This window comes from Schistocerca piceifrons, chromosome 1 (genome assembly GCF_021461385.2).
Source record: "Schistocerca piceifrons isolate TAMUIC-IGC-003096 chromosome 1, iqSchPice1.1, whole genome shotgun sequence".
Classification (NCBI taxonomy): domain Eukaryota; kingdom Metazoa; phylum Arthropoda; class Insecta; order Orthoptera; family Acrididae; genus Schistocerca; species Schistocerca piceifrons.
The window spans coordinates 212888090-213176447 of record NC_060138.1 but is presented as its reverse complement, the minus strand read 5'-3'; the positions used below and the strand labels follow the sequence as shown (position 1 = coordinate 213176447).

General features: G+C 39.7%; 2 protein-coding genes across 5 annotated transcripts; one reads left to right on the top strand and one right to left on the bottom strand.

The window, feature by feature from the left end:
- Window positions 1-53467: 53467 nt before the first annotated feature.
- LOC124791411 (protein arginine N-methyltransferase 1) lies at window positions 53468-85778 on the bottom strand. Of its 4 annotated transcripts, none has more exons than XM_047257858.1 (5): window positions 85642-85778; window positions 74936-75163; window positions 69496-69666; window positions 62355-62657; window positions 53468-54365 (listed from the first exon to the last, which is right to left on the bottom strand). In XM_047257858.1, the coding sequence occupies exons 2-5, from the start codon at window positions 75152-75154 to the stop codon at window positions 53982-53984; spliced, it is 1077 nt and encodes a 358-aa protein (XP_047113814.1). In that variant the 5' UTR covers window positions 75155-75163; window positions 85642-85778; the 3' UTR covers window positions 53468-53981. The 4 variants fall into 4 exon arrangements, with proteins under 4 accessions (XP_047113814.1, XP_047113813.1, XP_047113815.1 ...); XM_047257857.1 differs by having other exon boundaries at window positions 85513-85650; XM_047257859.1 differs by lacking the exon at window positions 85642-85778 and adding an exon at window positions 85151-85395.
- Window positions 85767-245194, top strand: LOC124800838 (AT-rich interactive domain-containing protein 4B-like). The gene is made up of 25 exons (XM_047263030.1): window positions 85767-85957; window positions 95479-95586; window positions 109913-109978; window positions 144051-144144; window positions 149829-149997; window positions 157489-157710; window positions 158829-158908; window positions 159103-159218; window positions 159333-159470; window positions 160133-160257; window positions 160351-160582; window positions 160691-160744; window positions 164369-164542; window positions 167713-168162; window positions 179543-179778; window positions 190202-190307; window positions 196638-196790; window positions 200621-200858; window positions 207214-209450; window positions 224374-225435; window positions 234640-235019; window positions 240409-240530; window positions 241333-241719; window positions 242624-242764; window positions 244398-245194. The coding sequence occupies exons 1-25, from the start codon at window positions 85952-85954 to the stop codon at window positions 244430-244432; spliced, it is 7131 nt and encodes a 2376-aa protein (XP_047118986.1). The 5' UTR covers window positions 85767-85951; the 3' UTR covers window positions 244433-245194.
- The last annotated feature ends 43164 nt before the right edge of the window (window positions 245195-288358 follow it).

Genomic DNA, 288358 nt, shown 5'->3' with positions numbered 1-288358 from the left:
ACTCATCCTTTTGGCTGACACCAGAACTGAACTGATGATAATGATTCTCCAATCAGTTGCCGGCCGGTGTGGCCGTGCGGTTCTAGGTGCTTCAGTCTGGAACCGCTTGACCGCTACAGTCGCAGGTTCGAATCCTGCCTCGGGCATGGATGTGTGTGATGTCCTTAGGTTAGTTAGGTTTAAGTAGTTCTAAGTTCTAGGTGACTGATGACCACAGATGTTAAGTCTCATAGTGCTCAGAGCCATTTTAACCATTTTGATCTCCAATCAGTTATCTGTGTGTTCCCATTTGTCTGTCTGAAAAACAATCAGTATTCCCCCATACTGAAGGAGATGCTGAGCTCAAGATGATGAATGAATTTCATCCTCACAGATATTGGGCACACAATTTTTCGGTAACATGCATACTACTTTGAAGTTAAATTGTAGAATAATAGAGAGTCTTTACTTTTTAATTTTTACCAAACCCTTTTGAAGTAATTCTGTTACCACACATTGTGCATGATTTTAGGGGTATGCTTTAATTACCTTTTTATACATCTCAGTTTTTAAACTCCCTAGCAGAGTAAGACTGTGTGCAGATCCAGAACTCGAACCTGGGAGATTTCCTGGCTTAACTATGCAAGCACAACTCTTGACTTGCCCTCACAGCTTTACTTACTGCATTACCTCTTCTCCTGCTGTTCAGACTTCAAGCAAGTTCTCCTGCAAGCATTGCAAGAATAGCATTCCTGGAAGAAAATATATTACTGGCAAATGGCTTAGGGGATTGTCTCCAGATTGAATTTTCACACTCCAGCAAAGTGTGCACTAATTTCAAATTTCTTGGCAGGTTAAAACTCTGTGCTGGATGGGGAGTTGAAGTTGGGACCAATGTCCTTTGCGTCCAAAGTGCTTTACTGAACCTAACTCACAACTCGCCATCACAGCTTTACTTCTGTCAGTACCCCTTAAAAAAGCTAGGTTGATGAGTCATGAGTCATGCTTGAAAACCTTAATTGGTGGAACAAGACAAGGTCCCATGTTCGACTACTGGACCGGTACACAGTTTCAGATTAGCGCACGCTCCAGAACAGAATGAAAATTCATTCTTGACTCACAGTCTTCAGTTATCTCTATTAATTTGTTATACAGTTTGATTTATGTAGTAGGAAATATTAATTTTAATGTCTGTTTCAGTTTTCTCAGGTGAGTAAATTAAGTCTAGCTCTTGTTCTGTGATCATAAATAGAGCTTTTACTGTGGTAGTTACTAAAGCTTTTCTCAATCTCTGCAATAGTGTGACAGATGTACTAAGATGGAGCACGTAGAATCACCAGCTTTTCAAAACTATTTTTACAATCAGCCTGATTTTTGTCTTAAGTTATTATTCTTATTGCCATTTTTTATAATCAGAATACTGTGAAGATATTTTGTACATTTGAACACCTAAAGGTGACTCAGTGTACATAGGAATAGTATGTAATGGAGACACATTCACTGTCAGAGATAGGAATTTGTCTTGCTTGAAATTTCCATTAAAAATAGCCAGCCAGATTCTTTAACATCTTATTATGTACTGTGCTGCCCTCTCTCTGCTAGCTGTGCAAATCAACAACATGCTCCCTAGGAGAATGTGTATTGGGTTACACTGTCCATGGCTGTTGCAGTTTCAAACTTGGTTTTTAAATTGAACACTCAGCAGTCACATGTATTGATAACCAGCTTTAAATGATCGTATGTTCAGTTGGCAGAACTTAACCCATCTTGGATTGTAGTTGGAAACAAATAAATTTGATTGTTTTTAACGGAATAAAGTTATATTTAGTCTTTCACTGAATTCACTTATGAATTGTCTTTGTTCTAAACTTTGTATTCAACATTATAAATAATAATAAAAACAGAGGTGAAGTGATCAATATAAGATGAAACGCATAATGTAAGGACATAATTTTTTCAGCTCTTAATTAAGATGATATAGTGTTTCTTATATCAAAGATATTAATTAATTTTCTGATCTCCCTTTCATTTTTAGCTTTACACTTAACACGTGCAGAGAACACAAGAAGCAAAAATTATGTTTTTGGTTGCAAACAATGGTACATAAAGTAACCACCATTACACACCATACAGTGACTTGTAGTGTATAAGTATAGATTAAAACAGTTTTTCCTTATAAGTGAACAAAATTCCAAAACAACTGAAGCCATTCCAGTCTTCTGAGTTGCACATGTTGAAAATTTGTAGAATATTCTAGAATCCTGCAGTGAAAGAAACCATACTGCAATGCAAATCAATCTGATGAAGCTAATTCCTTAAGTCCAGACTGAAATATCATAATTATTCAAATCAATTAATAAATCCTTTCAAAGAGTACTTTCACAGAAGGAACGGGACACCTTTTTGCTATGGTGCGTAGTGTTATACAATGTGTGCTATATTTTTCAGTTTATGTCACAATTTTGAATTTTTAACTTTCTCTGTAGTAATTTATCCCTATATATCCTTAAATATCAAATTGCTTTCATTTCCAGATACATTCATTCTATGTTAACATGAGAAATTAACCATAGGAACTATATTACAAGAAAATCCTCCATGTCTAAATACTTGTTTTGCATCTAAAATAGCCACCTTTTTAAAGATGTAGTTTATTTGACACCATATTCTATTTTTCATTATTTTCCACAGTTTGCTAGTAATATGAATATTACAGCATGTACAGTCTGAAGAACACTTTCTTGTTAACTCAGTAATTTGTCTCCAGAACAAGCTTGAAATCTGAAATATCTGTATATATTTTACACTTATCTTTTCTGAAGATGGAGCCTGGTAGCTAAGAAAGAGAGTAATTACATAAAGCTACTACAAAGAAAATTGATATAACATAATCAAAAGATTTTTAACTTAGCCTAAATGAAAAAAAATCACCCCCAGAAAATAAGTAAAATCCTGTTGTTAATATACCAGCAACAAATATGACAATGCACTTTATTTTCTAGAACATCCACAAAACAATCTCAGGCCCAAGATTTTCTCATACCTTTGTGTGCTCACTCTCATTCAACAGGCAGACAATAACTACCCTTAAAAATTTAGTTTATTACATAGTGTGTGAAATTATCACCCACATTTGATGTAACAATATTATTTTCCCTCCTGATAGTGAAATTTGTACTGTTCATTTTCTTTATAGCATTATAGCTTGTAGATCAGTTGTACATATCTCCAGACTTTTTATTTGCAATGTACCATAAGTTCTGGTGTTTTATTGAAGTTAAAATATTGTTGTCATATGTAAAAAGAATTTTTCCATGTGCCTAATACTGTTTGGTAGGCCATTGCCATCAAGAACAATAACAGTCCTAAGTCCGGGAACAACTTCTGTATTATTAATGTATTCTGGATCTGACTTATATTTTATTAGAAATTTTGCTTCATTTTTTCCATTTGTTATTGAAACTATTCATTTGCTACTCCACTTATTCTTAATTACTCCAGCCACTTCATTTTAAGTTCAAGCTTTAAAAATTTGCATGGGAAGCAATCCTTGTTCAGTGCATGACGTAATTTTTTTAAATACTATAGCTGATTCTGTATTTCTGCTACTTTGGAAACAACTGTGCTTCACACATGTTATGTGTGTTCACTAAATAAATAAATTAGTCTGTCTTTCACAATTGATATTAAAATTTTTGAGATTGATGACAGAAGAGAGACAGGCCTGTAGTTTTCTGTACTTTCTATATTACCATTGTTTATTAGAGGACGACTTTTTAGACACTTTGAAAAGTTGCCAGATCTGAAGAACTCATTTATTATATCAGTTAATGAAGCATGTATGTCCTCTCTGCATTCCTTCAGTACACAAACTGGTACTTCATCTATGCCTGTAGACATTTTATTTTTTTAGATTCTTGTTCTGTTTTTCTGCCTTTAAATCATTACTGTACTTGTTGCATAAATTTTTTGCATAATTTTTTTACAGCAGTTCAGCTCTTCAAAGGAATTAATCCATCTCAGTGTACAGAAATATCACATCAACATAAATTTCCTCGTGGTTTCAATTTTTAATCATTAAAGAATGTTGTCTCCTTCAACAAAACTAGTGTGGTTCTCAGTTCACATGAGTAGAAGCATTTTCATATTTTCAGTTGTTTTCTTTTCTTTTCTTTCACAGTAGCCGGCCGAAGTGGCCGTGCGGTTCTGGGCGCTACAGTCTGGAACCGAGCGACTGCTACGGTCGCAGGTTCGAATCCTGCCTCGGGCATAGATGTGTGTGATGTCCTTAGGTTAGTTAGGTTTAATTAGTTCTAAGTTCTAGGCGACTGATGATCTCAGAAGTTAAGTCGCATAGTGCTCAGAGCCATTTGAACCACAGTAGATTCAAACATGGCAGATAAAGGCAAAAGCCTGTGATAAAGGGGACAATAGCAGTAAACAGACAGTCACAAGAACTTCAAGGTAGAAATATGCTCACAATCAGTATCACATGAGCAAGAGATTTGTGCAACTGTTGTAGTTATTCTCAAGAGAGATTTCACTTATAAAATGTGAAGTAAAAATAGTGCGTTACTGGTCCCTCTTAAGTGTAAGCACCAATGTTCACAGCTTTTTTATTAGCACTGAAACAGTGTACCATAAAATACCAAATGTTACTGTACAGGCATAAGAGTTTTGGCACACATTTTAAAGTGAAAGATTCAGTTGATATTAGATAGGAGGATGTGAAAATATAGAATGTGGAGGCATGGATAAATTTCAGAGAGAGCAAAATATAACTACGAAATAATCCAGTGAGTGATAAACATATTGCGTATTTTAAGATTTTCCTAATTTACTTCTATGAGGTATGAAGCTGATCCTGTGTCTAGATTGCATAATTATCTTTTCAAGTATGATGAAAGAACATGCAGAATGGCTAAGAAACATGCTATCTCATGTTCATGACTCTAATCCAGATTTGAAATCAGAAAAGTGCAGTTTAGTGCAATCGCAAGTGCTCTATCGAGGCCACATAGTTATGGCAGATGGTGTAAGACCAGATCTGTAGCTAACAGATGCACCAGGGATGGTGACAAGGGGGAGGGCTATGGGGCTATAGCCCCCCCCCCCCCAAATGGAGTGTCATTACAGTGGATAAAATAACTTCAGAAATCAGTGGATATATTACTTCAACAGATTCATTCATGTTTTTAATAAATAATAATATAGATTGCAATGTATTTCAAACACATTTCAACAAAAGAATAAGAGTGGCAAATAGCTTACTGTCTAAAAAATTAATACACATTGTATGTATATTAATGTAGGAGTACCACTTACAATAATCAAGAAAGTTAAATATGCTGGGTATGCCTACCAACACTTAAATTGCTGACTCCAGACAAAAACTTCGAAATCGCTGGACATCTGGGTCAAATCATATTTTCCTGGGCACACGCATTCTGTAGACACGTTTTTATGCTGAACTCCAAAACAGTTACCAAAAACTGCTTTAAGCAACATCAAATTTTACCAATTTGTCTGTGGAGGACCCCCCAACTTTCCTTTTGCTAAACGACATTCCATTCTCCCAAACCACCTGTCACCCCCCCCCCCCCCCTTGACCGAATCCTAGAATCATCCATCATCCCTGAGATGCAGTGAATGATTTTCTAGTGCTGAGGAACATTAAAGATTTGCAATCATTTCTCAGATTAACAACTTACTGTCATCATCTCGTGGAGAACCGTGCAGCCACCAAAAAGCTGCTCAAAATATTACTAAAGAGAAGAACTCTTTTGTCTGGACAGTGGACTAGAATGCCATGTTAAAACTAAAAGAAATTCTTGCAAGTCTGCTTGTCTTGGCTTAACCAGATTTAGTGCATCTTTTATCTTGTCATGTGATGCTAGCTATGTAGCTATTTACTGCACTTTTGATCAAAAACAAGACTGTGAAGGAAGACCAACTGACTAATGTATTCTACGGGCTCTAAGACGCCCTTTTTCTTGAAAAAATTGCCTCCAAAATTCATGTGCCTCTGATACTCGAAATTAATATAAAAATGTCATGTTAAAAATGACCATATATTTGATGCCGTGGAAAACTTCTCTCTATCTGACAACACTGGTTTTAGCTGGCAGCAGCAGTGCATCGATGCAACAAACATGAGCTGCGGGGATTCATAATTTTGCTCACATTCTCTCTCTCCTAGTGCAACATCACAAACTCAGAACACTTCTAGCCTATGATGAGTTGGTGCAGTCTACAGTGCCAGTGATCTTAAACTGAAAAATCTGTGTTAACAGTAACAGTACAATATTTTTGTTAGTAGCTAGTTTCGTAATGGAAAAAATAAAAGGTATTCATTTGATATGAGCTACAAACTGAAAATAATAGCATATACATAAGAACATGGAAACAGAAAAACAAAAACATTCGTGATTGGTGGTCTAGTAATGGGGAGGGGGGGGGGGGGGAATAAGTTAAGAAGACTGAATGTGCAAAATGCCAAAACTAGAAGATGATGTATTGAAGTGGATTCAAGGACACTATCAAAATGGCATTGGAATTAATACAAAAATGATTCAAATACACACTCATAAGCTAGCTCTACAGCAGAACTTAACAGACTTTAAGGGTGGAGTTGGTGCTACAGGTTTATGAAGCATCATGGACTTAGCATGCAAAGCAAAATACCTCAGAAAATGCTGCAAGAGTATGAAGAGAAAATATTACATTTCCCTCGCTTTCTTATGAAACATTGAAAGAAAACCAGTATGGAACTAAGCCAAATAGAGAATATGGGCAAAACTCCTCTGACATTTGATGTGTCTAGTAACAGAAATGTTGCCATGAAAGGTGCTAAAACTGTAACTATAAAAATAAGTGGACATGAAAAAATGCACTACACTGTTGAACTTTGATGTTATGCTGAAGGTACTAAACTTAATCCAATGATCATTTTCAAGTGAGAAACAGTGCCAAAACCTGAAATACCACCAACTGTCATTTTTCATGTATATGACAAGTGTTGGATGGACGAGGCTCATGCGAAATTATGGATTAACAGAGTGTGGGAGAAAAGGAAATGTGCTTTATTGAAGAAGAGTTCTCTTGTTGTGCTAGATTAGTTTAGTAGTCATTTGAAAAATTCTGTGAAACAGAAACTGAGACAGGGAAATAAAGAGTTTGCTGTTATTCTGGGAGGACTTACTTCACAATTGCAACCTCTTGATGTCTCAGTAAATAAATTACTTAAAGTGTATATCAGACAGGAATGGAACAAATGGATGATGGGTGAAACCCAACATAAATTTGCACTGAAGAGAGCTTTAAAATGATCCCCTATCAAATTTGTGTCAGTGAGTAAAACAGTCGTAATCTAGAGTGAGAGAAGACATTACTCAAAAACCTTTCAAGAAGTGCGGCATAAGTAATGTTCCCGGTGGAAGTGAAGACCATCTCATACATGAAAAGGACAATGACGACGACGAAGAGGAAGTAGAAGAATGTTCAGATGACATTTTTCAGGGATTTTAAAAGCCAGTCCACTTTTATAAACTAAGAGCTTTTTTTCATCTACCTTTGCAATGTAATAATAAAAATGGTGATAATGTTTTTTCTTAAATCACTTAAAAATTGATATGCGTCATATAGTCTGTAATGTCTTATGTTTCATAAAATATGGTACACATCATATCAGCTGAATCAAGCTGAGCAAAACTAAAGCATCATATAAAAGGATACTTCTGGCATTTGTTTTTGGCACTCATTACTTTCAATGCTACATATACCATATGGCTTTACAATGGCTTTTGAGCTTAAAAGATTCCAGCAGAAATTTTATTAGAAAGGCCTTAAAAATTAGTGAATGTGACTACATAGTCAAACACAAGCCTGTGAAGTTAAACTGGAATGCAGATGTATTGAACAGGAAAATTAAGTTCCTGCAAATAGACAATGTGCTTACTGAGTAATTAAAAAAAAGGTACAAGAATCCATGCTGAGTGCAAGAAATGAGTTACCTTAGCAGATGTTATTGCAAGAGACAATGTTTTATTTGAGAAGACGCCTCTTGGTTAACAGATAGTAGTGCAAAGGCTCTCTGTAAGCACATACTGCAAAAATTTTGTGGTACTGTAAGGTACGTCATAATGGGAAATTAGCTTCACAAGTGTGTATCACCGGCCATTACTGATGGCCAAAATGAAAACAGATGTCGAAGAATGCATTCAAAATTACCTACCATCTGCTAAGAGAATGCAAAGACAGAGACTAAATATACCACTTCAAAATTTGTTTGAGGCAGAAGGTCCTTTTGAAATTGTAGCACTCGATTTTTTTGGTCCACAATAACAGATATGTTTTATCTATCATTGACTATTTCTCTCGCCTATTGAAGACATGACCACTCAGTTATGAACACATTCGTCACTCATTTAGTAAACCATTTGGATGTCCGGAGGCTATAACAACAGATCAAAGAAAAGTCTTTTATATCCATTCTTATGGTATAGGTATGTTGGCTACATGAAATAAAAGATTGGAGAACTACATCATTTCACTCTAAGAGTAACGAGATAGTTGATCATGTTCACATAACAGCTGAAACATTGTCTAATTATGTGAACAGCTCACACTCAGACTGGTATCGACTGTTGCCATGTATCCACTGATCAGCCAGAATGTTATGACCACCTACCTGGTAGCCAATATGACCACCCTTGGCGCGTCATAGCAGGGAAGCATTGAGGCCTTGGTAGGTCACTGGAGGGAGTTGGCACCACATTTACACACAGTCAATTCACCCAATTCTCATAAGTTCTGGGAAGGGGGGGATGGGAGGGGCAATGAGCTCTGACGCCACTTTCAATCGCATCCCAGATGTGTTTGATTGGGTTCAGATCTGGCAAGTTGTTGGACCAGCACATCAGTTGGAACTCACCTCTCGGTTCCTTGAACCACCCCACCACACTCCTGACCTTGTGATGTTGCACATTGTCTTGATGAAAAATGTCACTGGCAGTAGGAAACGTGATCATCAGGAAGGGGTGTATGTGGTCTGCAACCAGTGTATGATACTCCTTGGTCATCATGGTGCCTCGTATGAACTCCACTGGACCCACAGGTACTGATGTGAATGTTTCCAAGAGCATAATGAAGCCACCACCATCTTGTCTCTGTCCCGCAATATAGGTGTGAAGGAACAGCTCCCCTGAAAGTCGATGGATTTACACCCTTACATCAGCACAATGAAAAAGGTATTGGGATACGTCAGAACTATGCAACACTATGCCAATGGCCAGTGCCAATGGTCACGTGCACATATCAGACGTAGTTGCCTACGTTGTGGTGTTAACATTGGCACATGCATGAATTTTCAGCTGCAGAGGCCCATCAATAGTTGTGTTCAGTGTACTGCTTGTTGACACACACTTGTACCCTGCCCAGCATTAACGTCTGATATCAGCTCTTCCATAATTCGCCACCTGTCCTGTTTTACCAGTCTGCCCAACCTATGACATCTGTCATCTGTAATGAGGGGTGGCCGCTCAACCCCACGACATCTGGACATAGTTTCACCTTGGTTTCGCTATGTGTTGAATCACCACTGCATTTCTTGAACACCTGACATGCATTTTCCAAAATGCTTGTGCCAAGCCTCCGGGCCATCACAATCTGCCTTCGGCCAAAAAGAAACAGATTGTGCGCCTTCCCCATTCTACACACAAACAGCACGCTCAGTGACACTATGGGCACTGTGTATGTGTCTGACTAGCATTAATTCCTCATCAGGTGACGTTGCTATGGCCTGGATGGTTTTATATCGATAGTAGATTGGTTGTCATAGTGTTCACCAAAAAATGCCAGGATACATGAGACAACACGGTTGAGTCCCTTTGAGGCTGTTAGTGATCAACCACAGCACTCCCCATTCAACAGCTAGAAGTTACTGCCAGGAATAAATTCCAGTAGCTAAAAGGTTAAATTCTGTTTGGAAGAGAGTTGAGCAGAACAGTGCAACCACAACATGGAAGCAACAGCTCTGTAGTCGAAAGAGCACTAGGGTGCCCGCTATACAAAGTAGAAGATTATGTAGTGTTATGACAAACTGCTGTGAAACCAGATAGAACTAACAAAACCAGGTAGAACTAAGAAATTTACATGCCTGGAATGGACCATTTCGGATACTGTGTATCACATCACTTGTGGACCCCAAATTAAAAGCTCTGAGATTGGAAGATTGTGGTTCATTTTGATCACTTAACCAAATATTAAGGCAGTGATATACCACCTCTTGTAGTGGATCTGCAAAACTCAGAAAGAAGCATTCACACAAAATTGAATGTGCACTGAAACTTTCACACAGCAACTAGTGAATTTCCAATGCTATAATTTATGTTCCTCCCCTCCGTACAGTTTATGATCTAGGGGTTAAGAATAAATTTTGTATGAAGTTGTACATGGGAAGTCAGTCCTATTGTCTGTGTCACTCTACTTTTTAGCCATACTGATGATCCTGTTGTGTATTTTTGCCTCAATCAGGCCTTGATTAGCTAGAATAGTCTGCTTAAGTGTTCCATTTGTGCCATTCTTGTGACATTGTCTCTGTGCATTATAGTTTTTTAAGCATGTAAGTTTGATATTACTACAGCCTGGACAGAGCTGCTCCCCCACTGGATTGCTCCTATGGACAATAGCATACCCATTGTGGACATCTTGCCTTTATTAAATGACACCAGTCACACAGCAGCTGCCTTTTCTCCGCTGTGTGCTATTCTGTATACTAATGTGGTTGTACCTCAGTTCCACATGACTAGCAGGCCCTGTAATACTAATGCATCACTAAGGCCCTGTAATACTAATGCATCACTATTTTTACACGGTCTGTGTTATCCATATATTAACCGGTATGCTCTTCTTATCCTCGTTTAGTTCTTTTAGTTATTCTTCTATATTTTGTTACCTGCCTCTAGTACTGAATGGTTTTGTCATATGTCTGTATGGATAAAGGAAAGGATTGGGCAAGGGGAAAGATAAGAGGGTGCATTGTGGCAGAAAACAGGGAGGCTGGGAGACAAGAATATGAAAGAAGTGATAAGACAGTGGGAGTAGAACTTGTTACGTGAAGGGTGTGGGGACAGTAGGTTGACACGGATAATTTTGAGAACGGAGAATGTGTTGCAAATATAACTCCCATGTTCAACATTTCGAGTTCCTGTTTTAATGCAACTTCCATATTATCTATACCCATATCTATATTTTTACTCACATCACTAAGTTGAGGTATGTTCTCTACCTTTTGTTCTATTTTCCTCAAATGACCCTGAATTTTATTTGTATTACCATTACAAACAGCTTCTGTTCGTGATACTTTACGGCTAAGCACTGCATTTTCGTCATTTAAGTCTACGACTTGTTTGTTTTGCTTTTCATGGGTGTCTGCAAGTTTTGTTTATTTTACTCTGATCATTACTTATTTTAATGGCTTCATCTCTAACTGGCAATACAAAAGTATCTTGAGTTTGCATGAGATGATTTATTTTCACTACTTCAGCACCATCTTACGATGAACCTCTTGCTTACACTTACCTAATTTTTGACCCCATTTTTTACTCTCATGTTCAATTCTTTTCTCACAAGCCCCTATTCTAGTTTCATGAGAATCAACCATGATCTCTAAATATTCAAACTTACGATTAAATTTTGGTATCTCCTCATTTGTTACTTCTATTTTATTAGCAAGTAATTTTTGCCCGTTCTTTAATTAATTTGCGGTCTAAGGCTCTGCAGTCATAGACTGCGCAGCTCGTCCCAGCGGAGGTTCGAGTCCTCCCTCGGGCATGGATGTGTGTGTTTGTCCTTACGATAATTTAGATTAAGTAGTGTGTAAGCTTAGGGACTGATGACCTTAGTAGTTAAGTCCCATAAGATTTCACACACATTTGAACATTTTTTAAAAATTAATTTGAATTCTTTGTCAATTCTTTTCGCCCGATTCTATTGTCAATTCTTTTTGCCCTATTCTATCTTTTCGTCTAGCATTTTTTTTTTTTTAATTTGTTTTTTCCAGATACTAACTCCATTAATATTTCCATCATACTTTTATTATTATCTTGTGTAGGCAATGTATCAGCTGATGTTGTTCTATGGCTTAATCTACTTGTTCTGCTTGTTGATTCATTAGCAATGGCAGCGTCAGAGTCATCACCTATGGTGTCACCATTAGCCTTATTTAACTTATCATTAACATTCATGTCATATACATCAGAATCCACCTCTCCAATTTCACTGTTGCTACTATCTGAAATTATGTTTTCTTGGAAAACTTCAGTTTATACATCACATGATTCTGGTAAATAGCTATCATCCATTTGATTTTGTACACTTTCCTCATCTACCACTGTATCTTCCATGTCATCCATCTCACCTGCTGTAAGCTGCTCTGCTAACTGCTCCCTGAAGTGTTTTTTTTTTTTCGTAGCAGTGGACCATGCACACACTTGGCGCTTAGCACCCGAACATGCCAACCAATCAGAAACAAGTTCAGTACAATTGGTAGACGCTCCAACGAGACTGGTACACACTGTACCATCTGTCAGTTGTACCTGACTCCCCTTTTATACCATATGCTACTTCATGTGTATCAAGCTGCATCAGGGTGTGCTTCTAGGAAAATAAAATACTGGTGGACACAGCCGGGAATATCACAAGATGAGGCCGAGAATCGTCTATCACATCTCAACTCTCTTATGTTAAGGGGGGAGGGGGGGGGGGGGGAGTAGATAAGACATAAAATAAGAACGTCAAACAATTGTCACCAGAAGCAGTCCACACCTTAACTGCGGTTTTTAACATCATCTTGAGGACTGGTACATTCCCCTCCAAGTGGAAACATGCAGAGGTGGTAGCCATCTCAAGACCTGGTAAAGATCCCAGATCGAGCAATTATAGGCCAATAAGACTTCTGCCATCGCTTTCAAAAGTGTTCGAAAGTTTATATGCCAAACGGCTGTGAAGACAAATTGTGAATGAGTGCCTCTTACCAGATGAGCTGTTTAGTTTCTGGAGGGGACACTCCACGAGAGAATAATTACTCAGGCTAGGTGAGCAGGGCATGGGGACACTAGACCATTGTGAGTACCTTGGAGTACTATAAGAAGTGTCGAAGGCCTTCAATGGCGTGTGGCATAACAGCCTCTTGTTCAAGTTTCTCGACCAGGGGTGCCAGTGTCACAAGCGTCCCTCCTCAAATCGTACCCAAGTAACAGAACACTTCATGTCAGAACCAATGGAGGCATCTCGACAGTATGAAAAATGATAGTGGGGGTACCACAGGAGTCTGTACTCCGACCCCTGCTATACGCTCTATATACCGCCAACACTCCGAAAACCTAGAGAATTGTTCTCGCATTATACGCCAATGACACTGTGTTGTTAGTGCACAACCTAGGTGTACATGTAGTAAGACTTTGCCTGCAGCAAGCTTGTGACACGCTTGGAGCTTGGGCCACCAAGTGGTGGCTCAGAATGAATGCAGAGAAGAGCCAAGTTTTAATCATAACAAAAAAAAAAAAAAAAAAGGTACCAGCATACTTAGCACTGATCTGCATCATGAAAGGCATGGTCGTGAACTGGGAAGTACCTAGGCATGACCTTCAATAGACATCTAACATGGGGACCACACATCCGAGAGGTCAGGGAAAATACTGGGGCGATCTTTACAATCACAATGAAGAAGCAATAGATCATGTGACATTTCGTCGTCATATTATCACTGCAATACTTGAAAGTAACAAAATTGTGCCAACCAACAGAGGGCATCCTAATGAGGGCAAAACAAGAGTCTCGATTTGATAGAAGAGAACATTACGTTGTTGAATTACCAACAGGCGAGAAAAAAAGAAGCAGCAGCTGACATGTCGAAATTCCCATATAAAGACTACCACTATGTGCCTAAAATGTAATGAACCCCTTCATGTTTGTTACTTTTTATCTTATCATCCTGCTGCATAAAATATATTTGTAAGATTATTTTGTTTATTTATTGCATTTATGAGTTTTCTAAAATACACGAAATTCCACCAACATCAGTATTCTGTGTTCTGACAAATGATTTGAGGAAGAGGAAAATTTCTGCAAGATGGGTCCCTCACTGTTTTTTGACTGCTGAAGAGAAGCAGAAACGCAACCTTGCTCAAACAACGATTCAACGTGAAGGTCAAGGATTCTTGTATCGAATTGTCGCTATTGATAAAACGTGGATTAGAGACTTTGGACCGGAGTTGAAATCACAGAGCTTCAGATTCTCCATGCCCAAAAAAATTTTGAAGATCTCAGTTAAAGCTCAATCAAATGATGAGGTTTGCTTATGACCACCAAGGAATCATCGTGAGAGAGTCTTAAGTGGAATATGGCTTCAGAGAGTTCTTCACCAGCCACGCTGCGATCTTCTCCAGAAGCATCTGCCACGAGTTTCACAGTTTCTTCATCTGTTGATGTTTTTTGCCTTCTGGCTCTTGGCTTATCGTCTATGCTCATACGACCCCCATAAAAACAATTAACCCAACGTGAAACTGTGCTGTACTACGGTCCACTGTAAACTCACCACAAGCATCACATAACCCACTGTGGACTTCTGTCAGGTTTTTGCTTCGTAAAGTTTCGATCTTGATGTACAACCTCTGGTCTTCAACACTCACAGTACCCTAGACCCCTGCAAGGTCCATTTCTGTTTCTCGCCCATTTTATGTTAGATTACACAGCGAAAAAAGAACAACACGTGTTTCTTCCTCAAGCTGCCAACTACATCTGACGTAGTTTTCATTGTTGTTGCATCAAATAGTCCACAGTAATACCAACCTGTGCATTATTTATGAAATGTCCCTCCTATTTTTGCGTAAAGTTCCTTTCAGCGGATTAAATCTGCCAATAATGCAAAGATTCTTGTAACTATATCTTACAATCCTGGAGGTGCAGAAGTATTTATTGATGTACTGCACTTGAGTGGAGAATCAGAAACAGCTGACTCACTTTGTGATACAAGCTAGTTAGATTACAAGCATCTATGCTATACCAGTGTTTATTTAGTTTTTGTTTGTGAATGAAATATTTTGAAAACTGGGCAAACTGTTTTATAGCGCTAAGTTTTGGTAGTATTGACCTAGAAAATTTTCTTGCTAAATGTGTGTCGAATGAAGAAATTGTTGTTAAAGTGCGAAATGTGCAGACGAATTCAGGACTACTGATTTTAAGACTACTTTAGCACCCCACAACAGTAAGAGTTTAGAATAAAAGCTCCCTGTGCCGTCTGGTTGCCATTAGTTCTTTTGCTGACAAATGAAAAGCAAACGAAAATTGTCACTGCTAATCAAAATTAGTTAAAAAATAAAGCATATTTTCAAAGCACATTTTTTATGGTGAGAACCATAATAAAGTAAATGACATTTGATACGATTTGTTAACTTATGTAGACTATGTCTCAGAAATGAGATATGTAAATTGCACATACATCAACTGACACATTTTACATCAGGTTGTTGAAATAAATAAATTTATTATTTCGTCAGTTTCGATTTTGATGGAATTTGGCGTACATCAGGCCCGGAGCTATGCATGGTGGGGGCGGTGATGGGGCGGCGGGAGGGGGGGGGGAGGCTGGGGCAAACCGGGGTATCTGTACCGGACGACAATTTCAGGGGGCGCCAAATTCATATTCTTGACGAAAAATTCTTGTTTCGCAAAACGCCTAGCATCCAGAGCTCTTTGGTCTATCGATAATTCATATGATTTTGAAACGCATCCTTGTGGGTTTTTGAACATTTTTGAACACATTCTATGTTCATTTCTGGATGAAACAAAAATTAATTTTTGAATGCGCGCATAATGTACGCGATGTCTCTGCAAGGGGAATCCCAGTCGTGTCTAGAAATAAAATAAAAAAAAATTTCCACAGATAAAAGGGGACTGGGCTATAAGAGCTGAGCAGAATAAACTCACATAGGTGAATACCAATCGCTGTTTGTTTAGGTGATTGATTGAGTGTGCGAATGATCAGCGTTGTTACAATTATTAGCGAAATCCATAGATTCAGACTACCAGAATGGAAATAAACGACTAACTGGTAGGGTAGATTACATGTTATCTTCTAGGTGTATCCCAGAAAATTAAATTTTAACAGAAAATTTTGCTAGATTACTACACTGTTAACGACCAGGTGTAAAGTCCCCTGTTAGCAGCCGCTTAAGTTCAATTGTCGGAATAGCGCGGAAAACGCGTTGTACGAACGAGTAATAACGCCTACCCGGAGAATAAACGCGGGTTAACTAAACTGGTGATCCTGGCAGGGTTAGTGAAGTTAACCAGAGAACAAGTTTTGACACCAGCAGAAGCAGTTACAGGATTAGTGACGACAAGCTTGTTTGTTGGAACGAGGAAGGAGAAGAAACGGGGACATCACACAAATTACATGGAGGAACATGACGATTCCAAATTCATATAAAAATTTAGTACGACTACTTTTCGATCTCATGCTTGAGAAACTGGAGCGTATGAATGAAATGTGGAACTATTTCCTAACATAAAACTTTTTGCTTATAGTAGGCCCAATAGGCATTTAATATTGGTAGTTATTTATGTAAACGAGGTAGACAAAAATGACCATTTGTGCCGAAACAGTCTCGCTTGTTTGGCGTGTTACAATTGCTGCAATATTAGAAAGGCCTATTTCGTTTTATCTAACGGACAGTGACAAAATAGACGTAGTCAAATCGAGATACCACACCACTCTTGGGTACTTCCGTATTAATAGGTTTTTCAGCATTAGACAAGGACATATTCAGTTTTCATGTAGCGAAAACTTTGATGAGGTGATAGTTTCTTTCGCAGAAAGGAAAGCACGCCGTGTAAAGCTGCAGCAAGATTAGAGAGGAGAAAACGCTGGGACCTAAGGATTGAAGAAATGTGTACTGTCTTGTTTGTCTCTTGTCTTTACTGCTTTTATGTTCCCTACATTTCATTTTATGTCACACAAAGGAGAACGTTATTACGTAATAGGCAACATAGAGTGTAAATTTTCTGAAGAGTTGTCACAAATAATCCCACCTACTGAGTTTTTTTAAGGGGGGCTAGGATGTCAAACCAGCCGACTGGGAGCAGGAGACGCACCACAGAACATTTTAATTTCCACTGCACTGAATATAGGTTTGATGGCTTCCATTACAAAATCGAATTCCACAGTGCGAAGTACAGTGACGCGCGACAGAAGAATTCTGTGTGAAGGAAGATTCGTTGCACTGCGCTTTGACACACTTTACACCAAATAACATGTCTTACATTTCCTCGAACATACATGTTTTATGTATCAAACGCCACTATCAAGTTTTTGCCTCTGTTCGCTTCGGACGTATCGTAGGTACGGAGCTGGTGTAAATTCCACTTACGAGAAGCGTAATATATGCTATGACAGGAAGGTCTGAGGCGTTTGAGATTAAAAGTCAGGGAGAATGTTGTTGAAATGTAATCTTAGTTAGGATTTGCAGGTTAAATAGTTTTCTTTACTCCTCAGCTGATTTTCACTCTCCTGTAGTAAAGAAAAAAGTAATGCCCAATAATAAGTAGTTTTCTTGCCACAAGGTGAAAATCAGGAAACATGTCACAAGGCTGTGTCGTATACGACGCTCAGCTAAAAAAGTGCTTCCCCCTTATAAATCGAAAATACATACTTTATGTAACACACATTAATGCTGTTTCTTCTGCAAACGAAAACAAACAAGACGTGTCAGATCAGGCACCGCATTCTGCTAGAAAGGTTAGTTTTAACGGAAATTTTGATTGTGGTGGCTGTATCCTGAACAAAAGTTAGTGCCACATGTTGCGGAGCACAAATTGCACTTATATTTTTACATTTTTCAAATGAGAGCTGTATTAATGTAAACAAACGCATTATAACCAAAACATATGAATAGTACCCATAAGACTGCTCAAGGTTGGGTACCGTAAGCTTTCGCAATCACCAGAAAGCAGTATAAGCTGCAGAGCCGAGGCCAATCGAGAACACCCGATCGGTACTAAGATTTGCTGTCCCTAGACACGAGTGAAATTATAGCACTAAATTCGTACGAGTGTAACATGCAAAAGTTTGTTTTGTATTGTGTATTGTCATTACTTGCAAGTACTGTTCAGAAGTCAGTCGAGCTGAACGGTCTGTTGCACGCTCTCTTGTTATTTTGTAGTTGCGTAGCATGTTACGTTTTTGTTTCACTGCACCAACAGTTTTAAGTTTCGTTATAATGGAAACGAATTACATGAATGGAAGAAATGTTGCAGTGCTTCGTCAATTCGTCAAAAACAAAAGCATAAAGCTGAAAACTACAATACTGTGAAAGGACAGACACTGTTTCCTTTGTGCAACTTGCTAAACCAGCAGTGTTGGGGCAGTCAGAAGGTATTAACGGTAGTGAGTAGGATCAGGATTCTCAGAGACAAAGTACATTGTTAGTTAGACAGTTCTAATTGTAACTGATTAAGGTTGTTGTCGTGTAGGCATTTAAGAACGATCCTAACGTACAAAAATAAGTGCCAGTTTTGAAATTTTTTCAGATATTGATATGCTAGAAAGACGTTATTTAGAAGCAGCTGTAGCATAAGCGGCGCAGAGATGGGATCAGGTCGATCAAGAGAGACTATACACAAAAAGGTGATAGTATCAGAGCAAGTAACACTGACAGCCACGAAATCGTTCCAGAAACTGAACATGTTTAACAGCTAGATCGATAAGGAACGAGATGCTTCTAAATTTCGATATTTGTCTGTGGAGCGAAAAAAAATGTTTCTGCAGTTTAGAGTTAAAAAATGTTGTTAGGAGTGGACCTGAGCAAACACCGAAAAGACTGCTACAAGACCAAAAAAGTATTCAACCTTTACTTTCAATTGTGTTTGAGCGCATCTTACAGAATGGAGAAATTTCAAAAGAGACTGTTTTGTTTGCAGCGGAGAAAAACGAGCATTGTACCAATTTGCTTGTCAACTGCTTTTGCAACGCACGGTTGTATCTAAAATATTGTATCTATAAAGGAGACCAACCAGCAACCGGATTTTTTAAAATTTCTTGTATTTATGGTCCATAAAGTTCAGAACTCAGGTATCAATTTCCCAAAGTACTTCAATGCAACTCTCAACAATTCTCGAGAAAATCGACTTTGAAGTAAGTTATTCCAAGGAATTTCATCCAATAAAATTGAGACGATTTTCATGATGGGCCACAGGAATTATTTGGTAGTGTCGGACGATGGTGAAAGGGTAATCGATGTAAAGCTGGTTTGAATCGCGCTAGTGGTTTTTTTGTTCAGTTCAAATACCTACAACATTTAAATATAGAATTCATCAACTATATGCTATTTAGCACATCTAATCACCAATTTTTATAAAAAACATACGTCCCATTTCGAATTACTAATTACATATAACAAACACAATTACAGTTTTCATTGCAAGTATAAATTCTTAATTATTGATATTTTTAAGGATTGTTAATAAATTGCAATGTTTTCTTTGTAATTTAAACATTCTTTTATAAATATCTGTAATTAAGAATTTATATTTGCAGTGAAAACCGAAATTTTGCCTGTGATGTGTAACTGGAAACAAGAAGCCATACATTTTTCATAGAAACGATGATTAGATATTAATGAGAACATATGTGGTGATTTTTATGATGTAGGTATTCGAACCGAACGAAAAAATGAACACCATAACTAGATTCAAACCAGATTCCCACTGATTATCCAATTGCAAAAATCCAATGCCACAGAGTGAGCCAAATGGGCTGTTGGGAAACGCCTCAACTTTAGTACATTAAAGTTCCTCAGTAAACGTCAAAGTCGATTTCCTCGAGAATTTTTTAGAGTTGCGTTGAACTGTCGTGGGAAATTGATATTTGAGTACTGAAATTCACGTACCATAAATGTAAAAAAATGCGATTGCCGGGTGGTGTCCTTGTAAGTCTGATTTGCATCTAAGAACAACGGCTGGAGATTATCGAGAGGCTGGGAAACGCTAAAATCAACATTGAGTGAACTTGAAAGTAGCGCCAATCACATAACGTCATGCTGTGAAAGGTGCAAATTAGAAAATGCGCTAAACAGACCGAAACACTCAAAGAAAAGAGCAGTATTGGACCAGGGTATGCATCACACAATAGTGAGATTTTTTTAACTGGCGAAAGAGATTTACGCTATTTGATCAAAAGTATCCGGACACCAGGCTGAAATGACTTAAAAGTTCGTGGTGCCCTCCGTCGGTAAAGCTGGAATTCAATATGATGTTGGCCCACCATTAGCCTTGATGACCGCTTCCACTCTCGCTAGCATACGTTCAATCAGGTGCTGGAATGTTTCTTGCGGAATGGCAGCCTATTCTTCACGGAGTACTGCACTGAGTAGAGGTATTGATGTCGGTCAGTGAGACCTGGCATGAAGTCAGCGTTCCAAAACGTCCCAAACGTGTTCTATAGGATTCAGGTCAGGACCTGTGCAGGCCAGTCCATTACAGGGATGTTATTGTCGTGTAACCACTCCGTCACAGGACGTGCATTATGAACAGGTGCTCGATCGTGTTGGAAGATGCAATCACCATCCCCAAACTGCTCTTCAACAGTGGAAAGAAAGAAGGTGCTTAAATAATCGATGTAGGCCCGTGCTGTGATAGTGCCACGCAAAACAACAAGGGGTGCAAGCCTCCTCCATGAAAAACACGACAACACCGTAACACCAGAACCTCCGAATTTTACTGTTGGCAGTACACATGCTGGCAGATGATAGTTCACCGGGCATTCGCCATACCCACACCACGCCATCGGATCGCCACATTGTGTACATTGATTCGTTATTCCATACGATGTTTTTCCTCTGTTCAATCGTCCAGTGTTTGCGTTCCTTACACCAAGCGAGGCATCGTTTGGCATTTACTGGCGTGATGTGTGGCTTATGAACATAAAATCCGAGTTTTCCCACCTCGCGCCTAACTGTCATAGTACTTTCAATGCAGTTTGGAATTCCTGTGTGATGGTCTGGATAGTTGTCTGCCTATTACACATTACAACGCTCTTCAACTGTCGGCGATCTCTATCAGTCAATAGACGGGGTCGGCCTGTACACTATCACATCGGAAACAGTGGACCTAGGAATGTTTAGGAGTGTGGAAATCTCGCATAAAAACTTATGACAGTGACACCCAATCACCTGACCAAGTTCGAAGTCCGTGTGTTCCGCCGAGCGCCCTATTCTGCTCTCTCACTATGTCTAATAACTACTGAGATCGCCGATATGGAGTACCTGGCAGCAGATGGCAGCACAATGCACCTAATATGAAAAGCTATTGCTTTTGGGGATGTCCGGATACTTTTCATCACATAGTGTAGCTGTGGTAGGTGACAGCGGCTTATTCAGGGATATTTTGGGCCTTTTAGAATTTTTGGAATAGTTTGATCTGTAGGAAATCATTACAACATAATTCAAAGCCAAAGAAGTAATCATTCTACAGAGAGTATATAACCAGTGCATGCAATACTATCTGTGTGAATTTTGTGAATCAGTTGTTTCAAAAATTGATGTACGGCTCACTCTTGTCTTAACACTAGCCTTGAATGTCTGTTATCTTTCTCTCTTCTCAGCCACCGGATGAGGTGGTCATCACCCCTCCATCCCATGATGCCTCCTTGGAGAATACTTCTCTGGTGGACCACAGGATAGAGAGGTGTTCGTCAATTCTACAGAACGGACACTGCCACCTTCATCCCCACAGGCCTCGAAAATTGCTCTCGACCCACTTCTATTGGGAGCGAGTGTGGATTATGCCTTCTCCTCTGTAGGTTCCGCATTCTAGGGGAGAGGCGCTATGCAACAAAGCGGAGCTGCTCGTCAGGCGGCTGCCGCAGCTCTGCGGCGCGGCAGCAGACATGCTCAAATTAAGAAAGCTACTGAAAGAAAATCGAGTAGTCTGCAATGGAAAATAAAGGTAGCTATGAATTTGCATTTAAAGCACATTAGGTCATATGCTGCTGCGTATCAAATGTAATTACACTACTGGCCATTAAAATTGCTACACCTAGAAGAAATGCACATGATAAACGGGTATGCATTGGACAAATATATTATACTAGAACTGACATGTGATTACATTTTCACGTATTTTGGTTGCATAGATCCTGAGAAATCAGTACCCAGAACAACCACCTCTGGCCGTAATAACGGCCTTGATACGCCTGGGCATTCAGTCAAACAGAGCCTGGATGGCGCGTACAGGTACAGCTGCCCATGTAGCTTCAACACGATACCACAGTTCATCAAGAGTAGTGACTGGCGATTGTGACTAGCCAGTTGCTCGGCCACCATTGACCAGGCCTTTTCAGTTGGTGAGAGATCTGGAGAACGAGCTGGCCAGCGCAGCAGTCGAACATTTTCTGTATCCAGAAAGGCCCGTACAGGATCAGCAACATGCGGTGGAGCATTATCCTGCTGAAATGTAGGGTTTTGCAGGGATCGAATGAAGGGTAGAGCTATTGGTCGTAATACATTTGAAATGTAACGTCTACTGTTCAAAGTGCCGTCAATGAGAACAAGAGGTGACCGAGACGTGTAACCAATGGCACCCCATACCATCTCGCCGGGTGATATGCCAGTATGGCGATGACGAATACAAGCTTCCAATGTGCGTTCAGCGCGATGTCGCCAAACACGGATGCTACTATCATGATTCTGTAAACTGAACCTGGATTCATCCGAAAAAATGACGTTTTGCCATTCGTGCATCCAGGTTCGTCATTGAGTACACCATCGCAGGTGCTCCTGTCTGTGATGCAGCGTCAAGGGTAACTGCAGCTATGGTATCCGAGCTGATAGTCCATGCTGTCGAACTATTCATGCAGATGGTTGTTGTCTTGCAAATGTGCCCATGTGTTGACTCAGGGATCGAGACGTGGCTGCACAATCCGTTACAGCCATGCGGATAATATGCCTGTCATCTCGACTGCTAGTGATACGAGGCCATTGGGATCCAGCACGGCGTTCCGTATTACCCTCCTGAACCCACCAATTCCATATTCTGCTAACAGTCATCGGATCTTGACCAACGCGAGCAGCAATGTCGCGATACGATAAATCACAATCGCAATAGGCTACAATCTGACCTTTATCAAAGTCGGAAACGTGATGGTATGCATTTCTCTTCCTTACATGAGCCATCACAACAACGTTACACCAGGCAACGCCGGTCAACTGCTGTTTTGTGTATGAGAAATCGGTTGGATACTTTCCTCATGTCAGCACGCTGTAGGTGTCGCCACCAGTGCCAACCTTGTGTGAATGCTCTGAAAAGCTAATCGTTTGCATATCACACCATCTTCTTCCTGTCGGTTAAATTTCGCATCTGTAGCACGTCATCTTCGTGGTGTAGCAATTTTAATGGACAGTAGTGCATATTCAAATACACTCCTGGAAATTGAAATAAGAACACCGTGAATTCATTGTCCCAGGAAGGGGAAACTTTATTGACACATTCCTGGGGTCAGATACATCACATGATCACACTGACAGGACCACAGGCACATAGACACAGGCAACAGAGCATGCACAATGTCGGCACTAGTACAGTGTATATCCACCTTTCGCAGCAATGCAGGCTGCTATTCTCCCATGGAGACGATTGTAGAGATGCTGGATGTAGTCCTGTGGAACGGCTTGCCATGCCATTTCCACCTGGCGCCTCAGTTGGACCAGCGTTCGTGCTGGACGTGCAGACCGCGTGAGACGACGCTTCATCCAGTCCCAAACATGCTCAATGGGGGACAGATCCGGAGATCTTGCTGGCCAGGGTAGTTGACTTACATCTTCTAGAGCACGTTGGGTGGCACGGGATACATGCGGACGTGCATTGTCCTGTTGGAACAGCAAGTTCCCTTGCCGGTCTAGGAATGGTAGAATGATGGGTTTGATGACGGTTTGGATGTACCGTGCACTATTCAGTGTCCCCTCGACGATCACCAGTGGTGTACGGCCAGTGTAGGAGATCGCTCCCCACACCATGATGCCGGGTGTTGGCCCTGTGTGCCTCGGTCGTATGCAGTCCTGATTGTGGCGCTCACCTGCACGGTGCCAAACACGCATACGACCATCATTGGCACCAAGGCAGAATCGACTCTCATCGCTGAAGACGACACGTCTCCATTCGTCCCTCCATTCACACCTGTCGCGACACCACTGGAGGCGGGCTGCACGATGTTGGGGCGTGAGCGGAAGACGGCCTAACGGTGTGCGGGACCGTAGCCCAGCTTCATGGAGACGGTTGCGAATGGTCCTCGCCAATACCCCAGGAGCAACAGTGTCCCTAATTTGCTGGGAAGTGGCGGTGCGGTCCCCTACGGCACTGCGTAGGATCCTACGGTCTTGGCGTGCATCCGTGTGTCGCTGCGGTCCGGTCCAGGTCGACGGGCACGTGCACCTTCCACCGACCACTGGCGACAACATCGATATACTGTGGAGACCTCACGCCCCACGTGTTGAGCAATTCGGCGGTACGTCCACCCGGCCTCCCGCATGCCCACTATACGCCCTCGCTCAAAGTCCGTCAACTGCACATACGGTTCACATCCACGCTGTCGCGGCATGCTACCAGTGTTAAAGACTGCGATGGAGCTCCGTATGCCACGGCAAACTGGCTGACACTGACGGCGGCGGTGCACAAATGCTGCGCAGCTAGCGCCATTCGACGGCCAACACCGCGGTTCCTGGTGTGTCCACTGTGCCGTGCGTGTGATCATTGCTTGTACAGCCCTCTCGCAGTGTCCGGAGCAAGTATGGTGGGTCTGACACACCAGTGTCAATGTGTTCTTTTTTCCATTTCCAGGAGTGTATTATTTAAATTTGGGATGGGGTCTGTAAGTCACTCCGTTCTCGAGAAAATGGACCCTATATAGCGCACACCGTTCCGCTACCATGCCCTGACGATGAAGTGAGAATGAAATATTCATAACGCCCTTGTATCTCAAGAATGGTTTGAGATCTTAAAACAAGATGATGGCAAATGGTAGCATACATAGGGGAGACTGTTGCCATATGGTTACTGTACATTACTTCCTTATCTAGCACAATATACAAGTTACTACAGATTTTTTTCTACGTCTGCTTCTACATCGGTACTCCGCAATCCACTGTACAGCCATTTCGTTTCCCATTCCACTCACAAATAGAACGAGGGAAAAAGAACTATATATATGCCTCTGTGTAAGCCCTAATTTCTCGTATCTTATCTTCGAGGTCCTTACACGCAATCAATGTTGGAGGCAACGGAATCATTTTGCAGTCAGAATCAAATGCTGGTTCTTTAAATTATTTCAATAGTGTTCTTCGAAAAAAACATCACCTTCTCTTCAGGGATTCCCATTTGAGTCCCTGAAGCATCCCTGTAACACTTTCATGTTGCTCAAGCATACCACTAACAGATCTAGCAGCTCGCCTCTGAACTGCGTCAATGTCTTCCTTTAATCTAACTTCATGGATCCCAAATAATCAAGAATAGGTCGCACTAGCGTCCCATATGCAGTCTCGTTTACGGATGAACCACACTTTTCTAAAAGTCTCCCAATGAGCCAAAGCCGACCATTCGCCTTTCATACCACAATCGTCACATGCTCTTTCCATTTCATATCGCTTTGCAGTGTCAAGCACAGATATTTCAATGGGGTGACTGTGTCAAGCAGGACACTACTGATGCTGTGATATTCCACTATTTCAATGGAATAATATAATTTCTAAGGCTCATTGACGGATGGTGAAATGAGAATTGTTACAGGTTCTTAGAAACCACAAGGAGTTTTGGAGACATGGTTCTGACATTCACCATAGGATTGATAACCGTTGTAACAGCTTGGAGTCAGCTACCAAAGTGTTGAGGGATTGTCTCCAGTCACAAGACAAGTGCCTTTTGAAGATGATTTTCTAAATACTGTAAATGATTTATACGACATATAGAACTTTCGAAATGCAGTCGATGATGCTGACAGCCATTTTCATTCAATTATCCTACAAGCAGTTGCAGATCCTCACAGCAAATTCGTCATAATCGATGTTGGGTGACATGGGAAGGAAAGGGAACAGGGTAGATTTCATTCTTCTAGTGTTTTGCTTGATGCAAGAAGGGGAACTTATATACCATCAGACTCTCATAGACATCAGGTATATTGCCTTTTGCTGAGATATTTTACTAACTCTTACAGTTGATACATTTCAGATCCAGGGAAAGAATATTTCAACAAATGCTTTTCCAGACCACGGTGATAAATTGAATGTGCTTTTAGAATAATGAGCGCTAGTTGGAGCATATTTTAGAAGTCATTACAAATATCACCAGGATTTGCTGATGATATTGTGAAACATACATGCTCTCCACAACACTGTCATTGACCTAGAACAGTGGTTGCCAACCTTTCTGAGACCATTACCCCTGAATGCAATCAATATTGACTAGTGCCTACCCCCTCCCCCATCATAAATAACATTAGCACCTAACTAAACATTAGAATTTTCTTTGAACTCTTATTTTTTAAATGGCGCAAGATAAATGATTTTTAGTTTTCGTAGATGTCTTTGTAAATCACGAAATATGAGCCAATGAGACAATTGATACTGGTGCATTATATTTATTTGTATGGAAAGATGAAGTAATTCTCAGTGCATTGTGAGTGCTGCCTACAACTCTTCCTCAGAAAAGAAAGCTGATTATCCACATTGATGGTAGATACTCATTACCTAACGTGCTTCGTCTGCACCACTCCTCTCCCTAGCGACATTGCTTTATTCACACCCTGCATCCACATTTTAAAATCAAGCAAGTCTAAGGGCGTACATTATACCTGCTGCTTGTGTACCACTAGATTCCTGGAATCCTTACCTCTGAAATGATAGAAATTGGAAGACTTCAAGTTGCCAATGCTTTGTGTGTGACCACTGTTGCACAGTAGTGTAGTAGCCATAACATAATTACAACTATGTACTCCATTAGATTGTGTATTGTAGCGAAGTGAATAATGAAGCAGTTTCTGGTGCATTGTGGGAACAACATACAACTCAGAGAAGGAATTTTCATGAGATACAGGGTTTGTATAAAAAGTAATAAGACTGAAGTTGTGAATCAAAATTTATTGCAGATATCGCTACAACCACTTAGTACTCTCTCTTCAATGTATGACCCTTGAGAATCAACAACCAACTGCATGCGAGATTTCCACACTTCAAACTCTGCCACAAATGCTGTGATAGCCTTCAAAGTCCTCGTCGGGGCAGCTTGGACCTCCTCCACAGTCCCATGACGGTGTCCTTTCAGGGGTGTTTTTAGTTTGGGGAGGGGGGGGGGGAAGTCTGGCAGAACCACATCGGAACTGTTGGGGGCCTGGGGATTTGTTGGAATCCCTTTCTTGGCCAGGTAGCTGGCCACCATGAAGCAGGTGTGAATTGGCGCATTGTCACAATGCAGCTTCCAATCATAGGCGATGCCTGGCCTCACATGATGGACCCTGGCTTTTGGCTCTTGAGCACTTCACAATAAAAAGCACCATTGACAGTTTGGCCTTGGGGAACGAACTCATGAAGAACCATGCCCCTGACATTGAAAAACACAATCAGCATGGCTTTCACCTTTGATTTGCTCATTCGAGCCATTTTGGACGTGGGGATGCTGCAGTGTGCCATTCGGCACTTGTGAGCTTTGTCTCTGGGTCTTACTGGTTCCGTCTCTGGTGACAATAACTAAAAACTCTGGATCAGCTTCAAGGCTCTGGAGATTGTCTTGGTAGGCATCCACACGTGCTTGCTTTTGAATGTCTGACAAAATCTTCAGGAGCATCTTGGCGCAGATCTTCCTTATCGACAGTTCTTTGATGGTGATGTTGTGCACTGTTGTTTTATCAAGTACGAGGTCGTCTGCTATCATCCTGACACTCATCCCACAGTCAGTGTTGAATAAAACGCAAACACGTCGATGTTTTCATCAGTTTTGCTGGTTGACGGGCGTCCGGAGCGGTTCTCGCCCTCGACGCTATACCAGCCCTCTTTAAAGCTCTTCACGCACCTGAAAACCGGGGTTTTTGACAGGCAATGATCGCTGTAGGCTTGTCAATACATATCCAGCGATTCCGTACCCGATTTTCCTAGTTTCACACAAAACGTGATGGCGTAACGTTGCTCGATCGTTTGCTGCATTTTGCGCCACGACCGACGACTTTGCGACATGTCCAATCAACGCACGATGCCGCCGAGACAGAAGCCCGCAGGCGAATGGCCAATGTCACCTAGGTGGCGTTGAACTGGCATGCCACGCGTTTTCGGCCGGACACCCCCCCCCCCCCTCCCAGCCACCACTAATCTCCCCCAGGCGAGCGCTCGCTGCGAGATACAAACGCTGTATACAAGTATATATGTGTCAATGTTCAAAAATGGTTCAAATGGCTCTGAGCACTATGGGGCTTAACATCTGTGGTCATCAGTCCCCTAGACCTTAGAACTACTTAAACCTGACTAACCTAAGGACATCACACACATCCATACCCAAGGCAGGATCAAACCTGCGACCGTAGTGGTCACGCGGTTCCAGACTGAAGCGCCTAGAACCGCACAGCCACACCGGCCAGCTGTGTCAATGTAAGTCACAGATGGATGATGCAGAGTATATGTGCAGTAGGTGGACTATATGCAGAACAAGGAAGATGCAGTTCATACATTCATTTTACAAGCTGTAACCGTCACCACATTGTCTCATGCGTTAATGCTAACATTTGAAGTAAAAATGTAATTATTGGTTATGTATATAATCAGTATTACGAAATAGTGATGATCTTTCGTAACTAGTTCAGTTTAGAGACCCAAATGCTGCTGAACCCTCTTTTTACCTCTTAGAAATTTTCATTTCACCCCTCAGGGGGTAGTAACCACCAGGTAGGGAACCACTGCCCTAGAAGGATCCCTGAGTGTCGATGAGCAACATACAGTATAAATCGAGCATTCTATACAAGACACTTATCAGTCAGGACGAAACTTTAACAGAGCTTCAAATGAAGTTGTCCAAATGAGACATTTTTGAAAACTTTTTCTCACATAATAAACCACAATTTTCATGTGTTTGTCAGCCATACTACTTCGAATTTACTGTCGCCTATCACTTTAAGACAGTGAAAGAAATGAGATTAAGGAAGTGTATTCTGCACATGTAATAATATTGCTGCCATCTCATCAGATAACTTGTCAGACACGAGTCAGTTGTGATGATACTTGTTTCACTAGTTTGATTAAGGACGCCGAGTAAAAGCAACTGCTATCAAGTCTTTGATGATGCCATTTCTCAGCAGTACAACAAAAGAAACTAGCGCCAGCAACAGCTGAATGCTGCCGACATTGCCCGAACGCAACTGGAGTCACTCGACCCTTCTATTCGCCACTCTTACAACTCTTACAAACATGTTTGATTCGCTCAGCACCACTCTAATCGGTGCACTGAGCAGCGCTGGTTTGTTTCACCAGCACCGTGCAGCTCCACTATAACTGCAGCCCAAATCTCCCTTGACATTTTATCTCCATCAGAAAATTGAAATAGCATATTAGAGGAGGCCAGTTCACCTGTCTGCTCATGTGAACTGGTCTGTGGTCAGGCCACAGCAGTGAGCAACCAGCAAGGTCACGAGGACATGTGGAAGGGACAGGAGGTGTGAGGGGAAGGTAGGGAAGTGAACGGGGAATCTGAGCAAGACAGCTTACCAATGTGTTTTATTTCTACAGCCGATAATGTCATGTTATATGAAGATGTATCACTTCACAGTTACTCGTTAATGTGTTTTGTGGCAAATTTATTTTCTAAGACTATTGTGTTAATGCGAAATGACAATGAAATGAAACATCTCTTTTTATATATTTTGACGATGTTAATAACATGAGGGAGCTAATTACAAAACATATTTTTTACGATTACGACTGAAGCAACTGTATGACAAATGCCATATTAGGATGAAATTTAAATTGACAAACTTGTTTCTTTACCATTTTATTTGAATATTAACCATGGAAACACAGAATGGCAATGAATATTAGGTATTTTGCTTCTCACTGAATCACCAGTCTTTGGTACCGTTTTCTGAAAACTGCTAATTACAATGTATGCTTGCAGTCTCCCTGTGACCTACTGTGGGTGGATTTTGTTGTCTTCATTGCGGAAAAAAGTTGCTTGCCCAAATGTGTAGGTCAAAACATTGACATAACCGTAACTGCAGGCTGCCTGTCACACTGCAGGTCGAACTTCTAACTGTAGATCAGTTTCCACACTATTAGCCCCAATTGAAAATCAGTGAACTGTACAAAGCTCTGCAAACTGAAAAGCTGTATTGTAACTTGCTCTAACTGTAGACTCATGTGTCGAGTGTTCCTCCTGAAAACGAAAATATATTTTCATAGTGAAAATGTTTGAGAAAATTGTTCAGTGTTAATTTATCTGCTCCATAAGATAAATTATTTCTTTGGTCACTTCGCTTCATTAATTTTTGCACCTCCACTTCTCGCTCTGTGCCTTCCACGCGCCCATAATCCTTTGAATGTGAGGTATTGTGATGTCATTGTCAACTGATTTTTTCCATTGTCTTCAATTCTGAAGCACACCTATCAAATCAAAACACCATGGCATACAATAAACACATGCAGGTGATGTACTGTTGTGTTGTTAACTGAAGTTGGTGTGTGTGACCTTCACTGTGAAGTTCCTAATCTAGCTGTAATACTACTTTATATTTATTTAAAAAGATCTACTCTCCGTAAGCATATACATTGATCAGCCAGAAGATTATGGCCACCTATCTAATAACTGGTATGGCCACCTCCGGCATGGGATGGAAGCAATGAGACCTTGGTAGGTCACTGGAGGGACTTAGTACCACATCTGCACACAAAAGTCACTTAATTCCCATAAATTCCAGGAAAGAGGGTGATAGTTCTGACACTACATTCAATCACACCCCAAATGTGTTCGATTGGGTTCAGATCTGATGAGTTGAGGCCCAGCACATCAATTGGAACTCGCCACTGTGTTCCTTGAACCATTTCTGGCCTTGTGACATTGCACATTATCTTGTTGAAAAATGCCCCAGCCATTGGGAAATTTGATAGTCACGAAGGAGTGTACATGGTCTGCAATCAGTGTATGCTACTTATTGGCCATCTTGGTGCTTTGCACGAGCCCCACTGGAACCATGGATGCCCACATAGTGTCCCCTAGGGCATAATGGAGGCACTACCAGCTTGTCTCCATCCCGCAGTACAAGTGTCAAGGAGCTGTTCCTCTGGAAGTTGACACATTCACGCCCTCCCATCGGCATGATGATGAAGGTATCAGGACTCATCAGACCATGCAACTCTCCGCCACTGCACCAATGTCCACTGACAATGGCCACATGCCCATTTCGGTCATAGTTGTCAATGTCATGGTGTTGACATTGGCACATGCATGGATCGTTTGGCTGCATCGTTAGAAGCGTTTGGTGCACTGTGTATTGACACACACTTGTACTCTGCCCAGCATTAAGGTCAGACGTTCCACCACAGTCCACCGCCTGTCCTGTTTTACCAATCTGCCTAGTCTTTCAACAGTACTCCTCAAACATCTGACAAGTCGTGCAGTTTCCAAAATGCTTGTTCTGAGTTCCAGGCCATCATAATCCGCTCTCGGTCAAAATGAGATAGATTGCGTGCCTTTCCCATTCTACACACAGACATCACCCTCACTGATACAGCATGCACTGTGGCTATGTGTGACTAGCTGTCATTCCTCGCCAGGCAATGCTGCTATTGTCTGGACGAATTTATATCAGTAGTAGGTTGGAGGTCATAATGTTCTCGCTAATCAGTATATATTTATGTCTAAGGCTATGCCAAATGTAATAATGATCATTCATCTGAAAGCAGCACTTCCCTGTGCTACGTAATGACGTCTTTGCAGTGCGACTGTTGTGCCTGGTGCCCTACACTGAGCTCTCTACTAGATAGGACTTCCAGACAGTTCCGAAATGAGCACGCCGTATTTAACAGGGAGTCTTAGTCTGTGTATTTTTTGTACTGAGAAGTTAATGAAAGAAACAATTGAGAGCTTCCAAGAGTTCGGGTCTTGCCGACTCGATAATGTGCTTGGTCAGTTGCCTTCTGCCTACTATCCCTGTCATATGTCGTGTCCTGATGTTCCGTGCTGCTTTGGTGAAGTTTAATATTGGTCCCATGATTTGCTCTGTTGGAAGCCCGTGTCCCTGTGGATTAAATTATCAGTCACAAGGATTTCAATTGATGCTTTTGAAAATGGTGTCCCAAAATTAATTGGTGGTAGCCAGGACTTTCATTTGCTGGTAATTCATTTTATGTCCATTTTCAGTGCACTGATATGTTATTGCAGACACTTCCCTTCCCACCACCGCTGCACCCCCCACCCCCCCTTCCACCCACCCTCACCACCGAGCACAGTGCGGGGCCCAAACTCCGACCAACAGACATAAATACTGTCAGCATACTGCAGAAACAGCATTCCAGCAGCACCACCTGATGATAGCAAAACACTTATTCACTGAAATTTCGTGGACCTTCGAAGATTGGATCCAGCAGTACACCAGAGAACCTTGAAAGCAGCACATACGTCTAGAAAGCCTCAGATCACAAAGAGCTGACTAGCAGTGGGAAAGCCACCCAGATGGCTCAGATTAGTGCAGACATGCCACCCTAATGTACCGGGAAAACTGCTAGGAAGGATGATACTAATGCAGTAGCATAATGGTAAGGGTAAACAAACAAGCATCACTGTTGCCTTGCTGACAAAAGTGTAAAATTCAGCTAACAAGAATTCTCTGGTTTGAACAGTAACTATGCGTAAACTGACACCATTTGGTCATGTTCAGTTCACATTTGTATGTGCTCACTCTTTTTTTGTTGGTCGTCAGTCTTTTAGTGAAAAAACACCGGGGATTCACATCTTTTCCACTTTGACACTAGTTGCACGGTGTCTGCTGTTTCACAAGCGAACTTTTGTTGTGGACAAGAGTTGAGATGAGCAATTAAAATGGTTTCGGTGCAACCAGCATTGGCTGAACCTGTATCTGGTATTCATATTCATTTGCTTCTCCAAATCACGATCAAATTATCACCTTCCAACCTAACCTAACCTAGGCTACATTACAGACCAGCCTGTCACCACAACCAAATGGACTGCTTTCATGAACGCCAGTTATATCATACTTATTTTAACGACTCCTTGACCTGAGTGATCAATGGTGTAGTCAGAAGACAACATAAGTTTGGTGATAAAAGTATACAGATATAGGTGCTTGTGAGATTCAAGAAAACCACTGCACAACATGCCAAATAAAATGAAATAGGATTGATAGACAAAAGCCAAAACACTCAAATGTCAAATTTGGTACCTAAGAAAGATGGTAAAAGAAGAAGATGAAAAAGAAAAGGACGACGCTTACATTAGATGGGTGAGGAGTTAATAACCTCTAGCAATGTATTTGTTTTTATTGAAATGGAACAGCACAATAAATTACCTTGAAAGTAAACAATTACAAGTATGTACACTCCTGGAAATGGAAAAAAGAACACATTGACACCGGTGTGTCAGACCCACCATACTTGCTCCGGACACTGCGAGAGGGCTGTACAAGCAATGATCACACGCACGGCACAGCGGACACACCAGGAACCGCGGTGCTGGCCGTCGAATGGCGCTAGCTGCGCAGCATTTGTGCACCGCCGCCGTCAGTGTCAGCCAGTTTGCCGTGGCATACGGAGCTCCATCGCAGTCTTTAACACTGGTAGCATGCCGCGACAGTGTGGACGTGAACCGTATGTGCAGTTGACGGACTTTGAGCGAGGGCGTATAGTGGGCATGCGGGAGGCCGGGTGGACGTACCGCCGAATTGCTCAACACGTGGGGCGTGAGGTCTCCACAGTACATCGATGTTGTCGCCAGTGGTCGGTGGAAGGTGCACGTGCCCGTCGACCTGGGACCGGACCGCAGCGACGCACGGATGCACGCCAAGACCGTAGGATCCTACGCAGTGCCATAGGGGACCGCACCGCCACTTCCCAGCAAATTAGGGACACTGTTGCTCCTGGGGTATTGGCGAGAACCATTCGCAACCGTCTCCATGAAGCTGGGCTACGGTCCCGCACACCGTTAGGCCGTCTTCCGCTAACGCCCCAACATCGTGCAGCCCGCCTCCAGTGGTGCCGCGACAGGCGTGAATGGAGGGACGAATGGAGACGTGTCGTCTTCAGCGATGAGAGTCGCTTCTGCCTTGGTGCCAATGATGGTTGTATGCGTGTTTGGCACCGTGCAGGTGAGCGCCACAATCAGGACTGCATACGACCGAGGCACACAGGGCCAACACCCGGCATCATGGTGTGGGGAGCGATCTCCTACACTGGCCGTACACCACTGGTGATCGTCGAGGGGACACTGAATAGTGCACGGTACATCCAAACCGTCATCGAACCCATCGTTCTACCATTCCTAGACCGGCAAGGGAACTTGCTGTTCCAACAGGACAATGCACGTCCGCATGTATCCCGTGCCACCCAACGTGCTCTAGAAGGTGTAAGTCAACTACCCTGGCCAGCAAGATCTCCAGATCTGTCCCCCATTGAGCATGTTTGGGACTGGATGAAGCGTCGTCTCACGCGGTCTGCACGTCCAGCACGAACGCTGGTCCAACTGAGGCGCCAGGTGGAAATGGCATGGCAAGCCGTTCCACAGGACTACATCCAGCATCTCTACGATCGTCTCCATGGGAGAATAGCAGCCTGCATTGCTGCGAAAGGTGGATATACACTGTACTAGTGCCGACATTGTGCATGCTCTGTTGCCTGTGTCTATGTGCCTGTGGTTCTGTCAGTGTGATCATGTGATGTATCTGACCCCAGGAATGTGTCAATAAAGTTTCCCCTTCCTGGGACAATGAATTCACGGTGTTCTTATTTCAATTTCCAGGAGTGTATATATTGAAGAGCCAAATAAAATGGTACACCTGCCTAAATATTGTGTAGGAGCCCTGCGAGCACACAGAAGTAATGCGACACAATGTGGCATGGACTCGACTAATGTCCGAAGAAATGCTGGAGGGAATTGACACCATGAATCCTGCAGGGCTCTCGATAAATCCGTAAGAGTACTAAGGGGTGGAGATCTCTTCTGAACACCACATTGCAAGGCATTCCAGATATTCTCAATAATGTTCATGCCTGAGGAGGAGGAGGAGGAGCTTAGTGTTTAACGTCCCGTCGACAACGAGGTCATTAGAGACGGAGCGCAAGCTCGGGTGAGGGAAGGATGGGGAAGGAAATCGGCCGTGCCCTTTCAAAGGAACCATCCCGGCATTTGCTTGAAGCGATTTTAGGGAAATCACAGAAAACCTAAATCAGGATGGCCGGAGACGGGATTGAACCGTCGTCCTCCCGAATGCGAGTCCAGTGTGCCTCGCTCGGTCATGCCTGAGGACTCTGGTGACCAGTGGAAGAGTTTAAATTCGGATGAGTGTTCCTGGAGCCACTCTGTAACAAGTCTGGATGTGTGGGTTGTCACATTGTCCTGCTGGAACTGCCCAAGTCTATCAGAATGCATGAGTGGATGCAGAAGTTCAAACACGCTTACGTATGTGTCACTTGCCAGAGTTGTATCAGGGGTCCCATATCACTCTAACTGCAAATGCCCACCACCATTACAGAGCCTCCACCATATTGAACAGTCCTTTACTCACATATAGCGTCCATGGATTCATGAGGTTGTCTTCGTAACTGTACACGTCATTGGCTTGATGCATCAAGGGTACATGAGTTGACCTTTGGCTCCGAAAGCCCATCTTGATGATGTTTCATTGTATAGTTCACATGCTGACGCTTGTTGATGGCCCAAGATTGAAATGGGGAAGGATTGCGCATCTGTCACGTTGAAAGATTCTCTTCAGTTGTCATTGGTCCCGTTCTTGCAGGAACTTTTTACAGCCGCAGCAATGTCGGGAGATTTGATGTTTTACCAGACTATAGATATTCACGGTACCCTCATGAAATGGTCGTATGTGAAAATCCCCACTATGTTACCTCAGAGATGCTGTAATTCCATTGCTGCAGTGCCTACTATAACACCCCATTCAAACTCACTCAGATCTTGATAACCTGCCATTTCAGCAGCAGTAATCAATATAACAACTGTGCCAGATACTTGTTGCCGTATATAGACACTGCCAAACACAGTGGCGTATTCTGCCTGTTTGCACATCTCTGTATTTGAATACGCATCCCTATAACAGTTTCTTTCACACTTCAGTGTATATGGTGCTGATTAAAATACACAAAAGACATCATTCTCTTTGTTTCTGTTCATTGCATCTGTTATTACAGACGTTTTTGAAACAGTGCTCAAAAGAATTAGGGGGACATGTATATATTAAGATGTGGTATGTTAAATCTAGTATGATACAGGCAGTACATGTGGTCTTATTGGGTACCCTGAGAACTTCGCTTTCATTGTATACAACAATTGAAGTCATTTGCCATATATAGTCTATGGTAAGCATTACAGTATCAGACGACTCCTCAGAAGTCAATACCTTTGTCCCAATGTTCTCTAGTGGGGTACACAGAGGAATGGTGGCCTTTCTGTCATGTTGCTGCAGATGTCTCTCCATCTGTCATCCTTGGCTTGCGGACACTGTACAGGGAGACAGTTCAGTACAGAAGATGAAATGGAAAAAGTCACAGATGCTTTACAGCCTGACCTGAAGACTGATACCTGGCCATATCTGCATTATGGTGTTTTATGTCTACCAACAGAGCACTACAAGATAATCACAACTGGGCCACTGTGTATGATCAGACTGTAAGGAACAGATAATAAGAAAGGACATTACAACTGAGATGTCCTGTTCAAGTACCACACTTGATAAAATATCTTTCCTTCAGTTCTGCTGTTCCCCTATCAACTAGCAACTTTGTCACTGGTGAAATGTTTTATTGACAGAGGGGTTTAGATTTCCTCAAACACAAGGTGATGGCCGTGTTTGTGTGTGGAAACACTATGGTGAGTTGTACCTGTAAAATATTGTCCAAGCTTCTGTGATGGTGTGGAGAAGCATCAGTGTTGATAGCCACACACAGTTTGTCGTCGTCCATAGTCACCTTACCGCCAGGTAATACATTGAACAGATCCAGTTAGACAATGAGGTGGCTCCTGCATATCGTGATGGCCCTGAATTCATCCTCATGCATGATATAGCCAAAGCCCATATATTGGGCATCACCAGGGGTATCTTGCAAACCCTGGACATTGAAGCAATGGAATGGCCAATGGTGAGGCCCTACCTAAAACCCAGTGAGCAATTGTGGGACATTCTTGACAGACGTGTTCATAGTCATCCTGTTACACTGCTCCGACATTTTTAGACTCATAGTATTCCATGCAGGCATTACGTGATGATAAACTTTCACGGAGGGCACACACATTACTTAAATTCTCAAAGTCCAATGGGAAATACCCACGGTGAGGAGTTAATGGTTGTTTCTACTTTGTTTCTGACAAGTCAGACATTTCAGTTCTTGTTATGTAAATGATTCATAATATAATGTTTCGTTGTATACTAAATTTGTGATAGATAAGGGTTTAATTTGGTAACTTACACTGTCATCAATTACTGCCCGATGGAATATGGCACACATCCAAAGTCATGTTTCCATAATTCTTTTGAGCAATAAAAATCGTATCATGGTCACACTATCTGGACTCTAACAAATTTTATAGCAGATATTATAATGTAGCTTACCCAACAGGTTGTACATATATTCACCTTTCATTTATCATGCTGTATTAACAATATGTACTTCAATAAAATGCTAGTAGTGCTTGCACATGTCAATTCTCCACAATATAACAGCTGTTCAAATGCAAAACAATTTTAACCTAGATGTCTTCAGCTGCTAATAATCTGAATGTAAATGCTAGCCTTTCCATAGATTATGTTACTCATTGGTTATTAGTGTTCTGCTTTCAAATTTGTAATGAGAAGCCAGCTTCAAGCGTCAACTGAGATACGTGCAAAGCTTTAGAATAATGCTAAGGAAGGCTGGAGCTGCAGTTCAGTGTTACGTTAAGCACTTCATACTTGTGTACAAATTCAGCCATCTAGGCTAACATTCTTCTTTTACTGTACAGTTTTACTTGCTTCATCAAAATCAACTCACTCCCATGCAAACTAATCCTATGTTAGTTAAAATTAGTGTTGTTTCAAGTGAAATCTATTTTTGGAAGTACTAGCAACATAAATCAACAGTGTTAGTAGGATGACACACTACACCAATTCTCTCTTGAGTGGCAGTGAACAATTGTGAATTGTCTGCTGATGTTTGTTCACTAACATTCATTCCAATGAAAATTACATAATGCGTGATGCATAATTTCACAATGGTGAACAGATTCAAATGAATGTGCAGATGTATATTTCTCCATATTTCTGGAAGGCTTGGAGCAATAGTAGCTGGACTACTTACTATCTGACAAGGATATGACCGGACTAGAACTCTCATATGGACATAGAGGTGGCAGTGGGAAGTGGTTATATGTACCGAGAACTACCAATATTACTGTCAAACACACAGTTTTCAGGGCCTGTTGATAAAATATCTCTGTTTAGTTGAACAGAATATTTTGGAAATAATTTTTTTCATATAATTCTGTTCTGAAACAACACTAGAAACAACTCCATCACAATTTCGCAGATAGTATGTTCAACTTGTCAAGGAATATCTCAGAATTTCTGTAAGTTCTTTTTTCTACCCATATCTAATGTAGATAGCAATGCCTTGCTGTAACTCTCGTTGAAGCTGTGAAATGGTTGCGCAGCTTTCTCTCGAGTTGGAAACACTGGTCATTCACTGCAACCAGTTGCCCTCCACCAAAACAATGTGAGGTCTTTCTTCCAGGCCATAGCATTTTCAAAGAACACATTTGTTGGACACAATGTTGTGATCTTTAATCGTAAATTGTCAACATCTCATTTCATCACAATAACTGTCTCTAGCACTTAGGTTTACCTGAGCAATTTCTGTTTTTGCTAGTTGCATCAGCATCATAACATTCATACACATTATAAAAGTGGATGTACACACGTTCCACATCTTCTAAACATTGGATGGATTTCAACCAAAGTTGGTATACGTAACACTTCATGCCAGCAAAGAACCACTGTGCGGGTAAGAATCGCTTACTTCCCAAAGGGGTATGGGTGAAACAGAAGCATAGCTCAGCAAACTTCACCACAAAATTACGAACCATTAAGAGACTTTTTGGTACCCCCACCACGAAAAAAGATGAAAAGAAGAGTTTACCACTTACTAGATTTTCACTGTTAAACTGCTAACTGCTGCATCACACCGAGCTTTTAGAAATATTACTTCTTTACTACTAACCCTATTCATAACACATCACAGATAGTGTCCACATATACCACTAGATGAACCTGCAAAATTATAACATTGTCCGACATCTAAGGAGATTTATTGTCTAACATTAAGCTGCATGAAAATGAAACTGCAGGAAAAATTCACCCTACATACAAGAGAAACATGTATACAAATATTTTAAATATGTGTCACTCATTTATGTGGGCAAAGCCATGAGTAAAAAGCTGCTTCTACAACCGTGGATCTATTTCAACCAAACTTGGTACACATATAGCAACCTTCTATTGAAGTGGGGTCACAACATGGATAGAGCAGGCAGGATGGATATGGATGGACAGACAAAAAGGAAGGAGTAGATGCATACACATGGGGGAAGGAGGAGATGGATTAATAGAACTGGCATAAATACGTACTGGGCAACACTGGTACTGTACTAATTACCATAATTCTTCATTGAAAAACAGGATTTTCTTTCTTACTTTCTTCCAGTACTGTTACTTTTCAATTTTCTATAACGCTCCAGAAATAAACAGTTGCCACTTCAACTGTGTCATGCACTGGATTACCATAAATAATTTCACCTTTCAAATGTAATAAAGAGTTTTATTTTTACCTAAATGTGTGACCATTGTGCCCTTTAATTTCTCTCATACTACTACTTTAACTGCTCAAAAGTTCAGAATAATTCCTATGTAATAACTTGCGGACTTCATGCTGAGTTAACAAGTTGCACCTGCAGCATGCTGGAGGTCCGTTAACAGGTTATGTCCACCAGTACACACATTAGAATTACATTAACACTTTCTTGGTTTAATACCCAGAATCTGAATCAATACCAAAGTTCATTTCACATTTTTGATAAGCAACTTCCATTGTTCACACATCTATATTTGAAATTCCGCACATTTCCAAGGAAGGCTAATGATCGCTGAGTATGTATTTCCACATCCAAGTAGGTATCTTTTTCTCGGAAAGCTGCTGCTGTTGTCCTCCCATGTTGAAGACTCACATTGCCCCTTTACGTAGCTCACCACACACAAAATAAATTTAATGCCCAGCACAATGCCTGTACATCTATAAACATTTATTACTTTTAGTTGTATCACTATTCAATAATAAGATACAGGGATATGCATCACTCTTCTGAAGTAGTACCTGGTTGTGATCTTCAGTCCAAAGGCTGGTTTGATGCCACTATCCACATTGGTCCATACTGTGCATCTCTCTTCATCTCTGTGCAACTACCCATTTAAACCAGCTTACTTTATTCAAGTCCTGGTCTCCCTCTTACAATTTTTACCCCATACACTTAACTCCACTACCAAACTGATGATTCCGTGATGTCTGAGAATGTGTCCCATCAACTGATCCCTTCTTTTAGCCAAGCTACACCATAATTTTTTTTCTCCTCAGTTCAATTATGTACTTTCTCATCAGTTATTTGATCTGTCCATCAGATCTTCAAATGTTAACAAAGTTCTATTTTTCAGAAACACTTTTCTTGTTATTGCCAGTTTACATTCTCTCTACTTTGGTCATAATTACTTTGTTGCTCACAAAATAAAGCTTATCTACTACTTTCAATTTATCACATGATTTAATTCAACTACATGTCATTACCCGTGTTTACTTTTGTTAATATTCATCGTATATTTCCGAGACACTATCCATTACGTTCAATTGCTCTTCCAGTCATTTACCATTTGATAGAATTAAAATCTCACTGGCACATCTGCTTTAAATTATTCTCTTTGAACACCAACTCCCTTCAAACATTTCTCTTTGTTTTCCTTCACAACTTGCTCAATGTACAGATGGGAAAGCATCAGCCTTATGCTACAACACTGTCACACTTCATTCTTAACCAAAGCTTCCCTTTCATGTCCTCTCCTGCACCTAGTTTCTGTTCAAGTTATGAATAACCTTTCACTGCATGTATTATATCACAACTACTTCTAAAATTTCAGACTGTACTTCAGTCAACACTTCTGAAAGATTTATCTAAATATACAAATGCAATTAACCTAGATTTGCCTACCTTCTAAAATAAACTGCTGAGTCAGTATTGCCTCACATATTACATTTCTAGAGAACACAAGCTGATCCTCCCTGACATTAGCCTCTACAGTTTTACTGTTGTTCTGTAAGTAATGCTGGGTGTGAGTCACAAGATTAAGATTCACAAACTCTGCAATACTACTGGACAACCCTACACATGGCAGCATATATGGGTTGCATGGATACTGTGTCTAAGGCTCCGGCAGAAAAGCTATGTTTGAAGTTGTGAACAACTATGTTGGTGATCGGAGAACAGTTACACATCAGTTCATCACTCAGAACAGTTCCTTGAAAGGAAAACATTAGGTGGGGGACACTAGAAAAGAACAAAAGCCGTCTTCTGCTTATCATTAAAAGTAGTGTCAAAAGAAAAGGTAAAAATAGTTTGCCAATGCCTTTTTTGTGGAAAAGGAAGTAAAAATGAGAAAAAAAGTGTTTTCAATCCTGAGAAAACATGTTACATATGGTTTGAAGAGAGAAGTATATATATATATATATATATATATATATATATATATATATATATATATATATGAATATAATAGAGGGAAACCTTCCACGTGGGAAAAATATATCTAAAAAGAAAGATGATGAAACTTACCAAACAAAAGCGCTGGCAGGTCGATACACACACAAACAAACACAAACATACACACAAAATTCTAGCTTTCGCAACCAATGGTTGCCTCGTCAGGAAAGAGGGAAGGAGAAGGAAAGACAAAAGGATATGGGTTTTAAGGGAGAGGGTAAGGAGTCATTCCAATCCCGGGAGCGGAAAGACTTACCTTAGGGGGAAAAAAGGACAGGTATACACTCGCACACACACACATATCCATCCACACATACACAGACACAAGCAGACATTTTCATTTTTTTTTTTTTTCGGGGCGGATGTACAGAGGCAAAGATGAAGTTGAAAGACAGGTGAGGTATGAGCGGCGGCAAATTGAAATTAGAAATTAGCGGAGATTGAGGCCTGGCGGATAGCGAGAAGAAAGGATATGCTGAAGGGCAAGTTCCCATCTCCGGAGTTCTGACAGGTTGGTGTTAGTGGGAAGTATCCAGATAACCCGGACAGTGTAACACTGTGCCAAGATGTGCTGGCCGTGCACCAAGGCATGTTTAGCCACAGGGTGATCCTCATTACCAAGAAACACTGTCTGCCTGTGTCCATTCATGCGAATGGACAGTTTGTTGCTGGTCATTCCCACATAGAACGCTTCACAGTGTAGGCAGGTCAGTTGGTAAATCACGTGGGTGCTTTCACACGTGGCTCTGCCTTTGATCGTGTACACCTTCCAGGTTACAGGACTGGAATAGGTGGTGGTGGGAGGGTGCATGGGACAGGTTTTACACCGGGGGCGGTTACAGGGATAGGAGCCAGAGGGTAGGGAAGGTGGTTTGGGGATTTCATAGGGATGAACTAAGAGGTTGCGAAGGTTAGGTGGACGGCGGAAAGACACTCTTGGTGGAGTGGGGAGGATTTCATGAAGGATGGATCTCATTTCAGGGCAGGATTTGAGGAAGTCGTATCCCTGCTGGAGAGCCACATTCAGAATCTGATCCAGTCCCGGAAAGTATCCTGTCACAAGTGGGGCACTTTTGGGGTTCTTCTGTGGAAGGTTCCGGGTTTGAGGAGATGAGGATGTGGCTCTGGTTATTTGCTTCTGTACCAGGTCGGGAGGGTAGTTACGGGATGCAAAAGCTGTTTTCAGGTTGTTGGTGTAATGGTTCAAGGATTCCGGACTGGAGCAGATTCGTTTGCCACGAAGACCTAGGCTGTAGGGAAGGGACCGTTTGATGTGGAATGGGTGGCAGCTGTCATAATGGAGGTACTGTTGCTTGTTGGTGGGTTTAATGTGGACGGACGTGTGAAGCTGGCCATTGGACAGGTGGAGGTCAACGTCAAGGAAAGTGGCATGGGATTTGGAGTAGGACCAGGTGAATCTGATGGAACCAAAGGAGTTAAGGTTGAAGAGGAAATTCTGGAGTTCTTCTTCACTGTGAGTCCAGATCACGAAAATGTAATCAATAAATCTGTACCAAACTTCGGGTTGGCAGGCCTGGGTAACCAGGAAGGCTTCCTCTAAGCGACCCATGAATAGGTTGGCATACGAGGGGGCCATCCTGGTACCCATGGCTGTTCCCTTTAATTGTTGGTATGTCTGGCCTTCAAATGTGAAGAAGTTGTGGGTCAGGATGAAGCTGGCTAAGGTAATGAGGAAAGAGGTTTTAGGTAGGGCGGCAGGTGATCGGCGTGAAAGGAAGTGCTCCATCGCAGCGAGGCCCTGGACATGCGGAATATTTGTGTATAAGGAAGTGGCATCAATGGTTACAAGGATGGTTTCCGGGGGTAACAGACTGGGTAGGGATTCCAGGCATTTGAGAAAGTGGTTGGTGTCTTTGATGAAGGATGGGAGACTGCATGTAATGGGTTGGAGGTGTTGATCTACGTAGGCAGAGATGCGTTCGGTGGGGGCTTGGTAACCAGCTACAATGGGACGGCCGGGATGATTGGGTTTGTGAATTTTGGGAAGAAGGTAGAAGGTAGGGGTGCGGGGTGTTGGTGGGGTCAGGAGGTTGATGGAGTCGGGTGAAAGGTTTTGTAGGGGGCCTAAGGTTCTGAGGATTCCTTGAAGCTCCGCCTGGACATCAGGAATGGGATTGCCTTGGCAAACTTTGTAAGTAGTGTTGTCTGAAAGCTGACGCAGTCCCTCAGCCACATACTCCCGACGATCAAGTACCACAGTTGTGGAACCCTTGTCCGCCGGAAGAATGACGATGGATCGGTCAGCCTTCAGATCACGGATAGCCTGGGCTTCAGCAGTGGTGATGTTGGGAGTAGGATTAAGGTTTTTTTAAGAAGGATTGAGAGGCAAGGCTGGAAGTCAGAAATTCCTGGAAGGTTAGGAGAGGGTGATTTTGAGGAAGAGGAGGTGGGTCCCGCTGTGACGGAGGACGGAACTGTTCCAGGCATGGTTCAATTTGGATAGTGTCTTGGGGAGTTGGATCATTAGGAGTAGGATTAGGATCATTTTTCTTCGTGGCAAAGTGATATTTCCAGCAGAGAGTACGAGTGTAGGACAGTAAATCTTTGACGAGGGCTGTTTGGTTGAATCTGGAAGTGGGGCTGAAGGTGAGGCCTTTGGATAGGACAGAGGTTTCGGATTGGGAGAGAGGTTTGGAGGAAAGGTTAACTACTGAATTGGGGTGTTGTGGTTCCAGATTGCGTTGATTGGAATTTTGAGGTTTTGGAGGGAGTGGAGCTGGAAGTGGGAGATTGAGTAGATGGGAGAGATTGGGTTTGTGTGCAATGAGAGGAGGTTGAGGTTTGCTGGAAAGGTTGTGAAGGGTGAGTGAGTTGCCTTTCCGGAGGTGGGAAACCAGGAGATTGGATAGTTTTTTAAGGTGGAGGGTGGCATGCTGTTCTAATTTGCGGTTGGCCTGTAGGAGGATGCTCTGAACAACAGGTGTGGATGTGGGAGAGGAAAGATTGAGGATTTTTATAAAGGATAGGAGTTGATGGGCGTGTTGATTGGCTGAGTGGATGTGTAGGTGAAGGATTAGGTGGGTGAGGGCAATGGATTGTTTGGTTTGGAACTGGTATAGGGACTGATGGAAAGAAGGGTTGCAGCCAGAGATGGGAACTTTAAGTGTGAGGCCTTTGGGGGTGATGCCAAATGTCAGACAAGCCTGAGAAAATAAAATATGGGAGTGTAATCTGGCTAGGGCGAAGGCATGTTTGCGGAGGGAATGTAAATAAAACTTAATGGGGTCGTTGTGAAGGTGTTGTGAGGGTGACATGGTACTAGAAGGTGGAAAGTGGAACACGAGGCTGAAATGAAAATGAAAATAAATATGAAAAAATATATGGGGAGAGATAAAGGTAAAATTAGAAAGCAAATGGAGATCTGGTGTGAAAAAAGGCGAAAAAGGGTTGGTTAGGGCTGGGCTATGTTGATCCTGTGGTGAACTTGTGTAGGTAGATAATGATGTGCATAAAGGTTAGGTGGTTGTGTTGCCGCCAAAACACGTTAAAGGGTGGAGAAATTCGGGAAAATTTCGAAAAAACTATGTGAGGATGTATTAAAAGGAGTGGTTTGGTGGTGGCAGATTATGGAAATGAAGCTAACAATTGTTTGATGAAGAAATAATGACGTTAAAACCTGTGGGAAGCGGCTAAAAATGATCGGTGATGTGAGAAAAACGGAAATGGAAATAAAGCAAAAGTTATTAAAACTGCCGAAAGGGTTGTTTAATAGCTAAAAGGAACTGTTTGTGGACTGGAAACGGTGGATTTTATAGCAGCAAAGCGGGAATTTTTTTTTTTTTTTTTTGTTTTTGTTTTTTTTGTTTCGAAGTGATTTACGTATTATTACGTATTATTGAGTGTATATCGACGGGATAAAATTGTATACTGGATTACGGTAAAAAAGGAGAAGGTGAATAGAAAGTGAAACTGCTGGCAAAAACAGAAGGAGGAAATAAGACGACAGAAAAGACTTCGAAATGTAACAGTGACAATAACAATAACGATAACAATAACAAGCGTGATTGTTGGCTTCAAATTAATGATATGAATACAATAGAGGGAAACATTCCACGTGGGAAAAATATATCTAAAAAGAAAGATGATGAAACTTACCAAACAAAAGCGCTGGCAGGTCGATAGACACACAAACAAACACAAACATACACACAAAATTCTAGCTTTCGCAACCAATGGTTGCCTCGTCAGGAAAGAGGGAAGGAGAAGGAAAGACAAAAGGATATGGGTTTTAAGGGAGAGGGTAAGGAGTCATTCCAATCCCGGGAGCGGGAAGACTTACCTTAGGGGGAAAAAAGGACAGGTATACACTCGCACACACACACATATCCATCCACACATACACAGACACAAGCAGACATATTTCTGCTTGTGTCTGTATGTGTGGATGGATATGTGCGTGTGTGCGAGTGTATACCTGTCCTTTTTTCCCCCTAAGGTAAGTCTTTCCGCTCCCGGGATTGGAATGACTCCTTACCCTCTCCTTTAAAACCCACTTCCTTTCGTCTTCCCCTCTCCTTCCCTCTTTCCTGATGAGGCAACAATTTGTTGCGAAAGCTTGAATTTTGTGTGTATGTTTGTGTTTGTTTGTGTGTCTATCGACCTGCCAGCGTTTTTGTTCGGTAAGTCACCTCATCTTTGTATTTATATATAATTTTTCCCACGTGGAATGTTTCCTTCCATTATATATATATATATATATATATATATATATAATAGAGGGAAACATTCCACGTGGGAAAAATATATCTAAAAAGAAAGATGATGAAACTTAATTGTGTGTCTATCGACCTGCCAGCGCTTTTGTTTGGTAAGTTTCATCATCTTTCTTTTAGATATATATATATATATATATATATATATATATATATATATATATATATATATATATATATATATATATATATATATATATATATATATATATATATATATATATGAAACCAACGATAATCAGTGGAGGTAACAAGCTAAAGAACAAATGGCTGGTTAGTCTTCTGGCCACATGAAAACCACATTTTGGTGGTACCACAGAAATATCTTTGACTTTCTAAAACATTTACTTGGAATGTCAACTAAATAAAAATTATTGTAATGAGCTAGGAAATACAGTCACTTATAATAAACTAGTCCGACATCAGAAAATATGAAAAACAAAGCCTAACACATAGACAAAAGAGAAACAGAAACTGATATGACAGAGCTAAGCTAAAGCAGCCAATTTTCTCATAACACTCAGGCTAATCTTTCCACTGTGATGCCATGCTCTACTGGCATCTTCAAAATACTGATCTGAGAGGAAAGTTCACGTAGAACATAAATAGTAAAGGAGGAAGGGGACCACTTACGAAATAGCTGAAGCATTGAGTTGTCATCACACAGAAAGGATGGAAACAGCTAGCTTGTAGAAGCAATCCTTTGACAAACAAGAGTACAAACACACACAAAAAAGCATCATATCAAACTTCAGCTATTCAGTAAGTAGTCTTATTTACTCCTAAAGTATAAATATTGATCTGTTACTCATATGTATAGCATGAGGGTATAATTATCAACTACATCAGGATTTCCAAAAACCTGATTTTTTTTTATAACTTATCCATTTCTATCCTTCCAATAAATCATCTAGTCCATATTCTGGTAAGCCATTCAGTCACCTTTGGTGACGTGAAAAGAAACAGTGAAGAAAAGTCAATAGCATTACAATGTTTACAACCATTTCATGTTCCCCATCATAACTGTCTCCATAGTAAAAGATGGTCTGAGTGACCCACCATTCCTTTTTAATCTTTCACAAATTACGCCTTTCCACCACCTGGGAAAGGAACTACTAGTTCCAAAACCTAGAATAGTGTTGCATACCCTGATATATGCCTCTCAGCAGTATAGATGTATCACTCCTGAAGGTAATTAATAGCCAGCAATTCTGTCACAATACCCTATTTAGTAGACCCCAGTCTGGGTGAACAGAATGGCCTTTTCCTCTCATTGCAATTTTACTCTATATCAGTATCCATCCACGCCAATATCCTGTAGTAAACAGACTATTTTCAGATTAACTTTCATTTTGAATAATTTAAAGAGGCACAACATATAGTCATAAAAGAATAAAACTAGCAAATTTCTTTGCATAAATTTGTATGATATGAACTGAAATTCACTTGCAGGTAACAAACATCCACACCTGGAACAGTGAATACTTCGACATCTTTTGTGTCAGATTTCTGGATCAATGTTACTTAGAAGGCAGAGCATTTTGGCTAGGCAAGTGGTCATGCTTTTCACAACAAGATGACAGCTGTTCATTAGAGGGCTATATCATACAGATTCAGTTAGGAAATTTTCACTAAAAAATCATTGATTCTGGCTAGACAACTGTGCAATCTGAATGCCCTTTGATAGATATGAGTGTCCCACTGGTTGAAGGAATTAAAGTGCAGAGGGTACTTGCTCAATGAGATTTAACAATATAATGTCACCTAATTATTAAAATTATTGAGTAAGATGTGCTGAAATCCTGTGAGGGTTTAATATTTCTCTTTAATCATACTTACATCTGTTTTGCTGAGGAGAGAAGACACCCACGTCTTACAACTTCAGTAACGTAAGAAAGAACACAGGAAAAAACTGTAGCGAAAGATATATTCGAGAACATATTATGATGACTACCATGTGCAGAGAGAAAAAGATTTCCAAGAGACGGGTAAGGAAACTGTCCATAACAAACCAGTTGCAAGGCAAATAAAAAATTTTTTATTAACAGGGAATCCGAGAACTGTTCATCTTAATTTTATAATTAAGCATTTGCAAGAGTGTAAATGTGTGTTAACATAGAAATGTTAGTCCAGTCTACGTCTTTAGTGAACATATTTCTGTTGTTTCAAGCCTTTGGTGACAATTTCTAACGGTAAAAGAGGGTATGACAAAGAACCTGGTGCTGAAATTTTCAGTGGCTCTTTTTTCATACTAGAGATCATAGCAAACACTGCCTTAAATGTATTACTTGAATAATGGTAAGTCCAGATTGAAATATCAACAATATTACCAATACATTAAAATCCTGCTGCCATCTAGTCCTCGCACACTCCACCAGACAGTATTGTTCTATCCTCGCCCTTCCCAGCCCCACTCTGGACTGCTGCTTTCATTCAAGAGTTGCATTCTGGCTTCAGCAGCCAGAGAGAGCAGCCATGTGCATGAGATGTGCCTAATTGTGTGAATATATGTATTTTCTTTACTGAATAAGGCTCTGGCAGAAAGCTTACAGTGTAATGGTCTTTTTGCTTTGCCTATCTGTAACTGTAACGAACTATTCTTTTTATAATACTAATAATTGCATTTGCCTGTAATTCATTTATGAAAGCTGGCAGAATTTTTTAAAACATACTCAGAGATCTTAAAATTAAAATTTAAAACAGTCTTGATTGCAATTTTTATTTTATTTATTGGAGTGAGTGACCGGTTTCGACTCTTTCATAGAGTCATCTTCAGACTCCAGAGTGGTGGATGGACTCTGCACAAGTGTCGAGGGTCGACGAAGCTCGTCTGGGCAGAGTCGAAACCTGTCACTCACTCCAATAAAAAATATGCGATCAAGACTTTTCTAAATTTTAATTTTAGCTGGCAGAATGTTCTGTGGTCCACGTAAGATCAACAGAACAGAACATAGACCGAATCACGTGAAATTTGACTCTTAGCTGCTGTGAGCCACGTTACATCTGGTGCAAAACAGTGATATCGTTAAGTCCAAACATGTAGAAAAGTGTTTCCAGTATACTGGATAAACTTTTGAATTATTGTTCTAATAGTTAACTGGAGAATACTTTCTGTTTAAGACAGAGACTCTTCACCCAGTACACTGTTTTCATTTAAATGGTACATGTATGTTTTTTCTTCAGAAATGGAAACTAGAGATACAATTTAGTGATAAGACTTTGTTCTAGAGTCCTAAACACAATTATTAATGGCATATAGCACACAGAAACTTCAAGTCTGTACACGATATGCAGCAGCACAGGAAAAAACCTGCACCACCTCAACAGATGTTCAATGTGCCCACTGTTTGCATCACTAAAGTTGTGGAGATGGTGAACAAATGAGTGTTGCACAGATTGTGGTGTTTGCACAGTTATTGCTGCACATGCAGTTTGACACCCCATTGACGATGAGCAATCGCACAAAGTCAGCGGGGATTCTGTACAGGTCACTAGTGCATGTTCCACAGATTAACATGAACATGACTTGTGAACCAAGCTTCACCTGTACACAATGTATCGTGCAGAAAGTCAGGGTGGCCTAGCAGTCGCTGAAATACAAAGCAACAGAATTCCATGTATGATTCAAAGTCATTCCCACACAGTTCTTGGTGGAGGGAAATATTATATGAATGCAAATTTCTCCACACACTGCCACGACTTATTCAAGAACCACATATAATCTGTCTTACACCCACCTCAGGATTGTGAAACTATAGCAGCCTGAACAGCAATTTTGTCACCACTGTTAGTTACTGCGTTTGCACACTGACGTTTCCTGGGTGCCAAGCCACCTGCTTCTATGAGCAATGTGCATATGCTGGAAATGGTACAACATGAAGGGTCAATCAATACGCACATCGTTCATTGTACACTGCTACAGCTGTGGTTGTGTTTCTGTGGCATTCACCGTAAATGAACATCATCACTCTTCTTTCTTCGTTACTGAAGGTGGGCGTAGCGATGAGAGGACTGCAAATGTCACAAGCTACAGTATATCTCGACTTTTACATTTCCGGTTAATGTTTTCTCGCAGTTTATGACATTTCTTTATCGCTCCTGTCCAATTACCTTTGTCCAAAAATGTTAATTCGCACCCGATTTTGCATCAACGTATTCACAATTTTCCTATGATTTACGCTTTATGAAAAAAAATTGAGGAGACAAAAACTGACAAAAGGATACTGGCACGAGATTGGTCATCACATAGTGTTTACAAACATTACATGGTTAAGTTTCTTGACACCAGGGCGCTCTACTCAGCAGATTTGAAATGGTAAATGTGAAGAAGTTTGAACAGTTTATGCAGTATCTCCTCCTGCCGCCATTTTCTGCACAGTGTGGTGGCTGATGGGAGTAACTAGGTTTGTTCAAATAAAGATCAACCATTTACAAACTGTCTCTATTGCACATGCACAATTTTGTGATTGTTGTGACCATCATGACACCTTTGTTGAACCAGGTTTAGCATGTTTCATTGTGTGGTCACTTGGCTAGCGCTAGTTGACACCTTCACTCACTTTGCACGCTCAAATGTTTTTTGCTTAACAACAGGGCCAATTATGTATTTTTTCATGCTGAGCGAAACATGTCTGAAAATCATCACATAGGAAAACACCACACAAAATACTTGACGAGAAAAAAATTCTTGTAACATGTCATGTTAAGCATGAAACAATACGTACCTGGTGCAGTGTTTCATTATTTAAATAATGAATGACAGCTGCAGGCTTTCCAAAAACAACGGTTATGATGTATGAAATTGAGCCAGACATTTCTATTTCCCAGACAGTTATCAGTTCCAGTTATATCAGCAGTTTTTGTTACATTATAAACAAGTCCCTGAAAAGTATTTTTATGCCTCTTATGTACATCATACATAAAATGTTTTATGTACATGTCATACATAAAATGCAAAAATGCAAGGGGACCCTATACGTAACTTTTACAGCTTAAAACATTACTTCCCACATGTGTCACATGTGACAGCAGGCCCGAGCAGGATACACTAACAGACTGAATAGGGTAGGTAAAGCATACGTACTGATAGCGGTCTGTTTGTAGCAGGCTGCAGGACAGTGCAGGCAACCCTTGCGCTGCACATTACAGTAGAAACTGCAGCACCTGCTATTTCACAATGTATGAGGTTTAGAACAGTGAAACCACATCTGCCATCACCTATTATGCCTGTAGCTTTCATTTCTGTAGAAAAAACATACATGGTTTATGCATTCCTGCCCATTGTGTGATCAGAGGCATAGGTGGTTCCCTGACCAATTTCATTTTTTAGTTTTGTTTATTTTCGGAAATATGTGAGGCAGCAGTTAGGTGGCGCACGCGCGCGCGCGCACGCACGCACGCACGCACACGCACACGCGCGCACACGCACACGCGCGCACACGCACACGCGCGCACACGCACACGCGCGCACACGCACACGCGCGCACACGCACGCGCGCACACACACACACACACACACACACACACACACACACACACACACAAGCAGAATTAAAACAATCTAGACGTGATAAGGTTAAAATAAAACAAAGCAGTCACACTAAGTAAGAGCTTGCAGATATCTACTGTGATAATGTGAATAAAACTAGCTAATTTACTGTTACCCATGCAAAAATGTCGCTGTAATTTGATTTCTCCCTAGGTAACCAGGATTTAAAATCCAAAGGGTTGGGGATTCAATTACTTTCATCAATGACTTGTTAACGTGAAAAATGCCACATTACACACATCAGTTCAGTGTTCATGTGAAATTGTAACCCCCTCACCCCATAAGGGACTGGGCAGGAAATGGCATACCACCTCCTACAAGACCATGCTGTGCCTAGCACAACACTGACGGTCAATCTAAATTTACGATTGAGGAAAGATTTAGTTTTGTCACAATATTATCAGGATTCAGCTGCTTTCAAAAGTAGCGAAGTTCTGCAATACATTGAAGCCCAGAGGATGAAGAGAATTTTATATTCTGATTTCTTACCCCCATTTCAGCGTAGCTACCAACCACCTTTACACAAATATGCAAGGCACTGTCAGCTATCTTCCTATCAACAGCAATCCAGTGTTAACTTACTTTCACTACGTTACCTCAAGTGACAAAATTCATGTTCAAACAACACAAACCTAATTTTAACACCTAAACAGCAATTGTTTGCACTGTTGCTGGGTGTAGTAACATGACATTTTGACAGCATACTTTACAGCCATCTTCAGGTGATACCTGTAGAATAAGTGTGCCCTTTGATTGAGCCTACATGCTATATTGCAATATAAGGCACCAAAAGAACTGCAGGAGAAAGCAGGGTGGGGGTATAGGGGGCACAATATATGCTGCTTACCAGATCCGTAATGCGGCGAAACTGCTTTTCTTTCTACATTAAATATTGTGACTTTCAGAAGGCTGGTGCAGTTAATTTCAAAAGTCATTGTGGACTTTGACAACACAGTTAAACATAAAATTTTCTTTCTTGCTTGCGAAGTTTGAAGCTTGCCTGTTATCAATCTTTGCATCCGTGTATAAATACATACTACCGATAATATCTAGCATCATCATGTACTAAATTTCTTTGCAGAAAGAGAACACATTATTAATTCAAATATGACAAAAATAAGTTTTTTCCTTTATATTTCAAATTCAATTTAAAGTCTTTAAACAGATCATGTAATCAATATGACATTCATCAGCCTTTATTGTAAGTTACTTGACATAATTTCAGTAAGATTTGTCTCTCAGCCTTTCTTTTCACATCAAGATTTTTACATCAGCTTATAAAAACTGAAGTTTGTATTTTTAAATTTAAGACAACTTGTAAAAAGTGTTTCTTCTGAATACTGTAAGAAGTCCATGATCTTTATTTGTTGTATGGAAGATCAAACTTACATGTGCACAAAATCTGATCAAGAGTATTTGGCAGCATTTCACTTTTTGTCTCTTATAAATATTTACTCTTCAAAAAAGGGATACGTATCACGCTAGCTTCTATACTCTGATGAAGACCCCGTGGCACATGGATGTTTGTGTTTCAAAACACATACTGAAAGTTATTAACAACTTTCAATACTAAAATTGACAAGTCGGGCCACTGAGTCACTTAAATAACAATTCCATTTAAATAGGACAACCTAGCGCATGCGATACACATTACTTTCATGCACTTCACCGAGCTCGCCTTTGAAGTCCAGCTCTATGGTAAAATCCAGATCCCTATTATTTCTAGCATTCGGCTTCATTGAGAACACACCATATATTTCCTCATTTTTCTTCACAGTAAGATAATCATCAAAGTAAAATACTGTCTGCTTCCAATGAGTGTACGGAGCCTCTGGAGCAGTGCTGAAACCAATACGTTTATGGCACTTTGTGAACTCTATGTTAAAAAATGTCACTAACGCTTGAATGTAGTCGTTCCGTCGCACCTGAAGATGAAATGGTGCCGTAAAATGTAAGTCCTCTTTCTGAACAGTGTACAAATCAACTTCTTTCAGAAGACATGCATTTGTAACCACCTGAAACAGAAACATTTAATTCAAGAACATTCCACACACTTGTGTCTTTAGTGCAAATTTTCTACTGCATAAAAAAAAAAAAAAAAAAAAAAAAAAAAAAAAAAAAAAAAAAAAAAAAAAAAAAAAAAACCCACACACACACACACACACACACACACAAAAATGGAGCACTACATTTAAATGTCTGAAATTATAATCATTCAAGATCAAATTTAGACACTTCAACAAAATAGTTAATTTTTTTGTCAAGCAGTCTTGCTTCAATAAAGGTATAAGCCTTTCCAATCATGTTTAGATTGCTCCAAAAAATTCCCTCAGAAACAATACAATCCATAATAATGCTTCACTGTCTGATATTACAAAAACTAACCAACCAACCTATGACCACAACTTTGCAACTGCGTAATACTGCTGGATACTTTGCTGCTACACCCTGACATTCAGATTTTTTCCTGGAGAGTTTCCTTCCACAAAAATGTTGCAATAACTCATGAGAGATACTTTAATTTTGAGTATCAATGAACTGGCCTACTGACAAAAGTAATTTGTAAGCAGAATTCATCTTAAGCCTCTCGTCTGGTATCTTACATGCCACTGCAACGTAACACTGATTCCATTTTTAAAGTATGTTAACAGTAAAACAGCACATTAACAAACGGACTTTTAAGGCCCATCTGTTTTCTAACAAATATTTCTGTCAGGCCCACAGAAATTGTCGTCAGAACAATGATACCAAAATTTGGTTTTAATGCACCTCGTTTGACGAAACAGACTGCTTTTAAGGATTAAATATTAAACAATTTGCAAACTGAAACCCAGTTATCACTAATATCCTAACATTTTTGGACGAGTTGCATTAAATATCTGATAGAGGAAGGATTCTTACTGTCAATATGTAGATCATAAAATCTGGTTAACAATTTGAAACAATTGCAGATTTCCGTAACCAAGTTAAGTGTATAAGATTACAGAAAACATTTGTGTTGTATGTCCCACTGTGCTGATCGGCTGACTATATTGTCTTTAATTCTACACTGTAAGTCAAAGACAATTTGAACATTCAGCTCTTTGCCAAGGCAAAGAAATACAATTTGGTGTAATTTTCTTTGTGTGGTATACCCCGAAAAACAGATGTATCCTGAAACTCAAGGCCCACCTGCATTAAAATGGGAGAACATCAGTGCATCATTTAGAGGGCGCCTAAGGATACAGGATTCTTTTTGGGTCAATAAAATGAAAAATCAACACCTATTTCTTTCAGGCACCGTTTATAATGTGTATGTTTTACAGATTTTTTGTTGATATCAGGTAATGCAGCACACTTTCTAAACAAATTAGAAGTATTTGGAATATTTTTGAACCTGCTTAGGATTATTAAAAAATTACACAGAAATTGATGCATTTTTTCCTCAAAATGTTTCCTCAAATTGAGGAAGCATTAAATCCAATGATATATATTTGGAGGAGACCAAATTTTTACCAGGTATGCATGAAATGATGGCTGACGTACTAGACCTATTTAATTCCACCTATTATGTACATTAAAAGGATAAAAAAATCTTATCTTACATTTTCATTTTTATCCTAATAAAAATGTTATTTTTTCTATAATTAGTTGATTCTGCAATAACGCTTAGGTCTACTATATGAGTATGGACTATTGCAAGTCACAGAAAAAAAAAAGAGAGTTATGCTTTATAAACTTTATAAAATATTTGTACCTGAATTCTGAAAAATACAACTTGCGGGAAATTGCGAATGAAGGTGTGAGTCCAATTAAACTGTGCCTCAGAACATTCCTGAAGCATAGTCTTCAACCTGCAGCATTTCTTCATCTTCAAGCTTCCTCTTGGAATTCCTTTTAGCACTTCTTGATTCTTTGGTAACTTAATGAGCAAATCTTTCAGCTTCATGCACCCGTTGTCTGTCACTCACAAGCAATTGATCTTCCATATTAGAGCCACATTTTATGCCTAAATTTCCCAGGACTTCCAACCTTCCTATCACTCCATCATTGAAACATATCGCTACATCGAGTACACCAACTTTTAATGTATTTAGTTCTAAAAAAACATTCTTGGGTAATCCTCCCGATATGCAATGGTTGAAACTTTCATTTGTATTCTGAGTGCCCCAATGAAGACATTTACTAAGCAAAACAGGGTCACTTAGGTCTCTTAAAAATTGGTTTTATTTCATTCATAATAGGTTCAGGAAGAGAATGCTTATGATGGTGTATCTGACCACTTTCTGTTGCTTTTTAGTAACTGCACCAAGAATCTGCTCTTTAGGGCAAAGTCTGAACAGGGTGGTCATCTGTGGACAACTTATGAAAGTAGGATGCCCGTACAGCTTTTCTCATTGCTGTAACATCATTCAGAGGTGCAGTTTGCTTAATGGCCAGTCCTTAATAACTCTGAAGGAGGTCTATTTCAGTTTCTGTCAATCTGCCTCGGCCAGATAGAGATTTTCCATCAGATGGCAACTTTCCTTTCATTTCTCTTCATAGCTTCCTCAATCTAGCACCCACCCTCATTTGCACATGTCCACAACACTACAGGTTTTGTTAACGAGGTATCACCATAAAAATAGAACTCATTAATTTTATTGAAAGCTTTATAGTCCCCATCGCCTAGGTAATTCATATATCTAACACCATAAACAGGCACTGACCTATGAAATATTTTTTCGAGTTCCACCACACTCCATTCCTCCACTGTAACCATCATAATTCTTAGAACACTGATGTTCAATATGTCCTTCAGTGTTACCATGGCAGGTGTGGCAATACTTAGATAAGCACTCAACATCAACAACTTTTCCATTCTCCGGAGAAATAGCACTTACAACACCGTTCAAGGAACGATGTCCTCAACGTTGCCATGTCCCATCTAGTGGAACAACCATTTCCCTGGTTCCACTAATATTTACAGTTTTTTCTACCACACATTTCATAGATGCTTTAGACACAACCGTCAAGGCACCTAAAAGTATTTTTATGTACTTGCTGAACCTACTGGGAGGAGGAGGAACGTCTATCAAACCACAAAACGTTTGTGGCAGCCTTTTTTCCTTTTCCAATTGCACGCATTACATACAGTAAATTCAAATTCACATCATACGAATTATGCACAATGTTCACAAGTCATTTTTGAGGTAGATTTATTGCAGGATCTACACAGAACAACTAATTTTGACGCTAGAGCCTCTCTGCTACTTTGTTGTTCAGTTATTTCCAGACAGCCTACATCATCACACTGTTTACATTTTGCCACTTCCTTTATCAAAGAATATAAGATGCCCATATCAACAACTACAAATCCACAACAAACAGCGCCATTGTTAACACAAAAACTTGAATCACCAGGAGGTGTGCCATGTAGGAGTTTCTTCCCTGAAGAACTGACACATAGGTTACTTTCAACAGTGTGGCTTGCTGTGTTTGTGAACTGGTTACCACAGAATTTCCTTTTGTTGAGTTTCTTGATGTGTGGGATAGTTCGTATTTATTGCACACTAAAGGATATGTACTTCCACAAATATATGTAGCATTTCGGCAACGAACATTCAGTAACACATGAACAAACTGCTTCAGCAAAGCAAAAGCAAATACTAGCAAAGATAATCATTTACAGACACTAGAAACCTGCACTGTTACCAATATATACAACGTATCATGTGTCTAATTGCTGGAAACAGAAAGTTCACAGTTCTTTTCAACATAATACTGGTTTCTGTAACAGAAATAAAATGGCCTCGGTGGCACACATGACAAAAACTTTAAAATCTGGTATATATAGGTTATTTTTAATTTGAAACTCTATAATGTATATATCAATGTAATCAGGAAATACTGCAGAATTTCCTCTCACAAGGCTGCAGTTGTCTGTGGAATTCCACGCAGTTCTATAATTCTTAAAATGAAAGCTGTACGGGAAAACAATGTGGCACCAACTGGACGAAGCTGTGTGTTTACTTCACAAGAGGAGGAATCATTTGTAAAGCACGCTATCAAACTGAGCGAGTTCGGATTTCCTATTTCCACAATTGACCTTCGCTGCATTGTAAAAATGTATCTAGATTCATGCGGCCGTAAAGAAATAAGGTTCACCAACAATTTTCCTGGAAAACGTTGGGCTGAATCATTTGTTCAGAGACACTGTGACCGATTATCACAAAGATTTGCAAGTAATATTAAGAGGAGTAGAGCTGCTGTGACCAGAGACATCATAAATGTATACTTCGATAACACTGATAAGGAACAGGAAGGTATTGCCCCTGAAAATATTTACAATTGCAGTGAGACAAACCTGGCTGATGACCCAGGAAAGAAAAGGGTCTTAACTAAACGGGGTTGTAAATATCCCGAAGTCATAATTAATTCAAGCAAATTGTCGGTCTCAATCATGATCTGCGGCAATGCGGCTGGCGAGATCTTACCACCATATATCAATTATAAGGCTGAGAAAATGTGGGATACTTGGACAGAGGGTGGACCTCTAGGAGCCAGATATAACCGCACAAAAAGTGGTTGGTTCGACAGAACCAGTTTTGAGGACTGGTTTATGATTTTACTCTTACCTGAGCTGAAGAAGAAAGAAGGAAAGCAGGTCGTTATAGGGGACAACCTAAGCAGCCACATTAGCACGAAGGTTATTAAGATGTGTGAAGACAATGATATTTCATTCACTGCCTTAACACCAAACACAACACATCTGACCCAACCACTAGACTTGTCGTATTTTCGCCCTATGAAAATCTATTGGCGTCAGATACTAGATGAATACAAATGTACATCTTGCGGAAGAAAATACCCAACAATCCCAAAAGACATTTTCCCTTCGCTGTTAAAGAAGTTGGTGGGTAGGTTGGAGGCCAATGGACCTTCTAATCTGAAATCTGGATTCAGAAAATCAGGCCTGTACCCTATCAACAGAAATTAAGTTTTAAATAGGTTACCGAATAATGAACTCGATTCCTCACTACCATTAGTGAGTGCTTCATTCATAGATCATCTTGAATCAGTGAGGGCACAAGAAACTTGTACAAACTCTGGTACTCTGAGAAGGAGAAGAAACGTCAATGTTGAGCTAGGGAAGAGAGTATGTGCCACAGATCTTGCTGATCATTCAGCCAACTGTGGCCAAGAAGATATACCTGGACCTTGGCCAAGAAGATATACCTGGACCTTCAGTAATTTCAAAGAAGCAAAAGAGATTTACAGTAAGTGTATGTCACATACTGGTACCTACATTATTCTCCTTTATTTTTATTATTTGCATCAAGGCAATGAGATTCATATTACAGTACGTTTTAATTTTCAGATTCCCGAGAAGACTGTGAGCACTAGTAGTGATGAGGATACATCATCATTTGTACCAGATGATGATGATACCTTTGACTTGAGCACATCAGAAGAAAGTGATGATGGTCTAATGAAGTCTGCTGATGTAACAGTAGCATATGTACATGAAGTGGGTGATAATGTGATAGTTCAGTATGAGGGGAAACACTGGCCTGGTGTTGTACTGAATGTGCATAAATCAGACATCAGTCAGCTGTATGGAGAGAAGTGGGAATTTCTGGAAATGGCCAACTGCAAAAGACATTTTAAAATACAAAATATTAGATATTGTAAGTAAAATTTGTGTGCCAGTGAAGGTCTCTTCAAAAAGGGATTCGTACAGTATCCCAGAGCTAAAAGACAAGTGGGGTATAAAGGAGTAGATTGTTGATTTCTTATAGCTGTGCTTAGAAACATTTGAGAAGGTCTTTCCTTTGTATAGTGATTTATATCTGTATTAAAATATTTCTACATCCTCAGACGTGTAAAAAGGAGTAAAATAAATGGTTTGAAATAACGGCATCATTGATCCAGTGTATAAAATACGTAGTGGTCTATAGTTGTGCACTTTATGTACAACAATGTACCACATTTTGGTATATTTCACCAACACATTGACAGTGTTGAGTCCAACTCTCACAGTAACTTAATGTCTTACAAACCTAGTATCTGTATAAAAAGTTTTGTGAATTTCACGGATTATACAATAAAGTTACACATTAAAATATGTCAAAAGTGGTATATAGTTGTAGGAAATTACGGTACCCCGTATCATTAACAATTTCAGCTTAATTGTGCAGTTATCCATTCGTGTCAAAATCTTTACAGTCATCTGAACTAAAGACGTGTGTCCTTAATTCAGGTTTTCCTACCAGTCTTCTCAATTCTGACGTTCCACGCAGCATTTGTGACAGCGAAGTGACAATGGAGAAGAAGAAAAGGTGGTGCAGATTGTTGTGAGGGTACAGATGTTTTACTTTCTTAGTTCTTTCCACAAAGATTGAAAGTGCTTTATTTTCTTCACTACACCATCAGGGGTTCCGTCATGCAACAAAGTCTTAGTGTTTACATTACAATATCATTCGTGGATACTTTTTCCTCAAAATCGAAACATGGAACACATTTTATATCCCAATGTTCAGATAGATTCCAGAAATCTTCAATCCAAAAGTGCATGTTTTTCATGGATACAATGAGAGCAGGTGGTTGAGGTCCAGGGACAGGTAATGATAAGAGCATGAAACTGTCCAATTATCAGAGAGAACTGTTGCTGATGATTGTGTTATTGGATGGCTTGCCTGAAATATGTAGTTACCCCAGGAAATTGTGTAATAACTTTACTATTGACAGATCACATTCAAAAGTAAGTACATTCCTGAAGTCATTTCTAGATATTTCTACCTATTAACTGCAGAAGTCGCTAGTAGCCTCTACACCAGGACACAATTCATGCTAAAAAAGCTAAATAAAGAATGGCTGTTCTGCAGAGATCAAGTCCATTCCTCAAAGGAAAGGATGTAATAAGAACGAATCTTTTACAATGTTTTAACCCTAGAGATACCGTTTAACTCCTGTCGGCTATGGGTCAGTATCGGTTTCTTTTGATTTCATTGAATTCTGTCACAGATATGGCAGCAAATGTGGCATTTCAGGAATTAGTTGTGATCATGACATCCCGACTTGCATGTCAGATTCAAGTAACTGGATGATGCTTTAATAAAGCTGGGGTAGAGGGTTATGTGGAGGGAGGGAGAGAGGGAGAGAGGGAGAGAGGGAGGGAGGGGGGTGGGGGAAGAGAAGATTCTGATGAGGAGGATTTCACTGCACTAAGTTTTGTTGCAGCTGCTAGAAACTATTTTTTCTCACTCTGTGTAGATGAATTTGTTCTACCCAATATCAACTAGCTACAGGAACAACTGTTTTCGGAATCTATAGAAAGGAAAAAGCAAACAATTCTTGATTTTTATTTAGAGAAATAAAGGTTAATACCGTAGGACTTTTTTCCTTTGCGAATTTTACAGGAAACTTCAAAATAATGCCCTCAGAGTTAGTGGAAGCTCTGCAGTGTTAATACAAATTTTAGGATTTGCTAGGGCCAAGTTGTGCATTTGTGGTTGTGGCCAAAAACATCCAAGTTATGATAATTGATTCATTATCAAACTAGGATAGCCACTTGAAGGATAAACACCACATACGAAAATATCACTATATTCGTTATTGTGTGTGACACCTAAACAATAAACAGCTTTCTTCTATGATCAGTATAGTGTGTCTTGCACAACTGGCCAGATATATGTTTTCTTGTTTTAAACTTTTAGTACTATTTTATGTAACCTGACCGCTGCATTCATTTATTCACCATCACGTTACACATACATTCTATCAAGGAGGAGAGCCTTCAGGAATACGGAGTAAGATTTCTGATAAGCAACACATCATGCCAGATTCTTAGTAGCGCTAGCATGGGGCATTTTTAAATAAGTCCCTGAAGTCTCCTTTCCTTTATCTGATGGTACTTATATAACATGATATATGAATGACTACATGCAGTCAGTAACCCCCCGCCCGCCCACACACACACACACACACACACACACACACACACACACACACACATATATATATGCAAACAAAGAAATAATCACCTGTTTGGGGTCAACAACATCCACTAGTGGTTCGCTGATTGCAACTTTACGAATTGAGCTCATGTCAAAACCGTAAACATCATCCCACCAATTGATTTTTTCATCCTTGTACTGGCGGTCTTCAATTCCACAAATAAATAACGTTGCACGATCTGGAAACAGTAAACCATCAGGACGAAGCCACTTGTCTCGAGCAAAGAGAACTGTATCCAACATCGATTCATAAAAGAGACAGTATCCCATCCACTCTGAGATTATGATGTCCACATTTTCAATGCCATGGGGAAGTTCTACTTCTTCCACCTGAAAAGTGAAACAGAGGCTGTATTATTGGCAAATACAGTCCTATTACTAAATTTAATGCTAAAGACATAAAAAAGTGGTGTCCTTATAAATCTCTCTCTCTCTCTCTCTCTCTCTCTCTCTCTCTCTCTCTCTCTCTCTCTGTGTGTGTGTGTGTGCGCGCGCGCGCGCGCGCGCGCGCGCGCGCGCGCTACTGCCAACATATAGACCACTAGATCAAGTATGTAAGTGTTGTGAGAACATAAATAATTATTAAGTTACAGACATCTTTGACATCGAAGGACTTCAAAGGGAAGTAAGACCATAGGAATATGTCATAGACAAACTAGGAATTCATCTATACGTTACCAGGATCACAATATCTATATCACTTTTCTCTTTTCTTCTTGCTGCCCCCCCCCCCACCCCCCCTCACACACACACACACACACAAAAGCGCGTAATGAAGAGAAATAAGGTCTTAGCAGTTAATTATTGCTGTCTGCTGAACAACAACAGCTAATAAAATAGAACGCATGACCAAGGCGATTCTCTTGTTGGTTATTTCTATGGTAACTTTTGTAAACAATAGCTGTCAGTTATTTGGATATTCTTGATTCAGACATTCCAGGTGCCCCAGGAGGAATGGTCAATATTCAGGGACATGGTAGGACTGATTATTTGAAGAAAAAAGCTTGTTATGGATACATGCCCTATTCCAAATGGTTTACATTTGACATGCATTATTATTTATTTTCTGTATTATTCCACTATATGTCAAGCTTACACATGTAGAATAGTTAATAAACATTACGATAATTTCCAAGAATGATTGCCTATCGAGTCATGAGGTCCAAACGATACATATCGACCGTGTGATTGCAAATCGATCATGCGACTCTGGAGGCGGGCGTTGTGATCAATTATTTGTGATCGTCATTTTTATCTGTTTTCCGTCATTCCCTTAGTTGCTCTAAATTACATGCTGCCGTGAATTATTTGTGAGTTGCTAGGGAATCCCAGACAATTTATGTCATTAGTGAGTGGGATATCTGGTGTTCTTGGCGTTCCTTTGGCAGATTCTCTCACTTGGAAAAATCTAATCCCATGTTTATCTAGCATAAAAGATTGTTCGCCATGTAGAATGTGGCGGTGCGCAGTGTGTAAAACTTCATACGAACAGTTTCAATGCTGAAATACCATTACAATTTCATTGAAGACAGTGCGGAAAACTAACGAGTATCAGGAAGAATACATGGTTCAACTCTTCCAAATTATCCATCCAGACCGCTGTAATGGAGTTTCACATGATAACACCACTGACGACGAGCAAGGTAAGTCGTCTCCTTTTCAATCATAAATAATTTTGTTACTCTCTTCTTTTGTCGTTGCTGTAGCGAACACCGTAAATATACTCATAACGCCCGCCACCAGTCGCACGATTGATTTGCAATCGCATGTTCGATATGTATAGTTTGGACCCCGTGACTACGATAGGCAATCATTCTTGGAAATTACCAACATTACAATATGCATTTTACATCATCTATTGAAAATATGTATTTTTAACACATTCATCTCTAATCATTATAGTCATATTACAGCTGTTGCATAGTTCTTAATAAATGTTCAAATATCCCCTCAGTCAACTTGAATGAGTTTGTGCAATCTTGGAAGAACATGTTGTGATGCCACAAAGTAGTTTACCACCTTTATCCACTACACCGTCGATACCGTAAGTAAAATTGAACTGCAGAGATTACTATTACGTCATCGTCTGCCATTATGAAGGAACTCGGACGAAATATTTGATCAGTGTAATACCTCCTTTTGCACCCCATCAAAGATCATTGTCAAAGAAAGTTGATAGTATAATAGTGGCCTAAGCTCCCTCCATCTATTAACACGGCACCCTGGTTGCCAACCAGAAAATAACCTTGTTGTGAACATCCGAATCCAACTAACACTTAATTTTTAATGTGACAGTCTTGAGATTGTTTTATAGGTTGACAGATACGCAATGACAATATAAACTGCAATAACAGAGCCGTCACAGAAACCAGATGTTATACAGAGACTGTACAGTATTGGAAAGTACAGTATAACGTATGAAGCTTACTATTATGGCATTGGTGATAGCCATAGGGAAGGTTGGTGATAGCACTCATTCGTTTTTCAAGAATTACATGACTTCTGCCGAACTAGTGCACAATTGGACAAGAATTGTTAAACGTCACTCAGGAATCCCAAAACACATTACACCTAATACTGTATTACTGTATTTCTAATTATTTTGAGAACTGGTAACATGAGTGGAAGAAAATGAAAAGCATTACCATTGCTGAAAAGCTATGAATTTTGAGAGTTTGAAGGTAAACAGTAATTGAAAGCGAGTGGATATTGCCAAGGAATTAGGAATTTCCGCATCTACTTTAAGTTCTATAGTAGCAAAGGCAAAGGAAGCTGCAGATGGTGCATGTGTGTGTTCTGAATTTCTACTAGTAAGCAAGCAGACAAGCATTCAGGGTGGGAAAAATGAAGACGGGGAAGATTGTTGCAGTGGTTCAGGCAACACAGAGCAGAAGGCATTCCTATTAGCGGCCCAATGCTTTCCAGCAAATTCCACGAGTGAGCTCTACCCACTTGACCTTTGAGTAATACATAATTTCAAGTTGCATTATCACAAAATACTTGTGCAGCACACCATCAGGAGTGTAAACACCGCAAAAAGAAAGAAATGAAAATAAACCTTTTACAGGTAGGATTTTTAGTTGCCATTTATTTCATGTTGTGCTACCAGAGCCGAAGAACACTTTGAGAAATTATTAATGAATTTGTTTCTTCCGATAGGCAACACATTACATTGCAGCTTCATGGCACAGAGTTTCAGATGATACCATCCAGAACTGTTTCCGAAAAGCCGGATTTCGAAATGAAGTCCACGATCAGGGGGGAAATGATCATACTGACGATATTTCACCTAATGATGAAGAATGGAATTGACTTGAAGAGCAGGCATCATTTGAGGATTATGCGAACGTTGATGAAAACATCATCACTACAGAACCTGTGACTATAGCTGAGATATTTCAATGTGCATTGTGGGACCTGGACGAGGAAGAAACTGACGATGAGGATGATACAGAAGAGATTCAGCATTCCTCCATGACATTTAACAGTGCAGTAAATACATTAGTAATAATTGAACAATTTGTGATGTGCCACAATGTTTCTGATGAAATAATGACAGAGTTATCTCATTTTGAAGGGTACAGTGTACGCTATTGCTGCATCAAAGAAAAAAAAGCAAAAATTACATTTTTTTTTTTTTTTTTTTTTTTTTACATAATGACATTTTCTTCTGCTCAGAGGTTTACATTTTTCTTTGTATCTTTGTTAAGTATGGTACCTAGTAAGTCCATATAACTTTTTATTTACTGGATTTTTGCATTTGTGTTTACCAATTAATTTGGTAGTATGGTGTTATATTTCATATATACGTTTTTCATACTTACACCATTTTTCTGTAGTCCGTAGAAAAACGTATAAATCAAGTTTTACTGTATTATTTATAATGGTCCCCCGCACTTGTATATCGAAACATGCCCAAACGAGGTGAGCATGTTCAATATTGCTTCTCACATAGGTAGCAGCAGTGTACACACTGTGATATGTAGCACTCATAAGATCGTAGCCATGGATCCTACTTCTTTTACGCAGGTCTTAAATAGTTTGAGCATGTGTTTCCTGTAGTAGATAGGTACTTGCTTTTAGCTCGGCTAATGCCTTCTATGTTTAAATGGCATACTCGGATTGAAGGGTCAAGTCTTTTTAATCAGTTGGTCCTGAAAAGGTCCATTTTTTAAGGGTTTTTATTTTGATTTGTCTGCATTTTTGTAACCAGGAAATCCAATATCTAGCCTGGATGCCGATTTATTCTACTTAGAGAAGCCACCAAATGTGCAGTGGCCACTGGATGTTCTGCCATTTACTGCCCAGCCATTGATTTATGCTGAAAGTTTTAATAGTCTCCATGGTCATTGGAAGTATGACATAACAAAGAGTGGTATTATGCTCAATGACTGGGCTGAAAATGAAAATCTACCTGGTTTATAATGCCAAGGATTTGGGAACTTTCAGAACGCCCACGTGGCGAAGAGATTACAATCCAGATCTCTGCTTTGTGTCCCGTGACTGCAGAGGGCACCCAGTGCATATACCCAGAGAAGTCATACGTAATTTCCCCCACAGCCAGCACAGGTCAGTAACCCTTGATATGGGGCGCTCTGTCCCAATAGCGAGATCTTTACCACAACTCAGATGGAATTTTCGCAGGGATGATTGGTAAGAGTTTTTCTGACAACCTAGGTAAATATATCAGTTTTATTCCACTAGAACCTAGAAACTACCCTCGATTTGTCGGGGCTGTTCTTACTGCTGCTAAGAAGTTTATTCCTCGTGGATACAGAAAGGAATATATACCAGGGTGGAATGTACATTGTAAACAACTTTATATGAACAATACAGCGAAACTGGTGACAGCAATATTGTAGATGACCTCCTCTCAGTTCTTGGGACTGCTAGAAGAGTACGATGCTGTGAGGGGGTAGAAAATGTAAACTTCAGACATTCAGGCTGAAAATCATGGACTCTTCTGTGTACAATTGGCAGAGCCTCCAATAAACACAGGCAGAAGCCTGGTATTTTAAGTAACCAAACTGATAACCAATTGAAACATCTAGATAATCTCGTGACAAACAACACACTTCCAAATTAAACTGAGAACTCTCCTATCTGAAATCTCAGTGCTCAAACAAATCCAATTTCTCTTCATCATTTACACAAATTGAATTGGATGAGGCCTTTAAACAAACTAAACATGGTAAATCCCCGCGTCTGGATAATACACACAGAGAATTTCTGATAAACATGGGTAATGATGGAGAAAAGTCTGCTTCCTCTCTAACATCCGAGACAGTCAATCACCGCCCAACAAGCTAAAGACGACAAAATTAGTGGCCATTTTGAAACCATGCAAACCAACTGACCACACTTGAAGTTTCAATACATTTTCCCTTTTGAGGTGTATTTATGAACTCTTTGAGTGGCTCATTTGTAATAGAATTAGTGGATTAGTTCTGGAACGTATCCTAGCTGAGCAAGTGGGTTTCAGGCCACAGAGAAGTTGCTGTGGCAACGCACAGGCCATAAAAACTTTCATAGATGGCTCTAACATCTTTCATACAGGCTGGTTTCCAAGTAAACGTGAAGAGATCTGTCACATTCATAGACCTAACCTGGAGAGAAGGGATGACATCCAGATTACTAAAAACAATCAGATGTGAAAAAACTGCAACTCCCATCAACACCATGATAAACAATAAATATTTCCATGTTTATTTGAAAGGAAATGTGAGCAAGAAGAGGAATGGTACACCACAGCACTCCATGTTAGCCCCTATTATTCAACCTATTTATTTTCAATCTTCCCAATATCAGGTCATCAAATTTTGCTAAGAGGACCATCTTGCTCTCGTTTGTAGAACCAAGGATCTCGGACAAGCAGAGAGAATTCTTGCAGAAGATCTAGAAGTTCATGCTCCTATTATAGAAAGTGGCGACTTAATCCAGTACAAGTAAAACTTAAGTATGTACATTCCACCTGAACAACAAACAAGCTAACACGGAGCTCAAAGTGAAAGTTAATAGAAACACACTTTGCGATAACAAGTACCAGAAGTACCTTGTGTCACCTTTGACCACACCATTTCATATAGAAAACATTTTGTAAATTCTGCTGCTAAGATAAAAACTCTTAGAATTATTATCCAAAAATTGTGTGGAACGGCGTGGGGGGCTTCAGCAGATATCTTGTGCTTATCATCCATTGCACTGGTCTTCTCAGCAGCCGAATATTGTGTCCCAGTGTGGCTAAACAGCTGCCACACCTGCTTTATCGACTTCTAGTTGAACCACTCTATGCGATTAATAATTGGGACAATCTGACTAACACTGATTTATTGGCTTCCTCTGCTGAGCAGCATCTATCCACCCGCAATCCGTAGAAATGGGGCCGTGCTTACGGAATACTGCAAGCTACAGGAGTACCTGGAATTACCCGTACAGGAGGACATCCAAGTCTGCGATGAAATAGACTCCGTTTAGGAAATCCACCATTACAGGAAGCAGAATAGCTAAATGACAGTAATAATAGGGTGAGAGACCTGTGGGTTCAGAACTGTCAACTTATTGAAAATCCTGAAGGGCGTGAGTGGTTTCGTGAGTATAACTGTGATACTGCTGAGGCAGAATTCGACAGAGAACTATGGGCCAAACTGAACAGAGCTCACACTGGACATGGACTATGCGCAGACACTTTACAAATGGGTGGTACAGAGTCTCCGGTTTGTGACTGTGGGGCTTAGAACCAGACAATCAAGCACATTAGAGATAAATGCCCCTTGCGTTCCAATCCGGGTATTTGGAGCAACCTCGTGAAAGCTGATGATACAATTCTGATATGGATCAGGAACTTAGATATTGACATTTAGTGAGTTTTTTTATGTAGTTCCATATTTTTTGTTACACACAAAAACTAATTTTATACAACTGTATTTTTAAACTGCATTTCAGCCACACAAATAAACAAACTTAAACCTTGTATTTCAACAGCACTGTTACTGCAACTATAATACTATCATAAGCTATAAAACAGAAATTGTGTAGCCAAGGTCATGAAATAAAGCTACATTTCACAATAATAGGGTGAGCACTGTTAAAAATTTTGACAATGGCAACATGTCATCAGAGTATATCAACTTAAATTCTAATAAAATTTAAAATTTACGTTATACTGTACCTTTCCTTTCACTATTGTGATGATATCACTCAGCTGATTTGCTTCAACAATCTGTTTTGCATATTCAACAATATTAGAACAGTCAATACCAATGACACGTGCAGCACCTGCTTTTGCTGCAAACATTGACAGAATACCAGTCCCGCAGCCGATGTCCAGAACAGTCTTCCCCTGAAGCATAATCACAAAATTTGGATTGTGTCTGCACAGAAAGAATCAACTTTAATTTAGATATTAAACTTAACTAGTACTACAAAAAATGTTACAACTATCTTTCACATCTTCTCTCTTTGAAACATTCAAGATGTGATAGTTATTTATTAATTACATTGTGAATTCTTTTATTCAAATATTGATGTTTACATGAAAATTATTTAAATAATTATCATTTATACTGAGCTCTCAAGGGCCCAACAGTGATTTATTTGACAATGCAAAACGCTCCAGATAGTTTTTAACTGGAATGACAGAGGCACAGAAACAGATAATCACCAACGTGTTGAATTAAATATTCCTTAAAAATAAAATAAAGATGTGTTTGATAGTGTGACATCATCTAAAAGGCAGGAGCAAACAGCTAACACATTTTTAACACAAGAATAAGTTTTTTTTTACTGTCACGCTGATAACTTCACAACCTGCCCTAACACTAATTGACTGCATTCCTATTTTATGAATGAAGAGGAGCTGAAACAGCCGCTTTTGAATTACAGCACCACTGGTAGGTGAATGTGGGTACTTAATAAAAAAGCAGGCGACATGCTACATTATTTTCTTATAACTGTTCAAACTTACAATTGGTGAGGTCTCTGTTTGAAGAAGACAATTTACAGTTTTATTTTACTTTGATGTTTCTCTTGTGTACTGTATTTACTCGAATCTAAGCCGCACTTTTTTTCCGGTTTTTGAAATCCAAAAAACCGTCTGCGGCTTAGAATCGAGTGCAAAGCAAGGGGAAGTTCTGAAAAATGTCGGTTGGTGCGGCCACAACTAACTTCTGCCATCGAATATACGTAGCGCTACACAGGCATGGTTTGTAGGCACGAAGATAAATACTGGCGCCAAAACCTCTGCGTCAGTAAATAGATTTTTTTAAAAAAAGATGGAAGACGAGCTTTTTTTCTCCGCCCCGAGTTTCGACCACTGCATTTTCATACATTATCCAACGAAGTAAATACAAACTCCGTATTGTTCATCTTCGAATGTAGCAGCATTTCAATGTATTACGAAAATCCGACTGGCAAGACCGTTTGGGACGTTTGTCAATACGGCCAACTCTACGTTCTGAATTTTTTCCTACCTGTGACACGAGATGGTTGCTAATAGGAACTTTTATGAATTGTGAAACACATGCAGTATTCTCTTCACCATAAGAATAATATGAATATAAACATTTTGCCATGTTGTCTTTCGTGTTTGTTGCTATCTCATTTAAATCCTGCCTGCCTAATAACCTACGAAACTAGAGTGAGACAACAGCAAACGCGGAAGAATATACGTATCATGTTTATATTCATATTAAGTGACACAGTCAGAAATGAAGCACAGCAACTGACTAGATTTTCAAATCTAAGATGACAAATTTCTGTGCAGAATTTGATGTACTAAAGAAGCGGCCGCAAAGATTTTCAAACGGAGAAAAATTTTCGCCTAACCTCGTTCAGAACATGTTCTATCATACGCAGTCTATTATTTGGTTCTTGTTAATCATTGTCAAAGAAAGCAGCAGTGTAAGTAACAACAAATAGCAGTCTCTTGCCATTGTTTCGCTAATGAGACGATTCCTCTTTTTTTTTTTAATTGTTAGCGGCAGTAGCGCGCACAAAAGCAAGCTATGCCGCGAGCGGCGACAGTCCGTAAACACGCACTATCAGAATGCGACAAACAATGCACGACAGTACAGTAATGCATTTTCAGCTTAGAGTGACGTAAACACCTATAACAAAGAAAACGGCACTTATCAGATCGAAGCAAAATAAGCAACAGATTCAAACCAGACGAAGCACGTGAAAAAGGAAGGGCACCCGTATAAATACGGACGGAGCGGCTGACACATAGCAATGGCTACCTGGTAAAGCTTAACTGCTAAGCTTACGACTCGAACCAAACTACTGTAGCTGTATAGTCATTCATTCGACCTAAATTGTGTCTCATATTACAATGGACCAACTTTGATTCGATTTGGACGTGCGGCCTAAAACTTTTCTCTCCCCTTGAATTTCGAGTCTCAAATTTCAGGTGCGGCTTAGATTCGAGTAAATACGGTATATACAATCAATTTCAGGGCAATATTGTCTCATCTTCAGGTACCTGTTGGACATGTTTTTTAATCTATTGCCGTAAGTACCATGACTTTTCTTCCATCAACAGGGATGCCTTTATCGTGTCCACCAAACCGTTTGATAATTTAGGTCAAACATCTTCTACTATATGTGTCAAATGAACAGATATGGCATGTAATAATGAAGCATATCTAACATGCAGTTGAAGATGAGACAATATTTTACAAATATTACCTAAGCGCATCAAAATAAACTGAAACAAAGCTGTAACAAAACTGACTTTCATTAGACTAAATAAATAATACACACACATTCTGTATGCAGCCACCGACTCCAGAACGGGGTTGGGGGGGGGGGGGGGCTTAGCTTATACGACCCTACACTTCTGAAACGAGACTAAATTGTCAGATGTAAAAATAACTTTGGGAATTCCTGCACAGAATGTTGTAGGTTAGTTTCGGTGAGGCAGTTCTTGGATGACAATTATATAGGGCAACTGCAAAGCAATGGCAGAAAATAGTGAAATACTGGAAGACTTATAACGAACAATTGGTACAAGGACAGGCGATTGATACTTAATGTAAATTAAGTATACCACATTGCACATAAATAGGCAGAAGGCCCAACCACTTTTCAACTGCGCTAGTGTCTACAAATAAATGGCAGAAGTACAGCTATTAAACTCACGGTGGAATAATGCATTTGCAGCTCAATGGCTTAATCGACAGTCTTTTAGGCAACTTCCCGATGACAAGGTTTGGTTCATATTTGGCTCTTAGTGGAATTCTTTTTGTGTTACTACTCCATTAATTTGTTTAACAGTAGATAAAAAAGCAAGTAATAGAATGAACAGTTCACTCTCCTTATTAAGGTATTTTCGACCTCTGAAAGTGCACAGTATGTGGCTTCTTTACCACTTACCACATCCAAAGGCCTTCAACACCAAAGACCGTCTGCAGTCTGCAAGGAAAGGAATCTGTAAGGTGGATAATGGCTTTCTCATTTTCTCCCCAACTACTACTAGGGTCACAGTCAAACAGTAACCCTGAGTTCTTGGCATGATGTGAGGTTTTTATTTCAGGGTAATCTCTGCCCATGCATTTTCAATAAGATTTAGGTCTGGTACAGGAGAAGGACACTTGAGAAGAGAACTCTCATTCTGTTCTGCAAAGCAGTCTTGCAATATCACTGACATATGTATAAAATACTGGTTCTGTTAGAAACAAATTACTCCCTCAGGATATGGTTGCCGGACTGATGGGATCAAAATACGTGTCTACTGGACAACATCAAGAGAACCATCTAACTATTGAAGCATTCCAAGTCCACAGGAACACGCACAGCTCCAAACTGACACACACACACACACACACACACACACACACACACACACACACACACACACACACACACACACACACACGCCACTGTGATATGACCTGTTTATGTCTTTGTGGCAAAATGGGCACCTCGCTGTCTCTCTACTTGCACTGGACCGTCATTTCTCGAAGACAATATCATTTCGACAGAAAATATCCCATTCTTCCAGTCACAACTTACACTGTCCTCGGCATATGCTAATGAAATAAGTAGCATTGAGGATTATCAAGGAGAGACTCCTTGATAGCCACACGTTCAGTAAGTGGTGTGGCACCAAACAATATCCACCAGCCCATGAATTGCAGAAATGTTTCCAACTGCATCACATTTACAAAAGGAATTCTGCCGTGACATGTTGACAAGTTTACTATCCTGGACACACTTTGTTACATGCCAAAGTCTATTTTCCACACAACTGCTGGATTCTCCACAATGTTTTATCCATCACTGCACTGAATGCTCAGAAACACCATACCATACCACCATCTCCAATACTGTCAAATTAACTTCCTCCACGAGAGCAATGACATGGCTACAAATAGCCTGCTGATGATGAGGAATGGTCTAAGAAAAATGCAAATTGACTAAAAGGGATACAGTGCAACTATTTGACCTTGCTCGTGTAACGTCACTTTCTGTCCCAGAAGGAATGGTGTGCTTGCGGACCCAACTCGCTGCAATGGACTGTCAGTCTGTTACCATGTAATATCAATGAAACTGTGTGAATAATTTTTCAGGTACTATGTCAAATATAAGCATTAAATTTAATTTCTCAATTGAAGGGAGATCATTCCCCACCAGAAGTGACTGTCATTGACTTATAGCCAAAATTCTGTTGCATCTTCTGTGAGACAAGCTGCACTTAATCACAATGTGTTTCATTAACTATGACAAAGGGGTTCATACACAACAACCTCTTGAACCAAAAGAATTTGTCTTATGGTGGGCAGGTCAATAGAAGACGGAAGATTGCACGTGTATAAAAGCAGCACTCGAAAGGTAGTTAAGTGTCTGCAGGTGTGCAGTCACATTTCATCACAAATCAAGTAAATGTGTTCTCATTTCCAAACATATTCTCTTCTTTGAGATTTGACAACCCATTATACTTCTGCAACAAAACAAAAGATATATTTTTAAAAAAGATTGAAGGTACCTATCATGGAAATTGAAGCCATCAGCCTTAATTAGACACTGCAAGGGCCATTGAGTATTATGTGTACCTCATATTTATACTTCCCAAAATATTGCTAAACCACCCATCCTACACTCCTTTTACATCAGATACATAATACACCAGAAATTGGAAGAGCTATAACAAGATTTCTAAATCAACAGATAATAAAATCATGGGAATTATAAAACGCTTAAAGTAAAATATATTTTAACATTAAAAATGACTAGAATATATAACATACTACCTGGATTGTCGATTAGCTCAATTTCTTCATATCATAGGCATCTCTGTTTTTCAATACCACACTCTCCTTAATTTTTACATTTTAATATATTTTGGCAGATAAAATTTAACATTTCATAGAAGTAATCTCATTTATTTCTGATTTTTTTAAAGCTACATTTATTCTCGTGTTCAGCCTCAGTTTAATTGCAGCCTCAGAGAAAACAAAAACATATTACTTTTTGGCACAGCATTTTTGAAAAAGTAGTTACTACTAGAACTTATTATTAACACTGGCGTCAGTAGACTTATTGTATTGATGTCTCCAGAAACACTTGCAACATTATATGGAACTTTAAACTACATACTTAGAAATGATTACCTTGAACAAATGTTTGTTGTGAAACATTGAATTTCTGTAGGTCAGTGTTCTGACTTCATCCTTTAACATTTCTTCGTGTATTCCAAAATGTGCATAAGAGTCAAAATAATAATCTCTAGATGTCATGTCATCAACATGAACTTCCTTGGCACTCTTCTCATCATTTGCCATTTGTTTTAGGCTTTCTACTTTCTCAGCATTAACTTCCATGTTTTCCATGCTTGTACCCTAATTGTTGCAAAGAAAGAAAACAGTTCTAAGGAATATTTCAGTTCAACAGATCACTCGCCAACAACATTTATACAGCCTCTAAAATAGATAGAAAGCTTTAAATAGCGTTAATTTGGAGCCTCTAAAATAGATAGAAAGCTTTAAATAGTGTTAATTTGGAAAAAATATAAACTACAATAAACAAAACGAAGGACAGAGGAGTGGGGGGAGGAGGTGGGAGATAGAGACAGTAGTAGTAGTAGTACACAAGCAGACCATCAGACAGCACACAATGATAAATGTGGAAAAGCAAGGCCAACTTCCAAATGGGTGCAAAAGGTGACAAATGTAATAGCATAGCAACAATCTGAGAATATTAATGCTTGTGAAGGCAGGTAATTTAATGGTATCGATGAACACCGTAAATTACTTTTTAGAAGACACACAATACAGGCAAAAGTATTTTAACAAGAAACATTAAGGGTTTAAAGGAAGAACATTAATTATTAATGTTGTATTTGCAATGAGCTCACCCAATACAAAACTTCTTAAAAAAAGATGGCGTAGAGAACCTATCACCATCTTTTCTACTAAAATGAATAAATCTTGTTTTGCCTGACCTGATTGAACGAAATCACAAAAAACTAAGTACGATGGTCAGATTTAAAACCCACTTCTTTCTGAATAGAAGCCCACTATCTTCACGCTATCTCAGTTTTAGCCATGCAATCACTAAACCATTCTGAAGTATAAGTAGCATCACAAACAACAGGTCAACCAAAGTCTGCAGTATCACGTGCTTCCTTTCTTTGACCAGTGACATAACTGTATCGCAGTGAGTGACTCACGGAGCAGTTTACTTGAAACAGGATCATGTTTGAGTATATGCAATGACACTGTGTAGTGTGGGATGTTTATGTTTTTAAATGGTTTGAGAGTGCTGCCTGCAAGACTAATGTTACAACAGTTTGTGGATATTTGTCAGTGAATTAGTTGATGTTGGCTGTTATGGGCAACGGGTTTGGAATTGTTTGCCAGAGTGTTTTTTTTATGGATGGAGATTTAATTATGGCAGAATATTGTCAAGTGATCCTTCACAGAACCCAAAGAAATACTTGTCATACGTAAGCGCTATTAGTAGCACCGAAGTTAGCATCCAGTATCTAGCGAATGAGACAGGAACAGAAATTGAGGGTAGCACAGCAAAGGCTGAAATGCTTAACTCTGTTTTCAAATGTTTCTTCACAAAGGGAAACCCAGGAAAATTGCCCCAGTTTAGTCCTTGTACCACTAAAGAGATGAACTAAATATGTATAAATGTCAGTTGTGTTGAGAAACAGCTAAAATCTTTAAAACTGAGCAAAGCTCCAGACCCCGATGGAATCTCTTCAGGTTCTATATTGAAATTGTGGCTGAGTTAGCCCTTCTTCTAACTAATGTGCTGTAGATCCCTCGGGAGGGGGGGGGGGGGGGGGGGGGGGAAATCTGTGCCCAGTTCTTCAAGAGGCACAGGCCACAACCGGCTACAAGAAGGTTAGTAGAAGTAATCCACAAAACTACCATCCATTATCCTTGACACTGATTTGTTGTAGAATCTTACAACATATTCTGAGTTCAAATATAATGAGGTATCTTGAAAAGAATGACCTCAGTGCCAACTAGCATGGATTCCGAAACACTGATCACGTGAAACACAACTCGCACTTTTCTCACAGGATATACTGATAGCTTTGGTTCAAGGCTACCAGGTAGATGTAGTATTTCTCGATTTCCTAAAAGCCTTTGACTCGGTACCGCACCTATGCATATTGTCAAAAGTAAGATCATATGAGGTATCAAGTGAAATTTGTGACTGGATTGAGGACTTTTTGAGGGAGGACACAGCATGTTATCTTGGATGGGGAATCATCGTCAGATGTAAAAATAACTTCAGGTGTGTCTCAGGGAAGTGTGTTGTGACCCCTGCTGTTCATATTGTACGTTAATGGGCTTGCACACAATATTAACAGTAAGCTTTGTAGGGATATGAAGCGGAATGATCACATAGGTTCAATCATGAATAAAGCAGGTGGTAGACATCAGTTCATTGGTAGAATACTGAGGAACTGCAATCAGTCTACAAAGGAGATTGCTTTACAAATCACTCCTGCAACTGGTTCTAGATTATTGCTCAAGTGTCTGGGACCCATACCAAATAGGAATAACGGGGGATATTGAACTTACACAGAGAAGAGCAGCACGAATTGTCAGAGGTTTATTTAATTCTTGAGAGAGTGGTAGAGAGATATTGAAGGAAATGAAATGGAAGACTCTGGAAGATAGACAAAAGCTATCCCGAGAAAGTCTATTAACAAAGTTTCAAGCACCGGCTTTAAATGATTACTCTAGGAGAATACTACAACCCTGTATATATCACTCACATAGGGATTGTGAAGATAACAGAATAATTACTACACGCACAGAGGCATTAAAACATTCTTCCCTCACTCCATATGTCAATGGAACCGGAAGGAACCTTAATAACCTGTACAATGGGACGCAACCTCCGTCACACACGTTATAGTGATTTCCAGAGTATATATGTAGATTAAGTTTCCTCTATCATTATTAAGGATGTCTTCTTCTTCTTCCTCTTCAGTCCAGAGGCTAGGTTGATGCAGCTCTATGCTATTCTACTCGGTTCAAGCTTCTTCATCTCCAAGTAACTGCTGCAATCTTCATCCTTCTGAATCTGGTTAGTGTATTCATCTCATGGTCTCCCTCTACAATTTTTACCTACAACACTCCCCTCCAATACTAAATTGGTGATGTCTTGATGCCTGAGAACATGTCCTACCAACCAATCCCTTCTTCTAGTCAAGTTGTGCCACAAATTCCTTTTCTCCCCAATTCTATTCAATACCTCCTCATTAATTATGCGATGTACCCATCTGATCTTCAGCATTCTTCTGTACATAACATTTTGAAAGCTCCTACTCTCCTTTTCTAAACTATTTATTGTCCATGTTTCACTTCTATACATGGCTACAGTCCATACTAATACTTTCAGAAAAGACTTCCTGACATTTAAATCTATACTCAATGTTAACAAATTTCTCTTCTTCAGAAACGCTTTCCTTGCCATTGTCAGTCTACTTTTTATATCCTCTCTACTCCGACCATCATCAGTTATTTTGCTCCCCAAATAGCAAAACTCCTCTACTACTTTAAGTGATTCATTTCCTAATCTAATTCCCTCAGTATCACATGATTTAATTCAACTACATTCCATTATCCTAGTTTTGCTTTTGTTGATGTTAATCTTATATCTTCCTTTCAAGACACTGTCCATTCCGTTCACCTTCTCTTCCAGGTCCTTTGCTGTTTCCGACAGAATTACAATGTTGACAGTGAACCTCAAAGTTTTTATTTCTTCTCCATGGATTTTAATTCCTGCTACAATTTTCTGTTTCCTTTACTGCTTGCTCAACATACAGATTGAATAACGTCTGGGATAGGCTACAAACCTATCTCACTCCCTTCTCAACCACTGCTTCCCTTTCACGCCCATCGATTCATATAACTGCCATCTGGTTTCTGTACAAATTGTAAGTAGCCTTTTGCTCCCTGTGCTTCAACCCTGCCACCTTCAGAATTCGTATTCTAGTCAACATTGTCAAAAGCTTTCTAAGTCTACTATTGTCAAAAGCTTTCTCTAAGTCTACAAATGCTAGAAACATAGGTTTGCCTTGCCTTAATCTATCTTCTAAGGTAATTCGTAGGGTCGGTATTGCCTAACATGTTCCAACATTTCTATGGAATCCAAACTGATCTTCCCCGAGGTCGCCTTCTAGCAGTTTTTCCATTTGTCTGTAAAAAAACTCGTGTTAGTATTTTGCAACCGTGACTTATTAAACTCACAGTCCCCGGTAATTTTCACACCTGTCAACACCTGCTTTCTTTGGGATTGGAATTATTATATTCTTCTTGAAGTCTGAGGGTACTTCGCCTGTCTCATACATCTTGCTCACCAGATGGTAGAATTTTATCAGGACTAGCTCTCCCAAGGCCGTCAGTAGCTCCAATGTAATGTTGTCTACTCCTGGGGCCTTGTCTCGACTTAGGTCTTTCAGTGCTCTGTCAAAGTCTTCATGCAGTATCTTATCTCCCATCTATGTCCTCTTCCATTTCCATAATACTGCCCTCAAGTACAGCGCCCTTGTAGAGACCCTCTATATATTCCTTCCACCTTTCTACTTTTCCTTCTTTGCTTAGAACTGTTTTTCCATCTGAGCTCTTGCTATTCATACAAGTGATTCTCTTTTCTCCACAGGTGTCTAATTTTCCTGTAGGCAGTATCTATCTTACTCATAGTGACATATGCCTATATATCCTTCCATCTGTCCTCTAGCCATCCCTGCTTAGCCATTTTAAACTTCCTGTCGATCTCATTTTTGAGACATTTGTGTTCCTTCCCGCTTGCTTCATTTTTATATGTTCTACTTTCATCAATTAAATTCAATATACCTTCTGTTACCTCAGAACTTCTACTAGTCCTCGTCTTTTTACCTACTTGATCCTCTGTTGCCTCCACTATTTCACCTCTCAAAGCTACCCATTCTTCTTCTACTGTATTTCTTTCCCCTTTTCTTGTCAATCAATCCCTAATGTTCTCTCTGAAACTGTACGTACAACCTCTGGTTCTTTCAGTTTATCCAGATTCCATCTCCTTAAATTTCCCCCTTTTTGCTGTTTCTTCAGTTTTAATCTACAGTTCATAACCAATAGGTTGTGATCAGAGTCTACATCTGCTCCTGGAAATATCTTACAATTTAAAACCTGGTTCATAAATCTCTGTCTTACCATCACATAATCTATCTGAAACCTTCCAGTGCCTCCACGCCTCTATCACATAGACAAACTTCTTTCATGATTCTTAAGCCAAGTGTTAGCTACGATGAAGTTATGCTCTGTGCAACATTCTACCATGCAGCTTCCGTTGTATTTCCCTACCCTCATTCCATGTTACTCCCCTTCCTTTTCTTATTATCGAATTCCAGTCACCCGTGACTATTAAATTTTCGTCTCCCTTCACTATCTGAATAATTTCTTTTATCTCATTATACATTTTTCAATCTCTTCGTCATCTGCCAAGCTAGTTGGCATACAAACTTGTACTACTGTGGTAGGTCGGGGCTTCGTGTCTATCTCGGCTACAAAAGTGCGTTCACTATGCTGTTCACATAGTAGCTGTTTTTTTTATTTATTTATTTTATTTTTATTCATTATTAAACCTACTCCTGCATTATCCCTATTTGATTTTGTATTTAGAACCCTGTATTCACCTGAGCGGAAGTGTTGTTTCCTCTTTACTAATTCCCACTAAATCTAATGTTAACCTATCCATTTGCATTCTAAAATTTTATAACCTACCCACCCGATTAAGTGATCTGACACTCCACACTCCGATCCGTAGAATTCCAGTTTTCTTTCTCCTGATAACAACATCCTCCAGAGTATTCCCCACCTGGAGATCCAAATGGGGGACTGTTTTACCTCCGGAATATTTTACTCAAGAGGACGCCATCATCATTTAACCATACAGTAGAGAAGCATGCTCTTGGAAAAATTACAGCTGTAAGTACCCCCTTTCTTTCAGCTGTTCACTATACCAGCAGATCAAAGCTGTTTTAATCGATCTTACAAGGCCAGATCAGTCAATCATCCAGACTGTTGCCCCTGCAACTACCGAAAAGGTTGCTGCCCCTCTTCAGGAACCACATGTTTGTCTGGCCTCTCAACAGATATCCATCCGTTTTGGTTGCACCCACGGTATGGCTATCTGTATTGCTGAGGCACGAAAACCTCCTCACCAACGGCAAGGTCCATACTTCAGGGGGGGGGGGGGGGGGGGTATTGAGTATACAACAACAAATTTCACAAGTAGGCCTCTCAATAGCACAATGTAGGATGACATGTTGACCCCCAACTAAATTCATACAGTTATTCAGTTTGACTGTCCAGTGTGTAAAATGTAACATTTGTAGAAAAGGTATGACACTGACCAATGGCATTGCATTTCAGACCGCATATGTGATGTCACCAGGGCAATGTATGACATTTTATCCAGAGGGGTTTCTGGTTTGAGATGTCTATTTTGGACAAAGGAGAAATTGTGCTGAAGACTTTGCTACTGCTGGATTACTTGATTTGTGTACCAGTTGGCTTTAGATGTTAAGTATTATTTTATTGTTTCTTTCTGTACTATACTATGTATGTGTTTATGTGTATAGCGGACTGTTTTGTACATCAATACTGGTGTCAACACAATTTTTTTTTAGGTCACGTTGGATCCTGAATTTTGTTTGGTGTGTGCGTGTGTTTTAAGTGAGATGAGCGAGGGCTTACAAAACTATAAATGCACTACTTTTCACCTAGATTCTATAAATTAATTGGACTCTTTTTTGCTGAATATGCCAAAGCAACTAGCTAACATGGCAGCTGGCGAGTTATTGCCGATACTATATACAAAGAGGACATTCCCCTGTAATCACATCAGATTGGCGTGTTTCTTTTTACTGTATATTAAGGCTTCATCTCATTCAATTTACAGATTGTTTGTACACCTTTAAGAAAGTTGTTATTAGCCTAATTGAAACTCAGTTTATAGAATACTTGAGGTGGTTTCTGAGATAGACTTATCTTTCTTCCAGTGCCTGCCATTTACAATTTTTCCAGCATGTTTTTATGCTTTTGATTCCTCTGCGCAAGCCTCAGATTATTTGCATTTGTGCCCTTTACACACCCATTATCCCCTTTGAACTATCTAATATGGACCTTGTAAACTTGAGAAATATTTCAGTTCAGCTCATCCACATACTTTGTAAATGACTTCTTTTACAAGGAAACTGCAGCTTCTCCATTAATTGAGTCCTGTTGTTTGCTTGTTTTTCCTATAACTGAAAACATTCCTTTATCCTACATCATATTTCAACTTGACATCCAGGTATTTGTACGACATCTAGTTATGGGTCAGTTACCTTTTAGTCAAAGGCGCATTTATATTTTGCAAGGCGCGTAACTTAACATTATTCTACATGAAAAGCAGGATGTGAACGTCTAAGTTGATTGACTCATTACATCATGAGTCTATGCTGTGAAGGATGTAAGCGGCCTGTTAATAAATGTTATCTGTGGTCGTAACTGGTGTAAACTTTGCTATTTATTCTGAATACATCAATTTCTGAATGTGGTGTTAGGAAGGGCCCTACACACACACACAGATTCAATTGCTGAGAGAGAAACCTTAGTTCTCACAATATTTGGTTTTCGTTTCCCAAATATGGCACGATTTTTTTTTTTTTTTTTTTTTTTTTTTTAAGGGTTGCACCTATGTGTCGTCTTGGATCTGATAGGACGTCACAGGTCACAGCTGATGGGTGGAATCTTATAATAGATGAGTACACCATATATCACAATACAAATGTGTCAACAGATGCACGACGACACCCTTCTTTTACTGTTACAAGTTTCCCAACCAATAAGTTCATGTCTCCTACCACTCTTTCATATACAAGCATTGTTCTAAAAATGCTTGAATAAAACACTGCATTTAGGAGATAAATACTTCCCCTCTCAACATGTTACACAGTTTCCGTACGTTACATGTACAAAGCACACCACTCATTTTTGAAGTTCCTCAACTATGATAGATGATGATTCTGAATTTACCATTTGATTTTATACAATTTAAGGGCTAAAGGTAACAAATAGTACACATAGCCTACAGTCGCTGAAAGGCACACAAGTTCCCAGTCTTGTTTAACAGCATTTCAAAAACCCAATGCCTCTAATATTCAATGAGTTGTTACACTTACTGCTTCGATTACCCACCAGGTCTTTGCATTAACTTCCACTTCAGTTAGTTAGCAATGACAGATTCTACTGAAAACCAGAAATGCCATTAGCCATCATCTAAGTTACACCTCAGTCCACACTACAGATCAGAGCAAGATCTAAGTTGAGACGATCAGGGAGGGCACTGGACAAAGAGGTCTATTCAATACTGGCTGTCTGCTTTGACCAATATCACTGGTGTTTTTTTCGAACAAGCTACACTACAGATCAATCTTGCACCTCAAGGAGTTGTTGTCCCCCCCCCCCCCTCCACACACACACACACTTTGAGTTTGCCATTTACTAACCTAGACCTTGGGCTAAACTACCAACTGATATCTCCAAAAAGCATGTATTTTTGCTTTCACATTCATTAGCTTCATAAACTCAGCCATACTATTTAAGTATCCACCAAAATGTGACATCAAAGCATTCACTAACATTATTTCCCTGGTCAAAGCCGACAAACGGTATCTAATATTCCTCTTGTCTGGGGATTTCCATTAACAAATCAAGAGGGTAATCTTGTGAGGTTATCAGTTTGTTGAAATAACAAATGGTCTTAGAGGAGTGTAATACTATGGAAATTGATATCATGTCAGGACATCAACCGCCAATGATTTTTCACATCCATGCGTAAACTCCATTACAGCATATAGCAGTAATGGAAGAGCTGGTAAAATGAGCTCTTCAATGACCAGCATTCGAACACAATGTTACTGCACTGCTTGGCCTTCTGTGTCCGTTAAAGGAAACATGCGCTGACCTTACTGTAGACTAGTTCTATGGCAACCAAGGAGCATGCATTGCATTGTGAATGCTTCCAGTGTGCCATTGTGAAACATCATGATAAACTGGCCAAAGCACCCTCACTCTCAATAATATTGTGATCAACTAATACTTACTGGAGCAGTTGCATTAATACAAAATAATTATGCAAACAGAGAACTAAATTATTCAATTCCATTATAGATTACATAGGAAATGTGATATAGACCAGTAAAACAGACAGTAAGACTACACAGCACCCCCCAAGCAACTGCCTAAATGATTGACTATTATTTGACACTCTGCTGAAGTCAGAACAGCACTACATAGCAAATCACACCTATGGTAAATATATTGTATCACACAGTGGTCATTTGCTCGACTCCTGATGTGGCCCAGTCTACTTGCTACTAAAAGCAACGTTCATTTCTGCCATTCACACTGTTGTCTTGTGCAGTTATATAATACCTGGGACTGAATGTATTGGAAACTTAATTAATCAAATCTCAAATAAAACCTTTTGCCAACTTTGTCTTGAGTGAATAGCATCAACTTAGGTTTCAGAAATAAATGTTGCTCTTTGCAATAATCACCTACTGATCTGCAATTTTCAGCACAAAACATAAAATCAATCACTGCAAAATGATGGACTATGACTGAACGTTAGATAGTATATTCTCTTCAGAGAAGCTTAAATACAAACAATCTTCACAGGTTCTAGGCAAGCCTACACTCCAAAAACTCCAAATTTCCACTCTATAGATACAAACTGAAAGTTTCAGTTCAGAGACTATCCAAAACAGTTAATAAAATTTTACAGAAGGTGATGGATAGAATCAACGTTTTTTAGAATTCCAAGTATTAATATGTAAGTTATATAGGCATGGCCTCCACGAGTGCGTGAACTTCGAAATGTAAGTCTAATACCTCCCTCCCCCGTTCCCCTCACCTCAAAAACCATTTGTTTCCTATTAAATTGTGGTAAGGAGACCCTTCATTTTTGTTGCTGCGTACCGACGACAATGTTTCCTGAACACACAAAATTGATTTCACTGTTTGGAATTATTGTCCAGCGCATGGGATAAGCCAAACGACGGTACACTCTTAATGGTACATTGCAATTCATTAATCGTTTTATCATCACTGTTAAACAGTGCTTATTTTAATGTCCACAACAGATGTGCTAAGTGAACTAGAATAAATAAGTCCCTTTCTTATTATACGCTTGTTAGCAAATACATTGCTGGATTACCTCTAATGATATATTTATTAAAACTTACGTAATTATCCTTTTAACCTTGTTAGTATAAATGTTATAATAGTACTTCTTATTAACTTATTCTTCCACAAATTTCATCTCACCTAGTTACTTACTGAACTTCCAGTTTCCCGCGCACCCACGTGCACCGCTATTCGAACGCCGGACAAATCAATAATCTGCACTAGGTAATTAATGTATAAACAGATGCAAAGCAAAATATTTCTAAACCCCTCCCTATTACGGTGTCGAATCACTGCACAAATAACAGAAACACAATGAAAGTAATAGCAATTCCTCCAGCGTCGTTCTCAGTCATTACGCGTAAATGCAACCAAAGGTTTCTATCCCAATATAACATTAAACCTAAGACACTCTCCATACATTTGAACAAGAAGAAGCTGGTAGTTCAAAAATTCGACTTTGTATGAGCTTCTGTTCCAAAATGCTTATCTTTTGTACTCACCAGCAATTCAACTTTATTCGCATCCAATTCGTTATTTACTATGGGCGAACTTACTAGACTAGACGCCATATTCCCTTATACAGTAACTGCATATACTGAGTTTCATGCACCAATGTATTTTTTACGCACGTTTGTTGTTGTAAGCAACTAATATGATCCTGCCGGTATTAGCACCCAAGACATGTACAGCTTTTACATGAAGTAAATTACATTCCTGCAAAAATGTACAGAATGATGGAAAACGCTTTCTTACATATCACGTGACTTTCGGCCAATCAGGATCGATTTTCAAGTGACAAGTTGTTTTTCAGTTTTCAGCTTGCAGATGGCTGGGAAGGAGGTCAAGATGTGTTGTTTATATGATTGACAATTTGTGTTTCGATGGATATAAAGTTTCAAGAGCGTTGTGAGGGTCGGTGAAGTACACAGGTGCCAAAAAATGCAGGTAATTTCAGTTTTATGTGCTTAAAAACTTAGGGAAAATCGACAAGCTATTTTAAGGTAACATCAGTAGTTTCTGCAGACAGCCACTGCATCACTAGAAAACTACTGATAATAGAAAGCCAATAACTTCAGTATACTGATTATTTAATTTGAATATTCCATTCGTTATTATAATCCTGCCATTTAACACAAACGTTTTCCAATACTGTTGTTTCAAGAATGGTACGGCTGAACAAGTGTTATGGTTCGTAGAAAATTCAGTTTCGTAGCTTTCGTCGGGAGATTGTGCTCATTTTTATTGCGGGAGTATTCTATCCGAGAATTTACAGTAACATTTAATTTCAATATTTGGTGTTCGCTGCAGCTGCGGAATTTAAAGATTATGGTCTTGGCCCTCGGTTGGCCACTGCCGACACAAAAGCTAACCGAAAACATTTTGTCAAGAGAATGACATTTGATGGCCCGTATGAAGAATATTGAATAAGAAAAATTTGTATGGAATGGGAGGAAGATATTATCTTTCCCATTTGTATGGTGTGTTGCAAAAAATAAACGCTAGTTTATTTTTTATCCGCTTAAATGAGCGTTTATGTAGCAGTATTCGGCAAAAAATAGTGTTGTAACATTAGAAGACAGCATATAAATTTATTTTTTTAAAAAAGTCTGCCAGGGAGTTGTGCAGTGTAATGCTTACACATACATTATGGCTCATAGATAAACTGATATTTGCATTTTGTTTACATACATTTCTTAAGAAATTGTCTACCTATCACTGCATGAAAAACTTTAAGGTTTCCCATTAGTTTATTTTCTCATCAGTGGCTTAATATAAGGCCTCTTCTGTTCTAACAACCCATTTTATTATTTGTACATTTCGGTAGCACCAAGTTTATGACTTTTTTATTCTTTATTTACTTCTCACTTTAACCATGTTTGGTTATGAATAGATCACTGCCCACATTGAAAGGTTCAGTCAACTTCCTTGGCAGTAAATTGGCACTTGATGTCTTTATTGTAGTTGGAAGCTTATCTTAATTTTTGTCTTAACTTGTAGAATTAGTTTCTCTTCTGTTGTTTTCATCCATTGTATAATGTTCAGTGTGTTAAAGAGACTGTACCATCATCACATCTTTGCCAACATCCAATTTTTTAAGTGAACATAAATGTCAGGTAGGTGAGTAATACAGCGTGTTTTTACTGAACTACACATGTTTTTGTTTCTTGCTGTTGGATTCTTCCATTTTCAAGCACTGTTTCAGTATGCATTTGATACCACTACACCATGCGGACAAAGGAGCCCTGTACCAGAAGAAACAGTGCTTATCCAGTTGCACAATGATTTATTCAAAAATTAACAATATAGCTTTAATAACTATTGACGAGGGATAGGTTGTAAAGGTGGAAAAGAACCATTTGACTGCTCTTCTTGGTATCAAATAAGTCTATTGAACAATTTGTTTTTGTTTGTCCAGCCTATAATTTTTCTACAGTGTTTTTACACAAAGTGCACTGTCACTGGTGGAAGCATTAGATTTATAGTCAGTTGTTTTCCAAGTATGGCAGAGTATACTGTTCTGGATTTTTCTGTCCCCCACCTTCATTGCTCTTCTTTTGTGAGCTGTGGCTCCAACTCCAAATTTAAGTAGCACTTACAGGTCTTAGTTTTCCTCGTGGATTATTGGAACATGGTAATTGAAAATATTTTACCTGGTTTCTTCAAGTTGCACATTGCATAAGATTTTGTATAGGCCCTATATCATACCACCATACCACTTATGTGCTGGTAGAATTTTATTGTTCAGCTCAGTACATCATCTCCAGCAGTAAGCTTTGTATTTATTCATTTTAATTTCCTTTGATGTTTATGTTTAGGGTGTTTAGGTAAAGTTACTAGAAGTATTTATTCACCATGCTTTATTATTAAATCTCTGCTCTGAATGCTTTCCAGGATACCATTATCTTTGCATCACCATCATGTGGAACTGAATAAGTTATTCAGTAGTTAACTTTTGGGAAAAATCAAAACTAATCTTAATTGATTACAGAACACTATTTCTGTATTTTATGTAATTTCCTAAAAAAGTTCTTTGCTCATTTTGCTTAGTCCACTGTTCATTTTATAAAATTAAATAATTGCGGTGTGTCCAGTCAATATGCCAATAAATTGAAATGTTATGTCATTTCTAAAAAACTTTGTATTGAGGAAACAATGCAAGTAATATCATTTATCTGCGTAGTTTCCACCAACTTCTGTGTACTTCTCAGTATCTTCATAAGCTTCCTATTTCCTGTCTGGAAGCAGCTCTATACAGTGGGCACATCTGCTCTTGCACTGTCTTCACAATCCTGTTGTTCGATTAAAATTTGGATTCATGTAGGTGCTCTTGTGTTGGGCAGAATGGTGAAAATTACATGGGCCTAGGGCAAAAGTTACTTACAGTATTGAACTCCCACCCACACACACACAAAATTATTTTTCAGTATGGCGTGGATGTAAACATTAGACTTTATTATTGATCCATTTGTTACCACAACTGTATATTCTGCTTTCATGTTCATTGTCTTTGCCAACTGCCTAGTAAATTGTCACCATCCAACGTAACCTAGACATCAGGCTGCTCTATAGATCAGTCTGGCACCAGAGTCGAGGTTTCAGAGGGGAAGGATGGCGGCTCCAATACATATCTGAAGCCGGACTTAGGTTAAGACTATGAGGTGGATGCTCTAGCAACTCAAAATCAAGATTTTAAATGCACTGGATTGATTTCCCAGCTGTATGGGCATTATCCTGAAGTAAAATATCACCTCTTGAAAGATTCCTCTCCTCTGGTTTTTGATTTTGAGTTTCAAATCTTGTAGTGACTCACAATAACTGTTCAATTCACTATTAGATCTTTAGGATTGTAAAGAATCAATAGGGGACCTTTCATGTCTGGAAACACCAACTTCACTTCCAAAATGGGTTTTTGAAATTTTTTTGTTATAGGTAATGCTTGTTTTCATCTCCTGCGCTACTGCTTACTCTGTTGTTTGTAATGATAGACCCATATCTCAGCAGTGGTTACTGTGTGACTGAGAAAGTATTCCATTCCCCATTCAGAATGCCATAAATGGGGGCTTCAACATTTCCAAATATACCTGTTTGTCAGTTGACATCTTTTGACGATTTAGAGACTCAAGGGCAATTGCAAATTCTGAATCATAACTTTTTTCAACTTGTGTGAAACTGCACCAATTTTGTCCCAATGATCACTACAAGTGCTTGTTTCAACAGTAGTGTTCCTGACTGTTTTCGAAGGTGGCGTCATACCAGGACACTCTTTGCCACAGAGAAGCATTCACTTTTAAAGTGTCTTGTGCACTTACAAATGTACATTGTTCATTAAGAAAATTATCGCCATACTGCAGCTGCATTGTGCGAATAATTTCCGCATCTTTAGTCCCTTCAGAATACAGAGAATGGGTAGCTCCTCTCATTTCTTCCTTAGTACATAAGGGCAGCAGGGTGTAGTAATAAAATGCAGCTATTGTCCATACCAAAACAGCAACAACAGTGATGTTAAGGCATGCCATTGTTGAGTCAGTGCTGTTAACTTATAAATCAAAAACAATTTATGTTTACTTATTAACTTGCCTTGTACTCTATGGATGTGGCTTGATAATGCTAAGCTCAATTCAGTGCATTTTGCTCTTCAGAGTATCATATTCTGTTTAAAAAGACAAGTGTGTTGACCTTTCGGATATTTAAATTTGTTGTCTTTCGGCATTATCTTCTTAGGCAGTGCACTTATAGTAAATAAAGTATGTAATAAACAGAAGTGAACACTGTAAATACATAAAGTAGATTCATCCATTGATACGTCCCTCATGTTATATAGATCCTCCTAAGAAGGATAACCTTCAGGAATGTGGAATGAGTCAAGCTTCATAACACAAACACCATAGAAACTTAATGTATATAGCTTACTAAATTAACAGTAATCTGTCATTATACTGCCTAATGTTATTCATTGTTATTCCATTTAAACTCAATTGAGTGGATTTGTTGAAATCTAATATTTGTTTAAAAAAGACTGCTCCCTCCTCAGTTTTAGTATATAACCATTGCTCATCTGCTATTACTATCTTAATATTTACTTGATTAACTTCTCATGGTTGGGGTTTACAGCCATGTACAATTTTGTAAATGGCATCATAGTCACTTTTGACTGGAAAAGGTTTAAAATTTCTGTCGTAAGGCTGTTATGAGGTGATTCAGCACTTGTTAAAAAGTAAAAAATCATCTGACATTTATACACATTGTCATTGTCATATCTGTTTGTTGGGCCTTTTAATATTTTTAACATATTTAACATGAATCACATCATTTAGTGTGATTCCTGTTAAGTATGTTATGTATGGTGACAACAGCTGAGTTTGTCATGTAGACAGTGTAGACATGAAGTGCCTTAGTGTGATACATATTAACATAGGGATACAATGATGACATTTCTATAAGTCAGAAGATTCGTAGCTTTTGAAATGAGCTAAAGCTCAGTTGTAGCGCTTGAAAAATGCCTCACCGCCATTGCAGTAGTGCAAATAAATCATTTTTACATTTTTTAATATCATTTGCAATATAATGTTTACTTGATTGTAGTGTTTTTCCCTAGAAGTTTTGTACACCTATAAATACTAATATTTATACTGTAATATTACTAACAGTTTTATAAAAAATATATCTGTTTGCCATGTAACTAACAGGTCTTCCCAATTCCTGGATGTAGACATTCAGATAATTTATAGGAAGAGTGGCTACATTAGCCATGTATGTATGTTAGGAATGTTTTTTATTTCTGATTTAATTGCTAAGGATTCCCAATTCCTTACTTGATGTTAGACATGAGTTTATTAAATATCTTGTCATCAGAGTACATAACTCCATTCTGAGCCCTGGTGAAAGAGGCAAAGTCTGCATGAAAGTTGGAATAACACATCTCTCATAGAACAATGAAGATAATAGATTTTTGTCAATATAATGTAATTGGGTAGATGTAACAACAAAAATCCAATTACATCTTTCATAGATACATTTAAGGATCTCAGAATTACTACACTCACTTCCAGAAACAATTCAGAAGTTGGATCATGTAACTTGGTGCAAGGACTCATGTCTAAGGTAAAGCAATTAATTGACGCCTACCAATTTGAAAGAAAATTAAGAGTATACCTTATTAACCACTGTTGCAAATTGTCTGATTGTCCACAGTCAAGAAGTGGTGGGGGGAGTGTTAACTTCATGTTGCTACGTTAATTGGAAAGCTGTGTGACAAGTAGAAGTTAGTTACATGTTCTGTAGATCATATTCATTATAAGCATCATTAAATAGAATGTGTCCACTGGGTAAAGATAGAACACACTTTTTAAAAAAATATTTATATTGGTACTTGCTAGTCGTGTAAAAGTTTTTTTCCTCTGAATAAACAACTAACTTCTATCAAGAAAGTTTTTTTTCCTCTGAATAAACAACTAACCTCTATCCAAGAATTCCTCTGCATTACAGAGGAGTTTTTAAAAATACACATCTTTAATCTACATTTGGAAACACATTTGATACCTGTCGTACATTTTATGCCATGGGTTGGCTGTCAAAGTATTATTCATCATCTCTTTTTCTATGCCAAAATTAATTTCATTAAAAGGTAGTGTAGATCATTTTTCTTTATAGTGTTGTGCTTGTAATTATCTCCGTTACTCTCACTCACATGGATTGTTGGTAGAAAATTTTAGAAGCGGATAAATGTACTGTCACACTTTGGTTAATACTCCCAACAATATAAAGAGGTGCCTACTAGACACATGTGAACCCTCCACATAGACATAATTAGGCCCACTTTCTTTTGTGCAATCAATATTTTCTGCTTAAGTAGTTATTGCCCTATAAAATATTAACAAATGAAAATGTGCAAAGTATGTTAAACTTCTGAGCTGTGTGTCCACTAAAAAGTAAACTCCTTGTGAATAGGCATCTGAATGCCAAACATTATCAGTGCAGTAGAAGCGAAACATAACTTTTCCCAAGTCTGCTATATGGTTCTCCTACTTTTAATATTTCAACAATGTGCACACCTAAGAACTTAGAATTTTCTATCCTGTTTACTATTTTTATTGGTTTTCTAGAGTAATAGGATGTACATTTTTGACAGTACAAAACTGGATAAGCCAAGCTTTTTTATGTTTAAAGCTTGCCCATTACTTCAAAACCAGTCAGTAGCTTTGACAAGAAAGTCAGTGGCTTTTTTGTTGATGCTTCTTTACTTGGCTTCACAACAGTGTTTGTGTCGTCTGTAAATGGGTGGTTGGGAATGGGGCATCTCCCATTGTATTGATAGGTCTGGGGATCCCAAAGCCTACCACCTTGACCAGGCTCCTTTCATCCCGCTTTTATTTTGTTTTAATCACTTTTAAATTTGGTTTGCCTCCTTTCTGCTGCTTCGAATTTTCTGTTTTGGGTATTGCACTTCGTTGGATAGTGGGCACTCTTGACTGTTACAGATCAGGTGTGGGACAGCTGCAGAACCCTGGGGACACCTACCTACTGCTATCTCCCTCATGTTGCTATTATTATTGCTGGTTCAAAGGATGTCCATTACTTTTTTAGCCTTCTTACCTTTGCTATTATGGACCTCTTGACTAGATTAGAAAATGTTGTCGGTAAACATCTTTTCTTCCAGGTGCACCACTCTTGGATTGAGGGACTGTTGACCTCTTGTAAACTGTCATCTGCAAACAGGACTAATTCTGCCTCCTGATTCAAGTGAAATGGTAGATCTTGAATGTAAAGCAAGAACATTAGTGGGCCAGTGATGAAAATATTTAGGGCCAACATTTTAATATCTGCCCATGTAGGCTATAGTAACTTTTCACATCCTGTTTCTTAAATAAGAATTAAACCAAGCATGCGCTGAACCATGCGTCTGATAAAAACTTAACTTCTGTAATTCAAAATTAAGACTAACAAAATCAGATGCTTTTAATAAGCCACATAAAACTTCAGGTGATGACACTTATTCCTTTAAAGATTTAAACTCGTGTTGGTTAAGTAACCCATTACTGCATATGTGAGCAAGAATTGTGGAGTAGAGTACCTAGTACCTTCTCAAAGAGAGAGAGAGAGAGAGTGAGAGAGAGAGAGACTCTGGGCACAGGTTATTGACATCCGTGGAGAAGCCACCCATCTTAAGGGAGGCATAACAACGACTTTGTGGGTTGTACAGATTTAGGTAACTTATGTTTGTGGAAAATCAGGTGATTATTACATTAACAATATAATGTAAAGTGCAGCTATTTCATATAACTGAGGAATGCAGCAGCTTTTTTTGTAATAATAGCTTTCCTCCATTTTACATTTAGGTGGTATAAGCATAAAAGGTTAGTGTGTGATATTGCCTGCCCTCCGCCCTGCCCTCCTCTTTCACACCACCCCAATTCCTGATTGTGGTAACATTGATCTGTTGTGTAGCCCAAGGTCTAGATTAAATTGGAAGATGTCAGTTTGGTGGTTGTTTGCTGAGCCCAGGAATATGAATGCAAAAGAGAGGTTATGATAGCAGATTACTCTGGTACATTGCTACAAATCACTGGACCCATACATCATCTTACTCATGAATGTGAAAATCTTGTTTGACCCCAAAGGCCTACAATACATTGTTTATTTGCATCAGTTTACAACAGGACAAATTGCAGTTTAGGCCAGTTCTCTGATCTGTAAACATAGAAGCAGATACCATTAGTCTTGCCTTACGTTGTTGTTGTTGTTGTTGTTGTTGTGGTCTTCAATCCAGAGACTGGTTTGATGCTGCTCTCCATGCTACTCTATCCTGTGCAAGCTTCTTCATCTCCCCATACCTAGTGCAACCTACATCCTTCTGAAACTGTTTAGTGTATTCATCTCTTGATCTCCCGCTATGATTTTTACCCTCTGCCCTGCCCTCCACTAAATTGGTGATCCCTTGACGCCTCAGAATATGTCCTACCAACCAATCCCTTCTTCTAGTCAAGTTTTGCCACAAATTTCTCTTCTCCCCAATTCTATTCAATACCTCCTCATTAGTTATGTGATCTACCCAGCACCACATTTCGAAAACTTCCATTCTCTTTTTGTCTGAACTATTTATTGTCCACGCTTTGCTTCCATACATGGCTACACTCCATACAAATACTTTCAGAAAACTTCCTGATGCTTAAATCTATACTCGATGTTAACAAAATTCTCTTCTTCAGAAATGCTTTCCTTGCCATTGCCAGTCTACATTTTATATCCTCTCTACTTCGACCATCATCAGTTATTTTGCTCCCCAAATAGCAAAACTCATTTACTACTTTAAGCGTCTCATTTCCTAATCTAATTCCCTTAGCATCGTCTGATTTAATTTGACTACATTCCATTATCCTAGTTTTGCTTTTGTTGATGTTCATCTTATATCCTCCTTTCAAGACACTGTCCATTCCATTCAACTGCTCTTCCAGGTCCTTTGCTGTATCTGACAGAATTACAATGTCATCGGCAAACATCAGAGTTTTTCTTCTCCATGGATTTTAATTTCTACTCTGAATTTTTCTTTTGTTTTCTTTACTGCTTGCTCAATATACAGATTAGATAACATCGGGGATAGGCTACAACCCTGCCTCACTCCCTTCCCAACCACTGCTTTCCCTTCATGCCCCTCGACTCTTATAACTGCAATCTGGTTTACAAATTGTAAATAGCCTTTTGCTCCCTGTATTTTACCCCTGCCACCTTCAGAATTTGAAAGAGAGTATTCCAGTCAACATTGTCAAAAGCTTACCTTACATTATGTATTGAAAATTTAAGGCGGCCTAGTAATAATCATTTATAGTCATTAAATGTTGCACATTGTGTTGTGTTCTTATCAGCCATGGAGCGTGTAAAAAAAATTTTGATAGCTGTGTATGTAATGCCCAAAAGCCAGTTTCATCTTGAAGATGTTCAATTGTGAGACCTTATGCCTTTTCTGTGAGATCCTTTCTTGTATGGTCTTCTTTGATGCTGCTCTTGTGGGTCTGGCATATGAATAAGTATAAATCTAGAAACAGCAGACAAAGAATGGCTTGTTTTCTTTGTAATTACTAAGGTAATAAAGTATATAAAGTGCAGCGAATTGGGGGTACTACGTGCTTTGATAAAAGTCTGAACTATAATAAACCTAATACATTTCTTAGGTTGTTTAAGACTGTGGGAGTGAAGCTTTACTGATGAGTGAAATTAAACCAATGATTCTAAAGCTGCCCCCTTGTATCTACAGTTCTGTTTGCTGTGTACACCTGGCCATATCAGGCAAGACAAATTTTCTCTCATATCATAAATGTATAATTTCACAATCATTTAATGTAGAAAATTAATTTTTACACTTTTTTTTCTGTGCGTGTGTGTGCCTGCGTGCACGCGCACATATGTGCGTGCTTGCATGTGTGTGTAAATGAAACATTTCAACTTTAATCTGTTGTACTCTGTTTGAACAGGGAGACGATCCTCCATATTTGGCTGTTGGCACGGAAGTCAGTGCCAAATACAAGGGTGCTTTCTGTGAAGCCAAAGTTCGCAAGGTTGTTCGCAGTGTTAAATGCAAGGTCAGTTGTTGTTTTTTACAATATAAATCAGTTCACAGTTCCTGAAAATGTCAAATCTTTGTGAAATTCAAAATTTATACAAACATGCTTTGAGAGTTTACACAGTGAAACTTTCTTAGTTCTGGTTAGCAGTTGGATTCTTTATTTACTGATTTCACCTGTTCATATATTTAGGTAGATATGCTTTTGAAGGGAATTAAGTATTCCATCTCAATTGGGTAACCATCTTTGACCCTAAGGTGTCCTGAGTGGTTTTAGACCCACGAAGTTGCAGGTTTTTTTTTTTTTTTTTTTTTAATTTCTTGATCTCCTGTTTGTTTTGGTTGTAAAGTAGTTGTACTCCCTCTTCTTCCTGTACTGTGTGAGGCTAGAAGGGTTAGAGGTACAAAGGATGTGTTGAAAGGATGACTTCCATCTATGTAATTACAAAAAAGTCGTGCCAGATGGGAGGATCCAGAGAAAATAGATTGTGAAGCAGCCATTGTACTCAAATGTGTTCTCAGCGGTGTGTTGGGCCACTAGGTGGTATACTTGCAATCCCAGCATTGTGTCTTCAGCTGACACAGTGTAGGTGAAACTGTGTGTGCGCGCACTCGCTTGCTTACTCTAGTTTGGGGTCAATGGAAGGGTCCAATTCCATGATTCCACATGTCTGCTTTGACATATGATGTAGCTGTGTTGTCTTGTATGATGTCACTGAGACATACTGTGTTAGAAATAGATAATGTTTGCATAGTACTTGTTGGAGTAAACAGTAGTAAACCCTAGTGATAGCTGTTTGTTTCTAAATTGTTTGTTAGTGATGTTAGTGTGGCATTGATATTGTGCTGCATGTTACTCGATGTTGTAGGAGTTTGTTTTTTTCTGCCTTGGCAGTATGTAACTTCAGAGTTGTTAGCTATTGGCTTCAAATTTATTTTTGGTTTTGTAACTGTTGGTTCATTATGTGTGTTAATGGTTTGATAGTTCTTTTTATTATGTATTTGTTTGATACTATCAGTGGATGTTACAATGAAGTTTTCAAGTCATTGGTTGCTTGCCGCTCTGGGTGACAATATGGTGAATACAATTAAAGTTCTCGACTTGGCGGAATGTGTGAACTGTCAGAGCAGCTTGTGGAAATTATGAAATTGAGCCAAGTATCTGATTTTCAGACCAGGGACAAGTGTATGCAACAATGTTTCCTGTATGTTTGAGTAATTGTTATTTTGGTTCTTTGGTGCGTATGTGTGTGGGGGGTGGGGTGGGGTGGGGGGGGAGCAGGGGGAGGTGTGGGGTGTCATTGTTTGCCTTTGAGCTAAACTGGCATACGGCCGGGAGAGCGATGTCTGACCATGTGCCCCTCCATACCCACATCCAGTGATGCCTGCAGACTGAGTATGACACGGTGACCGGTTGGTACCGTTGGGCCTTCATGGCCTGTTCAAACAGAGTTTAATTTTTTATATGGATCAAATGAGCTATTTGATTTCAGATTTTTTAGTGTTTTTTGTTTGGTTTATTCTTGAGGATTTCGTGTTTGTTTTAGAATGGTGCCATTCTTACTGTATATGTAGCTTGTCCCCACCCAAGACCCTGTAGTTTCTGGCTCATTAGTTTCATTTTATTTCTGAAATGAAATATTTCACATGGTTTATATCTTTGTTTGTGGTTGTATTAAATGATTCTAAGATTGCCATATTGTATATCTTGGGAAAAGGGGTGTCCGCCATCTTGATGATGGCATGGGGCAAAGCAGATGGGCAGAATCGGACACTTCTATATTGCCCTAACTTGTTAAGAGATTCGTCTTGAAAGGTATCAGAGTGTTAATTCTTTTTTGTGTGCCTTTTGGCAGCTCAGTGTTTCCACTATGAGGCGACTAGTTCCTTTACTCCTAAGTTATTTACATTCTGCCAGAACTTTTTCACTGTACATGGTGGATCGAGACTCCACTAACACGTTCAGAGATGGAAGTATGGAGCAAAACAAGAGAAATATGTAGTAAACATGACTATAATACGCACATTAAGAGCTATGAGCACCTTCAGCTTCAGTACTGTGAAACAACTCTGTTATGCTGCAAGCTCTATGCTTTCCACATTTTGAAACCAAAATAATAAAGAAATGTTCACAGATATGGACTTTGAGGTGCATACCTTAAGAGCAATGACCACTTGTTCATCTTCGCTACTGTGAAACAAGTCGCTTCTCCTAAGCAAACCTCATAGCTCTTGATGTATACATTTTGGAGCTCATGTTGACTAGACATTTTTTTTCTTGTTCATGTAATCACCTTTGAAGGTTTGGATGCTGGTTCACTCTGTATTTGTACCTTTGTACTGCAAGACATTGTTTTTGTTTTGACAGCTGTTTTTCTGTGTTTACTGTGTCAGTGGCAGTAATTTTTTTCCACCAGGAACATTTTTCATTACAGGCAGAGTAGGCTCCTTTACACAGCTGAATTACATTTTTTCCAAATGCAGTCCTTTCACCCTTGATCTCAATGAAGGAAGAAATGAGAAAAGTATGAATGGAAATGAAAAATGCAGTGAGAGGAAACTTTTGAATTTTGAGACATTATCTTATCTAGGAGGAGATAGCAGAAAATGAACACTTTATTGCCCACGTCATTTCTACGCAGAGTTCATGCAGTCACTGAGTTCAAAGACACCGCCTGTAGTGAGGTATCTTGTGATGAATAGTGAAATACATCCAGGATCTGATCTGAGGAAGAGGCAAGAGGTGGAAGAAAGCACAGTTTCTTTCAACATAAAATTCAAAACTAGTGAAAAACTGTGCATATTAATTACCAAACATATCAATGCTACTCCCCCCATGAACCATAGACCTTGCCGTTGGTGGGGAGGCTTGCGTGCCTCAGCGATACAGATAGCCGTACCGTAGGTACAACCACAACAGAGGGGTATCTGTTGAGAGGCCAGACAAACGTGTGGTTCCTGAAGAGGGGCAGCAGCCTTTTCAGTAGTTGCAAGAGCAACAGTCTGGATGATTGACTGATCTGGCCTTGTAACAATAACCAAAACGGCCTTGCTGTTCTGGTACTGCGAACGGCTGAAAGCAAGGGGAAACTACGGCCATAATTTTTCCCGAGGGCATGCAGCTTTACTGTATGATTAAATGATGATGGCATCCTCTTGGGTAAACTATTCTGGAGGTAAAATAGTCCCCCATTCGGATCTCCGGGCGGGGACTACTCAAGAGGACGTCGTTATCAGGAGAAAGAAAACTGGCGATCTACGGATCGGAGCGTGGAATGTCAGATCCCTTAATCGGGCAGGTAGGTTAGAAAATTTAAAAAGGGAAATGGATAGGTTAAAGCTAGATATAGTGGGAATTAGTGAAGTTCGGTGGCAGGAGGAACAAGACTTCTGGTCAGGTGACTACAGGGTTATAAACACAAAGTCAAATAGGGGTAATGCAGGAGTAGGTTTAATAATGAATAGGAAAATAGGAACGCGGGTAAGCTACTACAAACAGCTTAGTGAACGCATTATTGTGGCCAAGATAGATACGAAGCCCACACCTACTACAGTAGTACAAGTTTATATACCAACTAGCTCTGCAGATGACGAAGAAATTGAAGAAATGTATGATGAAATAAAAGAAATTATTCAGATAGTGAAGGGAGACGAAAATTTAATAGTCTTGGGTGACTGGAATTCGAGTGTAGGAAAAGGGAGAGAAGGAAACGTAGTAGGTGAATATGGAATGGAGCTAAGAAATGAAAGAGGAAGCCGCCTGGTAGAATTTTACACAGAGCACAACTTAATCATAGCTAACACTTGGTTTAAGAATCATGATAGAAGGTTGTATACATGGAAGAACCCTGGAGATACTAAAAGGTATCAGATATATTATATAATGGTAAGACAGAGATTTAGGAACCAGGTTTTAAATTGTAAGACATTTCCAGGGGCAGATGTGGACTCTGACCACAATCTATTGGTTATGACCTGTAGATTAAAACTGAAGAAACTGCAAAAAGGTGGGAATTTAAGGAGATGGGACCTGGATAAACTGACTAAACCAGAGGTTGTACAGAGTTTCAGGGAGAGCATAAGGGAACAATTGACAGGAATGGGGGAAAGAAATACAGTAGAAGAAGAATGGATAGCTTTGAGGGATGAAGTAGTGAAGGCAGCAGGGGTAACAGAAGAAATATTGAATTTAATTGATGAAAGGAGAAAATATAAAAATGCAATAAATGAAGCAGGCAAAAAGGAATACAAATGTCTCAAAAATGAAATCGACAGGAAGTGCAAAATGGCTAAGCAGGGATGGCTAGAGGACAAATGTAAGGATGTAGAGGCTTATCTCACTAGGGGTAAGATAGATACTGCCTACAGGAAAATTAAAGAGACCTTTGGAGATAAGAGAACCACTTGTATGAACATCAAGAGCTCAGATGGAAACCCAGTTCTAAGCAAAGAAGGGAAAGCAGAAAGGTGGAAGGAGTATTTAGAGAGTCTATACAAGGGCGATGTACTTGAGGACAATATTATGGAAATGGAAGAGGATGTAGATGAAGATGAAATGGGAGATATGATACTGCGTGAAGAGTTTGACAGAGCACTGAAAGACCTGAGTCGAAACAAGGCCCCCGGAGTAGACTACATTCCATTGGAACTATTGGCGGCCTTGGGAGAGCCAGTCCTGACAAAACTCTACCATCTGGTGAGCAAGATGTATGAAACAGGCGAAATACCCTCAGACTTCAAGAAGAATATAATAATTCCAATCCCAAAGAAAGCAGGTGTTGACAGATGTGAGAATTACCGAACTATCAGTTTAATAAGCCACAGCTGCAAAATACTAACACGAATTCTTTACAGACGAATGGAAAAACTAGTAGAAGCCGACCTTGGGGAAGATCAGTTTGGATTCCGTAGAAATTCTGGAACACGTGAGGCAATACTGACCTTACGACTTATCTTAGAAGAAAGATTAAGGAAAGGCAAACCTACGTTTCTAGCATTTGTAGACTTAGAGAATGCTTTTGACAATGTTAACTGGAATACTCTCTTTCAAATTCTAAAGGTGGCAGGGGTAAAATACAGGGAGCAAAAGGCTATTTACAATTTGTACAGAAACCAGATGGCAGTTATAAGAGTCGAGGGACATGAAAGGGAAGCAGTGGTTGGGAAGGGAGTAAGACAGGGTTGTAGCCTCTCCCTGATGTTATTCAATCTGTATATTGAGCAAGCAGTAAAGGAAACAAAAGAAAAATTCGGAGTAGGTATTAAAATCCATGGAGAAGAAATAAAAACTTTGAGGTTTGCCGATGACATTGTAATTCTGTCAGAGACAGCAAAGGACTTGGAAGAGCAGTTGAATGGAATGGATGGTGTCTTGAAGGGAGGATATAAGATGAACATCAACAAAAGCAAAACGAGGATAATGGAATGTAGTCGAATTAAGTCGGGTGATGTTGAGGGTATTAGATTAGGAAATGAGACACTTAAAGTAGTAAAGGAGTTTTGCTATTTGGGGAGCAAAATAACTGATGATGGTTGAAGTAGAGAGGATATAAAATGTAGACTGGCAATGGCAAAGAAAGCGTTTCTGAAGAAGAAAAATTTGTTAACATCGAGTATAGATTTAAATGTCAGGAAGTCATTTCTGAAAGTATTTGTATGGAGTGTAGCCATGTATGGAAGTGAAACATGGACGGTAAATAGTTTGGACAAGAAGAGAATAGAAGCTTTCGAAATGTGGTGCTACAAAAGAATGCTGAAGATTAGATGGGTAGATCACGTAACTAATGAGGAGGTACTGAATAGAATTGGGGAGAAGAGGAGTTTGTGGCACAACTTGACTAGAAGAAGGGATCGGTTGGTAGGACATGTTCTGAGGCATCAAGGGATCACCAATTTAGTATTGGAGGGCAGCATGGAGGGTAAAAATCGTAGGGGGAGACCAAGAGATGTATACACTAAGCAGATTCAGAAGGATGTAGGTTGCAGTAGGTACTTGGAGATGAAGAAGCTTGCACAGGATAGAGTAGCATGGAGAGCTGCATCAAACCAGTCTCAGGACTGAAGACAACAACAACAACAACAATCAATGCTACTACTTTTCAGTTGGTAGGTATCAACTGACAAGTGACCACAAAGATACTGCGTGCAAGAAACCAAAGTATGAAAAGTAAAGATATTAACAACTGCACAGAATCTTTGGTTACAATATTAGACAGGACAATATTTGACATCATTCACGTTGTGTGTGAAGCATGTTAGAGTAGTTGGTAACTTTTAGTTTAGTTAAATAGAAGTGTATTGATAACGGAGTTGAGAGTAGACAAATTATAATGTAAATAGTCGCCATAATAGGTGGGACACATTTCTATATAAACATCACACGGATTCTTATTTTACAATACATCTTGACACAGGGAGACGCCGTTGGTATACATTGTGATGCAGGATGGTGGTAACACAATGACATTGTATATATACAAGGGCATAAAATTAAAGTTTGCAAAATAAATAGTACCAAAACACACACACACACAAGTATACATATTGTATGAATACAATACAAAGTAAGCACAGGCACTGTAGCAAAGGAAAAGAACTCGGAAACCATAAACTATATTAAAAAGAATAAATAAATCTCAATGCAGAGATTAATTGCCACAAACTACAGTCGGCCTACATGGAATATATGAACACTATATTGTAAAGGAAGTTTGGCTATACCAGTAGGAAGAAGTACATAGCAGAGAAAAAAACTATGTGGCAGAGAACTACATGCAAAACAGAACAAGGCATAAATGACTTATTGCAGTACGGATTTATGATACGTGGAGTGAGTATTTACCAAAAGAGGTCAGGGGCAGGTTTTGTGAGTTGTAGACTAATGAATGCCACCAGTCCTCCGTCACTATACAATTTGGGCATGGTTTAGTGACCACTGTGTGGCGCAGCAGTTGAACGTTGTGTGTTACGGGAACTGGCGATATAGACATAGCCGCGTGGTACGCGAGGATGGTACAAAACTCTCTAAAAAGTCCCTCAGTCATAAGGTGTGCTGCACACATGGCTGTTTAGAAGGAATAGTCATCAGGGGTGTCCTCTGGGGACCTGCTGCACCTCAGTTGTATAAGGCTTGTTCAGGCAAGTGAGGCTCTGTATAAGAGGACCCTTATTTCCCTAGCTGCTCATGGTATCAAGATGGAACCCCCAAAATTAAATTCTCCAACTTTCAGTGTGATTCAAGGACTGTCTGGGAGTACTTACTCACACTCACTCAAAATGAGTGAGGAATGCTAGCCTTCCTGTTATTCTAATTGTATTTAGTTTCAGGGCTTAAGGAGTTGCGAAGCAGAATGTGTTTGTAGTGATGAAGAGGAAGGGGGGAAATTTGAAAAAAGTTTCCCTTCCATATTCATAAAGGTTTTTCATGGCTTCCTGGTACCTTAGTCTATGAAACGGTTACAAAATGGTTCCGTAATAGGGCAAAGGAGGTATAACTTCTTATGTTATCAGAAAAATTGGGTGGCTGTGACATAATTGCTGAGTTGCATAACTACCTCAACTCGAGTAAGGGTGTGATCACATGCCATTATATGGGCGTAGACATCGGAGAACTTAAACAATGTCAGGCCACTCACAAGGACTAACATCTCAATCCATAGAAATTCTCACCCCACCCAAACCACACACCTCCACTTTTTACCTTCTTCCTAAGATCCACAAACCTAATCGTCCTAGCCATCCTATAGTTGCTGGCTTCAGAGCACCCATCAAACATATATCTGCCTTAGTTGATAAACACGTCAAACCCTTAGTACAAAAACTCCCATCAGACATCAAACATACCAACCATTTCCTAGATCATCTGAAATTCGTGCTTGTCCCACTCCCACCACAACCTTTGCTTGTCACCATTGATGCCACCTCCCTCTATACCAAAATCCCCCATGTAATGGTCTGTCTGCTGCTGAACATTTCCTCAGTCAGTGCCCACCTGATTCCAAACCTGCAGCATCCTTCCTACTCACCTTAATCAGCTTTATACTTACCAGCTACTACTTCATCTTTGAGGGGCAGACATACAAACAGATCAGGGATACAGCCATGGGAACCAGGATGGCTCCTTCCTACGCCGACCTTTTCATGGCTCACTTGGAAGGGACTTTCCTGGGATCCATATGTCTTCAGGGGCCTGGAATGTGTTATCAGCTACTTTGTCTGGACCGTGACATCCTAAAATCGTGCCCTGAAAGGAGATCCATTCTGTCTAAACTTTTGCCTATCACACCTAGAATAGCTTTCTGTCGCCCTCCCAGTCTCCACAGTATTCTTGTCAGGCCCTATGCTCCTTCAACATCCCATCTCCATGCCATACGGCTCCTACCCCTGTGACTGTACCTGCTGCAAGACCTCCCCTATACAACCTCCAACACCACCTATAAGAGCCCTGTAACTGGCAAAACATATATTACTAAAGGCACCTGTGAAATGACACATCGTATACCATCTGTTCTATAAACACTATTCAGCCTTCTACATCAGCATGACTACTGCCAAATTATCAGTTAGGATGAATGGACATAGGCAGTGGGTATATACTGGCAACTTGCAATATCCTGTTGCAGAGCATGCTCTACAACATGACATTCATGACCTCAGCACCTGTTTCACCATACACACCATCTGGATTCTTCCCCCAGATACCAGTTTCGTAGAACGTGGCAGGTGGGAACTAGCACTACAACATATCCTTGGTTCTCGCCACCCATCTTACTTTAATTTACACTAATTTCTTCTGTCTCAGCTTTTCTTCACAGTAACTACTCTTTGTTTCACTCTGTTTAAGTTTTCTACGTATGTCATTGTCTTTCCTGTCTGTTTTTCACCAACCCTTCCCACCTTTGTACATACAATGCAGTTAGCTTCCCACTCTTATTAACTCATACACGTTGTTTTAGTAGTAATCTCTGTCTTGCATATTACCCTGTCTTCTACCTTTAAGCTCTCAGGTTTCAAATCTTGTCCGATGCAGTCCCCAACAATCAGTCTTCCCTTCTCATCTCGTATGGTACGTCTCCCCTGACACACGGTTCTGGGTGATGTTCCCAAAATCTACACTTTCCTAGATCTCTCCAGTCGTTTTCCTTCACCCTTCTTCCTTCCCCTTCAGCCATTCTGCCTGAAGAAGGAGCCACTGGCTCTGAAAGCTTGCCACTCACAACAGTCGTTTGTGTGTGTGTTCTGCTGGCACTTGGTGAGTAGATTTTTTAAATCTATCCAATTAAATAATTTTATCAATAAATAATAGTTTTCGTTGATATAAACAAGAATGAGAATCACAGGCGATAGTGGATGTGGAGCAGAGAACAAAAAGGAATAATGGAGAAATTGAGAACACAACCAGTTTCATTGTGACCTTCAGTTAACTGATGTGCTGCCTGAACACTGAGTTGCACTGGTGAAGTGACCTGTGGGAAGTGTGGAAAGGCAGCAGATGAAACTGGGACACACTGTTTGTTGCCAGCAATATGCATTAATTGCTCTGGGAACCAATCTGTCTGGAGCCGAGATTGCCCTGCTTTTGCTGAGGAACACAAAATTCAGAAAATAAGTGACCAACTGAATCCCCTACGCAGAAGCTGAAAAGGATGTAAGGTGACAAGACAGCTGTGTTTGCCACTTCATATGCTTCTGTGGTGCAGAAAGCTGTTCCCAGTATAGATGCTTTGGTGCAGACAACGTCCAGAGCACCATTATTTACCACCATCACCTGTACTTGCACCTATACATGCCAAAGCAAAGTGATTAAAAGCTTAGTGATCCAGGCAGCTACCATAGTAGAGACCAGCAACATTTTGCAGTAGGTATCGAGAAGAAATCCCAAAAGCAGAGTGCCTCTCAATGCCTCCTTTTCCATCATCCTTGATGTAAAAGCATCACTATATTCTGTAAAAGCTGTCCCAGGTGCCATTGTACGTCATACTGACACTTCTGACTGATGAGGAAGACATCATGGATTCCGATGCCTCATCAGAGGATCCTGGCAGCCCCTCCACTCCCCCTAGCTCGACAGGTGCCTCACTATCCCTTCACAAGGACAGAGGTGAATCAAAACCACACTGCTGAAACGGGTCCATTACTCAAGTGGAATATGAATGGCTACAGGCCTCATCTGGAGGAATTGAGACTTCTCAGTACAATGCAGACCTTTTTGCCTCTGTCTCTAAGAGACTCACTTCAAACAGACTGGAGGCTATCACAAGTACAGAAAAGATGACATTACTGGTGACAGGGCAAAAGGTAAGACGCATTTCACCCCTCACCTGTGCCCTTCACCACAGCACTACATTCACTCTTCTGATAGTGGCCCATGTTGCTGTCACAGTGTGATCTGTGTAAGTGCCACCACATGGGTGCATTGACAGTGAGGTCCTCATACATCTTCTTGATGAACAACCCTGTCCCTTCCCACTTTTAGAGGAATTTAATGCAAACATTGCTCTGAGTTTCTAACACCACTTTCCCCAGGGGTCAGATACTTGATGATGATCTCTCATGAACTACAGACATCATATTAATCAACGTAGGTCAAGCTATGCAGTTTAGCACTGCTACGGGTTCGTCTACAGCCACAGACCTCTCCTTCTGCATGTGTGCCCTCACAGACACTGCTCAATGGGGAGTGGATGACCACTACCCTGTTGGGACTCATCTGCCTGATAGACCAGATCCTGAAGTGAAGCTGAAATGGCTATTCAGAAAGGCTAAGTGGATGCTTTACAGCACCAATAGCAGCTGTACGAGAGCAGAAGTGTCTCATAACATTGCCAAGAGACATGGCTGAGACAATGGCTCAATCCTATCAGACCATTATGGTCCGTTCTAGCCAAGATACAGCTTTGTGTTGTTATCGGGATACACAGAAGAAGATAGGTTTTGATTAATGTTTCATGAACACTGAGGAATACAGCCAGCCTTTCTCTCTGGAGTCTGCATTGTCAGTAGCTTGTGATACTATGCCCAGTCACGACCGGAGAATGTACAGCATGTTGAAACAGATAGACATGTGGTTAAAGGAGGTCCTCTTCCAGCTCTTTAATGAAATCTGGGTGACATAAGACTTTCCCAATGTGCGGAAATAATCGATTTTTATTCCAATTTTAAAACCAGGGAAGAAACAGACTAATCCTGGTAGTTCTTGTAGCATTAATCCGAGAGACTGTATAGGAAAGACACTGATGCATATGGTCAACTGCTGCCTAGTGTGGGGTCTTGAAGCCAGGCCCCTAATAAGTCACACCCGATCTGGGTTCAGGAATTATCATTCCACACTTGATAACCTGACCCTGCTTGAAGCGGCAATTGAACAAGCTTTCCTCTGTAAGCAACACCTTATTGGTATCTTCTTCGATTTAGAAAAAGACTATGACACTACCTGGAGGCATGGTATTTAATTGCAGCTCTATCAGTGAGGGTTCCGCAGGCATACGAAAGTCTTTCCTCTTCGACAGGTATTTTTGATACAAGGTTATGAATGTTCTGTCTGACCATTTTAAACTAAAACTGAAATGTGCCAAGGGTTTTAACATCCTTTAATGCATCAGTCATAGGTCTTGTGTGTTCCAACTTTATAAAATATTTGTGTGACCCCAGCTTGAATGTGGATGGCTGGTTTAGGGATCGCCAAGGCATTCATACCTCAAAATGCTGGTTGTAGTTCATCATGAGAGTATTAGGCTATCAACAGGGGCTTATTGTACAAGTTCTGTTGCTAACCTGTGTGCAGAGGCTGGTGAGCCTCCACTGTCTATTCAGTGTCTTCTCCTTTATGTGAGCCAAGCATACAGGGCTTTATCTGTTGCAAAATTGCTAGCATCCTTCTCTTGTTATCCCCCTGCGGTTCTGGGGTTTAGAAGAGGCCCAAGGTATTCCTGCCTGTCGTAAGAGGCGACTAAAAGGAATCTCTCACGTTTTGGCCGTTGCGTGATGGCCCCTGCCTGGTTTGACCTCAGTCTTTCTAAATTTTTCTGAAGAGCGAGCCAATTGGGGAAGGGCGCCTTACATGATGCATCGTATCCATCGTGCATTGAGATCTTTAGCCCTCTTCCTCGTTGTTGCGAACTTGTTAGCGCCTCATATCCAGCACGGTAGCTAGTCCATTGTGGTGGGGCCGCCATGTACCCTGTTGGTTGTAGCCCCCTGACAACACAGCGAGCACTCTGCTGATGCCTGCGCAGTTAACTCCCTGGGGCATCGGGATTCCCGGCAATGGCCATCCTGCCAGGTGGCCCTTGCTGAGGCTGGGTGGTGCCTGTGAGGAGGGCCCCTGGTCAGAGTGGGTAACATCAGGGCGGATTACACACCATGAAGTGTAGTACGCCAACTCTTGGTGGTGGTCCGCCACCAGCAGTCTCTAAGTAGGCAAAGTCTAACTTCAGTGCTAAGAAATATGACCCCAAATCATTCCCCTCCCTGGCCACACCATGGGAGGAATGCCAGGCTAAGGATGGCAATGAAGCTTATTTGCCCCTGTACCGCGTATTATGTTCGAGAGCTGATGGGGTATCTTTCATGTCCATGAAGCCTGAGTTTATTGTGGAGCATTTGGAGGACAAGTTTGGGGAGGTGGTGGGCTTGTCCAAAATGCGCTTTGGGTCAGTCTTGATAAAAACAGCATCCTCTGCCCAGTCACAGGCATTGCTCACTTGTGACAAGTTGGGGGATGTTTCTGTTACCATCATGCCCCATAAGAGCTTAAATATGGTCCAGGGTATTATATTCCACAGGGACCTTGTTTTGCAGTCTGAGGACGAGCTGCTCGCCAATTCAGAGCAGCGAGGTGTTCATTTTGTCTGGCCAGTCCATTGGAGTCCAAGGGATAATCAGGTTGCCACCAGTGCCTTCATCTTGGCCTTCAAGGGTGACACATTGCCTGAGGGTGTCAAGGTGATGGTCTACTGCTGTGATGTCAAGCCATATATTCTTCCTCCAGTGTGGTGCCTTAAGTGCTGGAAGTTCGGCCATATGTCTTCCCGCTGTACTTCCAGCGTCACATATTGAGATTGTGGACGTCCATCACATCCCAATACTCCATGTGCCCCACCTTCCATCTGTGTCAACTGCAGAGAGCATCATTCACCTTGCTTGCCAGACTGCAGGATTTTACAGAAAGAGAGGAAAATCATGGAACATAAGACCCTGGACCGACTGCCCTACACTGAGGCCAAGATGAAATTTGAGCGTCTGCATCCTGTGGCTATGACCACCTCTTACGCTGCTGCTACGAGAACAGTTGTTGTCCCATCAATTCCTTGCATTCCTGTCGCCTCTCAGAACCAGGAGACTACATCTGCCTCCTTGATGGAGGTTGGATGTACCCAGCACATGGGATGGTATGAGACGCACAAGATGCTGTCATTCTTTTGCAAAGGCAGGAGAAGGAAATAATTTTCTACTGGATTCCAGGGCATATAGAGCTCTGGGGAAATGAACTTGCCGCTGTGGTTGCCATGGGAGCCTACTCTCTTCCAGCTCCTGCTCACTGTTCAGTACCCTGCAGACTGTTGCCTCATTTGTGACCAAGACCACCATGGGTTGACAGGAGGGTCAGTGGCAGGAAGTTAAGAATTGTAAACTCTGTTCTGTTAAGCCTTCAGTGCGACCTTGGCTTACCTTCTTCCAACTGCAACAAGCTGAACTAGTAGTCCTTACAGGGTGTAGAGTACAACATTGCCCATTGATGCATGACTTTCTCTTACATCGTAAGGAGCCATCAATGTGTCACAAAAATGGGACACAGCTGTTGATACAACATACTTAGATTTGATTTATGCGACCTTAGGGCTGACCTGGGTCTCCCACAGGAACTATCCTCCCTTTTAGTCATCTATTAGTTCTAGTAGTGAGGTGAGTGTGGTTCGTGTTTTAAGATTTTGTGTGATGTCTGGAATTCTTACCAAAATATTAGGTGTGAGATTTTAATGTGTCCTAGGCTGGCACGATCATCCATTCTTTCTAAGGAGTCATCCAGACACAGTCACCTGTCCCATTTTTAACTGTCTGTACTGGTATTTGAGTTTTATCTAGTACTGGTATTTGATTTTTACTTAGATATTCTGCTGTGTTTTATCTGATCATCATTGTTGAGATTAGGGTGCATCTGACTGGTTGAGTAGATTATGTGAAGCTTAAGAATGTTGTATCCATTATTAAGTATATTCTAATATTATTAAGAACAGTTAAGAGTATATTGTCCATTTCATATTCTAAGATTTTATGAAAAATGTGTTGTAAACTATCTTGTAAATAAGGTATTACTCTACTAACAGCCAGTAATTTTCATAATACAGGTTACTTTCAAGCAAGGTTTGGGAACTGCGACAGTGACAGATGACCATATACGTGGGACACTTAGGGTAAGTATTTCACATTTACCTTTTTTTCATTTGGTGAGGTTTGTAAATGATGTTTCTGGTTTCCTTTATACATGGAAAAAAAAACCAAAGTTAAACATTAATCACAAAATAGGCAATCAAGAACAGTAGTGGCATAAAGTAATTTTACTTTCAAGAAATACATTGGTGAAATTTGATGTGATTGGACAAGGGCAAGTGCAAATGTGTGCTTCGGTATGCAGTTAGGAAAAAGAAATTGAGTGTGAAACGTAACGAGACTAAAGTTTCAAAAATTACTCTAGCTCCTTACTGACACCAGTGGAGGAGCTGATTAGACTTGATAATACTCCTATTAAAACACAAAATTTGATCCAAAAATATGTAACATAGTGAAATTAGAGCTAAGATTTACAATTTTGCACATTGTTTCCACTGTTCCTTTTGGGAAATGGAATGACTTTCTCTCTGCCAATTACATGAGATGCACATATTCCAACTGTAATACACTAAAGAGCTAAAGAAACTGGTACACCTGCCTAATATCGTGTAGGGCCCCCACGAGGACACAGAAGTGCTGCAATACGATGTGGCATGGATTCAACTGCTATCTGAAGTACTGTTGGAGGGAATCAACACCATGAATCATGCAGGGCTGTCCATAAATCTGAAAGAGTACGAGGGGGTGGAAATCACTTCCGAACAGTACATTGCATGGCATCCCAGATAATGTTCATGTTTGGGGAGTTTGGTGACCAGCAGAAGTGTTTAAACTCAGAAGTGTGTTCCTGGAGCCACTCTGCAGCAATCCTGCATGTTTGGAGTATCACATTGTCTCACTGGAATTGCACAAGTTCATCAGAATGCACCATGGACATGAGTGGATGCAGGTGATCAAACAGGATGTTTAGGTATGTGTCACTTGTCACAGATGTATCTGGACATATCAGGGGTCCCATATCACTCCAACTGCACACACCCCACACAATTACAGAGCCTCCACCAGCGTGAACAATTCACCGTTGACATTCAGGGTACATGGATTCCTAAGGTTGTCTCCATATCCTTACACATCCATCTGCTTGATACAATTTGAAATGAGACTTGTCTGACCAGGCAACATGTTTCCAGTCATCAACAGTCCAACGTCAGTGTTGATGGGTCCAGAAGAGGCATAAAGCTTTGTGTCATGCAGTCATCAAGAGTGAGCCTTTGGCTCCAAAAGCCCATATTGATGATGATTCGTTGAATGGTTCGCATGCTGACACTTGTTGATGGCACAGCATTGAAATCTGCAGCAGTTCGCGAAAGGGTTGTATTTCTGTCACGTTGAATGATTCTTTTCAGTTGTTGGTCCTGGTCTTGCAGGATGTTTTTCCAGCTGCAGCAATGTCAGATTTGATGTTTTACAGGATTCCTGATATTCATGGTACACTCATCAAGTGAAGTGGTCATACGAGAAAATCCCCACTTCATCGCTACCCCGGAGATGCTGTGTCTCATCGCTTGTGCACCAACTAAAACACCATGTTCAAATTCACTTAAATCTTGATAACATGCCACTGTGGCAACAGTAACTGATCTAACAACTGTGGTGCGAGAGATTTATATAGTCTTGAATAGGCATTGCCGACCGCAGTGCTGTGTTCTGCCTGTTTATTATCTCTGTATCTGAATATGCACAACTATACCAATTTCTTTGGAACTTCAGTGTATATCTATGTGGATACATAATGTGTGTAAGCCTTAAGAGACAGGAAATCATGTTCTGCACTTAACAATAAAACTTTTGTCTTGACTAAAAATATTTATTATATTTATTCCTTACACATTTTGGCATTGCTCAAGGAACTGAATGTGAAAATGAAAAGCACACAATGAGAACCATATACATCACAAACAAAATACAGTAATACAGTCAGCAGAACTTGCACATACCAGAACACTGTTGATACACAATATTGTGTCCAGCTTATTCTTTCTAAGCGTTAGTGCTGATTGCACATGTGTGTCCATAAAACAATAAAGAAAACATCTCTGCCTGATGGTTCTAATTTACAATAGATGGCATTATGATGAAAGAAATACATTTTTCCACATTTACAAAAAACGGCAAGTAAATGACATTGTAAAATTTACACTTGTCATGTTTGTTTTTAATGTGGAAAAACAAGCATTCCTTTCACTACAGTGCCTTCTGCTGATTTACTGTACATTAGAGCCACCTTGTTGTGCTGTTTTCTTTGTTTCATTGCTGCATGTGAGCCACTTTGCACTAATTCTTAGACAGAATAAGCTGTATCCAATACTCTGTATCAACATTATTCAGTAGGTGCAAGTTCTGACATTTGTATTATTACATTCAGTTTATAGTGTGGATGAGTTTCTCATTGCGTGATTCTCCTTTTACGTTCATTTCTTTTGGCAGTAGTGAAATGCTAAAAAGTGTAAGGAAGAAATAAAGTAACTTCTCACTGTTGCGGACGAGTTACTTCCATATCTCGATGAATAAAAATGTTTCTAGTATTTATCCTACAATATATGCGTATCTTTGCATGCTATAAAAAAAAACTTGCTTTTATATCTTGGAACCGTTTATGAAATAGTAAGATTATTCTGCTTGTTGTGACCACAAAATTTCCAGTGCGAAGGCTCAGAAATCGGCACATCGCATTGCGTGTGATGGTCCTTCAAATGTAGAAATCAATAATTGAAGAATGAAATGAGATATGGCTCTGCTGAGAATTTTAAATCAAATTTCAGTATCTTATCTACGTTTCATACCGTGCAATATATGAGCTAAACTCAACCATATGCAAAGTTTACGCAATATATATACACACACTGCATATACTCACTAATGCCAACTGCAGCATATTGCAACACTTAAAGACTTAGCAAAAAAGGTACTCATTGAAATTTGTAATAATGCTTGCACCTTGTTGCATAAAATTTTGGGTGAAATGCCAGATGTTAGTAACTTGCTGCCATGATAATTTCACAGCAGCCTTTCGGCCATCTTTGTGTGTATATAGTGTATACCTCAAGGTGCTGAGGAGATTGCACACAGAAGTTAGTATAGGGAGGAAAAGGAGGTCTGGGAAGGAAAGGGGAGATAAAGAGGGAGATATTGAGGCAAAAAAATGGAGATGGGTGGAAAAATAGGGGAGGGAATGGTGTGTGTGTGTGTGTGTGTGTGTGTGTGTGTGTGTGTGTGTGTGTGTCGCGCGCGCGCGCGCGCGCGCACGCGCGCACTAGTTTTCCTTGAGAAAGAGAGATACCTCCAAAGCTAGGGTAAATGCTGTTTTCTTTTGTGTGTTTCTATGTACCACACATCAGTTAGCTATAAGTGAGTGGTTGCTTTGCTTTTATTTTATGTATTATTCCATCTAGGAATTTCCATTGTAGATATCTAAAAAGAGTTTTAAGTATCACAATGTTTGCATTGTTGGTCACTGTCTTAAAACAGAAAAGAATCTCACAGGTGTGTACTGCAGCATTTCTATCTGAGGTATGGAGAACAAAATCCTTGGAAAGATTATCAGCTGTTAAACCACACGTCATAAAGTATTAGTCTTAAAAGTCACTTACAGTGTAGATCCCACTCTAATGTAGTGCGACAGACAGCTGTATAACAGTTATTCTAGCATTAGTGACATGTGAAGGTGATGTATGAGGGTAGGAACTTAAATAGTGGCAACTATTGATTCGCAACTGATACAAAAGTTACATGTTTGCACCTGTTACTGTTCTTCAAAGTTGTCACCAGCATTGTGTGGAGCCCGTTCCCAGCGATGTGGAAGGCATAGCCTGTTGTGTTGATTTTTGTGAATGGAGCGGTCTACTGCCTGTTGGATCTCTGGAACAATTCGGAAGCAAATGCCACGAAGTGGTTCCTTAATCTTCGGAATCAAATCAAAGTCGCAAGGACGTAAGTCTGGGGAGTATGGTGGATGATACCGTACTTCCCAGTCCCATCAACCGAACAGAGCAGCCACAGCTTGTGCTGTATGCGCCCGTACATTGTCATACATAATGATGGGTGGGTTGCGTAGAAAGCGTTGCTGCTTCTTTCGAAAAGCTGGTTGCAGGTGATGCTCCAAAAACGAACAGTAATATGACTTAAGTTCTTGTGACTTTGATTTTATTCCGAATATGAAGGTACCAGTTCATGGCATTCGCTTCAGAACTGTTAGAGAGATTCGAGAGGCAGTAGACTGCTCCATATGCACCATCAACAGAACAGGCTCTGCTAACGGTATACCACGCCTTCCACATCGCTGGCAATGGTTCTACACAACACTGGTGACTAATTTAGGGACAGTAACAGGTGCAACATGTAACTCTTTTGTATCGGTTGTGAATAAATAGTTGCCACTATTTAAGTTACAACCCTCGTATTTTGTTCTGGTAAATGCAGCATATTGTTTCGTCTCTGAGTGTATGAATATGACTTTGTTAATTGCCTGACATCAGCTTAACATGTAGAGTGTAAAATTATTGTAGCATAGACCGTACAGTTCCAAACTATGATACTGTTAAGTATGCCTGCAGTATTTCCTTTCATCATCCCTAAGAATCAGATAACTTCACTGTATATGTTATGGAGCCTACAAGTCAGCAAGAGAGTTATATAACATTTGGATTTGTTAGTCTACTCAAATTTTCTTAGCGCTCTGAAATTGGACAGCAAATGTGTCCCTGCAGAATGAACCGCACACAACATCCAGCAATTTTAGACTCAAGGAAAGGCACTTCCATTCTGCTGGATGGTAGTACTTGCAGAAATACAGGAAAACAACCTACCAAATTGCCAAGGAGAAAGTTCATTTCAGAATGAGTGGCCAAAAAGAGAGAATAATATATCCTGATCACCGAAATTGGAATCCTTTTGAAACACTATTTATTCATGGAGTCTTAAAAGAAGCAACACCTGGTTGTATGTTCGTTCTTTAATTATGATCATTTATAGAAATCATACAAAGATAGGTACATTATGCACTACTGACTTCAACAATAATATACAAAACTTTACATAATAATACAATGGACAAAATAACACTTAGTGATACCATTTTAAATTGATAAAATTATTTCCATTTAATGGGAGGTATGAAGTTTTTTCATTTTGCTTTTATTTTTGACCAACTGATTGCCAGGCTTGATAGGAGAGTGTTGAAGACACAGGTCAGGTTCAGCATCCAATGTATTGAAGTATTTTGTCTTCGTTGCTGCATGTGCTGTGATCCCATTTCACACGAGTATGTTGTTGGGAACCAGAGATGAACATACAGCCTGTGGTGTAGCAAGATGTGGATATTCATCATGAAGTCTGCACCAAAAATCAAGTAACATAGTTTTGAAAAGTAATTCCATGCTTGTATCTGATGTCATTTCTAAAGAGAATTCACATGCTTCATTTGACTTATTTTCTGCCGCCTGAAAATTTGTCACAAAATGATTCTGAAACCATGAATTCATTTTCAATTTTGTATTCTGCTCTTCACGAACACACATCTTGAAACGTGCACACATCATTGAGACATTGGACCAATTCTTCAAATATTTCATTTTCTAATTCTGCTGTCTAACTAACAAACACGCCCAGTGTTCAGTTCTCTCTCGCCAATGCAAACAGTCCAGAAATATAATTTTTCTCTCTTTTTTCCCTTGTGAAGTTAGATTGAATGCATTATTTGTCTAAATATATCTGCCAAAAAAGCTACTATGAATAACTGAGTCACATCACTTAGGCTTTTAATTTAAAGAAATGTCTGCCATAAAAACTTACAATTCAGTCCTTAGTTCGAATATCTTGTCAAGGTATTACCTCGAGATAACCTTGTAACCTCACTGTGGAGTAGTAGTGGTTTGTGTCTGCTCCCATAATCTTCACACAACATTTAAAACAATCAGCAGTGAAAAGAGTGTGATTTGACTTAATAGATTATTTTTACTGCTTCATCAAGAACGAATTTTAGATTTTGTGAGTGCTTGTTTATGTGGAATACAATGGCTGGAACTATAGTTGGCACTTTACTTTTTTTTTTAAGTGATACTGCTCCTAATGTTTTACCAGTCAGGCAGCAATGCACACATAAGCAAGCCTTCTTTGAGTGAATTTTTATTCGGATGTTGTACAGTTATCAGCAAGCTGGCCAGTCTAGCAATATTAGTCAATTTATCAATTTGCAAGACGGACTTGTGTTGGGTTGAAATGGCACGGTAGAAAGACACTTTGCAGATTGTTCCTCAAGCATACATTGTGTTATGTCGGCCACATATGGTTTTATTAAATTTTCAGTGATAGCTTGTGCTTCACCCGCTTGTGCAAAGCAGTAATTTATCAAATAACGATGCCTCTTCGGTCTTTTCACTCACAGTTTGGGTCACAGACTTCATAGTTTTTGTTTTACTTCTTAATCATTGCTCTTTGTTACATATGAAAGTTCTTCATTTTTGTCTTTGCAGTCAGTGTGTAATATTTCTAAATGTTGGAGCACCTTAGCAGGTGCCATGAAACTACATAATTGGCAGTGAGATGAGCTGGTAGAATCAACAAATCTGAGATTGATGTAAGATTCATCATACTTTCTTTTTTCACATTTAGTGAGTCATTAGATATCTTACTTCTTGAAACCATGGAGCTTGATCTCCTTACATCACCTTCTTGAATATCACAGTCTCGATCGGAAATCTTTGAGTTTGATGTTGCATGTTTTGGGTGAATCACCTGTGAATCTTCAGGTCACACCTTTAAACAAATGCTCTCCTCCATCTCTTAAAATTGACAGTTTAATGTTACAATATGACAAACGTAGAATAATATAGCCACAGGATAATGAATTTTAAGCTGTAGTCAATAAACGAATTAAGTATACTGTGATTTGTAAGTGATGTGCAAGTTTTCTTTGCCAAATTGAACTGTGCCTTGCAGTCACAAACTCGAGTAGGAACTGTACTCTGTTTTGTGAAGTGTCACTCTACTCTGTTCTGTGCAGTGTTGGTTTGTACAGCCTTGAGTCATGAAGCATAGATAGCAAAGTTACAAAATCCTTCAAGGCAGTTTGAGTTGTTTGTGGATGAGACAGAGATGGAGAGAATTTAGCGGAATGAATGAGACAGTCTATGGGACACACACACACACACACACACACACACACACACACACACACAGAGAGAGAGAGAGAGAGAGAGAGAGAGAGAGAGAGAGAAGACAAGCTGTGACATCTTTTGTTTGTTGTTTTTATCATAGCATTATTGTAGATTTGTTGTGTTATTTACTGTCTCATTTTCTGCTGTTATGTACCGAGAGGAAAAATAACTTATAAAACAAACATTGATATAATATTTATAAGAGTTGTGTGCCTCAAGTGTGGCAAGACCTCATGTCATTTGTTCTTTATGCTGATATTTTAGTGGAGCCTCAGGGCTCTGTGCAGCACACTTCGAACATTGCTGATCTAGAGATACATGACCATGTCTTCCAGTAAGAAGAGTACTTAGTATTTCACCATTCTCTTCCTTAATGCACACTCTACAGGCCCTTATGAACTATTTTGCACCACAAAATAATTATTTTTATTCTATTTATGTCATTAGTCAGCCATCTAAAAACCCCATTTAACTTACAACCATTGTTCTAGTCTGTATATAAGCCAGGCGTTTTTTCAACAATGGACTGCTTGGCACCAGTTACTAATTTCTCATTGTGGAAAGTCTCAAACATCACTTCCGCTGTTCTGAAGATGCATGAGTGTTGTGCATTTTCCTGTTGCATGCCCATTTCAAGTCCTTCTTTGATGTTAATGTATTTGGTTTTGACAGATTCATTCATTTTTATATGGCCATGATTCCAAATCCTGTAATTTTTTATTTCAGACTGTATTTCTTGTTTCAGTTTTTAAATAAATTACAGTTTAGTTATTTGGACCCAGTATATTGTGTAAAATGTTCCTTCTTTCTCATTCCACTAGTAAATATCTGTCAGACATTCGGTTGAAATACATACATTGGTTATTTGACATAGCTGTGATGGTGAATTTTGGTATTTATAGAAAAGTTTCATTTTATATGTTTGAAGCAATTTGGAAAGCTATTTACATTTTTCTAGCACTTATTTACATTGCTTCTATCAGATACTGTTCATATGTCATATTTGTTCTGTGTATAGTGTTTGAGTGTGTTATATTGCCCCTGATATTTGACATTATTTCTTGTTTTCCTGAGGATATTTACAAGTCATTTTGTTTTGCTACTTCTTTGAGTACATTTATTTGTTCTGTTGCGATTTCAAAATCTTTTAGGGTCATGGCTATATCGTCTGCAAAAGCTAACAATTCTGTTTCTACACCATTCTTCTTAGTTTCTGGTGGGGTTCTTGTATTTTTTGCAATGTACAGCTGAAAAAGTGTGTCAGGAGCCCAGCTCCCTGTCAAACTCTTTTTGTGATTTGAAATGGTTTAGAAAAACATTGTGCTTTGTCTGGGCTTAGGACCAGCAATAATACTACTGAGGTACTCAACTGAACCAAGAATACTGCAGGCACAGTTCAAAGTAACACTTGCCTCACATTCTGCATACCAGACATTTTGATCACTGTAAACATAGAGACCTTAGTTTAACTTTGTTGCTTATTTATAACACTCCCTCTTTTTCATGCAGTTAATTTTGTACTGATTCAAATAACTTTATTATTTAAATTGCAAACATTTGTGCTGAATATATTATATTATTCGAAATTTGGTTCATGCAACCTGTACTGTAAGCAAATTTTGAAATTCGTCTTGTTAATGGGTTTATAGTCAGTGTAGGCCTGCCTACATGTGTCATAAATATTGTAACTTACCTGCAATAAAATTTACAGCAACTATGTTCAACTACCAATTTCAATCCACTCCCCCCCCCCCCCCCCCCCCACACACACACACACACACACACACACACACAAAATATGAAAATATTAACTTCCTTTGAATAACATCTTCACAACTTCCAGATGACACAAGTATTGAAATATCTGGTGCGATGAACAGCACCAAAAATGTCGCACCAATATTACAATCTGTGGTTGGCTGAATTTAATGTCAAGGTTGTAGTGACATACAGGCACCTGCAAAAAAATATAAGGTTTTCATGCCATTCGTTGAAGACATTTCTGACTGCATAGGAAAGATCTTGATGAAACAGAATGTCACTTTCGTCTACAAAAGTGTTTTGTAGGAGGAGAAAAACAAAATTTGTTGTGGAAAGTGCTTTGCACCCAGGATACCACCAGATTCAGTTTGATAAGACTCAAGTACTCGCAGCTATGAGCAGATACTGTGAAAGGCTGTACAGAGGCCATAGAGATTGCCAAACACCCCAGTAATTTAATTGGAAGGCAGAGGCTGTGAAATTACGTGCTATTTGGATGACAATGGCAACCGACAACGACAAATGCAAAAAGTGATGTCATGTCTCACTGTGGGAGCACATGGAAATGGAATTTTATTTAAGTCAGTAGCGAGCCAGAGTATTAATCAGACCTTTAAAAAAGCCCACAACTCCCCTTGAAGATGTCCTCCACGGATGGGGACAAAATGTTGGGTTTTAACGAGAAAATAATCAAACCACGGCATAATAGTCTGGCATCCATACAAATTATAAAACTATATGTATGTATGTATGTATGTATGTATGTATGTATGTATGTTCCACATGTCCTCGTAAACTGCTGGACCAATTTCAGTCATACTTGGCACACGTGTAATTTACAGTCTAGAAAGAATCACTGAAGGGTTAAGAACCTCACACCTGTCAAAGGGTTGGGGGTGGGCATGGAGGTGAAGAAGCAGTGTAGCTCGCGACATGAGAATGTAAATTCTTTAGTCATCCAGTAGTTCAAAGGGAGCACTTAGAGACTTGCAGCAACTTAATGCATAATTTCAAACCCTTACAAAACTTTTTCTCACTGTTGACCCCATGAAGTGGTGAAAGAAAAAAGTTCATCGCTCACTACATTTTCACTATTCATGCTGTAAAACTGCCACATAAAGCAACGCTTTTAATTTATTACTCCTTTATCACTAACTGTATTTGTGACATGTTGCAGAGTATTCACATACGCTACTCAATATACCAGAAAAATTACATCTTGTACGACATTTATTTCAGGAGATATGACATCATAAACACTGTGATTCGCAAAAACTACTGCATCATGCAAGACATTTAAATTTATTCTTTGTTGCTGCTAACCATATTTGCAACAGTTTCCTGTAACAATATTGACATCTGCTGCTGAATGAACATAAAAAAGTATATTATTGTACGACACGTAGTTCAGGAGATATGCTGTCACAAACACTGAGATGCGGGAGAAATGCTGCATCGTGCATGACATTTTGAATTTATTACTACTTTACTACTAACTCTATTCACTATACATTTCACAGCCACTAGATATCTGAAAAATTATATCAGGGTAAGTCAATTATTATCTGCAATTTAGTTATATTTTTGTTTGTTTTGCGAGTACTGTTGTTTTATGTTGATGACGCATGCTTTGTTTATTTATTGTTGTATCTTTGCAATTTTCAAGTTGCTAGGTTAGTTTCATTATCGCTGCTGTGCTGTTAATCAGGGCTGCTCCGCTAACTATTTGCACCAAAGAAGAGCAATGCTCAGTGACCCATTTTTTGTGGTCTGAAGGTGTATCAGGGACCGAAATTCATCAAAGACTTTCGGTACACTATGGGAACTATGTTTTGCCACAACGGAGTGTCTGTAAATGGATTGAAAAATTCCAAAATGGTCGCACAAGTGTTACACACGATGAATAGGGGCTGGACGACTGTTTAGCGCCACAAATGAAGAAACCATTGAGTGTTCACGTGAAATGATTCTTTGAGACAGACGATTAACTATTGACGAAGTGGCGCGTCGTCTGCAATTTAGTCACGGTTCTGCCTACAAAATCATCCACAACAGACTTGAATCTCATAAGTTTGTGCAAGATGGGTCCCAAAACAACTCGCACAGTTGCATAAACAAATGCGCTTGGACATCTGCAAAAAACATTTGGATCGCTGTGGTAACAAAGGGGACAACTTCTTAGACAGGATCATTACTGGTGACGAAACATGATCCATCATTACGAGCTGGAGAGTAAATGGTAGAGTATGGAATCGAAACATCCAAATTCGCCGTGCAAGAAAAAGCTAAAGACCCAACTGTCTGCAAGAATTATTTTTTTTTGGGGGGGGGGGGGGGGGGCGATGCACAAGGCCCAGTACTGGAACAATATGGCGAAAGGGGCACAAGAATAAACAGTGTACATTAGAGTGAGATGCTTACTGCCAGGCTAAAGCCTGCAATTCAAAGCAAACACAGAGGATTTATGTCAAAAGGTGTTGCGTTGTTGCACGACGGTGCCCAATGTCCGTCCGCATACTGCAGCCCCACACTGCTGAAATGCTCCAGAAACTTGAAGTATTGAAGTACTGGATCATCCTCCATATAGTCCCGATCTTGCCCCTTCTGACACTATCACTTGTTTGGTCCACTCAGACAGACATTAAGGGGCCGTCAATTTGCCTCGACGAAGCAGTGCATTCCTGGCTCACAGCTCAACCGAGAACCTTCTTTATGAGGGCATCAGGAAGCTTGTACAACGATGTACCAAGTGCATTAAAACACAAGGAGACTATGTTGAAAAATGATGTTCTTGTATTTTTCCTATTTTATTACAATAAAATATTATAGCTATTTTGCAGATAATAATTGACTTACCCTCATATTGTTGTACCGCTCCTAACAGCTCAGAAGATACGATGTCATAAACACTGAGCTACATGAAAACTGCTGGAAAAATTCACTAGACATACAGGTGAAATGTGTGTACACTGTACACATATGTGTGAATGTTGTTAAATATGTGTATGTTTGAAATGCATTTGACATGTGTATGCGGGTGAAGTCGTGACTAAAAAGTTCACCCTAAATCCCTGGAACAGTTTCAGTCAAATTTGGAAACACACATTTGTTACAAATTGGAAAGAAATACTGTTGTAGGGGTAAGAACTAACAGCCTCAGACTGGTGTGAGTGTGGTAACATGAGGAGGAGGAGGAGGGGGGGGGGAGAGAGAGAGAGAGAGAGAGGGAGAGGGGGGGGGGGGGTGCAGATGGATAGAGAGATGGAGGAGGAGGAGATGGACTTACAGAAGATTAGAATAAATACATGCCCAGGCAATGCTGAGATCAGAAGAAATACATACCCAGGCAATGCTGGGTACTCAGCAAGTATTTTAATAAATGTGAATCACTGTTAGGCAGTGATAATACACATGAGTAAGGTTGCACAGTAGTTGTGGTAAAACTGGTAGATAAACTGGCTCCTCTTCTTTGAAGTCCTTCTTCTGATCAGCCAGTAAAGACCGAAGAATGGTCTTAAATAGGTGGTATTGTGGGGTCTTAATCATAGGTTATCCTCATAGTAATTCATGCATGGGGTACAGAACTGGGAGCAATAGTGGTGTATCGGTGAACTCTGTTGGGTGGGCAACGAGTGCCACTTAAGATGGTATTCTTCATTTCAAGGTAGAAGAAGAGGCCTTCATTAAGGAATTGGTTTAATTTCGTTGTCTGGATTGTTGTGGTTGTTGATTGTTACACATTTTGTTTTCTTAAGCATACGTCTACAGACAAGAAAAAATTGAACACTAATCCCCACAATCGAGTTTGGACGATAATGGAGAGAGAGAGAGAGAGAGAGAGAGAGAGAGAGAGAGAGAGAGAGAGAGACCCCCCCCCCCCCTGCCCCCCTCCTTTTCCTCCAAATATTGGACACAAAAGTGGATGCATCATAGAAATCATTTTTGGGCATCAAACATGCTAAATTTTCGAATGAAGGAAACAAATTCTGCACTCATTTTAACTGTTTCTCTTCCTCTGTGCATTCGGGAGGACGACGGTTCAATCCCGTGTCCGGCCATCCTGATTTAGGTTTTCCGTGATTTCTCTAAATCGCTCCATGCAAATGCCGGAATGGTTCCTCTGAAAGGGCATGGCTGACTCCCTTCCCCATCCTTCCCTAATCCAATGAGACCAATGACCTCGCTGTCTGGTCTCCTTCCCCAAAAACCAACCCAACCAACCTCTTCCTCTGTACAAACAATGGGTAAGCATATGCGAGACTTCGTGCCAACTCCCATTAATTTACAAATGCTACAAGTGCTACCTGGCAACTTGAGACACTGTTACTACCAGTTCAGTACCGATGTGCTTGATGTGTTTCTAAAAGTTACAGTTTCTAAAATTTCAAGTGAAACAGTAACTACTATTTACAATATACTGAAAGTAACCCTTATCTCAATAGTTCTGCTTTGTTTTCATTCCTAAACAAAATTCTAAGAGGTCAGTGATGCTGTAAATGCACTGTGTGACAAAAAAAAAAAGTGAAGTACTCAGAAAGGGACAAGGAAACAAACTTAAACTTCATGGATTGAGAAAGATTTGAGGTAATTTCAGTGATTACAAGATGACGACAAATTTACAAAGAACTTAGCAGTTTGAGCTCATGTATCAGTATGACATTTCTGCCCCTCTACCATCGATGGATGCACTTATTCGGTTGAGAAGGATATCTTAAAGCTGGTGTATCTGCTTCTGAGGCAAGTTGGCTGACAACTGTTGTGACTGCTTCTTTACATCCTGGATACTGGCACTGGAAAATGGACATACAAGCTAGTCCCACATATATTGTGTCAAGGTCAGATCTTGCAGACCACATGCGTACTTCCACATCACGCAGACAGTTCATAGACATGTGGCATGTGGATGAGCATTGTACCATTGAAAAATGACACCACGGTTCCAAGAACAGTAACAAATGAGGATGCTGGATATCCGTGATGTACTGGTTTACCATCACAGTTCCTTCAATAACTACCAGTGGTGAGCTGAAGTCATATCTGATGGCTCCCCACACTATGACAGCATGACTAACTCCACTGTGCTTCTCCAAAACATTGAAACAATGGGACCTCTCCCCAGGGCACTGCCATACTACGTCATATTGGTGACTGCATTGGTCATATTGGTGACTGCATTGGTCATATTGGTGGCTGCATTGATCATATTGGTGGCTGCATTGATCATATTGGTGGCTGCATTGGTCATATTGGTGGCTGCATTGGTCATATTGGTGGCTGCATTGGTCATATTGGTGGCTGCATTGGTCATATTGGTGACTGCATTGGTCTCGTTTGCGATGGGTGAAACTACGATTCATCAGCATTACAAGCTTCCCAGTCCTGGTACAACTTCAAACGCAGCCATTTTGTGTCTGTGGCACTCTATGCATTGCATGATAATTGCCTGATGTGGTTGCTGCTTGTCTACGACTAGTGGTGCAGGAGGACAGAATGTTGCAGGGAGATGATTAGTTGTTCTCGGATGGCAGGTGCAGATGTGAGCGGATTACACTGTGCTTGGCACACAGTATGGCGATCCTCCCTTGTGGCAGTCAGATGTTGTTGACCAGAATCTTGACGACAATTATGCGTGCCCTCATGTTCCCGTGCAGTCCAAAATCTGGCCATTAAAAGTTCATCCAAGCACCCCACAAATCTGAATATTGTACAATTTGACCAGCTAGTTAAGTGGAGATCCACAATGACACTCCTTTCAGACTCTGTTAGGTGCTGATAAGCTTTCTTATATGGGTATGTGATGTCTCCATGTCCTCCACAGTAATCGCCTAACGTCTGATGTCGTTCAAAGGTGGCTATGTACATTTATGAAGTTATATTGATATCTTTTGTAACCAGCCTCTGGTTCTGATTTCTTTTTTCTAACTCCATGTTTTTCTTTGCCATATTACATTTTTTAATTGCATCTTTTACTCTGTCGTACCACCAACTGATTTGTTTCTCTTTCACTTTACCCTTTGTTTTGTGCATATATGCGGCAAAACAAAGCATAAACTTTACCCTTTGTTTTGTGCATATATGCGGCAAAACAAAGCATAAAGTGAAAGACAAAGAAACCAGTTGGTAGAATGATAGAGTAAAAGACACAATTAAAAAACGTGATATGGCAAAGAACAACATGGAGTTTGAAAAAACAATCAGAACCAGGGGCTGGTACGAAAAGATGAACACAAGGTGACAACACTGGAGAAGGAATACTGACAAGCAAAGAGAATTGTGAAAGAATAAAAGGAGAAGAGTTGGGAAACATTCACCCAGAAACTAGAGCAGGATAGCAAAGGGAACCAAAAACTGCTATATGGGTTATTGAAAAGTAAAAGATCTGATAGAGAAGATGTAAAAGCGATTGAAACAGAGGATTATTTTGAAATCTTACTGAATGGGGAAGGTGCACAAGAAAGTGACACCAGTGTCATTGAATTAGAGGAGGAGCATAATCCAATCTGTTGGTTAGAAACTGAGAATTCCCTGAAACAGATGAAAAGTGGGAAGGCAACTGGAGTAGATGAGCTGACAGCAGATATGATTAAAGCAGCAGGAATCCTTGGAACATAATGGTTACACTGGGTGATACGGAAAGAAGACAGTGCCGGATGAATGTCTTAAGATAATGGAAAAAGTCACAGAAAAAAGATAGTGGAAAATTCTAGAACACCAGTTAGGGGAACAACAGCACGGGTACAGAAGTAATAGGGGAACAATAGATGTCATTTTCTCCCTCCGTCAATTAATGGAGATGTTTTGGGAAAAAGGAAAGGACTTGATAGTACTATTCGTGGATTTGGAAAAAGCATATGACATTGTACCAAGGGATAAAATATGGGAATGCTTGAAAAAACATAATGTTCCTGATTAATTAAAAAATTCCAGATGCTGTGCGATGGTTGTGAGAGCAGTGCACAAGTAGGAGATGGAAGATCAAAATGGTTTAAGAGAAAGAGAGGTGTTCAGCAAGGCAGTTTGATCTCCCTTTTACTCTTCATCACACTTACGGACACAACCATGAAAGAAATCAAGGAAGAAGAAAATGAAGATCTCAGTGCTTTTGTTTCTGCTCATGAAATTGCCATTTGGGGAGTGATGAAAATGGAGGTTCAGAGGAGACTAGATTACTGGAACACAAAATTTAAAAAAAATTCAAGTTAACTGTGAATAGGAACAAGACAGTGCTAATGAAGATGAGCAGGACACCCACACCTTGTATCATCATACTGGAGGGGGAGAAGCTTGAATGTGTGAAAAGCTTCAATTATTTGGGCAGCGTCATATCACACGATGGAAGTTCCAACTAGAAGTCTTAAACAGAATAACAAAATGATCTAGCTTCTTCCACCAAGTACAAAACTTCTTCCACCAAGTACAAAATCTAATCTGGGACAAGAAGGTCCCTCAAAGAGCCAAACAGACCATGTATGAAACTTACCCCCTGCCAATCTAATCTTCAGCATTCTCCTGTAGCACCACATATCGAAAGCTTGTATTCTCTTCTTGTCTAAACTATTTATTGTCCACGTTTCACTTCCATACATGGCTACACTCCATACAAATACTTTCAGAAACGACTTCCTGACACTTAAATCTATACTCGATGTTAACAAATTTCTCTTCTTCAGAAACGCTTTTCTTGCCATTGCCAGTCTACATTTTATATCCTCTCTACTTCGACCATCATCAGTCACTTTGCTCCCCAAATAGCAAAACTCCTTTACTACTTTACGTGTCTTATTTCCTCATCTAATTCCCTCAGCATCACCTGACTTAATTCGACTACGTTCCATTATCCTCGTTTTGCTTTTGTTGGTGTTCATCTTATATCCTCCTTTCAAGACACTGTCCATTCCGTTCAGCTGCTCTTCCAGGTCCTTTGCTGTCTCTGACAGAATTACAATGTCATCGGTGAACCTCAAAGTTTTTATTTCTTCTCCATGGATTTCAATTCCTACTCCGAATTTTTCTTTTGTTTCCTTTACTGCTTGCTCAATGTACAGATGGAATAACATCGGGGATAGGCTACAACCCTGTCTCACTCCCTTCCAAACCACTGCTTCCCTTTCATGCCCCTCAACATATACTAAACAAAAATACATGAAAAGCCCACAGAAAAAAACAGGGCAAGTCACAGTTTGTACATTTCTCAGGAGAGGATATTTAAACTTTCAAGATTATAACAAATACATAAAACATTCCAATGAAGTGTAACTAATATAATTAAAATGCCAAATTTAATGGTTGTAGAGGATGTACATTAGAAAAATAATTACAATTGAAATTGTGCAATAAAAAATACGCTACTTGCAAAAGACATGCATCTTTATCATGAAACGAACGCAGTAAGTCCATCACTTTTTGTTAAGCTCTCGTCCTTCCTCTGTGTTATTTAAGACTGGAAGTTTCTATTTGTTGGTCTTTGATTTTGGTTCATTATGTGCTAGACTGGAACAGAAATTTCTTGCGCCTTGACCACAAAACTGGTCTGACCACAAAGCTAGTCTGTATATTTTCACAAGGTCTTGGCAGGAACTCTGGAAACATACTCTCAGACTTAGTCATTTGCAAAATAATCTTGATTTACCTTTCAAAAATTTCATATTACACAACACTATATGCATGATTAAGCCATAAGAATTTGTCTGATCCCTGTGGTTTGTACTCGAGCTCGATGTCTGCTTGGGGCCCACCAGAATGTACTGGTGTCAAAACTCAATTGTAAGAAATCCTGTATTTGAACACCATATATTCCTTCACAAACAGATGTTCTCTGAGTTGCCATGTCTTGAAAGAACATCACAATTTGTAACGTGCTTTTAAGGTGGTTATTCAATCACGTATACTTTCTTGTTGAACAGGAATGACTTTGTAAGGCCTTAGACTCATTCTTGTGATTTCAAAGGCATTTTGGTAACTCTGCAGTAACTCTTTTTATCAGACCAAAGTTTTTATCACATCCCATGTTAGTGTACTCTTATTGGAAATACTACTTTGACACTATCTAATCTCTTATGAGTGAGATGCTGATGATCTATGAACACTGCATTGTTCTTATTCTGTCCTGAGCACCGATCACAGAGTATTACAAGAACCCTTACTCTTGGATCAAGGATTTTACTCACATGTTGTTGTGGTCTTCAGTCCTGAGACTGGTTTGATGCAGCTCTCCATGCTACTCTATCTTGTGCAAGCTTCTTCATCTCCCAGTACCTACTGCAACCTACATCCTTCTGAATCTGCTTAGTGTATTCATCTCTTGGTCTCCCTCTACGATTTTTACCCTCCACGCTGCCCTCCAATGCTAAATTTGTGATCCCTTCATGCCTCAAAACATGTCCTACCAACCGATCCCTTCTTCTAGTCATGTTGTGCCACAAACTTCTCTTCTCCCCAATCCTATTCAATACCACCTCATTAGTTACGTGATCTACCCACCTTATCTTCAGCATTCTTCTGTAGCACCACATTTCGAAAGCTTCTATTCTCTTCTTGTCCAAACTGGTTATCGTCCATGTTTCACTTCCATACATGGGTACACTCCATACAAATACTTTCAGAAATGACTTCCTGTCACTTATATCTATACTCGATGTTAACAAATTTCTCTTCTTCAGAAACGATTTCCTAAATAGCAAAACTCCTTTACTACTTCAAGTGTCTCATTTCCTAATCTAATCCCCTCAGCATCACCCGATTTAATTTGACTACATTCCATTATCATCATTTTGCTTTTGTTGATATTCATCTTACATCCTCCTTTCAAGACACTGTCCATTCCGTTCAACTGCTCTTCCAAGTCCTTTGCTGTCTCTGACAGAATTACAATGTCATCGGCGAACCTCAAAGTTTTTACTTCTTCTCCATGAATTTTAATACCTAGTCCGAATTTTTCTTTTGTTTCCTTTACTGCTTGCTCAATATACAGATTGAATAACATCGGGGAGAGGCTACAACCCTGTCTCACTCCTTTCCCAACCACTGCTTCCCTTTCATGGCCCTCGACTCTCATAACTGCCATCTGGTTTCTGTACAAATTGTAAATAGCCTTTCGCTCCCTGTATTTTACCCCTGCCACCTTCAGAATTTGAAAGAGAGTATTCCAGTTAACGTTGTCAAAAGCTTTCTCTAAGTCTATAAATGCTAGAAACGTAGGTTTGCCTTTTCTTAATCTTTCTTCTAAGATAAGTCGTAAGGTTAGTATTGCCTCACGTGTTCCAACATTTCTACGGAATCCAAACTGATCTTCCCCGAGGTCCGCTTCTACCAGTTTTTCCATTCGTCTGTAAAGAATTCGTGTTAGTATTTTGCAGCTGTGGCTTATTAAACTGATTGTTCGGTAATTCTCACATCTGTCAACACCTGCTTCCTTTGGGATTGGAATTATTATATTCTTCTTGAAGTCTGAGGCTATTTCGCCTGTTTCATGCATCTAGCTCACCAGATGGTAGAGTTTTGTCAGGACTGGCTCTCCCAAGGCTGTCAGTAGTTCTAATGGAATGTTGTCTACTCCCGGGGCCTTGTTTAGACTCAAGTCTTTCAGTGCTCTGTCAAACTCTTCACGCAGTATCGTATCTCCCAGTTCATCTTCATCTACATCCTCTTCCATTTCCATAATATTGTCCTCAAGTACTTCACCCTTGTATAGACCCTCTATATACTCCTTCCACCTTTCTGCCTTCCCTTCTTTGCTTAGAACTGGGTTGCCATCTGAGCTCTTGATATTCATACAAGTGGTTCTCTTCTCTCCAAAGGTCTCTTTAATTTTCCTGTAGGCAGTATCTATCTTACCCCTAGTGACACTCGCTTCTACATCCTTACATTTGTCCTCTAGCCATCCCTACTTAGCCATTTTGCACTACCTGTCGATGTCATTTTTGAGACGTTTGTATTCCTTTTTGCCTGCTTCATTTACTGCATTTTTATATTTTCTCCTTTCGTCAGTTAAATTCGATATTTCTTCTGTTACCCAAGGATTTCTACTAGCCTTCGTCTTTTTACCTACTTGATCCTCTGCTGCCTTCACTACTTCATCCCTCAGAGCTACCCATTCTTCTTCTACTGTATTTCTTTCCCCCATTCCTGTCAATTGTTCCCTTATGCTCTCCCTGAAACTCTGTACAACCTCTGGTTTAGTCAGTTTATCCAGGTCCCATTTCCTTAAATTCCCACCTTTTTGCAGTTTCTTCAGTTTCAATCTACAGTTCATATCCAATAGATTGTGGTCAGAATCCACATCTGCCCCTGGAAATGTCTTACAATTTAAAACCTGGTTCCTAAATCTCTGTCTTACCATTATGTAATCTATCTGATACCTTTTAGTATGTCCAGGATTCTTCCAGGTATACAACCTACTTTCATGATTCTTGAACCAAGTGTTAGCTATGATTAAGTTATGCTCTGTGCAAAATTCTACAAGGCGGCTTCCTCTTTCATTTCTTCCCCCCAATCCATATTCACCTACTATGTTTCCTTCTCTCCCTTTTCCTACTGACGAATTCCAGTCACTCATGACTATTAAATTTTCGTCTCCCTTCACTACCTGAATAATTTTTTTATCTCGTCATACATTTCATCTATTTCTTCATCATCTGCAGAGCTAGTTGGCATATAAACTTGTACTACTGTAGTAGGCATGGGCTTTGTGTCTATCTTGGCCACAATAATGCGTTCACTATGCTGTTTGTAGTAGCTAACCCGCACTTCTATTTTTTTATTCATTATTAAACCTACTCCTGCATTACCCCTATTTGATTTTGTATTTATAACCCTGTAATCACCTGACCAAAAGTCTTGTTCCTCCTGCCACCAGACTTCACTAATTCCCACTATATCTAACTTTAACCTATCCATTTCCCTTTTTAAATTTTCTAACCTACCTGCCCGATTAAGGGATCTGACATTCCACGCTCCGATCCGTAGAATGCCAATTTTCTTTCTCCTGATAACGACGTCCTCTTGAGTAGTCCCCGCCCGGAGATCCGAATGGGGGACTATTTTACCTCCGGAATATTTTACCCAAGAGGACGCCATCATCATTTAATCATACAGTAAAGCTGCATGTCCTCGGGAAAAATTACGGCTGTAGTTTCCCCGTGCTTTCAGCCGTTCGCAGTACCAGCACAGCAAGGCCGTTTTGGTTAATGTTACAAGGCCAGATCAGTCAATTATCCAGACTGTTGCCCCTGCAACTACTGAAAAGGCTGCTGCCCCTCTTCAGGAACCACATGTTTGTCTGGCCTCTCAACAGATACCCCTCCGTTGTGGTTGCACCTACGGTACGGCCATCTGTATCGCTGAGGCACGCAAGCCTCCCCACCAACGGCAAGGTCCATGGTTCATGGGGGGTTTACTCACATAATAGTGCAAAAAGTAACAACTTCATTTTCTCCTTTATTCCCCAAGTTGGACACCTGATGAATGTTGAAACAGAAAACCATCAGAAATAATGATGATCTTCTCTGCCCCTGTTTGCAGTTGAAAAATTTTACACATTACTAGCAAAGTGTCTGCTGAGTCATGTCCTGTGTCATAACTTATAGCTGCAACACTTGTGGTCTTGTTTTAAAAATACGTCACTCATGTAAAAATTGAAACTTGGTCTTTGTTCCAATGACACTCTTGTACTTCTTGTGGGAGAATTACAGACCAGTTTTCAGCAAAATCACAGTGAAGCATCAAACATAGTTCTTCAGCCTGTACACATCATTTCACTTCTGCAATGTGTTGTTGTTGCAATTTCTTCAGATGCTGGTGTGTTACTGCTTTCATTGACTATTTACTAAGTTTATCACTCGTGGTCTTGCGGTAGCGTTCTCGCTTCTCGCGTACGGGTTCCTGGTTTTGATTCCCGGCGGGGTCATGGATTTTTCCTGCCTTGTGATGACTGGGTGTTGCGTCGTCTTCATCATCATCATCATCATCATTCATCCGCATTATGGTCGGAGGAAGGCAGTGGCAAACCACCTCCATTAGGACCTTGCCTAGTACAGTGGTGCGTGTCTCCCGCGTTGTCCCCTATGCTCCTCGGAGTATGGGACCTCATCATCATCATTATCAATGAAACTGTCAAAGGCAACAGTTTTCTTAATTAGTTCATTTTCCTCCCATGTCACATATATAATTTCTGCAGAGTTACTTGCTACGTCTTCCAGGCCAAGTGTCTGTAAAGCAGTCCTCCCTTTCCGTGGCAGTCAACACATTCTTGAAACAAACAAGTCTCTTGTTTTATGTCACAGGCTTCTAATGACTTCACACACCCAACCAAGGTGTCATATGTCATGTGCTCCAGTAAGTTCTTCAAAGTTACCACACAATGTTCCAAATTCACACAGTATACACACAGACATCTAGAGGTAGGTGTGGAAATACCCACTTAGGTCGTAGTGCATAAAATTTTGATCTTCCAATATGTGAAGTTGTACAGTTGCTCTTATAAACTACAAAAGTTTCTTTAATATTGTGAGTCACGTACCTCTTCACTTTAAGTTATTTACCTTCAACAGTTATAGTGTCTTTTTTTTGTTGGCACTCTGGCGAGAACAGTCCCATTTATCTTCCAGATAAAATGACTGCACTACTTGAACACTTGAGCTGCTTCAACAGGATGACCGTAATACGGATCTGGTCTTCCCAAGACTCCTTTTACAGACCTCACATATCTTGATTTGTCTACCATGTACTTTGATACCAATGAAATGTGGTTCAAAATTGTTTTCTTTGATAATGTTTCTGGAATAACAGTTAAAACTTGCACCTATTCACTGTAGGATGCACAGTATTCAACAGCTGAATTGATATTTGTGAAAAATTCCTGGCAAAAGGTGCGGGAGTGCTTTGGTTCATTTTTTCTGAAGATGGAATTTCTACTTTGAAGAGTGTGGTCAGTTTTGCTGTAGTGTATTCATCCATAGCTTTATTAATTTCTCTGCACTTTCTTGATGCACAGAGCAGCTTATGACTCAACTTCACTGACCAAGGTATCTTAATAGGACTAACACCTACTTCTTAACAGGACTAACACCGACCTCTGTAGTTGACTGATTTAATTCTTCTTCTGTTGATGCAAAATCTGCATCATCTGCACCATGGGAGGCTTCACCTTGTTCAGATACTATCATTGTTATTCTGTTAGAAAATTTAGAACACAAAAAGTCATAGCTGGAAACATCTTCACTTTGAAACAGACTTCAAATGAGAACACTTATTCCCAACCTGAACAAGGTCTGTTTTTGTTTGTCTTATGTATCAGTCTTTTATGGGTATGCAAATAGTCACCAAACTTCACTCTCCTGTGGCCCCAGTCGGAAGACATTTCAAACAGTCCTTTTCGCATAACACACCGCAACTGTGTCAACTGGCAAATTCCTCACGAAAACACAGAACTCCCTTGTTGGTCTCAGATTTCTTAGAAGCCTCTTCAGTAAACAAATTAGCACAGAACAACTACAATACAGAAACTTGCAATGAACAACCATGACAAAGAAACTGACAAGAAACCACAAAGTGCAAGAAATAACTGCAACAAATACAATAGAAATAAACAGTGTAACAAAGAAGTTAGTAAGAAACAACTTCAGTGAAGACTCAGATTACCCTTGAAAGTTACAAAAAATGATTTTTTTAAATAAAACCTGTCCAACTTAAAGCTGAAAGCTCTCATTTACAGAGAATGTTGTACTACATGGTACTAATCAACAGAAAACAATTTTTTCTGTAAATTATAAATCAAATTCAAAGGCAACAGTGAAAGAACTTTGACAGATATGTCCGAATGGAGGGTACCATTGTAATTATAAACAAATTATCTTTCAAATAAAAAAAACACCAACAGAATATCTAGAACTGTTATAGAGATACAGCTTTTTAAAAAAAATTCTAAGATTCGCAACTTCATTGCTTTTCTCTAGGGGCAGGAATTTGTTTGGAGAAAACAAAAAATATGTGTCTTACTTCTAAATTTTAACATATGCTAAATTCAATAACATCGCAGACTGTGAAGGTAACCCCTTTGCCTGTAGTGATATGGATTATGCCATTTTTACATTTCATCTGTTGTGCTTTCTGGATGCCATCATTCCTTGTGGAATTTTTTTGTTTCCTCCTCGTTTGAGTTATATTGGATGTACAAAGTGCTGTCCAAGGATTTCTACTAGGGCTTGTCATCTTGCCTATTTGATGTTGTTCTGCCTTCACTTTTTCAGTACAGGTAACACACTGCCTGATGCTTTCTCTTGAAATTTCCAGCAGTCTCTGGTTCTTTCAATTTAAGCAGGTCCCACACCCTTAATTTCTTACTTTTCTTCAGTTTTGGTCTGCAGTTCATTGTTAATTAATTATGGTCAGAGATCATACCTGCACATGAAAATGTTTTGCAGTTTCATTTTGATATCTGGTTGTATATAATCTATCAGAAACGTTCTGGTGCCTTCAGTTTTCTTCCACATGTGCAATCTTTTCATGATGACAATGATTAAATTGCCGCTTCCCCCCCCCCCCCCCACCCCCACCCCGGGTGACTTCCTCCTACCATGTTTCCTTCTTCTTTTCCTCTTAAAGAACTCTATTCTTCCAACACAATTAAATCTTCGTCCGCCTCAACTATCTGAATATAAAGTTCTCAACGGTATTGAGCCACAGTCTTAACAAAATCTGACCGAGCGAGGTGGCGCAGTGGTTAGCACACTGGACTCGCATTCGGGAGGACGACGGTTCAATCCCGTCTCCGGCCATCCTGATTTAGGTTTTCCGTGATTTCCCTAAATCGTTTCAGGCAAATGCCGGGATGGTTCCTTTGAAAGGGCACAGCCGATTTCCTTCCCAATCCTTCCCCAACCCGAGCTTGCGCTCCGTCTCCAATGACCTCGTTGTCGACGGGACGTTAAACACTAACCACCACCACCACCTAACAAAATCTTTTGAAAGAGTAAACTGCCATTTGACTGACTACCACCACTATATTCTGTACTATCTAGATTTCGGCTTTTATGTCATTATCAAGTACAATGAATAATACTGGTGTAATAACTTTTCGCTTTGCACTTGATAACGGTATAAAAGCCGAAAACAGGATACCGGCAGTGCAGAAGATCTACTAATACAGTACACAATCAAATAGCAGTTCACTCTTTCCAAAAACTTTAATAAATTTTCTTATTCTTTCTTCGCCGTACATTATTCGTCTCTTCAACTGCGGAGTTGTTCCGTATAGGAACTTGTCACAATGTGGTTGGCTCTCTAGGCTACTAGAACGCGTTCACTGTACTAGCTCCCCGCATTCCATGTTCTCATTCATTATTAGGGCTGCTACTACATTCCCCCACCTGATTTGTATAGTCACCTGCGTAATAGTAACGACAGAAAAAAGTTCATTACGAGTGCTTCTTTTCTCGTATGTATTAGCCAGCAACAGTTAAATGGAAATAACATTTTGTTACTAGCTTGTTCGCAACAGTGAAGTGATTACATTGGTTGCATGACTTCTGCAAAGAACAAGTAACCACCTTCACATGACCAATCCTGAATTAGTTTATCACAACAGCTGTCGGAGAACCGTATCGATTGCAGTGAAACATGCCGTAATGTGGTTGGAAGCGCCATCTTGAGTCCGCACGTAATGACACTACGCATTATACTCTCCGTTTGTTGACTACTGTTCGGCAATTCGTCGCCATTTCAATAATGTCGTAAACACCCTCTGTAGCACACGTACATGTCAGAATGCTTTTTTAAGCATTCCTTTTCGCTGTCTACATGCTTCAACAATGATTGATCTTTTTGCACACGTCATTTGCAAAGTATTTTAGGACTACATAAGACAGTCTAGCTAATGTTATTGCAGCTGTTTCGTCTTGAGTTAAAAACACAGTAAACTCGTGTAACTTGTCATATAAGTAATTATCTCATTGTATTAAAATAAACTCACGTTTTGTAATTCTTGTGATATCATCTAGTTACTATCGTCAAAAATTTTCAAAACTTTTTCTTTGCATTCTTACGCCACGTGCTATTTGCTTTAATTGATTGTAGTTTTGAAGGTATGTCTCATTGCATTGTTGCAATCGATGAGTGCTAGTTTCCCGGATTAATTACGATTTTCTCTTCGTGACATTGCGGCTGAATACGAGAAATTACCGTAACTACTTCTCTATATTTTAGTCTTATTCATTATAATACACTTAACGGTACCCTCCTTATCCCGTTGACGTTCGTCTCCGTTTTATTTTTTTTTTTCGTGTCGCGGATGCGGCAAATAAGCCGCCACTTACGTTTTGATGAAATAGTATATATAAATTATATTTTTTAACTGGCATAATTACTATTGAGTCGCTTTTTTTTTTTTTTTTTTTTTTTTTTTTTTTTTTTTTTTTTTTTTACCGCATTTTCATTTTGCGTTGTTTGATTCTTACGACATAAATCTGTGAACTTCATTTATTTTTACGATATGATTCCGTTCTTATTTTGTTGGGAGAACATCTAGAGAAACGTTTAATCTCTAGTTCATATATCAGACGTTGATTGCTACCCCCCCCCCCCCCCCCCCCTCCAAGCCTTCAATTGAGCGCCGCTGTTCGGTTGTGGCTTCAGCGTAAACATTATTTAAATTTCTCAAAAATTCGCATAAGCACAACATTTTGGTTGTCATATGTATAGGCCTAATACGAAATTAAGGATTTCGTTCGTTGATAGCAAGTTACTGTGCGCCATTTTCTGTCGATTGTTTCTAGAAAATACAAATTATGTAGAGACAAAGTGAAGCTTTACCTGTGAGCTAATGATAGGGTAAATTTATATTATAGAAGTATTACTTATCAGTTAAAAATATGAACACACACAAGTACTTAATTTTAATCACTTTGATAGAGATTTCACCCTTGAAATTAATTCACTTATGCTTTTTGCAACACATTAATTTCCCGTATTCTCTGTAGTTGCAGTGAGGCTGCTTTTTAATTTAACCTATCAGAAATCAGTATTGTGTGCTGTGGTGTAGTACATGTGTTGCAAAAAAATAAATCGATGCTGAATTGTTTTCTCCAGAGCCTGTGGCTATAGAACTCATCATCTTTGAAAAATCCTAATTTCCTCCATTTCTAATCAAAATTGTACAAGTAGCAACTTTGATGGGACATGGGGAGAACATGATGTGCTGTTTTGCACATGCCAATTGTTAGTGAGTACAGTGTATTCTTTAGTGTGGATATTCAGAAGGCTGTTAAAATGCATGTTATCTTTACTCTGTGGTAAAATATTCAGAAAATTCAAAAATGTTGTTGCAAAATATAATAGGTTGCCAAAAATTTCTAGTTGGTGGTAGGAGTTCTATGTTATGTCTGTTTTGAAGTAGGCCTACTGTAGAGTGTCTTGTGTCAGTAAGTTTATCATTTATGGGGTACTTTGATCTGTGGCATTTATACTGTTGGCCATTAAAATTAAAACAATACCATGAAGCTGGCAGCTAACAAATATTAATTATGCATATGCCTAATGTGTACTACATGCTTGGCTATGCAAATGTTTAGTGTTTCAGCATACCCACAAAAAGCAGGTAGGAGTAACACCACACGTTGTGTGTACAAGGAATTAAATGACAGAATTCTCATTTAGAAATCACATTTGAACGGAGGTTATTTATGAGAAGATGCTGTTATGACAGCTAAAGGAGGAGGAGAGTGTTGGTATTTGAGAGCAGCAGAGCCGTGACAATTGAGGCTGTGGCTTATCAGTGTATGATATTGCTGTCCTTTTAGGTCGGGATTCCATGTCAGTCATATGAATATGTAGTGAATGCCCTCAGGAAAGCAAACTCAATGACATGCACAATCTTGGCAGCCCTTTGCCCAACTGTGCAGATTGTACAGTCGTGTCACATACTTAGGGTCAGGTGATGGGCTTGTATACAGCAAGAGAACCTATCACACAGAATTAGAGATGACGCCTGGAATGCCAATTACTGTTAAGCACAATGACCATAGTTACAGAGAATAAGCCATCAGTGATGTGTCCAATGTCAATACTGGACACAAGAATGACACTACATTGTCTCTTTAGATGGTTCTGACTTCTCCATTCGTCACAATGGATGGAATCCACAAGAAGGAATTAATGTTGCAAGATTCATCCAACCCCCTCCCCCCCCCAAACAACCACCACCACCACCTCCTCCTCCTCACAGGCCCAGCACCTTTCATGTGACTGTATTTAATGGCATTGATTGCACATCACCACCACTTCTGGTTCCCAAACCTAGTAATGTGGACAGCAGGCATTACCTTCTGACATTTTAAGGCCAGTGGCTGTGCCTTATCTTCAACATATCTTTTGACGAGATAATACAAGACTACATGTTGCCCCTGCTGTCGTATCCTACCTTGATGCAGAGGGCGTTCAGTTGTGCTGCTGGCCAAAACGCTGTTAAGGTATCTCACCCATTAGAGAGATGTGATTATGGGTCCAGCACATCGTTCAGATCTCGGCCATTAGAGAGATTGAAATGTGGATTGCCAAGAGGCTGACATGCTGCAGCTTGCCAGCCACGGCAGTTGATGAACTCTTGTCATACAGCTGAAGCAGCATGGAGTGAGGTATCTGTACCTGTCATCTATACTCAGTTCGACTCATGCCCAGCTGGGTTAGAGCCTTTGTTACGCAGATGATGACAGCTCTGTCTACTAAATTTCATACTCTGTGAACACCCAAACCATCCATAAATTTACTGTATACACACAATAAGCAAAGTTTATAAAAGCAAAGTTACTAATCACCATATAACGGAGATGCTGAGTCGCAGATAGGCACCACAAAAAGACACAATTAAAGCTTTCGACCATTGGCCTTTGTCAACAGTAGACGGATTTTTCATTGTTTAATAAGTAAAATTTACTTATTTGCTATCCATCCTGGTGTTGCAGTTTTAATGGGCAGCAGTGTACCTTTTCTTTGTTCAACTTGTATTCCACTTAATTTTTTTACACTGATTATTTATCTGTTTTTGTGTCATAAGGCGGTTCTTAGAAATATTTAATTATATCATGAAGTGAAAAGAATTCTGAGTTGTGGACATGTCATATTTACCATAGCAAAGGTTAATCATTGTACATCTACATCAATACTACGAAATCCACTGTACAGCATGTGTTGGATGGTACCCTGTACTGGAACCACCATTTCCTTTCGTTTTCCACTCGTAAACGGAGAGAGGGGGGAAAACAACTGTCTATATACCACCGTATGAGCCCTAATTTCTCATATGTTATCTTTGTGGTCCTTAAGTGCAGTGTATGTTGGAGGCAGTAGAATTGTTCTGAACTCAGCATCAAATGTCGGTTCTATAAATTTTCTCACTAGTGTTCCTCGAAAAGAATGTCACCTCACCTCCAGGACTCCTCATTCGAATTCCTGAATCATGTCTGTAACACTTGCATGTTGTTCGAACCTACCAGTAACAAACCTAGCAGGCTGCTTCTGAATTGCTTTGATGGCTTCCTTTAATCTAATATGGTATGGTTCCCAAACACTCGAGCTTTACATGTTTGTTTTGACTTCATATCACCCAGATATTTAAATGATGTGACTGTGTCAAGCAGGACACTAGTAATGCTGTGTCCTAACATTACAGGTTTATTTTTCCTACTCATCCACATAGAAATTTTGTCTAAGTCATCTTGTATCCTCCTACAGTCACTCAACTTTGACACCATACCATACACCAAATCATCAGTAGTAAACAACCGCAGATTGCTGCCCACCCACTTCCCCAAATTATTTACGTATAGAGAACAGCATTGGTCGTATCACACTTCCCTGAGACACTTCTTGTCTTGAATGAACACACATCAAGGTCAACATCCTGGGCTCTGTGTCAAAGACTTTCCCGAAATCTAGCAATACAGTATCTGTCTGTTGCCTTTCTTCCATAGTTTGCTATTCATAATGAAAAAAGGGAAAACTGAGTTTTGGACAAGCAGTGCTTTCTGAGACCATGATTATATGTGTACATAAGATTCTCTGTCTCAAAAAAATTTATTACATTCAAACTGAGAATGCGTTCAAGGATTCTCCAGTAAACCGATTGTAGGGATAATGGTCTGTAATTTTATGAGTCTGTTAGTGTGCACTTCTTATACACCGGAGTCACCTGCGCTTTTTTCCAGTCACTTGGGACTTTGCGCCAGGCGAGAGATTTGCAATAAATGTAAGCTAGGTAAGGTGGCAGTGCTGTATACTACTCTGTAGATACCTGAATTTGGATTCCATCTGGACCTGGTGACTTATTTGTTTTCTACTCTTTCAGTTGTTTCTCCATACCAGGGATGCTGATTATGATGTTGTCTTTACCAGAGTCTGTTTGATGGTCAAATGAGTATATTTGTACAATTCTCTTACATGAATGATTCCTTAAATGTGAAATTTAAAACTTCGGCTTTTGTTTTGCTATTGTCAGTTGCCACACCAGACTGGTCAACAAGTGACTGGATGGAACCGTGAGACATGCTTAATAATTTTATTTGGACTGCCATCACAGGCAAAAGCGTGGAATTATATGTACATCCTTTCTGTACACTGAGGGATAGTTTCCACACCTCCCGCTTCCTGTGAACTGCAGACCTTTCCGAGGTGGGGTGGCTCATGTGCCTCAATGATGAAGGTAATCGTATCATAGATGCAATCACAATGGAGAGGTATCTCCGGAAAGGCCAGATTAACACACAGCTCCTGAAAAGGGGCAGCGTTTTCAGTAGTTGTGGGGGCAACAGTCCAGATGATTAACTGATATGGCCTTGTCACATTAACTAACATAGCTTTGCTATGCTGCTACAGGGAACAGCTGAAAGCAAATGGAAATGGCAGCTATAACTCCACCCCCCCCCCTTCCCCCCGGTCTCTCACCTCCCCCAAGGGCATGTAGTGTTTCCTGATGTTGGTTGTTGGTGGCATCCTCTTAGGTGAAAATATTGTGGAGGTAAAGTAGTCCCCTAGTCAGATCTCGGGGCAGGGACTAGTTAGGAGAATGTCATGAGGAAAGCCAAAACTGGCATTTTACAGGTCAGTGTGTGGAATGTTGGAATTTGTGAATTGTAGTGGGAGAAGGAACAGGACTTGGGTTCAGGTCAGTACAGAGTTATAAACACACAATCAAATGGGGATAATACGTGAGTAGTCCTAATAATGAGTAAGAAAGTAGGCGTATTGGTAGCTACGATGAATAGCATAGTGAATGCATTATCGTAGCCAAGATATACGCGAAACCAACACCCACTACAATAGTACAAGCTCGTATGCTAACTCTGCACATGGTCAAGAGATTGAAAGAATGTATGATGGGATAAAGAGAATTATTCGGTTAGTTAAAGGCAATGAAAATTTGTTATAGATGACTGGAATTCAGTATTAGAAAAAGAAAGAAAAGGAAAAAAAAACTGTAGAAAACATGGACTGGGGAAGAGGAATAAACAAGGAAACTGACTGGTGGAATTTTGCACAGAGCCTGATTTAGTCTTTGCTAACACTTGGCTTAAGAATCATGAAAATAGATTATATACATGGAAGAGACCTGGATACATTGGCACATTTCAGATTGATTATATAGTAAATCAGTAGTTCGAAACCCAATTTTAAACAGTATGACATATCCATGGACAAATGTGGACTCTGACCATAATTTATCAGTTATGAACTACAGACTGAAACGAATGAAATGGCAGGAAGGTTGGAAATTAAGGAAATGGGATATGGGTAAATTCAAGGAACCAGAGGCTGTCGAGAGTTTGAGGGAGAATCAGGAGATATTGGAATGAAACAGGGCTAAGGAACACAGTAGATGACGTAAGGGTAGCCGTGAGATACAAAATGATGAATGCAGCAAAGAATCAAATATGGAAAAATTTAAAGTTCAGTAGAAATCCTGGGATAATGATAGAGATATTGAATTAATGTACGAAAGCAGAAATCATAAAATTGCAGCTAATGATGCACATGAAAGGGAATACAGACATCTAAAAAAGATGATGGACAAGAAGTGCAAAATGGCTAAACAGTAATGGCTAGAGGAAACAATCCAAGACTGTAAGAGTAATGCATATATATATATAAGGGAAAGATAGATGCTGTCTGTAGAAAAACACAGACCTGTTGAGAAAAAGAGAAGCACCTGTATGAATATCATGCCAACACTAAGTAAAGAAGGTAAAGCTGAATGGTGGAACGAATATAAAGAGTGACCTAAGGCAAACAAGCTGGGAGGACAAGGTTATAGAGATAGAAGAGGAAGTAGGTGAAGACAAGATGGGGAATGTTGCTGCAAGAATAATTTGACAGAGCACTGAAAGACTTAAGTAGGAAAAGGCTCATGTAATAGACGACATTCCCTCAGAATTATTAAGATTCTTGGTAGAGCCAGCTATGATAAAACTATTCCACGCGCTGTGCAAGATATGAGACAGGCAAAACACTCCCAGACTTAAGAAAGAGTATATTAGTTCCCATTCCATAGAAAACAAGTGTGAATATGACAGAACCATCAGTATTGTAAGTCACAGCTGCAAAATATTGACATGGAAATTCCAGGTACGAATATCAAAAATGTTGGAAAAGATAGATTGCTATTAACCGTAAAGAAGACACATCAAGTTGCAGACAGGCACAATTAAAACACTTACATAAATCTTTCGGCCACAGCCTTCGTCAGTAAGAGAGAGAATGATGTGCGTGTGTCTCTCTTACTGATGAAGGCTCTGGCTAAAAACTTTGTATAAGTGTCTTTTAATTGTGCATGTCTGCAACTTTACTTACCTTCTTTATGGTAAGTAGCAATCTGTCTTTCCCTACATTATAAATATCGACATGAATTGTATACAGAAGAATAGATAAACTTTAAGAAGCAGATCTTGGGAAGATTAGTTTGGGTTCCAGAGAAATGTAGGAACATGTGAGCCAATACTGACCTTAAGTCTTAGCCTAAAAGATAGGCTGAAAAAAAGCCAAACCTAAGTTTCTAGCATTAGTAGATTTAGAGTAATCTTTTGACAAAGTGGCCTGTATTACATTTTTGAAGTTCTATCGGTAGTATTGTAGATTTAGGGAAAGCTTTCGACAACGTTGATCGGATTACACACTTTGAAATTCTAAGGATAGCAGGGATGCGTGAAAGGGAAGTGGTAGTTGAGAAGGGAGTGAAACAGTATTGTTAAGTCTCCCTGATGATGATCAATGTATACCTTGAGCAAGAAAAGCAAAGGAGAATTGTGGGAATTCAGTTGTAAGTTCATGGAGAAGAAATAAAAACCTGGCAGTTTGCTGATGACATTGTAATTCTGTCAGATGTGGCAAAGGATTTGGAAAAACAATTTAACGGAGTAGATAGTGTTTTGAAAGGAGATTATGTGACGAATATCAACAAAAGTAAAACAAGTGTAATGGAATTTAAATCAAGTGACACTGATGGAATTAGGTTAGGAAATGAGAAACTAAAAGCAGTTGTTGAGTTTTGTTATTTGGATAGTAAAATAATTGATTAGTGATAAAGTGAAGAGGATATAACGCACAGATTCACAATAGCAAGAAAAGCATTTATGAAAAAGAGGATCTAATATCAATTTATGTGTTAGGAAGTCTTTTTCTGAAAGTGTGTGTGTTGGGTGTAGCACTGTTTGGAAGCAAAACATGAATGATACGCAATTCAGACAGGAATAGAACAGAAGCTTTTGAAATAATTTTCTGTGGAAAAATGCTGAAGATTAGATGGTTAGATTGAATAACAAATGAAGTGATACTGAAACGGATTGGGAAAAATGAAGTTGTGGCACAACATCCCTAAAAAAGGGGATTTGTTGATAGGACACTTCCTGAGGCAGCAAGTATTGTTGGTAGGGTGTTGGAGGGTAAGTGCATGGGGGTAAAATTGCCAGAGGGAGATAAAGGGGTGAATACAGTAAGCAGGTTCAAATGGATGCAGGCTGCTATAGTCATGCAGAGATAAAGGGCCTTGCAGAGGACAGCTACATTGGACCTGTCGTTGGAAATTGTTGAGATGTTGAACCCAAGTGAATTGTTAATTCTTAGTTAACTTTACATAGCAGTTAATCATTGTATTTCTTTTGATTCTAAATAATATATTTTATTTTGTCCAATATTGCTGCAGGTGGGAGCTGTATGTGAAGTAAAGCATCCTGAAAGAAAAGAACAACTAGAAGCTACAATTACTAAGATTCAGGATTGCAGTCAGTACACAGTCGGTAAGTTCTGTACTCCTAATTATGATGCATAGGATATAATATTTAATGTAAAGTTTCCCTGCAGTGAGTGAGATCACTTTTGATTTTTTTTATTATGGCTTTATCTTTACCATTGTATACTATACAGTGGAGCAGCAGCATACTCTGATGTCAGTTAAATCAAAAGTTACGATTTACTAGTTTCATATGTAGTTAACAAAAAACAAGAATTCTAGACACTACTGCTGGTTGCTGCTTCGTGAAATTTGTTGTTGTATTGTTTTTGTGGTTTAGTGTATGTTTGTTACTTCCCACTGCTATTTTTGTGTTGATACTTTATGATCACATGAATCATTATTGGCAATATTTTGGAAAAGACAGATTGCTACTACTGTCAAATGACATGTTGAGCTGCAGACAGGCACAACAGAAAGACTATTCCATATTTAGCTTTCGACCAAAATGTTCTTCAGACTAGAAAAGAAATCACACAGACATTCACACAAGAAAGCACACATGACCGTTGTCTCTGGCCACTCTGTTCAGAATACAACTGTCACTTTGAACGAAAGTAGCAATCTGGGAGGGGGGTTTGCAAAGAGCACTGTCAGACACTGTGCAGGAACTAGATGGTAGCAGGGCAAGGCTGCCAGGTGCAGCATCAAGAGGCTGTGGACGAGGGAGGGGGGGGGGGGGGCATGGCAGGAATGGGATTTGGAAGAGGAAAAGAGGGGGAAAAGATTGATGGGTGTGTTGGCAGAGCGGTGCATAGTGAGGGTGAGGGGACATAGAGTTGGGTAGATGGAAGATATGGGAACAGTAGGTTACCAAATGTTGAGTCTGGGATAATTTCACAAGTATAACTCTCACATGCACAGTTCAGAAAAGCTAGCGGTGGATGGGAGGATTCAGATGGCCCGGGTTGTGAACCAGCCATTGAAATCAAACATGTTATGTTCAGCTGCATGTTGTGCCACAGGGGTGGGTCCATTTTACATTCTTGGCCATAGTATGGCCGTGGCCATTCACCCATGTGGACAGCTTGCTGCTAGTCGTACTAATAGAGAAAACTGTGCAATGATTGTAGCAAAGCTGGTATATGACGTGGCTACTTTCACAGATGACCCTCCCTCTAATAGGGTAGGGTAAGCCTCTGATAGGACTGGAAGTGGTGGGTGGATTGGGGATGGGGGTCTGTGGTGATATGACATGGGAAATCTGTCTGTGGACTGGGTCTTGGGGATATTGCCTGTCTGTAACAGCCTTTGTGAGAGGTTCAGCATACTGCGCAATGGAGTTTTTGCCCATCCCACGGTGGCCAGGCTGCATAGAAGGATTTGCTATATGTTGGCCACCTCCTCCTTGATCACATCTCTATCCACATTGGGCAAGGGAGTTGTTGTCTGTCTCTGGGCCGCCAACCTATATGGGAGAGAGGTCCTTTATGTTGACTATCTCATCACTGATGGCTCCATCCACACCTCACCATTCCTTCCACAATGAAAAATTCCTCTCATACAACCTGGCTCCAGAGGAAGGCATATCTACAGTGGCAAGAACTTCCTTTTCCAGTATGTTGAAAGTTTCATCAGTGTCTTCACTGGCAGCACTATCCTCCAGACCTAGTTGCAAACAGATTTCCTGTGCTCTTTCACCATGCATCATCAATACAGACCACCCCCAAGGACAGCTACAAAGATGTACGTCCTTCGTCATCCAATACCAACCCAGACTGGAACTGGACCCCTTCTTTCACCAGGGCTTTGGTTACCTATCATTATACCCTGAAATGAGGGACATCCTACGCGAGCTCCTTCCCAATCCTCCTAAAGAGGTTTCCTTTTGCCTACCCAATCGCCACAACTTCATAGTCCATCCTTATGCCACTCCCAATCCCAGCCCTCTTGCCACAGTGGATGGACTCAGATGCAAAATCTATCAAATCCACTCATCTATAAGTTCTTACTCCAGTCTTGTTACAGGCTTATCCTACCCCATCAGAGACCAGGCCACCTGTGAAAGCAGCCATGTCATATACCAACTCTATTGCAATCATTACACAGCTTTTTATATTGGTATGACTACCAACCAGTTGTCCACCAGGATGAAAGGCCACTGCCAAACTTTTGGCCAAGAGTAAAATGGACCCACAATGTGCACCTGAACATAACATATTGATTTCATTGGCTGCTTCACAGTCCGAGCCATTTGGATCCTCCCTTTCACCATCAGCTTTTCTGAACTGCACCCAAAATTATCCCGGCCGTAACCTATGGTAACTTACTGTTCCCACACCGTCTAATCGACAGTGTCCACACCCTCTGTCCTATTACTCTCCCCTCAATCCACATCCCCTCACACTCATTGTGTGCAGTTCTCTGCCAACTTGCACACAAGTCTTTCTCCCCTTCTCTCCTTTTCCACTTCCTTTTCCTTAGCTGCCAAAAACACCCCTCCAAAGTTTCCTGATGCTGCACCTGTCAGCCTTGGCCTGCTGCCATTTTAGCCCTGCACACTCCACCAGACAGTGCATCTTTGCACCCTCTCTCATATTCTGATATCCCTCCCCCTCCCCCTCCCCTTGTCCCCCTCCCAGATTGCTGCTTTTGTTCAAAGTGACAGTTGTATCCTGGCCAGAGCAGCTGGAGATAGTGATTGTTTGTGCATGTGAGGTATGTTTTCTTGTGTGAACATGCGCTTGTTTTCTTTTCTGAAGTAGACTTTGGCTGAAAGCTAAATGTCTTTACATTGCTCCAGTCTGCAACTCAATATGTCACCCTCATGAAGAGTAGCAATTTATCCACTTTTTAACAGTGTTGATATTCCAATCTGGACTTTCCATTGTTACACTATTATTGTCTTCTTTCGTTTCATGTAGCCACTGTTTCCTGTAAGGGGACCCAGAAAATATAAAGTTACTTGAAACTTTCAGCATCCTCATTTTGCTGGAAATTCATACCTTCAGCATAAATATGATAATAGGAAAGTTGCTACTCACCGTATAGCAGTGATGCAGATTCACAGATAGGCACAACAAAATGACTGTCAAAAATAAAGTAAGGTGACAGTCTTTTTGTTGTGCCTAACTGTGACTCAGAATCTCTACTACATGGTGAGTAGCAACTTTCCTTTTCATAATACTGTTACATTCCATCCTGGAGTTTTCGTTTTTCGATACTTTCAGCATCCTTATTTTGCTGGAAATTCATAATTTGAGTCAGCTGTAGTTTGTCATTGCTTTCTGCTTTTATTGCATGCCTTGTAAACATGTGCTATAGTGTACTCTCTGATAGACATAGCCTTTCTGTTTTACATCTGATATTTTCACTGTGTTTCCTTCCTTCTTGGTTTAGATTGTGCTCTTGTTAGGACAACCTGTAGTTTCCAGGGCTCAGACATTTATTATAACATTTTTGGGTGTACTGTATGAAATGTTGCTATGATGCTGGTGATTAGTAAGTCACGGAAACTACAGTTTATGAGAAAGAGTGAGAGCTGGTGAACCATATGCCTTTCAAAATGGTTTTCTCAACATGGCATATGACAGGGTGTATATGCCCCAGGACAACCGGGAAATCAGGAAAAACCTGGAAAAATTTTCATCCAAGAGAAAATCGGGAAATTTTTAATTGTTTTACTTTTCAGTTAATTTTTTGTAACTTTGGCTGGTAAGAACTGATACTCTAACAAAGAATTTTACTCCAGCCTGCAACTGCAGAATAATACTGCAGCAATAAAACGTAAGAGGGGAAAATAAAACTTAGACAACGAAAATGTGCCATTTACAACAACAAAACAAAGTGGGCACACAATCTCATGCTGGCAGCAAAATGTTTGATACATTAGGATGAAGACAGTACAATACTTTGTAACAACAAACTGCTTTGTGTGAGGCTGATGTTGCAACTGTTTACATTTCTAACAAGTTGTGGAAAAATATTATGCATGATGGTGTAAGAAGTGTTACCTCAAAGTAAATTTACTTTTACACAAGATGAATTAGGATATGTGTGAGAATGTGCAATGAATTTCTTAAGTCATGGAGCATAGACTCTGTTTCAAACCTTAACAGTTTGATGACCAACTACTCGGAGAAATTTTGGGTCCAGAAGAGTGGATATCTATGCCATTGTTTAAAATTTTAGTGGCACATTTCTGTTTGATGTATCTTAAAGAATAACACGAGCGAAAAAGGACCAGTACTATATGTGCAGGCTTAGCTTTTCTGGTACCTATTCTCTTATGTGTGTTAATTTAAACCATTAACTTTTCCTATTTTTGAGTTCGTACTACTTGATAGTGATGTTGCTATTGGCTGTCATCACGTGTCCTATGCTCTGAATATCTGCCGTCATTGACTGGCGATATCATATGATGTGAGCTGTGATTGGCTGACAAGGGTGCATTGCAATCTCAGTTTCAAAGCTTCGGCAACTGATGTACTGTGTTTGCTGGAATTCACATTTATACTTTAGACAATATAATGTAATTTTATAGATAAAAAAATCTACTCACCAAGCGGTGGCAGGAGAACACGGGTATAAAAAAGGTTTTACTGATTCAAGTTTTTGGAGACAGTGGCTCGTTCTTCCAGCAGAAGAATTGAAGTGGAAGGAAGAGGGGTGAAGAAAAAGGGATAGAGAGGTGTAGGGAAAGGGGCAGAGTTTTGAGAAGTCACCTAGAAATCCCTTTCGGGAGAGACTTACTGGATGAAATGAGAAGGAAAAACTGATTGTTGGGGACTGCACTTAACGAGATTTGAAAACCCGATAGTTTAAAGATGGAAGGCAGGATAATATGCAAGAGAGAGATTACTGCGAAAACATCATGAATGAGTTAATAAGAGTGAAAAAAGTTAATGTATGTAATAGAGGTAGGAGGAGGTGGTGAAAAATTGACAGGTCAAAAAAGAAAGATGTAGAAAACTGAAACTGAGTGAAGAAAGGAATAGTTCATGTGAAGAAATGCTGAGATGGAAGAAATGCACTGCTACTGTTGTTCGTAGTGTGACTTCAGCTGCCAGAGGATGCTGTGTGTGTGTGTGTGTGTGTGTGTGTGTGTGTGTGTGTGTGTGTGTGTGTGGTCTAGTCTGTTTTTGCCGTAGGCCGTGATAGCTGAAAGCTTATATTGTGACAGCCTTTGTTATTGTGCCTATCTGTGACTCAGCATCTCCCGCTATATTGTGAGCAGCAACTATCCTTTTCATAATTTTTTTTTATTTTGTTTATTTATTAAACACTCCCCCCCCTCCCCCACTTTAAAGTGCCAGGAAGTTCTTTGCTACTACATAAAACCTTTACCGTTCAAAGGATGGGCAAGTTTTACAGTTGCGGTGGAAAGTATACTTTACACTTAATGCGGAGAAAGTGTATTTTCACCTCGGAAATTTTTATTTTCACCCAGGGAAAATTGTATTTTTAACTGGGAAATCAGGAATTTTTTTTCTTTGTCTGTGTATACACCCTGTGTAATAAAGGCTATACAGTTTCCTCTGCTCCAGTTATTAAAGTTCATACAGTTATTCAGGTAACAAGTTAGTTTGTTTGAGTTAATGTGAGTATAAGCTGTTTGATGCAGTTGAATAATGTTCATATTTATTGAGAAACAGTCTGTATGTCATAATCTTTTTTTTCCCATCACTTTTTATGTTTCAAGATCTTACATAAGTATACCCCACTTGACTAATAAATGTACTTGTTTTACAGTATTTGATGATGGGGATATCACCACATTGAGGCGAAGTGCATTATGTTTAAAGAGTGGTAGACACTTTGCGGAAAGTGAAACTCTGGATCAGTTGCCTCTTACGCATCCTGAGCATTTTGGTAATCCTGTCATTGGAGGCCGCAAGGGTCGAAGAAGTCGCCAGGCACAGTGAGTTTATAGCTACTGCTTCTGCTGCCATTGAGCTATTATCATAGTATTCAGTTCTGTGACAAATAAGTATGTTCTGCAGTAAGTTACCATAATAAATTTTGGTTGCTGTGTGGGTAAAAGATTTCAGCAACAGCCCATATTGTGTTGGATATTTATGTTACTTAGAGGGAGCTAACAAATAAAATAATGACTCACCTATCACACTTTCATGAAATGAAATCGGACAGCACCATTTCATTATGTGTTCACATTAGAAAGAATTTTAACATAATGTCACAACACTCAGCATAGTATGTAATAATTAAAGGCAGGTCATGAGGGATCATGTGTCTTACAAAAAGTCACAGTATATTTACAGCATTGTTGAAATATGTCTGCTTGTGTCTGTATATGTGTGGATGGATATGTGTGTGTGTGCGAGTGTATACCTGTCCTTTTTTCCCCCTAAGGTAAGTCTTTCCGCTCCCGGGATTGGAATGACTCCTTACCCTCTTCCTTAAAACCCACTTCCTTTCGTCTTCCCCTCTCCTTCCCTCTTTCCTGATGAGGCAACAGTTTGTTGCGAAAGCTTGAATTTTGTGTGTATGTTTGTGTTTGTTTGTGTGTCTATCGACCTGCCAGCGCTTTTGTTCGGTAAGTCACCTCATCTTTGTTTTTATATATAATTTTTCCCACGTGGAATGTTTCCTTCCATTATATATATATATATATATATATATATATATATATATATATATATATATATATATATATATAAAAATAGAGGGAAATATTCCACGTGGGAAAAATATATCTAAAAAGAAAGATGATGAAACTTACCAAACAAAAGCGCTGGCAGGTCGATAGACACACAAACAAACACAAACATACACACAAAATTCTAGCTTTCGCAACCAATGGTTGCCTCGTCAGGAAAGAGGGAAGGAGAAGGAAAGACAAAAGGATATGGGTTTTAAGGGAGAGGGTAAGGAGTCATTCCAATCCCGGGAGCGGAAAGACTTACCTTAGGGGGAAAAAAGGACAGGTATACACTCGCACACACACACATATCCATCCACACATACACAGACACAAGCAGACATTTGTAAAGGCAAAGAGTTTGGGCAGAGATGTCAGTCGGGGCGGATGTACAGAGGCAAAGATGAAGTTGAAAGACAGGTGAGGTATGAGCGGCGGCAAATTGAAATTAGAAATTAGCGGAGATTGAGGCCTGGCGGATAGCGAGAAGAAAGGATATGCTGAAGGGCAAGTTCCCATCTCCGGAGTTCTGACAGGTTGGTGTTAGTGGGAAGTATCCAGATAACCCGGACAGTGTAACACTGTGCCAAGATGTGCTGGCCGTGCACCAAGGCATGTTTAGCCACAGGGTGATCCTCATTACCAACAAACACTGTCTGCCTGTGTCCATTCATGCGAATGGACAGTTTGTTGCTGGTCATTCCCACATAGAACGCTTCACAGTGTAGGCAGGTCAGTTGGTAAATCACGTGGGTGCTTTCACACGTGGCTCTGCCTTTGATCGTGTACACCTTCCGGGTTACAGGACTGGAATAGGTGGTGGTGGGAGGGTGCATGGGACAGGTTTTACACCGGGGGCGGTTACAGGGGTAGGAGCCAGAGGGTAGGGAAGGTGGTTTGGGGATTTCATAGGGATGAACTAAGAGGTTGCGAAGGTTAGGTGGACGGCGGAAAGACACTCTTGGTGGAGTGGGGAGGATTTCATGAAGGATGGATCTCATTTCAGGGCAGGATTTGAGGAAAGTCGTATCCCTGCTGGAGAGCCACATTCAGAATCTGATCCAGTCCCGGAAAGTATCCTGTCACAAGTGGGGCACTTTTGGGGTTCTTCTGTGGAAGGTTCCGGGTTTGAGGAGATGAGGATGTGGCTCTGGTTATTTGCTTCTGTACCAGGTCGGGAGGGTAGTTACGGGATGCAAAAGCTGTTTTCAGGTTGTGGGTGTAATGGTTCAAGGATTCCGGACTGGAGCAGATTCGTTTGCCACGAAGACCTAGGCTGTAGGGAAGGGACCGTTTGATGTGGAATGGGTGGCAGCTGTCATAATGGAGGTACTGTTGCTTGTTGGTGGGTTTAATGTGGACGGACGTGTGAAGCTGGCCATTGGACAGGTGGAGGTCAACGTCAAGGAAAGTGGCATGGGATTTGGAGTAGGACCAGGTGAATCTGATGGAACCAAAGGAGTTAAGGTTGGAGAGGAAATTCTGGAGTTGTTCTTCACTGTGAGTCCAGATCACGAAAATGTCATCAATAAATCTGTACCAAACTTCGGGTTGGCAGGCCTGGGTAACCAGGAAGGCTTCCTCTAAGCGACCCATGAATAGGTTGGCATACGAGGGGGCCATCCTGGTACCCATGGCTGTTCCCTTTAATTGTTGGTATGTCTGGCCTTCAAAAGTGAAGAAGTTGTGGGTCAGGATGAAGCTGGCTAAGGTAATGAGGAAAGAGGTTTTAGGTAGGGCGGCAGGTGATCGGCGTGAAAGGAAGTGCTCCATCGCAGCGAGGCCCTGGACATGCGGAATATTTGTCAGAACTCCGGAGATGGGAACTTGCCCTTCAGCATATCCTTTCTTCTCGCTATCCGCCAGGCCTCAATCTCCGCTAATTTCTAATTTCAATTTGCCGCCGCTCATACCTCACCTGTCTTTCAACTTCATCTTTGCCTCTGTACATCCGCCCCGACTGACATCTCTGCCCAAACTCTTTGCCTTTACAAATGTCTGCTTGTGTCTGTGTATGTGTGGATGGATATGTGTGTGTGTGCGAGTGTATACCTGTCCTTTTTTCCCCCTAAGGTAAGTCTTTCCGCTCCCGGGATTGGAATGACTCCTTACCCTCTCCCTTAAAACCCATATCCTTTTGTCTTTCCTTCTCCTTCCCTCTTTCCTGACGAGGCAACCATTGGTTGCGAAAGCTAGAATTTTGTGTGTATGTTTGTGTTTGTTTGTGTGTCTATCGACCTGCCAGCGCTTTTGTTTGGTAAGTTTCATCATCTTTCTTTTTATATATATATATATATATATATATATATATATATATATATATATATATATATATATATATAGTGTGTGTGTGTGTGTGTGTGTCTTTAAATATGTCTGCTTGTGTCTGTATATGTGTGGATGGGTGTGTGTGTATATATATATATATATATATATATATATATATATATATATAGGGAAACATTCCACGTGGGAAAAATATATTTACACACACACCCATCCACACATATACAGACACAAGCAGACATATTTAAAGACACACACACACACACACACACACACACACACACACACTATATATATATATATATATAAATATAATAGAGGGAAACATTCCACGTGGGAAAAATATATCTAAAAAGAAAGATGATGAAACTTACCAAACAAAAGCGCTGGCAGGTCGATAGACACACAAACAAACACAAACATACACACAAAATTCTAGCTTTCGCAATCAATGGTTGCCTCGTCAGGAAAGAGGGAAGGAGAAGGAAAGACAAAAGGATATGGGTTTTAAGGGAGAGGGTAAGGAGTCATTCCAATCCCGGGAGCGGAAAGACTTACCTTAGGGGGAAAAAAGGACAGGTATACACTCGCACACACACACACATATCCATCCACACATATACAGACACAAGCAGACATATTTCAACAATGCTGTAAATATACTGTGACTTTTTGTAAGACACATGATCCCTCATGACCTGCCTTTAATTATTACATACACTATATATATATATATATATATATATATATAAAGAAAGATGATGAAACTTACCAAACAAAAGCGCTGGCAGGTCGATAGACACACAAACAAACACAAACATACACACAAAATTCTAGCTTTCGCAACCTATGGTTGCCTCGTCAGGAAAGAGGGAAGGAGAAGGAAAGACAAAAGGATATGGGTTTTAAGGGAGAGGGTAAGGAGTCATTCCAATCTCGGGAGCGGAAAGACTTACCTTAGGGGGAAAAAAGGACAGGTATACACTCGCACACACACACATATCCATCCACACATACACAGACACAAGCAGACATTTGTAAAGGCAAAGAGTTTGGGCAGAGATCTCTGCCCAAACTCAAACTCCTTGCCTTTACCGTTTTTCTGCTATAACCTAATGGAAGAAAGAAAATGATCTGCTGTGTTGTGATAATTTGCTATTCGCATTTCTTCTTGCACTCAGTTGTGACAGAAAACCTCTGTATTGTGTTTAGAATACTACAATCCAACCTGAATAATTCAAAACTTCGTAATGATTCCACTCCACACATTAAAACTATGTGAAATAATGTCATTGAAACTACTATTTTCGCAGATACAGCAGGTGGAGAAATTTCTGTCATACCTCCCATACTGATGAGCCCAACCGGTTTATCCATGCTGTGGTCAGTTGTATGTGCTCTATTACTAACTTTTACTGCACATTATCCCAAAAACTAAAACTGTACTCTATACTGTTAAGACATAGGTTATACATATTTTTTAAACAACTATTGTAAACACAATATTATTGAAGCTATCGATTGTACTCTTAAGAGATCATAGATGATATGATAATTGATAGGTGGCTTAACTTTTGTATTTATGGTGATTTTCAGCAAACTTTGGCAGTTATACCTAAAAGACAAGGCCTGAAGTTATCAAGGCCCATTTTAAATCATGACCTGTATGGAACTAACATGAGTACACCTTTAATATGGTGATATTCAGTTTACATTACAATTATTCAATATTGGAAATAAAACAATATCATATGAGTGTAGTTATATGTGTGCCAGTGAGGAACTTGGTAATGTTGTGCCAGCTAGTGTTGCCCCGGTTCGAAATATCGTAAATCCATGTGATCTGTGTTTACATTTAGTGATTTTGCTGTTTCCTCTTCGTCTACTGCTCTCAGGTCAAATGGAAAGAAAAGTGATTTCTGTGGCTGGGAGCTATCAAGTGAATTAAAATACATCCACATAATTATCGAAGGCTACAGTATGTTGTTAGTTCCAGATTTTATTTTATTTCCACCTTTCTGACAGTCAAGCAATAATCGCCTTGCAGAAATATGAAGTTATTTTTGTCTCTTTGCTAAAGAAATTCGGCTTTTATTTATCTTTTCTGATGAGGCAGCCAGTTTGTTTCAAACGAAGTGTTTAATTCCACACTATTGGCTAGTTTCAACTGTTCACTGCATTTCAAGCGCACGTTTTCATCTTCTACCACGTATGGCATTATGACATAATAAAGAAACAAACATGAGACAATACAGTACTGGTACTCCAAGAAAATTTACATCCCGAAAACAACACTGAAAAGGTTAATATTAGATCGAGGCCTACTTCACTGGGAATCTGGACATACGAATGTGCACTTTAATGCAAATTATTCATTTCAGTATGGTTCAAGAAATTCTGACTCTCGTGGAGTATCCTCTGATGTCTTGTTTCTTTTATGACATAATGTAAGATCTTTTAATGTTTTACTCATACGAACATACAGGCTCCCTACGTCATCGTAGCTGCGCAAGTGCGGGGATGCCTTGTGGCACTCTCTGGCAACTGCTGGAACAAATCTATTTGTAACAGATCTTGGGAAAATATTGTGAATTGTGGTTTGAAAAGCGTTATTTTCAAAGTAAATTTCCTTTTACGCAAGATGAATTATGTACAAGAATGTACGATGAATTTATTAAATCACAGAGAGTTTGACTCTCATTTAAAAATCAACTTTTTTATGACAAGCCATTTAGAAGAATTTCGAGCCCAGAAGATCAGAGATACATGTTGGTATTAAACATTTTACTGGCACATTTATGTGACATTGTAAAGTGTAAAACGCGCAGGAAACATCAACATTATATGTGAAAGCTTAGTTTCTCTTGTAGCTTATTAATCTTTGCGACAAATATTAAAAATGAAAACTTTGCTTTTCCTGTCGAAACAGTGTATATTGATTTAACCATTAACTTTTCCTGTTTGTGTGTTTGCGCTACTGTGATGCTGTTGGCTGACTACATCACTTGACCTATGCTATGAATATCCGCCGTCATCAGCTAGCGAGATCACATGACATGAGCTATGACTGGCTTACAAAAGCGCATTGCAATTCCGATTTCAATGTTTCGGAAAGTAACATGCGAATCTATACGTTCATAATACAAAAATATGCAGCGTATATGTTGCCGCACATTAAAGAACTTTCCAAAACATGGTTTTCCTCCCTGAGTTTCGTTTTCTAAAGTGCTGGGAAATTCTAAGCCACAGTATAAAACCATAACCATTCAAATGATTGATAAATTTTACTGCCCTGAGGGAACGTATACTGTCACTTAACACGGAAAAAGTGTATTTTCGCCCGGGAGAAAGTGTTTCCCACCCGGGACAAAGTGTATTTTTAACTGGGAGATCCGGGAAAAATCCGGGAATTTTTTTTCCTTGCCCACGTATACACCCTGGATTGTTAATTTCTTAAGTTGATCCTAATGTCAATCTGGTACGAAATCCATACCATTGGCTTTGTGAAAGAGCAGTCGTTACACCCTGAAACATTTCAGCACCTGAAATAAAAATAATATTTTGGAAAAAGTAATAGGTGAAGATAAAGAAAACCAGTTAATTGATACTGTAATCACCACTGAAGATGCAACTCTGTTTCCACACAAATTTTTAAATACAGTGAATCCAGCTGGCTTTCCACGTATGAGGCTTAAAGTCAGCATTCCTGTAATACTACTGCACAGCCCTCCAAAACTTTGTAATGGTATCTGTTCCCAGATTAAAACTATGAGAAAGCTACTATCCTCATGTTCAACAGCTGGAGAGGTAGCTCTCACAACTCGTACACCAGTGATCTCAACTGATGTACGCATTCATTTTAAGGTTATTGTTTACATTAACAATAAGCAAGGCTCTATGTTCGATACTCAAATACGTTGGAATTGTTTTACCATCTCTCTCTCTCTCTCTCTCTCTCTCTCTCTCTCTCTCTCTCTCTCTCTCTCTCTCTCTCTCTCTCTGTGTGTGTGTGTGTGTGTGTGTGTGTGTGTGTGTGTGTGTGTGTGTGTGTGTGTGTGTGCGCGCGCGCGCGCGCGCGTACGCGGAGGGGAGCCGAGTTGTGTGTTGCCCTTTCATGAGCTGGTAGTTCAGAGAGCCAGCTCCTACTCTTACCACACAGTATCAGAAAAATGGAAGATGTTGTATATTCTGAAGTTTTGTAATTGTGTGGTATACAAACAATTTAAAAAACTTAAAAACAATAATAGAAACAGAAAATACTTGTTAATTTATATTCTATGAATTATTATACTCGTAATTTAGATTTCCTTACATTCCAAGTTGTTAAAGTCGCAGCAAGGAGCTGAAATTTGCATTCAGACACAAATGGGTGATATGTACATTTGACTGCAAATAATTTCTTATGTTGTGTGGCTTCTACTGTAGTTGCAAGAAAATATGGCAGTCCTTACAATTGTTTTGCAGGGATGACAGCAGTGATGAAGATGAAGAGAGTCAACGCAAGGGAAAGAAGAAGGAGGAGAAAGAAGCTGATATTGGAAAAGTTGTTTGTGTAGAGCTTGGAGACAAAAAGAAACAGAAAGATAATTGGTTTCCAGGTCTTGTAGTGGCACCAACTGCCCAAGATACAGTACGCATCCGTGTCCGTGATGAATATTTAGTGCGATCATTCAAGGATGGCAGATAGTGAGTAATCTTCCTGAAATTTTAATTCTCTAGTAATATTTATAGTTTTTCAAAGGATCAGTTTCAAAATTGTGTTGTGTTTTCAAACTACTGAAAGATTGAAGGTAGTGAATTTGAAGTGTGCACACTCTGTTGGTGTAGTAGGGCTGTCCTAATGGAGGAATGACTGTTGAGTTCTAAATAACTGAAAAAACCCTAATTTTACCTCTCTGGAATTATGAAATTTTGCAAGATCTATATGTTACTTATAGACTATTTCTCAAGTACCTTAGCTACAAGAGAAATTAAATTTCACATTAATATGTAAAATCCATTTGTGTTTATTTTCATTTCTTATTTGTCACAGTATAAAGCTTTTTACTTTCATTATTTTGGAATGAGTGGTGCTTCAATTTTTATTCATTTACTACATAAGTGCTAATTGCCATAAGAAATGTTACATGCAGGTCTGTGCTTCATTTGTTGTATCAGATATAATCTAGTTTCTTGAGATCCCTGTAGTACGATGTAGAACTATAGTGCCCATAACTAAGCTGAAGCATTCCATGTAAAGGACTGTCAGCATTCCTTTTCTGCTGCAGTCAATTCAGCTTCTCCTACATATCAAGATGTCACTGACACATGCAATAATTTTTACTATTGCACAACATATTTGTGGCTTTTGTCATAATATAGAATTTATACGCATTGGTTTCTTCAAAATATTATCCTCCATTGTATGGTGTCAATGGTTTTGTTTACTTCAGATTTGTGCTTAGTGTTAACAGATAATGGTACTTCACTTATATTGTGTAATCTGTACAGTGCTTGTGATATATTGAAGATTGTACAATCAAATTTGTGGTCTTACGGAAATAAATATTACCTCAGTAATTACATTAACATCTTACACTTAAATTAGAAATTGTCCGATTCGAGGTACCGTGAGAACAGTTCATAAAATAAATTTTAGTAAACATCTAAAGGTAGTTAACACAGTAACTGTTTCTATGCTGTAATTTTTTGTGTATAAAGCAGTTACACCAAATTGCTGTGTTCCATTTTCTTATCAGTCTCATTTTTGTTGTCTGTTGTATCCTCTTTCATGGTTGGAAATATTGATTTGGAAATTTATTTAGTTTTACAGTTCCAAAAAAGGAGGCCACTGAATTCACCAGGGAGATAGGAGGGAAGGTTGATAATAATACCCTAAAGACTGGTATGTAAACAGCAGTATTAGAGAATATGCCATAATATGTTGATTTGTTGTACATGAAATTATTAACTGTACTACCTATGGTAATATTGTTTGTTCTGCTCTGCCAAAAGTGGAGCCTGCTTTTGCATTGCATAATAATATAGAAAATACAGTCATGCTAAACTGCTGATATTTCATGGCACGTTTCCTTTCAGCGGTTGAAAAGGCATTACAGTTTCTTGACAAAGAGGAATTGCCACCTCACTGGGACCGTGACCTGCTGTTTGGTCTGGATGAAAGTAGTGCAAATAGTGACGGAATTGACAGTGACGTGAGTAACATTCAAAAAGTAATGTTATTTAATGGTTATGATATTGCCTCCACAATATTGTCATAGTAATAATAATAAGCTTCATCATTTTCCGTAATAAATATTTCGTTTTAGGGCTCGGATGATGAACCACGGGAAGAAAAGGACCATTTTGTGGCCCAGCTGTACAAATTTATGGATGATCGTGGCACTCCCATTAATAAAGGGCCTGTTATTTCTGGAAGGGATGTTGACCTTTATAAACTTTTCAAGGTATTTTACATGTGCTAAAATATGAAGTGGGGGCACCCAAATAACTAAATTTGTGAAGATTAGTGACATAAAGTCTGACTAACAACATTTCACATGTTTCTGAAAATTTCAGTTAAATATATTCGTTGTACAAACACTTTCTATTAAATTCTGGTAAGTTGGTTTATTAACTATGTTGATATTTACTTTATAATTCATCTTTTTGTTCTATCTCTTTTTCAGTAAAAGATTTGGGTGCAGTATTTTCATTTCTCAACACGTACCTTAATCTCCTTCAGTTCTCTACTAGGCCAGCAGAATGCTTATAATTTGTTGTTGTGTTTCTGTAACTTTCTTGTAAATTAAGATATCCTGTTTTTCACAACTGCTATCTTACTGCAGTTAGTTTTTACAACAATTTTTTTTTTTTGCGTCAATTATTAGTTTTTATGATTTTGCTTAAGCAGATTTAGATTTATTGCAAAATATGAGAGTCTGGGGCCGTGAATCACTTCACAGACCAGCATTTATATAATGGTACCGTAACTGTATTTAAAATGACTTGAAAATAAGGGCTTGCAATGTGCTAGGAGATATTTTTGTGAAGCTTCTTTGTTTTGTGCAGACCAAAGTGAGTGGGAATAGAGACACTTACATCATTTTTTTTATGCTACTCATTGCAGGTTGTTGACAAACTTGGTGGATATAATCGTGTCACAAATCATAATCAGTGGAAGACAATCACTCACAAGTTGGGGTTTGGTGATGTTAGTGGCAATACGAACCTGGTTAAAGTTGCATATAAAAGGTAAACATTAGAACTAAATGTATTCTCTCTGGTTTTTTATGAATGCAGAAGACCATTTCTATGTAAGCTGATCATCACCACTTTTGCCAACAGATTCTTACATAGCTTTGAAGATTTCTATCGAAAGTTAGGTTGCACTATGGTTAATCACCCGAGGGGGAACAGGGCTCGCCATCGTGGAGGCCGTAGCCTCATAAGGGATAGAGATCGTGCAACTCCGGTCAACACTTTGAAAGAAAAGGACAAAGAAAAAGATAAGGAAAAGGAAAAAGAAAAAGAGAAGGAGAAGGAGAAAGAGAAGGAAAAAGAGAAGGAGAAAGAGAAAGAGAAAGAGAAAGAGAAGGAGAAGGAAAAAGATAAAGAAAAGGAAAAGGAAAAAGAGAAGGAAAAGGATAAAGTAAAGGAAAAGGGGAAGGATAAGGAAAAAACAAAAGAAAAGGACAAATCAAAAGAGAAGGGAAAGGAAAAGGAGAAAGATAAAGAAAAGGTGAGTTATCTTTGTTGCTTTGGAATTAGGTGGACTTGAGCCTGATTAGTAAATTTTGATTAATGGCTAATATAAGAATTTGCTGATCTTTCTGAATTACGTCGCTTCATTATTACTGTCAACAAGAAGCAGATTTGTCAGTTCCCATGGTTACCAGTGAAATTTAAGGCACATAAATACCTTGTAACTTAAAGCAAGTAACAGCTTCACTTTCTTTTGATTACGTATTGCCTAATTATGTTTGCTTAATTTCATAAAGTCAAAAAAGCAGTTGATTCGAGGAAGAGTTCCATCACCAACATTAAGTATTTTATTCTTAGTATCACCTCTTCCCATACAACTTTTTTGTAATACGAAGTATGAGAAGCAGTAGCTCTTGTTTTGATAACACTATAGTTTTGTTGTTCTTCCTGAAATTTTTCCGTTATTCATCACCTTTTGGCAGGTATGTTTGTCAGTTTTTGATAAATGTTTGTAGTGTGTCTGAAAATCTAAATAAAATATCATCTAGAATATTTAGAGTAATTTATGAGGCTATTGCTGAAATTAGCATCTTGCCCGTGTTTCAGCATTTAAATCATTACTTTCATGCATTTTTTAAATTTGCTGTTTGAGTTACCAAATTGCATTTCAGCCCTTTCCATTAATATTATACTCAGTGAAAATAATTCTTGTCTGGGCAGTTCTTTTTAAATGATTACAGATTTTTCGTAGACTGACATTGTAGTCAAGAAGAGAACAATGAAAAGAAACCACATTTATCCCTGTAAATCGAAAATACCACATTATCTCTGTTCTGTACTAGTTGGTGTCCTTAGTACACATTGTATCTGATGGAAATGCTGCCTTCACTATTACTTAGATCATCTCCATTCTGCCCTATCACTGAAGCCAAGACATGCTGTAAATGCTTTCCTTTTTGCAACTGTTGCCGTCATTTATACAAATGGGCAATTCCATGTATGAGTGCTCAGTTAGCACAACCTCTGCAAATGGTTACTGGAAAAAGAAGTGCCCCTGCCTGCTAATGGAACAGATCCATCTCTCAGGGAGACCTCCAAGCACAACCCATTGTGTCAGGGACTATATACTATGTGATCAAAAGTATTCGGACAGTTGGCTGAAAATTACTTAAAAGTTCATGGCGCTCTCCATCAGTAATGCTGGAATTCAATATGGTGTTGGCCCACACTTAGCCGTGATGACAGCTTCCACTCTCGCATGCATACATTCAGTCAGGAGATGGAAGGTTTCTTAGGGAATGGCAGCACATTCTTCAAGGAATGCTGCACTGAGGAGAGGTATCGATGTCAGTCGGTGAGGCCTGGCACAAAGCTGACATTCCAGAGCATCCCAAAGATGTTCTGTAGGATTCGGGTCAGGACTCTGTGCAGGCTAGTCCATTACAGGGATGGTATTGTCGTGTAACCACTCTGCCACAGCCCGTGCATTATGAACAAGTGCTCGATCATGTTGAAAGGTGCAATCGCCATCCCCAAATTGCTCTTCAACAGTGGGAAGCAAAAATGTGCTTAAAACATCAGTGTAGGCCTGTGCTGTGATAGTACCTTGCAAATCAACAAGGGGTGCAAGCCCCCTCCATGAAAAAGACGACCGCACCATAACACCACTGCCTCCAAATTTTACTGTTGGCACTACACACACTGGCAGCTGATGTTCACTGGGCACTCGCAATACCCACACCCTGCCATTGGATCATCACATTGTATTCTGTGATTAGTCACTCCACTGTTCAGTCAACCAATGTTTACACTCCTTACACCAAGAGAGGCATCGTTTGGCATTTACCAGCATGATGTGTGGCTTATGAGCAACCACTTGACCATAAATCCAAGTTTTCTCCCTTCTCTCCTAACTGTCATAGTAATTGCAGTGGATTGTGATGCAGTTTGGAATTCCTGTGTGATGGTCTGGATAGCTGTCCGTCTCTTACACATTACGAGCCTCTTCAACTGTCAGCGGTCTGTCAGTCAACAGATGAGGTCGACCTGTACTCTTTTGTGCTGTACATGTGCCTTCATGTTTCCACTTCAATAACACATCGGAAACAGTGGACCTAGGGATGTTTAGGAGTGTGGGTATCTTGTCTACCGACGTATGACACAAGTGACACCAAAAATCACTTGACCATGTTCGAAGTCCCTGAGTTCTACTGAGTGCCCCATTCTGCTCTATTGCAATGTCTTATGACTACTGAGGTAGTTGATATGGAGTACCTGACAGTAGGTGGCAGCACAATGCACCTAATATGAAAAACATATGTTTTTGGGGGTGTCCAGATACTTTTGATCACATAGTGTATGTGTACCCACACTATAGCAGTTTCGCTTGCTACTCTTAATATGAGTTAAGTCACTTTTTGTTTCCAAATCTGAATCTGATAATTCAGAACTGTGGAAGCTCCATCACGGATGGACTGGAAATACGTTGCAGTGGTAGAGCATTGCTCACAGACAAAAGATGTCCAAGTTATCTAGAATGTGCAGTTAAAGTTATGTTCCCATACTTCTGTCATGTTATATAATTCTTTATGTAACAAAATTGGTGATGTTTCCAATACTGAAGCTGTAGCTTTTTTTCAACATACAGTAATATTCATATTTTGCACTTTGTCATATGAAACAGAGGACCCTCTCTTTTGTTTAGCGTTCATCACAAAAAAGTAGCACTATTAGTCCCTTGTGCTTCAGAATATTTTTCTATCTGTTTTGTAATGTGTGAGTAGCAGTCCATCACTTTCATATTGCTGTTGCCATCTGGATTCTACACACCTACACTATCTTTCCTAAATTTTGCATGTGGAAACTCTCCCTATAACATATCTTCCGGTCCAGTAACCTCCCTGGGCTCAACTTTCACCAGTCCCTGTTACCCACCTGCCTGTCCCCTGCCTTTTATCTTGCCAGTGCATCTGCATAGTACTCTTGCCAGTGCACCTGCATAGTTCTTTCCCTTTCTCTACTTCTCTACTCTACCCTTTGCTCCCCCTCCCACAGCACAGCTTCTTGATGCTGCACGTAGCAGCTCACTGTCTCGTTCCCACCATGTCCCTGCATACTTCTACAGGTGGCACCCCGGCAAATTACCATATGACCATTTTCAAGAACAAGTTATTAATTTACTTTAATCATTAATAAATTCAGCTACTGCTATTGGTACTTCTTTAGTGCTTATACTATGTTCAAACCAACTTCATTTTGATGATTTATGTAGTGTGAACACACCACCATGTGAGGGTATGATTTGCCGTTATATTGATATCCTCTGTGAATCTGCTATAATTTGGACTTTATCATTATGGTAATGCACATGATTCCTATGGAGTATTTGAAGTTCGTTTGCTATGTAATTAAGAAATGAGAACTACTTTATTGTATAATACTACAGTTTTGAAAATCTCAAAACTAGTCATATCTTTATATTTATCCTCCTACATCCATAACAGTTTCAAAATTGTCACAGAATTGTTGATTCCCTAATTGTATAGCTAAATGGCAAAGGAAGCTTCAGATCCAATTTTTGAAGGATACTTTTTATATAATTAGGTTGGAAGAAACTGTGTTGGTTTTAGAAGTTTTGATTCATGGCAATTATCTGTTACAGGAAAAGCCACCTGCAGTTAGTGAGAAATCCACAGAAGTCACATCAAAGCAGCTGGCTGTGACTGCAGTGAGTGAAAAGGAGCAACCAAAACCATCTTCAGTGGATGAGAAGAAACCACCAGAACAGCAGTCTACCAGGACCAAAGACATAAAAAAGGAAAAAGTCAAAGAAAAGGTGAAATGTTCAAACTTCCCTACTTCATTTGTTTAACCATAAATATATGTACAGTTATTTTTTAAATGAAACTGGTCTTTGATATCTTACGTGGATTGCTTATTTGTATTCCTTACAGTAGTTGGTAACATCTGTTGCTAAATAGTAAGTGGGGGAGGGGCAGGAGCAAACATTTTGTCAAAAAGTTACTGAAGTTCTTGTAATTTGTGCTCAAGATCCACAATGCTTAGTACGGTAAGAATAGTTTCCTCTTGTTTCTTCGAATTCTCAACTTAGTTCAGGTGATCGCAATACAGTTCATTGTTTAAACTGCATACGGATACTCGTGCCATTGTACAAGTTTCTCCCAATTTGAGATTTGAAGGGGTGGGATATTTAACATTTACCTGATTACAATAGTTCATATAGTATTTTTTTTTTTTTTTTTTTTTTTTTTTTAGAAAAAGTGTTTTTGGAAAAAAATCAAGGTATTGTTGATGCACTTGTTGCCTATTTTTCCACGTAATTGCCATCCCACTCATTGCATGTGGTGAGCCATGGCTTGAGCTTCTTTATGCCCTCCTCCAAGAACTCTGCTGCCAGTCTCCCCCCCCCCCCCCCCCCCCCCCCCTTTCAGAATATCTTTGTGCTTCTGCTCATTGACTGAAAATTTAATTTCATTCTTGCGTGCCTTCAGGGAGGTGAGAAGAAGGGGAATACCAAAGGGGGTTGGGGGTTCAAAACTTAGCAGCCAAATGTGTCCAATAGTGCCTTGGTGGCTAAGGCTGTTTCAGGATGGGCTTAGTCGTACAACACACACATTCCTCTTGTCAGCATTCCCTTACTTTCGTTTTGAATGCTCCGGGGGAGTTTTTTAGGGTCTCACAGTATTGTTCAGGCATAAATTTGACAAAAATTATGTCATTTCAGTCCTAGAACATTGAGGCCATAATTTTTGCCCAAAATTGTGGTTTTGAATTTTTTGGCAGGTAGGGAATTGGTGTGACCCCACTGTGACGAATGTCTTTTTGTCTTAGGCATGTAATGAGCGGGTGTTTCATCTCCAGTCATAATAGAGCTCAGATAATCCTGACCTTCCAGTTCAAGTTGCCCAAGAAACTCACAGGTCTGTTGACCCCAATTTTTCTTGTGCTCATCTGTCAGCTGTTTAGGGTCTTGGGCGCAGCTGGTGGTATCCCAGCGTTTCTGTTAGTGCTATGTATAAGGGAGTCCTGGAGAGTTGTGGAAACATTGTAAAACTTTCATCGACTGCTAGTTCACAGTCTTCCTCAATGTTTTGCACCCCACTGATCAGTAAAAATGGAAGGTCTTCCACCCCTTTGCTCGTCATGATCTTTGTGCTGCACCACTAAACTCCGTACATCACTTAAACACATTTCTTCTGTTCATACAGCCTTCATCATAAACCGTTTTGATTCGCTAAAAAATTTCAGTAGGTGTTTCAGGAATAGGAAACTGACCACAGCACGTGGCTTGCATTTGGCGGAATTTCATACTGACATCTTTCATGCAACATGAGTTTATGTACCACCATGTTCCTGTGATGCTCACTCTGGTCAGGTGATCCCCCCCTCTACCTGTCAAGTGTTGCCAACTACAAAAACAAAAAAAAAGCCAATTGTGGTCACAGTACACTTACTTTCCCACCATGGCTTGTGTTTTTCACTATTTCTGTAACTTTCTAATTTGGATAATTTTTTTTTTTTTGGGGGGGGGGGGGGGGAGAATTTTGCAGTCAATGATATATAAACCATGTGAAGGTCATGATAGTAATTGTGCTGTTAACCATTGTGCCTTTTTCATCAGTTGCCATTTTAATTCTAAATTTGCTATACGAAACTGTCCACATAATTATTTCCAAAGATTTATTTTCCAGTTGTCATGCACAATGATTTCAAAATGTAGTCTTGTTTACTTCTGGACCTTGTTTCAGCAGCAAGTGAAGGAAAGGCATTTCATGCACCAATGCCTATCATTTTGATATATTATGTAAAATAAGGGAAAGGCAACCGCTTACCTGTACAGAACTTGCACTTGACATACTAAGACACGTAACAGAAAATGGTTAACATTAGCTTTAGAGTTCTTTCTCTAGTCAGTGCACACACCCAAACGTGGTGTGTTCGTGCGTGCGTGCACATGTTTGAATGTCTGTGTGGTTGTGAATACTCTTACTATAAAAGAGCGAGAGTTCAAAAGCTAGTATTGACTCTTTTTCTGTTGCGTGTGTGCTGTGTGCCAGTCCTCTATAGGTGAGTGGTTGCCTTTCACTTATTTTGTTTTTCGCCATCCAGGAAATTTCATTATTTTTTATACATTCACATATAAAACGTGACAGTATTATGTCTTTATATCCCAGTTTCTCTAGAAGTTGGCAACTGATTTCAGAAGAAATAAGATTATCTGTGATGTAGAATAACCCAAAATAGATTTTGAAGATTCTGAAATCCATAAGTTTTGATTTTGATCATCCTTTTATAAGCCCATGCAGTAACTAAATCAACTAATACATATCTTGAGTAGTTGTAAAATTTTCTTGCAGTATATCTGAAATAAGTGCCAGATAGTGGGTGCATGGGACAAGTCTTACAGCAGCAACAGTTGCAGGGAAAGGAACTGTTGGATAAGGATGGTAATATAAAATTTGACAACAGAGTTGCATATATTAGGAGGCAGACAAAAACTGGAAGTAGGTGTGTGGGGAGAATTTCAGGATGAGATGATGACATTTCTGGGCTTACCTTGAGAAACATAGCTCTGGTGTTGGTCCCTTCTGAGGCACCGTAGGTCATAGTAATTCTGGGTGATCAGTGTAGGGGTTGGTGTCACCTTATATCTTTTGATGTTGGACCTTTGTAGGGCTGAACAACAGAGGAGCAAGCCATCCAGAAAAGAAAAAGAAAAAAAAACTCTTCAGGAGGTTGGCATAGGATGCAGTCAGTTTGATTTCCAAAGCTTTCTGGTTTGTTTATAGGTCTGACCCTAAGGTAAGGAAGTTGTGGGCGAGGATTAACTTGGTAGTTTTATGGTGAGTGAGGTTTTTTGGAAACTTCAAGATGGGTGTTGGAAGAGGTAGTATTAAAGTGTTAATGTTCAGTATTTGCTTTTATGTTGTTCTAGTGTCACAGATTTTCTTAAACTTGATTTTTTTTTTAATTTTAATTATGCAGATTGACTTGACTAAAGAAGAGAAGAAGACTGAGAAATCAAAGGTGAAGAATGAAGAGAAAGTAAAAGTCGAAGATAAAACAAAGCAGGAAGAGAAGAAACAACAAATAAAGCAATATGAAAAGGATAAGCAAATAAAACAGGAAGAGAAAAGACTGGAAGAAAAGATAAAATCAGAAGAAAAAGTTAAAATTGAAGATAGGGATAGTTCTAGAGCACTGGTTCGTAAGGAGGAACATACCAAAGAGAAGGAATTACGAGGTAGAATAGATCGTGGGCGATCTCGTAAAGAAGAGCCAGCTACTGGCCCAGAGAAACAGTCTGAAAACATTCAGGTTGTGAAACAGGTAGAGGAAAAAAATAAAGGAAACACTTCCAATGAAGAGGATATTTGCAAGAAGACTGTCAAAGTTGAAAAAATAACAGACAAAAAACAGGATGAAGACGACAAGGTAGGTTACACAAAGAGTTGTTTTGTATGATGTAAATGAACAGGGGTTGTCCTCACTGACAACTTTGTAAGGTTACTAACCTTTCTTGATGTTTCATAATTCTTCTTTTACTTTGTCCAGCTAATGACTATTAGGTGCTTTAAGCAATTTTTAAATAATTCATATCAACACCTCAAAGTTTCTTTTCATTTTATACTTATCACTGTCCATATTGATGCCGATGATAAACTTTTGGATAATAAACTCCTTAACTATCACAAAAAGGTAATTAAGCTACAGACACCGAGGAGCCTAAACAAACAAATGGCGATTTATAGTAATATGAATAACTTCAGAGACCCTTGCTAAAACAAGCTGCCTGTATGAACATTATGTAATTGGTGTTTAGCTATGTACAGTTGGCTGTGCTCAAATGTAACTTCATGTGAGTTGACTGACAGGTACATGGCTGAAACTTGGTTGTGACTGACTGAAGCAGTGTTCATGGTGCCTATTTAAAAACTATCAGAAGACTGATTTTACTAATTGTTAAATTACGTAGCAATTACGTATTTGTTTACAACATAGCATTTAAGAGTGATTTTACTAATTGTTAAATTACGTAGCAATTACGTATTTGTTTACAACATAGCATTTAAGAGTGATAGTTAATACATGTACTTATATGTCTATCAAATTATTTTGTTTAACTGTTGTTTATATATTCTTCAAATTGTGTGAATTCTGGGTTCTACTCTCATGAATGGAATTTTGGACATGCTCTTGTATCCCCAGGATTTGGCAAAGCCCACCAAGAATTTTTCAGAAACTCAGTTTCTGTTTTTAGAATATTTTGTTAACTAACGTCAGTATGAATTGGATAGACAGCTACTAACCACACAGAGGTGATATTGAGCAGCAGACAAGTGAATTCGAAAGAAAACTGTTGAATATTATCAAGCTGTTGGATAACTTCCACTGTTGGCTTCATGTGCTGAGACCCGGCTGGGGTTGATAGTGGGGGAACAGTAATCGTGTGGGGCAGGGAGGGCAAGGGTAGTGGTTAGAGGTGGCAGAAAGTCTGTAATGCTGACTAGGTGTATGCAGGCACAGGATAGTGGCTGCTGGGTGCAACACCAGGAGGGTGTGCTGGTAACGATAAAAAAAAAGATAGGATAGAAGCAGAGAAAAGATCAAAAGAGCTATTCCGATGAACTTTGCAAGAGTTGGGAGGAGGGAGGGGGGGGGCGGGGGGGGGGCGTTGCAGGGAGTTAAGAGATATGTGTAAGGTTGGAGTGAGAGGTTATGACAGGGACTGGAAAAGGTTGAGACATGGGGTTAGAAGAGTGTGTTTTAGTGTTCCTACCTATGCAATTCACAAAAGGTTGAGACATGGGGTTAGAAGAGTGTGTTTTAGTGTTCCTACCTATGCAATTCACAGAAACCAGTGTTGATGGGAAGAATCTCGATGGCACAGTCTTTGATGTAAAGCACACCATGTTGCGTGGCCTGATTGACAACTAGGTGGTCCAGCAGTGTCTTGGACACAATTTAGCAGTGGCCAATCATGCAGACAGCTGGTAAATGGTCATGTACACATTGAAAGCCACATTGTGATTGTAGCTAAATTGGTAGACCTCATGGCTGCCTTCAGCAGTGTTCCTGCCTCTCATTGGGTAAGAAATGGCTAAGACAGGACTAGAGTTTTATGTAGTGTGAGCATGTATGGGACAAATCCACACCTCACTCAATATCTGGATATGAGCTATGGAGAAAGAGGTTGGGAGGAGGGATTGAATGGGGATGGTCAGTGATATTGTAGATTTGGCAGGCAGCAGAGTAATAAAACTGCAGGAGGGATGATGAGAATGTTTCTCATTTCAGGGCACTAGGAGATGTAGTCAAAACCTCAGCAGAGAACGTGATTGAGTTGTTCCATTCCGGGTTGATAGTAAGTTTTGTGGGGGTCTTTCCTCTGTGGCTGGACGGTGGGTGTGGTATGTGACTGGCAAGAGAAGGCACAGCAGACATGTTTCTGTAAAATTTGGAGAGGGTAATTTCTATCTGTGAAAGCCTTGGTGAGATCTCACTCATAATTATCTTTGTTTAGTAAAATTATACATTTTTGGAAACAGAATTTTCAAGTGCATGTGGTTTAAATGAGTCACAGTTATTGACTATTTACTTAAAACTTTTCCACGTGAACTGTTAATGCTGTTGCAATCTGTACCCTGGAAATTATATGCTGAATTAAGAGGGTTAGAAAAATAAGGGTGTACATGCCCTGGGACCACTGGGAAATCTGGGGAAAACTTGGCAATTTTTTTGTCCATGAGAAAATCAGAAAAAAGTCGGGAATTTTTTAGTGTTTCAGCTTTCGGTTAAATTTTTGTAGTTTTGACTGGTAAGAACTGATGATCTAACAATGAATATTACTGTTTCTCACTACTGCAGAATAACACTGCACCAATAAAACATAAACAACAGACAAAAACAAAATAAAACTTAAATTGCAAGGGAAATGCGCCATTTGTAACAACAAAAAACAGTGCGTACATAAGTGTCTACCAACAGCAAAATGTATCAAAGGCTTGAGGGGGAAGACTGTGCAATACTTCATAACAACAAACTGATTCCGGTGAGCATGATGCCACAATTGTTTACATTAGGTACATTATAGCTGTTGCCAATGGGCTCATGTGCATGCACAGTTGAGTCGCGTACGAGCAGTACCTTCTCCCGCTTCCGGCTACAAGAAGTGTTGCCGTTAGCTATATTGCCAGTAGCAACAAGCGGAAATATCACGCATGTGCAGTTTCAGATTTCTGATTTTATTTTTCAATTTATTTGAAACAAAGTGTTTCATTCAACACTGTTGGTTACATCAACTGCTCGCTGAATTTCAAGTGCACATTTTCGTATTCTGGTACATATGGCATTATGCCGTTATAAATAACCAAACATGGAAATTATACAGTACTGGTAAACCAAGAAAATTTACATCCCAAAAGCTTAATATCAGACTGGAGCCAACTTCATTATGCACTTCAAGCTAAATTATGTATTTTAGAATGGGTATGAAATACTGATGCTCTTGTAGTAGCCTCTTATGTCCTGTTTCTTTTATGATGTAATGTAAGATCTCTTAATGCTATATATGTACGAACATATGGGCTTCCTATGTCATTCTAGCTGCACACAGGCAGTAACACCTGTTTCCTGGCACACTCTGGCAACTGCTGAAACAAACCTATTTCTAACAGGTCGCAGGAAAGTATTGTGAATGGTGGTGGTTTGAGAAGCGTTACTTTGAAAGTAAATTTCCTTTTATGCATGACGAATTATGTTACGTGTGAGAATGTTAGATGAATTTCTTAAATCACAGTGTGTCTGACTCTCATTTAAGACTTAAACACTTTGAGGACCAGCCACTTAAAAGAATTTTGTGCCTGTAACACCAGACATTTATGTCATTATATAAAATTCTACTGGCACTTTTGTGTGATGTATCTTTAAAGTGTAGCCCACGCAAAAAACAAGCAGTATTATATGTGAATGCTCAGCTTTTCTTGTAGCTGCACTATGTATATTAATTGAAACCAGTAACTTTTCCTATTTGAGTGTTCGCACTACTTAACAGTGATGTTACTATTGGCTGACCACATCACGTGTTCTATGATTGGCTGGTGAGATCATGTACCATGAGCTATGATTGGCTTACAAAAGTGCATCGCAATCTCTATTTCAATGCTTCGGAAATTAGAAATGAAGGTGCTGTGTTTTATAGAATTCAAATTTATACTTTAGTAATATGAAAGTGTGCGTGCGCGCGCTGCGCGCGGCGCGCGGCGCGCGCGCGCACACACACACACACACACACACACACACACACACACACACACACACACACACCCTCTCTCTGGGTTTAAAGAAGTGGATAGTTCTACTCTGCCATATAACACCTTAACCATTCAAAGGATTGACAAGTTTTACATTCTCCCTCTTAACACAGAAAAGTGTATTTTTAACTGGGAAATCCAGGAAAAATCCAGCAATTTTTTTAGCTTGTACATGTATACATCCTGAAAATGTAACTCAGAAAAAAATAAAGCAGTTACTTGCATACTGGGTTCCATGATTAAAGTTCCAGTTTGAAAACACTAGAAAGACAACCACTGTTCAGAAAGGCATCAAATTTGAACTATGTATTACTCATGCAGGGGGAAACCTCATTGGAGGGTAGGGGCCAGGGAGCCAAAGTTTACAAATAGATGGCACTGTAAATGTCTTACCTTAAATGGGATCGGCTACAAATGACAGATGAATCACAGTATGATGGCTATGGTTCGAGTTACACTATCTGTACTGTTTGATGTGTACGACTGCACGAATTCGACAGTCAACAGTTGTGGTACTGTTAGCTAGGTAAGCCTATCCACCATGGGCAAAGGTCGTACCACATCAGATGGGGAAAATTTGTTTTTAATTGTCCTGTGCCAGAAACCACTTCCAAAGCAAAATGACATTGGTGTTTAATTGTCTTGGGGCCAAAAGCTGCATAAAAGGCAAAGTGACACTGGTTTGTAATTGTCCTGTAACTGGTGTAAGACATGTTCAGTGTGCTGTTCCCTGTTTTCTATCAAAAGTTGAAATGCCTCTACAGCAGCCGCTTCAATGGCTGCGCAATTTGTGGAGGAGTGCCATATACAGAAAAATTATCATACCCCCACATCCATGCTATTGAAGAGTTATAATTACAGTGGTGTGCAAAAGGCTCTCATTTCATTTACCAGTGACAATACAGTTAACAGGACCCACAGGACTGATATCCTCGAGGAAAATATGTGATACAAATAAGTGTGCCATCAACTCGCACTACACAGTCACCTCTGCAGAATGAAGTATTACTCATTGCTGTGCGTGCAGATTTTCTGTTCCTCTTACTCTACAATTCTGCATATTGACATGCCTTTGGGTATGGTAACGGGCTTTGTCTATCCACAGAATGTTCCCCAGCCCATTTCGTGTCTCCTTCTGTGTGAGCAACAAATTCCAGATCAGAACGTTTGTCTTGCTGGCAAGTCAGCAGGGAGCAACTCATGAATGTGGGTGATTTTGTATGTATAGCAATGGCAGGATGGTTCATATGATTTAATGCACCGTGCTCACAGGCATTTCCGTGTTCGGAATTTCCCATTCACTGAATGTTCGCACATCAGTGCTCAATCCCTCCTACAGTGCTGTGGCCACATCTTTAACAGATGTCAGGATCAGCTGCTTTCCTCTCTCTGCCACATTGCAACTTCACAGGAACTTGTCGTTTCAAATTTTGTAATCATTTTCTCCAGACGCTTAGCAGACATTAGACCCAATGCCTTTTTTTCATATCCTTGAATGTCAGAAACTTCTGCTGGGCTACTGGCACACACTCACCGTTCTTGTAAAACAGCTTTACCAGCAGCATGTGATCCTTCATGGAGACAGTTATGTTGGGTGTCTCGGGCGCAAACTGTGGAACATCTGTGGTCCTTATGTATCTGATTCCCCCCCCCCCCCCCTCCTCTCCTCTCTCTCTCTCTCTCTCTCTCTCTCTCTCTCTCTCTCTCTCTCTCTCTCTCTCCCTCCCCCCCCCCCCCCCCCTCCCCATAATGTCAATAATATGATGATTATATTTGATGTCATTCTGGGCACTGGTTCTGGAATCCCTGGGGTTAATAGGACAGTGGATGAGGTTTTATTTGTGAAAGAAGCCATAAATAAGTTACTGCCAGTTGCACCTAACATATAACACAGGGTTATTTGGTAAGCGTGATAGTGTTACGGAGATGTTTAGCAAACTCAAGTGGCAGACTCCACAAGAGAGGCGTTCTGCATCGGTGGTGTAGCTTGCTGTCCAGGTTTTGAGAGGGTGCATTTCTGGATGAGGTATCGAATATATTGCTTCCCCTACTTATACCTCCCGAGGAGATCACAAATGTGAAATTAGAGATATTCGAGCGTGCATGGAGGCTTTCGGCAGTCGTTATTCCCGCGAACTGGAACAGGAGAGGGAGGTAATGACAGTGGCACGTAAAGTGCCCTCCGCCACACACCATTGGGTGGCTGTTTCAGAGTATAAATGTAGAAGTAGATGTAGATAAACTTTATCGTTAAAACACACAATCACACAAGCAAGAATCACAAACACTCAAGATTTTAACGAAAGACCTCTTTTTGATTTAATTTAAATCAGCTGAAGGCGACGTCGAAAATCCAAGACACAAGGCCTAAGCAAGGAATTGAGGTACAGAAGTTCTTCTGGAGGTTTCACTTCTTTAGGGTGAAGGCAATACACCATGCAGAAAACAATTTTACAACTTAAGGCCTAAAGGAAAGAGCTTCTAAATTTCAACCAAAATAGGCTAAAAGCTTTATCCTAAATGCTTCACATAAAACTCGGCTGAAGGCCACATACGGAAACGCAAACAATCTCACTGCTTAAAGCACAGACAAAGAAATTTCAAACTTTTAATTTAAGCTCCATCCGACACGCAAAATTGACAAGATGTCAATAGCACAACGTAGTGGATACTGGTGCCCAGTCCAGCCAAGACAGAATAAACACCCAAAACTACAAACAACACCTCAGCTGTTGAACTACTTGCTGTGCTGGACAGCATCAACATGAGGAAAATACACTGCCGAGAGCTATGTCAATGCCCCAGGGCAGGTAACCGGAATGTCAATGGCCACAAGGCAGGAGATACTGCTGGTACACTTCATTAATGAAGGGCATGAATTAAGTTAAAACCACACAGGAAGATGGCTGCAATTCTAGCCAACTTCAATGCGCATACGTTGTTGGCCACGGGAATCTCCCAGAAAGCGACAACCAGGATCAAATGAAGAGTTAAGGCTTGATAGTTGGTTAAATGAGCACTCAACTTTAGTGTCAAGGATCGGTGGGTGACGAACTTCGTAACCCTCACAACTCCAACAGCGCGTGCACGCCGCCAGCGGCTCCAGCCTGACTACGCGCCACGGAGACTTCCTCGCTGCTCTGCCCCAACCGACCACACTCACACACAACACACCTGGAAAATATATCCGCCACACCAAAGATAGTACAGCGGGTACTAGTATCGAGAGACACTGCTGCTGCCACTCACAGAGGGAAGACAGCAACATTATGGCAGTAACTGAAGAAGAAATAAGACACCACTGGACTGTAACCAATGATAAGAAAACAAGGCATGACGTGAGCCAGCCACGGCTCAGGTTCTCTCTCTCTCTCTCTCTCTCTCCTTCTCCCTCTCTCTCTCTCTCTCTCTCTGTGTGTGTGTGTGTGTGTGTGTGTGTGTGTGTGTGTGTGTGACAAAAATATTTTGGAGATACTGAGTCGCAGATAGATACAACAAAAAGACTGTCACAAATTTTTTGTGACAGTTTTTTTGTGCTTATCTGCAACACAGCAATCTCTGCCATATGGTGAGTGGCAACTTTCCTTTTCATTGTGTTGTTACATTCCATCCAGATTTTCCATTGTTTGATTAATAAAAAATATTTAATTTCTATGGTAAATTTATGGTACTTGCAGCATTAATTTATGGAAAAAGAGTCAAAATACCATAGATTTCGTTTGGAAGCTGTCTCAAGCAATCAAGAATTCCAGTCTGTAGTTCGGAGTAATACATTCAACCTGCCTTGCAGTATCTCATGCACAATGTTGTATAAATTGATTTACTTACATTATTTCAAGTATCCCCAAAGAAGATAAGTGTAAGATATCTGGAGACACCAACTAGTTATGTTGTAAAGTTTCAAGATAATAAACCCAGGAAATATTTCTCTTCCAGGTCACACTTTATTCCTTTGGTGAAGTTATTGCTTCTATCTGTTTCTAGAAAGCTGACAGTTTATAATACATTACAGGTGCACTACAAGTCTGTGCCCTGGCCCCCTTATTCTCCACCCCAAACTAGTAAACTGATGTGTGTAGGCTGGGTGGATTTTAGTAATTACTCATTCACTGTCACATCTCTTGCTCTCAGATCAGTAACTGGAGTTGGGTCCTGTTGACAGACTTAGAGGTGGAAATGTTCCTCACTTGTAGTGTCAACATTATCATCTTGTGCACTGTTTTTGGGGCAAAATAATAATACAGTTTTCCGTGGTTATAATAACCTGAATGCTTCACAGTTGTCATTTCTTATAAATGAGAATTAAACTGTAAAATGTCATTGCTAACTTACCTGGTAGAAACAGTCCACAAACACAGTTTGCTTATCATCTTAGCAGTATTTGGGTAGTTTTTGATGCTCCTGTTGAAGTACATTTAAAGTGTAGCTAGAATGTTTTGCATAAAAACCATCAAAATTTTATTAATAAAGACAGTTATAACATACGTTCATTGCATTCAGTTACTCAGGTCAGAAAGCAACCATCAACTTGAAGGTTAAACAACTAAAATGTTTGTCATAAGTACTGGAATAGCTCCATTGAATCTAATTATTGGCCAGCCAATCTGTCTGTATGTATATTTACTCTTTCTGAAGTGAACTCACTCTTTGATACAATTAAGAACGTAGTTATTGTTGTGTCTAGACAAGACAGCCTAGACACAATGCGAGGAAGCCGAAAGGCACGCGCTTAAACTCACGCAGGGCTGGCGTGAGGTCTGAAACAGGATATGTAATGAATGCTATAAAGAAAAGGACGTAGCTTCTGGAATACTTAACTTTAATCCACATTTGTAGAACATCGCTCTTGATGATACATTAATAGAATCTCAATATCAATTGCTAGGTCGTAGCAAATGTAGCTGAAGGCTATGCTAACTTTCGTCTCGGCAAATGAGAGCGTATTTGTCAGTGAACCGTTCCTTGCAAAGTCGGCTGTACAACTGGGGCGAGTGCTAGTACGACTCTCTAGACCTGCCGTGTGGTGGCGCTCGGTCTGCGATCACTGACAGTGGCGGCACGCGGGGTCCGACGTATACTAATGGACCGCGGCCGATTTAAAGGCTACCACCTAGCAAGTGTGGTGTCTGGGGGTGACACCACAGTTATCATATTCAAAAGGAATATTAACAGATTTTGGACAGAAGATGTGACGGCCGATAAATCAAGGAAGCCTGAAGTAAGATGTGCCCTCGGAGTCTTTCACAATGGCATGCTTCAATAAAATATTATCTATTTACAAAGCTGTGTCATATCGAATAAAACATTCGAGCTTTCTATAACTGTCTCTGCCATTTTCATCAGGAGTTAAAATGACTGACTGCCAGGGCTGGCACAGTGTTCTGCTTATGTAGATTTGGGACCTTCAAGAGAGGGCCGGAGTGATGCATGAGTGGAAGGCAAGCTACAAGCTGCCGAACTTGTCTTCCATGCATGCGCCACTCTGGCCCCCTCTTGAAGGTTCCAGATGCCGCGATTACATCTGTATAAGCAGAACAGTGCCAGTCTTGACAGTCAGCAATTTTAACTCCTCACGACGATGGCGGAGACAGCTATTGAAAGCTTGAGGTGTTTTATTTGAAATGATGAGGCTTGTAAACCGAGAAGATTTTACAAAAGTAGGCTGGTCACACAGTTTTAAAACCATTTTAATCTCAAGAATTCAAAATTTTTAGAGTCATTGCCTTAATTATGGAAATTCCAAACACTCTCGTAAGGTTAATGAAAAATTCATAATAACAGTGTGCTGATAGTAGGCTGTTAGTATTTTTAGGAGAAATATTGAAAGATGGAACTAAAAAAAAAGTTGTTGGTCGCAGATTTAAATGGAAGGTAAAGTTCTAGAAAAATGGGAGACCCTGTCTCATAACATTTGTAATGTATCTGCTAGATGCTGTAACCTTTGGTTGCACACTGGGCAGCTTCATTTAACCACATGCTCAGTTGAGCATGTATCTGCTGACATTCTTGTTACTTAAATAATATGCTAATAGTTCAGAGGGCCACTTAACGTGAGAGACTGTACTGGTACTGTCCTTCTTATGTCTACAAATTGATGCTGTTGTAGCAAATAGAGAACTCTTATTATAATTTGTCCACCAAAATTCATTGTAATTAAACTAGTCATGAGGAAAATAAATAATAAAATCTAACTTAGTAATTCATATTAATACTCATATGAACACAAAAACAGTATCGTTTGTAGACACTTTGCACATATGATGAGTATGCACATACATTGGTTTGTCAGTAAAAAAATTACCCTAAATATAAGTTCATGTTGCAAAATCTGGTTGTGTGACAATAATTGTCCTATACACCAGTACATCAAGGGGGAGAAAGTTCTCCAACCTAGTAGCTAATGAATGTAAACCAGTCCATACAAACAGTAGCAGTAGTAAGCTATGTTTGACCAGCAGTGACTTCTACACGGTCAAGGCTGAGTCAGTATGACCAGACTGGAATACAGTTTACCCTTGGACATTAATTTAGATATACTAACATTCATATTAGTCACTTTCAACATTTGTAACAGTCATGTGTGTAGCGTGGTGCCAGTAGTAAACATAATAAACATATTGATGTGCAGGACATTTATGGTTACACAATCTGAAGTTGCCAGCACAAACTCATATTTCTGGTAACTTCTTCATTGATAAAGCAATGCGTATCTGTACTTGTCACATGTGTAAGTTGCCTAAAGATAATACAGTTTCTGTGTTTGTTAGAGGGTGTGGTATCCGTAAAATAAGGGAGGGTAAAATCTTTAAAAATATTACCAGAAAAAAGTGTAGATTGTGTTAAGATAAATGTATCACAAGTAAAGAGATTGCTAACATTGTAGATAGAAACAAATAGGGAACTGGAAGAATGAAAAGACAGTTTGACTACAAGTGATGTGTAAGATTTTGCGAAAGTGATACAGTGAGAAAGTGAATGGCAGTAGGATGAGGAAATTTGGTGGAAAAGATGGGTGTACATTTCCACTCTCTGCCATTCTTATTTGTACAGTTTCTTGTTTTCTGAGCCATTTCATGCTCTCCAAGTAGCTGAAATTAATTATCTTGTCAGACAAAACTTGAGCTTAAACTAAAGTCCCAAGAACTCTGAAATGGACCCTTAAATGATTGAAAATTATAACTGTTCATTTCTCTTGGTTATTTAATTTTCCATTTGTCTATTCCTATATGGAGATCATTTATCAGTTCCTCTTTTACAATATTCTAGTGGCATTATTCTCTTTTCATTAGTATCTAATTTCCAGAATAATATCAAGGCATTCTGGAATATAGGTAGTAAGGTTTCTTTTAATGCATTTCGAATGCTTGCCTTTTATCTTTATAAGAAATGTCTTTAAAATAAAATAAGTTTTTTGAAATGAACTGTTTATGTATTTTTTGATTAATGTATTATACAAACACTTTTCTCTGGTAAAATGCATCTTCTTTTCTTTTTCCTTGAAGGTACGCAATAAGATTAAAGAGGATACATCGCATCAAACAAAGAAAGAGTCTCCAATTTCACCACAAGGGAGGGAAAGTCGTACACCATCAAGAGAAAAAGCGCCAATGTCACATTCACCTCGTGCACCTGTGAAGAAAGAGGACAATTCTTCCGCTGTACTCACCTCAGATTCACCATTGTCAGGTCCAAAAAAGCGAGGTCGAAAACGCAAGGACACGGAAACCAACCTTGAGGAGTAAGTAAATTCTTAACCTCTGACTTAGAGTAGTAGTCTAGAATCTCTCCAAAGCCTGATTAATGTAATTGGTTTGATCTTGATCCCATGTTCCATTACACAACTAGACAAGAGATACATGTCTTGTGAATCTTCCATCTTAGTTAGTTTTGTGTTCCATATATAATAGAAGTTGTCAATGAGAACCTTTTTTTATTTATTTTCGAATTTAACTTTGCTATCTGTCAGTTATTTTATGTCTATAGTAAGAAAAGTTCTGGTGAGATGTAAATAATTTAGGAGTAAAGGAGTCCATTCACTAAATAGCTGAAGGGTTGAGTCATAGACAGGCATACACAAAATAGAACGAAAACACACTAGCTTTCGTAAGAAACTCTTTATTCTTTGACGATCTAGAGTAACCCCCCCCCCCCCCCCCCCTTCTTCCCCCTTCCCACACACAAAAACCTGTGCTTCTACATTGTGCCAGCTGATACTCAATGGACTGGGTTGAAGGTTTCGTCAGGTGGGGTGGGGGGACAGAGAGAGAGCGCTGCAAGTGGGATCTACAGTTTGGGATGGGTATCTAGCGGCTCAGAGGGAGGCACCAAGCACATAGGATAGGAATGCAGGAGAGAAGAGTGGCTGGCACAATAGATAGGCATGTGGCACAAAATTGCTGAGGCATGTGGCACAAAATTGCTGAAGCTGGTGAGGGTTGATGAGCAAAGAATATTATGTGGAGACATGAACCATGGACCTTGCCATTGGTGAGGAGGCTTGCGTGCCTCAACGATACAGATAGTCGTACCGTAGGTGCAACCACAATGGAGGGGTATCTGTTGAGAGGCCAGACAAACGCGTGGTTCCTGAAGAGGGGCAGCAGCCTTTTCAGTAGTTGCAAGGGCAACAGCCTTGTAACACTACCCAAAACGGCCTTGCTGTTGTGGTACTGCAAACGGCTGAAAGCAAGGGGAAGCTACAGCCTTAATTTTTCCCGAGGGCATGCAGCTTTACTGTATGGTTAAATGATGATGGCGTCCTCTTGGGTAAAATATTCCGGAGGTAAAATAGTCCCCCATTCGGATCTCCGGGCGGGGACTACTCAAGAGGACGTCGTTATCAGGAGAAAGAAAACTGGCGATCTATGGATCGGAGCGTAGAATGTCAGATCCCTTAATCGGGCAGGTAGGTTAGAAAATTTAAAAAGGGAAATGGATAGGTTAAAGTTAGATATAGTGGGAATTAGTGAAGTCTGGTGGCAGGAGGAACAAGACTTCTGGTCAGGTGAATACAGGGTTATAAATACAAAATCAAATAGGTGTAATGCAGGAGTAGGTTTAATAATGAATAAAAAAATAGGAGTGCGGGTAAGCTACTACAAACAGCATAGTGAACATATTATAGTGACCAAGATAGACACGAAGCCCATTCCTACTATAGTAGTACAAGTTTATATGCCAACTAGCTCTGCAGATGATGAAGAAATTGAAGAAATCTATGATGAGATAAAAGAAATTATTCAGATAGTGAAGGGAGACGAAAATTTAATAGTCATGGGTGACTGGAATTCGAGTGTAGGAAAAGGGAGAGAAGGAAACGTAGTAGGTGAATATGGATTGGGGCTAACAAATGAAAGAGGAAGCCGTCTGGTAGAATTTTGCACAGAGCATAACTTAATCATAGCTAACACTTGGTTCAAGAATCATAAAAGAAGGTTGTATACATGGAAGAATCCTGGATATACTAAAAGGTATCAGATAGATTATATAATGGTAAGACAGAGATTTAGGAACCAGGTTTTAAATTGTAGGACATTTCCAGGGGCAGATGTGGACTCTGACCACAATCTATTGGTTATGAACTGTAGATTAAAACTGAAGAAATTGCAAAAAGGTGGGAATTTAAGAAGATGGGACCTGGATAAACTGACTAAACCAGAGGTTGTACAGAGTTTCAGGGTGATCGTAAGGGACCAATTGACAGGAATGGGGGAAAGAAATACAGTAGAAGACGAATGGGTAGCTCTGAGGGATAAAGTAGTGAAGGCAGCAGAGGATCAAGTAGGTAAAAAGATGAGGGCTAGTAGAAATCCTTGGGTAACAGAAGAAATATTGAATTTAATTGATGAAAGGAGAAAATATAAAAATGCAGTAAATGAAGCAGGCAAAAAGGAATACAAACGTCTCAAAAATGAGATCGACAGGAAGTGCAAAATGGCTAAGCAGGCATGGCTAGAGGACAAATGTAAGGATGTAGAGGCTTATCTCACTAAGGGTAAGATAGATACAGCCTACAGGAAAATTAAAGAGACCTTTGGAGAAAAGAGAGCCACTTGCATGAATATCAAGAGCTCAGATGGAAACCCAGTTCTAAGCAAAGAGGGGAAAGCAGAAAGGTGGAAGGAGTATATGGAGGGTCTATACAAGGGCGATGTACTTGAGGACAGTATTATGGAAATGGAAGAGGATGTAGATGAAGATGAAATGGGAGATACGATACTGCGTGAAGAGTTTAACAGAGCACTGAAAGACCTGAGTCGAAACAAGGCCCCGGGAGTAGATAACATTCCATTAGAACTACTGACGGCCTTGGGAGAGCTGGTACTGACAAAATTCTACCATCTGGTGAGCAAGATGTACGAGACAGGCGAAATACCATCAGACTTCAGGAAGAATATAATAATTCCAATCCCAAAGAAAGCAGATGTGAAAATTACCGAACTATCAGTTTAATAAGCCACAGCTGCAAAACACTAACGTGAATTATTTACAGACAAATGGAAAAACTGGTAGAAGCCGACCTCCGTGGAATATCAGTTTGGATTCCGTAGAAATGTTGGAACACGTGAGGCAATACTGACCCTACGACTTATCTTAGAAGAAAGATTAAGGAAAGGCAAACCTACGTATCTAGCATTTGTAGACTTAGAGAAATCTTTTGACAAGGTTGACTGGAATACTCTCTTTCAAATTCTAAAGGTGGCAGGGGTAAAATACAGGGAGTGAAAGGCTATTTACAATTTGTACAGAAACCAAATGGCAGTTATAAGAGTCGAGGGATATGAAAGGGAAGCAGTGGTTGGGAAGGGAGTGAGACAGGGGTGTAGCCTCTCCCCGATGCTATTCAATCTGTATATTGAGCAAGCAGTAAAGGAAACAAAAGAAAAATTTGGAGTAGGTATTAAAATCCACGGAGAAGAAATAAAAACTTTGAGGTTCGCCGATGACATTGTAAATCTGTCAGAGACAGCAAAGGACTTGGAAGAGCAGTTGAACGGAATGGACAGTGTCTTGAAAGGAGGATATAAAATGAACATCAACAAAAGTAAAACGAGAATAACGGAATGTAGTCGAATTAAATCGGGTGATGCTGAGGGTATTAGATTAGGAAATGAGACGCTTAAAGTAGTAAAACAGTTTCGCTATTTGGGGAGCAAAATAACTGATGATGGTTGAAGTAGAGAGGATATAAAATGTAGATTAGCAATGGCAAGGAAAGCATTTCTGAAGAAGAGAAATTTGTTAACATCAAGTATAGATTTAAGTGTCAGGAAGTCGTTTCTGAAAGTATTTGTATGGAGTGTAGCCATGTATGGAAGTGAAACATGGTCAATAAATAGTTTGGACAAAAAGAGAATAGAAGCTTTCGAAATGTGGTGCTACAGAAAAATGTTGAAGATTAGGTGGGTAGATAACGTAACTAATGAGGAGGTATGGAATAGGATTGGGGAGAAGAGGAGTTTGTGGCACAACTTGACTAGAAGAAGGGATCGGTTGGTAGGACATGTCCTGAGGCATCAAGGGATCACAAATTTAGCATTGGAGGGCAGTGTGGAGGGTAAAAATCGCAGAGGGAGACAAAGAGATGAATACACTAAGCAGATTCAGAAGGATGTAGGTTGCAGTAGGTACTGGGAGATGAAGGAGCTTGCACAGGATAGATTAGCATGGAGAGGTGCATCAAACCAGTCTCAGGACTGAAGACCACAACAACAACGGATTGGTTAGGGGATGACAGGTAGAGGTGGAAGAGGGGGGGGGGGGGTGTTTATGAGTGAGTGGAAGGTGTGGGAACAGTAAATTAGTGGAGGTTGAAGCCAAGACAAATATGGGAGTGAAAAATGTTTTGCAAGGACATTGCCCACCTTTGTAGTTCAGAAAAGCTGTTGCTGGATGGAAGGATCCACATGGCACGTGAAGCAGCCATTAAAGTTCAACATGTTGACTTGGCAGCATTTTGTGCTATTGGCTTGTGAACTTTGTTCTTGGCCACAGTCTGAGAGTGGCCATTTATCCTCAAGGACAGCTGGTTGCTGGTCATAAACAAATAAATTACTGTCCAGTGATTGTAGCACAGCTGGTATATAACATGACTGCCTTTACATGTTGCCCAGCTTCTGATGGGATTGGATATGTGTATTACAAGAATTGGGGGAGGACTTGTTGGTTGGATTAACTTGGGTTGTCAATAGGGATATGACCCCGTGGCAAGGGGTTGGAAGTGGAAGTGGCATAGGTTGGGTGGGTGACATAGTGACAAGGAGGGCCCTCCTGTGCATGTGATTCTTGGAGATGGTGGGAGCATTAGGGATTTGTGAGGATACGACATCGGAAATCTGTTTGCATACTATGTTGCGAATGAGTTGGTACCTCTCTGTGAAGGTGTTTGTGGTACATCAGAAGGCTGGTCAAGGGAATTCCTATCGCTACAAGATACCCTTTCCATTGGTGTCTGGGCTGTATGGGAGCAATTTTTGGTGTGGGTGGGGTGGCTGCTGTCAAAATGCAGGTACTTTTGGTAGGTAGTGGGTTTAATATGGACAGCGATATGGATCAATGCCCAAAAAGGTGGGATGTTGGGACGAGGAGGGCTTCGTGAAGCAGATGAGAGAGATGCTGAGGTTGTGGAGGAATGAGGAGAGTATCTCAGCCCTGGGTCCAGATCAGAAGAGATCATTAATGAACCTGAAATGACAACTGTAATTTGGTGTAATGAATGTAATTTTTTCTTCTGTTGTAAATGTGTATGAGGGGCATTCAATAAGTTATGCATTTTTTGTCTTGGCCAATTTCATTTGAAATTGCTTTCGCCTTTATAGTTTCATGAAATTCTGATAGGTGGCTGTGCTATATGTGGCCTTGAAAATGGTGGCTGTAACCCAAGTGCGTTCCAAGCAGAGAGCTGTCATTGAGGTTAGTTTAAAAACAAAAACAAAAAAGAGCATCACATACGCTTATAGGCACTTCAGAATGTCTACAGAGACCCAGCGATGAAGAAAAGCATGGTGAGTCAATGGGCGAGGCAACTGTCGTCATCGTAAGCAAGGTAGCGCAAACCTTTCAGATCTCGCACCTACCGGCTGGCGACGCATAGTTGCAGTGTTGGAGTGTGCAGACACTGTCATTCAAGGTGATTGTCAGATAACAATCAGAACCCTTCCTGCTCAACTAGATGTTTTTGTGGTAGTGCTGACACTCTCACCCATCACTTGGGCACTCAAAGGTGTGTGCCCACTGGGTTTCTTGCTGCGTAACAGAAGACTGTAAAGAGCAACGAAGGGCCATCTTTGTGGAACTGCTTGTGCATTACAAAGCTGATCGTGACAATTTTTTGCCGAACATCATCACAGCAATGGAATGTGGGTTTGTCGCTTTAAACTGAAAACAAAACAGTAATCTACAGTGTGACATCACACCACCTTACCTCCCAAGTAAAAGTTTAAAGTCATGGTAATGGCCCTCTGGGACTCTGAAGGGGTTATTCTGTTTGGTGTCCTTCCTCAATGTGCAACAGTCAACTCTGAACTTATTGCACTACCCTCAGGTAATTGAAGAAATGACTTCAGTGTGTTCATCTCCACAAAAATACAAATGAACATCTCCTTTTGCATGACAACTCAAGGCCTCACACAGGTCTTTGCACCTGAGAGGAGCTCACAAAACATAATTGGACTTTTCTTCCTCATCTACCCTACAGCCTGGATTTCATGCATTCTGTTTCCATCCTTTTATGCCAATGAAGGATGCATTCCGCAGGAAGCAGTATGTGGATGATAGGGAGGTTATTGATGGAGCAAGACCTTGGCTCCGATGTCAACCAGTTAGAGTGGTACCATGTAAGCATACCAGCTCTCCCAGTGAGGTAGCCTAAGGCCATTGCCTTGGATGGATATTACGCTGAAAAATAGGGTTTTGTAGCCAAAAGATTGGGGAATAGTATGGTGTATTGGAGACCTGAATAAAAGGAACTGATTTCAAAGAAAAAACTTGTATTTTAGTACTTAATGAACCCGCCTCATACATTGTTGTTCCTTTCATACTGCAGTGGATTATTTACGACAAATTACATGGTGCAATAAATATACTGTGAAGCAATAGTAAAAATGTCTTAATTTGTTGAACAGATGTTTACAAGGTGAGTGTGGGTTTCCATCACACATCATTCTTACAGCACATTTTTGAGCAGTGGAGATTTTATTTCTTTAAGATCAGTTACCCTGAACATTATTATATATGACATTGAATGAAGATACACAAAATATGTCAACTTACGGATTTCTCTCTCTGGATTTTCGATGATTCAAAGTGTAAATGTGGCTGAATTACGTTGTTTTATGAGTTACAAAATGTGCTGCTTCTTGTTTACATTCACATCAATATGGGTGCCTAAGAATTTAAGTTTTCACCCTTTTCATTAGTTCCTCAATGTGTTACATTTACCATTGGTTTAGTACCCCTGGACATGCAGAACAGAATATGTTGTGTCTTTTTAAAATTGAGGATGAGACCATTTGGAGAAATCACTCAGTGATACTTTTAAGAAAATAATTTACCATTTCTTCTATTGCTGTATGTATGTTTTGATTGATGACAGTACTAATGTTATCCGCAAAAAGAAATAATTCTGTTTGTTGTATGTCAGATTGAAGGTCATGTGCTTATATGGAAAACAATAGTCGACCTTAGACTGATCATAGTGGATCCCCATAAATGGTTTCCCCATAAGAAGAATCTCTTGTGCTTACATCGTTTGAATTTTTATGTAAACCTTTCTGTATTCTTTTGTTTCGAAATAACATTATCTTTTGGTTGGCCGTGCCGTCAGTTCCACAAAACCTCGGTTTATACTGGAGAGTACTGATTGACTCAGTCTGATCGTCTTACGTAGGTTACAGAAAATACCAACTGGTGTTGTTTTTGTTGTTTGATGCTTGTACAATCTGTTGAGTGAATATGCAAGCAGCACTCCCCCCAGAGCACTCTTCTGAAATCCAAGCTGTGATTCACTGAGGATATTACTGTTGCTCAGGTGTGATACTATTCTAGAATAGATCATTTCGAAAATTTTGGAAAATGTCAGTAGTGAAACAGGTCAGTAGTTACCAATGTCTTCCCAATCATATTTCTTATAGTGCAATTTGACAGTAGCATACAGTGAAACCTCTATATAACGTTTTTCAAGGGACCACAAATTCTGAACACTGTATAGAGGAAAACACTATAAAGAGGAAGGCTTCCAAATAATAAGTATAGGGCATTACTGAAGATCAGGATACCACTAATCAGCTTTGACAAATGGTGCCATAGATGACATTTTAAATTTTCACAACATATGATATTCATTGCAAATGATCAATGTATCAACTGATTAGTTTTTTTAATTAAAACATGGGGCTCGGTAGGTGGATGGGTGAAAGTAAATGGATCAGTTTGTACAGTAAAAAGTTACAACAGATTCTTAAGATTGACATCGTTCTCCAAAGCTGACAGGTGGTATCCCATTCTTCAGTTGACCCAATTATAGAATATGAGCCAAATTTTGTTTATGATGTACTGAACATACTACATAAAAACACAGTAAATGGCACAGATTAAAAAAGAATTAGTTACAAAAAAATTACTTCAATAATTAAATTATCAAATGGAACTTGAATTTGCACAAAACTCTAGGAACCTAAGCAATCTGAAAAAAACATACCTATGATTTTTTTTAAATATTCAAGCAGGCTTGCTTGTTTTCTATTTCTCCTAGACTCTATGGCAATCATTTCTTGCTCCAAATGAGCAAGTTGAACTACTGTTCTGTCCTCAAGTCAATGGGCCATCATGTATCTCCTGAATGTTTCAAAGGCTTCAACTGCCTTAGTATATGAGGGCACAGGGTCATCTTCCTTGTCACTGTCGCTTTCACTACCACTATTACTCTCCAAGCTTCACTCTGCAGTCAGCTCCTCAATACTTTGTACTCCTGTGGTTGCCACATTGTCACCCACAGCCACAAAGTCCTCAAAAGTGACAGAGTCACTGCCTATTAATTGGTGAAACTCTTGCAAATCACTTGCAACTTCTTCCACAGGAGCTGCCATCTCATTCTCACAGAATCCCGCTTTTGTGAAACAGTTTTTACTAGTTTCAGCACTTACTTCCCTCCACGAGTACATAATTAAATTTATTGCCTGTAAAATATTCAGTTTCAGTTGTGAGCTTTCCTGGCTTCCCGGTTTTCTTTGGTCCATCAAATTCAAGGCCTTTTTTACAAGGGCTGTCCTATATTTAACATTAAGTGCGTATATTATGCCCAAGTCCAAAGGTTGCAGACGGCTGGTGCAGTTGGGTGGCAGGAAAATTACTTTAACATTTCTCAGAAAGGGTACGTCTGGTGGATGTGCCGCACATCTATCCACAAACAGCAGCACTCTCCATTTTGGCGTCAAATTCTCTGAGAAAACATAAAAATATTTCACTCGTCATCCATGCCTTGGCATTGTTTGTATATTTGCACGGAAACGTGGAAATGTTTTTGAAGCACCTTGGATTTTTTGGCATCCCGATAACCAAAGGTTTCAGTTTTTCACTGCCATCAGCGTTTGTACACAACAGAACGGTAAGACGTTCCTTGCTCTTCTTACCGCCATGGCAATTTTCCCCACGAAAAGTAAATGTCTTATCCGGCATTAAATTGAAAAACATGCCGGTTTCGTCAGCGTTATAAATGTCACGCAGTTTGTAGCCCTGTATCAGATTAGGGAGAGTCTGCATCCACTGAGCTACAGTTGGTTCGTCCACACTTTTACTTTCTCCACATTCCGATTTGTACACAACACCATGACACTGTCGAAATTTATCAATCCATCCATTGGACGCCTTAAAATTGGCCATTCCTAACTGCAGTGATATTTGAAGCGCCTTCTTCTTCAAAATAGTTCCGTTTATTGGAATGTTTGCAGCACGTGCTTGCTGAAACCAAGTTAATAAAACTTTCTCCATTTCGTTGTAAGTCGATTGTTTCAAACGCATACGTTTCGAATTTCCACAATTCGCAAACCCTTCCATTATCGACGATCTGTTTTTCATAATAGTGTTGAGTGTTGAAGGGGCCAGTCCCAATTGCTTCGCTAGATCCACGCGACTCACGCCGGGAGATGCCTCCACTTTTTTAATAATAGAAACCTTCTCTTCCAGAGAAATATTCTTCCGCTTTTCACTCATGTCCACTGATGATAGCTTTAAAAAAACGTTATATCGAAGACACACACTTACTAGGCACACAAACTGTTTCCTGCTCAGCTCACACAACACGCTATTAAGTACTAATACGAAGCATCGACTGAAATGGCGCCAGAAAGATCGCAAGCAGAATGTGCGTCACATTTCACGTGACTGGGTTTTGCCGCTGACACATGAAATACGCTGAGCGCGGGCTTTCCAAGCCGGTGCAAACTGTGAAACCACAGAACGGAAAACGATGCGTCTACATCCAGTCACTTAAACGTTATAAAGAGGTAAATAATTGACCAGGGTTCCAAAAATATGAGCGTTACATGGAAGAAACTGTAATATAGAGGAAACGCAGTAAAGAGGAAAATTTAACATTGTTTATATGGGCTTTTAGTCGGGACCGAAAAAAACGGACGTAACATAGAGGAAAACATTATATGGAGGAACGTTATAAAGAGGTTTCACTGTATTTCAATGTCTCTGGGAAGATGCCTCGAGTTGGTGATGCATTACAGATTTCAAAAAAGACTTCTCTTACTACATGGGAAAAAGTCTTTAGTACTCTGTTGGAAATGCCATCAAATCCAAATGAGATTTTATTTTTCTTAATTTCCGGAGGAGAAGTTGGTGAGACATTCATATGGTTGCATTTCATGAGTGTTGCATTTAAACATTCTGCTTTGATTTTTCTCCTGAACTGTTTGTCGGTATCCTCTATTTTTCTACTTCAATTAAGGAATGCCCTGCCATGTCAATATGTGACCAAACTAAAAACTAAGGTATACATATGGCTTATTCAAGTAGACCATTCTCAAGATATGGGCATGTGCGCGCGCGCACACACACACACACAGTATTTTCTTTCTTTAATGTCTTGAACCTCCATCAATATTGAACATTTTTCTGTCATGTTATTGTTTTTATTTATGCCTGTTTTATTTCAGTGCATTGTGCCATATTGGAAATAGTGTGACTATTAATGTTGGAGACAAGCTGAAAGTGTATTATGGACCAACTCAAGATTCAAACAAAGTTACATATGAAGCAAAGGTAAGATGCTTATTCGTGCCAGCCTTCAAAAAATTCAATATTCGCTATATATATATGTGTGTGTGTGTGTGTGTGTGTGTGTGTGTGTGTGTGTGTGTGAGAGAGAGAGAGAGAGAGAGAGAGAGAGAGAGAGAGAGAGAGAGAGAGAGAGGGGGGGGGGGGGGTGTCATTGCCAGTCACACTTGTTTTCTCTTTGTCCTCAAGAAAATTTCTAAGACCAAAGTTTACTGTTCACTATTTCTGTGGATTGTAACTTCTTAAATACATAGCTCATTAACTATATGTGTGAATACTGTGTAACAGTTGTTTCCATATGGAAATGCTAATAAGTACTTAATGTAATGCATTTTTGAAAATATGTGGGCACAAGTCAAAATAAGATCTCATCGCTGATCTGTATGGTGGTGTTAGTCAATAATACAGCCTGATTAAAGTAAGTGTGCGCCGGTCATATGTTTCTGTGTCATATAAATTGAATTCAGCATTCGGAGCTAATGGAAAATTGAACCCTAAGTATGGTAGAACTGTCTACACTTACTGCTGTTCTCCTCACAATATATAAAAAAGTGAGACCGTAAGGAATAGAGTCATCCTAAATATAGGAAATATTTTTTGCAGCGAGGAGGAGGACTATCTAGGACCGCCGATCAGTATAAAAGCATACTGTTGTTGACTTTGTCGACTGTTTCTTTAGAACTGATAACAATATCACTTCCAGAGTCGCTAAGTTTCATCACTAGCTAGGACAATTTCTGCTCCTTAGGGTGCCTTTTCACAGTTTTCAAAGTCAGAACCAGTGTTATTCTGATGGATGCCCATTACTGTGAATGTACAATGTAGGTGGATGACTTGCTGTAGTGCCATCCCACAGTGTGATAATACATTAAAATGTACACTTCACTCGATGAGGCTTCAACTTAAATATGAGAATTTGGAAGCAAGATATCTGGTTATGGTGTGTTTGTAATACACAAAAACACATTTCATAAAGAAAATAACAAGAGCTGCATTATTTGTGGACTTCTGGTATTCCCCTCCCCCACTTCACCCATTTTTGCCTTGCTGGTCGTACATTGTCTGACAAGGTAATAAATCACTGCAACACAACAGTGGTAGTTCAGAATACTTAGTTATTAAAGTACTGTTGGGGAGTAAAAAAGTAATATCACCCCTTATTTTGTCCACATTTCACTTACGACAAAAGTGATGGTATAAGGACTCAGTTCCTGTTGGTTTTGAAATGTTTTTTAGTCATTTACTTATGATTTTGAATATTGTGCAGATCAGCATTTGTGATGTATTTGACCCAAATAAAATAAAAAACACAGCTTAAAACTCTGTGGTTGTCGTACTACCTAATGAATTGTATGCTATTGTAAGCCATCAATGAATAACTGATAAATAATTTTAAAAGCAGTTCTTAAAACCGTAATGCTAATGCATTAAAGGTCAGTCAGGAGCTAATGCATTAAAGCTCAGTCAGGAGCTAATGCATTAAAGCTAAGTCAGGAAACAACCATTGGCAATGAATTATCTACACCAGGGTGTTTGTATTATATTGTCTAACAGCACCATTCCATTGTTTAGGAAAACCATGAGGGTATGACAGGTGAGATAAACATTCTTGTTCACACATGACCTGTACACTTGTAGTTAAAATCTGTAGAAATATTTTAGGATTAAAGACGACGACTCACTGAAAAGCAGAAACAAAAAGAAAACTTGCTTGCGTTCGGGTTTATCATCTGATAAGCTAGAGTAAAAACACACGTGCACACGTACTTACGCCCCTGTATGATGCCAGCTAGACTGACATTGCCAAGTGTACTTCTGCGGCAGCTGGACTGGTTGTGGCGGGGCTACTCTCGGGTCGGATGGGGTGAGCAGATGGCAGGGAGTCAGGAGGCAAGGGAGAGGACTGGGGGTGGGCGGCAAGTGACTCATAGGGAAGCCGGTTCGCTAACTAGGAATGCGGGAGGCAGAGGTGGCAGGTATATGGGCTGGCTTGATTGGAGCAGTTAGTGAGAAGCAGCACACACTGAAGGCAAAATGGGGATGTGAATTGGGAGGAGGTGACAGGATGGACTAAGGGGAAACTGTTGGGTGGAAGGTGTGGTGACACTGGCTTATGTGAGGTTGCGACCAGGAGGATTACAGGATCGAAGGGTGTGTTGTAACAAGAACCCCTGTCTTCACAGTTCAGAGAAGCTGGAGTGCGCAATATCAATGGCTGCTTTGCAACCAGAACTGTCCGGATCCTTACCTCCACTATCAGCTTCTGTGAAGTATGCCTCTGATCCCATAATCATCTTGGCCTCAATCTCAGGTAACCGACTGTGCCCGCACGCTCCGCCCAACAGTTTTCCCTTCCTCTGTCCTGACATCCCCTCCCAATTAATGTGTCTACATTGCCTTTAGCATGTGCTGCTTCCCACTGGCTGCTACAATCTCGCCAGACCCTACACCTGCCACACTTCCTTCTCGCATTCCTAGCCAGCATATTGGCCACCTCACTTCAAACAACTAGCCATTTCCCTCCATTCCCCTCTCTGCCTCCCACCTCCTCTCCTTTCAACCACCCATCTGGCACTAACCCCGCCACAACCAGTCTACCAGCTGCAAAAGGGCATTTGCACTATCGGTCTAGCTGGAACCATATATGGGCATAAGTCTGTGTGTGTGTGTGTGTGTGTGTGTGTGTGTGTGTGTGTGTGTGTGTGTGTTGATAACTCAACGCTTTTACTTTTCAGTGAGTGGTCTCCTTTAATCTAAAGTATTTGTGTTCTACAAGAACTTTCCAACAACATTTAAATTTTCAGAAAAGGAATTCTTCTTTCTAATTTAAAAGTTAAACTACATGAACTCCAGGATGGAATAATGACAGTATTATAAAAAGGATACATTGCTACTCACCATATAGTGGAAATGTTGTCACAGACAGGCACAACAAAAAGACTGTTAACAAGTAAGCTTCTTTTGACCAAAAGGTCTTCTTCCAAAATAGACCGTACGCACACACAAATTCAAAAACATGACCACTGTCTCTGGTTGGCCACAGCAGCCAGAGACTGGTCGGTCGTGTGTGTGTGTGTGTGTGTGTGTGTGTGTGTGTGTGTGTGTGTGTGTGTGTCACAATTCTTCTATATGGTGAGTTCCAGTTTCAATTTTTTACTTGATAAAATATTGCTAGTATTGTTATTTGAGCAATCAAGCACACCCATAAAAAGTAATGAACCATTAAATGTTTATGCTAAGATTGTAATTTTGTTGCCATTGACTTCTGTTTTGTTAATATCTAATGGAGCTATGAGGGTGGTTTGAAAAGTTCTCAGAATGGAATAGAGAAAAAAGTACTTACATCACTGAAACCTTTTTTTTATTTGTCGATGTAGTCTCCTTGTAGATTAATGCATTTAGTCCAACGATTTTCCAGTGCCTTGATCCCATCCCGAAAATAAGTTTCCACCAAGCCTGCAAAATAGTTGTCAACTCGGCTATCAATTCTTTGTTTGAAGTGAATCTTCGTCCACCAAAAAAAATTTCCGTTTTGGGAAGCGATGGAAGTCTGACAGCTATATCAGGTGAATAAGGCGGGTGTGGCAACAATTCATACCTTGGTTCGTGTAATTTTGCCATGGCGACAGCACGTCTTGATGGAAGATGACTTTCTTTCTTGCTGGCCTTTTTTCACGTATCTTTAGTTGCAATTTGTCCAGGAGGTTAGCATAGTATTTTCCAGTAATTTTTTGCCCAGTGGAGAGATAATCTACAAACAGAATTCCCTTTGCAGCCCAGAACACTGATGCCATGATCTCTCCTGCCGAAGGAATTTCCTTTGCTTTTTTTGGTGGCGGAGAATCAGCATGTTTCCAATGCTTTGACTGTTGTTTTGTCTCTGGGGTACAGTAGTGCACCCAAGTTTCATCTGTGGTCACAAGCCAGCACAAAAAATCTTGTTTGTTTCTTCTAAAATAGGCCAAACATTGTTCCAACATGTCCATTTTCATGCGTTTATGATCCAGCAACACGAGTTGCGGCACCCATCTTGCAGATATTTTTTTCATTTCTAATTCTTCAGTTAAAATGTGTGATACCCTTTCAGATGACATCTGGAAAACTTGATTTCACACACTTTCAATCAGCAATCCTCCATGACCATTTTGTGCACTTTGCAGTGATTTCTGGAATAGTGACACATCTTGGCCAACCATTGCACAGATCACCATCTAAGCTCTCCCTACCAAAGTTAAATTCATTTTCATACTTTTCTTCACGAAGTACTTAATCACTGCTTGAATCTCGATTACCCCCCCCCCCCCCCCCATCTTCGCAAATCACGATGCGGGAACAACAACTGGGCCATGTCACCGCCACAGCTCTCTTCCTAGAGCACTGACGTGGCACATGTTTACAGGCAACAGTCCAATGAATATCATGTGCACAACTCATTGCGCTAGCACTGACCTCTCGTGGTGGTTCCGAGAACTTTTCAAACCAGCCTTGTACATTATTTAAAAACTTATTTTTTATTAACACCTTAAGTCATCTGTCAGATTGATACTAAATAGTGGTATTGAAAAAGGTATTTTGTTGGTTGTATGTAGTAAAATGTGTTTAATATATTAGAGGTAATATATTTGTTTTCTGAGCTATTCAGAATGCTCATAATTTTAGAAATTTTATAGAATCTTCAGTGGACTCATTTGATAGGAATGGTGTGAAACAAATATTCCATATTCTGGTTTGCTGTCCATAATGTTAATTTTTCAAAGGTAATTGTGAAAGTATTAACTGAGACTTCAGGTGGTTATGCTTTTTTGATTGCATCAGCATTTTCTTCACGTTTTTATCATAAGCTTCTCACAGGTCTGTAGTGAACAAACATGACATTTTATCATTGTCTTTTTGAAATAGACTGAATTGCGTTATCCTGTCCTCTTGCTTTCTCCTCTGCCCTTCTCTTCTTTATCTTTGTATTGTTACTATTAATCATCAGTTGTTTCTACTCTTCTGTGGCTATATCTTCCTTATAAGTCCATAGTGGTGATCTAACATGTTCCTAGATTCACAAAGGTTTTCATTTGTAAATGAAATGAAGATAGTTGGCTCAATAACATACGTCTATGTTTCATGGTGGTAATGATCTAGCTTATTCAGAGTGAAAGAGCCTGCTTAAATGGCAGATTTTAAAATTTCTATTAAGTAATTATTCTTTGTTAAGCATTGCATACTCAAATTGCACTATAAGTGAGCAGTGCACAGTTCTATAAAGGTAGATAAAAAATTAAAAAAAAACTATATATTTCACATTTGTAGTGATTGTATCACACAGTGATTTGCTGACTAGAATCATATAATGCCTCCTTTGAAATCCCTATTTTATATATTTCTCCTGCTTGCTTTCTTCTGGTAGCCCATATTTACATATATTTATATAAAACTACAATGTTCCTTTCATTCTACAGTGTCTTCTGTGCTTCGCTTCCACAGCACGGGCAAAATATTTTCTAGCACACTCATGTTCATCAGCATTTCGCTCATGTGGTGAAGTTAGGTTAACTCGTACAATGCCTATACATCTACAGGCATATTGTATGTGTTTGAGTTACTATACCAGTACATTTGGAGAGTAATCCTGAAAAATGCACTTGTAGATTTTGGGTAATGATTCACATTTGTGTTGTCTTGTTGAAATTAGTATAGAGACATGAAGATAACACTAGTTGTGTCCAGAATTTTGCATTGCATGTTGGGGAAGTCTGTGCAAAAAGAAATAAAAGAATCAGGTAAGACTACACCTGCTTTATGTCACTCACGTTATGCGCTATTTGTTGATGTTGGGTGGTGTGTTTAGTTGGCACTGGGGATAATGGTTAGTACTCTCTGTGTATATGTCCCTCTGTTTTCTGGTGTTAGGTACAAGCTGTTACTAAAGTGGTAGTTTCTTACATAGCCATCTTCTCTTTGTATTTACTGTTCTATATAACACTCCAAACTGACCTAGGAATGATCTGTATTTGGTTGAGATTTACCGTTTGAATCAGTTAGTTGTGTCTGTGTTTCATTCAGAAAAATTCATCAGTTTCTTTGTACATGAAGTTCCCAGTTCCACTAAATTTTGCTGTAGGTTTTGCAAGTTTTTTCACACTCCAAAATAACCCAGTTGCAAGAATTCAGTTTGAAATGAAGGGTAGTAGGTTAATGTACTAATCCACACTTGCTAGTATGCATAGGAAATGAAGGTACAGCAAATCATTTCAGCATGAGGTGAGATTCATGCAGTTTTGCCTCTGCTTTTGAGGTTTGGCTAAAGAGCCATTGTTGTTGTAGGTGCTAGAAATTGAGGACGACGATCTGTTTCTGGTCCATTATACTGGCTGGAACACTCGTTACGATGAGTGGATCAAGCGTAGCAGAATTGCTGACAATCTGAGCTGGAGTCCAACTAGAGCGAAACGTGTGAAGCAGCAATCACAGGTTCAGGTAAATTGAAGGCACCCTTTCAGCGCCTGCTTGCCAGTACTCCCACCCTTAACCACTCAGTTGACACAACTACTTAGGGCAGTTTCCATTGAGCAGAGTGTTTGTTCACTTGATAGTCTGAATGTGAAAAATTACAGAAGACACCTCAGGAACACAATGAGTAGCACATTTGTTTTTCATATTCATTATTCATTCATGGATTTACCATACCATGTAAATTTTGGTAAAGAAAGGCTTCTGCTCTTCATGATTTCTGTTCTTTAGTGCAAAGTAGAAAGCTGCCTTCACTAAGTAAATCTTATCTGTGCCTGCTGAGTGGTTAATGCTATGTGTGTGTAGTGTGTGTGCGCCAAGGATGTCAGAACGCTTAGCATGGAGCTTTCATTTGGTTATAGTCACTGCTTCCCTTTGCAGTACTTCGTAAAGTGCATGTATATGATTGTAACATAGTATGGGAGAAACTAAAGCACAGCCTTCACTTTTAGACTAAAATATCTGCTGTAGATTAGAATTTTTTTGTTTTTATCATCGTTTTCCTTCTATATCAACATATTTCAATAGACTTTTTGCTGTAATAATAAACTGTACTCTCTTAAATGCAGTTTTCCTGTGTTTAGAGCCCACTCCATATTTTCGTCACCTCCTTGTGTCTGAATAATTTTTGGTTAATATTTTGTAGTCATTTCAATTGCATGAATGTTTTGCCGTAGACAAAGTTACATGTAACTAATAAAAGTCTGATGGTATAATCATAAGTAATATTTTATTTAGTGGTTTTTCTTCTTCTTTTTGTCTGTTGTATTACATACTTAGGAAATATAGATGCAAGTAAAAGTTAAACAGCAAAAATAACCCATTGCTTCAGCAAACGAGAACCATGGACTACAATTGACAGGAAGCAAAGGACAGTATTTTAAAAATCATAAAACATGAAACATCATCATGGATATTCTGAGAAACTAACCCTTGAAACAAAAACCGATTTTGCAAAGAGGATGATACAATACATAAGCAAATTCTGTTGCTGTAGTACATAAATCTCGTGCACAAGGATTTCTCCTGGAATGCTACACGTGGTTATAAAGACAGCATTGTCACTGCTTATGAACAACCACAAACTATATAGTAGGCATTGAGACAAGCTGCCTGTAGGTTTGTAATTGACATTTGAGTTCTGTATGTTGTCAAAGAAAAGTAGAATTTGATGCGCTCATAAAAAAAAACTGTTATTACAGATTAAGAGTTAATATTAACTTAGAACTTTCGAGACAATAAATGCATTCTTCAAATTGTTTCGAGGAAAATAAACTTGCTTTCAGAATGGTAGGTATGGTGTGCTATAAACCAGATAAAGAGAAATGGTGTTGTAAGTTGACATCAGACACAGATGAAAAAGTTGCAGAAGCCTAATTATTCCATTATTTGAGTGATTTTCATGAACCTGTGTCACGTGACAAATTACAAGAAAAAAATTTATTCAATTTCATAGTTAAGGTGGTAGCAGAAGGCTGAGTAAATCTACAACATAGTTCTGTATGAGATAAAAATGGATTAGAATAATGTTTCCATGGAAATGAAATTATACTGAGAGATAAAAATGGATTAGAATAATGTTTCCATGGAAATGAAATTATACTGCAGTCACAATGTTGCCTGCAAAAAAGAGTGTTATGACGATAATTGTGATGAACAGGGTGATTTTTTTCCACCGTGTTCAAACTCTAGTGATAGATCAGTGGGAGGATACGGAACAAAAAAAATCTAATGAACTTGTGTCCAGAAATGCATGGTTTCTGTGTATTTCATCATTCAATCATACTTTGTTACAGAGACTGTGGCCTAACAGGTGTTGCCACAAAAAGCCACATTTACAGTATGCGTGGTTTCCTCCTAGAGGATGGTACTGTTCATCATACGTCATGCCCTAACACCCTCTCCTGCCATAATAATTGGTAATCTTGTGTCAGATTCATTTCCCTTGCTGACTCACCCTGTAGTGAATGTGATACAGCATACAGCTGTATTCAAATCGAGAGGTCGCCGACATGGTGTTTACTTATGGAAAGGCAAAAGGGGGTGGGCAGCGTGCAGCAAGGTTTTACCAGGAGACCTATCCCCACCAACCACCACCACAGCAGTCAGTGTTCGCAACAGTGTTTCACCGTTTACCTGACAGGGTCGTTTCAGGAAGCTGGAAATAATGAGACATACACTAAATGTTCAGACACGAGACTCCGAGGAAAACATGATTGACACGTGGAAGGTGACCGCCATGTCAGTACCAGGCAGTTGGCCTCCCAGTACAGGGTAAGCCAGATGACCATTTGGAACATTCTTGATGACAAATGTTACTACTCTTATCACTTAGAGCATGTACGGGGCTTATCAGTGACAGACTTTCCAAATAAGGAGCAGTTTTGTCACTGATTTCTTAACTAGGCAACCTCAATTTTGGGATCTGTGAAATCTATCTTTTTCACAGATGAGGGCACCTTTACGTGGAGTAGTATCTTCAACTGCCATAACAATCATCTGTGGGATAGTATGCAGAACCCCCTGGTATGGTGACAGCGAATCATCAGCATCGGTGCAACCAAAATGTGTGGGCCAGGATAATTGGCGACCACATTTCGTGACTAGTCTTCCTTCCATGTTGCGTAATAGGCTGGAACTATTGGCATTTCTTGCAGGTGACTTTGCCTCCCCTGCTGGAAGTAGTTCTGTTGATGATTTGATGGGTTAGTGGCTACTACATGATGGTGCTCCAGCCCACTTCGCAATTAACGGCTGGATGCATCGCAGTTATGTCTTCCTTAGTCGAAGGCTCAGATACGGGGTAGTCCAGTTGTGTGGCTCGCCCATTCACCAGCTCTCAACCCATGCAATTTCTGGTTATGGAGCCATCTCAGAAGTATCATTTATGCAGAGCCTACTCCAAATGTGGAGACACTGGAGCAGCATATTCATGCTGCCTTTGACATTGTTCGGATGCAGCCTGATTGATGTGAACGTGTGAGACAGAACATGCTACGGTGCGTAGATACATGCTTTGAGACACATGGAAACCATTTTCATCACATGCTGTAACTGTGTTTGTGTGGTACAGCACACATTAAAGTGCAGTCTCTGTAACAATGTATGACTGAATAAATTCTCTTTGACATGGAAACCTTGCATTTTCAGACATAAGTTCATTAGACCTTTCCCCGTTCCATATCCTTTCATCGATTAATCCCTAGGATTTGTACATGCTGGAAAAAAATCACTCTGTACAATACATCAATAATACATTTAATGACATGGCAAAACAGGAGAAAAGGGAAAAGAAGGAAGAAAACTTGTTTGCAACACTAGTAGTAATTGTGGTGAAAGCTTATACACAACAGAATTTGTATCATCCAGAAAATACTGAAGACCACTGGTTTAATAAAATTAGTTGCTTGGCTGATTTTGGGGAGGAGTCCAAACAGTGAGGTCATTGATCCCATTGGATTAGGGAAGGATGGGGAAGGAAGTTGGCTGTGACCTTTCAAAGGAACCATCTCGACATTTGCCTGAAGTGATTTATGGAAATTGTGGGAAGCCTAAATCAGGATGACCAGACGCAGGCTTAAACCGTCGTCCTCCCGAGTGTGAGGTCATTGCGCTAACCACTGGGTCACATTGCTCAGTAATAAAATTGTTTTACTGTTAATTTTGATCTATGATTTACGTAAAAGTACTGAAGAGAAAGTAATGTAGTGAATATCCTGTTGCCTTGCCTCTTATAGAAGTATGAGGTATTTCTGAAACAGTATGTATTGAAATTTAAATCCTTTAATTTCTTGCAGGGTGCTCGTCAAACTCCTAGCCGCCGTGGGAGACCTTCACGTGATTCTGTTTCGTCAACAACAGCTCCTCCACGACCTCGCTCTACTACTCCATCTTCTGTCACGTCATCATCTAGTCGGAACAAATCCCCGGGGAGTGGTGGACGCAGTGCTTGTGCACAGAGTGGAAATAGCTCCACCAGAGGTCGTGGGCGACCTCCCTGTCGACGAAGGACTAGAAGATCTTCTGCACATACTGGTAATTAATTCATACACTTTAAATAGAACGTGTCTATACCACCTATTTATTTATTTATTTATTTATTTATTTATTTATTTATTTATTGATATCAATATAATGGAAGGAAACATTCCACGTGGGAAAAATTATATATAAATACAAAGATGAGGTGACTTACCGAACAAAAACGCTGGCAGGTCCATAGACACACAAACAAACACAAACATACACACAAAATTCAAGCTTTCGCAACAAATTGTTGCCTCATCAGGAAAGAGGGAAGGAGAGGGGAAGACGAAAGGAAGTGGGTTTTAAAGGAGAGGGTAAGGAGTCATTCCAATCCCGGGAGCGGAAAGACTTACCTTAGGGGGAAAAAAGGACAGGTATACACTCGCACACACGCACATATCCATCCACACATACAGACACAAGCAGACATTTATTTATTTATATACTTGTTCCATAGATCTGTACAAGTGAGCAAGTCACTCAGATGTGGAACGTGTCAATGTACATAATAAAATACATAGAATAAAGACATTGTTATCGTATTAAGAACAGTGCACAAAAGTCATACTTATTAGCTTAAAAACTAGTCAACATAAATGTGAAGATATTAGTTTCATATTTAGGGCATTATTGCATCTATTTTAACCGTGAACAGTAATCAAAACTTCCCACTTTGGGTTTAAAAGTGACCCAAAAATGGAAATGAGAAAAACAGGAATTTTTACATTAGGGCATTATTACATTAGTTTAACAGTAAACAGTGTCAAAAAATTTAAAAACATCTTTCCAATCTGGGTTTTACTTATTTCTCTGAAAGAATTCCTCTAGTGAATAAAGTGAGGTCTCAAGTAAATAATTTTTCAAGCTACGTTTAAATACTGATGTACTACTCCTTATACTTTTGATGCTGTTGGGTAGGGAATTGAAAATTTTCGTTCCAGCGTACTTTACCCTTTTCTGAATAAGTGTCAAGTTCTTTAACTCACAGTGGAAATCCTCTTTTCTTCTGGTGTTATGTTCATGATGTAGGCAATTCGTTTCATACAGAGTGGGGTTATTTATTATGAAGCACATCAGTGAATATATGTACTGAGATAGTGCTGTCAGTATTTCAATTCGTTTAAAAAGATTTCGACATGAGGTTCGTGGGGGTACACCACAAATGATTCTTATTGCTCTTTTTTGTGCTGTGAGGATTTTCTTTGCGGTAGGTGTATTGCCCCAGAAGATGATACCATAACACATGACTGAATGAAAATAGCCAAAGTAAGCTGACAGTGAGATGGTAATGTCATTGAAGCGTGACAAAATTCGTAAAGCAAATGTTGCCGACGTCAGCCGTTTTAGTGTTTGTAGAACGTGATGTTCCCAGTTCAGCTTACTGTCCATGTATACACCTAGGAATTTTGATAAGTACACTTGCTTTATCATCTGATCATTCTGTGTGATAACTATTTCTTTTGGGTTTTTGTGGGTTGTCTGGAACTGGATAAAATTGGTTTTTTTCAGGTTTATTGAAAGGGAGTTAATACTAAACCAACCCAGAACTTCTTTAAGGATATCATTGACCTCAGATTCTAAGTCAGTAGTTGAAACATTATCCACCACAATGCTCGTATCATCAGCGAACATTGTAAATTTACACTGCTTATTGATGGATAAAGGCAGGTCATTAACATATATGAGGAACAGCAAGGGCCCAAGCACTGATCCGTGTGGCACTCCATGCTGCACAATTCCCCACTCAGAGTCCACTATATATTGTGATACACTATCTGAAACATCTAGAATAATCTTCTGCTTCCTATTTTCGAGGTACGATTTTAACCAGTTCCCTACAGGTCCTGTAATTCCATAATGACAGGCCTTCTTGAAGAGTATCTGGTGATCTACACAGTCAAACACCTTTGATAGGTCGCATAAGACACCAGTTGGCAGCCTCTTGCTGTTTATAGACTCTAGAACATCATTTGTGAATGAGAAAATTGCGTTATCTATTGAAACTCCCTTTTGAAAACCAAACTGCTGACTGTTAATGATGTTCAGGTCACCAAGGTGTGCCACAATCCTGTTGTACAGAGCTTTTTCTAGGACTTTTGAAAATGTTGTTAATAGAGAGATAGGGCGATAGTTTGACACATTTGTAGCATCCCCTGCTTTTTACAGGGGCCTGACAACAGAGTATTTCATTCTGTCTGGAAACACTCCTTGTTGCATGGATGTGTTGCAAAAGTGAGACAAAACTTCAGTCACTTCACTACAGCAAGCCTTCAACAACTTGCTTGAAATATCGTCGATACCAGCAGAATGTTTATTTTTCAAAGACTGTATGATTTTTTTGATTTCATTGGCAGTAATGGGAAGCACACTTATTTGACTGAAAGGTTCTGGAAAATTATTTTTCATTATACAGGCAGCTTTATCTACAGAACCATGGCAACCTATCTGTGTTGGGACAGTTAAAAAATGTTGGTTAAAGATTTCAGCAATTTCCTCACTATTAGTTATCTCTGAGTTGTCAACAGTTAAAACAATATTTTTGTCTTTGGTGTAGTTTACAGTCCCTGTTTCTCTCTTTATCACATTCCAGATTGTTTTAATTTTATTTTCAGAATTAGTAATTTCAGATGCTATACACATACTTTTAGAGTTTTTAATTACTTTGGCAAGAATTTTACAGTAGAGTTTATAATGTTATGCTGAAGACGTGATCTGAACGTTTGAATAGCTTCCTCACTTATTTTCCTTACTGTTTTCCATCTAAGTGAGGTGTCGCTCAGAGGAATTCCCAAGCTGTTGAAAGTAACTCGTTGTCCGTCATGGTCAGACAGACCATTTATAACCATTTCAATATTAATATGGTTGACTTTACTCTGATCAACAAAAACATTATTAATGAGTATACTGGAAGAGGTTGTGGTTCTGGTGGGCGAGCTAACCACGGGAACAAGGTTGTACGTGCACATGAGATTTTCAAACTCCACCTTGCAGGGAGAATTAACCAAGAAATCTATGTTAAAATCCCCAACAACTACCATGCCCCTATTTTTTCTACTTAAGTACAACAAAAGTGTATCTAATTGTTTAACAAACACTTTAAAATTACCAGATGGTGCCCTGTAAACTGCCACAACTGTTAATCTGGAGACAGTGTCTGGCACCTCTATAGCACATACTTCAAAATGTAGCTCAAAGCAGAATCTTTGTACATCTATTGCCGTGAACAAGACATTGTTTTTTACATATACAGCTACTCCTCCTCTGTCCATATAGTTCCTGCAATAAGACGTTGCCAAAAAAACATAGTTAGGAATAGGGACCACTTCAATACCAGCAGTGATGTGGTGTTCTGTTAGACACAGAATGTGGGCACTGTTTATACCTTTTGTGTCTTCTATATTTGCTGTGAACTGATCCAGCTTGCAGTATAGGCCTCTTATGTTCTGATGAGACACTGTTAACTTTTCTTTGTCTTTAATTGTATTGCTGTTTGAGTGAACTTTCGTTTGTGTATTAATTACTTGTTGCAGATTTTTGTTATTGGACCAAATCCTGCTAGAGTTGGCCCAGCTCACTAGTTTCCCTCGTTAGTTAGGGCTATGACTGGTCTGCTTTCATGATCGTTATTGTTTAGGCCTATTATTTCATGAAAAGCTTTTCCAATGTCTGCTGCTAGTTTATTTTTGCCAAACTGATTTAGATGTAGTCCATGCTTTGTGAAGCAGTGTGTCTCATACCTGTCTGTATCCAGTAGTGTCACATTCGTAAACTTAGTGCAAAAGTGTTTCAGTTTACTATTCGTTAGACGAATTTCTCTGTTCACACAAGACCAGTCTGCCAGGTCATATCTCGTGGGCACAGTTGTTAGTATTATGTTTGTATGCTGTAATAACTGCAGCAATACAAGTAGCTTTTTAATGAATGTACTGGCCTTGTTGCAATAAACATCATTTGCTCCTGCGATTATCGCAACACAGTCTTTTTCCGTGAATTTAGCACATTCTGTGTGTATGTCTTCTACCACATTCACGAATTTTGCTCCTGGTTTAACAATTGCTGATATACACGAACCATCTTGAGCAGAGTTCGACATGCATGTCAAAATATTGCGAGCATGACTGTATATGAAGAATGGTCAGTTCAATTTAAAAGAAGGCATCTGTGACAGTAAATAGTGAAGAGTGGTATGCCAAGTATAAATGAAAATATAGTTGTCAAGTGTTTGAAAGTCAAATAAATGTCTGTAGTTGCTATTACTACCTTCAACAGCAATGAAAATTCAGCATAAATGATCAGAGGAATCACATTCAGATTGCTTCTGATATTCCAACTGCAGCCATGTTTTTCATAAAAAGAGGTGTTTCATAAGATTTCCGTAACTTTCAAACAACTTGAGGGTTTCCTGAAACAAATCATCATAAACAACAAACTGAAATTTTATTTGTCATAAAAATTCAATCAATTCATTTTTCTTCATAGAGAGAATTTGCACAGGTCATACATATCTGAAATAGTTGCAATAGACTGGCCATATAATGGCCACAGATAGAACTTGTGCACAGCCAAATTGCTTGCCAGTTTTCTGTAGGCATTAAAGTGCAGAATTTACATCAAATATAAAGAGTACCATGCCTCAATTTCTAATGGCATTGACAGAATTGAAAATTTGCATGAATATAGTTGTCAAGATAACAACAGACTTGCCTCAGAGGGTAGGCAAGAATAGGGGAACTGTCTGGATGTTTGTTTTGCTACCTGTGCATTTAAGATAGGTGTCAAACATTCAAACTTTTGACTTTGAGATAGTGGTAAGATCAATTAGTGTTTGTTGCTAAATAAATAAATGATTGTGAAATCAATTAATAAGTTATATTCTGTATTCATTCGCTCTTGCAGGAGGAGGATAGTTAATTATGAAGATCATTCTTAGTGAAGTAAGCAATATGATTATGTTCAACAGACCATCATTCACAATACACAAAGCCATTGTGTGATGGAAAGGCACTTTGAAATTAGTAGAAGGGTGTGCTGAAAAGTGCCTCTGAATTTTGTATTCTGTTCTCAATATCGATTGAGGTATTACATATCATGCATGGTACTCGATTGGTTTAGCCACTTTGCTGATGCAAGTTGCAACCCTCTGCCATTAGAGGGCTTCAAATTGTAGTATGTAACATGGCGGTGTGTGAGAAAGTGGCAGTTTGTGAGAAAGTGTTCCCGTAATCGAGTTTCTAGCCGCAGAAAACTTTGTGTGCATGTGGAGCACTCTTTCCTTCGGTATGACAATGCCAGACCACACACGAACAGTGCGACATCTGCAGTAATCCGGCTCCTTGGGTTTGCTGCCATCAGTCATCTTCCATACAATCCTGGCTTTGCCTTATAAGATTTTCATCCATTTCAAAAACTTAAAGAACTTTTTCGAGGACTTCACATTGACAGAGATGAGGTTGTGGCTCTGTCACCGAAGTCAGACAACCTACTGTGACGCTGTCAACAAGCTGGTCTCTTGTTAAGGGAAATGTGTTCGTCACCAGGATGACTATGTTGAGAAATATATATGTAGAAATGAGGAATAAAGATGTAGGTTGTTAATAAAGTTCATTTTATGTAAATAGTTCTAAGGGTTTTCACATAAACTCAGAGGCATTACTTTTCAGTACGCCCTCGTAATTATTGTGCTTAACTCAATTGAATGTTTGTTCCTTGTCTTATGTGACTTTCTGTTATGAAGTTAGCCAAGGTCTGAGACCAAAAATAAGTTTTCTAGGTAAGTGGTAGTCATCTATTTTTTGTGTACTTGTCTGTGACTAACATTATCTTTCTCATGCCAGTTTTTAATATTCGGTTCAAAAGTTTGCTCTACATTAATGTAATAATTTAGTTGAGGGTGAGAAAGCATAAAATACGAAAAGCAGGACATTCACAGACATATGCACAGTATGCAACAGTTGTCAGTTGTGAGAGAGCCTTTCCAGACAATGTATAGGTCTGTATTTTGAACTGTTAGTTTAAATCATAACTGATTGATTGTAGCCTGGATGAACCCAACATTCTAGCATCATATTTCACATCTCTCAGAAAAATTGCCGGACTTACAAATTTAAATTCATTTGAATTTGTTGTGCAATAATAAAAATTCCTTGGTTGTGTACCAACAATGAAATGAGTAATAACAACCACTCACCATTTAGGGGAGGCATTGAGCAGTGGATTTTTTGTGTACCCATCCACTGTCTTGGACCACCATAAGATGGTTGATTGTGTTTGTTTATTCCATCAGTTATCAATTTGTTTATAGTTGATAATAAAACTCACAAACTTGTCATTGCACTCCTAATAGTTTGCTTATGTTTCATTTCAGATATATCTCTCGCATCTGAAACAGAGAGTGACGGATTTGATTCTGAACAGGAAATAGAGCTTGCAAGGCTTCGTAGTGGTAATGAAAAAGTAATATCTTCCATAGCAAGTGTGGAAAATGATGAAATGAAGCAAGAAACTATATCATTTAAAGAGCAATATGCAATTAGTAAGGCTGAAGTAGCATTTTCCAAAGATGATGATGAAAGTATAGGTGGTAACTATGTCCTCAGAAGTAAAGGCATTGCAGAGCCCTCGTCCTCACTTGAGGAGGAGGAGGCTGACGATAGTAGTATTCCTGCTACTCCTGAGCCTGAAAATCAGAACTTGTGTAAACGACGTACAAGACGTGCATTTCATTGTTTAGATATCAAAACGGAAACAGACAGCGATGAAAATGAACCAAGAGGTCGTGATTTTGATCTGAATGAGATACGCTCTGAACTGAAGGGCATAGAGAAAACCGTCAAGGTCTTACCAGATGTTGAAGAATGTATTATTCCTCTTGAGATTAAAACAGAAGTTCCCATACACATACCAGAACAAGAAAAGAGCCTTGCATCTTTAAAAGCTGATAATTCTTCTCTCAGAAAGCTTCCTGAAAAGATATGTGAGACTGTTGCAGATGATATTTACGAATTCAAAGAACCAGAACCATTTGAATTGGAAGTTCGACCAAAGAGAGAATCGTCACTTTTTGATGACAGATCTTGCAAGGGCAGTCGACGATCGGTAATCCCTCGAATATTTGAAGATGTTGGATCATCGTCTCCTCCAAAATCTGATAGATCACCTCAAAGGAAAAAGTCAACACACACAAAAAATGGTGAGTCTTCAGACTCTGAAACAAAAAAGAAGTTATCTCACATTGTTCAAAAATCGGATGATGATTCTATTTCAGCTCTTGATAACACATTACTATCTTCTTCCAAGAGTCATGGAATGTGTGAAGATGCTTTTGATAAATTGTGTGTGTCACCTTCTTTCAGACTAGTGAACAGCAGACCAGCTTCAAGGAGCAGTGTCAGTGGAATTGGCAGTATTAGCCTCTTTGATGGTGACGATTGTGGTCACGATGCTGACGATGACGATGATGACGACGATGATGATGATGGTAATGATGCTGATGCTGATATTGATGATGACGATGATGACAATGAAAATGATGATGAACAGCTTGGTACAATTAGATCTGAACCACTATTTTCATACCCACAACGTAATCATGAGGATCTTCTGCCTCCTCCTTCTGAAGATGAATTTACTTTTGGAGGGCAGATACGTCCACCTTCTAGCAACATGGGTGGCAGGTCATCTGATAGTCATCCAGCATCAGCAAACGAGTCTCCAGAGGAAGTCATGAATATGATTCTCAAAGAGGCAGAATATGAAGATGACACAATTAGTGCAGCCATTCAGCGTGTTATTGATCAGTCAATTATGGATGACGATGATCAAGAAATAGATCTGTTCGGAAAGAGTGGACCTCCAACTCCACCACCGCCTGCACCACCACCACCTGCTCCTCCTCCACTTGATGTGAGAGAGGCAAGGAGCAGATTTGCTGCTGCTGTGGATTCATCTGATACTGATAGCAGTGATGAAGAATCCAGGCTTGTAATAGCACCATTGGATGAGGAGGAGGAAGAAGAAGAGGAGGAGGAAGAGGATGATAATCAAGAGGAGGAGGAAGATGATGGTGATGACGAAGAGGAAGAAGGTGAAGAAGAGGAGGAGGAGGAGGAAGAAGAAGAAAATGGTAGCGAAAGGGGATCACCACAGGCTACTACAGAAGTGGGATCTTCGACTGATGGTTCTTCTGACATACCAAGTATGACGGCAGGTGCAGGAAAGTCAATTCCAGAAACTGCAGTAACAATTCCAGATTCTGTGGAAGTTGAAATGCCTGTCCTTTCAGAAGATACACCTGTCATTATAGAAACGTTACCAACACAAATAATTGCAGAAGAGAACGTGCAATCAGCAACAATTGATCATCAGAGAGAAGCTCTGACTGCTTCTGTAAGCTCAGTATCAAATGACTCCGAAAGCGATTCAGTAAGTGCTATGGAAAATCCTATTAGGGAAAGTATGCCACAATTATTTTCAGCGTACGACAAAGCAGTTCTCAATGCTGCATCTGTCAGAAAGGATTCCAGTACCTGTGAAATGCAAGATGGTGGCTCCAGAGATGAAGAGATGAAAATGTTGGAGAGGGGGGAGATTGTGCAACAGGAGGTATGTAATATTCATAATTACTGCACAGTGTAGGTACTACTAATGTAAAATTGGAATGAAATAGAAAACATTAAAACTGAACAGAATAAAGAAAAGTATAATGTTCGGTTGTTACATATGTACCACATGTAAACATTACCACTGAAATATTTAAAGATATCTACACAAAACAAAACAAAATACGTTAAAGAGGGACATTAATATTTAAAAAAAAAAATAAAAATAATGTTCACTCTGTGGTATAATCGGTTGTTTGCTCATGGTACTGCATTATCACAATCACATTAATGAACATACACTAAGAATAACAATCATAAAGAAGCATCTTGATTACAAATTCAATTAGTTGATATGTCATATTCAGGAAGTCTTCAAATTGTCCTGTGTAGGGTGGTCTTAGGGAACATATCTGCACTACATGCTGGATTGTCTGCCTTTCTGCTTCACAGTCACACTTTGGAGATATTTTTAGTTTCCATTTATACTATGAGTTCATACATTTGTGGTGGTTGGTTTCAGTTCAGTTTAGAATGACCCATGATTTTCTTGGGTGATCAGAGCCAGTTGGTTTTTCAGAGATACATCGAAATTTATTGAGATCTGTAGTTATACTATCTTCCCAAATTTTCTTCCAGTATTGCACAATATCAACGGTGTTATTTTGTAAGTGCACAGCCTCTGTAGCGTATTCTATTTCTGGAGCAGAGTTGTTCAGTATTTATGGATCAGCGAACAAGGGTGATCTTGGATTTTTCTTAATTCACTGAGAAGTGCTTGTTGTCTTTGTACTCACAGTGGAGGTATATGGCTTACGACTGATAGCCAGAAGATAACTGATCAGATAATCTGCTGATCTGACCAGCACATATAACAGTAATAACATTTTATGAAACACATGACTGCAGCTGTCTTTACGTCCTTTATCATCACTTCCAGTTTCAGTTAACAACCATTATCTGGGCTTTAAAGTTCATGTGTTACTTATGTATCATTTCATAGCCAGTGGCAGTATTATTAATACAGCCTCAACAGAATTGCTGAACATCATAAGAATAAACAAGTACCTGTACTCGAGAGGCAGTGTGTCAGATGTGAAAAATGCTTGACACACCAGCTCTTGAGTATGGATACATGTTTGTTCTTTGTACATGTGACAACCTAGTTATTCACAGCAACATTCTTGGACATGTGTTTCTCGGATTTTTTTCCGAGTTAAATTTGTTGGCAAACTCGGGCTTTCAACAACTTCCCCTGTCATCATTTTCAGGATTTCACTTCTGCTAATAGCCCATGTGCTACCTTTATATTTAGTTGGCCAAATTACGCCATTGTGGGTGGGAACGTCATATTAAAAATACCCAACTGCTTGCAGACATAATTCAATGAATCTGAATCACTCCAGACAAAATGATGATGAGTTTGGATATGGCCAGACAAAATTATGATGAGTTTGGATGTGGTCTCTTTGTGCACGAAAGATCCCTGTGGAATATGTATTTAAGCTATTGACAAATCACTGTAGTATGGGATTTAAGTGAAGTGAAGTGGAGTTCTGGTTGGGGGTAGTGCAGATGTGGAGTTCAGTTTAACAATTATTTTATCAGACATCTAAACTTCAACTAACAAAATAGTAAACTACTTACAATAAAACAAAATATATATTTCTGTAGCCTGAAAGAACTTCGAGTAAGGTCAAAATAAAAATGCCACAATTATTCCCATAACAATAATGGAACACATTCAAATACAGAACAAATTCAATCTTGTCCTATAATGGATGACAGGACACAACATAACAGTTTACGGTGTTTTGCATTTAGCCATAACCATAAATAACAACAAAAATTTACAATGACAAAGAATACTTAACCTTACCTAGGATCAGTAAAGATAACCTCTAACTACATCTTGATCTACTATTGCAACTGCCACAAGACGACGACAAACATCAGTTACCCACACCACTGCCAAACTACTCACACTTATGATTGAATAATTTCTTACACAATAACATTTATAACTCATTCGCATAAGAGCAATAACAGAAGAATCCTAATGCAACTACAGTGAGCCATTGCCATTCACGTAAACTCAATAACACAGTGAACTGTAAAAACTACTGGAGTAACAAATTGATTTACATTTGCAGTGATAAACAATAAATTTTGTGCTTAACGCTTTTGCAGTCATCCATTTTAAGCAGTGGATGCTAAAAAGTGATTATTTTTTATATTGTCATCCAGTATTGTTTAAATTTCCATATATCAAGCTGCAATCAATTTAAAAATGTGAAAAAATTACCACTTACCCTGAAAAGTATTTAGTTTATTGCAGTATACACAGATTGTCACACTTCTTCACTTTAAATGGTTTATAAGTGTCAAAACAAAAATTATTTTAAAAAATAATATAAATTTGATTGAGTTTCCATATAATTAACACTACACTCAATTTAAGGAATGCTAACTATTGTCCATAAAATTTATACAATTTTTTAGGAAAATGATATAAGAAAATAAATTTTTTACCATTATGTACAGAGATAATTATTATAATAATTGGACACTACATTAGTCTGCCCAATGTATGCAGTTCTGTACCACCTGACACTTGTGTTTTAGAACAGAACACATTTTACCAAACCATGGATATGCCTTAGATCGTATTGTGCTCCAGAACGAAAATGATGTAGGTCTGTTGTTAAGTAAAATATTCAGTAAGAATGCGATGAAACCTCGTACTTCAGCTATTGTGACATTTATCAATTTTTTACATGGACTGGACAAAGCAGCAGCGTGTTTTCAGTTATAAATTGCTTAGCTGAGAAATTCATTTAGGTGACAGTTAACTGAAGTAATGGTGCAGTGAAAAATAAATTGAAATATTCAATTGTAGAAGATACCACTGGTGGCATATGTTTGGGCCCAGGCACATTGTGAAGCAGATGAGGTAGCAACTGTAGTGTTTTGTGTGCAATCACTTCAATTTTCCATTCTGCCTTCTCTTTTAATCAATATACCAGCAAGAAAATCATTTTCACTTTTTGAACTGCTGATACGTTCTCAGAAATACTCTGTATCACTAGTATTTTCCAATAACTCGCAAATTTCATTCTTGGACACATTTAAAAAAAAATAAATCAGAAAAGTGAATGAAATAAACAAACTGGAAACCTCAACTCAAAGAAAAATAGCACAAAACAATATTAAGTAACGATACTGCAATAAAACAAAACCTTCCAATGGAATAACAAAATGTAAACAAGTATTACGAAACACGATGTTAACAAACAAACAACAGAACAGCAGAATTACCAATTGTTGACATTTCACTGCAACAACACCCGGAAAACGATAACTATCAGTGTACACGTAAATCAACACTTTAGAACACCAGCAACATCTAGTGTCAAATTTTATAAGCTAAGGGAAAGTAAACAGAGTACCAATGAATTGACACTATGCCAGTAATTGCATTGATAGAGTGTAACAATAGATCGTTGCCTTGACATTCAAAGGATTAATACAGTAAATCACTCCCTCAGCTCATAACTACATGATCATGCCTATTTTGCCTCTCGGCATACATAGCCGCCTACCCTGCATAAACAAACAACTAGTTACACAGAACCTGCTGACTTCCATGTGGGAAGTTGTAAACAAGTAGCTACACTCTATGCACAGTTCACACGTAGCACTTTGTACTGCCTCAATCATAATGCCACCAGGATGTCACCATAATTGTGAAAGCACTCAGGTAGCGTTCCTTATGACTTGCCAAAGATTTTCCTTCACCTCCACTGGAATTGCTGTGCATCTGCCCCGGAAAAACAGCAATAGCTCTACTAGGCTGTTGTCCGCATGGCAGTCGTACCTGTGCTGAATGTTGTCTCTTCTGGTAACTGTTCTGCAAACTAGCTTCTTGAGGCACTTGGTGGAATTACCTCTGTCCAGAAATGTGTTCTTCGTGTCACTCCAGCATCTGACTAGCTCTTGTCAGCATCATGCCCAGCCTGCTGTTAAAAACACAACGGCCGCCATGCCAAACCAGCACCATGTGACGCACTGCAAACTTGTCCCAACTCTCACTGTGGTAATTGTGCCACCTCAGAAGATGTTGCTAGTTCCAGTCACTCCAGCTAGCTGTCTCCCTCCATCTGAAGCTGTCCCCAGCGCGACAGTGGTGGCACTCATGACCATCACGTGCCTACACCATGTGCACTCCAGCAGCATGAGCATGACATTTCACTTGAAAATAATCCCCGCTGTTGAGAAAATCGACTGTCAACTGTCCCGTTCGATACAGTACAATCCTGCCCTCACTCCTGAAGTCGGGCCTCCTCCCCAGCCAGCATACAAACAACATACATCAGGTCTGGAAATAGAAAAGAGAGTCACAGTCCCACATGGCCGGAGTATTCCAGGCAATGATACAGACACATGACATTATCATGTCAAGCACCTTGAAATTAGATTCATTCACAGGTAGGCACATTTAAAACATAATGAAACGTGTCAAGGAGGTAGTTATATACATAACACATACTAGAATCTTAGTCATTGCTCTTGTTTTCACTGTCTAGACTTGACTGTACAACAACATGTGCTGCATCAATAGAAGTACACCAGACTGAACCCTGACAAACTTGTCCCGACTACTGTACTTCGCCAGGTGGAACAACACAGTTCAGACTGATAGGAGACTACCTCATTTTGAAAATGCAATACATCCTCACAAATAAATTCACTGTGCCAAACAGTTAAATAAACTAGTCTTTACTGGCAGTGAAACAATAACATTACATATCATCTTCCACCACTTTATTCAAGACGGTTTGGCTTCCTTGCACTGAATATACTAATAATAATTCAGCAATTATTACTTCTAACGTGGTCAGCTTCTCATACACCCATTTAACACATATCTGTTTTCTTCCCCAACAATTCCTAACAGATTATTGATTGTATTCTTATAATGCATTGCTCTTGCTTGTAACCATTGCACCTGGTCCCATGAATGTGATTCACATTGCAAGAATTGCACAAGAAGTGCAAATTACGAGAGAGCCAAACTAACAACAGTGACAGTTCTACACAAGTCTTTGCGCTGTTAACTGCACCAGCCTATGCATGACCTGCCAAAGCTACTGGGACAGCTCCACCACCGTATTGCCCCGAACTCCTCACCTCCCCTTCCATTGCCACGTCATACAAGAGCCCATTCTCTCTAAGCCAGGCCATGTCCGACACATCCCTCACCGCCATGGCTGAAACAGCACACAAGAAAGTAAAACACAGTCCATTATCTGTAATTTAATACTATCAGAGTGCGCCCTCACTGGCACAGTGCAAACTACACTCTGCTAACAAAATGTTTTGTGGGGTTTAGATGGTGTCTGGTTCAAGCTGGGGGGGGGGGGGGTTGTGCAGATGTGGAGCTCAGTTTATGTTATTAAGAATCCAAATTTCAGTTAACAAAATGGTAAACCACTTACAGTAGAACAAAATGTATCTTTCTGTAGCCTGAAAGAGCTTTAAGTAGATCCAAAATGGAAAAAACACAGTTAAAAATAATGGAACAAACACAAGTACAGAACAAATTCAGTCTTATGCCATCATAACAATTTACAATGTCTGGCATTCAGCCATAACCAGAAAAAAAACTGTAAAACTTATTATGTCCAAGAATACTTAGCTTTGCGTAAAAGTAACCTCCAACTACACCTACTGTCACCAGACAATTGAATTGCCAGCTACCCACAACAATGCCAAACTACCCACACTTATGTCTGAATAACTTCTTACTCAATAAATATTGACATAAAAATAATAACAAAACCTTAATGCAATGAAAGTGAGCCATAGGCTCAGTCACAAAAATGAGTAACACAATAAACTCTTAAAACCACTGGAGCAATCAGTTGATTTACGTTCACAGTGGTAGGCCTAAACAACCAATTTCTGATATATACACAAAATCATGCCTACAGCATATAGTGACACAATGATACCTACTCTGCGTGACAGCAAACATTGTTGCATGCCCTGCATGCCATAAACAACAAACAGCTAATAACACAACACCCACTGACTTTTATGCAGGGAATTTTCACTTGGTGTACGGTTTGTGCATAATACAGTGTATCACCTCAGTCACAATACTATGTTAAAGCACACGTGTGGTGCTCCTTATGACTTGTCAAAGCTGTTTGTTCACCTCCACTAGAATTGTTATGCATCCGCCCAGGAAGTACAATCCACAAGGTCGTCCTCCACACAGAAGCTCCGCATATGCTGACTATTGTTTCATCCAGTAACTGTCCCATGCACCGGTTTATTGAGGCCCAGGGGAGTTGCTCCAACCAGAACCCTGTTCTTCAGGTTACTCCACCAAGTGACTAGCTCCAACAGCTTCAGTCCCAGCCCGCTGTTACAAACACCTCAGCCATCACCCCAAACTGGTGCGAGGCGATAAGCCACGTTCTTGTCCCCACTCCCATCATGGTGATGGTACCAGCCTCACAGCGTAGCATGTTGCTAGTTCCACGATTCTCTGGTGGTGAGGAAATCAACTGTGACATTCGACATGGCAAACCACTGCCTGTATGAGATTATCAGACTGTTTCTGCATACACTGATGACCACAATTTTTTTTATCATGGTAAATTTTTTGAAATGACTGACAGAATAGCCATGTATTGTCTCTGGCAGCGTGTAATTTCATTATGAAACATTTTGAAGAACACACTTCAAATTAAAGTACCTTTACTTCATCTCCCTTATTTTGTTATGTCAACAACACTGTATGATCTGGTCACATGGGATTAAAGCTCTTCAACTGTAGATTGATCATGTGAATAGTACGCACACTAATATGAAGTACACCAATGAGATGGGGACAGAAGGAAAATGGCCTATATATAAAATTCTTGGGAATGTGGTGCTCAGTCAGTACACAAGGTTTTAGAATGGCACACAGAAAACTACATTAAATATCTCTGTTTCAACAAATGTGCTGTTGCTAAACACAGTAATATAAAAAAGTGGATCATCATGTTTAATGAAACAAAACTATTTCCCCATGTGTCTAGCTACTGGGTTTCTGCTGCCAAAGAAGCCGTTGAGATCAAGATATACAGGTACTACCTTCACCAAAACAGTCACCAAGTTCTTTAGTGATGTATGGAAATGGACATACAATGTTGGAACACTACAAAGAACCAAGCAGTGTTACCCACCCTCTAACCAAATCAGCATCACTGCTAATTTACCTCCATTGTAGACATCAACATAACCTCTTGTAGCATATGAAAGTTCTGTGACTTGATGATGTCTCCACGAGATAAATCAGCCAACTAAATATGAAAGTGCCCTGTGGCCTATTATTAGAAGAGAACTCCTGACTATGGTAATAGAGGAAATCATTGGAAAATTGAATTCACTAAAAAGTCTGACTTGGTGCAATACTTAGCTTTCCTATTTCTGTTCATTGTTTAATTTTTAAATTCTTTATTAGTTTTTGTGTGCTTGCAAAGTTTAGTTCTTAAATTCATTGTGTTTTTTTTTTTTTTTTTTTTTTTTTTTTGGAGAGGTATAGTGTTGTGTTTTAATAATGGTAAAGTGTACATTCGTGCAGTCTATAGTGCAGTTTGTTTGAATGGCCAATAACTGTTGACCATAGCTCAGTCAGCTGACGGTCTCTGTTGGTGAAGCATCAGGGGACCAGTGAGACACACTTTTAGCTTTTTCTGTTTGTTTTCATAGTTTAATTCTGCTACTTTGTGGTGTGGCAGCAGTGGGGAATCTGGCTTGTTGCAGGGAACACTTCAGGTGTCCCTTGTTTCACTTACAGGCTCTGCTGTCAAAGCCCATTCCAGCATATACAATGTGGGGATACACGGTCACGTCACTTGAGACAGGGTGTTAGTGTTGAGGCTGATCATCTGGTCTTGCTCATTTACTCTGTGAGTGGACAGGTGTCTGCTCGTTCAGCAGGGTCTGCACAGGCATGCAGGGGGAGCAGTTAAATGATTATCGGGAGCTCCAGTGTTAGGCACATTGTGGAGCCCTTTGCGAAACATCATCCAGGGCCAGAAAAAATTCCATTGTGCACTCGGTGGACCTGCCAGGGCTTCACCAGAGATGTGCAGGAGGCCCTGCCTGCAGCTGTCATGGGTGCAGGGTGCAATAGTCTGGAACTTCCTGCTCATGTCAGTACCAATGATGCCTGTTGCTTGGTTACTGAGGACATCCTCAGTTCCTACAGGCAGATGGCTGAAGTAGTGGAGACATCTGGCTGACTCACGAGTGAAATCAGATCGTACATGAAGTAGACACGCTTTGACCGTCAAAATTGTAACAGTAAATTGTTGAAGTGTTCAACATAATGCCCTCCAGGAAAATTGTTGCACTCAAATTATTCTCAGAACAGAGAGCTGGCTGAAACCCAAAGTAAAAAGCTTCATAATGTTAAGTGAGGACAGGAACACGTATCAAAAAGACAATTAGAAATATAGGAGGGGGAGTGTTCATTGCTGTCAACAGTAATATGTCTATCAAGGTCAAATTTGAATATGACTGTGAAGTTATCTGAACACAAGTATTAGGCCTAGGTAAATTCAAGTTAATTATCGAAGCTATTTAAGGAACAATCATAAGTCACGCAATATTCTTTATTAATTTAAGAATTGTGCAATCTATGACAGTTTCTAAAATAGTAGCAATAGAAGATTGCTATACCATCACATCAAGACAGAATGGAATAATTTTTAATTATGGGATGGTTTTACTGGCCACATGATTCCACCATAACAGAAGCTCAGTAATGTGGGAATACCCAAATCATACAGTATCTAGAGGCAATTTTAATCTACCAAGGATAAAATGGGAAGGCTATGTATTCACTGCAGGTGGTGTAGATACACAATCTCGTGAAGTAGTCTTGAATGTTTTCTGTAAATGCCTTTAACAATTTGCTAGATAACCCACACATTGGAAATAATTTAGATGTTATAGCTGTAAACAGGCCTGACCTTTTCGATAATGTCAGTATAGAGACAGGGATTAGTGATCATGGTCCCATCACAGCGACGATGGTTACTAAAATTAATAAATCCCTCAAGAAGGCCAGGAGACTATTTACACGAGAAAAGGATGATACAGTTTTCTAGCAACCCACTTAGATAATGGAGAATGGACATTATTTAGTCCCAATGTGACAGACATAGAGGAATTATAGGCAAAGTTCAAATTGATTGTGAATCAGACTCTGGAGACGTATGATCCAAGTAAAGGATTAAACTGAACGAAATTTGCACTCTGCAGCGGAGTGCGCTGAAATGAAACTTCCTGGCAGATTAAAATTGTGTGCTGGACCAAGACTCAACTCGGAACCTCCTGTCCTCACAACTTTACTTTGGCAAGCGAGGTAGGAGAACGAGGTACTGGGTGAAGTAAAGCTATGAGGATGGGTTGTTAGGTGTGCTTAGGTAGCTAAGTCAATAGAGCAAATGCCCACAAAAGGCAGAGGTCCCGAGTTCAAGTCTTGGCCCTGCACACAGTTTTGATCCGCCAGGAAGTTTCAAGTGGATTAATCCTCAAGCAGGCGCACTGTTTTTCATAAAATGAGCAGGTACATGGTGTACTTTGTACACATGTAAAGAATAGTGGTCTTTGTTACCAAGGTAAACATGTATTAGCAAAATCACTATTTAACACTTTCGAGACGAGCGACATAGCTCCTATGTCGGTCCGACATTACCCCAAAAAGACGATCGACGTAGCTCTTACGTCGGCCGATTATCAGCGATGTTAACGACTCCCAGTGCATGACTTTCATATTCTGTAGGTTTAAAAGTACTTTCTGGTTATCCTAGTACCAAGAAAAAATTATAGATGGCAGCATATGTCACTGTTGGAGGTGGTACAGGAGTATATTTTGAGTCATTTGCTTTGCCGCACTCACGCTCAACTTAACAACAGGCTCGCGGCAGTTCGAAACTTTAGATTGTTGTCGGCTGATAGCTTTGCATTTTATTTTCGTCATGGCCTTGCGAGATGAAGAAATAGTTTTTATTGAACATTAGTGGTTCAGAATTAGATGAAAAAATTGCAGATTTTGACATTAGTGATGGTAAGCTATTTATTGTCCGAATTTTCCGTAATTCTGTGGTTTGATTCCTGGTCAGAAAAAAGATAATTTTTACGAATTTTCTTATAGATGAAAACGATACTTTGGACGGTGAACCGTCAGGAAGACCTGAAGATGAGGCTGTTGACATCGTTGTCACAACAAACACAACTGGTCATTGCAATTTGCCATATTCTTCTGGGCAGTGGACAGATGACGATACAATCACTCCCCAGCTTCCTATTTTTTCTGAATCCTGTGGAATTCAAGATGGGATTGACCAACATTCTTCAGTGTTTGATTGTTTCACGTACTTTTTCGTTGAAGAACTGCTGAGACTAATCAAACGAGAGGCAAACCGCTACGCTAGAATGACAATAGAGACACTAAGTGCTACAGGAAAACTGAAGCCTCAGTCAGTGTGGCGTGAGTGGAGAACAGTGAAACTCAGTGAGCTGTATAAATTTTTTGGTATTATTTTGCATATGTGCCTAGTCAAGAAACCAAAACTGTCTGACTACTTGTCAACAAATCCCGTGTTGCAGTCCTCATTTGTGGCAAAGTGTCTGCCAAGAGAGAGATTTTTGTCAATTCTACGAATGTTACATCTCGTAGATAAAGCAACATATACTCCTAAAAATCTGGTAGGTCACGATCCTATTCATAAGGTAAGACCTATATTCGACAGATGCGTGACCCAAAGTGGAAAGGCTTACAAGCCAGGCGAAAATATTACTATAGATGAAGGAATTTGCCCTTTTCGTGGTAGACTGAGTTTTAGTGTGTGTATGAAAAATAGGCCTAATAAATGTGGCGTAAAATTTTTTATGCTATGTGAAAGTAAAAGTGGGTATGTCCTGAACTGTGAAATTTATTCTTGGAAACAGTGTAATGCCGATAACAGCATTTTACACATTGTAGACAGATTGTGTCATTCGTTTCATAATAAAGGTCACACATTGTACATGGACCGCTTTTTAAACCAGCCCTGATTTACTGGATAATTTGTGTGTGTGTGTGGGGGGGGGGGGGGGGGGGGGAGGACTAAGGCAGTTGGTACTGTGCAGAAAAATAGTAAAGGACTATCAAGGGATCTTGTTGGCCAGAAATTGAAAAAAAATGAATCCGTTTTGCAGATGAGATCACTTACTGTTTGTAAAATGGAAGGGCAACAGAGACGTTTTTCTTTTGACAACAAAGCATAAAATGACAGCAACAAATGTCAGTGTAAAAATTAAATTTGGAATGGCGAAAAAAATGAAGCCTGACTGTGTTTTGGACTACAATAGTAAAAAAATCTGGTGTGGATCATAGCAAACAGCTAATGGCGTACTATCCTTTTGAACGAAAACAAATAAAGTGGTGGAAAAAAGTTTTTTTTCGCATTTTCATGCTCATGACTGTAAATTCATACATTTTGTACAAAACATCGCGAAATACAAGCAAACATCTGGTTGAATACATTACAGGGTTAGCAGAGAACTTGGTTCACAAAGGTGTGGCCTCTTAGACTTGTGCACTTCTCAGAATAGTTCACCCACCAACAGACTAAGCGGAAGACATTTTACAAAATTAATTCCACCCACAAAATTGTCTAAGTGGCGCCAGAGAAGGTGCAAAGTATGCGCAGAAACAAGCAAGGCCAGATATGGTAAAGTTTCAAGGAAAGACACGTGATATTATTATGAAACCTGTGACGTAGGGCTTTGTTTTCCAAAATGTTTCGAAATATTTCATACAAACGCCAATGTAACTGTGTGATTATTAATAAAATAAAAGTTCATATTTCAACAGTTATTCATTTAAAACTAACAACTTCAATCCTCTGTCCCTTAGAGGTCGTGAAACCTAAATTTTTTTTTTTATTTCTTTCTTTCTTTTTTGCCCCCACTGTGAAAACAGCATACTCTCAAATTAATATACAACCCTTGTCACTAACGTAAATGTTTATTTCTTTGCAGTACTCTGAAGGGAATGGACATAGTTTTTAAATGCAAAAGAGCAATCTATTTTCTGTGGTATAGAATCTGCTGTAGAAAATTCAGAAAAACTGTGAAATCGCTCAGTACCAGCTGGTTGAGCGTCCACACTCGCGCTCAGTCCTCAAAGTGTTAATATTAGTTTAGTTAAACAACAATAAAATAAACTTACATAATCTGAGCTAAAGCACTGCTAAAGTAAATAATAATGAAATGAACTTTCATTATATCATTCTGTTGCCGTGGACAGGCCACAGTAATGACCAGCTCGAAAAATTAAGCAGTGCAGTTGCATCAGACCCTAGCCATTGGCTTACTCGATTACTAATTACCTCATTGACAAGTGCCTTATTGTGCAGTTGTGCTGCTAGCTCGTAATCTAGGTCATTTGTAAATTTTTTCTTCCATTATTTTATATTTCTACTGCTCACTTGGCAGCATGACAACATAGTTTATCACTGTGTTAACGGCAGCAATGATCAAGGAATAGGTATGGGCTTGTAATTGTGAAACAACAGTGGAATGGTGCAACACAAAATTTATTTATGGTAGGTGCACTTTACACATAGGTGCACCCACTCGAGAGTGAAGGACAGATAGGACCCTCTGTGGTGTAATGATAAAACCTGGAAAATGCTGAGGAAACAGATTGGTGTGGTTCAAAAGAGATCACGCAAATGTTGTCAGGCAAAAGTTAGTAGAAATTCATGCATCTGTAAAAAGATCAATTTGCGAAGCATACAACTACTTCCACCATTATATTGTAGCGAAAGATCTTGCCGAGAACACAAGAAAATTATGCTCATACATAAAATCACTAAGGGAAGGCTTCTACCCAGTCATTTGTCGAGCAGTCTGGGATGGATATAGAAGACAGCAGAAGGAAAACTGAAATTTTGCTTTTAAGAAATCATTCACGCAAAAGAATCATACAATCCATCCTTTGACTGTTGTACACACTGTCACATGGAGGACATAGAAATAAGCATCTGTGGTCTAGAGAAGTAACTGAAAGAGCTGAAAACAAGTAAGTTACCAGGATCAGATGGAATACCAATTTGGTTTTACAGAGAATACTCTGTGACATTTTCCTCCTACTTGGATTTATTGTGAATCTTTCACAAAGCGCAAAGTCCAAAGCAGCTGGAAAAAGCATGGGTTATCCTCTATATTTAAAGAATGTACCTGCATAATTGCAGACCAATATCCATAACATGGGTTTGCTGCAGAATTCTTGAACACATTCAGAGTTTGCGTATAATAAATTTCCTTGAGACAGAAAAGCTTCTGTCCACAAATCAGCACAGTTTTAGAAAGCACTGCTCGTGCAAAACTCGGCTTGCCCTTTAAGCCATGGATGAAGGGTAACAGGCAGATGCTATATTTGTAAATTACTGGAAAAGTGTTTGGCATGGTGCACCACTGCAAACTGTTGATAGAAGTCCAAGTGTACAATTTAGGTTCCTAGATATGCAAGTTGCTTGAAGACTTTTTGCGTAATAGAACCCGGTATCTTGCCCTTGGTGGCGAATGTTCATCAGAGATGAGGCTGTTATCAGGAATGCCCCAGGGAAATGTGATAGGACCACTCTTGTTCTGTACATATATTATCTGATGGACAGGTTGAGCAGCAATTTATGTTCATCTGTTGAGGATGCTGTGGTGTATGGGAAGGTGTCGTCGTCGTGTGGCATATGTATACAAGCTGACTTAACGCGAGTGCTGGGAACTGTGTCACTTCAACTGGCTGTAAATAAATATAAGTAATAAATACAGCTGCAGGTATTACTGCTGCACACTTTTGTATTGTCTCTCATTGTTGTTCATTTAGCATTTCCAAGATGCTATTGTACTGAATAAACAAACATCTGACAAAACATGCAGCCCTTGTTTAACTTATCATGTTTGACTCTTCTCTTTAACTTCAATCCTACCTAATATAGGTCCCACTCTAAGGAACAATAATAGAAAATCAGTAAAACAAGGATTTTGTATGTTTCAATCTTTGTCATTGAATCAATTTCCTTCTGGTCCTTCCCATGTATACCAGTCTTGTATCACTATTCTTACATTTAGATTTTGAATGGGTCTTGTTCATTAAAACACTCTACTTACTCCTGCCCATGTAAATACATTACATTACACATGTTGCTGTTTAAAGGGCCAGCCGGCAGTCCGAGCACCTAGTGTAAAGCTTGTGTAAATCTTCCTGCATTTGTTAATGGAATTATTAATAATTAGTTGTTTGGCAGAAGCTGCTTGTTTAGAGGATGGTTCTGTGCTATGAAAAATTTGTGAACATAACGTTCTGTACAACAGCATCAACTATTTTCACATTTCTCAATTTTGAGAATGATGTGTTAACTTCTATTTGCTAGGAACTGTTCAATTCAGTCTCAAGGCTGGCCCAGTATTCCATTAACTCATATTGTATTCAGTAGGTAATAGTCTGGAACTGTATCAGATACTGTGTGAAAGTCAAAAAACATGTCAACAACTTAGTTACTGCTATGTATTCCAGTCAAGATCTTGTGGATAGACAGAGGAAGCTGACTTTCACATGAACACAGTTCGTTGAAGCCATTTTGATTCCTGCAGAAGGGGTCGTGTCATCCCCAGGAAGGTGTCTCTACATCAAAAGCTCAAACTGTGTCTATTTTGAAGGATATATTGTGTTCGTAATGTGTATCCCATTGTACTAAATTGTTTTTTCTTGTATTGGTAAATATAGTGATTGTGATGCACAATTTTTAGATTTAAAACTTAAGTGTTGAGTGACTTCTTCCTGTAATTTTTTTCTTTCTGTTTGGAAACAGATTGAAGTTGGTGAAGCAGATCTTCTGGACACTGCAGTAATGCCAGAGAGCCCCAAAAGGCGTCGACTTGACACAGATCTTGCTGAGTGTGAAGACTGCAGTGAAGTTCCTTCCTTTGACCACTGCAGTAATAAAGCTGCTTATGCTGAACAGCAAGCATTGGTGAAAGCAGATGATACCAAGATATTGCAGGATGATATCATATTGTTATCACAAAAGGAGGGAGAGCTGGAAGATGAAGATGAACTAGTGCAACAGCAAGTGCAGGAGGAAGATGAGGAGGAGGAGGAACAAGAGCAACAGCAGCAGCACTCTCAAGAAGAGGAGGAGGAAGAAGATGAAGAAGAAGAAGAGGAAGAAGAAGAAAATGAACAGGAGCAGCAGCAGCAACAACAACAACAACAACAACAACAACAACAACAACAACAGGAACGAGAGGAGGGGAACAGTGAAGTAAGCAAGGAGGAAGGAAATGACGAGCAGGTTGACCAGCAAGACCAGCAGAAGCAATTGCATTCACCACAGAAACAGCAAGATAATAAACACGAACAAAAATGTGGGTGGGAAGAAAATGAAAGGAAAGATGAGGATGGAGAGGAGGCAGAAAGAGAGGTTGAAGAGGAAGAAATAATGGAGGAGGAGGAAGAAGAAGAAGAGGAGGAGGAGGAGGAGGAAGAAGAAGATGGCGATGATGAGGATGATTGTGATGAAAATGAAAAGAGTGATCAACAGAAACACCAAAAGCAACAGTTACATCACCAGAATGATGAAACAGAAGACGAAGAGTTACGAAAAAATAGGACCGGAGAACAAGACGTGGTAGTTTGTGGTGAAAGTAATAGTGATTCCAGAGATGTTATTCTTTTAAAAGCGAGGACAGAAGAAGTGTTAGATACAAGTTTTTCGTCACCTGTGGCTATGTCGGACAATGCTGTGACTACTCCAGTGTCAGAAGCATCAGACCTGGTGCACAAACAAGATAAACAGATGGCTCCCAGTATTGTCACAGATCCTGCTACATGTTTACTCCCAGAAAATGCTGCGCCATTAGTTGCAGAGGAGGTCAGTCACTTTCCTACCCTTTATTTCTGTTATTCCAGTAGAAGAATATATTTTGTGTGTTGGTACATGGCTGCTGAACTTTGCTAACTGTAGAAATTTGATGAACCTTCATCAACACTTACAAATAAGTGCAAGACATAAGTGGAGACCCTTTTATGCCCCCAACGACCTGTGCTCAGACACACTTATTGCACATTATTCAAGCTGTTGCCTATTGTATCAGATTTAATTTCAACTATCCTAAATTGAGTGTGATACCTTTAATTAAAACGAAAATGAAATTTCAAGTGAAGACAACAAAAATTCTTCTGTAAGAAATTGTTCCCCACTCCCTCTAACCTCATCTGCAACCTCGCAATCATCTCTCCCTATTTCTGGGATTCTCCCTTGCTGTGTTGAGAAGTACATTAGTGTTTGTGAAGAAAATTTCAGAGCTTTGTTCCATGTTGGTGATTTTGAAAATGTTTGACCTAACACATGATGTTACTGATGAGTGATGGTATTCTGTCGCTCTATCTCTCCCATGGCCAGTTATGTCCTCACCTCAGCATTAGGTTTACCAGTACTCTCGTTGCTATGCCCACTAGTAAAACCCTCTCTGAGTGCAAAACACTTATTTTAAATTTATTTCATTCCTTGTTGAATGATGCTAATTTCACACAATTCTCGCTCAGAAAATTCAAAGTAAAATAGTTGTGAATATCAAAGCAGCAACAGTCAAATAATTATATCCTTGTGGAGGATAATGTACTTTATCTTCCAACTTTTATCCACTATGAAAAGAATGTGCCGATCTTACTGTCTGTCAGATCTTACTGGCTGTCTCTAGTGACAGCTCTTCAGTTATATGGATCAGGTTTGACTCCTCTACTAGCTGTCATAGGCCTTTCACAATTTTGTCCATCACTTTCTCTCTGGGTGTACCTGGCATACTGCTCCACCACCATAATGTATATGGTAAAGTTACACTAATGATATATGTACCTGTTAAACTACACATTTAATTAAACTTGCCAAGTTTTAGAATTTCCAAAATTTAAATGTGTGTGCACCGGGTTTCTTGTGTATTTTTTACTGTATATCCAATATTCATGTAGCTTATAGATTCTTTCAGTCTATTAACTGAGCACATTTATGTTCTGCACATGGCGCAAAAAACTAAACTGTACCTCCATGAGTACCCCCCAGTGAAAGCAAATTAATGTCAGCAACATCTTCTTCAAGCAGTTTACATCATACTTTAGAACAACCCGCAGTCCAAAGATTATTAAGCTGTGAATGAGGGTGACATGTAAGTTTTGTGTAGTTATAAATTTTTAATTCTAGCAAGTAAAACTTGTTGTTCATTCTAGCTTTGTTCCACTGCTACACAAGATGGAAGACTGACTTAAGTTAAGACTCAGTAAGATATCAAAACGAACCTCATTTCAAAAATTAATTTTTAAATTGAAAATCTCATGTAAAGACATAAAATCTGAGAAGTAGAGCTGCTAAAGATGAACACACACACACACACACACACACACACACACACACACACACAGTTCCTGTGGATACCATCATCATCATCTGATTCAAATAAATATTTGATCAGCTAGTACAATCCAGATAACCATGCTTTTTTTCCTTGTTAGTGGACTAGTACTCATTTGCTGCAGTGTCTTCAGTGCTAGAGGCTAAAGAAAGCTAGAATACTGCTCAATTTTTATGTATTGACCGACAATATTTCTTCTTTCAACACCAATTTATTTAAGCTTCTTTGTGCACTGAATTACTTATTCTGAGAGATATATATATTATAGTCGTATCACCACTGTCAGGATACAGATATCTTGGACAACAAGATTACATTTTGACATGCAAAATGACTGAGAATGTAAGATAGAATGACAGTTTTACTACTTCATTTGTTCTCCTTCTACAGTGACACTACTGTCTTGGAGATGTGCTGTGCTCAAGTACCTTGCATTATTTGGCACTCGGTGAAAAGATGTTGTGTGGTTACTTTCTTTAAATAACGAATAACTATATTTAATTTTTTATGCTTTTGTTGCTGTATAGTTTAATTCATTTTTAAATAAACTCTTGCTTTAAAAAGCGATTGTATTGTGTTCTCCTACTTGTCGATCTTATTCACCTTGAAGTAATTCGCATGCTATCCCGTACTTTGATGCATCAGTTGCAGACTTGAATGGTTAATGCATTACTGGGTGTTTCAGTATGGGTGCTTCTATCAAAGCTTGCTTGGTATTCTGAAACACTTCTGATGTCCTCTCATCCCATATCCACATTGATCTTTGTTTTAAAAGGGATAATCATCATGGATCATTCATGGGTTGACACCTGGTGAAACATCTGTAATTATTGTAATAAAAAAATCATACAATTCCTGTGTTTGTTCAATTGTTAGAACATTTTACTCCCAAGATTTTACCTGTATTTGTTTTCAGAGTCCTTTGTAGTTCTCCAGGTTACAATTAGTATTCATTACTTTAGCTGTTGCTAGTAAATAAACCTTATCTGCTGATAAATTTGGCTTAATTGTTTGTTTATTACTCTCTACTCTATACACGGAATCTCACCATGTCCAGTACAGCTCATCAGTTTCGATACTTAACAATATTTTAAGTAACCAGTCTATCCATAGTAGTATATTCAGATTTATATTAGGAACCACTAATTTAAAATTATTAGTTGTTATCAGCGAATTCTTTTCTTCCTTTATTAATTTTTCTTTACTTCCGGTAATCCCCACTGTATATATACCAGTTAAGAGTAGTATTGACCTTGCATTCCTGTGTCACATTTTTGCTAGCAAATCTTGGTGCATCAATAAAATTTCACCTGCAATATCTGTATAAATAGTTACATTACTATCAAATGCATTCTCGTCTATCATTGGTTTAATATGGTCTTCACATTTTATTTTTACCTTCTTCCAACAACCACGTGTGCTTCGGTATGATGTGGGTGGAAGCAATTAGCCTCACCATGTACAGGCCTATGGCTGCATCCTGGATCCTAGCCCTTACATCAGGATGTTTCTCATTTCCTGACATTGGAATAGGGTGAGATCCATTTGAAGACACCTGATCCAGAAAAAAAAACATGTAGAGGATATATGGTTGTCTAAATTATTTGTGGTATTGATATGGATATAATAGAGGGAAACATTCCACGTGGGAAAAATATGTCTAAAAACAAAGATGATGTGACTTACCAAATGAAAGTGCTGGCAGGTCGATAGACACACAAACAAACACAAACATACACACAAAATTCAAGCTTTCGCAACCAACAGTTGCTTCATCAGGAAAGAGGGAAGGAGAGGGAAAGACGAAAGGATGTGGGTTTTAAGGGGGAGAGTAAGGAGTCATTCCAATCCCGGGAGCGGAAAGACTTACCTTGGGGGAAAAAAGGACAGGTATACACTTGCGCGCACACACACCCATATCGATCCACACATACACAGACACAAGCAGACATTTGTATTTGTGGTATTGTTTGATTTGCCATATCTCGTGTTGTTTCTCTGATTGTTGGTCCTTTTATTTGCATGACAGAAGTTACATTCTTCTTTTGTTTTGAAATTTTGATGGCTAACAATTATCTTCACTGCTTTCGCTGGGATTTTTTGACTGTGTGCGATTCCCCCATTCTTTATTAAATGTATCCAGGCCTTATATAAAGGTTAGATCATTGATAGTGGTCCTGATATCATATTTCTTTCCTCGCATAGTAAGGTAGTCTCCTAATAAAAATCTTTACCAATTGTGTCCCCTAATGGCTTATCTAAATATTTAGATCTAGTTAAATGCCCTCAGAATATTTCTTATAACTACACCATGTTCTGTTATATTATTTGGGATCAAGCAATTCTAGTATCCTGTGTACCAGGTGATCAATACTTTTTTCCTGGAAATTGTCCCAAGATTTAACTCTTTTGAATGAATGGTTCCCTTATTCCGCCATGTCACCTACTGAGTAAGTTCAAAATATATTTTCTTGGAATCTTTCCACCTCTTTGGTAAAGATGTGGAGAACACACTTACAAAGTAGATTGGATGTATGTCACCATCTGGTTTAAATGCAGGAAAGTGTTTGGACAAATTTGTCCTATTTGTTAGTTGAAATCTCCTGATAATCTGTTACTATTTTTAACTAGCCTTTTGTTCAGTTCTCAGTTTTTTTCTCTAGTTCCTGCTCTTTAATTTTTTATCAAATCTCCTTTAGAAATTCTAAAGTATAAGTACTGACAGTTGAGTCAATTTGCTCTTGTACCTTCTGCTCGACTATGTCATTTATTCAGTTCTCCAACCTAGTAAAAGTAGTTCGGGAACCAATAGTCACATTAGCATCCCTCGTCTGGGTATCTGAGATTTGCTCATTAATACTGTTAAACTCCTGCTCCGTAAATTATTTCTTTGTTTCAATTCATTAATATAAGAAATTGCTCATTAACCTTATTTCATACTAGATCACATTGTTCACTTCTGTATGTAATTCCCTTTGCAAAGTATTGCAATTACAAAATCTTAGTATCACTATTACCTGTATTACTGCTTCCTTTGAAAGGGCTTGACCGCTTTCCTTCTCCGTCCTTCCTAATCTGAGTTTGTGTTCTGCCACTGATGACCGCATTGTCGAGGGGATGTTAAACACTGATTTCCAATAAGAACTAGCTTAGTCTCACAGCATTACCAAAACACTAGCTTGTACTACTAAGATCACACAGCCACACACAATAGAAAAATAAAACATTTATCACAGGTACAGCTCACCCAAGTTGTTTAGGCACATATGTTGTTGTGGTGAACTGCTGGCGTGAAGCTAACGGGGAACTACTGTTTTAACATGAAATCAGGAAAGTCATTCAGAGGTGAAGGCCAGATTAAAATGAAGACTGAAAAACCCATAGTCTAACAGATTCAGTATCATGACTTCTCCATTTCCAGGCACGTGCTTTACCACTAGATCACCAGGCCCAACATGTACATACTTAGTTCATCTATAAGTTTTGATGAGCGAGTTTGCGAGTGTCAGAATGACATATGATTGTATCTTTTGATTATGGAACATAGATTCTAGTATTTGACAGAAAGTTCATCTTGGTACATGTACCCATTCCTGGTGAAAAAGGGGTCTTTAACAGCCAGACAATAAATGGCAAGAAATATTTTTTGTATGATACAATTACAAATTAAGAAATTTGGGATTTTTTTCCCTTTACTTATACTATGAAACCTTGCTTTTTGCCTAATTTTATGATTGTAATTCAACCGGAATAACCCTGTGAGTTTTGGTGGGTGAGTTTGCGAGTATCAAAATATGACATAAATAGTCATATCTTTTGATGTCATTGCCTTAGGGGCTTAAATTTTTTACACTGCCAAGGGACCATAAACATTAGTATCTGACATAAATTTCAAACAATGAAAATCAGGATGGAATGTAACAATATTATGAAAATGACAGTTTCTATTCACAATATAGCGGAGATGAGAGTTGCAGATAGGCACAACAAAAAGACTGTTACAGAGTAAGCTTTCGGCCAACAAGGACTTTGTCAGAAATAGATATCACACCTACCCCCCCCCCCCCCCTCTCTCTCTCTCTCTCTCTCTCTCTCTCTCTCTCTCTCTCTCTCTCTCTCTCACACACACACACACACACACACACACACAAAATGACCACAGTTTTTGCATCTAAAGCCATATTGTGTGACTGACATAAATTTCAACTTGATACCTATACCCATTTACCCATTTCTTAGAGAAAGGGTTCTTGACAGTAGGATGGACAGACAAACAGACGGACAACAAAGCAATCCTCTAAGGATTCCATTTCTACTTATAGAGATACAGAACCCAAAAAGTTAGCAGTTTTCAGTTACTGTTATTGCACATAATCAGGTGAAGTTTGATTTTTAAAGAGAATGTTTGTAAGAACACATTTGCAAGATAAAGATTGCAACTATGCATAAATGCCATGACATGTCAGTATAGTCATAAGATATGTTCTGGCACTGCATCAACTATGGGCCATTGAATGTTCTATAAGATACATCCTGCATAAGCCTATGGCCACAGAGGACTCAGCTATGGGACCTAGCATTTTAGAAGAAAGAAACATGTATCTTTGTTTGCTGTTGTGCAGAAAAACATTGCAGGTTTAGATTAGGAAGTGGATGTTTCTGAACTATGGTTCCATAAGATACTGGTAGAAGTTGGGCATAGACTATGTCATTCATGACTGCCAACCTTGGCAAACAATAGTGTGGTATCTGTTACCAGATGCTTTGTGCACTCCATTTTACTGTGGGTTATGCATAGCTTGTTGTTTTCTTTCCTAATTTGTAGTATGACTCTCACAACACCAGACGGTATTGGTGAACTGTATGACCATGTATCAGTTCTGCTTTCGCACAAGCAAGGAACATGGGTGTAGGCCCATTGCCTGCAAGAGCAATTCTGGGTTTGTTCCTCTGCATCGCTCCTCTCCTCTCTAATGGTCAAAATTCTCATTTGTTTATGCTCATGTCTAACAGACACATTATAGTGGCCACATGTAGAGCAATTGGAAGACAAAAACAATCAATATATTTTGACCAGGCCATGGAGTCAAGGTTGCGTCTCAAAAGGAACAGTCAGTTGACGAAAGTATAAAAAGAGGCAGAAGAAGAAGAAGAACAAAAGCAAAGACTGATTTGGCAAAACTGTTGAAGTTTTTGCATAAAAAGAGGGATGCGAAGTTTGTGAAAAAAGTTGCTGTTTTTTCTCAAAATAGATGTTAATACTGACAAAAATAGATGCTACATTTTCAGGCCCATACCTTGGGCTATCCTCAGGTTTTGTACTTTTTGCACATTTAGCATTAATGTGTCACTTTTGTAAGTTAGTACTGGCAGTTCATGCTGGTTATAAATGTACTGGAAGTTTACTTCCAGGTGTGGTATTACGTTTTCGTAGGTAACTCAGTTTTCAGATGTCTACATCTACATCTACATCCATACTCCGCAAGCCACCTGACAGTGTGTGGCGGAGCGTACCTTGAGTACCTCTATCGGTTCTCCCTTCTATTCCAGTCTCGTATTGTTCATGGAAAGGAGGACTGTCGGTATGCTTCTGTGTGGGCTCTAATCTCTCTGATTTTATTCTCGTGGTCTCTTCGCGAGATATACGTAGGAGGGAGCAATATACTGCTTGACTCTTTGGTGAAGGTATGTTCGCGAAACTTTAAACAAAAGCCCGTACCAAGCTACTGAGCGTCTCTGCTGCAGAGTCTTCCACTGGAGTGTATCTATCATCTCCGTAACGCTTTCGCGATTGCTAAATGATCCTGTAACGAAGCGCGCTGCTCTCTGTTGGATCTTCTCTCTCTCTTCTATCAACCCTATCTGGTACGGATCCGACACTGCTGAGCAGTATTCAAGCAGTGTGCGAACGAGCGTACTGTAACCTACTTCCTTTGTTTTCGGATTGCATTTCCTTAGGATTCTTCCAATGAATCTGTCTGGCATCTGCTTTACCAACGATCAACTTTATGTGATCATTGCATTTTAAATCATTCCTAATGTGTACTCCCAGATAATTTATGGAATTAACTGCTTCCAGTTGCTGAACTGCTATTTTGTAGCTAAATGATGAGGGATCTATCTTTCTATGTATTCGCAGCACATTACACTTGTCTACATTGAGATTCAATTGCCATTCCCTGCACCATGCGTCAATTCGCTGCAGATCCTCCTGCATTTCAGTACAATTTTCCATTGTTACAACCTCTCGATACACCACAGCATCATCTGCAAAAAGCCTCAGTGAACTTCCGATGTCATCCACAAGGTCATTTATGTATATTGTGAATAGCAACGGTCCTATGACATTCCCCTGTGGCACACCTGAAATCACTCTTACTTCGGAAGACTTCTCTCCATTGAGGATGACATGCTGTGTTCTGTTATCTAGGAACTCTTGGTCTAATAGTCCATATGCTCTTACTTTGTTCATTAAACGACTGGGGGGAACTGTATCAAACGCCTTGCGGAAGTCAAGAAGCATGGCATCTATCTGTGAACCCGTGTCTATGGCCCTCTGAGTCTCGTGGACGAATAGTGCTAGCTAGGTTTCACACGATCGTCATTTTCGAAACCCATGCTGATTCCTACAGAGTAGATTTCTAGTCTCCGGAAAAGTCATTATACTCGAACATAATACGTGTTCCAAAATTCTACAACTGATCGACGTTAGAGATATAGGTCTATAGTTCTGCACATCTGTTCAATGTCCCTTCTTGAAAAGCGGGGATGACCTGTGCCCTTTTCCAATCCTTTGGAATGCTGCGCTCTCCTAGAGACCTACGGTACACTGCTGCAAGAAGGGGGGCAAGTTCCTTTGCGTACTCTGTGTAAAATCGAACTGGTATCCCATCAGGTCCAGCCGCCTTTCCTCTTTCGAGCGATTTTAATTGTTTCTCTATCCCTCTATCGTCTATTTCGATATCTACCATTTTGTCATCTGTGAGACAATCTAGAGAGGGAACTGCAGTGCAGTCTTCCTCTGTGAAACAGCTTTGGAAAAAGACATTTAGTATTTCGGCCTTTAGTCTGTCATCCTCTGTTTCATTACCATTTTGGTCACAGAGTGTCTGGACATTTTGTTTTGATCCACCTACCGCTTTGACATAAGACCAAAATTTCTTAGGATTTTCTGCCCTAAGTAACCTACACAATTTGTCAGCTGTTATTGTCTGACTTGCCGTTCACATACTGATTGTACATTATTTTGGTCTTACTGTAATAAACCTTCAGGCCTTCTGTCGTGTGTGTACGGTGCTCATAAATGAAAATAGTATGCTGTCAGAGTAATACAGAAAATTCATCAGGTTAATGATGAATAAGTCAGATGCATACTACTTGCTGATTTATTCTATAACTGTCAACTGTTTCGTCCGAGAAATAAGATTTGAATGCAGCTATCCTATTTCATTATAACATCAGTAGAAATATTCACCTTGAGGCACAAACTACTATTGTAGTGTTCTGTACCACCAGCAAAAGAGGATCAGTTAAAGTTATCCATACAGTGTAACGGGTCTGTTCTTCTGCTGTACAATAAACAGGCTCATGTCGCTTCACGTGTTAATGTAGTAGAGTAGCATTTTGCAGTCATTGATTGACTTACACAAATCTATGAAATTTTCCTCCAGGTAGAGGCACTGGAAGAGGCCGCAGAAGATTGTGAGGTTGAAGGTGACTGTCAGGTCCTGGGCTCTTTGTTGTGCCAGGAAACTATACCAGGATCTCCTGCAGCTGTTCAGCCAACACAAGATGAGGAGACGGACCCCCAGATAGCTGCAGTGGATGAGATGCCATTTGCCAGTGTTCCTGGCTCCAGTCCTGGGCCAGCACGCACCAGCAGCCCGTCGAGGTGTCATTCGCGACCGTCACCGCCCCCATCAGCTGAAGTATCTCTGCCGGTTCACCCAGCACCAGTTGCCGGTGTCTCTGGAAATAAGAGGGATGCTGCTCCTGTCATGGATAATACACCTCCAACCACACCTGACAGCAGTCTATCCACAATATCTGAGTAAGTTTTGAAAATAAATTGTCAAAGGTTTGATTTAATGAGGTGAAAAGTGCTGGTGTTTTATTTTGTTGTACAACACACGCCTCATTCCAGGTTTTCACTAGAAGCTACTCTGTAGAATATGGCTATTTAATCTCAGTATCCAAGCAGAATTTAATTTCATCTCAAGTGTTTTCCTCTCCTAAAGTAAATGTTTATTGTGATTGTGTTGATGACACGTGTGATGAAGTATCTGTATTCCTTTCTCCATTCATGGTTGTTACTGTAAATTGCCGAAAGTATCTCTTTACTTCAATTTCTAATAATTTATTCTCATGGTCTATTTAAACTATTTTTCTCACTATGAATGTTTGAGGCTTAGCAAAGCATTTAAGTATTTGGTAAATTTCTTCTTTTTCATCAGTGTTGTTAAAGAAATATCTAGCTCAATGTCTCAGTCAAAAATAGATAAAATTGCAAAACTTAATTTTATACAACAATAATTTATAAATATTAATGTTCAGTGACTGTACTGAACATCCATTCCTGGCTAATCAACACTGAAGGGAGAAGTTCATTAGACAACATAAGACGCACATTTCTTAATATGCTTTCTCAGCTTAATCTTCATTGTCCACAGCACTTTTGTTTAGCAGGCTTCTGTTTTGTTATTGCCACATAAAATGAATTTGTTCTAAAGCCTAATTTGCTACAGTTGCCACCTCTTCATCAGATATAAATTCCTTTCTTCAGCTTACTTTGTGAGGATAGGAAACAGGAAAGCCAAAATTTTCAGAAAAGTGTTGGCATTTTTGAAACCCCTCTAGTGTCCTTCTGTCAGCACATCTGCTGATGTGAGAGTTGCCTTATTCTTGTGTAATTACAAACTTCTTTTTGTGCCGATCTGTTGTACAATAAGAGCTTGTCATTAATTTATCCTTTTCCAAATAATTCTGATTATACCCTTCGTATCCTTTGGATCTCTTTCTCTCTCCCTCCCCCCCCCCCCTCCTCCCCCCCAAATCAATATTTTCACAGATTGAATTATTCTCCCTTTTTACGTATTTTCAGCTTTAACCAGACCCCCAGTTTTGACTGGAGTTTAGTCTCCGGAGTGAACTGGCATGTTAAATACGTACACACACTAATACAAAACAACCTTTTTAGTAATTGACACAGCACATTACTTTAAATTGGTGCAGAGTGTTTAAAGCTCCTGATTTGGGTTCTAGATGGTTGTCCTTGTCATCTTACTTGACTATTGCTATGGTAATTACATTTATTGGTTTTCATGTATTAATTTATTCTGTGACAGGAGTCCCTAAGGTTAAACAGTTTGTTGCCCTTTGAACCTATTATTGTTGTCTACTCACCAGACAGCTGGAGGAGAAACGTATATGAAGGTTAAAGAAATATGCAAGCTTTTGGAGCCAATGGCTGCTTCTTCTGATGGAAGGGTTGAAGGGGAAGGAAGACGGACGAAGGAAATTGGTCTGGCAAATTATAGGAGATGGAGAGTATTTGGAGAAATTGCTGAGGCCTGAGTGCCAAAGCACTCAGCCTCAAATTACATTTTCCTCACTGCCACGCCACACTGTCTGAGTGCGAGGAGCGGGAAGAGGGGAAAACATGCTGCATTTAAATGGCAATATAGTTGCACTGCTTACAACTCGGTTTTATGTTTCATATTTCTCAACAACATAGATCACAAATGGAAAAAGTTTCCAGTACTAATTATTTATTTTCGGTGTGCAGAAGAAATAATGTAATTCTTATCTGGTACAAACTATTGCCATACGGACAATTTCACGGAGTTTTGCACTCAAGTTGCCACATAATCATGACTTATTTAGTTTCATAATCGAAAAAGGGTTTTTCACACAAATATATTGATCGAAATAATGTAACCCTTTCGCAGCCTCTTTATGGAGACACTATCTGAGGAAAGCAATGTAGACGGGCTGACAGTTTTAATGTAAAAAGATTTGTAATTAAAACTGGAATTACCTTGCAGGTCAGTCAGTTACATCTGCACATGCTCTGGAGTGCTTTCAACTGAAACAGCAAACGGTTTCGAAAACAGGTGTAAAACTGACAGTATCTCCCAAAACTTTGTAAAACTATTGTTGTAATTTTTTCAAGGCCACAGTGAATTCTTCTTCAAAGCTTGCACTTTCTTTAATGCCAGTGAGTTAAGGGAACTGGATTGTCGTTGTCAGAATGTGTCCCTTCTACAATGTGTGTGGTCTTTGTTTTTCTTTTTAACGCATCACTATCACATCAGAAAGAAATGAACCATGCAATGTCTTACTGTGGGCAGTGTACAGTCAAGCCAGCTTAATATGCGTAGTCTGCAGCCCATTCCATACGTTCTAATTTTTGTTCATGCATGCCTTTTTCCTTCTTAAATTCAACAATAGCGAGATTTAAATCTGAAAATCATTCCAGGCCTACCCCTTGACTTAACAAAAGCACTTTGCAGTAGTATATGAAGTCCCCATACTCTCTGTTCATTTCCATTGAAAACTTTTGCAACTGAAAATGGCATAGTGTGTATGACTTCGGATGTTTTACTATTCATACCACCAATTTCTTCCAAGTGCCCCATGCCTGCAAATTTAGCACAAAGTGCTTCTTGGTGTACAGAACAATCAGTCCCGTGTGTTGATCGTTTTGCTCTTTCATTGTTATCAAAAAATTTAAATTATTTCTATGTGGTATTATAATGTCGTTTTGTAGCAAATAAACAGTGCACATCCCTTATGCAAATAGAGAATTCTCATCCCTCTTTTCTGTCGTTCCCATTCACTTTAAAGGTCTGTGACAGTAGATTGCTAGACTGCCTCTTTCTGTGAACATCCTTCCCACCATGAACAAATTGTGAAGGGTAAACAGCACTGACATCACAGTTCTGCCAAACTTGGAGCGTTATGCTGACTGCAGAATACCACAGTGCATTGCTAAATGAAATGTCACACTGTTCCCGGATACTTCCGAAAAGTACCGAGCAAAGCCAAGTGACAGGCTGGGCCTTGGCCTGTATGCAGTCTGCATACGCTGCATGCATGAAGTTTGGCACACCATGGCCAGCCCTGATCTAAACCAAACAAGGAGCTGAAGGCTTATGGATCCCAGGAAAGACCACTTCAAGTGACCCATAAGAGATGTCTTGTTTGTCTGCCTCTCAAAAGTAAAGTAGTTGCCTGTAAGTATAAAGTTGATTAAGGTGAACAGGAGGGAAATCTTAGATTTGGAATCAGGTGGGCACTGATTGAGGTAATGTCCAGCAACAAACAGACCATGTATGTGGGATGATCTAGGGAATGGTTCATTTCTTTAATATAGGAATGATGTCTTTGTGCTATAAGTTGCAGGTGTTGATCTGTGTTATAAGTTGGAGGTGTTGATCAAGCAAGGTAGATATATGTTTGGTGAGTGCCTTGAAGCCAGCAACTGTGGGACAGCCAGGGTGATTGGGTTTGTGGATCATAGGAAGAAGGTAAAAGGTATGGGTGTGTGGTTTGTGTGAGATAAGAAGTTATAGGAACTGAGGTTTTAGTCCTTGTGAGGGAGCAGAGGTTTTAAGGAGGGACAGTAGGTCAGTTTGTATCACAGGGATGGGATCTTGATGACAGATGCTGTACGTAGTTGTGTCAGACAGCTGGGTAGATCCTCTCTTGCATACTCCTGTTGGTCAAGTACTACAATGGTAGACACTTGTCTGTTGCTCTGCTGGGAGGATAATGGAGTCACCAGCTTCAGGGAACAAAGAGCCTAGATTGCTGCAGAGGAAAGTTTAGGGTCATGTTGTAGGGACCTGAGAAAGGGTTGTTACGCATGCTGGATGTTAGGAATTCTTGGAAGGTTGTAAAGTGTGATTTTGAGGTAATGATAGTGGATTGAGTTAGAATCATGATCAGAACTGTTCGAGGCGGGGTTCAATGTCAGGTTTGCTGATGGAAAGGTTTTGGGGTTGGACTGCAAAGTGATGTTTCCAGTTGATGTTACATGTGAAGCGAAGCAGGTCTTTCACCAAAGCAGCATGGTTAAGTGAAGGATTGTTGCTGAAAGTGAGACCTTTGGATAATACATATAATTCAGGAGGTTGAGAACATTGCACTGTTGTGATTGGTTCTTGTAACAATGAGTTTTAATTGCTGTGGAAGGCAATGGTGAAGGCCGGGGCATGTTAAGAAGGTTGGCCAAGTTCGTTCGTAGGTGGGGAGCGGTGGTTGACAGCTGGAGAGGCACAGAAACAGAAACACTGTTTTCTGACCTGTCTTAGTAAGTCTTACATGATGTTTTGTCAGTAATCTGTGTCTTGCCTATCTTCCACTATTAAGCCGTCAGTTTTTCAAGTCTCGTTTGGTGCAGTCCTTGACAACCATCCAGTAAGTACCCCTTGACCCAGGCTTCTGGGCAACTTTTCTGAACTTTCCCCATTTCCTAAACCTCTCCAATTCAGTTGCCTTCATCCCTCTTCCTTCCATTCAACCCTTTTGTCAGAAGGAGCAGCCACTGACTCCTAAAAGGTTGCACATTTCTTTAACCTTCATATATGTTTTCTCGTGCTGTCACTTGGTGAGTAAATTTTGTCTATCCAATTACGCAATATTTTCAAAAATAGATTATTTTGGCTTGTATGTTGTTGTTGCCTGTGTTGTTTCCCAGTAGAGAATCATTGTGTGTTGCATTTTTGTCCACAAGTTCTCGTCAAACAGTAAGTGCATTGTATTGCGGTTGCTAATGTTACTAATTGCTCAAACAGTTGCCCCAGAGATGTATGTGTGGAGTATTCCCCACATAATTGTAATCATGTAATCACTTCATTTTACATGTTGAGTGCCTATCCATAAAGTCAGTTCAAAATGTTATAGTATAGGCACTTTATTACATACTACCTCAGGCTTACTGGTTCCTTTACAAATAGAGCAGTTGATATAAATTATGTGGTAATTAATCTGAAGGTCATTATTTAAATAAAATGTTTGGAGACATGCAAACCATTAAGTTATTGTATTAAGTAGTTCACTGCTACTTAGAACAAAACTGATTGAATATAGTTGTTTTATGTATAGGTTAGGTTTGTACATAATCTTGCACTGTGTACAGCTTGATTTTGAAATACTGCCCTAAATAGTGGTAACGCTTTTTACAATACAGATTGAACAAATTATTTTCAAGCTTCAGAGGAAGCTGATTTATTTGTGGAAAGACAAATAATAACTTTCATAAATTTATCATTTACAGTTTTCTTTCTTGTGGTTTACATCAGTTAGTGTACTCTTTACATTTAGATAATGTGTAAAATTATCCTTCCTACACCTTTCATGTAAGTGATTGGTTTAAACAAAAATTAAAGAGGTAATGATTAACCTCATTTCTTACACCAGTTTGTTCTCTGTTTCAGTGAAAGAGGAGGGCTGTCACCAAATCTGGATAATGACAGCTCTAAGTCTCATAGAGACTCTTTTGAAATTGATTTGGATAGTTGTGCTGATGGAACAAAAGGAGAGCATTTCAGTGAGGATGGTAGGTTTATTTCTCATTTTTTCCCTTTACCGTCTGTCTGTAAATAAACGGTTTCTCGTCATCTACATCTGTACTTTACCAGCCATCCTTCCCTACTCAACACATTGGAAGAATGATTGTCAGTAAATCTCCATATGAGCTCTAATTTCCCATTGTGGCAATTTCATGAAATATTTTTGGGAGGAAGTAATATGTTGCACAATTCCAGAGGGTGCGTGTTCATTGTACACACTGAATATTTGTACTGAGGAAGAATGTGGTTCAATCTGCATGTATTTAAAAAACAAAAAATTATTCTTTTTGCAGATGATGACAATGAAAACAAAATTCCCCCCCCCCCTCTCTCTCTCTCTCTCTCTCTCTCTCTCTCTCTCTCTCTCTCTCTCTCTCTCTCTGCTGCTGGAAACGGGGAACAATAAGGTGCAGAATGTGATAGTGACTGCTCATGGGATACGTATTTCCAGTTACAAGCAAGGGATGAAGTTGCACTCACCTATGTATTTAATTGTTCATAATCTAATGTCAAATCCAACTACATGGGTGACAAATTAATTACTACAGTAATTTCATTATACACAAATTCACACGTGCATGTGTTGTTTGAATGGATAGTGCAGTTTTGTAAAGGAAAATGTATTAAGTGAAGAATTTGTAACTGATACTCTTCCTTTGGAGTCATATTATTAATACACACAGCTCAAATTATAAGGTATTGATTAGAAACAGTTTTTCTTGTCTTCTTGTTCACTCTATTTTTTAGCAGTTGGGAAGTAAAAATATTGTTTCATGGTTCCATTTTCAGATTCGCTATTAAACATAGAAGTTCCAAGTGAAGGCCAGCAACAGTTACCACGTACGCCAGCTGGTACTTCTCCCCTGGCTGAATCTACCACAACAAGTAGCAAAAAGCGCCGGAGAAGCAGAAAGCGTTCAGAATGTGGCGAGACAAGCGCAAAAAGGCCAAGGGCAGGCCGCAGTCCTCGCCACAGCATTTCAGTTGCAGTCTCTTCAGATTGGATAGGTGGTAATAGCAGTGCAAGTGATCGTGAAAGAGACAGACGGAACAACATTAATGGTGGCAGTGATAGTGATGAGCTTTCAGAGAGTTCAGCAAGTGGTACTGCTCCTGACAGCACTGCAGCTACTCGTTCCCCCCGCCCTTCAAAGTACAACTTTTATGTGGAACTTGGTAAGTAATGTCTGCAGTGCTTATTTAGATCATTGTTTGTTTGGTTAACTAATTCAGCTACTCATGATCTAAATCACATAATCGTGTTGACTTTTTGCGTCCTTTTTCCTTTAGTAAATACTTCATCATTTGCGGACTCAGTTTTGTTTGCTCTCTCGAGAATATACGTTGTGTTCCTTGTGGTCTCTCGTTGGATAGGGGCACCATTAACTGATCCATCATTGTTCATTATTTGCTGAATGAGATCGTTCAATTTTCAGCAAGTACTAAAAGTGTAAAGCCTTTCATGTTTAGTTTTCATCTAAATGTGTAAAGAGTCAGCTCCTTTTTTTATTTCTGTGGGCTTAATGAAGTTCATGATATTTACATTCAGATGTTACAGTGAAGTTACTGTTGACACACTTTTTATGAAGGTTGGGGTAACAGTGATCTGTAACATGTAAAGTAGCTGAAGGTCTGTTTGGTTGTGAATTGGCAAAGTGTGTGGTATGACAATCTTGTGCACTCATTTTGCACTCCATAGTTACGTTTACATTCTGATGTAACTCCTTTCTTCCCTGCTTTGTTTTGTATTTTCAAGTTTTTAATATGCGTGAAGTTGAAGTTGATATTAACAAGAATGTCCCTGCCCAAAAACTATTGTGGTAATGATAATAAGATTGTTGTAAACGTGATTGTATGTTGCCCTTGTCACCATTGTGGCTATACAGTGCTTGTGGATAGGTCCTTTCGTAACAGCATCACTGGTCAAAGCTGAAAAGTTGTATAGTATTGTTCACTATTTCCATAAATATTCGTAACACTGCCTTGTCCTTTGTCCAGCTAAAAGTAGAATGTTGCATGTGATGTATTCAGTTTTTGAGGAAATTTAATAGGTAAAATTTCATTTACGTTTTTCTGATAGCTCCAGAATTGGATGGTTCCCAGCGGATTGCTCTGCTTCAGCAAAAACTTCAGGAGCTGCGGAAGACCTATATGAATGTAAAGGCAGAACTGGCATGTATTGATAGGCGGCGGAAGAAGTTGAGGCGAAGAGAACGGGAAGGTATGTATTGGCTGAGATACAGGTTGATACAAAAGATACCAATATGAACAGTTTGCTTTTGATCAGATATTTTTAGGTCATTTGAGAGAGTTTGTTGTAGGATTTGCTTTTGTAAAACGTTTAAACATAAAACTCTAATGTTGTAAATACAATTTTGTGTTAATAATGTAATAAATGCAAAACTTATTTGCTGTTTGCCACAATGTTTCTTAATTACTGCCAATAAATTTCTTCAACTGTTAATAAATCAGTAAGTAAAATTTCACAGAGACAGAATGGCTGGCTCGTAATTATCTCCAACAATTACAATTATGTCATTCTGTCTCCTTGAAATTTTACATGTTGTCTCAAGTGACTTTTTCTTTGGAATAATAAATAACTCTGTACTTAACATGTTTCAGCAGGGAACAGCCTTTTATTTTTTTACATTTTTGGATCAAAACACTTCACACACAAAAACAATGACTGGAGCAACATTTGTTAAAGAAATTTGATGGATAATTAATTGAAACATTGACTGCAATACCTGTAATATAATTCGTCAAAAAGAAATAAAATCCACAAGATGTGAAGCAGATTTATTTTCACTTACATTTTGATCCTTCCACCTGTACCTTCTAGAGATCGTCCAGTTGGTGGGTTGAAAGCTGAAACACTTCAGACAATTTTTTTATTTTCTAACTCCTCATGTTACTGAAATTGTATCAACAGATTTTTAACTTCATTTATCTTAAACTATTCTCCTTTCCAATGATTGAGCTACAGGAAATAAAAAATCATACTTTAGAAATTTTGAGACTTGAGTAACTGGCCTGTTCATTTCTACATTGCTGCTGCTTTGAATCAGTTATTGAAAAAATGTCTGCAGCATAATTCAGATCCTACAAAAATGACAAAATGAGCTCTCATCAAACTATTGAAGATGGGTTCAGCATTGGTTGAAGACGGAAAGAATGTTTTTATAATAATAAAAAAACTATTTCTTGTTAACAGTACTTGGTTTCATGCGATGGAGTTTCATGTAATGCATATTGATGGAGCAGTGAGAACCTGCATTAATAGTAATTCCATTGTTTTATTTTGGTGGGTACATTGTCATGAAGTGTAGATATTAATGTATTTCACATTATATGTATCATTTGAGAGTTTGTATTGTTCACCCGAGTAACTCTATTCTGACCTTTGATAGTTTCGCAATATAGTAATCGCAGAGTCTGTAAATCATTCTGGAAAGAGAGAACAACCTGCAGACAGTTCTTGTTTTTATTTTTCCTTGAAATGGGAAAAAATCAGTTTCATCGTGTGATCATGTGTGTGGGTTGATGTTGTGGAGGAATGTTTGCATGCAACTTAAATGCTGCTCAGACAGTGGGAAAAATGTATTCAAGTATAACGTTGGTGGAATAATAGCAGAAAGTGGAGTAAAAACGTTTGTCTCAATAGCAATGTTATTTTTGTAGTAAATAAGACTTCGTCTTAAAATAAATATTAACACCCTGCTGCTAATGGATTAAGTTGTTGCTACATTACTGAATAGGAATTGTGTACATCACTCAACAACTGGACACTTTACATTCTTTGCTTATCAAATCAGATTAACAGTTTATTGAATGACTGGAAATTTTCTTTCCAGAAAAAGCTGCAAAACAGGAAGTCACTTGCTCATGACGACAGCAGGAATGCTCTTCAAGTCTGAACTGCCCGAGTGAAATGAAATAGTTTTCTATTTTGTGTATGTATATATTATACATAGACATTATACAAAGTAAAAACATATTTTCTTGGCAAATGTACAAAGTTAGTTTCTCAAACATTTACTAATGTTTTGATGTCTCTAACCATTAATGATTCTTTTTTTAAACTGTTGAGATGTGGAGTTCCATTAAAGCAATATTTTACTCATATTGCTGCAGTTGTGAATGTATGTTGTATTATATGATGATATTTTTAACTGAAAGAAAACCATTTCCAACAAGCTCTTTGTTAGAGAAAATAGATTGTAAAGTTTACACTCAGATTTAGTTTTATATGCTGAATTCATTACTGTCTGTAATTTTAAATTAAGTGCAAAATCATCGGGCACCGATAAGAGTGAATGTGAAAAAGTTGAAAGTTAGAGAGTTTTTATATGAAAAAGAAAATATATGTATACATATATTTATATTTTTATGTAATGCTGACAATTCTCCATTGTGAATGGCACAAAACTGATTGTATTTATTTGCAGTTCCTTTAAATGTTCTTTCGTATCTCATGTTCATTATTTTACAGTGTACAGTTTGAATCGTGACCTATGTACAGTATCATGTAATTATAACAGTATATTTTATTTTTAAAATAATTAACAATTAAGCAAATATTTTGTGAAAATTTATTCTTGTTTGTATCAGTTTTGTCTTTGTTGCTTCCTTCCAATCTTTCTTTCTGTCTTTCTTTTATCTTTTTGAATGTACTGACAGTATTGCAGCAATTCATGTACTGTAGTTTTATTGACATTATAATTTGAAATAGAACAACTTTTACATTTCATGTGTGTAAACTTTTACTTTATTGTAAGCAGCTGAATATTTCCATTGAGATCAGTCATAATTCACTCCATATTGGAAAAAAAGCTAATACAACTACCCTGTAAAGAACTTTTTTTTCATATAGTCGTATAAACAATAAAACCAACAGGTTACATTCGCCAGCTCTGTACAGTTTAGTTTTGCTCCCACTGTTCTCCAGATTACAGTCCCAGTTGTTGGGTCATCCTGCTACCTTCTACATCTGGTGCTTTGCTGTGATTATTAGATCATGCTACATACTTAATTCCAAATAAGGTAATGAAAGAACAATTCGTGAAATATAGACACTGTAAGGAGTGAAAGTAGCAACTCACTGAAAGCATGTCCATGTGCACACTCTAGCTCTGAAGAGTTCTTTGTGTGAAATGCTAGCAATATTTTCGGTCTTGTTTATGTTCATGATAAAAGATTTCAGCCTTGTTTATGTGCTCATTAAAAGATTTTCCCATGTCACATTTATTTCTCCACATATCCATCCTGTGCTGCTGTCTCATGTTCTACATATTTTCTCCCTATTATTGTCCATCCATCCCCCTCCCTATATGTTCTTTCTCACTTAGTGTCTTTTCAACTCAGAACATCAACTATTCAATGAGTTGTTATCATTACTCAATCCATAATTTATGTAATTGGTTCTGAATTATATGTTGTCTGCTTCCATTGAATGTGGTCCTCAGTTTGGTGTTGTGCAGTACAGACGTACTCTGAACTGATACTTTAACAAACAATTTTACTTTAGCCCCATATTGCAGAACAATACTGCAGCAATAAAACACAAACGAGGAGGGAAAAAACCAAAATAAAATTTAAATTGCAAAGGAAATGCACCATTTATGACAACAAAACACCATGCACACACAAGCATTTGCCAACAGAAAAATGTGCCAAGGGCTTTAGAACGAGGACTATGCAAGACTTCTAACAACAAACTGCTTCCAATGAGCACGATGTCACAGCAGTTCACATTAGGTTTGTCTGAGCAGTTGCCAGCAGGTTCAGCCACATGCGCAGCTGAGTCGCATATGGCAGTACCTAGTCCCATTTCTGCCTACTTGAAGTGTGTCGGTTAGCTGTATCGGCAGTAGCAACAAGCAGCCAGATGCTACCGAGAAAAATTTTCTTGGTGTGCCTAAGCTGCCAGATTCGCATATGTGCAGAGCAGACTGAGTTGTAGTGGGGAGAAGGGTAGTCTCCACGTGCCCCGTGTTTACGTTTAGTGGGTTTGCTAGTTTCCTCTTCATTTACAGCTCTCACGTCAAATGAAAACAAAAAGGATTTCTGTGGCCGGGAGCTATAAAGTGAATTACAATAGTTGCATAATTATGGAAGACTAAAATATATTATTAGTTTTGGTTTTATGATTTTTATTTTGTTTCAAAGTTTTTGGCAGTCAGGTATTGCCTTGCAGAACAGTGAAGTTATTTTTGTTAATTTTCTAAAGAAAGTTGGCTTTTATTAATCTTTTCTGCAGAGACTGTCAATTTATTTGATACACTGTCGGCTAGAATCAACTGTTTGCTGAATTTCAAGTGCACATTTTTATCTTCTGACACGTATGGCATTATGCCATAATAAGGAACCAAACACGAGATACTACAGTAGTGGTACTCCAAGAAAATTTGCATCCCAAAAACCACACTGAAAAGCGTAATATTATGTTGGGGCCCACTACGTCATGAACTTGGACATACGAATGTGTACTTTGGGCTCAGTTATGCATTTTAGTATGGTTTACAAAGTTTCGATGCTTTTGAAGTATCCTCTGATGTCATGTTGTTGTTTTTGTGACATAATTGAAGATCTTATGGTACAAACATATGAACATATGGGCTTCCGAACTCATCACAGCAGCGCATGCACAGTAATGTTTTCTGGCGCGCTCTGACAACTGCTGAAACGAATTTTAACAGGTCGCGGGAAAATATTGGGAAAGGTGGTATGAAAAGTGTTACTTCCAAAGTAAATTTCATTTTACACAAGATGAATTATGTTACATGTGCGAATGTACTTTAAATTTCTTAAATCACGGAGCATTTGATTTTCATTTAAAACTTAACACTGAGAACCAGACGCTTAGAAGAAGACCAGACATGTATGTTGTCATTTAAAATTTTAGTGGAATATTAGTTTGATGTGTCTTGAAGTGGACCACATGCAAAAAAAAAAAAAAAAAAAAAAAAAAAACAAAAAAAAAAAAAAAAATATTATATGTGAAAGCCGAGCTTTTCTTGTAGCAACACTGTGTATATTAATTTAAACCATTAACTTTACTTTTCCTATTTGTGTGTGCAAGCTGCTTAACAGCATTTCACCCCTCCCCCCAACCTCCACCTCCTGGTTTGTTTTCTAAAGTGTCGGAAGATTCTACACCTGTGTATAAAACCTTAACCAGTCAAAGTATTGATACGTTTTGCGGTTCCAAGGGAATATGTACTGTCACTTCATGGAAATCCAGGAAATTTTTTTATCCCCCCGCCCCCGCCCCGGTGCATTCACCCTGATTAACTGAGAAACAAATTATTGTGTAGATTTTAATTTTAAGAGGTGCTTGAGGTAAGGAAAATCATCTCAGAAATCTAAAAGTGTTGGAAGTAACAGTGACGAGTAGGAAAACCTCAAATTCCTTACAAGGGAACCTCCCCATCGCACCCCTCCTCAGATTTAGTTATAAGTTGACACAGTGGATAGGGCTTGAAAAACTGAACACAGATCAATCGAGAAAACAGGAAGAAGTTGTGTGGAACTATGGAAAAATAAGCAAAATATACAAACTGAGTAGTCCATCTACAAGATAGGCAACATCAAGGACACTGTAAGCTGAGCAGTGCCGTGGTTAGCGAGAGCAGATGCGGAACAAGAGGTCCTTGGTTCAAGTCTTCCCTCGAGCGAAAAATTTATTTTCGCAAAGTTGTGATCTGTCCGTTCGTTCACTGACGTCTCTGTTCACTGTAATAAGTTTAGTGCCTGTGTTTTGCGACCGCACCGCAAAACCGTGCGATTAGTAGACGAAAAGACGTGCCTCTCCAATGGGAACCGAAAACAGTTGATCGCAAGGCCATAGTCAACCGATTCCTCCAGAGGAAAACACGTCTGATATATTCTATACGACACTGGTGACGGCATGTGCGTCACATGACAGGAATATGTTGTCGACCCACCTAACTTGTACACTTGGCGAATGGGTAAAAATATTCTTCTACCTTGCCCTGGTTAGGTTTCCTTGTGGATGTGATGATCACTCCCAAAAAAGTGATGAAAACATAAGAGTTTGTGACATAAATTGAAAATAAAAAATTAAATTTTTCAATCAAGGGAAGGCTTGAACCAAGGACCTTTCGCTCCGCAGTTGCTCACGCTAACCACGGGACCACGGCACAGCTAAGTTCAAACTGTTCTTGATGTTGCCTTTCTTCAACATGGACTTCTCAGTTTGTATATTTTGCTTATTTTTTCATAGTTTCACACGACTTCCTCCTGTTTTCTCGATTGATCTGTGTTCAGTTTTTCAAGGCCTATCCACTGTGCCAACTTATAACTAAATCTGAGAGGGGTGCGATGGGGAGGTTCCCTTGTTAGTATTAATGTGTAGTTGCTGCTAATCAGTGGCCAAAGAAGAGATAATCAAAAGAAATGCCAGTGCAAATGGAAATGAAAGGAAAACAACAAGAGAGAGAACCGCTGTTAGAATGCATAAAATAAATATAAAAGGTGGTGAAGAAAGGCCGTGGGAGAGAATGCTGATACAACAGTGGAAGAAACTGGTGCAAATTAATAACAGATGGGCAGCAAGGGCCAAGTGTATGTTGATGGGCCATTTATTTTCTCCATTGTTTGGAAACACTTTAGTTTGCAGCAGTGATGAGGTGAACAGTAAAACAAATTGTGGTGTTTGTTAGGCCCATAGCACCCCTTCAAATGGACAACAGTTGTTGCTGGCATAGGCAGTTCGTTCACAGTCAGCCTTTGATACTTTCAAAATGTTTAGGCATTGTTGACACTAGCTTTAACACTGTTTTGATAATTAGAGGCTGTGAACATTTTCTTGTTTGACCTGCTCATTTACTGTGTGTTGTGCATAAGATAAAACCAGTACCAGTTAGAAATAATTCTTCAAAGTGTTTTCTGCAATGGTAAGCTAGATTCATGACTATTAAATACACAGTAAATAAAGAACGGAACACCATAAACTTCTTTTTTTTTCCCTTGTCTGTTATGTTCTCCTCCAGAATGGTTCATGTATTGACACGTGACTAGACACCTTGTGTTGCAGGAAGCCTTCATAATTTTGAGCTCATTTGTGATTTAGACATCTCTGTATAAATAATTTGTTGTGAATATAAGACCACTCAGGGACAATGAAAGAAGGGAGGGAAGGTTGGAGTAGATGTTATTCTCAGAACAACATGTGATTGTCAGGTATGTATCCCTCAAAATCTCAAGGAAATGCAGAAATTTGTTCATTTATGTCAATTCAAAAAAGAAAACAAATTAGCTAATGCTTTTAGCATTCGTGTACCAACAGTCTAACATTTCAGTTTACAACATAGAAGATGGCTTTGTCCTTCTCACATTCAAGGAAGGCCAAATGAAGAGAATCTGAGAACAAGTATATGATCTACAGGAAATCACCACAAAAGTAAAAAAGTTAATAAATATAATTGTTTTACATATATTGCTACCTCTTTTAAGCCACATTGCCAAGAAAAATCCTAGTTATCTACAGCTAATATGTTGCTACCTTTGTGAAAGAAGTCTGTAAGAACTTGTTTTAGTAGTTAATAGGATGTGACTTATGCCAAGAGCAACGTTATTTTGTGAGCACTGTATGGAATAGACTTAGTTGATTTTTACAAAATTAGTGATTGCCAAGCAGCATGTCAATTGTAGATTAAAATAATCTTCATTACATTGGATATGATCCCAGTGAGAGATGAAAAGTTACCTTCAAGTACATGGTGTACATTTTAGCACCAATCACTTTGAAAAATTGAATTTGATTAAGCAAATCAGAAATGTCAGTGGTATGAAATTATAAAGCTGCTGAAACCTTGCCACAGATAATGTGATTGTCCATAAAGAGAAAGTTGCCATCACCTAAAAAATAAAACAGAGCTAAGTACAGTTATATCTCAGGAAGAAAGAGAAGAGTAGAGCAAATTAAGATTTGATGCAATAGTATAGTGTGAAGAGATGAAAGGGTAGCTATAACTTAATAACAACAACTTCAAAGTAATGTGCAATAATTCTTGAATTGTCTGATAAATCGGATGTTTTGTATTTTATGATCACAGTGCTAAGCAGGTATTAAATATTCAAAAATTAGGTAGAAAAAGGAGTCAGTTTAACATAATGCTTCAGAGTGAACCACCACTGACCATGCTTTCATGAACTTCCAAGCACACTTACAACTGTGTAATGATTAAATGAAAAGTATACAAAAAGATTTTGGAATTACTCTTCAGTCCAGGTAAAGAGTCTTTTCATCCACCACAAAAGAACGTGAGCAAGTTAGAAGTTTTCCAGTAATAATTTAACTCTGTTAAGAGAAAAGCAAAGTGTAGGCAGCAATGAAACTGGCTGTGTTTGTGCAGCAGAAAGATGACATGTACGAAGGAATTTACCACTGGAGTTTTGTTGGGATTTGTTGCTGGGGTCCTGGCAAAGAGCAATTGTCATTGTTTATGGGTAAGTTTTTCATGTATTAGAACCAACTGAGTGGTAATCTGTATCAATTAATTCAGATGTTTTTGGAGTCTCAAGAGCTCACTTTGAGAATAGCTCTGGACAGCTACAATATCATTAGTGTATGTAATTAGAGGACAGTGCATGAGCTCTGGGGAATCACTTCATAAACTCAGCTAGAGATGGAGCATCCATTGTTGCCATGGCCATATTCTTACTCTGTTTGTCCATTTAATGTTCAAAGGTCAAATAGTTTTTTTTCCATAGATGGAAATTTTCAATGCAAGAGTTAAGGTGTCCAAATGTTTGGTTTCAGTGTGCACTATTTGGGAAATGTTTATTAGATTATAGCAGCAGGCAGACAGTACATGGCAAACAATGAGGCAAAGGCAATATAAATGTCGTGGGCTAATGTTTCGTACTGTCTAAGATAGGCCTGGCAAAACATGGCTCACAAGCCATTCCCTCCCAGCACGTGCTTCCCTTTCCAGCTCTATTTGCACCGTGTGGTCAAGGCCACGCCACAGCATATGATGCACTTGTTTATCTGCAGTCACAAGGGGTAGCATCTTCCTTTGACCACTTCCTCAAAGCATACTGGTATGCTCTTGCACCTTGACAGGCATTGGTTGCGCTTGGCAATTTATTCCAATTTGCTCTCAATATCTGTCTACTGCTCAGGCTGTCATTTTGGTTGCTACTGTGGCTATTATTCTGGTTTGGATTGTGGTTATTATTGTGGCTGTTACGGCTTTTGTAAATGTCACAAAAAAAACTAGAATCTGTGTTTTCAATGATGAGTGGAGTTTTAAGTTGTTCAGTAAACAATTTTGATGAAAAATCCAAACATTTAATGTGGAAAAAGTGCTTAAGTCGAAACAAAGGTAGTAATGTTGCTTGACATTTCTCTTCATGCAATGAAGGAACACACAGACGTTACCATCACGATGAATGATGTGCTTTAGTGTACAAGTTAAAAAATTGAAACAAAGGTTCACAGAACAATCAAGTCTTAGAAAAAAGTGTTTGACTGCACTTGTGTGGTATGCTTAATATTCAGAAGAGATCAGATATGCATCGATAATGGTACTCATGAAACATTGTGCAATAGGCATGGCAAAAGCGTGTGGTTACAATGATGCTAATTTTTAAGAATAGCTGCTTTGTAACCTAACACTGTAAAAGGTCTACTTCTTATTTAGGGCATAGCAAGGAACTAAACAATTTAATTGTAAACTGCCGGCAGAGAGTACTGATCAGACCGACCTTGGTCAACAATTAATATTTATTCACATAATAATAGGCTACTTTTCTGTGCACAAAGAATTAATTCCTTTACTTCTATTGCTAGGATCAGCAGCTTTGGATATTTTTAACACTGTTAAAAAGTATGTTGACAAAATTAGTGGTTTTCAAAATTGCTTTGCAGTTTGTAGGGGTAATGTAGCAGCTGTGATCCATAGCTTCATTGGTCAGTTATAAAAAAATGGAATAAATATTTTAACTTTTCATTGAATTATTCATGAGGAAACATTATGTGAGAAAAGTGTTAGAATGCATAGCGTGCTGAGGAAATGCATCACAATTTCATCTAAAGTTTAAGCAGTTCTTGGTAGAGGGTAACACAATAGTGAAGGTAGAAGTCTGCATTCCAAAAATCATTGGTGGAGTGTAGGAAACAGTTTAGTTTTTCCCCCTTAGAAGTTTTCAAGTTTTTGAATAAAAAGATAAAATCGGATGCTTCGGAATTTGTAAATAAACTGAAGGGCTTACTTTTCCTTTTCATCATTAACATTTCTAACAGATGTTATAGATCACTTAATTAATTTGAATTTACATATGCTTATAGGGAGTAGGCAGGGTTTGCAATACGAGACGATTGACTGTCATCGTTGCAATTGGCTGTGGCTGCGTCTGTGGTGAGGAGATGACAGCAGCACATGAGTCGAGTTGGAAGGGGAATGAAGAATGATACACAAGCTATACTTTGCCATGCCTGGTCTAGATGGCATGTATATTTAGATCAAATGCATACTCTTGCAATGGGCGTTAAATACTGGGAGCTTTTGTAAATACACTACTGGTCATTGAAATTGCTACACCAAGAAGAAATGTACACTATAAACGGGTATTCATTGGACAAATATATTATACTAAAACTGACATGTGATTACATTTTCACGCAATTTGGGTGCATAGATCCTGAGAAACCAGTACCCAGAACAACCACCTCTGGCCATAATAACAGCCTTCATACGCCTGGGCATTGAGTCAAACAGAGCCTGGATGGCGTGTACAGTTACAGCTACCCATGCAGCTTCAACACGATACCACAGTTCATCAAGAGTAGTGACTGGCGTATTGTGACGAGCCAGTTGCTCGGCCACCATTGACCAGACGTTTTCAATTGGTGAGCAATCTGGAGAATGTGCTGGCCAGGGCAGCAGTCGAACATTTTCTGTATCCAGAAAAGCTCATACAGGACCTGCAACATGCAGTCGTGCATTTCTCTGCTGAAACATAGGGTTTCGCAGGGATCGAATGAAGGGTAGAGCCACAGGTCGTAACACATCTGAAGTGTAACGTCCACTGTTCAAAGTGCCATCAATGCAAACAAGAGGTGACCGAAACGTGTAATCAATGGCACCCCATACCATCACGCCGGGTGATACGCCAATATGGGGACGACGAATACACGCTTCCAATGTGTGTTCACCGCGATGTCGCCAAACATGGATGCGACCATCATAATGCTGTAAACAGAACCTGGATTCGTCTGAAAAAATGATGTTTTGCCTTTCGTGCACCCAGGTTCGTCGTTGAGTACACCATCGCAGGTGCTCCTGTCTGTGATGCAGCGTCAAGGGTAACCGCAGCCATGGTCTTCAAGCTGATAGTCCATGCTGCTGCAAACGTCGTAGAATTGTTCGTGCAGATGGTTGTCTTGCAAACGTCCCCATCTGTTGACTCAGGGATCGAGACGTGGCTGCACGATCCGTTACAGCCATGCGGATGAGGTGCCTGTCATCTCGACTGCTAATGATACGAGGCCATTGGGACCCAGCATGGCATTCCATATTACCCTCCTGAACCCACCGATTGCATATTCTGCTGACAGTCATTGGATCTCGACCAACGTGAGCAGCAATGTTGCGATATCATAAACCGCAATCGCTATAGGCTACAATCCGACCTTTATCAAAGTTGGAAACGTGATGGTAAGCATTTCTCCTCCTTACACGAGGCATCACAACAACGTTTCACCAAGCAACGCCGGTCAACTGCTGTTTGTGTATGAGAAATCGGTTGGAAACTTTCCTCATGTCAGCACGTTGTAGGTGTCACCACTGGTGCCAACCTTGTGTGAATTCTCTGAAAAGCTAATCATTTGCATATCACAGCATCTTCTTCCTGTCGATTAAATTTCGCTACTGTAGCACGTCATCTTCATGGTGTAGAAATTTTAATGGCCAGTAGTGTATGTTTGACGATGATACCCATATGTAACAGTAATAGCCTGTTAAAGCAAACTCTCCTCCATACAGTGTCATCAGTCAAGTGTTGCACTACATTTGTACGTGGAGATTAATTTCAGATTATGTAACGTAAAACCCCTGGATCCTTGCTTAAAAAATAAACCTGACCTTGGAAGAAGGAGAGGGGAATATTAAGACAAGGCTGGAGGTCGGTGTGGAACTGAGCTAGCAGAGATTAAGTTCAGTTGGTTTGTGGGATCAAAGGTCGTAGTGTTGAACAATATCATCTTTGCAATTTAGAGTAGATGATACTGACAGGAAGGATCCAAAAGGCAAAGATTGTGTCAGCTGCTGAAGTTAACAATGCTTTTCTCAGGAGCATGTTCTACCACTGCTTTGTGCTGAAAGACCCAGCTGTGTGATCCTCCTCCTCAATGCTACTTTCACTGAATTGTCTAGATTGAAATTGTCCTTACAAAATAACCTTCAGTCCCACAGTCCTCCTGGCTTCAATCTCTGCAAACCGCTCTCCCATACTTGACTCCACTCCTCTCTCCATGTCTTCTATTCCCTCATATCCACATTGTTCTTCTTTTGATACCTCCACCCATTAATATACACCCACATTGTTCTCCTTGTTGTCTCTTCCAGTGCTCTGTCCATATTTCCCCTCCAAACACCTATTTCATTGCATTCTCCAATCTGCAACAAGGTGAGCTTGCCAGCACCACATTATAAATAAGATAAAAAAGAATTTCACCAACAAATGATGTATGATGGCAAATAGGCTATGGTTTGATAATCAAGAGGAGCCTGCAGTTGAAAAGATACCACTTCTGGGTATCCACAATTTCCCAAAACAATTTGTAATAAATACTTTAATAGTTCCTTTACTACAGCAGTGGTTAAACCCTTCCATCTTTATGCAATTGTAGTGCCTACTGACCTTGCCCCTGAGAAGAAGTTAATGTTAACAAAGGGAATCGGTATGTCACAAAACATTACTTCATACTGCTGTTTGTAATCCATAAGCTGTTACAACAATGGTTGTCTGAAGATTCATTTATTCCTATTTTTTCCTCCTACTTTTACCAAGTGCAGTGGCATAGTAATTAGGAGACTAGTCTTCAGTCCAGGAGGAGAAGGGTTCAAATCCCTACTTGGCCATCCAGATTTATGTTTCCTGTGGTTTTCCTAAATAGCTCCAAGCAAACACTGGGTAGTTTCTCCCATGAAGACATAGGCATTTTCCATCTCCATCCTTCAATCAGAGTTTGTTCTTGTCATCAATAGAATGTTAAATTTTAACCTACCCAACTTATTTCTGCTTTGATTTTCTATTGTTATGTTTATTTGTAACAATTCCGAAGTGTGTCATTGTTAGCATTCTTTGCTTCTCAGGAGTTCACTACTGTACAACCCTTGCAACGTGCAAAGAAGTTTTGCAAGACACAGGAAATTGTCTGAGCTGGATTGTTTATGTAAGCAACACTGAATGGTAAGTTCATATATAACCTAATTTTCTCAGGAAATTAGTGATGTAAATCAATAAACTGAACTCAAAGTTGGACATTGGTACTGCTTGAAAATGAAACCAGAGTGGCATGGAACTGTGGCAATACTGAGGTGTTTCCATAGAAACATAAACAAAATCAGTCATGGTAGATGCATAAAGCAGTCATGCAAAGCCCAAGTTAACTGTCACATTGAACAGGCTGTAGTTTGTTTTCCAGGTGGACATTACAGAATTGAATACAGTATTTCATTTAGTATCGGACCATTAATGTTTATTTCCAGCACTAGCATATCACTTTCATTCATATGAAATTGCTTAATTGTGAGATCAAGTCTTAATTTTTTTCTGTGAACTAGTTGTAAGATTTTCCAGAGATCGTAAGGGCTGTACTGGGAGTGGGTGAGTTTCATCTTGTAATTGCTATGCTTGTGTCACCAGGAATCATAGTTTTTATATAGTACTTCAAAATAATTGAAAGGTCATTTATCCAGATTAGGAACAGGAGTTAACCCAAATTTTATGTTCGTCCAGTTTGAGTTTATGTTAATTCGTTGCAAATTTAGTCAGTGTGATTCTTTCCTGTTATGCAGGTAAACCTCACCCAGTTAAGAGCCGCACCATTAATGCCATAACGTTTTAGTTTCCCACACAGAAGAACTTTATGATCGACACAATCAAAGGATTTAGCAAGGTCACAGACAATACCAGCATGGTAGTTTTTGTAGTTACCCCTTCCAAGACTTCATTTATGAGATCATACACTGCTTTCACCACAGACCATAATTAATTAAAGCTAAACTGAGTGACATTTACAAACAATATGTTATGCTGTGGGAATTGAGTCAGTATTTAATTGTGTGACAATTTGTAAAAAGAATGAGATGAGTGGAATAGTTCTGTTTCAAAGATTATTTCTTATTTCCATTTTTATAAATGGGTTTCACTACCATGTATATAAACATGTAGGGTAGCACACCTCAGTTCATTGGCCAATTACAAAAGTTACTCAAGAATGGTGCCACAACGTGAGCACAGAATTTTAATACTCAGCTAGAAACATGATAATTGCAAGAAGAACTACACCTAGTAGAGACATGATCAGTTTTACAATCTCTTGAAGACTGTACACTGAGCAAAGGGAAAGCAATATGCTCATATATAGATGACAGTAGCATCATGGACACAAGGTATAAAAAGGCAGTGCATTGCCAGAGCTGTCATTTGCACTCAAGTGATTGCTGTGAAAAGATTTCCTATGTGGTTATTGCTGTACAATGGAAATTAACAGACTTTGAATGCAGGATTGTAGTTGAAGCTAGACGCATGGGACATTCCATTTTGCAAATCGTTGGGGAATTCAATATTCTGAAATCAAATGTGTGCCAAAAATATGAAACTCCAGGCATTACCTCTCACCATGGACAATGCAGTGGCCGATGGCCTTCACATAACAACTGAGAGCAGTGGGTTTTCATAGAGTTGTCAGTGCTAACATGTGTAGAAGTATAAAACCAGAATTTGATTGCAATAATTACACATCTGTTGTTTGAAACAGATAAACAATATTTTATTCAAAATAATCTCCATTGCTATTTATACATTTCTCCACCTCTCCAGCAGGCTATGAATGCCACACCAAGAAACAGTTCTTTTTTGAAGCAAGCCATTTTCATATGAACTGAAGTGTTGTTCAGCGAGAGTGTGTCCCAGTGGTGCAAGTAAATCATAATCGGACAGAGCCAAGTCTGGAGAATAAGCCGCATGCCCTAGTATTTCCCAAATGAATGCCTCAATCGTTTCCCTGACCCATTTTGCTGTGTGTTGTGGGGCATTATTATGGAGCAATATGACTTTGTGTTACCTTTTCCCATATTCCGGTCATTTTTCACGTAATGTGTGATTTAAATTTATCATTTGCCGTTGGTAGCAATAAGTATTAACGGTTTCAGCAGCTCATAATAGATGACACCCTTCTAATCCCACCAAACACAGGGCACACTGTCTTCCTTCCAAAGTGATTTGGTCTTGAAGTTGATGTTGATGGTTTGTCTGGATTCACCCATGATTTATGATGCCTAGGATTCTCTAAATATATCAATTTTTCATCACCTGTCACTATTTGATGTAGAAACTACTTTCTTTTGTATCTGGTAAGCAGCGTTTCATAAGTGGTCTTTCAATTTACTTGCGGTCTTTCATTCAGTTCATGCGGAACCCATTTTCCCATTTTCTGCACCTTTACCATAGCTTTCAACCAAACAGAAAAAGCTTTGTGCATCACATTCAATTGTTCCGTGAGTTCCTGCTGAGTTTGAGTATCGTCTTCATCCAACAAGGCCTGCAATTCGTTGTCTTCGAACTTTCTTATGGTTTCCCACACTTATTGTTTCTCACATCAAAATCACCACTTTTGAACCACTCGAACACTATGTTCTCCCAAGAGCAAGTTCACTGAAAGCTTCGGCAAGCATTCAATATGATTCTGCAGCAGTTTTCTTCAAATGATAACAGAAAACAAATGCTGCCCGCAAATCGTAGTTTGTAGGCACAAAACTTGACATGTTCACTGGTTTGAAACAGATATTGATGCATGGAACTTGGGTTACTGTGTGTTGACATTCATCATCAGCCGTTACAGGAAGCATATGGCACTGCAGATGCAGTCTCACAGGCCCTACACTGACAGATAGCCTCATCTATATGCAAATTCCGATTTCATACTTCTACACTTGGTAACAGCCAAACAACACTGCATGAAATAACTGCAGAAATAAATGTAGGACATACAAGGAATGTATCTGTTGGGACATTGTAGCATTATTTGTCATTAAAGGCCTATGGTAGCAGATGACCAATATGAGTGCCTTTGCTAGCAGCATGACATAAACTGTAGCACCTTTCCTGGACTCATGAACATATCAGTTGGACCTTAGATGACTGGACAGCCGTGGTCTGGTCAAATGAGTCCCGATTTCAGTTAGTAAGAGCTGATGGTAGGGTTCAAGTGTGGCGTTAACCCCACAAAGCCATGGACCCAAGTTGCCAACAAGACAATGTGCAAGCTGGTGATGGCTCCATAATGGTGTGGGCTGTGTTTACATGGAATGGACTTTGTCCTCTGGTTAAACTGAACCAATCATTGACAGCAAAATGGTTATGTTCGTCTACATGGAGACCATTTGCAGCCATTTATGGACTTCATGTTCCCAAAGAGCAATAGAATTTTAATGGATGACAATGCGCCATGTCACCAGGGCACAATTGTTTGCAATTGGTTTGAAGAACATTCTGGACAATTCGAGCAAATGATTTAGCCACTCAGATCACACAACATGAATCCCATGAACATTTATGGGACATAATCGAGAGATCAGTTTGTGCACAAAATTCTGCACCAGAACACTTTTGCAATGTGAATGACTATAGAGGCAGCATGGTTCTGTATTGCTGCAGAGAACTTACAACAACTTGTTGAGTTCATACCACATTGAGTTGCTGCACAACACTGGGCAGAAGGAGGTCCGACACGATATTGGAAGGTATTCCATGACTTCAGCTGTCTGCAGCTCATGGTCTAGTGGCTAGCATTGCTGCCTCTGGATCGATCCTGGGTTCGATTCTGTGCCGGGCTGGGGATTTTGTGTGCCTGGCGACTGGGTGCTTGTGTTGTCCTCATCATTTGTGTACTGGGATGGCAACAGAAAGGCCATCCGGCTGCCCCTTAAACTAACCATGCCAAATCCAACTGTAACCATGCCAACCATGTGAAAATGTTGGATGAAGGTACAAGAAAAAGAAGAAGATCCCATGATTTTCAGTTAATTTTTTAAATTAATTTTATTATTGTTTGTTTATTCAGTTAAGTCCCATTTTTCGGTAACAACAAGTCGTTTACATTTATGTCAGTCATTATGGCAACCATTTTTACTGTGGGTTTCTACAATAAATATTACTCTAAGTTTACTATATTTAAAATATCATTTTTCTTTGTTTCTGTTAATGTAAGTTTACTATATTTTAAATATTACTTTTCTTTGGTTCTGTTTCTTACTCCTATTAATGCAATGTTTTGATGCCTACCGACATGCCAATGTCAATGCACCATTCATGTGGGATCCTCTTCCATTCTCAGTTGGATCATCTGAATTACTTTACATTGTACCTTTCATTACTACCATATTGCTTTGCATGGGGCCACTGCTGGTTATTGTATGGGGACACTGCTGGTTATTGTATTACTGTATTTTGAAACACATTCATATTACAATACACCCCACTGCCGATGAAATTATCATTAACCCAGCTACAGAGATGTAATAGAGGAAAAATCAGACATATAAATGGAAGATCATGGCAGTGAAAGTGAATAGCCAAATGGATTTTTTTTAAAAAGCATGACAGCTTCAATAAATGCGAAAAATGGTATGCCATTCATTGTGTCATAAATTTTATTTCTATTTCATGCAGCGATTCCCAGCCGGGTTGGAGATTTTCTCCACTTGTGGACTGGGTGTTGTATTGTCCTCATCATCATTTCATCCTCATCACTGGCATGCAAGTCACCCAATGTGGCGACAACTGAAATAAGACTTGTTTTCGGTAGCCAAACTTCCCCAGATGGGCCCTCCTGGCCAGCAATGCCTTCACACTCATTTAATTTTTTCTTTTCCTCACAATAAGTGTACTTAACTGCTGCAGCTAGAATATTTATTAGCCATGTTCATATATAAGATGAGTTCAGGTTCAGTTACAAACAACATTTAAAGTGAGTTTTACTTCCGTTCTTGACTTCTTTGAGGGTGGTTTAAAAAGTTATCAGAACAGAATAGAAAAAAAGTACTTACATCATTGAAACTTTTTTTTTTATTTTTCCGTGCAGTCTCCTTGTAGATTAATGCACTTGGTCCAACGATGTTCCAGTGCCTTGATCCCATCTCGAAAATGAGTTTCCTCCAGGACTGAAAAATAGTTGTCAACTCCAGCTATCACTTCTTCATTTGAAGTGAATCTTCATCCACCAAGAAAAGTTTTCAGTTTTGGGAAGAGATAGTAGTGTGGCGGAGCCATATCAGGTGAATAAGGTGGGTGTGGCAACAATTCATAACTTAGTTCGTGTAATTCTGCCATGGCGATGGCACATGTGTGGGCACACATTGTCTTGATTGGAAGATGACTTCCTTCCTTGCTAAACCTGGCCTTTCTTCACGTATCTTTCATTGCAATTTGTCCAGGAGTTTAGCATGGTATTCTTAAGTAATTGTTTGCCCAGTGGGGAAGACTGATTCCATGACCTTTCCCACCAAAGGAACTGTCTTTGCTTTCATTGGTGGCAGAGAATCAGTATATTTCCACTGCTTTGACATGTTTTGCTTTGGGGTACAGTATTGCACCAAAGTTACATCTGTGGTCACAAACTGGTGCAAAAAATCTAGTTCATTTCTCCTAAAATGTGCCAAACATTGTTCTGATATGTTCATTCTCATGCATTTTTGATCCAGCGTCAAGAGTCGTGCCACCCATCTTGCAGATAATTATTTCATTTCTAATTCTTCAGTTAAAATGTGATATACCCTTTCAGATGACATCTGGCAAGCATGAGAAATTTCACACTCTTTCAATCAGCAATCCTCCATGGCCATTTTGTGCACTTTTGCAATGATTTCTGGAGTATTGACACATCTTGGCCGACCACTGCGCGGATCACCATCTAACCTCTCCTGATCAAATTTAAATTCATTTGTCCACTTGGCAACAGTTGAATATGAAGTAGCAGAGTCCTGCAGTGTATTCTGGAAATTGGCATGAGTGTCCTTTGCTTTCATACCTTTCTTTACTAGGTGCTTAATCATTGCTCGAATCTCAATTTTTTCCATCTTTGTAAATCACTATGTGAGAACAACAACAGAGCCACATCATTGCCACAGCTCTCTTCCTAGAGCACTGATGTGGCAAGTGATTACAGGCAACAGTCCAGTAAATGTCATGTGAACAACTCATTGTGTTAGCACTGACCTCTCGTAGTGGTTTTGACAACTTTTCAAACCACCGTTGTACTTTTGCAGATGCACAACCTGCTGTTTGTAGTGCCAGCACTGCAGAGGGTAGGCATGCCTTGCTCCCCCCCCCACACACACACACACAGCTTCTCATCCTGAATCTGCCTCTGTGGGAACTGGTATTAATAGGTCCTACTACTATTACTAACACGACTAAAGCATGCTGCATTCACGATATTCTCTATACCATATATGCCTTCTGGGTTGTGCAAAATGGTGAGTACTTCAGAGAGCTCAGTCTTCATTGGCTGAGTATGGGTTTTGTAAACCCAGAGCCCCTGAACTGTGAGCTGGGAACTGGTAAATACCACCAGTGCTCTGTAACTATAATCTCTCTGGGCATGCTTCATTGACCACCATGTGACTTAATGTTGTGAATCACAGATAGTGGGGATCTTCATTTAACCAACATGATCATGAGGGCAGTACGTACCCTCAAAATGTACTGCACACTAATGAGGCGGATTACTGTTGAGACGAAACAGTCATTAGTGAACAACCTTCAAGGAAACTGCCGCAGGTGTATAAGACTTCCTCAAGCGAGCAGAGCTCTGTCTGGGTACTCGTGGTACAGCCAAGAAACTTACTACATCTTACTGTCCCACTGGTTTGGGTGGCCTGTTGGGCAGTAATTAGTACTCAAACCCCAAAGGGACCTGGTCTAGGTAGTCCACCTGAGAAGATCAACACGAGTTGAGAAAGTACTGTTGGTAACAGTGGAAAATGATGTATTAATTATGTTTAAACATGTGGAAGGTACATTAGGTAAACAATCACTCTTCTTTGTACATAATGTGTTGGGGAAACCTGAAGAGTCCCTGAAATCAACTAAGAAACTGCAAAATGGTACGTCCTGATTGAAACCTCAAAGGCTGCCCCTCAAATAAGCCACTACATTCCAAGTTGCTAGAATGTGTCATAACTAAGAGCTAGACTCCACTCTAAATTATGGTGAGGGGGTAATTTTGGTGTAGGGACATCATACACTTCAACACCAAGAAATTTCAACAGGAAGTTCATAAAGTCATTTGCTTGAGCATTGAAGCAACCTGTCCAAAGGCCAGTGTTGTTGTGTGTGGACCATTTTCACTCCTTACCAGCAACCCCTCCCACACCAGTATCGTGTGAGTGGCCTACACAGCGAAGCCATAGGGGCCACACCTGCAGATGATAGACAGAAGACCTCAAGCTGTCACCAGGTCGAAAGGCAGAAGAGTGAGTGCCACCAGAGGTCACTAGCCTGACAGACCTGCTTTGTTTCTCAGGGCCACGAGGCCACAAATAGATCCAGCTGATACCCTGGGGCCACCAGGGTATCTAGGCCAGCGCCAAGCTGTGCCAGATCAGTTCTTTCCTTCGAGTCCTTTGTGCCAGGACCAGGGAATGCCGCATCACTGTTATTTTGTTTTGTAACTTCTCAGCTCCAAAGAAAGCTCAGACTTTGATTTTGTGATTTATTGGAGCTACCCAATTAAAAATCTGTGCCAAGTCAGTGATAACCACAATCTACCACAAACAATTCCTGTAAATAACTCATTCGAAGAAGAGGTTTTTGTTTACAAGTTGTTTAGTTAACATGTTCTACATTATTTACCTGGTCACTGTCCTTGTTGTGAATCTGGTATGGGACAGTTCAAGTGCCATCAAAGTGTTTCCCAGTGAGCTTTTGAGAGACATATAATAGGTAATGCAACACTTTTTTTTTCTCAGCGTATTTCAGTCAAAAAAAATGTGGCATTCAATGTGGGATATCACAAAATATTCCTGCTTCAGCCCCTATAGTTTCACGAAGTTCTGACGGGTGGTAGCGCAATATGTAGCCTTAAAAATAGCATCTGTAATGGAGTTACATTTCAAATAGAGAGCTGTCATTGAGTTTCTTTTGGCAGAAAACCATAGCATTGCAGACATTCATAGGCACTTGCAGAATGTGTTGGAAATCAGGCAGTGAACGAAAGCACAACGAGACACTGGGTGAGGTGTCTGTCATCATTGCAACAAGGTAGTGCAAACCTGTCCGATCTCCTGCATGTCGGCTGGCGACACGGCTGTAAATCCTGCATTGTTGGAATATGTGAACACACTCATTTGAGGTGATCGACAGGCCGCAAACATCTCACTTCTCAACTGGCCCTCTCCATTGGTAGTGCTCCCACCCACCTACAGGGTTATTACAAATGATTGAAGCCATTTCACAGCTCTACAATAACTTTATTATTTGAGATATTTTCACAATGCTTTGCACACACATACAAAAACTCAAAAAGTTTTTTTAGGCATTCACAAATGTTCAATATGTGCCTCTTTAGTGATTCGGCAGACATCAAGCCGATAATCAAGTTCCTCCCACACTTGGCGCAGCATGTCCCCATCAATGAGTTCGAAAGCATCGTTAATGCGAGCTCGCAGTTCTGGCACGTTTCTTGGTAGAGGAGGTTTAAACACTGAATCTTTCACATAACCCCACAGAAAGTAATCGCATGGGTTTAAGTCGGAGAGCATGGAGGCCATGACCTGAATTGCTGATCATGATCTCCACCACGACCGATCCATTGGTTTTCCAATCTCCTGTTTAAGAAATGCCGAACATCATGATGGAAGTGCGGTGGAGCACCATCCTGTTGAAAGATGAAGTCGGCGCTGTCGGTCTCCAGTTGTGGCATGAGCCAATTTTCCAGCATGTCCAGATACACGTGTCCTGTAACGTTTTTTTCGCAGAAGAAAAAGGGGCCGTAAACTTTAAACCGTGAGATTGCACAAAACACGTTAACTTTTGGTGAATTGCGAATTTGCTGCACGAATGCGTGAGGATTCTCTACCGCCCAGATTTGCACATTGTGTCTGTTCACTTCACCATTAAGAAAAAATGTTGCTTCATCACTGAAAACAAGTTTTGCACTGAACGCATCCTCTTCCACAAGCTGTTGCAACTGCGCCGAAAATTCAAAGCATTTGACTTTGTCATCGGGTGTCAGGGCTTGTAGCAATTGTAAATGGTAAGGCTTCTGCTTTAGCCTTTTCTGTAAGATTTTCCAAACCGTCGGCTGTGGTACGTTTAGCTCCCTGCTTGCTTTATTCGTTGACTTCTGCGGGCTACACGTGAAACTCGCCCGCACGCGTTCAACCGTTTCTTCGCTCACTGCAAATGGTTCAAATGGCTCTGAGCACTATGGGACTCAACTGCTGTGGTCATAAGTCCCCTAGAACTTAGAACTACTTAGACCTAACTAACCTAAGGACATCACACACATCCATGCCCGAGGCAGGATTCGAACCTGCGACCGTAGCGGTCGTGCGGTTCCAGACTGTAGCGCCTTTAACCGCTCGGCCACTCCGGCCGGCTCGCTCACTGCAGGCCGACCCGTTGATTTCCCCTTACAGAGGCATCCAGAAGCTTTAAACTGCACATACCATCACCGAATGGAGTTAGCAGTTGGTGGATCTTTGTCGAACTTCGTCCTGAAGTGTCGTTGCACTGTTATGACTGACTGACGTGAGTGCAGTTCAAGCACGACATACGCTTCCTCGGCTCCTGTCGCCATTTTGTCTCACTGCGCTCTCGAGCGCTCTGGCGGCAGAAACCTGAAGTGCGGCTTCAGCCGAACAAAACTTTATGAGTTTTTCTACGTATCTGTAGTGTGTCGTGACCATATGTCAATGAATGGAGCTACAGTGAATTTATGAAATCGCCTCAATCATTTGTAATAGCCCTGTATAGGAGGACTCAAAGGTGTATGCCTGCTGGGTTCCTCACCACCTAACAGAAGACTATAAAGAGCAATCAAGGGCCATATTTGCAGAATCGCTTGCACTTTATGACACCGATCGTGACAGACTTTTGTTGAACATCATCAAAGGCGATGAAACGTGGGTTCGTCATTTCAAACCAGAAACCAAAGTCCAATCCGTGGAGTGGCACCACACCACCTCTCCTCCACAGAAAAAGTTCCAAGCCACATCTTCTGCTGTTAAAGACATGGTGACGGTCTTCTAAGACTCTGAAAGGGTTATTCTGTTAGATGTCCTTCCTCATGGTGCAACAATCAACTTTAAAGTACATTCAAGAAATTGAAGAAATGACTTCAACAAGTTTATCACCATGAAAACACAAATGAGCTTCTCCTTCTCCATGACAATGCCAGGCCTCACACAAGTCTGCACACCTGAGAGGAGCTCAGAAAACTTAATTGGACTGTTCTTCCTTGTCCACCTCACAGCCTGTATCTCACACCTTCCAACTTCCATCTATATGGCCCAATTAAGGATGCACTCCGTGGAAAGCAGTATGTGGATGATGGGGAGGTTATTGATGCAGCAAGACATTGGCTCCGACTTCGTCCAGTAGAGTGGTACCATGTGGGCTACCAGAAAAAAATATGTTGCACTACTTATTGAATGCCCCTCGTGGCTTTTCATACATATGCTACACCCCAGGTAGACAGTGCATGTGACTTCTACTCTTCAGGTGCGCTGAAGTAGTTGGAGTAGTTTAATGTCATCAGAGGCCTGAAGTTTCTGGACAGGTTGAACGTATTATAGTATGGGCCATATCCCCGATGTACTTGAAACGTGGCCTAAATATTCAACATTTGGTACAAAAACACAGAATTTTTCCTTGTTGCACTTGCGACTGGTCTGCTGGAGTAGGCTGGTCACTAAATCTTGAACATTTTTACATGTAACAATAATGTTGTCTTGATAGTTGACTGTTCTGGACACATCTTGTTTCAGATTTTCTGAGTATCACTGAAAAATAGCTGAGGTGCTGGGATGTCAAAAGTAAGTCTGTTACAGCAGAAAAGACCAAATGGGGTTTTTGTCACTAAAATGTTTTTTGATGCCTCATCTAATGGGAGCTGAAGATACATGTGTGGCAAATAATCTTTGTGAAGATAATGCCCCTAGCAAGGTGTGCCATGATGTCTTCAACTAGGAGGATAGGATAGGCGTCGATGACAGACTTGGCATTAACTGTGGACAGAGTGATCCATTTGGTTTTTTTCACAATGACTGACTGTTATAGACTATGCCCTCATCTCCAGAACTTTGAGCTCTTTCTGAAGCTTATCCGTACATCCAAAAGGAAAGGGATGTTGTGTGCCTTGAAGAAGTGTTGTGTAGCTGATGGGAGTAGGGTGACATGAGCCTCAAACCCAATGACACTGTAGAAGCCCATGAAAAGAAAACAAGACTCATATTTGTTGCAGAAGTTTCAAACATACAAGCTGTCCATGGATGGCTGGATACTGTTTGCAGAGTCAGGGACTTCCAAACCCAAGGTATTGAAAATGTCTAAACCGGAAACTTTCGTGGCCTCCATTACAGTAACTACAAGGATGCTTGCAATGAGATTGGCTGCCTGGTACTGGACACCCGCATTAAACTGGACTTTAATTTCAATGGCATCAGTGCTGTAACTACAAATTTGTTTGGAAAATGCCCAAAGCAGAGGGGAGCCCAACTGATGATAAGTGTCTCATTGAACAATAGTTGTAGAAGAACCTGTATCAATATGGAAAACCATGGAATGATAATGGTGTCCCTGTTAAGTGTTTAGAGTCTGTTGGAAATTGGAAGCATGGCCCGGATGTGCAAGACATCTCACCTCATCTAATCTTGGATCTGGAGGGTCCAGATGGAGACAATCTAAGTTTCTCTTGAGGGAAGACTGACAAATCTCTGTTTTGTGTCTCATTTTGCTGTAGGTTGAGCATTTGGCTCAACAGAAATAGCAACATTGACACTAATGGGTTATGAAACAATAGCTGCAAGAGGGCAGCCATTGTGGGTGCTGCGCTTCTATAGGAGATTTTCCCATGACAGGTGACTTGGATTGATGTAAATGCCGTGATTGAGGTTGAGCCAGGAGAGTTGGTCAGGCAGCACTTGGAAGGGGTCCTGCAACACTACTGAGGATCAAAGAGATTGTTTGAAGGCCCTAATAATGGACAGGCATGTATCCAACATTGGATCTTTGAGTTGCAGCAGGTCATTTCAGAGAAGAGGTCGTTAGAAGGCCCTAATAATGGACAGGCATGTATCCAACATTGGATCTTTGAGATGCAGGAGGTCATTTCAGAGTCCTTCATCTGTCGAGTGGATGAGGATCATTTCCCAGACTAGGTATGCTGTGTACAATTGTTTACATTGAGGGTTGGCGCATTGGAACCAACATTATCTGGACGGACCCTGCCACCTGGCTATCTGCTTCCATTAAGATTGTCCACTGAGATTGTGCTTGTAGCAACTGAAAAACTTGTAATGGGCAGCTGCAACATGCACCTGACAACTGAAATATTCTAGGAGCCAAGCTTTCAAATGTTCATAAGAAAATGTATGGAACTATACCTCGGGGTAGTGCAATACTTCAGGGCCTGCATACTCCAAAAAGAACTCACACTACCGGGAGTCACATGTGATACCATGGGCCAGACAATGTAGCTTCATTCTGGCCTTGTAGTTTGCCCTTGCTTGATCTGTATGTTACACAATTGGTATGGTGGAGGTGTCGCCTGTAATCCTTTCAACAGGGAATCAATGCTTGACAGGCAGCTGTAAATTTCCAGAGGCTTCATGCTGATGTCAGCCACCTTCTCGACCATCATTTGCATGGCCTGCTGCATTTTCTGGAGCAACAGCAGTACATGGGCAGTAATGTCTGATGGGTTAGTCATGCTAGAATGGAAATTCAATATCAGCGCACCTGAAGAGTAGAAGTCACATGCACTGTCTACCTGGGGTGTAGCATATGTATGAAAAGCCACGAGGGGCATTCAATAAGTAGTGCAACATATTTTTTTCTGGTAGCCCACATGGTACCACTCTACTGGACGAAGCTGGAGCCAATGTCTTGTTGCATCAATAACCTCCCCATCATCCACATACTGCTTTCCATGGAGTGCATCCTTAATTGGGCCATATAGATGAAAGTTATAAGGTACGAGATACAGGCTGTGAGGTGGACAAGGAAGAACAGTCCAATTAAGTTTTCTGAGCTCCTCTCAGGTGTGCAGACTTGTGTGAGGCCTGGCATTGTCATGGAGAAGGAGAAGCTCATTTGTGTTTTCATGGTGATAAACTTGTTGAAGTCATTTCTTCAATTTTTTGAATGTACTTTAAATTTGATTGTTGCACCAAGAGGAAGGACATCTAACAGAATAACCCCTTCAGAGTCTTAGAAGACCGTCACCATGTCTTTAACAGCAGAAGATGTGGCTTGGAACTTTTTCTGTGGAGGAGAGGCGGTGTGGTGCCACTCCACGGATTGGACTTTTGTTTCTGGTTTGAAATGATGAACCCATGTTTGCCTGTGACACTAGAGGAGTCGAGAGCACTGGCATACTCAGAAGATGAGAGCACATTTGGTCACCAGTGGGAAGGATTGGGATCACCTCATCACTTGCTATAAAACCTCTATTCTCCTCAAGCTCATTCTCAGAATGAGGCCATTCCATCTGCATCATGGATACTGATGGAAGACAAGCTCTGTTAAGTTGCAGGATGCTCTGTGGAATTCAATAGATGCCTACAATCACAACTGTGACTGACTGAGGATGGCAGCTGGGCCAATCTTCTGTGGATGATGAAACAATCTGCTCATCTGCAAGGTGTTCAATTTGAGTGCTGGGAACCTGCATAACCACTACTGGGGCAATACTGCGTTATGGACTGTATCCTGGGACCACCTCTCAGGCTGTGCTTAATATTGCTGTAGAGTCTTTCACCTTCACACCATTTCGACAACCAAGTGCAAGAGTACGCAGTATTCTGGGACCGAGCTTAAGCACAGCTTTACTCACTAAGAGCCCTGAGGTCCTGGCAGATGTCCATAGCCACGTTGGGCTGCAGAGATGCATGACCACAGCATCATCCTATGGGCCACAACACTGACCACAGAGAATGCCAGAACCTGTGATGAGCAAGTTCCTCATTGGGCACTGATGTACCACCTCGTGCTTTCAAGCAGCACCGTCTCATGGTGGTTGCTGCTAGTTAGTGCCAGGAAGAAGATGGAGTGATTGAAAAGCTCTCACCAATAAATAATTGTTAATTGAATGATGTTTCATTAGTGCCTCAGCACTTCACATGATATTCACTGCTGGTCTTTGCTTGACCTCCTGATAACAACATGACCCTGGCTGAGGTCATGATACTGGTGTCAAGAAGTGGAGCTGAGATGTAACATTGGTGTCAGCAGTGGTTCCAGCACACTATATTCACATCAGTGAGTGGTTCTGATATGCAGTGAGGTCCCAGAAGAACTTTCAGTTCTATACATTGAGCACCTGAGGCACTGACATCAGCTATCACTGCAGTTGAGAAGCCACACCTATACATTAACAACCATCATCATCTGGTAGCTTGAAAGCGACAATGTACAGGCCACAAGAGACTGCAAACCTTTCACTATTCTGGCGTAGCTGTAGGGCAGGATATTTATGTCTGACTAGGTGCCAGTTTTGTAATGTAATTTATCAGGGCATGAATTACTGTATACTAAGGAAATGCCTGGGACTTGTGAAACCTGTAGATGATTTGGCCATGAACCATGGCAGAGAATTGAGTCTCACTGGACTACGTATGATGCAAAGAAAAGGTCAGTCTAGTTATTTTTGCTTATTGATATTGTGGTGATATAAAGTGATCTCACTTGTTCTGAAGTGTAGTTCAAAATGGAGGTTGCACAATGGCCAGAAACGCGTTTCCTAACTTTGAATGAAACCATTGACGTGTTGAAAAATCAGGTAGCTGCATTACTCCAGGATAAAATAGAATGGAGCTGGGCTAGCAAAGAAATGCAAAGGGTACTGGAAGCATTCCATGCAGCAACTGGGATAACACAAGCACAAGGAGGGATACCAAGACCATAGTTGTGTACATATTCCATCTATTGATCGTATGGCAGCTAGTCTCATTATACCTTTTTCTGAGAAAACATCTGAGGAGGTGTCAGCTTTTCTGGATGACATCAAGTAAGCAGCTCAGATGCAGGGAATTGGCGAGATGCAACATGTCTTTCTATGGCTAAGTTATGGTTAACAGATGATGCATGGCATATACCATGAAACCCATGCTGAAGCACAAACGTTTAATCAGCTGGCAAATGACTAAACTGATGCTATCACAGGCAAAATAGGCCTAGATTTTTCAGAGAAAAACTCATGAGATTAATGCAGAAAGACAATGAATCAGTAGAGGTGTAGAGGCACTTTCTGACTGGATTTGTAAGCTGAACTCATAGACTTGACTTATGAATTAACATATAAGCAGAGAATTCTGCGGGAAGCAAAGAATAGCACCTTGTCCATATTTGTGAGGGCTATTGTGTGGATATGTCACAAAGGGTAGAATGGAGAATCCTAGTGATTTATCCTCTGCTTTCAGAATTGCCACACAGAAGACACAGATCTTGCAACTCAGAGAAGGAGTGACTGGGGTGTTTGCTCCTCTGATTTTAAATGCTACAGATGTGGAAAAATGATCCACATGAAGAGGTGATGTCACCAATGACAGTGCTATGAATGTGGTAAGGTTGGACACAAGGTACATGATTGTGGAACAGTAAGCAGGAGAAGCGCAATAAGAAAAAGCATTCTTTAAATGCAAAGAGGAGCACTTTGACTGTCGGAGATCATTCCCAAAAAACAGTACTCTGCAAGGATGACTGAAGGGACAGATTGTTGCTTGATTGGTGTAATAGGGAATAATGATCATAAATTCTTGATAGAGATGGGTGCAAATGAGTCAGTTGTTAGTCTGGACATTTTGGGCAGGAAGAGACTTCAGTTATCGGAATATAGGTTACACTGACTGGGGAACAATGAAGCAGAATAATTTTTAGCAATGCAGCCGAAAAGTTTAGGGAGTATACAGGGTGTTACAAAAAGGTACAGCCAAACTTTCAGGAAACATTCCTCACACACAAATAAAGAAAAGATGTTATGTGGACATGTGTCCGGAAATGCTTAATTTCCATGTTAGAGCTCATTTTAGTTTCTTCCACCTATGCTCAGTGGAGCACGTTATCATGATTTCATACGGGAAACTCTACCTGTGCTGCTAGAACATGTGCCTTTACAAGTATGACACAACATGTGGTTCATGCACGATGGAGCTCCTGCACATTTCAGTCGAAGTGTTCGTACGCTTCTCAACAACAGATTCGGTGACCGATGGATTGGTAGAGGTGGACCAATTCCATGGCCTCCACACTCTCCTGACCTCAACCCCCTTGACTTTCATTTATGGGGGCATTTGAAAGCTCTTGTCCACGCAACCCCGGTACCAAATGTAGAGACTCTTCATGCTCGTATTGTGGACGGCTGTGATACAATACACCATTCTCCAGGGCTGCATCAGCACATCAGGGATTCCATGCGACGGAGGGTGGATGCATGTATCCTCGCTAACGGAGGACATTTTGAACATTTCCTGTAACAAAGTGTTTGAAGTCATGCTGGTACGTTCTGTTGCTGTGTGTTTCCATTCCATGATTAATGTGATTTGAAGAGAAGTAATAAAATGAGCTCTAACATGGAAAGTAAGTGTTTCCGGACACATGTCCACATAACATATTTTCTTTCTTTGTGTGTGAGGAATGTTTCCTGAAAGTTTGGCCGTACCTTTTTGTAACACCCTGTATAGAGGTGTTCCCATACATTGGTAAGAGGTACTGTGCAATTCTTGGACTTGGTTTTCTGATTAAAAATCGCACAATAAGTGATCTTTTATGATGTATGATTGAACCTGTTGGAACTTTATGTCTGTTAGGGGAGAAAGCTGCTAGTGAAACAATATCACAAGGTGCACCTGTCATGCAGGTAATGCCGGCTAAACTGCATACACATACACTAAAAGTTAATTTGTGAGATAATGTACCAGCAGGTACAGGAAAATTGACTTGGGTTAGTGTAGATGTGGACTTACTGAAGGAATTTTTGTGCGTGGATGAACCATAGTGTGCAACAAAGAGTTGGATAAGTACAGTCTTCAGGAGTGTAGTACGATTACAGATATAGATGCAGAATTTATGGTTCCTGTGAGTTTAGACAATTTTGGCATGGATGAGGTTTATCTACCAAAGGGTCCAGATTGATTGTCTTGTAAGAGGATGATATTGCTAGGTCAGGTGATGACTGCAGCCACAAGCATACCATTAATAAATCTGCACTTTGTTATAAAATTAAACACATGCAATGGAAAGATAGCGAAGACACGGAAGCTTTCTTGCTAAGATTCATGGATTTGTTCAATAAAATGAGTCCATTATCGGTGACACCAATTACACAACACAGGATACCAACAAGGAACAAGAAATAATAAAGAGTCCAAAAGCAAGTACAACTGCTAATAGAGGAATTCATTGACCAGCAGTTATCTGATGGAATCATTGAGTATACTGATATTCCCTGGAGTGAAAATATTGGCATTATACTGAAAAAGTCATTGGATGGCACTAAAAAATATAGATTCCATTGTGGTTATCACTTCTTAAACACAAAACATCACAGACATTTGACAAATTGTGTCAGTGTAGATACTTTTTGGCTGTGTGCGAGGGTTGCCCAGAAAGTAATTCACTGCATTTTTCTTCTTCAGCAAGTCTTTATTCAACATAATGAGAATTACACACACAAAAGAATGGTGTTTTATCTACACACCCTATTTTTCCACGTAATCTCCATACCATTCTACGGCCTTCCTCCACTGCAAAACAAGGGTGTGTATGCCCCTTTGGTACCAATCCTTGTCCTGGTGGCAGAATCAATGCTTCACTGTGTGAATCATGTCCTCATCATCCTCAAAATATCTCCCATGAATGGTACCCTTTAATGGCCCAAACAAGTGGAAGACTGCTGCAGCATGTCAGATGTGACAGCCATGAATGGTCTCCTGACTGCTACAAATTGTGAAGCTCCGCCAAACTGCCTTCTGATGACCTCACCCTCTGTGCACAGTGACTTCTGTCAACAGCAGATGCTCCATAGACTTTGCACAAGTGTTTGTGAACATTCCCCACAGTTTCTTTCTCTGCAGTGAGAAATTCAATGACGGCACATTTCTTTTAATTTACGTCACCTACAGACGACATTTTGAAACTGTCCTGCAACTACGCTATTGTCAGAAGTGATGGAAACTTGGTATTCTCACTCAGGGGACTTCAAATGATACATACATACCTTTTCACATTCATAGCATTGTTTTCAGCTGAGAAAAAAAAAATGCCGTGCATTACTTTCTGGGCAACCCTCATATCTGAAGAGTGGCTATCACCAGCTCGAAGAAGTTACAGAAGATCAGCCAAAGACAGCTTTTTCCAAACTATGAAGACATTACCAGTATTGTAGGATGCTGCTTGGACTCAGAAATGCAGTGGCTACATTGGAATGTAAGAAATGCATGGTGTGTCTTGATGACATAATCTTATTCTCAAAGGATGTGGAAGAACACTTGAAACTATGAGCAGCACACTTAACACTCATAGCCAATAAGTGCCATGTCCCTCAAACACAAGTAAACTATCTAGGACATGTAATTAGCCAGAAAGGAGTAAAGACTGATCCATACTCAATATCAGCAGTTTGTGATTTTATATCACCCCAGATTATAAAACAGTTACAATCAGTTATAGGTTTTCGTAATTACTATAGGAAATTCAAGAGGTATTCTGTGAAAATTGCAAAGTGCTTGAATCATCTATTAAGAAAAGGAGTAAAATCTGTGTGGTCAGTATAGTGTCTAATTATGTTCAAGAAATCGAAGCATGCTTTAGTAAGCAGTCCTACGTTGGTATTTACTATTTTTGAACAAGTGTTAACCCGATCCTGTTATGCAAGCAATATAGCAATTAGTTGTGTTTTGAGCCAAATCATGGATAATAAGGAACATACAGTGGCTTATGCATCCAGACAATTGAATAAAGCGGAATGCAATTATTCAGCAGTAGAAAAAGAGATGTTAGCTGTTATTTAGATTGTTATCTACTTTCACTAGTATTTGTATGGACAAACATTTGATGTAATGACAGATCATGCTTCCCTTAAGCAGGTAAGGGGGATTGGAAGATACTTCCAGTTGATTAACATGGTGGGCATTGAAATTAGGCGAGTTTAATTGTGAAGTAGTGCATAAAACTGGGAAACTGCATACTAAAACAGACAAGCTAAGCAGAAAATATGGAGCTTTGTAGGCAATAGGCAGAAGCTTCTCAGAATGGCAGAAAGCATAAGCAATAGACAGAGACAGTTGGGCTTTTAGGTTATAGCCACAGTTTGTGTTGCATGATAGTTTGCTGTGCAGAAGTATAAAGTGTGGACTGTGTGTGGTGCTTCCTATATCTTTCACAAACCAGGTGTTGCAACAGGCTCAAGATCACTTGTTGGTGGGTCATGGAGGATATGGAATGACAGATAGACATGCAACAGAAAAGTTTTGGTGGAGGACCAGAAAGCAGTACATGAAAGACTGTGTGATATGTTCACAAAGAGCAGATTTGAGTCACTGATGCATGCAATTGCAGAAATTTTTCAAATGCTTGGTTCAGATAATCTTGGACTTTTTAACAGGACAGGAGCTGGTGACAAGCATATTCTAATGATAATAGATCATTTTCCCCAGTTCATACTAATAGTAGCAATTCTGGACCACTGAACAAGCACAGTTATGAATGCGATGGTTAGTGACTGAATACTAACATTTGACTTTCTCGATACTGTAATTAAAGATCAGGTTACAAATTTTATGTCAGTCCTTTTGTAGCAGTTGTGTTGCCTACTTCATATCCGAAAACTTCTCATTAGCCCTTTCCACCGGCAAATGAATGGTTGTACTGAATGTGTTCACTGTGCAATTTCGATGTTAAGCCATTACGTGAATAGTTGACATGATAATTGGGACATGTGTTTCAATATGACATCTCACAGTCAACAATTCAAAAATTCACAGTAGTACAGGTATTTCACCACATGAAGTTGTATACGGTAGAAAGGTGCCATCTGCTTTCAAGGTTCTGGATCCTAATGTGAATCAGTGAGAAGTTCACGAAATGGATAAGAGAAGTTTAGCAGAATGTCAAAGCACTCTAAGGTAAAGACAAGATGGGGCAATGTATGGGGAAATTGCTGTAATATCAGGTAGGTCAGTTGATTTTGATAGCTAACCCATAAACATGAAAAGGAAAAACAAAAAAGTTTTAACTAAGTTCCAGATTCCATATTAATGGGTAGAGACGACCTCACCAGTGAATGTGAAAGTACAATTTCAATTGGGTGGCAGATGCTTTGCCATAGGTTCTAACACCACAGCTGATACAGAATAAAAACTCTAGGAAGATGAAGAAGCCATTAGTTAAAACTATTCAGCATTCATGTAGAGTACCATATACATTAAGACCATGTGTTTAGTTTCTTTTTGTTAACTGCATACACTTTTTCTTTGTTTCAACCATTGGGGTTCATTTTATTTTGTTCTGGAGGTTTTGTTCATGTTTATGCTAGATAGATAATTGGGTTCACATTGTGTAGCATTCAGTAGTAAATTGTTGTGCACTGAAGCTGTTGGAAGGAGGAAGGGAAAATGATGAGAAATTTCTTTCTCTCAGGTGGCATACCAGCATGGGCAGCCAAGAAGAAGACAGTAATTATGCTGCCCCAGCATCTCATGCAGAGGGGAACAGGTGGTGAATCTTGAGCTGTGTTCTCAAGACAACGTGACGTCTTGTTAACCAGTCAACATTGATTGCTCAGTTTAATTCTGAAATGTGGAAGATGAGAAATGAACAGTGAAGTTTAGAAGGTATTTTTGGGTAATTTAAGAAAGAAGCAAGGAAAGAGGGAATTCTAGCAGAAATGGAGGAACAATACTGCAGATTGCAGCTCTGTTAGAAGAAACTGAGGAAACAGTTGAAGCAAGTGACTGACCTGGTGCCAAAGACACTGATTAAGAGAAACACAGAATGGATAAATGCAGATGGAAAACTTCTGAAGGCAGTGTTTGGAACAGCAGAAGATGAAGATATTCAAAATTTAAATAATACATTAGGTCAAGTACAAGCAGTAGCAGACATTATAAGGAGCAAGATGGAATGGCATACATCCAGCCAATGAGCATGGAACAAGCTGTACTAAACAACACAAGAGTGGTACTGGAATTAGCAACAGATTTTATGCAGTGCACTAGAAGTACAAAGCAGACTATATGAGGTCCATTCAAGATCTAAGGCCTGCAATTTTTTTTTCTAGTTAACTACTCACCCGAAATCGATGAAACTGGCGTTACTTCTTGACGTAATCGCCCTGCAGACGTACACATTTTTCACAACGCTGACGCCATGATTCCATGGCAGCGGCGAAGGTTTCTTTAGGAGTCTGTTTTGACCACTGGAAAATCGCTGAGGCAATAGCAGCACAGCTGGTGAATGTGCGGCCACAGAGAGTGTCTTTCATCGTTGGAAAAAGCCAAAAGTCACTAGGAGCCAGGTCAGGTGAGTAGGGAGCATGAGGAATCACTTCAAAGTTGTTATCACAAAGAAACTGTTGCGTAACGTTAGCTTGATGTGCGGGTGCGTTGTCTTGGTGAAACAGCACACGCGCAGCCCTTCCCGGACGTTTTTGTTGCAGTGCAGGAAGGAATTTGTTCTTCAAAACATTTTCGTAGGATGGACCTGTTACCATAGTGCCCTTTGGAACACAATGGGTAAGGATTACACCCTCGCTGTCCCAGAACATGGACACCATCATTTTTTCAGCACTGGCGGTTACCCGAAATTTTTTTGGTGGCGGTGAATCTGTGTGCTTCCATTGAGCTGACTGGCGCTTTGTTTCTGGATTGAAAAATGGCATCCACATCTCATCCATTGTCACAACCAACAAAAAGAAAGTCACATTCATGCTGCCGTTGTGCGTCAACATTGCTTGGCAACATGCCACATGGGCAGCCATGTGGTCATCCGTTAGCATTCGTGGCACCCACCTGGATGACACTTTTCACATTTTCAGGTCGTCATGCAGGATTGTGTGCACAGAACCCACAGAAATGCCAACTCTGGAGGCGATCTGTTCAACAGTCATTCAGCGATCCCCCAAAACAATTCTCTCCACTTTCTCGATCATGTCGTCAGACCGGCTTGTGCGAACCCAAGGTTGTTTCGGTTTGTTGTCACATGATGTTCTGCCTTCATTAAACTGTTGCACCCACGAACGCACTTTCGACACCTCCATAACTCCATCACCACATGTCTCCTTCAACTGTTGATGAATTTCAATTGGTTTCAGAAAACGAATGATTGCACACTGTTCAAGTAAGGAAAACATCGGCATTTTAAGTATTTAAAACAGTTCTCATTCTCGCCGCTGGCGGTAAAATTCCATCTGCCGTAAGGTGCTGCCATCTCAGGGACGTATTGTCAATGAACGCGGCCTCATTTTAAAACAATACGCATGTTTCTATCTCTTTCCAGTCCGGAGAAAAAAAATCGGAGGCCTTAGAACTTGAATGCACCTTGTAAATTAATATCTTGAAAGGGTACAGAAACAATTACAGGAATTAGGTGGCAAGATAGTTGTAGCCAGGCTGTTTTCTTCAGAGAACCTGTTAGGGATATTGCCAGTCCAAAACCTAACATTTTTAAATGATACCCTGAACCTGGATATCATTCACTCAGTGCACCAACTTACAGCATCACAGAAGGGGTGGATTTCTGCAGAACAGATGTTACAACACACCCAGAAGTATCACAATAAACAGTTTAATCAGGCTATTAACATAAGTATTTCAGCTATGAGTACTATAGTGGTTCTGGTCGTCATTTGTGTAATTCACTTTTGCTACAAGAAAAAAACCATATGACACCCAGAGTTACCTATGCATGAGCTACCTATTGCTTGGTTTGGCAATATGACAGACAGTACTGTGGAGTAGTCAGAGTGAATAATAGTCCTAAGACTAGGAAGAAGGTGTAAGAAATTGATTAGCAATTAGTGCAATATTTTTAGGGGATTATGATTTGGAGACTGACTTCGATTTTGTATAGCAGGGATATTCCATGCAGGATGGATTAGTAAGGGATGTAGAATAGTAGAAAAGTATGAAAATTCTGGACAAATTTTATAAAGGATGGGGGACATTGCACAGTAAAACAGTAAGTAAATGCAGCAATAAAATCCTATTATAAACTGACTGAGATGTTGCTAAGTGGGACGTGTCTGCTGGCTATGCAATGGTAATCAAATGTCAACACGGAGGGTCTGAAGTGCAAATAAGCTAGGAGCTCTATCAGACTATTCCAGAGGGAAGCCAAGAACACCTGATTCCGTATTTTGACAACAGTGCAAAGCAGGTGGAAAGCCCTATTGTAACGAGGCTACATGTAGTAACCTCACCTAGAGATACTCTAAGAACACCTTTCAGGATGCAAACTGCAAGTAATGTAATGCCCCAAAATCCTAGAGCCGTCAATAGTACTGACAGGCTCAGAAAATGAGAGCTCATTCGGTCAACAGTGTAGGAGGGCAGGATCATGTCATTGCCTGCTATAAAACCTCCACTTCTTCAAGCTCATTCTCAGAGTGAGGCCATTCCATCTGCATTACAGATACTGACAGAAGGCCAGCTCTGTTTGTAGGATGCTTCTGGTGAATCCAACAAGTGTCTACAAGCTGCCACTAACTTGGAGTCCATTGCTGCAAGTCCACAGCCATCTAGCCATGGAGGGGCTCCTGATCTGCAAGCTGTAGTCCTACCAGCCACAGCAGTGACTGACAGAGGATGGGGGCCAGGCCAATTGTCCCTGGATGAAGAACCGATATGCCCATTTTCAAGCTGTTCAACTTGGGCACTATTTGCTTGCGTCTCCATTACTGGGGCAGTACAGGTACCACCTTACCATTTGTATGCTCAGTCTACCACTCAGGCTGTCCTTCGTGTTGCTGTAGAGTCTTCCACTTTCACGTCCTCTTAACAACCGACTATAGAGCTAAGCAGTATTCTGGGATCAATCCTACGTGCAGCTTCACTCATCAAGAGCACTGAGGCTCTAACAGATGTCCACAGCCAGGCTTCACCACGAAGATGCACAGCTGCAGCACACTCCTACGAAACATGGCATTTACCATAGACAATGCCAGGACCTGCACCCACCATGTTCTTTGCTGGGCACTGACATACCAACTTGTGCTTTCAAGCAGCGTGAACTCAGCCAAGTCGCTGCTACCAGGAAGAAGATGGACTGATTATAAAACTCTCACCAATATATGATTATTAATCTAATAATGTTTCATTAGCGCACTGGCACTCTGCATGATCACTCATCCCTGCTCTTTGCTTGACCTCCTGACAACAACATGACCCCGGCTCAGGTCATAACAAAATTAATCTGCAATGACAAAGCTGCATTATGTCTTCCTGGAAAGGTCAGCTGACACAATAAACACATGCATGGTACAGAGAAACCACATTCAACTTTTTAACATGTCAGGAGTACCATGAAAGTTAAGACGTTGTGTACTGTGTCCAACAAGACAGTCTATGGACCCTTTTTCTCCAATGAGGAAACAGCCAATGGTATCACCTCTTTCAACAAACTAGAGAAAGATAGCATGGATTTAATCTTCCAAGAACTTGATGCATCTCCACGTTTCCGAATTGTGTAGGGGATTACAGGACTCAGATGTTGACGGTTAATGTGTAGGCTGTGTTGTGGCTGCTGACATGGCGGTACCTGAGTGGCCACCCCAGTCATCAGACTTGATGCATTATGATCATTACTTGTAGTGTTACATCAAGGATAATGTTCATGTTCCACTTCTACCACAGAACCTCAAAGACTTGTGACACCACAATGCAGCAGCTGTTCTTACCATCACCCCTGATATATTTGGACTACTGACTAGATGTGCACCACATGACGAAGAGTGGACAAATAGAACTTTATAAAGATTGTAAAAAAAATTGAGTGTTTGTCTTTCACATACTGTATCATTTTTTATGTTGTTCTTGGCCATTTATCTGTACCGATTTCTTGATATGTTTCATGGACTGTATAATTATCCATACTTGCAAGTGCTAGCAGCTATTCTGAGTCTGACTGTTGTGTAACGTCTATAAATTTTTAGGCTGAAGTTAAAACAGTGAAAATTGGGTCCTTATAAAAATTAATAGAGCCTCCCCTCCACCAGTCTGCTGCTCGTGATCTCGTGGTAGCGTTCTCGCTTCCCGAGCACGGAGTCCCGGGTTCAGTTCCTGATGGGATCACGGATTTTCACCTGCCTCGAGATGACTGGGTGTTGTTGTGTCATCTTCATCATTCATCCCCATTATGATCGGAGGAAGGCCATGCAAACCACCTCCACTAGGACCTTGCCTAGTACGGCGTGCAGGTCTCCCGTATCATTCCCCTACACTATGTCAAGGAGTATGGGACTTCATCATCATCCCCTCCACCCCAAAAATTTCAGATAATGCCGTTAATGCCATACTTCTGAAAGCAAGAAATGATTTAGATTTTACAATACCTGGATAAAGAAGAAACCTCCACTATGAATAAATAAGAACATAAATTGGTAAAAAAAAAATTATTGAATTACCCTCCTTTTACAGTGAAAAAGTCACCTCTGTACACTTGTTTTTTACTTTATTTGGTACTTCAAAAGAAAAAAAGCATTGCATATGGTAAAAAGGCTCTATGAGTAATGCTTCCTAAGCATTGTTTTGTTTGTATGATGTAGATGTATATGTTTTCTCTAGAAAATAAATGTCAAAGTTTTGAATTTTTTGAATGGCACTTCTTCTCAGCAATTTACAATTCAAATTTTGTCAAGACCATCTGTTATGAAGTTTGTTTTGGCCATTAACAAACTTTAGCATTGATAGTTCCTCAAATTGGATTCTATATTTTGATGTTTTGTACCACAGTGCATTACTTGGTGAGCTAAACTAAGAAGATCACCAGAAGTGCCATAGCTGTCAGATTCTATTCAGTGTGTATCACAGTTAGTAGTGGCTGTTTGGGGCACCAAGTTGAGAGGGATGCCAGAAGTACCGCGGCTGTAAGATTTCTGTACAGGAGATATCGCAAATAGAAGAGATCGCTTGTGGAGCCAGGCTGAGAGGGGAGTGAGGGGCACCACAACTGAAAAATTTATCTACAAGATATATCAAAATTAGAAGAGGCTGCTTGGGGCACCAAGCTGAGAGGGCGCCCACTTACAGGTTTGCATACAGTGGGTATTAAAATTAGTAGTGAAAACTCACAGGGGTGAAACTGTACAAGGGAAGAAGGAAAGAGCGCCAAATGATAAGCTGCTTGAGTAGAAAAATGTTCTTGAACTGACCCTGACCTGCAAGTAAATCTAAAAATCCTATAGGATTATGGTGTACTGAAGCAAAAGGGCAGACTTGCCAAATCTGCATTAAAGACAGTACTCAAGATCATGAAAAAATCTTAATGTAACTGCATTTGGTTCTTTGAACAAGTGTAGACGACTTCATGCTATGGAGATATTGAAACTTTACTTCTGGGATGGTTCAAATATATGCACACTTCCAATGTGGGGCCTGAAATTCAGTCAAAAGCAAATGAGATTACAAAAAATTTAAACATCCAATGTTTCAGTCATTCTGCTGGTTGGCTGTACCATCTCCAAATGAGACATTTAGTTTCATCATTAGTGGTTTGTGGTGATGTCAGATAATGGGTACCTGCTATTTCATAATGTTCTGCAATATGTTGCCAGCCTATTGTTGGATTGAGAAGGAACATAACTTTGGATGACACAGAAGTTTCAGCATGACACCTTGGTGATGTGGATTGGCATCAGCCAAGTAAGAGAGCACCATTGGTGGTGATAGTTAGCAATACATAGTGTCACACAAAATTTCAACAGTGTGGTCTGGCCGAGATGCAAGGCAACAGATCCCTCCCTACCCAGTGCCATGGAGAGCAGGAGAGGCCACCTCATGTGGAGGAGGCCACCATGAGCGTGAGAGTGTTGGGCATAGTTCCTGCTCATTACATTTATAATACAAGTTCTAATTAAGGATAGAATCATCATCAGTGGCCTCCTTAGTCAGCATATCGAAAGTGGTTTTCATGCATTATAATCTAGTTTATTACTCATATTGGATAATCGTGGTCTGTGAGTATGAGATGGTGTGTATGCATCATACAAGTGCAGTCTGGATAATCTGCCTGCAGCTGCAGACTGGACATAATTGTATATTGAAGTGTAAAGTGCAGTTTACGTGATGACACCACTGGATAAACGGAATTAGAAACTGGATTTCTTTACAATCTTTTGCGAAGTAAATGAAATCAATAAGTCATATCCTCAAAGTAACAGACGACAAGTACCATTTTGGAGCACACAGTAAGCAACATTTAAATCTTATGTGCGTAGTTTGTGGCTCAAGCCCTTGACTGGGCTATTAGTCTAACTGTAGATTGAGTATACCTTTTCTTCACTGTAGCGGAAGGAAGAGAGAGAGAGTGAGTCCAGCACCTTGGTCGACTTTAGCTCCCAGGAAAGATCCCTGGTACTCATTTGATAGCAAGCTGAGTGGATCTGGATCTTGGAAGAACTGGAATGAGGAAAAATCCTCACTCCTGTTCAGGACCAGGATTGAACCTGGGTCATTTAGGGCTGAAGTCCAGTGCTGTCACCACGACACATACAGAACTATTTAAGCAAAGCCAGGAGACTTACATATGCTAATCCTGCTGGCAAATTAAATGTTAACAACGATACCAATTGGCCTGAAAAGTGGAATTTCCTTCAAGACGCTGTGAACCCTGATGTTACTTTTGAGGAAGTTGTTCATGCAGATGACGATGTTGGCATGTGTGCTCCAGTGGAAACTGATGTACAAACAGTTGCGTCTGAGATGCAAGAAATGGCATCAGAAAAAAGTGAGGAGAATTCTGTCTTCCTGCCAACATCTAAAATAACCATTAGTTTTATGGAAGCCTTGAGTTCAATTGGCCATGATGTTACCAAGCGTTTTTGCTCTTTTCTGCGACAGCGCAATATAGAGGATTTTTTCACCAGAAAGTGATCTGTGCGTATCGACAATTTTTTGCGTTGTTGTTGCAAACTGATGTTATAAATAAGATTGATGCTCCTAGCAACACTGAAAACCACCTATTTAATCCACCAAGACAAAGAGAACAGCAGGTACTGTAGTGTTTTATATGATGACAAACTTAATATTGTTAATGTTGTTGCGCTCCAAAATGTATTCAGTGTGCAATCCTATGAGGTTTCTTTTCTAAGTTTTTACCTGATGAGCTCAGAGCCAATGAGGCCTGCTAAGGACTGATGTGTCAATCGGAATATCAACATGGTGCACTGCCGATATAGCAGAAAGCAAGGCATTATGTGAGCGTTACCCCACATCTTTCGAGCGAGACAAGAAAATGAGCAAACACTGCAATACATCATTACAGAGCAGTATGAAGTAATGCTCCCAAACTCCAAGCACCCGAGTGCTGCTGCAATAATCAAACTTTGCAGAAAGACTCGATCTTAGCAATCCAGATTAACTATTGTGGCACCACAGCTAGGCAAGGAATGCTCAAATCGAACAGCCCAAAGCAAATTTGCCCATCCATCCAGAACCAACACATCATAGGCATTCAAACTTAATATTAGCACAGTCTTGTGCCACCAAGCCTCCCACTTAATAATGGCAATTTCTGGTATTTAGCTGTTTGCATGCATGGTAAGAAAACTATTTTGTGCAGTAGAGGAAGCTTTTCATTTAATGGTACCATGCAACAAATATAAATTAGATAACTTAATCATAGCTAACACTTGGTTCAAGAATCATAAAAGGAGGTTGTATACATGGAAGAATCCTGGAGATACTAAAAGGTATCAGATAGATTATATAATGGTAAGACAGAGATTTAGGAACCAGGTTTTAAATTGTAGAACATTTCCAGTGGCAGATGTGGACTCTGACCACAATCTATTGGTTATGAACTGTAGATTAAAACTGAAGGAACTGCAAAAAAGTGGGAATTTGAGGAGATGGGACCTGGACAAACTGAAAGAACCAGAGGTTGTAGAGAGTTTCAGGAAAAACATAAAGGAACAATTGACAAGAATGGGGGAAAGAAATACAGTAGAAGAAGAATGGATAGCTTTGAGGGATGAAGTGGTGAAGGCAGCAGAGGATCAAGTAGGTAAAAAGACGAGGGCGAATAGAAATCCTTGGGTAACAGAAGAGATATTGAGTTTAATTGATGAAAGGAGGAAATACAAAAATGCAGTAAATGAAGCAGGCAAAAAGGAATACAAACGTCTCAAAAATGAGATTGACAGGAAGTGCAGAATGGCTAAGCAGGCATGGCTAGACGACGAATGTAAGGATGTAGAGGCTTACCTCACTAGGGGTAAGATAGATACTGCCTACAGGAAAATTAAAGAGACCTTTGGAGAAAAGAGAACCACTTGTATGAATATCAAGGGCTCAGATGGTAACCCATTTCTAAGCAAAGAAGGGAAAGCAGAAAGGTGGAAGAAGTATATAGAGGGACTATACAAGGGCGTTTTTCTTGAGGACAATATTATGGAAATGGAAGAGGATGTAAATGAAGATGAAATAGGAGATATGATACTGCATGAAGAATTTGATAAGGCACTGAAAGACCTAAGTCGAAACAAGGCCCCGGGAGTAGACAACATTCCATTAGAACTACTGACAGCCTTGGGAGAGCCAGTCCTGACAAAACTCTACCATCTGGTGAGCAAAATGTATGAGACAGGCGAAATATCCTCAGACTTCAAGAAAAATATAATAATTCCAATCCCAATGAAAGCAGGCGTTGACAGATGTGAAAATTACTGAACTATCAGTTAAATAAGTCACAGCTGCAAAATACTAATGCGAATTCTGTACAGATGAATGGAAAAACTGGTAGAAGCCGACCTCGGGGAAGATCAGTTTGGATTCTGTAGAAATATGGGAATATGTGAGGCAATACTGACCCTACGACTTATCTTAGAAGCTAGATTAAGAAAAGGCAAACCTACATTTCTAGCATTTGTAGACTTAGAGAAAGCTTTTGACAATGTTGACTGGAATAATCTCTTTCAAATTCTGAAGGTGGCAGGGGTAAAATACAGGGAGCGAAAGGCTATTTACAATTTGTACAGAAATCAGATGGCAGTTATAAGAGTCGAGGGACATGAAAGGGAAGCAGTGGTTGGGATGGGAGTGAGATAGGGTTGTAGCCTCTCCCCAATGTTATTCAATCTGTATATTGAGCAAGCAGTAAAGGAAACAAAAGAAAAATTTGGAGTAGGTATTAAAATTCATGGAGAAGAAATAAAAACTTTGAGGTTCGCCGATGACATTGTAATTCTCTCAGAGACAGCAAAGGACTTGGAAGAGCAGTTGAACGGAATGGACAGTGTCTTGAAGGGAGGATGTAAGATGAACATCAACAAAAGCAAAACGAGGATAATGGAATGTAGTCGAATTAAGTCGGGCAATGCTGAGGGAATTAGATTAGGAAATGAGACACTTGAAGTAGTAAAGGAGTTTTGCTATTTGGGGAGCAAAGTAACTGATGATGGTCGAAGTAGAGAGGATATGAAATGTAGACTGGCAATAGCAAGGAAAGCGTTTCTAAAGAAGAAAAATTTGTTAACATTGAGTATAGATTTAAATGTCAGGAAGTCGTTTCTGAAAGTATTTGTATGGAATGTAGCCATGCATGGAAGTGAAACATGGACGATAAATAGTTTGGACAAGAAGAGAATAGAAGCCTTTGAAATGTGGTGCTACAGAAGAATGCTGAAGATTAGATGGGTAGATCACGTAACTAATGAGGAAGTATTGAATAGGATTGGGGAGAAGAGGCGTTTGTGGCACAACTTGACAAGAAGAAGGGATCGGTTGGTAGGACATGTTCTGAGGCATCAAGGGATCACAAATTTAGTATTGGAGGGCAGCGTGGAGGGTAAAAAGCATAGAGGGAGACCAAGAGATGAATACACTAAACAGATTCAGAAGGATGTAGGCTGCAGTACGTATTGGGAGATGAAGAAGCTTGCACGGGATAGAGTAGCATGGAGCGCTGCATCAAACCAGTCTCAGGACTGAAGACCACAACAACAACAACATTCATATTTGTATTCATTATCCTCTTGCTGCAGTAATGTGATGCTGTTTGAATTTTCATACTTACAACTTTAAATCATTGTGGTCGAACTTCGAATTCTTTTAATTAAACTGAACAGTAATTTTTGCCAGCATTATACTATTGAGGCACTACAGTAAAACAAGGAAAGCTGACAAGTCCAATCCACTCATCCACCTACAGCCACTGTGTCGTAGGTGCGGGCTCTGCCACTTAAATAACAGAGCTTTCAGGGCTTGTGGACACATTCATCCATGTTGCTATTCTGTCCAGGTCACGATGTCAAAGCCCTGATAGTTTATCGAGTTTCATTGAAACCACAACAAGCTCATCGACAGTGGTCTGCCTGCTGCCTAATTGCTGGCTCGATGAAAGCCACAGCTATGGTCTATTGTCGCAGCTTGTTTGAACATTATATATGAGGAGAAGTCTGGTGTACTGCATTCTTCCACCGACTGAAGGTCATGCATGGATGATCTGCAAGGTGTCGTCCCCACACCATCCACCATTCCAGCCCGTCCATCTGCTGCATCTTGGTCATCCCTTGGTGTGACTTGTACTTCATGACAACTGTCATCCTGGACCACACAGTTGCCTACCCTCACTTAAGTGACGGACTGGCTATCTGTAAGAGTGCTAAGGTGTTGACCTGCCATGATCTGCAGAACGTCTGTAATGGACAATACTTACACCTCTCCCTGGTGCTACCCACACGACAATACGCTGGCCGCTGCTCACTGACCTGTGCCACCAGCACTGTGCCTCACTGACAAGGCTTGTCAGCAGTTCTCCATGGAGTGCAATGAGGCTCACACTCTGCATGACTGTATGAGGCAGTTACATTACTCTGTGTATTCATCCTGGCCATAAAATGTCATTGCAGATACCATTGTGTTGCCAGTGTCCCTGATGGTAGCACCAGATCACTCCCACACAGCCGCTTGGCTCCCTGACCTATAGTGGCTCTGGCCGGCCCGGGTTGCTGCAATGTGTGGAAAAACTGTATTCCAAAAATAGAAGTCTGAGTCCCACAGCTAACGCAAATTTTTTAACATGACCTCCTGATTTTTCCCCATCCCTTGGGATACCTGTTGACAAGGGAGTACTGTAGAGTAATGACGGTATTGCTGAGTGACGGTTGGTTCTGCACAATGCT

Excerpts from the sequence above, each read along its gene's own strand:
- LOC124791411 (XM_047257857.1), bottom strand. The coding sequence starts at position 85,581 with ATGGCGTCTAGTCTAGTAAGTTCGCCCATAGTAAATAACGAATTGGAT. Across the intron at positions 75,164-85,512 it reads CGAATAAAGTTGAATTGCTG|GGTACAAGCATGGAAAACAT; the intron begins GTGAGTACAAAA and ends TGCAACAATTAG. Across the intron at positions 69,667-74,935 it reads ACAACAAACATTTGTTCAAG|GGGAAGACTGTTCTGGACAT; the intron begins GTAATCATTTCT and ends ATTATGCTTCAG.
- LOC124800838 (XM_047263030.1), top strand. Across the intron at positions 240,531-241,332 it reads AGAGCATTTCAGTGAGGATG|ATTCGCTATTAAACATAGAA; the intron begins GTAGGTTTATTT and ends TTCCATTTTCAG. Across the intron at positions 241,720-242,623 it reads CAACTTTTATGTGGAACTTG|CTCCAGAATTGGATGGTTCC; the intron begins GTAAGTAATGTC and ends TTTTTCTGATAG.